The sequence below is a fragment of the Erythrolamprus reginae genome, chromosome 4 (assembly GCF_031021105.1).
Source record: "Erythrolamprus reginae isolate rEryReg1 chromosome 4, rEryReg1.hap1, whole genome shotgun sequence".
NCBI lineage: Eukaryota > Metazoa > Chordata > Lepidosauria > Squamata > Dipsadidae > Erythrolamprus > Erythrolamprus reginae.
In genome coordinates this window covers 48,547,252-48,835,609 of record NC_091953.1, presented here as the reverse complement: position 1 = coordinate 48,835,609, position 288,358 = coordinate 48,547,252, and positions in this window count along the sequence as shown.

Sequence of the window (288,358 nt, the reverse complement as noted above, 5' to 3'; positions counted from 1 at the left end):
AAAAATAAACCAATAAGAACCATTTTTTTCAGTTCATTTATATTTTTCTCATGTTCAGAAATGTTCAATTTAGTATATCAAACCTTTTGGGGGAAAATTCCTTAGGGATTTGTAGCCTTAAAAAATATAAATTGACACGAAATTCAGAAAGGATGGGGGGAGGGGCTTTTTGATCAAAATAAAAATATAAGTCTCAATTTTTCCAGTTCAATTTTCATATCATTATGTTCATAAATGTTCAAACTAGTTTTCCAGTTGAAAAAGTTTTCAAAAAGATTAAATTCAAGTACCTAAAAAAAATATTTTTGGTCCTGTCATATACGAACAGAAACAGATTTGAAGTTATGATTTTTTTTTGCCCAAAAAACAATTAGCCACCACCCCAAAAATATTTTTTGATGACCAGCATTGTTAAATTGAGTAAATGAATGCCTAAGATTTTAAAGAATATTTCGGATTTGGAGCATAAAAAAATAAAAAGTGAAAATGATTGCAAGCAGCCGAGGGGGGGGGGAGGCCTTATTTCTGATGTTAAAAAACCAGTAAGAATCGTTTTTTTCAGTTCCTTTATATTTTTCTTATATTCAGAAATGTTCAAGCTACCAATCCCACACCAACTCCAGTAAAATAGAATGGATTTTGCAAGCAAAACTATCCATAAATTGAAAAAAAATCACAAAAACGGGGGGGGCGGCACATTTATGTGCAAAATAAACCAATAAGGATTAATTTTTTCAGTTCAATTTTCATATCATTGTGTGCAGAAATGTTCAGACTACTTTCCAAGTGAAAAAAGTTTTCAAATTGACCAAACATAAGCACTTCAAATGAAGTGTTTTCGGTCCGGGTCATATGTGACCCGAACATAACATTAGGAACTTTTTTTGCTCAGCAAAAACTAAGCCCCCCACCCCCCCAAAAAAATTCTCATAGAGAGAACCCCTGAAATGATGAAAAGTCATGAAATTTCAAGTTTCAGATATGCAGGGAAAATTTTTTACAGGGACTCAAACTTGGCTTCGGGTCGCATACGACCCGAACAGAACAGCAGGGTTTTAAATGAATATTTTATAAAAAATTATTATGTATACTATGAATGTTCCTTTATAACTTTTGTATATGCTAAACAACATTACAAACCCATCATTAGCATCTATACAGTAATATTAAAATTAACACATGCATTTACTGTTTCAGTTTATAAATTTATATCTTCTTAGCATCACTTGTACAGACTAACTCTTTAACTTTAATCCTTTTCACACTGTTGAATTTTTAGTGCACTAAATTTTCATAAAAGTTTGTTGGCAGCTTTTTTGTAATTTCCTCATTAATGTTCATCATTAAGTATGTCTCCATTCTGGTATTACTATGTTAGCATGTGTTGTGGTTCAGTCTGGGACCCCTCCGGGAATGGCTGACCTTCTGTCGGTTTCCAGCTCAGAGGGAGAGGCTGAGGAACAGGAGGTGCAGACTGACGAGGAAGAGGAATCCCAGGCTGGAGAAGAAGGACAGCCAGAGTCCCACCAGGGGGAGCTCTCCCCAGCAAGCAGCCTGGATTCCTTAGGGGAAAATGCTCAAGACATCATAGATATGCGACAAAGGAGAGCTAATCAGAGACGGACTCAATTGGCTAAGTATTTCCAGCATTAGAGGTCACAGCTGGGTTTGGGTGTGGTGCTCTTGGGAAAGGATAAAAGGCGGACCCACCCTTCCTGGCTTGTGGAGTTTTATCTTGGAGATTCGTGAGACCTGTCTGTGAACTTTGGTGGCTTACAATCCTGGTTTGTGCCTTGGACTATTGAAACCTTGGGGGGGGGTGCCAGCAAGAAGCTTATGGTATTGAATGGACATCAGGACCCTGCTGTAACGTATTATAGCCTGTCTGTTGTGAAGACAGGTTTTCCTTTGTGCTTATTTTTTCCAGCTATAAAATACTTTTGGCTTTTACCAGAGTGTCTGGCTGTTTTTTCAGTTGGTGTTGAGGTCTGGGAAAACCCAGACAGAACAGCATGGATGGAACAGACTGAGATATCAAAATGGAAAGAAGAAATAATTGGAGTAATTCCAAATTGCACTTTCTGAAACACATTGATATTATTTTCATCTAGTAGTCATATATGCATGCATGCATGTATACATGCGTGTGTGTGTTTACATTAGCCAGTCATCCAGGATGTGATAATTTGTGCTTGTGCCTACAGTGTATCTTCTTTTTCTAGCAATCTCAACATTCTTTGAAGTATTACAAAATAGCATTACAATACAGCCTACAGGAAATTCACAGTGATAATACAAACACCTCATATTGTATATATTTTTGAAAAGTATTGCTTAGGGAGAAAATGTTCGTAACATACTGTACTTCAAATTATTTCTATCCTGGTGATCAGAGTTTTTGATTCAGCAAACCTATTCTTTGTTGATTTATTTTTATTATGCCCAGAGAAAACGGGCATGCAAAACAATGAAAATATATTACTTTATTATAGATTCCCATGAAGATGACAATGATTCATTTATAAGATATATATCCCACCTTCCTGCTTACAAGTAGTGCTCAGAGACTGAATGTAATAATTTTAGAACAATATAATTAAAACATAACTGAAAACATAATTTAAATTGCATTAAAATATATCATAAAACATCAATAACAACAAAAGGTTTTGCACCCAACTTCAACAGTCAAACCCCACTATCATATGAAATGCCCACTACATAAAAATGATTTACATGCTGCAAATACAATAATAGCCATCAAAAATGCCCTCATGTTTTTTTAACACGTGTATCTTTCATAGTAATATGCTTTTTAATGGGACTCTTTTAAATAGTAAAGATGTTGTAGGTACTAGCAAGGCCCCTCAGGCGGAGAATGAGGGGTTGTTCAAAGGAGAAGTTGTTGTAAATGAGGTGCATAGTGTCACCAATCCATCAAGTGCAGTTAGTAGAAATAAAAAGAGGACACATTTTCTTGTGGGTGACTCGACTGTTAGAGGTGTTGATTTGGGACTGAGTAAGGATGTGGTGAAGCTGATGAGGTGTCTCCCAGGGGCCACTGCCAGCAGGGACAGGAGGCGGATTACAAACATTGTCAAGGCTGTGAGTAAAGGTAATAATGTTGATGTGGTGGTGCATCTTGGCACAAATGATTTATGCCAGAGAAATGTTAATGTAGTAAAAAGAGATTTTCAATGTCTAAGTGTGGAGCTGGGTAAAATAACGGATTCAGTGACTTTCTCAGAGGTGTTAGCGGTTTGTGGCCAGGAGGATAAAACAACTTGTATCAGAGAGTTTAATGTGTGGTTAAGGCAGTGGTGTAAAGCTGAAGGTTTTGTCTATGTAAGTCATGATGTCAGTAGGTGGTCTAATAGGGAGTTGTTTAAGAGGGATGGTTTGCATCCATCATACAGAGGTACCCAGGTGCTCGGTGAGGAATTCAGAACTTTTTTGGACAGGCATTTAAACTAGGTAAAGGGGACAGAGATGTAAAAGATGTGGATGATTTCTGTCCCCGACCAATGAGGATAAATCAGTTTCTGGAAGCTTATGAAAAGGGAGCTGTAAATAGAATAGATGTAGTTGTTGATGATAAGGGGCAAATTAATAATGAAAATAATGTTCTTCGGGTAATGTGCACGAATGCTCGAAGCTTGAGCAACAATCTCTGTGAGTTAATGGCCATAATATCTAGAGATAATTTGGATCTGGTTGCCATAACTGAGACATGGTTTAAGGATTCTAATGAATGGAAAATATCCATACCAGGATATACACTGTATAGGAAGGATAGAATAGAGAGAAAGGGAGGTGTAGTAGCCATTTATGTTAAAGAAAGTCTAAAAACAACACTAATTCAAAATACGTGTAAAGATCTGGAGACTCTCTGGATTTGCATGCAAAATAAAGACGGTTCTGTCATTAGAATTGGGGTGATCTATAGGCCTCCAGGGCAATCTGAGGAATATGACAACAAGATGGTGGATGAAATTACCCAAATGGCAGTAAAGGGAAATATTGTGGTTATGGGTGATTTCAACATGCCTGATATTGACTGGAATATCCCCAGTGCCCTTACATGCAAAAGTAAGAATATAGTAGAGGCCTTTATAGGAGCAGCTCTGGCACAGTTGGTTAAGACACCAACTAGTGGGGAGAATATTCTAGATTTAGTTTTTACGAATGGGAATTGGGTTTCAGAGGTCAAGGTGGGAGAAAATTTAGGTTGCAGTGACCATCTATGTTTGTGGTTTGATGTAAAAATTGATTGTGAGCAATCCTATACTGCAAACAAAGTATTGGATTTCAGAAAAACAAATTTTAATGCAATGGGGGAATATTTAAATAATGAATTAAAGGGGAGGGATAAAATGCAGGAGCGAACACCCAGTGGACTGTATTAAAAAAGGCCATCTTAAAAGCCACTGGACTTTATGTAAGGTAAATAACTAAAGGTAAAAGGAGGAAGAAACCGCTATGGTTTAGCAATGATGTAAGGGCTATAGTCAATGAAAAAAAGGCTGCCTATAGGAGGTGAAGAGTCTGGAAGTATAGCTGATAGAGAGGTGTATAAAATGAGACAGAAGGAGGCGAAACAGATAATACGTGCTGCTAAAGCCTCAAAAGAGGAAGAAATTGCCAAATCTATAAAGAAGGGGGATAAAACCTTCTTCAGATATATTAGTGATAGGAAGAAGAAAAATTGCAGCATCACGAAGCTTAGTACCGGGAATAATACATGCATTGATGGGAATAAGGAGATCGCTGATCATTTCAATAGCTACTTCTGTTCAGTTTTCTCAAAAGACACCTTACAAAATAATACTATAGAGGGATATAGCATTGCTTCCAGCTGTACGGATTCAGCTCCAGTGATCTTAGAAGCCGATGTCTTAGAAGAACTTGAACGATTAAAGATAAATAAGGCAATGGGTCCAGATGTCATCCACCCCAGAGTTCTTAAAGAACTCAGATCTGTCATTGCTACCCCCCTGACTGATTTGTTTAACCAATCCCTGTTAACAGGAGATGTTCCTGAGGATTGGAGAATGGCCAATGTTTTGCCTATCCACAAGAAGGGCAGTAGAGAAGAAGCTGGTAACTACAGGACAGTTAGCTTGACATCAGTTATAGTTAAAATGATGGAGACTCTACTCAAAAAGAGGATAAATAAGTACCTAAAAAACAATAACTTATTGGACCCAAATCAGCATGGCTTTACTGAAGGAAAATCATGTCAGACTAATCTCATTGATTTCTTTGACTATGTCACAAAGGTGTTGGATCAAGGTGGTGCCATGGATATTGCCTATCTGCACTTCAGCAAAGCCTTTGATACGGTTCCACATAAAGAGCTGATAGATAAATTAGTGAAGATTGGACTTAATCCCTGGATAGTTCAGTGGATTTCAAGCTAGCTGAAGCATAGACATCAGAGAGTTATTGTTAATGGCGAGTATTCTGAGCAGAGACAGGTTACAAGCCGTGTGCCACAAGGTTCTGTTCTGGGTCCTATTCTTTTTAATATGTTTGTGAGTGACATAGAGGAAGGTTTGGTAGGGAAGGTTTGCCTATTTGCCGATGACTCTAAAGTGTGCAATAAGGTTGATATTCCTGGAGGTGTCTGTAATATGGTAAATGATTTAGCTTTACTATATAAATGGTAAAAGCAATGGAAACTGCAGTTTAATGTTTCCAAATGTAAAATAATGCACTTGGGGAAAAGGAATCCTCAATATGAGTATTGCATTGGCAGTTCTGTGTTAGCAAAAACTTCAGAAGAGAAGGATTTAGGGGTAGTGATTTCTAGGTTTCTATGTTTCTATGTTCATTGTACACAAGGATTTTAAAAGGAGCAAACGTGTTAGGTTTCAAAGCTCATTAAATATTTATTTATGTATGTATTTCATTTATATCCAGCCTTTATTTTTTTACAAACAATTCAAAGTGGAGAAGATTATGCCTTTATTGTCCTATTTTACACACAAGAAAAAACCCAGTGAGATGAGTTGGGCTGAGAGAGAGTAACCGGTCCAAAGTCATCCAGATGGTTTTTATGGCTAAGGTGAGATTAGAACCCATGGTATCCTTGTTAAGCCTGATGCCCTTACTACTAGATAAAACTGGCTCTTTTTATTGATTTTCATTTTATTTTTATTGCTCGCACTAGACAATCAATGTGATTACTTCTGGTTCGCTGATGCTTATGAACCCTTTTCAAATGCAGACCTACATAAAGCGCATAGCCTGGATGGGAGTCTCATAGCCTGAATATTTTGCTCATATAAAAAGTTAGCATAATAACAGTGGTAGATTTGGATTTAGTCTTTCCCTGCTTTGTATTTTTATCAGCCATCACAATAAGATTACCAATGAGGCTTGAATTTAGAGGGAGAGGCTGCTGGGGCAGGAATGTACTATCAAAGCTTAGATACAGTGTGAAAGGAGGGACTACTTGGGTGGAATCAGCTGTAGAGGCTGATTGCAGAGGGAGGAGCCATTGATATCAGTGAGATGCTGGGGGCAGGAAAATGAGCCTCAGCATTTGATGTTGGCTGAACTGGAACTCATTGCTGTTTTCCACCCAGTGAGACAAGTCAAAGAGCTGGGAATCCAGTTCAATCTCAATCACTGTGGACATACCTCCTTTCATGCCAAGGGACTGAATTAAAAGAGGGTAAATCAAGGTAATCAGGCTGATATATAGGAAGTCAGATTAAGTTATTATTGCTGAAGGGATGGAGTCTTTCCCATTCTTGGAGGTTAGATCCACCCACTATGGAGAATGACTACTCCCAGCTAAGATCAGACTATATCAGACATCCTTAGTAATAGTAATGCAAGGTCCTTTGAGTTTGAGGCATATAGCCAGAAAAATAGCTTTGCTTCTTTTTGATAATATGAGAATACACACACACACACAAACAGAGGGTATAATACATTCTTGATGTAATCTGGCTAACAACAATGATTCATGATGAGAATTAGTGCAGCATCAGCAAATCATAATTTCAAAGCATTTAGTGTAATATCTTAGTTCAATATGCTTCCCATGAGGAAATAATAGCTATTTGAACATTATTTATAGCATGCTCAATTACAATGAAACTGGGTGGTAAAGAATACAAAAAATAAAAAATAAAGAAGCAAAAGTTTGATAATCAACAGTATCCAAACTCCTGTGATACTGCATGTGCCAAAATTATCACTGTGGTCAAAGATTAATTAAAATAATAAACATTTTAAGTCCTTGCAGATTGCAAGAAATCCCAGGGCAAAACGGACTTTAACTAGCAGATGAGGACTCCCGACACAGATTTCTTTCTATTGAGCACTAATAAATTGCAAGAATGGTGCCATTATATACATACATACATACATACATACATACATACATACATACATACATACAAACATACATACATACACACACACATACATAGAAACATAGAAACATCGAAGACTGACAGCAGAAAAAGACCTCATGGTCCATCTAGTCTGCCCTTATACTATTTCCTGTATTTTATCTTACAATGGATATATGTTTATCCCAGGCATGTTTAAATTCGGTTACTGTGGATTTACCAACCACGTCTGCTGGAAGTTTGTTCCAAGGATCTACTACTCTTTCAGTAAAATAATATTTTCTCATGTTGCCTTTGATCTTTCCCCCAACTAACTTCAGATTGTGTCCCCTTGTTCTTGTGTTCACTTTCCTATTAAAAACACTTCCCTCTTGAACCCTATTTAACCCTTTAACATATTTAAATGTTTCGATCATGTCCCCCCTTTTCCTTCTGTCTTCCAGACTATACAGATTGAGTTCATTAAGTCTTTCCTGATACGTTTTATACTTAAGACCTTCCACCATTCTTGTAGCCAGTCTTTGGACCCGTTCAATTTTGTCAATATCTTTTTGTAGGTGAGGTCTCCAGAACTGAACACAGTATTCCAAATGTGGTCTCACCAGCGCTCTATATAAGGGGATCACAATCTCCCTCTTCCTGCTTGTTATACCTCTAGCTATGCAGCCAAGCATCCTACTTGCCTTTCCTACCGCCCGACCACACTGCTCACCCATTTTGAGACTGTCAGAAATCACTACCCCTAAATCCTTCTCTTCTGAAGTTTTTGCTAACACAGAACTGCCAATGCAATACTCAGATTGAGGATTCCTTTTCCCCAAGTGCATTATTTTACATATTTTACATATATATATATATATATGTGTGTGTGTGTGTGTGTGTGTGTGTGTGTATGTATATGTATGTATGTATGTATGTATGTATGTATGTATGTATGTATGTATATGTGTCGCTAGCTGATGAGGCCAGAACAAGGCCGAAATGGGACCATACTAGTCTCCCTTAATTTTAAAATTCCAGCTAAAAAAAAAATTTGACACACACACACACACACACACACATATATATATATATACACACACACACACACACACATACATGTACATACACACACATATACACATATACATATACATACACATATACATATACATATGCATGTATATGACAAAAGCTGTCAGTTACAAAAATCTAAATACAATTTGATGTGCTATATATAAATCTAAATACAATTTGAAGTAAAAACACCATCTGCGCATGCGCCCTTTTTCCTATGGCCACGCGTAGATGGTGTTCCCCGCCGGGCAGATCAGCTGCTGGGCGGCTTCCCTGGGTCTTCCCCCTCTTGCTGGCGGGAGGGCGAGAAGCCCCCCCCAGCACCCGCTCGCCCGCCGCTCGCCCGCCCTTCGCCCGGCCACCCGCCATTTGCTCGCTGCTCGCCCGGCCACCCGGGTTCGTTTGGCTTCGGGACTCAGTTGGGAAGCGGCACGGGTGTTTTAAAAGGTCTCCGCCGGCATGGGGGGCTTCTTAGCACCCCCCCCAAACCCGGGTTGGGGGTTCGGGGGGTGGTAGGAAGCCCCCCATGCCGGTGGAGACCTTTTAAAACACCCGTGCCGCTTCCCAGCTGAGTCCTCAAGCCAAGCACAGAAGTTAGCCTTGAATCCCTTTGAATCCCGCCGCTTCTGCTGGATACGGGCGATGGGCGGGGCGAGCTGTCACAGCCCCTGGCTTCCGCGCCGCTCGTCCCACCCACCGCCTGTATCCAGCAGAAGCTGCTAGATTCAAAGTGCTGGGGTGGGGGGCTGTCGGGACACCCCCCACCCCAGCACTTTGAATCCCGCCGCTTCTGCTGGATACGGGCGATGGGGGGGCGAGCTACCACAGCCCCTGGCTTCCGCGCCGCTGGTCCCACCCACCGCCCGTATCCAGCAGAAGCTGCTGGATTCAAAGTGCTGGGGTGGGGGGCTGTCGGGACACCCCCCCACCCCAGCACTTTGAATCCCGCCGCTTCTGCTGGATACGGGTGATGGGGGGGGCGAGCTGCCACAGCCCCTGGCTTCCGCACCGCTCGTCCCACCCACCGCCCGTATCCAGCAGAAGCTGCTGGATTCAAAGTGCTGGGGTGGGGGGCTGTCGGGACAAGCCGCGCACAAAGGCCGTGGCGAGGCTGAGCAGGAGGAGAAGCCAACCAGCGAGGCGGTGGGCTGGGAGCTGCAGGCGAAAGGAGCTCGGGCATCGGAGCGCGGCGCCAGGCATTGTTCTCAGGACCCCGCCCGCTCAGCCCCGCGGCGGCCGTTTCCCTCTCCAGGCTGCGGGCGGGGTCCGGAGAACAATGCCCGAGCTCCTTTCGCCTGCGGCTCCCAGCCCACCGCCTGTCTCCTGCTGCCCGGTTTAGCCAGGACACGAGCGGCGAAATGACTTGGAGGAATGTGAAGCTGAAACCGGCCGGTTTCAGCTTCACATTCCTCCAAGTCATTTCGCCGCTCGTGTCCTGGCTAAACCGGGCAGCAGGAGACAGGCTTTGAGTTTTGGCTGCGGGGCGAGGGAGTTAGGAAAGTCCTACTTCTCCCCCCGCAGCCAAAACTTCCTGTACTGTACGTAGTCCGGAGCAGCATTCTCTGTGGCCCAAATCTCTCATTTATATTAACGGAAGACAGCATATCCTTTTGTAGTTTTGAATTTCTATCGTTTCCGCAGCTAGCAATGAACTAACCCAGCAGCCAGGAGTCCGTCCAGATTTAATACTTTAAGCAAAACACAGCTTTCTGGGAAGCAATCCTATCAGAAAGATTGCAATCTGCTTTTTGGGGGGAGGGGGAAAAATGTACCCTCTCCTGGAAGCCGCGCGACTTCCCCAACAAAGGAGAAACTTCTGCAAATTGAGTGCCGCCCGGTGAAGCAGGCTTGGAGCTTTAGCAGCTGGCTGGAGGCCACCCGAGCAGGCTCGCGGGCGCCCAATGGGAAAGTCATGGTTTCACCTCCGAAGCCTTCCTTGCCTTGCCGCTGCTGCACTTCCCCCCTCTCTTTTTACTTCTCGTCTCTCTGCCTCCGTCTGCAGCAGAGGCTACCTTCGCGTGGAAAGCCGGATCAGGAGCAGCGCCCCGCCAATCCCGGTGGAATCGGCCGCAACCTTAAACAAGCTGCCGCCCATCTGGTTTGCGCCCCATGGCCCCTGTTGACTCACAGCCATAGTGTGGCTGCTGCGGGCAAGTGGGGGCCGGGGGATGCAAGCTGGGTGGGATTAGCAGCACGCGGGGCAGAGAGGCTTCAGCCGCTGCACAGAGTGGCTGCCAGGCAGAAGGGGCGAAGGAGCAGGGTGCTCCTCGGCAGCCCGCAGGGGCTGAAGCTGCAGTAGCGGCTATCTTGAGCACAGAGAGCGAATCAGCACAGAGAGGGAATCAGATAGGAAAGTCCTACTTCTCCCCCCGCAGCCAAAACTCAAAGCCTGTCTCCTGCTGCCCGGTTTAGCCAGGACACGAGCGGCGAAGTGACTTGGAGGAATGGGAAGTCCAAACCGGCCGGTTTCAGCTTCACATTCCTCCAAGTCATTTCGCCGCTCGTGTCCTGGCTAAACCGGGCAGCAGGAGACAGGCGGTGGGCTGCGAGCCGCAGGAGAAAGGAGCTCGGGCATTGTTCTCCGGACCCCGCCCGCAGCCTGGAGAGGGAAAGGGCCGCCGCGGGGCTGAGCGGGCGGGGTCTGGAGAACAATGCCTGGCGCTGCGCTCCGATGCCCGAGCTCCTTTCGCCTGCGGCTCCCAGCAGCACTTTGAATCCAGCAGCTTCTGCTGGATACGGGCGGTGGGTGGGACGAGCGGCGCGGAAGCCAGGGGCTGTGGCAGCTCGCCCCCCCATCGCCCGTATCCAGCAGAAGCGGCGGGATTCAAAGGGATTCAAGGCTAACTTCTGCGCTTGGCTTGAGGACTCAGCTCGGAAGCTGCACGGGTGTTTTAAAAGGTCTCCGCCGGCATGGGGGGCTTCCTACCACTCCCCCGAACCCCCAACTCGGGTTTGGGGGGGTGCTAAGAAGCCCCCCATGCCGGCGGAGACCTTTTAAAACACCCGTGCAGCTTCCGAGCTGAGTCCTCAATCTTCGGCTCCTCGCTAGCGCTGCGGATGTAAAAACACCATCTGCACATGCGCAGATGGTGTTTTTACTTCCGCAGCGCTACTTCGCGAAAACCCGCTCGTTGCGGGGGGTCCTGGAACGGAACCCTCGCAACGAGCGGGGGATCACTGTATATATATATAAAGCACATCAAATTGTATTTAGATTTTTGTAACTGACAGCTTTTGTCTTCATGCAGAATGGTTCCATAAAATAGGATTATATCCAAAGACACAGAAAGTACTTGTTCCTTAAGACAAAGCCTGATTTTTTTCCATTCAATAACATTGCGACCAAAATTGACGTTATATGGCAGAGTCTTTGGAGATGTACTAGCTACTTCATCTGGTCTAGTGATATATTTATTTTATGAAAAAATAATCCTTATATGAAAACTTCCTTTTCATTAAAATCATTTAGCATATCTCTTTAAAAGTTGATGAGATTTTCTCCACTAAACAGAGTACAATATTGCAGGTTGTATCACAATTCATAGGAAAACCAATTACAAATTTGTAGGAAAATTTTATTAAGTAAGTTTCATTTTTTCTTTCTTTCTTTCTTTCTTTCTTTCTTTCTTTCCTTCCTTCCTTCCTTTCTTTCTTTCATTTCTTTCTTTCTTTTTCTTTCTTTCTTTCTTCTTATGAATGTCACCTTTGTATTTCTATCAGCAATAAATTAATAGATATATTAATTTAATTTGCATGTCTATGCAATTTTTCTATTAGAAGATATAGTACCTTTACTTGAAATATAACTTGCAATACGAGAGCCTGTGTTCACTATGATTTCCCTTGATTCATATGGGACACAATTCTGTATGCCTCAAATATTGTTAAAGTCATTCTCTAGAACTGCCAAAGTGACTGCATTAAAAGGGGCTCTTGAGAAGTCTGGATTGATATTAGAGGTTTGGATCATTCACTGAATTTCCCAATCTAGTGCTTAATGTTCTGCCTAGATTTTATATTAACCAAAATCAAACAATTATTTAGGTGATTGTTCACAAGTGCACTCATAACATTTCTGCAACACTTATATCTGTACCTTCTGGTAATAGTAAGAAAAGTTTCATGATAGCCAAACATTAGCTTCTAAAGTCTGAGAAAGAAAGTTTAATCACAGACTGCCTTGTGTTCTGATATAAATCTACTCTATAGAATAGATCACCATTGAACTATTGCAGCTTTCAGGAATAATAATGATAATAATCCACCAGAAAAGCAATATCTTAATACATTGCAGAGTGTGTGTTGTTTGAGACAGATTAGACCTATGCCAAAGATTCAACCACACCAGACAGGTTTCATTAGAACCAGACAAAGATAAACATTATGGTGAGACAACATTAATGAAAGCCTATATTGTTAATATCTGCTAATTTATCCCAGCTGTTTTATATGGATGATATAAAGCAGTGTAGAAAAAAACCCTATCTATATTGAAATAATTGCTCAACATTGTGTAAATGGATAGCCAAATTATTGCAATGTAGTTTGGACTGTTTCAGTTAATTGTTTCCTTTTTTAAGTCCCCTGTTTTCCTATGTAAATAATTAATTAGTTTATTATTATTTCTATTTCTCCTTATTGTGTAAGCATTAGCCAAATTTCTTATATATGCTTTCATTGTATCCCAGATTAGAATTGCCCCCACCCTCCTTGCCTTTCGTAAGCTACTTAAAACCCACCTCTCCCGCCAGGCATGGGGGAATTGAGATACTCTTTCCCCCTAGGCCTTTACAATTTTATGCATGGTATGTCTGTATGTATGTTTGGTTTTTATATTAATGGGTTTTTAATCATTTTTAGTATTGGATTATTATTGTATGCTGTCTTATTATTGCTGTTAGCCGCCCCGAGTCTCCGGAGAGGGGCGGCATACAAATCCAATAAACAAACAAACAAACAAATAAATAAATATTTTGAATTGTGGTGTCTTCATTCCAGTTATCTTTCATAAAATAATTAAGTTTTCATAGAAACATAGAAACATAGAAGACTGATGGCAGAAAAAGACCTCATGATCTATCTAGTATGCCCTTATACTATTTTCTGTATTTTATCTTAGGATGGATATATGTTTATCCCAGGCATCTTTAAATTCAGTTACTGTGGATTTACCAACCACATCTGCTGGAAGTTTGTTTCAAGGATCTACTACTTTTTCAGTAAAATAATATTTTCTCATGTTGCTTTTGATCTTTCCCCCAACTAACTTCAGATTTTCTCCTCTATATATTTAATATATTGTTTTTATTTTAATATTATCTGGTTAATATACCACCTGTTATCTCCCTTGCTTGTTCCCTTTATTGTAAATGCTAATGGGCTATAGTCTGCTCCTTTATTGGGTTTTATTTTGATTTCTTTTATATTGTCTAATGCTTTTACGTCTACCCATGCCATACCTTGCCCACAAATTTTGTGGAACTGAAAAGTGTGTATATTATCTCTCCTCTGGATGGTATTTTTAATTGTAATTCATTTATTAAATTGAAGAAGGTAGATGGCAAAGTCCTTCTTTCTTTCTTTTTTATTTATTATTTTATAATCTAATTTTATATCAAAGACAGCATTTAAATCTCCAACTATACACATTTTTTCTTTCCCTAATTTAATTAATTGTTCATGTAAATTTCTATATTTTTTTTTGTTCATTATTTGGGATATATATATTTATAAGATTTTTTTTTATTGGTTTATCTGTATTCCCACTATTAATATCCTTCCTCTCTTGTCCTGGAATATTTGTTGTGGTTGCAACCAATTTCTTATATACATTACAACTCCTCTTTTCTTTGAGTTATTTAAAGATGTGAATAGTTTTCCTAATTTAGTTGTTTCTAACAATTTTATATGATCTTTCTTTATGTGTGTTTCCTGTATGCAAATTATATCTACTTTCCATTGCTGAAGTTTGGTGAATGTTTGTGTCTTTTCAATGGTAAGTTTAGCCCATTGATATTAATTGACAAGACTTTGACGGATTTTCCCATTTTCCTTATTAGGCTACTAGCCCCTTTGCTCTTCCACTTCTAGTTTCAATTTGCATTTCATTTTGTTCTTCTCTTTCTCTTTTTTTCTTCTGAGATCTGTTCTTCTTGACTCTGATTCTAGTTCAACTCTACTTTCGCCTCCTAGTTCCAAGAATTGATTTATAAATTCATCGGCATTCTATAAAGTGTCTATTTTATTTTATTTTTTCCCCTTTACCAAGTCACAAGTAAACCTTCTGGCACCAGCCATCTAAATGGAATATGTCTTCTTAATAGCTTTGCTGTAAAATAGTGAAAGTCCCTCCTTTTCCCCCTAATCCTCCTTGGAATTTGTTTCAATACTATAATTTCTTTTTCTTTATATGTTATTCTTCCTGTCCTTGTAGCTTTATATACTTCATTTCTTGTGGGTTTTCTTGTGAATTTGATGTGTATTTCTCTTGACAGTGAGTGTTTTCTTATATAGTTTGCCGATATTCTATTTGCTTCATCTAAGTTATTCGCTCACTATCCTTTTTCTTTCAATAGTTATTTAGGGTTAAGTGACAAAAATATTTTATTGAGGGAGAAAATAAATTTTTTTTGAAGAGAATATGGTTTTTTCAAGTAGAACTGATTTGGGCCCCAACAGAAGTTTCATATAGCACGAATCCCAGCGACCGATTAGGTCCCACAGAGTTGACCTTCTCTGGGTCCCATCGACCAAACAATGCCAGCTGGCGGGCATTCTCCCCCTTTCTATTATGTTTTCGGCCCTACTGTATGATGGAATAGGTTGAATGTGTGTGATTGTATAGTTAGGGATTTTACTATGTACTAATGTTTTTTAAATTGATTTACCTTTCTACTATTGGATTTGTAATGTATTGCATCACTATTAAGTTGTGAGCCGCCCCGAGTCTTTAGAGAGGGGTGGCATACAAATCTAATAAACTATAACTATAAACTGAATTAACATATTATATGAAGACATTATTTTGTCTGTGAGCAAATTATAGTTAGTTGGGAATCATAGTCTAAAAAAGGCAAAAACCAAACAAACCACATGAGCTGAGAATGGCATGTTAGCTTTCCATGGATACATAAGATAATAGACTATTCTACTTACTTAGATACTGGTATTTACAGTAAATACTAGCCATACATCTGTATTACATTTTAAAACTTATTCATTCTAGTTACAAAAGTACTTAATTTAGGACTCCTATGTTTAATATGTATTCATAATATTAGGCAAAATGCTGAATGATTGTTCTGCAGACTAATTTTGACTTTGAAAAAATAATAATGTTCTGGTAGACATAATTGCTGAATTTAAAAAATATTCTCTCTCTTCTAGGTATCATTTGACTTTAAATGTACAATGTCACTTTACCTTTTCTGAAATCTAAAGATGTAATGATGCAGCATTTTAATCTGTTGCCAATTATTATTTGTTCATAAGCTACCTGAGCATGTGGTAGCTGCAGAAATTAATGGGAATGTCCAACTGTTTTTCATTCCACATAGATTTCAATTTGCTTTCCAACTCAGAATATTCCTGGCCTGAACTGCTAATAAATTGCTTATTAAGGATGTAACATTACACTCTTGCTGCTTCTTGACATTCTATAGGCCTTAGATGCTATCAACCATGACATTTTATTAGAATTTTTACTTTCCATTTTAGGATTGCAGTGTTATACATTCACTGATACCTTTCTAATTGGTCTCAGCTACTTAAATATGATTGGCTTCACATCTCTCCCATCTGCTCTTCTTGTTTGAGTTTCTTCATATTTATTTCTTAACCATTCAATCTTCTAATTTAAATATTTCCTATTTGAAAGTGGCTATTACTAGGTACTATATTCAGTTTCATGGTCCTAATAATTGGTCTAATTATGATTTTTGTTAGCAAGCTTTTATAATCTATTTAGTGTTGCCTATGTGGAAGTTTAATAGTATATGTAGTATTTAAGATGGCTTAAGTTTGAATGAAATCACATCACTGGCTGGAACTATAACCCTGGGTAGAGACTGATAACAACAACCAGATTGCGGTCTTTGCTAATGATGTCAAAAGAGACAGAATATAGGCACCACAAATGTCATTGCTGGTTTCAAAAACAGGAATGGTATTCTGTTTAGAGGAATATAGGCATACTATGGTAAGGTATTCCCCAATAGTATCATCAGAGGCATTGGAAAAGTAAACCTTACAGTATGATTTTAAACATTTTCATAATATTTCTTATATAACAAACCAAAAGTCTATAAACTTGTTTTGTTTGGGGTTCTTCTGTAGTATATTGGTGAACAATCCCATAATCACTATAGTTTTAAATGCTATTGAAGATATTCTGATTCAAATATAGCTAATAGTTTGGCTTCTAATTTACATGACCATGCAATAGCATGTATGCATTTTATAAGCCTAACTGATAATACATAAAAATAGGCTAATAATGAGAGAATTGTCATTCTTTAATTTATGTGCTGCAAGAGTTCATATTAATATGTAAGTGCATATGTATATTCATGTGGTTTTTTTATAATTTGCCTTTTAATTTATGTAAATTGTAGGTGGAGTCTAATAGTCTAATTGTGCTGTTCACTATCTGGAATGATCGTTAAATCAGTAAAAGCCTCTGCTAATTTAAGAGATGGAGAACAGTCTACAATATATGGTTCTACAAATCATTTGTTTCCATGATAATATTATGCATTCATTCTAGGATCTGTTTTGAGGTAACATCATCAGAAGCTATTTCCACTGACAATGCTTGGTAGAAACCAATGCCAGAACAGGTGAATATACTTCAGAAAACTTACCAATGACATATCTTGGTAGACTGATACTCCCTATACCGTCTTAGTCTATGTTTATTCTTACATAACATATTATAGCTGCTATTCAGTAACCATGTACTAATGTTTCAGACATTTAGAGGACTAAATGGAATGGAGTGGCAGATGTGTCACAGATACTGGTAATAAGAATAAAGGATATATTCTCTCTCCTTCCCTCTCTCTCTCTCTTTACATACACACATACACACACATATGTATGTGTGTGTGTGTATCAGTGGTTTCTTCTTGTTTTCATATAGGTGTGCTGTGCACGCATCACAACATTCCATATTTAGTATTTTAGTTCATACTAAAAAATGGTGCTATACATGGAGTGGGAAAGACAGCACTGTGCAAATTGGCAATCGGCAGACTACTATTGGACTACCGGACTGGGACACACCGGTAAAGGATGAGATACTGCGGCCTAGAGGTTAATTCTCTGCCGTACAAGGCAGAGGCTGCAAGATCAAATCCTAGTGAGGGTATGGCTAGTTGATGAAGCTACAACAAGGGCGAAATAGATCTATATTAGTCTTCCTTCATTTTCAAATTGAGAAGAGAGAGAGAGAGAGAGGGAGAGGGAAATTTTGTAATTTAGTTTTGGGTGGGATTGTATTCTCCAATTCTGAAGTGGTTTAAAATATTCCCTTGGGCTAATAGCTTCTATTCATGTTACAGTCTCAGCCAAGAAAGCCTTTTCACAATTTAGTATTATGTGCTAACTGACTTTGTATGTATCTAGAACAGAAGGGCATGTTTATGGTTACTCATTCTTTAACCACTTTCTACTTGGATTTTTGCAATGATTGCATATCTAATTCAAAATTTACAAAGTGAAAGTAATAATTTACATGTAATTTACAAGCAATTGTGCAGAATGCAGCCACACGAGCAATCATGGGCTTGCCCAGACACATACGTATCTCTCCAACACTCCATGGTCTGCACTGGCTACAAACAAACAAATAAGCAAACAAACAAACAAACAAATAAATATAAAATTATTCCAATGTGGGCATCTTATTTTATAAAGTCATTTACTATGAAAACATATTTCTAAGCAATATATCTAATAAAAGATTAAATTGCCTTCTTCAAAAGGAATTACAAATGGGTGTGTGTGTATTCGAGACAAAAAACATGTAATCCTTTCCTGGTACAGAGCTGAAGGGATTGAATACTGTAGCCTAGAGGTTAATTCTCTGCCTTACAAGGCAAAAGTTGCAAGCTCAAGTCCCAGTGAGGGTATGGCTAGCTGATGAGGCCAAAATAAGGCCGAAATGGATCTATCCTAGTCTCCCTTAATTTTCAAATTCAGCAAAAACATGTGACGCCCCCACACACATATATGTGTGTGTAGTTTGATTCTCAATAACAGCATAAACAATGTTATAACAGAGCTGATGTTAGCAAACCAAAACGGCATTCCGAGAAATAAAACAATTCCACGCCTGTGCTTCTCAGTGGGTAGGATTTATTAACAGCCATGTCTGGATTCAAATGGAATCATTCCAACTCTGAGTCCCTTAGATTACAACCGGGTCAAAACCCCATCTCACATCCCCACACCCACAAGTGCAGTCAAGCAGTCATGAGGGCCAATCCTATGCAGGATTCCTGATTCCTTCCTGTGTTTGTTACTATGGCATCTGGAGAAAGGAGTGTGTGGTGGCATATCTCTCTCTCTCTCACTCCCAAGCTGTGTCAGGCCCACCTTGGACTTCACATAATGACTTTGGGACTGATAGCTGATTTATATCTAAATACAGTGATCCCTCGTTTTTCACGGGGGATGTGTTCCAAGACCACCTGTGAAAAACAAATTTCCGCAAAGTAGAGGAAAGATTTTTTTATGTATTTAATGAGTATTTGGACTTTTAAACCCTGTATTGTTAAGATCCCACTGCTGCTGACCGCTGAGAGAGATCAGCTTCTGTCAGCTAGTGTGAGCTGAAGAAGGCCGCTGCTGCAGTTCCCCCCACACACAAACCAATATGCAAATTAGTTCTCTCTTAACATTCCATTCCCTTTGAAGAAACCCATGAAATAGTGAATCCGTGAAAGATGAATCGTGAAGTAGCGAGGGATTACTGTATATATTATAAATATCTATATGACTGAACATGTTATGTTTTAGGAGAAGAAGAGAGGTGAGGCCAGAGCGATTTCTAACAGCTCTTTATTCAATACTGCCTATGAGGCAACTGTGTCCCTGAATGGCACAGTTCCTTTTATAGGGCACCGATCAGCCAAACAACCAATCAGTATTTTCCTGCTCCCACAACTGATAATTAGAAACAATATACAGTATATAACATACTGTAGATGATTACTCATCATAGCTAATTTACCAACAGTTTATATTTTCACCTAAATATGTTTTCCACTGGGAGAAGTTGTTGTCCACTAATTAAGTATATTGATTTTTCAGAGATAAAACAAAATGAAAAGGAGGAGAAAAGAAGGAGCAAATCATTTTTACTGGTAAGAAACAGATTTTTAACTGTTCTGTTATTCTTTGAAGTTGGAGTCATAAATATACCGCCCCATCTTTATTTTAATAAGTAGGAGTACATTCTAGAGCAAATTGCTAACATTGTTTAACTGGGAGTTGGCTTCAGACAGCTTCTCACAGACATTGACATAGCAGTTGCTGACCTTTTTTCCTCCAACTCTATCCTTTTAGAGAAAACACATTTAACAGCTGTGGAAACAAATAGGGCATATTTGGCAAAAGTTGAAGCCAGATGCCAAAGTCTGCATTCTATTTTATTTTTTTCATAGCAGCAGCATCTGGGTCTGTGGCTAACTGTTCAATGTCATCTCAGTTGGCTCTTTGACTATTTCCTTTTCTAGCTGGCAAGAGAGATGAGTTGTTTTGACTCTCATATATTTATCTGTTTATTTTAAATTATATTTCATTATTATAAAACATAGACCAATTTTCTTAATCTGTTCACTTACTAGTCAGCCATCATGCTACAGAGAGGTATATTATTGTTCTCATGAAAACAATATTGTTCTCTTGCAAAATCCAGAAACTATTTACAGTATGTAGAAAATATGTGACAAAAATGATGGTGTCAGATTGCTGAAATTTCAGAGTGACCATTAAAAGGAAATAGCTTTCCCTATTTAAGCAACTAAAAAAAGAAACCATGATATCATTTCAATAGAATTTACTAGCAAAATTTGAAGAAAGGGGTTTAGGCAATTTGTTTACTATAGTATCCTTCAAAGCTACACTTTATGGAGACACACAGGTACTGGACTACTAGGACCAGTAATCTTCAATATATTCATCAATGACATGGACAAAGGGATATATGGGGAACTCATCAAATTTGTAGAGGACACCAAACTGGCAGGAATAGTCCATTCTTCATAAGATAGGCTCAAGATACAGAAGGATATTGACAGATTTGAACATTGTGTGCTATCAAACAAAATTAAATTCAATGGTGAAAAAAGTAATGTTCTACATTTAGGCAAGAAAAACAAAATGCACAGGTACAGTATAGATGGTACCTTGTTCAAGAGTAGTAATTGTGAGAGTGATCTTGGAGTCCTAGTGGACAACCATTTAAATATGAGCCCGCAGTGTGCTACCAAAAAAGCCAACACAGTTCTAGGCTGCATTAACCGAGGGAAAGAATCAAGATCATGTGAAGTGTTAATACCAATATATAATGTCTTGGTAAGGTCATACTTGGAATACAGCATTCAGTTTTGGTCACCATGCTGTAAAAAGGATGTTGAGACTCTATAAAGAGTGCAGAAAAGAGCAACAAAGATGATTAGGGTACTGGAGGCTAAAACATATGAAGGACAATTGCAGGAACTGGGTATATCTAGTTGAATGAAAAGAAGGACTATGGAAGACATGATAGCAGTGTTCCAACATTTCAGGGGTTGCCACAAAGAAGAGGGAGTTAGGTTATTCTCCAAAGCACCTGAAAGTAGGACAAGAAGCAATGGGTGAATACTAATCAAGGAGAGAAGCAGTTTAGAACTAAGGAGAAAATTCCTAACAGAATAATTGGTCAGTGGAATGGTTTGGCTCCAGAAGTTATTAATGCTCCAACACTTAAAGTTTTGAAGAAGAAGAAGAAGAAGAAGAAGAAGAAGAAGAAGAAGAAGAAGAAGAAGAAGAAGATGATAATAATAATAATAATAATAATAATAATAATAATAATAATAATAAATTTGTAGTGCCCTTTTCCCAAAGGCCATAACAACAAGCCATGTACAGTTTATGAGAACAAATAATAACACTTATTAGGTTAAGAAATATCCCCTCCCTCCCCACATCCTGCAATTCCCCATGTCCCATAATTCCCACAATATAGCAAAGGGTTATGCTAAAAAAATTATGTAAGGCATAACATCAGAAGGGCCCTTCACAGAAGGGAAAAGTCTAAATAGGGTTAGCAGAGTCAATACAGGACCTGAAGAGATAGAAATACACAGTTTCACAAGAAGGGAGGGCAGAACAGCTAATGTGATAAGTTCCAGTTGCAGACTTAGTATAAAAATGGAAACACAGAAAATGTCCATGCAAGATGTTGCAAGCCAAATCCTTAGTCTTAAGCCCCTGGGCATTGTTCTTAAAGTTCTTATAATTTTATTATTTGAGTTTGGATTGTCCCAGAGATAGGGGCTCCAATAGTTCCCTCTCTCCATGTGCATAATTACTGTAGAGATGTAAGCCAGCATAGCAGCTGGAGAGACATCGGCAGCTGCGGATCTTAAAAACGTGAAAAAATTGTTCCTTCACATTCCTGCTGAATCTCCTGATTAGGCTCTCTCAGGGGCTTTAATCTTCCCCAATGTTGTTAATCCTAGTGTCAAGGGTTGCCCAGTCACTCGGTCACTGCTTCAAGATCAGATAGTGAAATTTGCTAGCAACCGTAGCAATTGTATTTCTCACATAGTTTTCAGCACCCAGAACCCAATCCTCCAAGCCAATTATCCAAGAAGTTAGATAATCATTTGTCTGAAGATACTGTAGTCTTCTGCCCTAGAAGACCTCCGAGATCCCTTCCAACTCTGTTGTTATTATACTTCCTGCTAATCCAGTGGCATCATCTCCTCTGTGTCAAGTATGCATTCACCTCTATACAGATCAAACTATCTGGAAGGTCACACCAACGAAAAAGGGACATGGATCTAAAACATGGATGGTCACAGAGGTGTAAAACTGGCAGCCTGTGTGCTGGGTTTGTTATGTGCAGGCTATATGTTATCCACTCCACAAAGGGGGGAAAGGTTGTTATATGTCATATGATGGCAATGTGAAGTCACAGGTTTGACAGCCATGGATGGTCCAAGAGCTTCCATTGAACTAATAGTCTTCAACTCTTACACTGCTAGACCATGCCATAATCAATTCTAATGAAACTGAATAATGAACAACATTGGCAAAAGCATATTTCAATGCTCTTATTGTAATGAGGTCATCCTTGGTAATGCTTATCCATGCTCAGTTGAATTGTTTTCCATTAGTGAAACTTTTGTAAAGTAAGTATAATTAAACATAAATCCCTGTTTTAATAATGGAAGAATAAAATAAACACTATTAACAAGAAGAATGACATTAATAATTTTATTTAACATTTGAGGACACCAACACAATAAAATACATCATTACATCGCATTACTTTAACTTTTGGTTTAAACTATTATGACCAGATTTCAACTTTTTTTTCCAGGTTGGCAGAATGGCTACTTCATTTTATTTTCCAGCTTAAAAGGTATGTGTGTGTACACACACACACACACCCCTTGGTATTATTGATATTATTGAATTACTTGAAAATTTAAAGACCTGATAATCCTGGTATCCCCTATGTTTTGTATAGTTTAAAATTAAATTCTGCTCCATGTTAGTGTATGTCCCTGTATCCTGTACTGAGTTTCAGCTGTTCCACCTTACAATAAGAATAATATCAAAATTATTGTGATCCTTAATTTTAGGGTAGATAGGTAATTTCATTGAATTATAACCAATCAAAAGCACAATGCTTATGGACCAGCTATGGACATTTCATCAGTAAAGAGAAAGCAGTGATATGGTGAATATTGCAGCCAATTATTATGATATAAATCCTAGTAATGCTTATGTGTCATTGTATTATTAATATTGCATTATCTGACTTGTAAAGATTAATTCTAAAAAAATAATAATGGGGATCCAGGATTGAAAAGAATAATAATAAAATATAATAAAATAGGAATGATTTCTCCCCATATCAACAGACTGTGGAAGCTTCACACTGGACTTCAAGCATTTTGTAGTGTGTGCCTCTCCATTCTTCCTCCATAATTGGTTTCCAAATGAAATGCAAAAATTTCCACAGTCTACGTTGATTTGGGGAGCCATGTCATCTGCTGGTATTGGTCCACTTTGGTTCATTAAGTCCAGGGTCAATGAAGACATCTGCCAGGAGATTTTGGAACACTTCATTATTCCTTCTGCAACCGAGCTTTATGGAGATGCTGACTTCAATTTTCCATCAGGACTTGGCACATGCCCACACTGCTAAAAGCTCACTGCTTCCAGGCTCCAGCATGTCACATCAACTGTTTCACTGAATTGGCACAGGGTGGAGATGTATAATTGGGTATCATAAGCATACTGCTGATACCTCACCCTGTGCTTCAGATGATCTCACTCAATGGCTTATGTAAATGTTAAATAGTAAGAGGGAGAAGACTAATCCCTGTGGCACCTCACAAAGTAGGGGCCTAGGGATGGACCTCTGCCCTCCCACTAACATTGACTGCAATTGACCAGAGATATAGGAGGAGAACCACCATAATATGATGCCTCCCACTCTCAACACGTCTAGCCATCGCAGAAGGATACCATAATTTATGGTATTGAAGGCCACTAAGAGGTCAAGAAGCACCAGGATAGAGGAATTACCCCTATTCTGGGCCCACCAGAGATCATCTATTAGTATGACCAAAGCTGTTTCTGTGCTGTAACCGACCCTGAAACCAGACTGAAAAGGGTCTAAATAATCAATTTTATCCAAGGCTCACAGGAGCTGGAGCACCACCACTTTCTCAACAACCTTACCCACGAAGGGTAGGTTGGAGACTGGACTAAAGTTCTTCAACTTGGCTGAATCCAGGGAGGGTTTAAGGAGGAGTCTCACAACCACTTCTTTCATCAGATGCAGAAAGGGACCCTCACTCAAGGAAGCATTAATTAGTGCCTGGATCCAGCCACGTGTCACCTCCCTGCTGGACAAAACCAGCCAGGAGGGGCACGGGGCCAGTAAACAAGTAGAGGAACTCATAGATCTTGTCCACTTCATCAGGGGTCACCAGGTCAAACTCATCCCATACAACAAGACTAATACCTGCCCCTGTCACCTCAGTCTGAATTTCCCAATCAGAGTCCAGGTCAGTCAAAATCTGAGTGACTTTGTCCGTGACAAACTGAACAAATTCCTCAGCTCTACCCTGCAATAGCTCTGCTTCTCTCTCCACGTTCAGAAGGGAATGGGTCACCCTAAACAGGATGGCTGGGCGATAATCCGTGAATACAATATAGCAGAAAGATGCGCACATTTTGCCACTTTAGCAACACTAGATAAATCCCAATAAAGGCTCTTACTTGTATTCAGTCTGATTCAGTCAGTGGATTCAGTCCATTGTTGCTCCAAGTGTCTCTTATGGTGTTTCATCTTCCAGAGTTCCTCAGTAAACCAAAGAGCTCTCCGGGATCCACTGCCATGGGGAGGCCGCAAAGCCAAATGTGGTCTAAAGCCCCCGATGTAGCCTTATTCCAGGAAGCCACCAGGAACCCACTTAGATTGTGAACAAGTGAGTCAGGTATTTTGCCAAGCTCCCTCTGAAACCCTTCAGGGTCCATTAGGCACCTGGGGCAGAACCATCTAATAGGCTCTGCCTCCCTGTGGTAGTGGATTGGCCCTTCAAACACCAGCCTCATCAGGAAGTGATCTGCCATGACAAGGATGTGATGTTTATACCCCTTAATAGCCTATCATTACTCCACTGCCCCAAGAAAAACATCAAGTTGAGCATGTTCTCTCCCCATGAGTCGGACCCTGAATTACTTGAGTCAGGTCCATAGTTGCCATGGAAGCCATGAACTCCTGCACTACATAGAGAATTCACTGAGCCATGGCAAATTGAAGTCCCCGAGGACCATAAGCCAGGGGAACTCGATCGCCAGCCCAACTACTGCCTCGAGCAATGAAGGCATGCCCATTGCAACATAGCTGGAAAGCAGGTACATTAACAACACACCCAACTGAACCCCTGAGTCCAATATCAAAAGGAGAGAGTCACACCCAACAATCTCAATGGCAGGATCCTGCAAGGGTTTAGAGTCTTCCAGACAATGAATGCTACTCCTCCACCTGTTCGCTGGTGTCGCAGTTGATGCAAGATGAGAAACCTGTTTGGGCACAACTCTGAGAGAGGAACTCCCCCTCTCATGTCCCAGCCAGGTTTTGATCACACAAGCCAAGTCAGTCCCCTCCTCCAAGAGTAAGGGGCCTTGTTGACAGCTGACCTGGGTTGCAGCAGCCTGACTGAGTAGCAGCAGCCTGAAACCAGGGCCCTGAAATCATCTGACATCAGCTATATGGGAGGAGTCTGAGGGGCTGAAACAGGGAATTGCTTTCAAGCAGCGAGTTGTAGTTACTCAAGAGCAGCTTCCCTTTCGGCTCCCATCATACCAGTCAAGACCATAATACCCAGCTCTCTCCTCCACCCAAGGTACCCCCTGTCTCCACTGGCTTCCCTACTTCTGGGCATCCCTGCCACCCCATTCATACCAGTCCAGGGTTACAGTTGGGGCCCACCTGCTGCCATTAACATACTCAGCAGAAAGACCTTCACCCCTGGGTCTCTAATTCTACCTATCCAAGCACTTTGCCCATTCCTTACTATAGCCACCTACTCCCACACTCCCACCCTCACCTGCCCCCCTCTCCAAATTAAAAAAAAACCCTCCACCACCCCCTCACAATGACAGCAGTGTGCAAAATTGCAATATAATATAAGACGCACCCAAATTTTCGGCCTCTTTTAGGGAGGAAAAAGGTGTGTCCAAAAAATACGGTAACTGCTATCCTCAAGCACAATTTGGCTAACCCTGCTTAACTTTCAAGATTAGTCAAGGTTGTCATGGTACCAACAATTTCTGTGGGACCAAATACAATAAAAATTAATTATGTTATGGGATATAAACTATATGGGCACATCAGTGGTGGTTTGTAAATTATTTTGCTACTGGTTCATACATGTGTGATGCTTCTGCACATGTGCAAGAGCCTCTGTGCATTCATAGAAATATCCTGGGTGGGTGGGCAGAGCCTCCTGCCGCCAGTGCTACTGGTTCTAAGCATCAGTCTGAACCAGGAATAACTCACCTTTGGAGCACATAATGGAAAAAGCAGTAAGGATGTTGCAAAATCAGCAAATAGCTTACATACCTTGGTGATTTTGTTGTTTTTTAAGTCTATGAGAAACTTGTTTATAACTGATTTACAGAGAAGTAGTTTGAACCTGATTACTTTGTGTTTTCATTTTTGTTTTCTATTACATATTTCTTGGGTTTTTTAAAAAAACCTGTAACCAGTCTAGAGTTGTATAAAAGTGAGGAGGGAAGATGTCTAAATCTAGTAAGTAAGTAAGTAAGTAAGTAAGTAAGTAAGTAAGTAAGTAAGTAAGTAAGTAAGTAAGTAAGTAATAAGTAAGTAAACAAACAAACAAACAAACAAACAAACAAATAATTAAAAGATGTGTTTGAGGTTTTAGAACATCAGCAGCAACTTTCTTAGTAAACTACAGGACAAGGTTATTTAACTGTGTATACATTTTTAATGATCTGTTTGATGTTTCATTTTTTGTGAAATTTGGTGCTTTTTCTTGTAATTCTGAGCATCTAATTTTAAGCACAGGGTCAAGCTGATTTGTTTGACGCATGTAAAATCTTTACTACTATTGCAAACACGGCCTCAAATTATTACTTCTTTTCCAATATAGATTACAAAAAAGGAACCATAAATTGGAATTGCAAAAAAGAAATTCAGCACATATATCAAGGAGCAATTTTTCATGTTGAGAATAATAAGTACTCTGAATGGCTTCAGGGCAAATTTTTTGAGGCAAAAGGTATCAATGCCATTTGAGAAACAATTACTTATCATCCTTGGGGAAGTAGGCTACTAAAATGAATATGTCCTGATGGGCCAAGTGACCTTCATGCATTTCCCAAAATATATTTCATGTCCTTATAATTCTGTTGAATATAATTTCAACATTTGGGCATGAGAAATTCTACTGTCCTATTTATTCCTTTAGTATAGTATTCCAGATAATGTAACAATAAGTAATCATACTTGATATGATCAGAATATATAAACCTATTATACAAGGAATATATTATCTTTGCCTCTCTATATCTCAGTAAAAACAAATGTCCATCTGAGTATTGATAAATGCACTTCAAAAGGGTGTAAATTAGGTGACAAAGAGGATATAAATGGTAAATAAGATACTTAAAGATACTGACTCTGTTGTAAAACTTAATTGCTTGAGTTTTACCATAGAATCCAGGAGCTCAAACCTTGCTTTGATTAAAGCTATTCGGTGTCCCAATGTCATACTCATACTTATATATTTTTTCTAGTTGAAAAATCTTTTTTTTTTGAACCAACCATTTTAAGGATTTGATGGAAGCAAAGGCCTTTGTGCAAATTTGTATACTAATAACTGATTGAAGATGACATCATTAATTAGCTTATTTAAAAATTGTATGGTTACCAGCCTTATATCAAACTCTGGGAAGCTACTTGAATTGGTGGTTAATTGACATTAAAGGTATAAGTGAAAATCCAGAGAATGTGTTGTCTTATATAAACTGATTTAGCTACTTGACATGGTGTGACCTGCCAGAATGCTATTCCAAACATTTTTGATAATGTAGATTAAAAGTATCATAGTGACACATTGGTTAGAGTGCAGTACTGCAGGTTACTTCTACTGACTGCTGGCTGCCTGCAATTTAGCAGTTCAAATCTCACCAGATTCAAGGTTGAATCAGCCTTCCATCCTTCTGAGGTATTAAACCACTTAGAGAGGGCTTTAAAACAGTACAAAGTGATATATAAATTTAAGTGCTATTGCTATCTTCCATAAATAGTTGAAAGCCTGATTTGTTTTAGAGTTGTGGTACTTGATGAAGTAGACACCTCTATCAGCTCTAACTGCAGAAGCTTATTTACATCATAGAAAGTGGATGTAGGTTCGTTCAAGTAATGATGACTGTGATAGTCGCTACAGTTTTGTACTTTAGGACATTATAGGTGATACATTATTATTATTATTTTTATTTTTATTTCTTTGCTGCCCTTCTCTGAAGACTCGGGGTGGCATGTCCTGATACATTTAGTATCAGGACAAGTATTTTGTTAGTCCAATTTTCACTGAAACCAACTTCATTTTAGAGCATTACATGGAGTCCCACTTTGCTAACCATATTATGTCTGCATTGTCACTTCTGACCTACATATAATTTCTCATGAAACCAATGAGATTTTATTGATATTACTGTATATATCCATCTGTAAGGACAGTTTAAAACATGGAAAAAGTTGGTTTCCAGAAATTATTCCAGAATAATTTTATTATGAAGTTCTTCCAACCCTTACCCCCCACAAACACACAATAACAAGCAGCTCACAAAACTAAGTGTTTTATTAGTTTTATTTTAATAGTTTTTTTCCAAGCATATAGAAATAATAATCTAATTATGCTGTTACTTTATGTAAATAAGTTTCCAGTTTCTAAACTTTCCTAATATGGAGCATATATAAAAAGCTAAATGACACACTGAATTTCAAAGAAAACAAGAAATAAGTTGTCAAAGAGTTAAGTAAGTTTCAGACTTGTAGAAGTGGAAGGGAACTAGTTTATGAACTATATTGATGGATGAGTTCTCAGCACTAGGGGAAGTACTGTATATACTCGAGTATAAGTCGACCCGATTATAAGCCGAGGTACCCACTTTTGCCAAAAAAACTGGGAAAATTTATTGACTTAAATATAAGCCCTTATTACTTATCACTTATTATACCCAGGGTGGAAAATACAGTGGCTACTGGTAACTTATAAAAATGGAATATTCTTCTATTGTAATTTCTTAAAATTGCTTTTGTAGGAGAATTAAAAAAACATATGAAGAACGGTTGCAGGAACTGGATATATCTAGTTTAATGAAAAAAAGGACCAGGGGAGACATGATAGCATTTTTCCAATATCTCAGGGTTTGCCACAAAGAAGAGAGTCAACCTATTCTCCAAAGCACCTGAGGACATAACAAGAAGCAATGGGTGGAAACTAAACAAGGAGAGAGGCAACTTAGATCTAAGGAGAAAATTCCTGACAGTACAATGAATCTGTGGAACAGCCTGCTACCAGAAGTTGTGAATGCTCCAACTCTGGAAGTTTTTAAGAAGATGTTGGATACCCATTTGTCTGAAGTAGTGTAGGGTTTCCTGCCTAGGCAAGGGGTTGGACGAGAAGACCTCCAAGGTCCCTTCCAACTCTGTTATTATTATTATGTAACGTTTCCTTCCAAAATGTTTTGTATATCTTGTACCTTTCTTCCTCCCCTTCCAAAATTTTTCTTTTTTAAAATTTCAAAAACCTCTTAAAATATCTTTAGGAATGTTATCTTAATCTTAAAACCTGTTATCTTAATCTTCATTACAATATCATTAAAATTTTCTTAATAATTGGGATTTCATATATTCTTTTAAAACAATTGCTTAAATCAAACTTCCATATTATAAATATTCAGATTTTCCATTTAAAACATATTTCATAAGTTAAAATCATTACTATCTCAATAGATCAGTAAATAACAATTGGGGGTTACTCAATCATTAATTGTAAAATCATTCTTCTACATGATATTTATCTTGCATAAGGAGAAACCATACTCTAAAAAAAAAGGTGATGACAATTTCAGTAGTCCCATTTGTGATTATTAGAGCAGAACAAGACCATTGTTATGAAAGGACTTGATGCTTCTGCTCTGCCACATTATCTTTGCTTCCACTCCTCCACCTGCATCTCTGCCCTTTAGGGTGCCCTCCAATCTGATACTTCTGCCAGAAACCCTTGCTGTTCTCAGCTACTACTATTCATAGCAGATTTTTGTTATCCTCTTCCTCCAGGTGCTGGGCAAGTGGATATATACAGTGGAAAATACATAGTGAGTGCAGAGGATGGCAACCAGTGATGGGCTCCTACGGAAACGGTCAGGAATGCAGTTCCGGTAGCAAAATTTTGAGCTCCACCCCAGAGCACCCAATTTGCACTGAAAGATGTTGAAACAAAATGCATAAGCCACGGCCACAGTGTGGTAGTAAAATTTTGGGTAGCCCATCACTGATGGCAACCATCATTTGCCAAAGGAACCCAGTTAGGACCAGCCAAGGAGAAGACAGCAGGACAGCAAAGTATGGGACTCTGCATTCAAGAGTAAAACAGGATAGTTGTCAGCAGCTCCCTGAGCAAAGATGAAGGTTGTGTGGGAAGCACTGTTTGGGATGGAAACAGAATTAGAAGAAATGAAGACTCATACAGTGTGCACTCCGCAGCTTTGGTTACAAGTCTTCCAGAAGCCATTTGATAATATCTGATTTGAACTTTAATGGACCTTTATGAGTCCCTGTTTGGGTACCCATATATGTCATCATCTTCTCTTCTAAACTTCTACCCAGATGTTTAGCATGTTCTAAACTTCCATTAAGGAATCACCTTAATGGCACATTTTGTTCCTGGTTATAAGCATATCTCAAATTTATATGCAGTTTGAACAAAAGAATATCTTTATACATGACCGCCTCACTGAAATTATGCAAATTTCATATTCTGTTCTGAACTTGCCTGTCAAAGTTATAAAAATAACTACAAAGAGGAATGAAAGATACCTTGTTAAAAGAAGTTATTCTTATCTTGTAATAATGTGGCGTGAAGCTGCATTACTATGTATTTCCACATAATCACTATTGTTTGCAATGGAGGTACTATTTCATTACATGAAGTTATTTTGAAATAACATGCTATATGGCACAATGAAAAAAAAGAGAAATATTCATCATTTAGATGCTGAGAACAGTCAGGTTTGGCTCTTATATATCATAATACATATTTTAATGTTCTCTAAATTACTGAATGCATTTTAAAATTTACAAAAGGCCACTTTGATTACTTATATTGACCACCTTACTCTAAGGCTTTTAATATAGAATGCACCATACTGAAAAAAAAAAGTTTCTGTATTATTATTATTTTTAAAAAGGCCAGTGTCTCAATTATGACTACCCTAAAGGGTCAGTGAGTCATTATATTAGTTAGATTATTTAATTAAATTATTAAATTACTTAATTATTAATAATGGAACAAACCACAACACAACCATCAAGCGTGTATGCACGCACACACACACATTCACGCACATGCACACACACACTATTAATTCAGAGACAAACCAACAAAATTGGAAGAAAATTATGTACAATAGAAATGTCAACATCAAAAATAGAATATATTTCCAACTTAAAAGGGCTTCTATTGTTGAAAAAAATGAAGTTACAGCTACATACTGTCAATCCCAACTGGTAAGGAATTGATGTATTATCTACAGAAATATGGCATGCAACAAAAAAAGGATCAATATAGATTCTAACCAAGCTGTGCCACAGACCTGGAAATAATTGGTTGTAACAGATTGCAACAGATTGGAAGAAGACAATTTATATCCCAAAGAAGAAGACTTAACATAGAATGCAAACTATTGTTAATTTCATATACAGTGATACCTCATCTTACGAACCCCTCGTCATACGAACTTTTCGAGATATGAACCCGGGGTTTAAGATTTTTTTGCATCTTCTTCCAAACTATTTTCACCTTATCAACCCGCCTCCAGACTTCTGTTGCCAGCTGAAGCGCCCGTTTTCACACTGGTGGGATTCCCCTGAGGCTTCCCTCCATGGGAAACCCCACCTCCGGATCTTGCGATGCTGCAGGGGAATCCCACCAGTGTGAAAACGGGTGCTTTGGCTGGCAACGGAAATCCGGAGGTGGGGTTTCCCATGGAGGGGAGCCTCAGAGGAATCCCACCAGCGCAAAAACGGGAATTTTGGCTGGCAAAATAGGTGAATTTTGGGCTTGCATGCATTAATCACTTTTCCATTGATTCCTATGGGAAACATTGTTTCATCTTATGAACGTTTCACCTCACGAACCTCATCCTGGAACCAATTAAGTTCGTAAGACAAAGTATCACTTACTAGAAAAATAACATTTAGGACCATTTAGAAATTTATATACAAAGGGAAAATCCAGATGCTCAATCTGGTTTTAGAAAGCTGATGGAACAAGAGATTAATTATTGATTCATGCTAGATAATTGAGAATAGTGAGGAATATGAAAAGTAAGTCAGTATTACTTTATTGATTATAAAAAGGTCTTTGATTGTGTACCTATGCAATATGTTTTAATAAATGGAAATCTCAACACATCTCATTGTCCTCATGCAAAATCTATGTATAACTCAGGACATGACAGTATGGACAGAATATTTCTCTAAATTGATAAAGGTTTAAGATAAGGATATATATACTCTTCAGGGGTGAAATACAGCAGGTTCTGAGAGTTTCTGGAGAACTGGTAGCAGAAATTTTGAGAACTAACAAATACCATCTTTGGCTGGCCCCAGAATGGGGAGGGAATGGAGGTTTTGCAGTATCCTTCCCTTGCAATGCCTAATAAGCCACACCCACCAAACCACACCACACTACATCCACCAAGCCACACCCACAGAACCTGTAGTAAAAATAATTGGATTTCATCACTGATACAGTTTCTGTATTTATTTAGCCTGTATGTATGTCTGTACTATTTAGCCTGTATTACCCACTATTCACAATTTCAACTGAATTTAAGTACCAGATATGTTAAGTACAATAGATTCTGAAAATATTTCCTTCCTAACATGCATTGTACTAAATAGTGGTTTTCAACAACATTCTGTTAGATGATTCCATTATGCGTCATAATATAGTAACAAAAATATTACTTAATTCACTTCTTGCATATAATTTAAGCTAAAAGTAAAATCTGTTCATATTTGTGTGTGCACATATGAAAAGATATTATTATTATTATTATTATTATTATTAGTAGTAGTAGTAGTAGTAGTAGTAGTAGTAGTAATATTTAGTTTAACTTTATACAAAAAGTTAAGAAGGCAATATTTCTTTTACTAAAACTTTCTATATCATGAATTTCATTAAGCCTTTAGTTACACAAGTATGTTTCTGTTATACTTACACATTAATGGTTTATTTTATTATATTAATTAAAAAATTAAGCATTTGCTTAATTAAAATTAAAATTGGTATAACTTGAGTGTGGTATATTTATTGACTTGGACAATATTTTTAATGCTAAATGAAATATTAATCCTAAATTTCCACAGGGTCAATTTATGCCACTAATATAACAATTGCAATTAAATATGCATATGACTTTAATACTATGTTTATATGCCATTCTTTTACTGAAGGGAATATTATTGGGGGACCAACTGCACATGCTTTTAAAAGAATGTGGAGATCAAACATTGTTTCTTGCCCATAGCTCGTTCCTCAAGCTTTGAAACATTTTGTGTTCCAAGATTTTATTGGGTTTTGCAGACTACATTTTTCCTTACTTTTCTCCTGAATGTTGGGATTCTTAATCTGAATTTTATCCCTATTTGAACGTGTGACCCCTGATTTTATTATTTACAGGTGTCTATATTGTGAATCATCTAAGCATCACGGAAATGTGTGGCTTGTAAAACTATGCAGTCATTGAATAAATACTTATTCAATGCTGTCATCCAATAATTTTTATTGAATGACAGCATTAGAATTAGATTAATTGTAACCAAAGATTGCTTCATACAGTTTGAAAATAAGACTAGATTTCTGGAACAAGGGTGATTGAAATCAAAATGCCATGAAAACTGAAGTTGAAATCAACTTAGAGTGGTGGGATTCAATTTTTTTTACTACAAATTCTGCAGGTATGGCATGGTCAGCGTGATGCAGTTTAGTGGGTTTGGCTTGGTGGACATGGCAGGGGAAGGATACTGTAAAATCTCCATTCCCATCCCACTCCAGGAGAAGGTTACTGCAAAATCCCCATTTTCTCTCAATCCGCTGTGACTCAGGAGGCAGAGAATAGATGGGGGCTGGGCCAGTCAGAGGTGGTATTTACCAATTCTCAAAATTAATCAAAATTTCCACTACCGGTTTTCCAGACCTGGTCAGAACCTGCTGAAACCCACCACTGGTATAACTATAATTCTCAATGAACAAATCAATTTAATTTACTTCTTCATAATTATGCAGTATCACATGGCTGAACTCCATGCTCATTGAATTTTAATGATCCATACAAAATTCTCAGATACTGTAAAAAAAGAAAAGTAAAAAAATTGACATAACCATGATTATATTTTTAATGCTAGTTATTTTTTAAAAGAATACTATGTAGCTGTTCAGAAATGTTCCAGAAGCAAAAAATTGACAAATGCAGAAATGTATTACTACTATTATACATTGGAAATAGCGAACAGGATTTAAATGGCAATACATAGTGTAAATCCCCCACTCCCATCCTAGAAGAATGAAATACTTTGAAAAATATTTTAAAAGGCAGAATATTATATGTCCTTAAAGGAAAAATGGAGAAACATGTTCTTAGAGTCTTTCTTAATAGGCCACAGCAGATGCCAGCACTTAAGGAGATAAAGAGCTTGTTGAAAAAGAAAGCCAACTGGCTAGATGGTTCCATTCATAAGCAAAGAAAATACTGCCAGAAGAAGCCCATTCAAGACAGGATATTTCAGAACTCCTTGCAGCGAAGTTTAACAGCTAACAAAAGCGGAATGGTCAGATTACAAAATGCAGCTCCTCATCCAAGATCCAACACAGGATGAAAGACATTAGCCGCAATAGAAATTGCTCAACACCCTTTCAGAACACAAGTCCCTTCATTGTTCAACCACCAGAACAGTTCAAACTTCCATGTCAGAGAAATCTATAAAGATCTGTCCACTTATTCAACCATTTGGTTAGCTGTCCCAGCAGCACAAACCCTGGTGGTTCTCTTCACCAATAAACACAATCTTTCTTTCCAATCAGCCTTTATGTTATTTTCAGCATATTTCTTCAAGCTTGGAACTGAATCAGATGGATTTTTCTTCCAAAAACCTGAAATAAACATATAATCTTAATTACACAACTGATTTAACCAAATTATTATTGATTTATATTTTATAATCATACATATTAATATCTATATATGTATTATTAAAACTTTTGTGTCTATTTTATACTTTGTAAACTTTAATTGTGGGAAATGGTACATTACAGAGAAACAACCTTTGAATCGATATACCTCAGATGGGCTAGTTGAGAGAATGAATTCAATATCTGGGATCCATTATGGGGGAAATTGAAATTTGACAAATTTATGGCCACTTTGGAACCACCATGCTTTCCAATTACACTTCCCAGAAACCCATAGGTTGTGTGGCACAAGGGAAGATGAGAAGGGCACATCCCCATCCACTTCCCTGCTTCCCTTTGGCTGCTGTGTCCAATTGACCAGTGACATAGCATGATAGGCAAGCAGACATTGGCTGCTTTGGAACAATTTGAAATCTATTTATGGTGGTGACTGGTGAGGAAAGGACAAGGGAATGACCCTGGATATCTGCTGGCAAGACTGAGTGGCTGGGGTGGGGGCTTTACCAGTGGTTGGTAAGTGAGCTTTGTTCCTCTCTGGAGGGAGGAAGCCCTTGGGGATATACCAGAACAGGTAGGGGAAATGCAGTTTTCTTTGCAGTCTGTGAATCATTTAGTTCCCCTTCCTTCTACAATAGTAGTAGAAGCAATTGTGTGAGGCAGAGGAAGCAGGGGACCTGGAGAAGAAGGAGGAGCAAAAGGAGGAGGAGGAGTTTTCACTGGGGTTCTTCAAAGCTGGGAGATAAAACACTCCAAGTCTATATTGCATGTTGAAAGATGTATCATGGGCTATCTAGTATAAAAGTAGAGATGAGTATCTGAAAACAATTGTTATATTTTAAGAACAATTTTTGTTTAGAATTAAAACAAGTATTCTATTTATTTTTTATTTATTTTATTTGTAATATTCATATTCATGATATAGTAAAAAAATAAACATTAGGACAGAGGATGGAAGGCACACTGGTACACTTAGGCATGCCTTTTACTGACCTCTTAGGAATCGGGAGAGGTCAACAGTCTAAGGGTAAGGTTTTGGGGGTTAGGTGATGACACAACAGAGTCTGGTAGTGAGTTCCATGCATCAACTACTTGGTTACTAAAGTTGTATTTCCTGCAGTCGAGTTTAGAGTGATTTACATTAAGTTTGTATCTGTTGTTTGCTCATGTGTTGTTGTGGTTGAAGCTGAAGTAGTCATTGACAGGAAAGATGTTGTAGCAGGTGATTTTAATGGGCTATGCTTAGATTGTGTTTAAGGCGACGTAATTCTAAGATTTCTAAACCTAGGATTCTAGTTGCGTAGGGTATTCTGTTGCAAGTGGAGGACTCTTCTGGTAAAGTATCTCTGGACATTTTCTAGAGTGTTTATGTCCAAAATGTGGTGTGGGTTCCAGACCAATGAGCTGTATTCAAGGATTGGTCTGGCAAAGGTTTTGTATGCTCTGGTTAGTAGTGTGAGATTACTGGAGCAGAAGCTACATAGGATTAAGTTAACAACTCTTGAAGCCTTTTTGGTGATGTTGTTGCAGTGGGCTTTGGCACTTAGGTCATTTGATATGAGTATTCCAAGGTCTTTTACAGAGTGAGGGTTGTCTGTAAAGTCTTGTTTATTCAGCTTGTATTTGGTGTTCTGATTCTTTTTGCCAATGTTTATTGGCAAATACGATTCCTGCACAATTGGAATTTGAAGTGGCTTTTTTCCATTAAGTTTCAATGAACTTCAATGAAGTTCAGCTATTTCAAAATCTGTTAGTATTAATTGCTAGTTTATTTTCAAAATCTTGCTCTAAAATGTTAGACATAGTAAAGAGATTTAACCATTTTTTATAAAAAAATAAGAGACATAGAAAGAGAAAAGACTAATTTTTTAAACACTCCTTTCCTCCCATACCTTAAAAAACAAATATTACTATTTAGTATTTCAAGTAGTGTTAATATTCATTGTTAATACTGCTAATAATAATGTAAACATTTATTTGTGATACCTAACAAAATGAATTTATTGACAACTGGCATTTTGGCTGTGTTGCTTTTCAACAGATGTCCTGAGGCATGTGTGAATGAAGAACCTCCCTCTCCAGGTGGCCCAGCACCTGCAGTTTGTGATATTTGGTTGGTTAAAATGCATCCATTTGTTGGCACCAAGTGAAGAGACTGATGTTCCTGTTAATCCCTTTTGCACTGCTTTCTTATCAGCAGCTTATGATCTGGGAGATGATGCATTCTTTTTCATTACAATACAGCAGGCTTCTGATCTCTTTTCTTAGTTGCATTTGATATGAACTCTGCTGCCCGGTGACAGATCGTATGAGGTTTTGCTTGTGTAATGTAAAAAGGTTTATAAACTTCCTTTGCCTTTTAAAATCACACTTTGCCACTTTTCTAAAGCTTGGCATCTCTTAGATCTTTTCCAAGCTGGAACAATATTTCTCAGTGACCATTTCTCCAAGATTTGGTCTAAATTACACCCAGACAATATTTAAAATATTCTGATCAGAGTAAGCAGTGGGGGAGAATCTAATTTTGGAGTCTTTTATTGCACTTCAAAATGTTTGGCTGTATTGTTAGTACTTTAATAATTTAAGGAGAGAAAAGAAGGCTTTTAGTAAATTCTATGTTTTCCAGCCTGGAAAGCTTCTTCAGATACCCTACAAAATATTCGAAGTCAATTACTAAGCTATATAGACCACTGATCTGTCTATGATTAAAGAGACCTTCTTCAAAAAAATTGTATCTCTTTTGTTTCCCCCGTTTAATACCACATTGCTTTGAAATCCTTGTTGCCATCAGTAGATATTCTTGGAAATTCTGATTAAACATATAGAAGAAACTGGGCAGATTTGAATGAGAGCAAAGTGGAGATAACAATAGACACAAATGCACATTCTATTCATAAGTTCATTTTGCTTTCCATTTCTCACTATTTCCCCTAAAGTTCAGAATTACTTGGTCACAACATTGTACCTAGAAAATAGTCAAATTAGGGTAAAGTGAGGATGTGGAAATTTTGTCATTCTCATGCTTCTTCCTGATACTACCTGATGATCCGGCACTGCCTGGATATTTTTTCATCCTAGTCACCCCCATCTACTGATCATGTGTGCATGAACCCCTCTGATGGTCATTGCATCAGATGCGGAATAAGCCCATGGACTCAAGAGCTGGGTAATATGGGTCACTTTATTTACATAATTATCAAGGACCTGCAGAAGCCACTAAACAGGGTGGAATTTCCTCTCAGTAACTTTGCTGGGCAACTAGGGGCATAGTTTCTTGCTGAGCAAGGGGAGGCTATCACTACCCTCATCTGGCTCCCTGTCATTCCCCATGGTGTATGGGAGTGCTCACTCTCCATGTCCCCATCCAGCAACTAACATATGTGAGACCCAAGGGCAACCCCCCTCCATCCCTCAGGCCAGATAGACCCGGAGCTTCTGGCGAGGGGCAGCCCATCACCTTCCAAAAGATACCCAAAAGGAAAACATGTAGTTGCTACTGACTCCCATTTCCGCCCCTTTATGCCACCCCAGTGACCAGAGGGATAATAGCCAATTGAGTTATCATACGTATCTAATCACTGCAATACACCACCTAACCAGTCTCTACCTTACTTTCCAGTGTGGAGTAGGCAAAAAAACAGCCACAACGTAATCGTGTTGAAACTGCAAAAGGTTCCTACTCATACCCATAAGGTGACTAGCAATCACACTGCAAGTGAGGGGAGGACAGGTGGTTGCTTGCCCGGAGTCTGGCAGGGGTGAGAAAGAAGGAGTGGGTGGCATGTCGATCTTTTATACAGGAGCACTGACATACCCCCAGCCTCCTCTGCCTATGTGCTGCAAGCACATAGGCAGATCTCCCTTCCCACCATCCAACTACATCCGCTGGGGCCATGTCTTCTGGCCCAATGCAAATGCCAGCATGACGCATTCAAAATTTTTCAATTTTGAAAAATCCTTTCTTAGTGAGCACCTAGAAACCATGAAGAACATACATGGCAAATTTAAAGTTTGTAGCTTTACTGTTCTGGAGATTAGCCCGTGAGTGGTTTTCGCTTTTATATAGAGAGATATACATCTTTTAGCACAATAGTTTCTATTCTATTCATTATGAAATCCTTGAAATTCTAAGCTTCTTTAGGAATTTCCAATGAAAGCAACTTGTATGCCTGAAAATTGCTGGTTCATTTGATTTATTTTGTATCTAATGAGGACAACAATGAAATGCAACAAGGCCATTAAACTCTTTCTTAATTTTAATTTTTCTGTGATACACACATTGATGGGGAAAAGGTTATTCAAAGTTACAAGATATGAAAAAATGTGAGTGTTAAAAATTCAGTTTATGTTGCAACAAAAACTTTGGAACATTGGAGCCTCTTGTCTAAATATTACACCTTCTAATAAAATATAAATTATTTTTGCAACTAAACTTTTTTTAATTGTAATTTTTTTTGCAAATAGTTGTTTTTATCATGCTGTAGAATGATAACAGGATGTTTTTTCATCTTGTTTCAGTCCATAGGAATAAACATGGAGATATGTGAGTAGAGGCAGAGATACAAATACATACAAAAAATTGTTTTAAATAAATTCAGAATCCAAAGGAAGAGTTACAAAGCTGATGGAGTGAAAATATAAATTTGAAATGAAAGACATATTTATTTATGATTTTTTTTTTATTTTCAGAAGCTAGCTGGAGTTTAGACAATTTTTACAGTGCCAGTCAAAAAAAAAGGGTAAATAAAGCTATAATTGAGAAACTTTAAAAGCAGTAACATCATGTAGCAATTTCCTAAGGTATTCCATGTCAGCCTTCAAGACAGACCAAATCTGGAAACAAATTCAAGAAAGATTCCAGGCATGCTTTTCCGCAGGAAGATAATTATTACAGCAGAAGATATCTCATGCCATGCTCCTGGAAATTCGGCAGAAAATGTATAGGCCTATCATTATATTAATCACAGTTAAAACTAGTGCAATGCATTGTACAAAATATAAAATAATAATATAATTAGAATAACAAATTTAATCAGAAACCATGTAGTTTCTCACGTGATAGTTGTGGTTAAATCTCATTTCCCTCTAAACTTAATTCCACTGATATTTGTGGGTGGCAATTTCATCTAACAAAGGGAAATGCATGTAAAATTATATACTCATAGACATCTTTGTGAACCAAGCACAGAACTCTAATTCATGTGACAGCCAATGTGTGTGACCTGCAGTAAATGAATATCTTTTGAGCAGTTTTCAGAAGACGCATGTTGGGGCCTATAAGAGTTATTACCTGTTTAATGATCATTACAAGAATACTGCAATGAAAATATCTTCCTTCCTTTCACATTTCTAATTACATATACTTTTATTACATTCTATAATAAACTTATATAATGCAGTGCCAATAGTATCTAAATGCTGCCCACATTTGGCAATACCTATCAAGCCCTTACTTTACCTGATAATCTTTTAATTTTCTTTTAATTAGTAAAATAAATTAGTAGATTGGCAGAGGGAGACAAATGCCAATTTAGGTTAATAACAACTCTAAGAATATAATAATACAAAATGGTTAAAGAGTATTATTTTCACTGGAACAGTGCCAGGGAGAGGGATAATGTTGTGAAAGCAACTTCATATTAATTTAATTTTCAATAAATAGAAAGCTTGTGACTGACCATGCCTGTTATGACACCAATTTTGTGAAAGTGTCCATAACAAGTTGTCAAAAGTCCAAATTGTTGTTATTGTTTTCTATTTATATCATGTCCTTTTTCCCATGTGGCACTTAGAAGTGTCTACTGACGTTTAAAAAATGACTGGTTATTTGTTTGCTATAGTTTCTAATATTTCAGAAAGGGACAGAGAAAGAGATGTTCATAATTGACCAAGTCAAAAGCTTTTAGGTCACAAAGAAGAACAGGCTGATTTTCAAGATGCACATGGGGACACCCTTCCCAAAGTTTATTTTGGTCCCAGGAAGCTGCAGGGAGGTATACTAGGACCAAAATGGGCCACAGGGAGTACACACATGCACAGATGGGTGTGGCAAGCAGGGGGCGCACACATGCATGGGAGAGGAGAGGAAGGATCATGCACGCATGCACAGGGGGGGCCTGCATTGCATTATGGTCCTGGCACACATGTCGCATATGTGCACGTGCACTTTCAGCATGCAACAACAAAAAGATTATCCATCAATGTCCTAGGGCAATCCTCTAACTCTTCTGGCATAACAGAAGATATTTTTTTCCTATTTCTTAGCCTTGTGAATATTTCTCTAGCCTAACAATGAAACAGCCCTTCAATAAAAATATATTTAAATTAAAAAATGGCTTTTAAATACCTTTGCATTTTAGTCAGTTTCAGATTGTTCTATCCGTGCTATTTTGCCACTTAAAATCCCATTCTTGCAAATTATCTTCCTAAAATAATTTGAATTCTGAGAAAATTAATGCTTGGCCTGTTACTAAATTAATGCTCACTAGAGAAATTAAACTTGATTTTCCTCTGCTAGTTGTCATTAAATTTTATTTCTTCCTGTGCTTTTACTTATCCCAAGAGAGACTTGATGAAGCAACTCTTCTTAAGAAGTTTTTCAAAATTGATGCTATTGTCACTGATAAATGGGACTTGTGCTAGTGAAAGATTTTTTATTTTTTTATTTTTTTTAATGGAGAAATTTGGATAAATCATCTATTATGTTTCTATGCTTTCAAATTAAATGGGTAATATCAAAGGTTAATTTCTAGAACAGCCCTTCTCATTTAATGTAAATTAAGCAAATAATGTACTTATTGTACCTATCATGAGAAGATATATATGATATTGAATCTGTAGGACCACTATAAACTGTTATCTTTACCTTCCTATAGCTGCTGACTTTAATACATGCTGTAAAATTTGGATATTTGGAAAACAGGAACAAAACAAATTTTAATATAGAAAAAGACAAGTCCATACAAAGAAAAAAACAAAGTCATAAGCATAGGATGGAGGGATCATTTTAGGCAGACTATATGTGAAAGAGTTCAGTGTGTCTTGGTAGATCACAAGATGAACATGCCCCAAGATTAGAATGCACTCATGAAAAAAATGGAAATGCAATCCAAAGTTGCCTCAGCTAAAGTACAGTGTGAAGATCAAGGTAAGTCATAGTTTGTGTCTATTTTATCATTCATACCACACCTAAAATATTTTGTCCCATTCTACATATAATATTACACAAAAGTTACTGTCTAAAGGACAACAGCCAAGATCAATAGTATAGAAAAAATGGTTAGAGGTGCCAAGTTCATTTAGCCTAAAAAAGATAAGACTACAGACAAATAGACCAATTAGAACACACAGAGTTGGCCTCCTCCTCCTCCAGGTCCTGTCAGCTAAGCAATGTAGACTGATGGGACCTTGGGGGAAAGCTTTCTTTGTTGCCACCCTGGCTCTATGGAATCAACTCCCCACCGATGTCTGTACTACTCCCACCCTGCTGGCTTTTCGCAAGGCCATAAAGACATGGCTATGCTGGCAGGCCTGGGGGTCCTAAACTAACAAACAGCTTGACCACTGGTATAATTATGATTGTGGATGAATGGTACGTATGTATGTTGTGGAGTTGTCCTAATATGAGTTTTAGCTAGGGTTTTAGTATTAGATTCTCTTTTTTGATTTCTTTTTATTGTTGTTGTAATTCTATTTTGTAATTTTATATTGCTGTAAGCTGCCCTGGGTCCTTCGGGATTGGGCAGCATAGAAGTCAAACTAACTAACTAACTAACTAACTAACTAACTAACTAACTAACTAACTAACTAACTAACTAACTAACTAACTAACTATTCTCATTTTCTGAATTCCCATTATGTAGAAATGTTCAAAATTGTACTAAAAGACAACACAAGGAAAAATTGACTTACCATATTTTTCAGTGTATAAGACGCACCTTTTTACTTCAAAAAAGTGTTTTAAAAATTGGGAGCATCTTATACATTGAATGCTGAAGAGGGGTGCCTGGCAGTCATTGTCGGGACGCCAGAAGCTTGGCCCCTGGGATGGACAGTGCTGGGCATAGCACCAGCAGCAAAGCGTCCCAGTGGAGGCAGTGCGACGGCAGCAGCAACTGCTGAGGAAGCTCCAGCGGCTTCCCTTTGAGAGCAGCCGCACTGGCAATGTCATGTCCACTCCCCAGGCTCCTGCTCCTACCACCGCTGCTGAATCACGAGGCTGAGGAGGTCGGTGAACAGGTCCTGAAGGGACAGAGCTGTCGTCTGTACTGGCGCTGTTTTTGGGTGGTGGGCTCGGCTCGGCTGATTGGCTGTGGCAGGGGCCGGATTTTGCCTGGGTCCTGATGGCTCTGTCTAAAGCATTGACCCTGATTCTCCCCACCTGTGCACCTTTTAAGCAATTAAGCAGCATCAATCTGCTACTTTCCACCCGCAAACAGAAGCTGTGCTTCCCTCATACTTCCATCTCCAATCCTCCTTCTAGCCATTGACTACAATTCCCAACAGAACCTTAAAGTCAGAAATCGCCAAACCCCTTGTGGTGACATCCATTAATGAAAGAGTCATGGAGAAACAGCAGCTCAATGCATCATGGGAAATGAAATTTGGTATGAGCTCTGGCACTGCAGTGAGGCACGTCCTGATAAAGTTTAAGGACCAATCATGGAGAGAAAGGGATCGTTATACATAAAGAAATCAAGTCAGTAATAAAGTTAAAGCTGGTTGTTGAAAAGTCACATTAAAAGTCGCAACATCTGAGATTCTTTATTTATTTATTTATTTATTTATTTATTAGATTTGTATGCCGCCCCTCTCCGCAGATCTAATCTATATCACATTGCCTTGGACGGGAAATGAACACTCGGACACCAAGCTGGGTAAAATGGGTCACTTTATTAAATATTAACAGAAAGACCTGCAGGGGTCGCTAAATGGGGCGGAGTTTCCTGAACACAACATACTTGGGCAACTCAAATGGGCGTTACTCCATGCCTGGTCAGGGTGAGGCATGCTCCGCCTACTCCCGACCAGTAAGCCACGCCCAGCATGTGGGAGGGCTTGCCTTGCATGACCCGGAACCGGAAATGACGTAGGTGAGCCCCAAGGGCACCCCCTTTTCACCTCTCTGTCCGTGGAGGAAGCATGAGTTGTGCAATGGGGGTGCCAATCATCTTACAAAAGATGCCCAAAGGAGAACACACAGTTGCTACTGATACCCTTTCCGCCCCGTTTCTGCCATATAGTGACCAAGAATATAAACATCAAATTGCTGAATCAGAACCTATTTACATACAGATGCACCCCATAACCACAAATCCTTACCCTCGTCCAGGATGGAGTAGGCGAAAAACAATCCGTAGCAAATGCCCAAAGATTGCAAAAATTCCTACTCGGCCCCTACCAGGCGACCTATAAAAAACATCCTGGATTGAGCGGAGGGTGGGTGGGTGTCCGTTCTGCGGCGAGCTCGGGGGGCAAGAGAAGCCGGGGGGGCAAGCAAACCCTGATAAAGGGCACACGCCCCGCCCCCTCGGCTTTCCCAGAATGCCCGAGCGGCCGCTGATTGCTCTGGGGCGTTCCCGCGCTAACGCGGGGAACGCCCCACAGCTGATGGGGGGAGCCGAGTTGCTTCCCGCCATTGGCAATTTTCGTCCAGGCGTTATTTCGCCTGGCCTCTCATTTGCCTTGGACGGGAAATGAACACTCGGACACCAAGCTGGGTAAAATGGGTCACTTTATTAAATATTAACAGAAAGACCTGCAGGGGTCGCTAAATGGGGCGGAGTTTCCTGAACACAACATACTTGGGCAACTCAAATGGGCGTTACTCCATGCCTGGTCAGGGTGAGGCATGCTCCGCCTACTCCCGACCAGTAAGCCACGCCCAGCATGTGGGAGGGCTCGCCTTGCATGACCCGGAACCGGAAATGACGTAGGTGAGCCCCAAGGGCACCCCCTTTACACCTCTCTGTCCGTGGAGGAAGCATGAGTTGTGCAATGGGGGTGCCAATCATCTTACAAAAGATGCCCAAAGGAGAACACACAGTTGCTACTGATACCCTTTCCGCCCCGTTTCTGCCACAGCAGGGGGTCAGATCTCTATCTTGGCCCCCTGCTCCCCGCCTAAGCCTGCCCCAGCTCACGCAGGCACCACTGCAGGTCTGTGTAAAAATTGCCACTCCTGACATCTTCCTAAATTGACCCAGTGACAGCTAGGGGGGGGTTTAAAAACACATGCCCGTGTGTCTGATCACTTTGCCTCCCCCTGCCATGTTAACCCATAACCTGGTCCCGTCAACAGCTGTTGGTGTGACGGCGACTCCGCATCCCCTCCATGTGGGGGTATCAGAACCATACACCAGAACCACACACCACGGCCGTAGGCCCCGTACGACCGGTGGTTCACCATGACATGACATCACTGTGCCAAGTCCTTCACCGACACCAGGTCGTTGCCACCCGTGTGCAAGACCAACAATCTTTTCCATATGCTCTGCAAGCCCCGGGGGACTGCCACGACTTGACGCCACTGGGCCAAGTCCTTCACCGACACCAGGTCGTTGCCACCCGTGTGCAAGACCAACAATCTGTTCCATATGCTCTGCAAGCCCCGGGGGACTGCCACGACTTGACGCCACTGGGCCAAGTCCTTCACCACCACCAGGTCGTTGCCACCCGTGTGCAACACCAACAATCTGGGTCCGGCCCATCACTGCTCCCGACTTTTCACAACGGAAAAGACCCGTCTCAAACGAAGACCTCCGAGCTCAAGCCTTTCCGCTGAAGCCCCAGCGACTCAGCAACCTCCACATTCCTGAAGATAATGTTGCAGCTCAATGTTCAGCCACCAAGCCACGCTGTGGCTGCCGTTCACTACTGTGGGCAACGGAAGGGCAGCTCCTTCGCACTTTGCACGTAACAAAGTGGAGCAGGGCCAGGACCTAGAGAAACGATAAGGATACAAAGACAGTGTTAGCCACCCGATCCCAAGAGTGCTTGTACTCAGGTGCTCTGAATCTACTTTATGAAAGCCACTGACTTCCATCTGCCACCGGATTCATTACTTTGCTGAGAACTTGTTGAAACCTGCATTCAGTATTGTTGAGGGAATACCACCCGATATCTTGCCGATCCTCCTGTAACGGCCCCTAACTGTTATTTTAAAAGGCACCCTTCCCTGGCTTCATCGCTTTACTTGCACTGAGTCCATCATACCCCGGCATATATCCTTGTTTGATATACCAGGCCAGTGATCAATCCACCATCTGTGTTATTGGTCAGCCACCATGTGTAACCAACGCGGCTGCCGCAGCCGCTATTTAACATCAGTTTGCTGGCCCAGGGAACCTTGCATGATCCACTACTATGCGATCATGACAGCACCTTGCAGACCTACCATGTCCCAAAGGCCATTTTTATGGCTGTTGTGTGAAACAGACTCACCTCGTTGGGTGAGGATCTGGGTCTCATCCAATGCCCGCTGCCCCTGAAACTGGGCAATGTATAGCGGCTTACTAATTTCTCCCCAATCTGAGTCCTTTTCCTTGGACCATCTCTTGATCCTTCCCCCTATCCTCGAATAGTTTGACACCAAGGTCTTTTGTTAGGGGAGCTAAGCCCCACCTGTTGCCCCTACATGATGGCATGTAACCATGTGGTCCAACCTGCACTCCTTTGCTTGAGCGATGGCGCCGTTCACCAATTCTGGGTACCCTGCGCCCCAGCCTATGCCATGTGGCTGCCAACCGCCTGCCCATGCACACATACTCCCTGTTAATGGACTGGGCCTCCTGTTGCTGTCTCACTTCCCTCCACCGATGGGCCAGCTGTACACCATAGTCGCAGACCCATGTTCCTGTATTCCTCTCAGGCAATCATAATACTCTTCTTCCAGCATTAAAATGCCAGGGAGATTAGCCAATATGCTCTGTGGCCCTGCCTGCTCGCCCAGGGAGTAGAATAATTGCAAGAAATTTCTGAAGATAAGCAAAGGCCCACCAATGCTTTCTTTACCGTTAGCGCATGGATTAGCTTTACCAACATGACTTAATCAATATAACCATAATATCAATGGTACCATGCTGACACCACGACTTCAATATTGTTTATGATAATAACATTTTCTAAATTATTATTCACTAAAACAATTAATATAATGCTTAATAACTCATATTAAGCTAAAATCAACTCAAGTGTGAATTTGATTCAGATGACCTTGATGCTTAGCATTCTTGCAAGCCCCCCATTCCAGTAAGTGACTACACCATTTCCTTTGAATAAACTAAAGGGGCTGAGATAACTGACTAATTTATTTATTTGTTTATTCGCTTTTCATGCCGCCCTTCTCCTTAGACTCATGGCGGCTCGCCACATGTCAGCAATAGCACTTTTCAAACAGAGCCAGGCTATTGCCCCCACGATCCGGTTCCTCATCGTCTTACTCCTGAAGGGGATTAACCAGAAATTAGGAGATTTCCAACTTTCGGCATGGTAATGACATGGGGATCTGCAGGTTGTAGTTATGGTATTAATGGTATCTTTCAGTTTTGTTGGTACAGAAAAGGGGCCTGCTACCAACTGCACCCGTACTGTTATAGCCTTCAGTACAATAACTTTACATTTGGCAATGTGGCAAAATTCAGAATAATAGTAGCACCATTCATGGAGACATAATGACTTCCATGCGCAACTGCTCCAGGATCCAGCACATCATGAAAATAATAATAATAATAATAGTAATAGTAATAATAATAATAATAATAATAATAAAATACCCAGGAGCAAGCACATAAAAAACCTTGTTACCAAGTAATTCCTTAGTGCAGTGCATCCCTAGTTAAGTATGGCCATAAAATTAACAAAGATAATTCCTCAGGAAAAAAAAGGGGGGGGGGGCATATTTGACCAGGATTGCCATTAAGCCACTTGAAAGTGAAGAGGAAAACATACCAAAGTAAACCTCCGGCCTGATAACATGTATGTATTCCCAACAAAAGCTTTAATAAGCAAATTTTACTATGTAAGGTGTAGAACATAGCTCACTGTGTTCCACCTGCCATAACAGTTTATATTAACACTGTCAACCCTTATTAAAGCGTGAGAGCAATTATTTATTTATTTGTTTTAAATTGAGGGTAAGGGAGCAGCATGAGGCTATATTTACTTACCACCCAATAACCTCATTGCTATTTTCAATGCGGTAAAGAAACATATGCCAGACCTGTCTGCCAAATAGCTTCTTAGGTCCCCATTCCACCGTGCTTCAAAGAAAGGCCAAGATATATTTTTGCACAGTGCTCTCAGTAGGAGATCCTTACATAGGAAGAAACAAATCCTTTTATATTCAGCAGCGCTGTTCCAAATGGAGTGCAGAGGTATATATTTGATAAAAGTGTAATAAAGATTAACAGTCTCCCAAGTAGCAGAAAGCCTTCGTCATTTGTTGTAGTGTTTCTGCTAAACCCGCTTATGAGCAGAAGCCAAGGTTTTAACTGCAAAGTTGCTGTCAGAAGCCAGCTAAGTCCCCTGAAGCTATGATGAACAAAAGGGGCAAAGGTCTATAGTAAAGCTACCGTCTTTTGATCACTAAAAGCCATTTTTCACTGACAAGGCAGTCTTTCCATAGACCCAGTTGCTCAAAAAAAAAAAAAAAAAAAAAAAAACCCCACCTAACCTGGTTTCATGGCTACTATCTCTGATTGATATTGTCCCTCTTGTGAGAAAAAATAAAAAATGCCATAGGAGGGCACCATTATCCACTGGGTATGAAAGAACTGTTAACAAATGGTAGTGAGACCGGGTTGCTGAAAAGCATTTCCGAATATGAAAGTTTTACTCCCCCTACCATTTCTATGTCCACCACATTATGGCTCAATTATAAATCTTGTTCTAACCAGTGCTCAAAACCTAGTGGCTTGTTTGGCCTAAAGGGGCCTTATTGTCGCTAAAAATTGCCTTAAAGGAATGCTCACAGTGCCCTGTGGAATTGGTGGGGTGCGCAGAGGGGGGGGATTTGCCCCACCACCCCCGCTGTCATGTCACAACCCATGTGTTGTGCCCCCCCAGTAAATTAGTTTAGTTGCAAATTAATTCATTTTAAGCGCACTCAATTCAAATATATTAACTTAATAAATTAAATCATTTTGATAATTCATTAAGCACAATCCATTCCCATATACTGACTTAATAACCTATATATACATATCTATATCTATATCTATATCTATATCTATATCTATATATCTATATATATATATATATATATATATATATATATATATATATATATATTGATCACTTTATGTTCAACTAATTCAAATATAATCATTTCAATAACTTAACTCTTTTTAATTCATTCCACTTAGGATCAATTCAAGTATCCTAGCTTAAATTAAATTAGATCGTTTTGATTCATTCATTTTATGCTCAATCAAAATCTACTGACTTAAATCGATTAAATTTTAATAATTCGATTCAAGCTCAATTTCACTATACAGTACTGACTTAATAAATTAAATTGTTTTTACAAATCAGTTTATGCTAAACCACTTCAAGTATACCAGTTTAAATAAATTAAATCGTCTCATACGTTCAGTTTATGCTCAATCACTCAAGTATACTGACTTAAATAAATTAAGTCATTTGATTCATTCCTTCTATGCTCAATCAATTCAAGTTTACCTGCTTAAATAAATTAAATCGTTTTAATTTGTCAATTTTTTTTTTCCAAGCAATTCAAGTATACTTAACTTTACAAGATTGAAACATTTCAATTCCACCATTTTATGCTCAATCAAATCAAGTAAACCAACTTAAATAAATTAAGGCATTTTAGGATGGATATATGTTTATCCCAGGCATCTTTAAATTCAGTTACTATGGATTTACCAACCATGTCTGCTGGAAGTTTGTTCCAAGCATCTACTATTCTTTCAGTAAAATAATATTTTCTCACATTGCTTCCAATCTTTCCTTCAACCAACCTCAGTTCACTTTCCTATTAAAATGCTTCCCTCCTGAATCTTATTTAAGCCTTGAAAAAGTTACATGTATTAAATGCCTCATGTGCCTTCAGATATGGCTCTGAGTGTCACCTATGGCGCACGTGCCAGTTTCCCCATCATGATAACATTTACCTACTTTAATATATCTGACAACTTATTTACTGAATGTAACCGCTCATTTGCATACTTGGGAAATCATTCTTCTAGGTAAGTTGCAACTTAACATGAGGTGGTAGCTTTGAAAGTTTCCAAAATGCTGCTAATATAATTATAAATTTAACGTCTTACTTCACGGCAGCCTCCCAACGCAGCAGCCCCCCCCCAGCGCCGCCCTGCACGCGGAACACAAACCACGTGGGGGAAGGAGGAAAAAAGGCCTCCCCGTTGCCGCTGCTCGCTCCTCAGCGCTCGCCTTAGTTGCCCGGCACCGAAACGCTCTGGCGCGTTGCCAGCTGGGCCGTCAGAGCCCTTGCTAACCTGCCCGGGCGGACCCACAGTCCCTGAAGCCGCGCTCCCAACAGGCAAGCCGGTAAAAGCCCCTGCGTGCCCCGCCGCTACAAACACAAGGTTGGGGAGGGGGTGCTGGGGCCGTCGGCCCACGCTAGCCATCTGACCACCTCCCCCTTTCCCCAAGTAAGCAAACCGGGCGGGAAAAGGAAGAATCTTCGAAGTTCCTGTAGGCGCCGTCCTGCGCGCTGCCGGCAATGAAGAAGGAGCACTGATCCAACGAAGGAGGCGAGCTCCGTTCTGCGGCGAGCTCGGGGGGCAAGAGAAGCCGGGGGGGCAAGCAAACCCTGATAAAGGGCACACGCCCCGCCCCCTCGGCTTTCCCAGAATGCCCGAGCGGCCGCTGATTGCTCTGGGGCGTTCCCGCGCTAACGCGGGGAACGCCCCACAGCTGATGGGGGGAGCCGAGTTGCTTCCCGCCATTGGCAATTTTCGTCCAGGCGTTATTTCGCCTGGCCTCTCATTTCATGGAATACCACATCCAAATGGATGTCTGTTTATTTTGCATTGTACAACCTTTATTCAGTTACAAGGAATAGGGCAAATAATTTGTACAAACATAATATACATTGTACCGGCAGAGGGGGGGGGATGAAATTCATTATTTGAACATCTTACGCTAAACATTTGTTTTTGTATTGTTTGTTTTATGAAAATGTATATCACCTTTTGTAAAGCACAAGGCATATAAAAGTTAACTTTTATAAGTGCAGGAAGTAAGATATGCGAGCTTCCATTTAGTAATCTAATTCTTCACATTTCAATTTAAAATGCTCATTCTGCACTGTCAGCAAGGCTATATATGATGGGAATTCATGTGTTTGAATCATCCTCTACAGGAAAAATAAAACAATCAAGTATATATATTTTATGACTGTGTTTTACCCATAGAATGATGGGTTTTCTCCCATCAAATCAGGGAATTTATATCTGACATAGTTAGGATGTTTGTTTTGTTTTTTATCTGCAGAGAATTATTATACTACTGTATATGAAACTGTAATATTCAACCAAGTGAATTTCCACTATTTGAACACAAATGTTCAGGAAACTATTATTATGTTTCAACAAATTTTCATGATGTTTATAGCTTTCATTTAGGATAGTTTGTATTTAAAAATAGAAACATAGAAACATAGAAGTCTGACGGCAGAAAAAGACCTCATGGTCCATCTAGTCTGCCCTTATACTATTTTCTGTATTTTATCTTAGGATGGATATGTTTATCCCAGTCATGTTTAAATTCAGTTACTGTGGATTTATCTACCACGTCTGCTGGAAGTTTGTTCCAAGGATCTACTACTCTTTCAGGGAAATAATATTTTCTCATGTTGCCTTTGATCATTCCCCCAACTAACTTCAGATTGTGTCCCCTTGTTCTTGTGTTCACTTTCCTATTAAAAACACTTCCCTCCTGAACCTTATTTAACCCTTTAACATATTTAAATGTTTCGATCATGTCCCCCCTTTTCCTTCTGTCCTCTAGACTATACAGATTGAGTTAATTAAGTCTTTCCTGATACGTTTTATGCTTAAGACCTTCCACCATTCTTGTAGCCCGTCTTTGGACCCGTTCAATTTTGTCAATATCTTTTTGTAGGTGAGGTCTCCGAACTGAACACAGTATTCCAAATGTGGTCTCACCAGCGCTCTATATAAGAGGATCACAATCTCCCTCTTTCTGCTCCTATGTTATATATTTGTAAATAAATCTGTGGTACATATAGTTATCTGTTTTTAAAATGTATAGGAGAAAATCCCACAGCTGATTGGAAGGAAATAAACAGCCAGATCTACTGTTGAACATATCATATTTATAATAACCTTTCCTTCACACATACAAATATGGAACTTTGGCTTAGGAGTGCACGGGTCTTCAAACCTGGCAATATTAAGGCTTGTGGACTTCAATTCCCATATTTGAGCTAGCATGACTGGTGGAGGAATTCTGGGAGCTGAAGTCCACAAGTCTTGAAGCTGTCAAGTTTGAAGTTTGTAAAAAGTGTACATGGTTTTAAAAAGTACACATGGTTTAAAAAAGTATACGTGGTTGTAAAAAGTATTCTGCTACACTGGTATTTTATTAAACAACACAATGCCTGGCCGGTGCTTCACTCCCCGACCCGGATTTGCTGCAGGGCCAGGGAGACATGGCCCTCTGGAGTAGCCGCCATCTTGGGGCCGAGATCTCGTGAGATTTCACGAGATCTCGGCCATTTCCAGAAGCATCGGACATAGCCGATGACGTCGTCGTGGGCGGAGCCTGCCAGCCCTATAAAAAGGGCTGTGCAGGCTTCGGGCCTCCTTTTCGCTCCGACGATGACAGAGCGAACACCCACCCGCCCTCCCTATCTTTCAGTGTGCCACTGTGGGTCGCCCTTAGGGGGCCGAATAGGAATTTTTGGTGGTCTCGGTATTTTCTGCGACCGTTTTTTCGCCTATTCCACACTGCGGTGACGGATATGCGGTTAAGGGGTGCTTCGCCCCCTGTTTAGGCTAATTGGCTTACCTCTGGTCATTTGGGTAGGCAGGTTAGGGGCGGAAAACTGGGTGGTGTTTAGCAACTGCATGTTCTCCGTTGGGCATCTTTGGGGATTATTTACAGGTTCTCTCCAAAGGCTCATGGTGCTAACGGCCTGAGCAATTGGGGGGAACCTGTCTTTGGGTCCTGCCCATTTCTTTCCTCTTGTAGGGGTTAGACGGCGAGACCTCCCACATGCAGGTGCATGGCAGAGATTCAGGTGAGGGCGGGGCCCTTCACCTGGATCAGCATGGAGCTACGCCCATAAATTGCCCCAGAAGTTTTTCTGACGTCATTTTCCGCCTCGGAAGCAATTGTTTGATCCTGCGGGTCCTTGTTAGGGTTATATTTAAATTTATGCTAATTTATTGAATAAATTATGCTAATTTAATTAATAAAAATGACCCATTTTAAATCCAGCTCTTTGTATCCATGTCGTTACTCCGCCTCTGCTGCAATACTACACCATTCGGTTCAGAATACTTTTTTCCTTGTTTTCCTCCAAAATCTAGTTGTGTCTTATATACCGGTGCTTCTTATACATCAAAAATATAGTAAATTGTAAGCCTTATGGTTGGATATCAGAAAGTTTTTCCCAATGGAAAGTTGTTCAACAGTGAAACAGATTACACTGTGGAATAGCAATTTCGTTGTCTTAAATCTGTGACTTGTTTTCAACTAACTTTTTGCCTCTGGATACAAATATAACCACAGTTCTTGTCTATCACGTCAACTTTTTAAGCTATAGGATACCCTCAAAAGTCATACAAAGTAAAAACTTACCAAATATACTGTTTACAAACAATAATTTTATTCATACAAAGGCTATAATAGTTACTGCAAGTTAAATTGTGTTCAGACAAATAGTTGTTTTTTTAATCGAACAGTAGTTATATATATTAAGGTAAAATTTTCACTTATAGCTTTTTCTGGAGTTTTTAATCTGTGGACATTCTCGTTTGATACTCCAACAATAGTCAGCCATCACATGTACATCCCATCTACTTTGATATCATGCCTCCATGATCTTCAAATCTTGGTGGAATTGCTCACCCTGCTCATCACTGAAAGAATCAAGATTTTCCGTGAAGTTACCAAGATGGCTATGTAAAAAATGCAGTTTGATGTTCATGTTGCCTAATTAATTATATTAGGTGTAGACATGATAAAATAAAACTACAGTTTTGAAACCAGCATGCTAATAATTAACTATACAAAAGCTCAAAAATCAAACTCAACAGAAATTGTGTTACAAATTGTTCCCCAGTGTTATCTTTAGAATGTAGAGATTCTATAACAGCAAATCTATGAATTAAGAAAGCATTTGGATTAGATTTCCACAGTCCCATTCAATATTTTCATTGTAGAATTTTATGAAAATTGAGTTCTTTGTGGTAGATGTGTCCCTCAATTTTAATTGATTTTAAGATTTTTAAAAATGAGAAACTGAAGGGAAAACAATAACTAGAATTGATGTTTCATCATTTTACAAATATGCTATTGTATATAATTAATCTGTGGTAGAGAAGGACAATCACTAAGTAATAATTTGCCTTTAAAACCCCACACTAAGATTTCTATTAGTCTATACAGAAGGCTTGAACAATTTTCTTTTAAGTACTTTTCTTTTTCCCCAAATGCAGATTTTAACCACAGCCCAGGGAGAGAATGAATTTTTTATTTCTTTTCTTTTGGTTGAAGCAGAGAATTCCCAAGGCTTAATTTATATGTAATTAGGAGCTTCTGGAAACTTCATATCCTCAAGATTCTTAATCACAGTAGTACAGACTATAGTAGTACAGACTGTAAAAAGAAGTCATATATTTCTTCTTACCTCCATCCATTTGTAAACTGATAACGTGTGTTACAGTTTTATGGAAGCTTCTATGTATTTATTTATTTATGAAATTTAGAAGTTCCATAAGGCTCTGTGTGGTTTAAAAAGTTAAAAGCAATGAAACAATAATAGCATAAAAACACAAAGCTTACATGTTCAAAGAAGAGGACACAATAAAACAAATTCACAATCAAAAAGATTTTTATAGAGATTCAGCACCAACCTTAACCCAAGACTTGAGAAAATAGCTGCATTTCAAAATGTCTGACAAGGATAAAAGTCATACAAATATCAACAGGAATAGAGAACTATCACATTAGAGAACCATCTTTCAGCTGTGGCCGGGGGGGGGGGGGGCGTTTGCCCAGGTTCGCCTGGTGCACCAGTTGCGGCCCTATCTGGACCGGGACTCATTGCTCACAGTCACTCATGCCCTCATCACCTCGAGGTTCGACTACTGTAACACTCTCTACATGGGGCTACCTTTGAAAAGTGTTCAGAAACTTCAGATCGTGCAGAATGCAGCTGCGAGAGCAGTCATGGGCTTACCTAGGTATGCCCATGTTTCGCCATCACTCCGCAGTCTGCACTGGCTGCCGATCAATTTCCGGTCACAATTCAAAGTGTTGGTTATGACCTTTAAAGCCCTTCATGGCATTGGACCAGAATATCTCTGAGACCGCCTCCTGCCGCACGAATCCCAGCGACCGATTAGGTTCCATAGAGTGGGCCTTCTCCGGGTCCCGTCAACTAAACAATGTCGGTTGGCGGGCCCCAGGGGAAGAGCCTTCTCTGTGGCGGCCCCGACTCTCTGGAACCAACTCCCCCCGGAGATTAGAACTGCCCCTACTCTCCCTGCCTTCCGTAAAGTTCTTAAAACCCACCTTTGCCGTCAGGCATGGGGGAACTGAAACATCTCCCCCGAGCATGTACAATTTATGTATGGTATGTTTGTGTGTGTGCTTGTTAGTATATTGGGGTTCTTTTTAAACTTTTTTAAATATTTAAATTTATTTGGATTTGTTACGATTTGTTTATGCCTTGTTGTGAGCCTCCCCGAGTCCGCGGAGAGGGGCGGCATACAAATCTAAATAATTAATAAATAAATAAATAAATAAATAAATAAATAAATAAATAGGATATGGAGGTATTGTTCCATAGGATAGGCACCATGAGAAATGCACATGGCTACCAGTATCACTGTATTCCTTTTGTGTGTTCTCCATGGTGTGTAAGCTTGCTTTCTTGTAATTGCTTCCTTTCCAATCTCTGTCTCTGCAAGGGAAAAAAGAAAAATATGTCCGGCATAGGACAACACATACTGATGATTGAAAATGCTGTGAAAGTTATAAATGTGGATATTGGTCTTTATTACCCCTTTATGAGATTTTTTATCACCATTGTGAGTTTTAATAATCACTGAGTGTTAGGCATGGCTAGCCGAGTGAAGACAAGACCAGGAGTGACGTCAAAGCAGTGTCCCACTATTTGAGGGGCTGTCACAGAGGAGAAGGGGCAACTATTTTCCAAAACAACAGACAAGGAAGAATTGATGGATACTGATCAAGGAGAGATTCAACCTAGAAATAAGGAGAATTTTTTTCTGACAGTGAGAACAATCAACTTAATGGAACAACTTACTTTGAGAAGTTGTGGGTGCTTCATCACTGCAAACTTTAAAGAAGAGGCTGGACAGCCACTTGTCAGAAATGGTATAGGGTCTCCTGTTTGAGCAGGGAGCTGGATTAGAAGACCTACAAGGACCCTTCCAGCTCTGTTATTCTATTATTTTGTTATTGGCTCAATAATCAAGGACAATCTGTACTGACCTTTGGGATCCCTTCATCCTGTACATGTCACCACTCTGGCAGACACTCTTAATATAGAGCAGGCATGGTATGCCATTCTTCAAGGATTCTTGTCTCAAGTTAGTAGTGCTTTACAGGCAATGATTACATTTTGACTTGTCACCTAACTACAGATCAGTGTCCTCAAGTCATCTTAAAATTTTCAACTGTCTTTAATTATATCTTTAATAACCACATTTGTTCCCTTGTCAAATTTCTTTTTTTCATTAGTTGGAAAAACAACATGTTTGATAGTATCTCTTGTCTACTCACTTTTTTAAAAAGAAAAAAAGTAAAACTTTTAGTTCATTTACATCCTGTTGTTGCCACCATGATTTAAATTGTTTCCCCCTGCCTTACTTAACTTCATACTTGCTATTATTTAGTTTTATCTTTTTCTTTCTTTTAATCTTTGGGAGCAGGCTCTCTCCCCCTCCTTTATCCAAGTGTCTGAAGGGCTGGAAAAACTGTTATTATTTAACAGCCAACCGTTGGTAACAGTGCCACCAATAAAATTTATACTTCAACACGTATCAGCTACAGATTTCTAGAATATTACATTACTTAACACAGTGTATCACATTTTAAATAGACATAAAATAGGGTTCATTTTATGAGTCCACTTACACATATAAAATTTGAAAAATGAAATTAACCTTGAGTATAAAATTTGGAAATGGTGCTAAGATATAATGTACAAGAGATGTGGATGCCTTGATGATTCCATATGGCAATTTTAACACATAATAATTAATAGGAAACATTGCATATTTAATTTAATATTGTAATATTAGTTTCAGTATTTTCTGAAACATGTTACTGTGGAACAAAGTTGGGCTTAAGGACATTTGCCTTTTTGCCTTTTTTGTCAATATAGAAATATTTTTCCCTTTTGTTATTACTAGTTAGACGACAAGAACAATTCTAACTGTCCCCTCATCCAAGTACTGCTTAACTTCCAAGACTGCCATGTTCAGATACTTTTTGCTACCTGCTGATGGGGTAATGGAACAAATAGGCAAAGAAAAAGGAATCCCTGTCAATTTTACTCCACTACCTATTGCCAAATATAGGGGATGGTGCTCATTTCTGTTTTGAGGCCATTGAATTAGCACTGACTGTAGACATTTCCATGGTCAGAATTTTGGCCATTGAGCCATTGCACCATCCTTAATGAAGCAACTAGCCAATGTTAATTATAAACATTATGCAATTAAGAAGGAAGAGTTAATTTTCAGGAATTACAGAAAGCAAAAATGTACAGTATATCTTTCATTTATTTCAACTATTTTGAAAATGTATAATTGGTTTAGTGATTTCCCCCCAAGAACTCTATGTAAAAAATAACTCAACTAGCCCATATAAACATAATTCATCAACTAGCCCAGTATTTACTGAAATGACAAAAAAGCTGTATACTGACAAAGAACTAAGGAAGTAACCAGTGCCATTTTTTAAAGTTCTAATCTACTCAAAACCATTCTGTGTCTTGCCTTTGGGAAGCAAATACAAATGCTACTTGGCTAGGGAGTACTTTATAAAAGCACATAAGCTGCATTTAATCATTCTCTGGGTAGGAATAAAACAGCATTTCAAATTTATACCTTGTACTACTTAAAATTTTTCATTAATTTTTACAGCATCCTACTATAAAAAGATCCTTGGACATATTTTTCTTCTCTTTTTTGTTTTATCCATTGTGTATTTAGACTCTTTGTATTCTTCCCAGAGAGTCTTCAAAAATTGTGCTGGGCTATTCTTTTAACTAATGGATCCCTGACATAGCCTGGATCTCATATATTTTATTTTATTGCATTTATTTTGTATATAAGAATTTGCTGGACAAGGACAAATCTGAGAATCTGAATAATCATGTACATATACATTATACACAATAGCCATATATTGCAAAATATATCATTGTCACATTTGTTTAATGACATTTGAGTAAAATGTAGTTATACTGTACATTGTAAATAAAAGACAACCTTTCTAAGGAGTTATATTAGAAAGAACTACTTAATTGAACACAAAGGCAATTATGCTTCAAGTAAACTGCTTGCCTATGCCTCAAGATGACCATTACACATAGGTAAGGAAACTGTTTAAAGAAAAATTGTAAAAGAATCACACTAATTGCTAGCCACTTATGCCATTTAACAAGTCTGTTAGCTATGAACTTGTAAAAATGAATGATAACTCAGAATGGCAATTTGATTCATTCCTTGGGAACAATAATGAAATGATTAGCCACAGCATTTTTCTTTTTATTTAAAAAAAATCAGTTTCAAGTCTATAATCCTGGAATTTTTTGGTCATATTTCATCCAAGTATTTCATAGGTCTGAGCCTATTTAGTGTTTTCAAGATTAAATAAAGCCTTATAGCTGCTGCTGAATTAAATATTAAACAATTTACAATCCACATGAGATCTAATATAATGATGAAAGAAACAAGAAGAGTTCATGGGACCAATGTTCCCTCTAATTTTTTGTCGGTGTGAACGGAAAAGTATAGTGTCTGAGCGGCAAACTTGTACTGGGATTGGGTAGCGGAGGGGACCCAGCAGCTGCGGGCAGCCCCCAGCGCAGCAGCGGAAAAGGAGACGAAGCTTGTGCTTCAGCCACACTGGGGCCGAGTGGGCCGAGACTGGGCCCATCACCCCTGGCTCCAGGGGGCAGCCCCAGCGCGGCAACGGGTGAGGAGGAGGTGAAGCTGGCTGCCTGGGGAAGCAGCACATTTGAAAAATGTGCTCCTTTTCAAATGCACCGCTTTTCAAATGCGCCACCTCCCCCCTTCCATCCCAGCATAGGCTGAACCTCCATTACTCAGGGAAAGGGCAGAAGTGTCTGAACTGGCGGGGGCAAAGTGGAATGGGGAGCGCACAGTTTTTCAAATGAAGAAAAACCTTGTCGCTCCCCGCCCCCAACTCCGATGCCCAGCTCAGCTGGGCAGTCTTGGAAAAGGCTGCGCCGGGGGTATTTTTCTGTGTGCGCCCGTGCAGGCACACACCTTAGAGGGAACATTGTATGGGACAATAGTAAATAGTTTAAATAGGTGGTGAAATATCAATAAGAAATCATGAAAAGTTCACATATTAATGAATTTTGAACTCACGTAAAAATAAGACATTATATAAAAACATAATAAACATTCTGTAAATATGATACTAAGAATGAATAGAGTAGAATATAAATAAATTATACCAATGATCTATGTGAATAAGTCAGGAAGAAGATAGTGGCTTAGAAAGATAAGCCCAGTTAATTAAGGTATGTATTTCTAATTAGTATGTTTAAGTAACATGGCCAACTTCGAATTATGTGAAAATTTAAACTATCTAGTTACTTCTCAACTATGTTCAAGTCAATTTGTCCATGAAATCATCAGGAATTGAGTTTATCTTAGAGCAAGGTTCGACAAACCCAGGCGCCTGGTCGCCAGTGGCGCCTAGAAAATGTTGTCTGGCGCCTAGAAAATATTGCCTGCTGTACTGTATGTCAGCGTTTCCCAACCGGTGTGCCGCCTGGGCAGGGCGCTGCGGTGCCTCTGACCTCTCCGCTCCTGCCCGATGCCGCGGTTTCTGGCGCTCTCCTGCTGGGTCCCAAAGAAGGCAGGCAGGAAGGAGAGCTCCATTCTTCGCGCCTTTTCCCCGCCTTCCTTCTTTGGGGCCCAGCAGGAGAGCGCCAGAAACCGCGGCATCGAGCAGGAACCGGGAGGTCGGAGGCACCGGCACGGCAGCGCCCGCCCAGCTGAAGGTTCCCTGTCGGCACTGGCGGTGGGAGCGGGGGGGGGGGCCGCGGCTGCAGCGGCACAGGCAGTCGCGGGGAGATGGCGGGGGGAGCGGGGGGCGGCTAAAGCGGCCCCGGGCACCGTTCCCTGTACGCTTTTCCAGGGGCGCGCAGGGAGCCGCGGCCACCCGCCCGCCTACCGGATTTCCCTCCGCGCGGCTGGGGAGGTGGATTCGCCGCCCCCGCCAGCCCGATCTCCCTCCAGTGGCTGGTGACGTAGTTCTACCGCCCTCGCCAGCCTGATCTCCCTCCGTGGGGGGGTGGGGGGCGACGAACCGACGACCGGGGGCTGTCCGTCCGTGTTGGGTGGTGCAGGGCAGGCACAGGCAGCCCCAGGGGAGAACAAGGGAGGGAGAGAAAGGAAAGAGAGAGTAAGGGAGGGAGAGAAAATTGAATGAAGGAGGGAGAGAAAGAAAGAGTAAGAAGCAGAAAGGATAGAGAAAAAGGAAGAGAAAGGGAGGGGGAGAAAGGAAAGAGGGAGGAAGGGGGGGAGAGAAAATTGAATGAAGGAGGGAGAGAAAGAAAGAGTAAGAAGTAGAAAGGATAGAGAAAAAGGAAGAGAAAGGGAGGGAGAGAAAGGAAAGAGGGAGGAAGGGGGGGAGAGAAAATTGAATGAAGGAGGGAGAGAAAGAAAGAGTAAGAAGTAGAAAGGATAGAGAAAAAGGAAGAGAAAGGGAGGGAGAGAAAGGAAAGAGAGAGAAAGGGAGAGAAAGGGAGGGAGAGAAAATTGAATGAAGGAGGGAGAGAAAGAAAGAGTAAGAAGTAGAAAGGATAGAGAAAAAGGAAGAGAAAGGGAGGGGGAGAAAGGAAAGAGGGAGGAAGGGGGAGAGAAAGAAGATATGAAGGAGGGAGAAAAAGAAAGAGAGATAGGAAGGAAAGAGGGAGAGAAAGGAATGAGAGAGAAAGGGAGGGAGAGAAAGGGAATGAAAGAGGGAGAAGGGGTGAGAGATAGAAAGGATAGACAGAAAGGGAGAGAAAGGAAAGAGAGAAAGGGAGGGAGAGGAAGGAAAGAGATGAGAGAGGAAGGAGGAGACAGAGGGGGTGAAAGCGATGTCAGGTGGAGACTCGGCAAAAAACCAAGTTTGCTTAAAAAAAATTCTGGCTCCTAAATTTTTTGGCTGGCTCCTAGATTCTGAACAACTTTGTCGACCCCTGTCTTAGAGAAAACTTTATTTGAGTAAACTACTGTACAGAAAGCACAAAAATGCACATTGCAAGTTCCATGGTACATCATGGGTTTTAAAAAAAATAACCAAAATTGTTATTCTGATTTATTAATGAGTATTAATAGTATGGATAACTGAAGTTACTGCATCAGTTTCAGTTACAACCAGCCCAACAGATTTGGAGAAGACAGATTTAATGAAATGGCAAATGCAATATTAACACAAAGAATCAATAGAGTCGTATATTCAGCATGAAGTAATGAAAATACAACAATCATAAAAATACAGTTCAGTAGCTTTTATAACAAAAAAAATTGAGAGAAATTACAAATTATGTGAAAACATGGGATTATGCTTTCAACATCACACATAGAACAGTTGATGGGCATCGTAGCTGCTTTTTATATACAGTGATCCCCCGCTCGTTGCGAGGGTTCCGTTCCAGGACCCCCCGCAACGAGTGGGTTTTCGCGAAGTAGCGCTGCGGAAGTAAAAACACCATCTGCGCATGTGCAGATGGTGTTTTTACTTCCACAGCGCTAGCGAGGAGCCGAAGATTGGGGGCGGCGCGGCTGTTTTAAAACGTCGCCGCCGGCATGGGAAGCCCCCCATGCCGGCGGTGACATTTTAAAACAGCCGCGCCACCCCCAATCTTCGGCTCCTCGCTAGCGGGCAGGCAGGCGGCGGACAAGCCGTTCACTAGCACTCGCTCTCGCCGCTTTCCACCTGAGTGTGTGTGTACGATTATATATATGTTTGCTTTTGTAGATTTTCATGGGTATAGGTATTGTTAAATGTATTATGTGTATGTTTATGTGTATATGTGTATATATGTATATATATATGTAACATATTTTTGCTGATAATGAAAAGGAAGGGAGATTACTATAGATCTATTTTGGACTTATTTGTCTTCATCAGGTAGCCACACCCTTATTGGGATTTGAACCTGGGCTTCTGCCTTGTAGCCTTTAGGCTACAGGCTCATTTCCTATATCAGCTTATACCAGGGAAGTGTTATGTGTGATTTTTTTGTCGAGTCACCCTGATATATGAAGAAACATCACAGCTCCTTTTTATGATTTTATATATATACTAAGTACTATATATATTCATAGAAAGGAGCTGTACACACAGACACAAACTTGTGTGTGTGTGTGTGTGTGAGTGTGAGTGTTTTTGTGTGTGTCACATGTTTTTGCTGAATTTGAAAATTAAGGGAGACTAGATAGATCTATTTCGGCCTTATTTTGGCCTCATCAGCTAACCATACCCTTACTGGGACTTGAACTTGTCACCTTTGCCTTGTAAGGCAGAAAATTAACCTCTAAGCTACAGTATCCAATCCCTTCAGATCTGTACCAAGGAAGGGTTACATGTTTTTTTTTTCTGTATGTGTGTATGTTGAATCACTCTCGTATATTGAAGGAACATCACAGCTCCTTTTTTGCCTCTCGGCCCAACCCAGGGCCATTTCCAAGGCACTTAATATGTGTGTGTGTGTGTATTAACTGCCTTGGAGCTGTGATGTTCCTTCAATATATGATTCGACACACACACACACAAAAAACATGTAACCCTTCCTTGGTACAGATCTGAAGGGATTGGATACTGTAGCCTAGAGGTTAATTCTCTGCCTTACAAGGCAACGGTTGCAAGTTCAAGTCCCAGTGAGAGTATGGCTAGCTGATAAGGCCAAAATAAGGCCGAAATAGATCTATCCTACTCTTCCTTAATTTTCAAATTTAGCAAAAACATGTGACACATCCAGAATATAGTGCATGTAACATGTGTGTGTGTGTGTGTGTATGTATGCATGTATGTATGTATGTAAGTATGTAAGTATGTATATGTATGTATATGATTATATATATATGTAGATTTTCACAGGTATAGGTAGTTTTGGCATATTTGGGTCTTTTCCCATGTAAGGTTGATAGAATCTTGCGATGTTTCAACGAGGTCCCACTCGTCATGTTCAGTCTGGTGCTTTCGGCTTTGTGATTGGATGAGCAAAGCTTTGTTCACCTGAGCACAAAGCTGAAAGCACCAGCCTGAATATGACAAGCGGGATCTCATTGAAACACCAAACACCCTAAATATATACATAAATTCATATATGCATACATACACACACACTTTATTTATTTAGATTTCCATGCTTACAACAGAATAAATACAAATACAAAAACATTTAAGAAAACTAATATTAAAAATCTAAAAAATCTAAAACCCCATTTTTCCTAAAAACACAATCATCCACATTAATCCAACTAGATTTAGCCATTCACAACATTGGCTGGAGTTAGTTCTTAACTCTCTCTCTCACACACATATCCCTTCCAGCAAAGTCCCAGGAGGGTGGGGGTGATATGAATCTTGGGAGAGAGTTAGTTCCAAAGGGCTGGAGCTACCACAGAGAAGGCTCTTTCCCCAGGCCCCAACAGATGAAATTGCCTGGCCAACAGGACCTGGAGAAGGCCAACCCATGTATCTGACCAGTCACTGAGAAACATGAGGGTGAAGACAGTCCCTTAAGTAATCTGGTCCTTATCTATGTACGGCTTTATGGGTCAAAACCAACACTTTGAATTATGTCCGGAGACCAATCAGCAATCAATGCAGCTCGCAGAGTGATATTGAGATGTGGGCAGATCTTGGAAGGCACCAGATAGCTTGCATGGCTGCATTTTGCACTATTTGCAATCTCTGAATCTCTTCAAAGTTAGCCCCTTCAGAAGGCATTTCAGTAGTTGAACCTCAAGGTGATAAGGTCGTGAGTGACTGTCAAAAGTAACTCCCTGTCCAAATAGGGATGCAACTTGTGCACCAAGTCCTCTGGCCTTCTGCCAACATCGACTGCAACCGACCGGAGAGATAGGAGGTAAACCACCATAAAACAGTGCCTTGCACTCCCTACCTTTCCAGCTGGTGCAGAAAGATACCATGGTTGATGGTATCGAAAGCCACTGAGAGGTTAAGAAGCACCAGAATAGAGGAGTGAACTCTATCCCGGGCTTGCAGAGATCATCCATCAGCGCGACCAAAGCCGTTTCAGTGCTGTAGCTGGGCCTGAAACCAATGGCCCAGATATTCGGCTTTATCCAAGGACTGTTGGAGCTGGAGCGACACTACCTTCTCAACAACTTTCCCTCTAAAAGGAAGTTTGGAGACAGACAATAGTTGTTTAGACTAGTTATGTCTAGGGTTGGCTTCTTGAGGAGTGGCCACAGAATTGCCTCTTTGCAGGGAGCCGGAAAGGACAGCTCCCTCAGAAAAGCATTGACAATCACCTGGACCTAGCCCCGTGTCACCTCCCTGCTGACTGAAACCAGCCTGGAGGGACACAAGTCCAATAAACAGGTGGTGGAACACACAGCTCCCATGGCCTTGTCCACTTCATCAGGTGTTACTAGGTCAAACTCTTCCCACGCAAGAGGACTAAGACGAGCCTCTGTCACCTTGACAGCTGAAACTGCAATCCAGTGGGATGTGTGTGTGTGTGTGTCTGTGTGCATGCGTGTATGATCATACATACACACACACATATATATGATCATATTTTCTTCTTATCTTCTTCTAGAAAATAACTTTTAGACAAGTTTTATGACCTTTGTCCTCTCTGCATTCCATATATGCCTGCTTCATTTTTATATTATGAGAGTTCATCCAACCCTCACAGCTGGAACAGTCAAAATTATTTGCATAAGAATGAAGAACTATTGAAATACTTCAAATTATAAATTTGGTGATTTCTCTTGAGTAGAAAAAATATTTACTGTTCATTTAAGCCATTCTGAGTCACCTGATCTGTGAGATGGGCAACAAATAATGTATGTATAAATTATATATATAAATTATAACAATAATATAATCTTGTGAATGAAAACCAACATGTCCTGTGGTATCATTACAATAATATTACTATAATAGTTTAGCAAGCTAATAAATTGTAAAACTGTAATTGTAAAATATATACTGACTAAAGAAAGCTGATATAACTAGTTGGTTTTAACATGCTAGTAGGTTAGTTTTACAGTGCAAAATATATTTTAAACTGAAAAACATTCTGTTTTAAAATTATTAAGTAAGCTATGATGTATAAGGCTATGTTTCAAATATGCAGAATTGAGAAAGAAGAAGTATATTACTGTAAAATAACAATAGAATACAGGCAAGCAAAGAAATTATACATATACCATTAACACCTTTTATAAATTAATTTCTGTGCAGCCCATAGAACTTGAGATGGAAAATACTAGAGGAATATGAAAAAGTCTAATTTGGGTCTCTGCAGGTCATAACAAGTTGAGTCTGGTCTTGTGTAAGATAATGAAGCTTCTGTCTTTGTTTATATGGGCCAATAAACAGTCAGGCATGGTTTGCCTGTGTTAGAAATAATTCAAAGTTGGATATTTATGGAATAGAAATGTGCCAGGGTGTTACTCTTTATATCTATAAATAGTCTGTAGATAGTCACATTTTAATTGCTTTTCTTAAACAGTACCCCTGCCAGTTAAAATAAATTGCATGTTGAATGGCCACTGTTGAGAGATATTAAAGAATATTTATCAGCGTGATTACAGCAGTTGCTTTACAAAAAGCAATGTTGGGATGTTGTGGTCCAGAACTCCATGAAACCAGTGGAGTCTAAGCTCACTGAATGCCAGATAAAAGGACAGGGAAAGGAAAGGCATATTTGTGTTTTATCAACTAAAATAATAATTATATTAATATTACTGAAAAATAAAAATCATATGATGAAACAACTATTTTTAGTAGCCAAACAAGTGTCCCAAAATAATTATGAATTATTCACATTCTTAAGGCTGTGTGCTATGAAAAGGGGAGGTGAAAAAGAGAAATGATTTTCAATGATGGCAAAAGTCAGAATTTATTTAAAATTCAGTAAATAGGCAAAAATTCAGACATGTCTGCATTACACACTACTAGGTTGATAATAAACAGTTTCTCTTCAGAGGATAATCAGAACTGCAGAAAAAAACAATTGCTGCCAACCTGCCTTCCATTGAGGACCTGTATACTGCACGAGTCAAAAAGAGGGCGGGAAAATATTTACTGACCCCTCACATCCTGGACACAAATTGTTTCAACTCCTACCCTCAAAACATCGCTACAGAGCACTGCACAACAAGACAACTAGACACAAGAACAGTTTTTTTCCGAACGCCATCACTCTACTAAACAAATAATTCCCTCAACACTGTCAGACTTTCTACTAAATCTGCACTTGCTGGAGAGACGGAGTAACGACACGGACACAAGAGCTGGATTTAAATTGGGTCATTTTTATTAACATAAAATTTGCATAATTTATTCAAATACTTTGCATAAATTAGCATAATCAACTATGACCCGGAACTGGACCTGCAGGGTCAAACAACTACTTCCGGGGCGGAAATGACGTTGTGCCATCAAAACATTCCTGGGCAACTCATGGGCGTATCTCGATGCAAGTCCAGGTGAGGGCCAGGCCGTCACCTGCGACCCTGCCATGCTGTGCATGAGGGGGGTCCCACCGGCTAACCGGAATCCGGGAATTAAAGGTGCAGGACCCAAAGACAGGTTCCCCCCAGCTGCTCAGGCAGAAACTCCCTCCATGAGCTTGCAGAGAACCTGTCAATCATCCCCAAAGATGCCCAAGGGAGAACGCGCGGTTGCTAAACCACCCCAGTTTTCCGCCCCTAACCTGCCTACCCAAATGACCAAAGGTAAGCCAATTAACCTAATAAAAGCAAGCACCCCCTAACCGCACATCCATCACCCCAGTGTGGAATGGGCGAAAAAACAGTTCTGCTAAGAGGCAGAACTGCAAAAAATTCCCATTCGGCCCCCTAAGGGCGACCCCTAAGCACACTGCGAAATAGTGGAGGGCGGGCGGGTGTCTGCAAGCTAACAGCAATCCGGGCGAAAAGGGAGAGCCCCGGGCCTGCTCGCCCTTATATAGGGCAAGCAGGCCCCGCCCGGACCAATCAGGGCCTGGCCAATCAGGCCCTGATCTCCCGAGCGAAGTCTCGCATCGCGAGACTTCGCCCGGGATCCAAAATGGCGGCCGCCATGAGGGACCGTGTCTCCCGGTCCCTCCAGCAAAGCCTGCCTGCCGGGTAAGTCCGGCGCTGTCCTTCTATTCTACTAGTTTTTCTCATCATTCCTTTCACCCATTTCCTCCCATGTTGACTGTATGACTGTAATTTGTTGCTTATATCTTAAGATTTTTATTAATATTGCTTCTTCATTGCTTATTTGACCCCTATGACAATCATTAAGTGTTGTACCACATGATTCTTGACAAATGTATATTTTATTTTATGAAGGCTGAGAGCATATGCACCAAGACAAATTCCTTGTGTGTCCAATCACACTTGGCCAATAAAAATTCTATTCTTTTTTTTTTTTTTTTTCATTTTTTTTTTTTTGAGAGAAAGAGGCTTTATTCCAGCAGCCGCCCTCGGGGGAGAGAAGGGGGGGCGCCCGGAGCGGGCCACAGCTTCCCCCCCCCCCAGAGCCCCAGGGCTGCATTTAAAATCCTTGGAAAGCAAGTCATTGTATAAATAGCACGTGTGAAGAATAATACAAAAATAAAGCTGGTTGTACATTTAAGGTTTGATTGTGACGGCACCTCTTGCAACACACACACACACACACACACACACACACACACACAGCTTCGCACCGCCTGAAGGCCGAGCGCTACTTGTAGTGATTGCTGTGCAAAATTTCCAGACCTCTTTGGCACTGTGGGCCTGTCGCCGGCCATGTCCACCCCACCTGTAAACGCCGGACGTGGGGGCGAAGGTGGCAGCCGGCAACAAAAGGGGCCCTGGGGCTCCAGCAACTAGAGGACTGAGTGGGGGCTCTCCCACCCAAGGAGCCCTGAGACCTACCAGCCCCCTTTGTGCGCCACCTCCACTTGGGGTCTAAACACTCGTTGCTCCATCATCCCCGGCTGGAAAAATTCTATTCTATTCTATTCTATAAGTAGTTTCACCTATTAATATTTAATTTACTATGCTGCTGTGTTACAGCAATAAATAAGTGATTGCCATTCCATTTTTGAACAGATACAATTAAATAATTAAATAATTATCTAAATATAAGCCTATGTAAAATTACACAAAATTATGCTTTATATTAATAGCAATAATTTAATAATAATTTAATAATAATTTAATACCATTTAATAATAATTTAATACCGTAGTAGCTTTATATACTTGTGAGAAGGAAAAGTAAATTAAAATGATTATGGTGAAAAGATTGTCAGATATTATTTTCTTATTTACTAGGACCTTTAGATGCAACCTGAAATCCATATAACACCTTGTCCATTCTAATTTAATTAAAACTTCAAAAATCTCCTAGATTTCACAGGCTTTGTAGCTTTAAGTTAGTTTGCTTGTTCATACTTTACTTAGTATAAAGAGTAATTATCTGCACTTCTATTTCTAATAGTTTTTTCTCATCATTCGTATCATCCTTTTCCTCCTACTTAGGACTGTATGACTATAACTTGTTGCTTGTATCCTAAGATTTTTATTAATATTGATTGTTTCTTCATTGCTTATTTGACCCCTATGACAATCATTAAGTGTTGTACCACATGATTCTGGACAAATATATATTTTTCTTTCCTGTACACTGAGAGCAAATTCCTTGTGTGTCCAATCACTCTTGGCCAATAAAGAATTCTATTCTATTCTAATTGAGAGTGCTGGAGAACTGACTGTTTGGAGACATTTGGATGGTCCTAATAATGTAGATCTAGGCATTTTTTAAAAATAACCTTAAGTATAAACAGAACATTGTCAGTATCCACTTCTAGGCTATAAACAGGAATTAAAATAAGCATGCAGGTAATAAAAATGGAAGTATTGCTATTATAAGTAAAGTTCCATTATGTAAATGCATGTAACTGTCTCAGTGTATGTCTTCTGCTTAAATGAGAGCATTGAAAATTTTGTTTATTCGTTTTTTTATCATATACTTTAAATGCCTTAGAATTAAATATAATTTTCCCCAAATGTTTGTCTTAAGTGTAAGAAGTTGCTAAATGCATTTTATTAAATATAAAATAAATGTCAGTAATTTAGACAAATAAAGTTTAGAAAGATACATGAATTCCAATAAAGTTATTGTTTTGGAAAATAAATTATCTCTTATTGTTGGTCTACTTGATTTATTTATGTAATGGTAAACCTGTTTGGAAAGTTTACTGTTTGGCTACTCCAGCTCCAATGTCAGGGACAATATCTAGTGGAATGGTTGCTGGATAAAGACTTTGTAAAGATAGATATAGATTAAATATATTTATGTTGGTTTCAATTTAAGAAGTGAGACACATTATTTTTGGGTCATGTCATAGGCCGTGAAAATGGATTATTTTTTGCCCAATGGAGAGTATTAGTGTGTATCATTCGCAGGAATAACAAACTAATTCCACATAATTTCTGTCAATCAACATAATCATTTTTTTTGAAATATGGCTGAGTCTCTTTTCTTTTTTTGACCAACATATCTCCCCAAATTGTGAGCAGAATGTTTATTCAGCAAAATTTCTCTGAAATTGCCTTCAAATCTGTAACAATAAAAATACTGAGCATTCCCATTCAGTTTTATTAGTCTACCAGTCCATACTTCTCTTTCTAAAAACCTTAAACATTTAGTAAGAGTAACTATATACACCCTTTTAACTGCTAGATATTACCAAACTCCTATGTTATCCCATCTTCTTCTTAGATGTCCCAAAAGTACTTTTTCAAGAGGCAATTGGACTTTGCCTTTTTGGCTGAAGAAGCTTCTTGGAAAAGTGAAACATCTTCAAAGAAAAACCAGAAATCAGTTGCTTCTTGAAAAAGCACCTTTGGGGCAATCATGACTTGTATGAAAATTTCCATAGACAGATTTTTTTAAATGCTTACCCTAAAACTAGCCACTTGTGACCCCTCTGTTTTCCTATGAATTCCTTTACTATAATGATAAATTTAATTTTGTTCTTATTAGCAAAACTAGGACAAACTGGTAAAAAGTGAACATTTGCTGTACAGATATGTGATAAACTTGCCAAAAAAAAACCATGGTAATTACAGGGTCATTTCATCCATCCATCCATCCATCCATCCATCCATCCATCCATCCATCCATTATGAATATCCCTCACAATTGCATGTGTATGTGTGTGTTGTGTGTACTGTGTAAATGGTCAAGTAAATGGTTATGTCAACAAATTATCTTAGGAATAATGTGTGGGGAAGAAAAAAATCAACCTCACCCAATTCCTAAGTGGCCAGTAAGGGGCATGCACCAGCGTGCCTACTGTCCTTGTCCAATTGTTCCCTGTTCTCAGTACGCATCTTATGTACTGTATATAAACAATGTTATATCTATGTATATTACAAATATGTACTTGACAAAAATAAATAAATAAATAAATAAAATAAATAAAATAAATTGTTTAAAATGAAAACACAGAAAGAAGGTAGAATGAATAAAAGTATACAATAGAACAAATGAAAAAGGTAATTTAGTAAAATCGTTATCCCTTATAGAAAATACAAGAAGATTTATAAATCAAGCATTAATACTGTGTATTAATACTTGCATACTATAAGTCATACAAACATACACATATATCTACCTCCAGGAAAACAAGCAAGCCCTCAGTTATTTTAAAAGAAGTTTTGATACAATGAAATAATTTTCTTACTTTATATATCTGGCATGAATTGGCTAATTACCAAGTTTTCTTACAGAACTATCCTGCAGTATTTAATTCTAATCACTGAGCCACTGGCAGCCTATTCTTGCTGCTAAATATGTTTCCTATTTGAGGAAACAAATATTATATATGTTTTATTATATTATTATATTATATAGTATTATATTTATATAGTACAGTATATAGATAACTAGTTTCAAGCAATGAAGTGTTAAAGAAATAAAGATATAAGTATGGATCCATAGCCTAGAAACAGTTCTTCTTATATAGTTTTATCTATACAATATAGAATCATAAGTTTTTACTTCTAAATTGTTAAGTCTTAAATAACATATACTGATATTTTCTTATCCTCACAATTATTAGTTCATTCATCTGGTCCCTCATCTGTTTTCCAGATATTATAGCTTCTGCTTTCTATCTTCATTTCTATGTCTTGTCACTATCATTCAAGTCTCGTTCTTGTTTTCTTTCCATCAGACCTTGAATCTATATTTTATTGCCATCCCTTTTCACCATGCATTTCTAAGTTAATTAATTTTTGTTTTCCCCTTGTTGAACAGTTTTTGCATTTCCTAGGCTTTGTTAGCTGAATCTTACATCTTGACATACCATATTTTTATGGTGTTATATAGTTAAAGAAAAATAACAATTTATGCTAATACACAAAAGAAGACAGAACTAAGTACCTGCAATTATAGAGAATGCTGAAAAAAATCTTATTTTCAGAAAACCACTTGTTTCATTATTTGAGAACAAAAGAATTTGGATAAATATAAGTATAGTGGATAATGGAGGGAGGAAGGGATGGAAGGGGAGAGGAAGGGAGGGAGGAAGAAGGAAAGAAGGAAGGAAGCAAATCACGATTACAATTTAGAACATGCCTGTCAAACTGGAAGCCTGTGGGCCAGATACAGCACACATAGGCCGTGCCTACCAGTTCCACAAAGGCAAAAAATGACATGATACATCATCATATGGAAGAGTAAAGAGAAGGCATAAATTGGAGTATCCAATCTGGGGGGGGATATTTGTTTGATATTTCTGGCAACTCTTAATAGACTTTTTTGCTGAACAATATCTGAAAAGATGACAATTTTTGGATTGCACATATATTAAAGTAAGCTTGTAGGAAAAAGAACGTTTTTTTATTTGTAATTTTAAAAGAGAGTGAAAAGTTACTATATCAGTTTATGTTTGCTGTAATGATAATTGGAAGCCACTTACTGTTTACTGCTTACTTTGTTTCATTTTTCATTTTCTTTTCTTTTCCTTACACCTTCTCAACTTTCTTTTACTTTTATTTTTCCTTCCAGTTTAATTTATATTAGTTTATATTATTTACTAAAAAATTCAATAAAATATATTTTTTAATTGTTTTCTTCCTTTCTGTACATTTTCCTCACTTTTTCTTTCTAATTTCACAATACATTATAATTATTCCAAACATGCACAGGTCAGTTGTGTCATTTTATACTTATTTCCTATTGTAAATAAAAAAAGAATCATGCATGTTTAGGTGCATATTCATAACTCTGCTGCCTTTAGGTAAACAAGCTTATACAAAGTTCAGGGGGGAAAAGATGTTTAAAATAAAATTACCCGTATATACTCGAGTATAAGTCGATATTTTCAGCACAAAAATGTGCTGAAAAATCCAGCCTCGACTTATACTAGAGTCACTGACTTTCACTGACCTGAAAATTGTCCCAAAGCTCCACAGTTCCATTGTGAAAGGCAGGGAGGAAAGAAACCTCATGGCTGGCAACACAGTGGTTTTTTTTTCTTTCTGCTCTTGCTACCCCTCAGCTGCCTGATTGGCAGCAGGCTGAACCAATCACAGCTCCTTCTCTACACAGAAAGAAGGCACTGAGAGAGCTATCTGATTGGCAGCAGACTGTACCAATCACAGCTCCTCCTCTACAGGAAGCACTGGGGGAAGGGGCAGGAGGGTTGAAGAGACTTTCAGAATGAAGGAACCATGGCTTTCTCTTCTGATCAAGCCAGCAACAATATTTTACAAGTAAATAAAATGTACAAGTAAAATGTAAGTTACCCATTTAAATTTGATTAACAGGGTAGGTTATTTTGTAAGAAAATGTTGCTTAAAGTGGGGATAACTCTGTGTAATTAAACTTTTTCTTCCAATTATACTTATCCTACCCAAGAGGATTATTAATGCTGACTTGTTTAAAACAATACAAAGGTTAGGATAATATAATAGTATGAATTTTGTCATTAATCATTTGTTCTACATAATTAATATGAATAGATTTACCTTTTTTAAATAGTATGGTTACTCCTTATGCAAGATAAATATCATGTAGAAGAAAGATTTTACAATTAATGATTGAATAACCCCCAATTGTTATTTACTGATCTATTGAGATAGTAATAATGATTTTAACTTATGAAATACGTTTTAAATGGAAAATCTGAATATTTATCATATGGAAGTTTGATTTAAGCAAATGTTTGGAAAGAATATATGAAATCCCAATTATTTAAAAAATTATAATGATATTGTAATTAAGATTAAGATAACAGGTTTTAAGATTAAGATAACATTCTTAAAGATATTTTAAGAGGTTTTTGGAATTTTAAAAAAAGAAAGATTTTAGAAGGGGAGGAAGAAAGATGCAAGAAATAAAAAACATTTTGGAAGGAAAAAAGTTACATAATATAATAATAACAACAGGGTTGGAAGGGACCTTCTAGTCTAACCCCTTGCCTAGGCAGGAAACCCTACACTACTTCAGACAAATGGGTATCCAACATCTTCTTAAAAACTTCCAGTGTTGGAGCATTCACAACTTTTGGTGGCAGGCTGTTCCACAGATTAATTGTTCCAAATGTCAGGAATTTTCTCCTTAGTTCTACGTTGCTTCTCTCCTTGTTTAGTTTCCACCCATTGCTTCTTGTTCTGCCCTCAGGTGCTTTGGAGAATAGGTTGACTCTTTCTTCTTTGTGGCAAACTCTGAGATATTGGAAGAATGCTATCATGTCTCCTGGTCCTTTTTTTTCATTAAACTGGATATACCCAGTTCCTGCATTCGTTCTTCAAATGTTTTTTTTAATTCTACAAAAAAATTTTTAAGAAGCTACAATAGAAGAATATTCCAGTTTTATAAGTTACCAGTAGCCACTGTATTCTCCACCCTGGACTTATATTTGAGTCAATAAGTTTTCCCAGTTTTTCTGGCAAAAGTAGGTGCCTCGGCTTATAATCGGGTCGACTTATACTCAAGTATATACAGTATGTGATTAAAAATAGAAAATATGGCTAAATCTAGCTTTTATCAACACCATTCAATACACTTCTCTCATTCTGAATCATTCTTGTTAAAGTCAGGTTGGTACAGCAATTCATACATAACCTTTGTTTTTAAATGTTTTCATCTGTTTCTTTTTGAAGATCTTTATCTAATGTATAGCTACAACCACAATATTGTTCATATAGAGTATTACACTTCACATTATTATATGAAGTGAATATAATTTATATTTACATGTTTCTTTGTATCACCATAATGTCAAACCACTCAGGTAAGACTAGCTTACAAAGAAATATCTAAGGAAGCTACAAAAATGTGTTTCCATCTCAAATACTTATTATAAAATGTTATTTATAGATGAAGTGTGTAAAGTTCAAAAAAATAATTTTGTTTTGATAATAATTAATGAATGCCAATTGTTTTTCTTTCTCTTTTTAAGAATCTAAGCTTTTAACAAAATACAAAAACAAAATATTACATTTTACTTTCATTATATAATCTATTTGTAATTTCTTCATTGTGGAACAAATTACATACTAAATGAATTATATTTTAGAAATTTCATAGACCAGTCTAGATTATAGATATTGCCTTTCCACATGTATTAAGTTCAATCTGCTTTATCATCAAAACTGACAAGAATATAATTAGATTGCTAAGTGGAAATAATAAACAATTAATACACAGTATTAAAATATATAGAGAAATGCAATGCTATCAGCAAGACATTAACATTTGAATATAAAGATCCTGAATATTAGTTTATAAGCAATTTATAAAAATATATCTAAAGCTAAATTCTATAAAACATAATTTATTGCAATAATGAATTAAAATGATTACTGGTATTTAATTTTAATATCTAATGATCCATTACAAATTGTATGCCTAAAAAATCTTGATAGAAATGAGAATATATATAAATATAATTTATGAACCCAATTTATTTTCTTCAGACACTTGTTATATTAATCAGAAAATGACTGGCTTCTTCCCAAATAATTTACCCTTAAAACAGGAATATCACTGGTTGAAGATAACTATTTCCTTGAGTCCTTTTGGACTCCCAGAGTCCTTTGGGAATGAGTGGCATATAAATGCAATAAATGCAATAAATAAATAAGCACGAAATAGATTTAAACTAAATGTCAACCGCTCCAAACTAGACTGCAAAAAATATGACTTCAGCAATAGTGCCTGGAATGCACTACCTGACTCTGTGGTTTCTACTCCTAACCCCAAAACCTTTAACCTTAGACTAACTACAATTGACCTCTCCCCATTTCTAAGAGTTCTGTAAGGGGCGTGCAAAAGCGCACCATTGTGCCTACCGTCCCTGTCCTACTGTCCTATTGTCTTCTATCATTATTTTTTATCATTACTTGGTGTGACTTAGAAGCAAGTGACTTTTATCATTTATCCTGTGATAAAACTTAAACAAATAAAAGTCTGTCCTGGTTTACTTTCCTTAAGTACAGAGAATGTTGTAGTGCCTAATTTACATCTATACATTATAAAAGGCACATATGATGTAAGATTACGTTTCTGTTTTCCTAACATAAAATCAAGGAACAACAGAAATCAAATCCATTTTGAGGACCTTAAAAGCATAGCAATGGTTTTACAAAATGACATATTAAATTAATATTAGTTAAAACTAATCATATTTAGAAAACTCTTATCTTTTTCCTGTTGTTATTATTAATAAATTATATTTAAAACCAACAATCTATAATCCAAAAAGTACCCAAAATCCTCATATTAAAAGCCTGAAAAGTCATCTTCCCCATAATGCTTATTGCATGCTAATAATGCAGGGTAATAATCTGTCTTGCCATACATCCAATTGAACATGTTCTAAATTATTTCTTGGCATGCTATTTTTTAAAAAAATAATAATTTGCACACAGAATGCCACTTACAAAATGAGGGAAAATTGATTAAACTGATTAAAAATTCTGCTGGTCTCTTGCTTTCCTTTCTAGGCTCTCCTGAAGCAAATACCTTTTTGTTTGTTTAGTTCATTAGTCAAATAATGCAATTCTATAGTAGTATGTCAGTTCCCAAATGTTTCATTGCCTGCTTCTTCATGAAGGTGGCCAAGTTACAATAAAAACAGGAGCCTTATTTTGCAAACTTGAAAAACTTGAAATATCTTATTTTAAAACCTAGATGTAAGAACAACTCTTTTAAATTGTGCGTCAAAATCAAATGCCATTATCAATACTTTAGTTCAAGAACTGATGCAGTATTTCAAAGTATCTGTTCAGTTTATTTGAACTTTTTGTATTATTATTGTATTTTACATTATACATTACAATACATGTAACATTCAATGTGCCACATTCAATTGTTCATAAAATGAAAAAGTGATATATGTAAAGTTACAGATTGCTCATCAAAGTATATCAAAATTTATGAAATGTATTATAAAATTAACTGTTTTATCTAACATAGATAAAACTAAGAAAGGCATCACCGTTCCCTCATTAAGCAATCTTGCTTTCTTTTTGAAAGCTTATAGCGATTAATACATTTGAAATTCACCTTAGAATATTCAGGGCAAAAAAGCTACTGCTATTAGAAGAAAAAAGAAATAGCATTTAAAAGTGTCAAAATTAGGAGAAATGGCACCATTATACCTTCTTAATTGCCTTTCCCAGACCAAGACAAATGCAAGAAATTATTTGTATATGAAACAGTGTACATATTAATTTGTAATTTAGTTAATATGTAACACATCAAAACTGCCCAGATAATCATTTTTTTTCCAACAGGGGGAATTTGACTTGTTCAGATAGGCTGTTTTGTATTTCCTATGATGACATTTACTGAAATGGAAGGAGCTAGTCAGGCAAGTAAGATCAAATTATTTTTGTTTCCTGTATTGTTTCCTTGATTGGGTCTTTTTAACAGCAGGATGCTTTCATTTTCTTCCTGTTTAATTGTTTGTTTGTTTATTGTATTGTTTTGGTATAATTTATTTTGCCCACCTTCTGTTTCTTTCCCTATTCTCTAAACTTCTAGTACTAACACAAATATGTCTCTGAATTGGGACAGTATTCAGCTGTCTTACATTTGGATTGACCTAGCTACTCGTAGACAGCCTCCCTATTTTTTTTTTGTTGCATAGTATCAATTCCCTGATTAATGTTGTTGTTTTTAGAAAGATGGTGGAATAGCTGCCAGGCTTCTCAGAAAATGTACTGGATCCTGATCATAGTATTTTTTAAAAAAAGTGGTAAATGAAATCTACTACACTCTTGATGTGAAAATAAAGGAAGAAGGGTAGAATTACATACCAAAACTATCCACCTGTCCTACATATTTTATTTAGTTTATTTATTTTGTCCAATACACAATAATACACAATGAAGGTTATAGATGATGTACTCGAGTAAAATGTATTAAAGAAAGAAGAGAGGAGAAAATATAGGAATAAAATATATCAATGAGAGAATAGTAGAAAAGATATAGGGATAGAAGAGAAGATATAGGAGATACAGGAGAGACAGGGGACGGAAGGCACTCTAGTGCACTTATTTATGCCCCTTACTCACCTCTTAGGAAACTGGAGGGGTCAACCATGGATAGTCTAAGGGTAAAGTGTTAGGGATTAGGGGATGTTACTACGGAGTCTGGTAATGAGTTCCACGGTTCGACAACTCAATTACTACATATTTTTTACAGTCAAGTTTGGAGCCGTTAATATTAAGCTTGAATCTGTTGTGTGCTCTTGTGTTGTTGTGGTTAAAGCTGAAGTGTCGCAGGCATATTTGCACTCCTTCCTTGCAAATACCCCGGTCGCTAACTAAAAGCGCTCTGTTGGATCAGTCATGTTGAGAAGCTGCTAGCACTTTGCTGATGCAGAAAGCGCCAAAGAAGAGTGTTGTGGCTATGGTATGAAATAAAGCTGCCCCGTAAGCACACCATTGTGCCTACCATTCCTATCCTACTGTCCTATTATCTTTTAAATCATTATTTTCTATGTTATGTTTATATAAACTACTATCCTATACTTGATTGACAAACAAATAAAATGTTCTGAAAGAACATTGCTGGAGTTGGAATTTAAAAAACATTCAAATAAGTGTATTTGACGGTGAATTTAAAAATTTTAACAACTTTTATGACACTGACAAAAACTTTTAAGACCAGGCAAGATACCAAGAATATTGGTATGTTTTAGTGCTGAATATTTTGGGGACCTTGACCAGTCCATTGCAGTGGTTGTGAATTGTGAACTGTGACTTGGATATCTGAGATGGAGGCAGAAGATGGCCGACGGGAGCAGGGTGTGAGGAATTAAATCAGTGCCAAACTGCCTTTGATCCTCACTGCCCATTGCTGCCTGAACTGCCTAATTTGTCAAGCGAGTGAGAGTATCTGGATGTGTCTGTGCGGACTGATATAGGAGCAGGACAAGCAGGATGAGAGCAGAATACACAACGTTAAACCCAGAGAATGGACATACATGCTCACACTCATGAAGGAGCACGGATGGGTGTTAACAATCTCAGACTCAACCCTGGTAAGATGGAATAGCTTGGGTTCTTCCTTCCAAGGACACTTCCATCTGTCCATCCATTACTCTGGGGGGGGGACTTTGACCCCCCACAGAGAAGGTCCACAGCTTGGGTATCCTCCTCAATCCACAGCTGACTTTGGACCATTATTTTTGGCTGTGGCAAAGAGGGCATTTTCCCAGGTTCTCCTGGTGCACCAGTTGTGGCCCTATTTGGACAAGGAGTCTGTACTCACAGTCATTCATGCCCTTATCACCTCGAGATTCAACTACTGCAATGCTCTCTACATGAAGAGTGTTTGGAAACTTCAAATTGTGCAAAATGCAGCTGCACAAGCAGTCATGGGTCTTCCTAAACATGCCCATGTTTCTCCAACACTCCACAGACTGCACTGGTTGCTGATTGGTTTCTGGACACAATTCAAAGTATTGATAATGACCTATAAAGCCCTACATGGCATAAGACCAGATTGCTTGAAAGACCACCTTCTGCCATATGAGTGACAGGTTAGGTCCCACAGAGTTGGTCTTCCCCAGGTCCTGTCAACCAGACAAAGTTGCTTGGCGGGGCCAAGGGCAAGAGCCTCCTCTGTGCGGGGCCAACCCTCTGAAATCAGCTCACTCCAGAGATTCGCATTGCCCCCATCCTCCTCACCATCCGCAAGAGTCTTCAGACTCACTTATGTTGCCAAACCTGGGGCAATTAGATCTTGGCCTCCTGGCCGAAGAAAGTTATGTATGGCTGAGGTCTGAATGTGTATGATTGATTTTTAAAATATTGGGGATTATAGGTTAGTTATTTAATGTAATTAATTGGATTTGCCATTGTATTTTATAATTTTTATTTTACTTTGAAAGTCGCCCCGCGTCTTCGGAGAGGGGCGGCATATGAATCCAAAAATAAATAAATAAATAAATGAGTGAGTGAGTGAGTGAATGAATGATAAATATATAATAATAAATAAATAAATAATCTACACAAAATTGTTCAATTTTATAGAAATTAAGCAGAGAAATTAAGTCTCATCATGATTTCAGAGCATCACACTACTTATCCCATGAGTTTCTAACAATCCTTCTTTTAATGTCAGAACAGGGCTGACGTCAGATTCTCAGTCTCAATAATTTTAGTAACAATTCATAACACACACACATGCATAAATGACAATTTGTTTGACTCTAGAAAGGAATGGGAAGAAAATTCAGTTTACTTACCTGATTGTAAATCAAATTGTATTTTAGGATGGATTGAGGAAGGAAATAAATTCATTGAACCTGTTTTAAAATGGATTGTGGTTACCATTGTAAAGCTGGAAAATCAATAGAATAAATTATAGACTTGGAAAAAACATTTTAATTCTATTAATGTTAAAAGGGTGAGAGAATGGAATGAAGGGTATGGTTCACTTTAATTAACAATAAGATAGGAAATTTATTTTATGGGTGAGATCACCTGTATTATTTAATATAAATATTCTATTAATGCAGAACCATCCTGTCAGTAGGCATTGCTAACTAAATTAGATAGAGAAAGTAAGTAACCCTATAGTTTTTATGATGGAGGGAAAATACACATATTTTTGCTAACAGAAATTCAAGGAAGTAAAATTCTGGGACTATTCAATATACAATACTAGGTTAAGCCAAAATAGAGTTGAGCAGATTGTAGTTTATCAAGTTGGGGAAGTTCAGCCATTATCTCAGCATACTCCATGGAGATGAATAGGTTTATACATGAATATTTTATTAATGTTGACATTATGTTTTCTTTGATCAAAGAAAAAAAGTGTTTTGCTAACACATTTACGTTAAATACGTTACTTAAACCCATGCAATGAAAATTCAACAGTCAAGGAAGTACTGGGAAGGCAATTGATTTATTACTTAATTAAAATCTGTTAACTACAAGAAATTTGTTGTTTGGTCTTTCATTTTTCCTTAGTATACTATCCTACATTTTCACAACCTAATAATTCATCATATTTATATAGTTCAAAAATGACAGAAACGTGACCTAAATAACAAGGACTGAACAAATTTGCTTTTGACCTGCTTCACAAAATGGTCAATACTATAATCTGCTTTGTTTCTTTGTTTAATATATTGTCTAAAAGAAGCCTTTTGTGGCTTAATATGAATTGACCAGAAAAATCAAATAAAAATAACATTAAATAAATATCTGCAAATGGATTTTTTTTATACTAAGCGCATACACTAGATATGAAAGTTAAGTTTTACAGAATGGGTGCTATCAGTGAATTCCCAAAAATGTGTGAGATACATGGTCCTCTTAACTACTTCATTTACAATGTTACAAAGAAAATATTTCACAAATATGTGTGTGTATGAATTAAGTCATAATAATGAGGGAAAATCCTGATTAGTGTATATTATTAAATTAGAATAGAATATGATAACAAAATTGGAAGGGACCTTGGAGGTCTTCTAGTTCAATCTCCTGTTTAATAGGATATATATAAAGGAATTTGTCTTGGAGCATATGCACTCAGTGTAGATAAAATAAAAGATATGTTCCTCAAGAATCATAAGGTGAAATACTTAATGATAGTCTGGGTACAAATAAGCAATCAAATCATATTAGAAACCAGTCCATATAAATTGTAAGGATACAAGCAATAAAGTTACAGTCATACAGTCATTAGGTGGAGGAAATGGGTGATGGAAACGATGAGAAGATTAATAGTAGACTATTAATCTACTTAGTAAATAGTTTGACAGTGTTGAGGGAATTATTTGTTTTCAAAGTGATGCCATTCCTGAAAAAAACTGTTCTTCTGCCTAAGCAGAAAACCCTATAGTATTTCAGATGTCAGGGTTTCAAATAACAGCCCCAACAAAATAAAACTCAGAGGCTTGAGTTTCCTCAAAGTTCCACTTTATTAGAGATACCATATTGGCACAATAGGGAAAATCCGAATCTGAAAGTTTCCAGGTTTTCTCCAACCAAAAGAAAGTTCAAGACTCTGCCCAGTACCACATATCCATCACATGATCCAATCAGGCACCATCCAAAACTGGAGATGCCTCCCAATTACGTCATGGAATCTGTAGTGCAAGATAGCCTTGATTCTTGGTGAAGAATGTTATTTTGACTATATACTTCCACACACCATACAACCCATTCTTCCATTTTCCCACAGCAAAAAATGTGCAGCCCGAAGGCCCAAATGTAAAAGATGTCTTCCAAATCTGACAAATGGTTATCCAAATCTCTTCTTTAAAACTTCCAATGTTGGAGTATTTATAACTTCTAGGGGCAAGTTGTTCAATTGTTCTGTCAGGAAATTTCTCCCTAGTCCTAGGTTGCTTCTCTTTTTGATTAGTTGACAACTATATCTGCATTTAATTCAATTATTTACATATTTTATTTATATATGCATTTAATTCAATTATTTGTATATTTTGTTTAACTTTTATAGTCCAGATAATTTTAAAAATTCACAAAAGACTTGCAGATGAAAATATGTTAGGCAGCCAAATAATTCAAGACATACAAATGCTAAAGAGAGGGTTTAACAGTCTAGCCCATAATGTTTATATCTCTAACCACCATATACTTCAATCATGGCCAGTTATTTTATTTATTTTATTGATTGATTTTGTCCAATACACAATGAGGGTTTTAGTGGGTATACACACAGTAAAATACATGATTAAGGTTATAGAGGATATACTCATAGTAAAATATATCTAAGAAAGAATAGAAGAAGAGATATAGGAATAGAAGAAAGGTATAGGAGATATAGGAGAGCAATAGGATAGGGGACGGAAGGCACTCTAGTGCACTTGTACTTGCTCCTTACTGACCTCTTAGGAATCTGAATAGGTCAACCATGGATAATCCAAGGCTAAAGTGTTAGGGGTTTGGGGATGACACTATGGAGCCTGGTAATGAGTTCCACGCTTCGACAACTCGGTTACTGAAGTCATATTTTTTACAGTCAAGTTTGGAGTGGTTAATATTAAGTTTAAATCTGTTGTGTGCTCTTGTGTTGTTGTGGTTGAAGCTGAAGTAGTTGCCAACAGGCAGGATGTTGCAGCATATGATCTTGTGGGCAATACTTAGATCTTGTTTAAGGCATCTTAGTTCTTGGCTTTCTAGGCCCAGGATGGAAAGTCTAGTCTCGTAGGGTATTCTGTTTTGAGTGGAGGAGTGAAGGGCTCTTCTGGTGAAGTATCTTTGGACATTTTCAAGGGTGTTAATGTCTGAGATGCGATATGGGTTCCAAACGGATGAGCTGTATTCTAGGATGGGTCTGGCGAAAGTTTTGTAAGCTCTGGTAAGTAGTGTGAGTTTGCCAGAGCAGAAGCTATGTAGGATTAGGTTTACAACTCTTGAAGCCTTCTTGGCTATGTTGTTGCAGTGGGCTTTGGCACTTAAATCAGTTGCTATATAGTTACTGATTTCCACAAATTGAAATTGTTCATAGTACTCTAATAATACCAGCAGCATTTTCTAGGCATCAGAAATAGCTTTGAATTTGTCAAAGGGCCAATTAATTGTAATACAGTGATCCCTCGATTATCGCGAGGGTTCCGTTCCAAGACCCCTCGCGATAATCGATATTTCACGATGTAGTGGTGCAGAAGTAAAAACACCATCTGCGCATGCGTTCCTTTTTTCCATGGCCGCGCATGCACAGATGGTGGAGTTTGCGTGGGCGGCGGGGAAGACCCAGGGAAGGTTCCTTCGGCCGCCCAGCAGCTGATCTGCTCCGCAGCACCGCAGCAGCGAGGAGCCGAAGATCAGGGTTTCCCCGCCGCCCACGCAAAGGGGAAACCCCGATTTTCGGCTCCTCGCTGCTGCGGCGCTGCGGAGCAGATCAGCTGCTGGGCGCCGAAGGAACCTTCCCTGGGTCTTCCCCGCCGCCGACGCAAAGGGGAAACCCCAATCTTCGGCTCCTCGCTGCTGCCCACCCGCCGCTCGCCCGCCCGCCTGCCGCCCGCCGCTTGAGAGCAAGAGGGGGAGAGATAGAGAAAGAGAGAGAAGGAAAGAAAGAGATGAGAGAGGGAGGAAGAGAGTGTGAGAGAGGAAGAAGCAAGACAGAGAAAGAGAGAGAGAAAGAAAGATGAGAAAGGAAGAGAGTGACGTCATCGGGTGGGAAAATATTTTTAATTAATATTTTTTGAAAAATCGCGATATAGCGTTTCGCGAAGATCGAGATCGCGAAAATCGAGGGATCACTGTATTATGTTTGAAAATCTATTTCTATATGTTGACATTGATCACATTATAAATAATTTAACTTGCAGGCTATTATTTTTGAGTTCATCATTTTTTAAAATTAAAAACATCTAGTGAAATCTGAGTGCCTAGTCTTTCTTGTATGTACTGTAAATAAGGATCACATGCTTATGAGAGAATCAGTTTGTAACATTGCTTTGTTTACAGAGTTTTGCATTTTATTTTTATTTTTCTACGATGATTGTCAGTCTAGATATGTATCCTGTTTTTGTAGGCAGCTGCTTCATGAATTTCAGAACAGTAAGTGATGTGCAAGGAGATCACATTGTTGTATTAATGGCTATTCATATCATAGCAAATACCTGAGGGGAAATTTTATTACCCAGTTTTCCATTACAGTGTCTGTTTCTTGAGTAGAACAGACTCACCTCTAAAAGAACACATTCATTAATCAAAGAAGAGATTATAGCCACATATTGGAGAAGACCTTGGAGCAATCACATGCTGCCTTCCAGGCTTTGCTAGCAAAAATCTTTCTATGGGCTAATATCCAAGTGAATATATTTTATTTTATTTTTATTTATTTTATTTGTCAAATAAGTATAGTATTATAGTACATATTAACATAACATAACATAAGTAGAACATAGTAATAGAAAAGATAATAAGACAGTAGGACAGGGACATTAGGCACATAAGTGCACTTATGCATGCCCCTTATGCACGCCCCTAGAAAAAGAGAGAGGTCAATTGTAGATAATGTAAGGCTGAAGATTTTGGGGTTGGGTGAAGCAACAACAGAGTCAGGTAATGAGTTCCAGGCGGTGACCACTCTATTGTTGAAATCGTATTTTCTGCAGTCAAGTTTGGAGCGACTTACATTCAATTTGTATCTATTACGTGCTCTTGTATTGTTGTTGTTAAAGGTGAAGTAGTCGCTGAAAGGGAGTACAGTGTTCCCTCGCTTTTCGCGGGGGATGCGTTCCGAGACCGCCCGCGAAAGTCGAATTTCCGCGAAGTAGAGATGCGGAAGTAAATACACTATTTTTGGCTATGGACAGTATCCCAAGCCTTCCCTTAACACTTTAAACCCCTAAATTGCAATTTCCCATTCCCTTAGCAACCATTTAGATTATTATTCACCATGTTTATTTATTAAAGTTTATTTTTAAAAAATGTTTTTTAAAGGCAGACGAAAGTTTGGCAATGACATATGACGTCATCGGGTGGGAAAAACCGCAAAGTATTTTTAATTAATATTTTTGAAAAACCGTGGTATAGACGTTCCGCAAAGTTTGAACCCACGAAAATCGAGGGAACACTGTACATTATGATGTATGATTTTATGAACAACAGTTAAATCAGGTTGGAGACAATGTAGTTGTAAATTTTCTAGATTTAGTATTTGAAGTCTGGAGGAGTAGGCTAATTTGTTACATGAGGAGGAGTGAAGGACTCTTCTTGTGAAGTATTTCTGGACTCCTTCAATTGTCTGCAGAGAGGGGTGGCATACAAATCTAAAAAATAAATGAAATGTATTAATATCTGATATGCAGTGTGGATTCCACACAGGTGAGCTATATTCTAGAATAGGTCTGACGAATGTTTTGTATGCTCTAGTTAATAAATCAGTGTTTCTAAAGAAGCTATGTAAGATTAGGATTACAATTCTTAATGCTTTGTTGGCAATGCTGTTACAGTGGGCTCTAGCACCTAGGTCACTGGAAATGAGTACTCCAAGGTCTTTGACTGAGTGAGGGTCCGCTGTTAGTTCAGTTTTACCAAGTATGTATTTAGTATTTGGATTCTTTTTACCAATGTGTAGGAGGGAGCATTTGTTGGTAGAGATTTGAAGTTGCCAGTTGGTAGACCATTCAGCTACATGGTCAAGGTCCTTTTGAAGGGTAGAAGTATTGTCAGTAGTATTAAATAGTTTAACATCATCATTAAAGAGAACACAATTGCTTGTCATGTTGTCACAGAGATCGTTTATGTAGAGTAAAAAGAGAGTAGGCCCTAAAACACTGCCTTGTGGGACACCACTATTAACTGGAGCAGGATTAGATATGGCATTACCTATTTTGACCACTTGTTGTCTGTTGGACAGGAACGCTGAAATCCAATCATGCAGAGATCCAGAGATGCCGTAGGATTTTAGTTTCATAAGAAGTTTGTCATGAACTACTGAGTCAAAGGCTTTGCAAAAGTCTATATAGATTGCATCTATTGATCTACCCTGATCAAGTTGGGTAGTCCATATGTTTTTACAGTGTAAGAGTTGTAGATTGCAGGATAATTTTTTCCTGAAACCAAATTGTTTGTTGGAAAGTAGGTTACTAGTTTCAAGATGAAGTGTAATGGATTGGTTTATGATGGATTCCATGACTTTGCAAGTGACACAAGTCAGGGAGATTGGTCTGTAGTTTTCAACGTTGCTTGGGTCACCTTTTTTGAAGATAGGGATGACTATGACTAGAGACCAGAGTTTAGGAAGGGAGCTAGTTGTAGAAGATATTTTGAAAATTATGCTTAGGGGTTCAGCCAGGGTTGAGGAGAGCTTTTTTAAGAAGTATGCGCATAGTCCATCTGGTCCGAAAGAAAGGGAAGGTTTTAGGTTGTGTAATGATTTTTTAATATTTTCCTCTGTAAATTCAATTTGTGTTAGATCATTAAAGTTAGTTGAGTTGTGACTAGGAAATACTGGGCATGAGCCATTGCTGTTAACAAAGACAAAGCTGAAGAAGGTGTTAAAGAGGTTGGCTTTAATTGTTTCATTGTTATACTCTTTATCTTTAAGTCCTTTAAGGGGTGGGATGGATCTAGAGTCTTTGAGTTTATTGTTTACAAAGTTATAGAAGGCACAAGTTGATTTTGTACGTAGGAGGTTTTCTTCTTGATTAATGTGATAGTTGATACATTCAGTCTTTATTTGATGACAAAAAATTTTATAGCGGTTTTTAAAGTTTGCAACATGGCCTGTTTTATTTTTACACCAGAGTAATCTTTTTTTGGATTGTAGCTTTCTTATTTTTATGGGTAATTTATTTTCCTTGGTTTTGGTGAATATTAGAGGTACATATAATTTTATGACTCTTTTGATCTCGAGCAAAAATATATTGTAATAGACATCTACAGTGATACAGCCGGAGAATATTATAGTCCAGTCAAGAGATGAGAGGTAAGATTCTATGTTTTCATAGTTGATCTTTTTAAAGTTGAAATTGGTTGTCTTGTTCTTGAGGTTGTTTATTTGAGGAAGTATATTGAGGCAAAAGTCGATTGTGCTGTGGTCGCTGTTGGAAAAAGGTTATCTTACTTTGAGTGTAAACTGTTGCAGAAGATGAGGTCTAGGCAGTTGCTGAGTCTGGTGTTGTCTGTAACTAGTTACACTAGTCCTAGACTAGTGATAGCATTGTAGAGGGTTGGGTAGATGGGTTCAGTTGTGCATTCATTTAGGGACTAGTTAATATGTGGTAGTTTTAAATCGTAAGAAATATAAGAGGATGTTGGTAGGAAGTTGCCCACGATAGTAGTGTGGTTAGCTTGTTCGCATGTGAGATGTCGTAGTCAGGAGCTCTGTAACATAGGAGGAAGCGGAGTGTGGTGACTGAGGTTAGTTCACATATGATAGTTTCTGGAAGGTAAAGATCTTGTTTAACTTGGATTTCCTTTAGGTTGAGTGATTTTTTATAGAAGATTGAAACTCCACCTCTTCAGGTTTTGTGGTCAGATTGGAAAACGTGGTAGTCATTAATTGTAATAATGGAGTTGGGGAGAGATACATTTAACCTTGTTTTACATATAAATACGATGTCGTATTTGGCGGTTTTTAGTAAGGTAAGGAGCTCAGGTATTTTGTAAGCAATGCTTCTTGAGTTTATTAGTTTACATTTAATATTAGAAGTGGTTGATGATGAGGAAGTAAGGGGCTTGCATCCCTAGTCTTGGTTGATTGAGAGTTGGTCTTGGTTGGAGGTGGGTAGGTAGTTAGGATGGATTTGTGAGCTATAGTTGTTTGAGGCTTGAGGTTTATGGTGGATTGTGCTTGGTTGATGGAGATATTGCATGTGTGTCTCTATACATGTGGGCGAATAGAAAAATTGATTGTTTTTAAGCACTGGTACCAATTTCAACCAATTTTGACTCAATTTCCCAATGTTACTTTGTAGGAGCTACAACATTAGGGGGTGGGGGAGAGTAGCTAATTTAAAATAGAAAAGGAGGTACAATAACTAAATCACACTCAACTCAGTAGAATTGACTCCTAAAGCAATTAAGCTTAAATTGTGACATTATAAATTAGAAAATTGGGAAAGGGCATAAGAAGTTACATCTATTTTACTCAGAATAAAATTATCAAATTAATCAATACATACATCACCAAAACTGTAGAATAATATATTTTGAAGTGTATGTTCACAATATGAATTGGCATGAAACTCAATGAAAGTCAAAAACACCAGATGTTGCCACTGGAATTTTGGGAATATAATAAATTGTATTACAATTATCAAGATGATGGTTACGTTACACTGCCACTTTTCTGAGTTAGGGAAAAGGATACATTTATTCAGAATGGCCCTTTTCAATTATATATTGAAAGATGTTTCCATCAAAATGACTGCAATATTTAGATTTTTGCATTAAAATTCAAAGCACTATAATTAATTCAGAAATGTCAAACTCCAAACTCTCTAAACCAGTTGTGATACTTTTATGTAAAAGCTACTCTCCTACAGTAATAATAGAAAATCATAATTTTGTTAAAAGTTCCAGACAGTATAGTTTTTCTCACTCTGCTTTTCGTATATTGATCTGTAGAGCAAGAGTATGGTATGCTTATATACTGAGCAATCAGTTCTGTCAGTCAGAGGTTTCTTGGCTTTGCTATTTGAGATCAAATATGGAACTGTCCACTTTTAGCCATGTTCAAATGGAAATATAATAATCACTCAGACATATGACCTGAACAATAAAGTAAAATTTTAAAAAAAGGAATTTATCTCAGCTGTGATAAAATTCATGCTCTCCAGAGAAAATTTAAATAAATGCATTTACTGATGTTTCCCGTTTATAAATAAAAATAATTGATCATGATTTCTCTTAAAACCCTACTGATCAGATTACCCAAACTGTTGTATGAATTTAATTATCTTTTGACTTTAACCCTTTACCTAGTAAGCTAGACCACTTACAGTAAAAGGGTGGAGCTATATCTGAGCATTTCATAACATTTTCAAACAACAATTATTTAATATTTTATTACAAATCAGATACTAGCATGCCTTTTTAATATTTTGGTTAAACTTATAGTTTTGTTTTGTTTGTTTTACACCTCCCCAGCCAGATGGCAGTCCAATCTCCTCTTTAATATCTATGAATCTGGATGCACTATGTCATGATAAACAATGGATTCTGAACAATTGTCACCAGCTGTACAAATCCATGAATGCAAATTCAGATGATACAAATTCAAATGAAGATCAGTTTAAATTTGCTATTACATTATGGTCATATTAAATATATTTATGTATTACCATTATCTTTCAATCACATATTAAATTAAAAACTTGTACAATCAGGAAAAAAACATGCATAGGAGTTGTATAAGGTATGTGTATTTAAGAGATTTTCTAGCCAATAATGCCATCTTCATCTGCTCATTGAAGACTCAATAACTTTACTTAATTTATTTTGCTTCCATAGTCGATTGAAGAAAGCAACAATGCAGAAAACTACAGACCATTCTAAAGTTCTGCTACAATTTATTACAGGTAGGAAAAAAAAGACTTTTGTTCTATTCTTCCTATGAAATAGCTTTCTTTGAATGGGGGGGCCAGCCAAGTCTCTCACAAACACACTCTTTAAAATTATATATATTCCCCTCTAGTCTCTCCCCAAAAGCAGGCTGCAAGGAAGAGATAGATGTCTTACCAGAACTCTGAAGTGATGATCTCTTGCAGAGCACTTTTGAAATTAGGACAAGGACTGCCTGTGGCCCTAGAGCCATAATTGCTCACCCTACTTTAAGAAGAGTCTCTGATAAAAAAATGCTTTTAGTTTAGGATTATAGATCAGATAGCTATGGGAATTTCTTTTTTCTGTTTTGCCCAAGGTCATGAAAAGCTTTTTCCATGCTTTTTCCATGCTCTAAGTATAGATGCATCTTTGTGTTGTCTTTTTTTAAAAAGGTGTGTGGCAAAGGTAGTTCAGGAAGCCTTGTTGGAAATATGCCATTACAATGATGACAGTAATATCAGAAAAGAAATAACATATATGCTTCAGAGGTGTGTATGTGGAGGGATGTGTGAATGGGTGATGGAATCCAGCATACTGCATACTATGCAAGTTAGTGAAAAAGTTCTTGTATCTTCTTTTTAAGCATTTTTTCCTCTTGACTTATCAATCTTTAGTCATAAAATATAAGCATATAGGCAGAAACCCAAGATTATCAATAACCAAATAGAATACCACCTTTATTACATATAAAAACAAAATTCCATAAAAAGTTCCTATTTTTTGCTTCATTAATTACAGAAGAAAATCCTCTGTTTTCAATTGTACAAAGTCTTTTAAAACCTTTTTTCATCAAAATACATAGGTCATTCCACTATTTGCTAATTTTTGTTTGTTTATTCGTTTGTCCTCCAAAATTGATTACAGTTCCAACAAATATTTGAAATTCCCTAATAGATTTTAACAATTTATCCAGTAGTATATGCATACCAATAATGGCTAGATGCTCTTTCTGATGCCTATGTAGAGTTTGCAGCAGATATTTTTTCTTTGCATTAAAATGATCATTGTATAAGAATTCTTAAGATTGGTTATATTTCAATGTAAATTCCAACCTTTCTTCTGCCTTCTCTCCCATTGGTCCAACTGCATATTATATTCAACCTTATTTGCCCATTGAATCACACAGTCTTTAACTTGTTCACCCTCTGTTTCCATTTTCAATTAAAGCTTATACATCTTAGCAATAATATTATTATCATTTGTACAAAGCTTTGCATAAATTCAGTTTTACCCATTGCATAATAACAATTCTTTTAATCTAATTTAAATCTTTCTGTTAGCTGAGCATAAGGAAACCAATGGCATGTAAAACTTTTCCACTTCAAATTTTTCTCTTTTTTAAAGTTAAATTCTACATGGGAAAAATTCAACAAATAGCATTGTTATTGTTATTGTTGTTGTTGTTGTCATTGTTGTTTTCATTGTCGTTGTTGTTGTTATTTATTAGATTTGAATGCCGCCCCTCTCCGAAGACTCGGAGCGGCTCACAACAACATAACACAGTACAAATCCAATGATTAAAAAACAATTTAAAACCCTTAATATAAAAATAGTTATACATCCCAGACAAACCATACATAAAACGGAAACGGCCCCGGGGGAATCAATTTCCCCATGCCTGACAGCAGAGGTGGGTTTTAAGGAGTTTGCAAAAGGCAAGAATGGTGGGGGCAATCCTAATCTCTGGGGGAAGTTGATACCAGAGGGTTGGGGCTGCTACAGAGAAGGCTCTTCCCCTGGGTTCCACCAGATGACATTGTTTCGTTGACGGGACCCGGAGAAGGCCAACTCTGTGGTGAAACAACTTCCCTTCTTTAAAATAGCTTCTTGGGGTAACAAAGTAGGTTTTTTTAAACAAAAATTATTAGTCTGCACTTGATTAGACTAATTTGGAATAGGTACAAGGCAAAATTGTCTCCTAAAATTCCTTAATGAGACAATTTTGCCTTGTACCTATTCCAAATTAGTCTAATCAAGGGTAGACTAATAATTTTTGTTTTAAAAAAAATCTACTTTCATTTTCACTTTGTCCTACCATAAATAACCATGTGATCCAACTCTTAAATCATTTCATTCAATTCCAATAACTTTCTACTTCTTAAAGTCATGTACTCATTCATACAAACTAAATAGCCAACTCAAAATACAATTTCAAATCTGATATTACTCCCCTCTTTCTTTAGCATCCTGCAGCAGGTTGCATTCAATCTAGGGTTTCTTATCTTTTATAGATATTTTCATAGGTAATTTTTGTCATTGCTTAAATTGTACATTAGTTATCATTATGGATATTATCTAAATAAAAATAGCATTTTAGGTGAAACACTCATTTTAATCGTAGAAGTTCTTCCAAAAAAATCACAATTGCAATTATTCCCATCACAGCTTATATTTTTTAACTTTATTTCATTCTATCAGTTGCTGGAAGAGCTACACCAAAATAGAATATTAATGTATTGATCATAGCTGCACAAGAATAGGCACTAAACACCGGATCCAAAGAAGCAGAGCTGCACCACATTAGGCAAGACCTGAGATGCAAACTATGCAATGAAACCTCTGAGACAATTTAACATATAAGAAGATGTAAAATTCAGGCAGGAACAGCATAGCACAACAAGTGGCTGGTGTTATGTATAGAAATATCTGCAGTGTGTGTATGGACTAAACTGTTCCAAGTCCATATAAAAGGTTAAAAAATAATGAAACTAAGATCTTTTGGAACTCCCAGATCCAGAAAAACAGGCAGGTACTAGACAATCAAACAAATACTTTAATAGTAGACAAGTACCAGAAAACAGCAGTGGTGATATATGTGGTAGTGCTAAATGATAGTACTACCACATATATAGATGGGATAAGGTGCGTGACACTGAGGTCCTCTCTAGAGCAGGCCTGCCATCAATTTCCACCCTGCTGATGAAAGCCCAGATATGCTGGGAAGACCATGTTGTTAGGATGACAGACCATCACATCCCTAAACAGCTCCTCTATGGTGAGCTGTTTAAAGGAAAGCAAATACATGGGGGACACAGGAAGTGATACAAATATACATTGAAAGCCTCCTTCAAATCCCTCAATATCAACTCCACCTCCTGGGAAACCCTGGCACAAGATCGACCAACAGGGCACATGCTGATCCACCAAGGCTGCCAGACATCTGGGGCCAGAAGAACATTCATAGTAGAAGAGAAGCGAGCATTCCACTAAGCCAGAGCTGCAAATGCTGCAACAATGGTGCCCATGCATGCCTGTCCAACATGTGGCAGATCATTTCATGCCCGAATAGGCCTTACCAGCCACCTGCATACACATTGCTATAGCCCATAACCCATTAGATGTCAAGGTCCTCTTCGAACACAATGGACAAACATCATCATCAAATGATAGAAAGATAAAGAAAAAGAGGTAGGAGAAGATGGAGAAGTATCAGCACCAGAAGTGCCCAAAGGAGATCCTAGAGACAATGTGGAAAGTCAAGCCCAAAGTGATCCCATCAGTGGTAGGAATGTTTCAGGTTATGAACCATAAGCTGAGAAAGTGTCAGTTTTTTTAGAACCATCTGTAAAACAATGCTGACATCAAAGAACTGGTTTTGTCGGTGCCAGTCTGTAGCCACCACCCTCTTTGATTTTGCTTCTGCATAAATTTTCTGGGAAGGGATGCACAAAACATGCACTTTCCATCGCAATGCAAACTGGTGAAAAGGTAAATAGAACCCATCCTTGATCAGAAGTATTTGTCCAGAGGAAAGCATTGCTAGGAATAGTTACATTACTGAGTGAGAAGAGATTTTTTTAAAAATATAATCAATACATTTTTGTCAAAATATTAAGATACAAAGGAAGTTCCAAAAAGCAAGATAGCTAAAGAATATTACTTGATAAAATGTCTGTTTCATTTATTAGGTTTACATATTAGCATATTTTCCAGTTTCAGATGCTATCCAGCATCTCTGATCCATTTATAATCACCGTTTTTATATAACAAATGTTAAATAAAGGGAGCGGCTTTATACAATAAAGAAGATTACAAGTTCTTGAAATTACTGAAATCTAGTTAACACATTATCGTCTACCAATGACACTGATAGAATTCTAGAATTCAAAAGCCATAATGGGTTGCTTTATTAGATTAGATTAGATTTATTGGATTTATATGCCGCCCCTCTCCGCAAACTCGGGGCGGCTCACAACAATAATAAAAAACAGCACAGTACATAATATCAAATCCAATGCCCACCAATCTAATTACAATTTAAAACTAGTAATCTCATAAAAACGGTATATATAAAAAACAGGCACACAGTCAATCAATCAACAAAACAACATGGGCAAGGGGGAGGTGTTTTAGTTCCCCCATGCCTGACGGCAGAGGTGGGTCTTAAGGAGTTTACGAAAGGCAGGGAGGGTGGGGGCAATCCTAATCTCAGGGGGGAGCTGGTTCCAGAGGGTCGCCCCCCCCCCCCCCAGAGAAGGCTCTTCCCCTGGGTCCCGCCAGACGACATTCTTCTAATGATTCTTGTTCCAATTGTGAACATCATTTGCACTTCAGCTTCTATTTTTATTTGGTTGTAACATGAAGTTTCTCGGTTAGTTTTTAGTTTCTGACTATTGAGATTCACTGATTTCTATAAATATATTCTTTCATATGGTCTCTAACCCGTCAAATCAATTAAAAAAATTAATTTAATTTCCATTCCTGAAGAAAGAGAAATTTTGAAACTCAGGAGTCAGGCAGGTGAAATAATACTTGGACAGCTCTGGACTGTTTGCAGGGTAAAAAAATAATAATAATGTAGTAAAGTTTCACAGAGAAATTGCATGATTGGTGAGGGGTATTTCTTTAGAAAAATATCAGAGTAGGTCCATTATGAAATGATTGTTAGAATGGGAAGGGCCGTTAAAGAAGAAACATGGAAAATAGAAGGAGTACAGCAATTTTAAAATAAAGATTTCATGTTATTTGCAAAAATGGCAATAATAGTTATCCAGAAAGCCTAAGTGTATGTTTATCACAAGCTAAAGTAGTTTGCTATATTTTTGAAATGTTCTGATCTTTTAAAATTGCAGGACTGGTGCCTGGGTTGCCATAAACAGTTACATGTATACCATATAAAACATAGAGGGACTTGATAAACTCTCCAGTCCCATTCCCTAGAAAAGAGTTCCCTATTTCTCACTTCTTAGTAACAGCAAGATATCTGATAAAATAAATGCAGAACATTGTCCTACTTTGTAGATTTAAATGGCTTGTGCCCTTCCATGCATTTGTATAAAAATTAATGAAAGGAAAAAAGTTTTAAAAATGTAAAAGTGGAAGTGTAGCAGAGAGAAACTGGCCCCCTGCCTCCCCCCGTTTTTTTCTTCTTCACTTCAGCCCTGCCCTTCCCTGCCTGGATGCATTACTCACCAAAGTTTTCCTGTCTCTTCAACTTGTATGGAGAAGAGTCTTTGAGGTCTCTCTTTCTTTGCAGCAGAAACAAAGTGAAAGCTAATCTATATCTCCCTCTCAGTATAAGTAACACAGACTTTCCCTCACTAGCTGGTATCTCTTACAATGGTGCTGGAGAGCAAGGTGCTGCCTTTTATAGAGGCAGGTCAGGTGTCCTTGGGGACCAATGCAAGCCATGCATACTGCTGGCCAGTGAGTGGTCAGCAGGGCACATGGCCAATCCCAGCCTTTCATTTACCTTGATGTCCGGAGACCGCATGGCTTCAGGTAAGAAGAAGGCTGTCCATTGGTCTGCCGCTTTGCTGCTTCACCATGCTGCCCAAACCCGAACCTGAACCTCAGCATGGATTTTCAAAAAAATTCAGGTTTGGGTCCGGGATACCGAACACCGTAAAATTCGGTACGAACCCGAATTGTGCGAGTTCGGTTTGCCCATCACTAATTGTTACTGAAATTTGCACTGAACATTGCAGATCAGACTGGATATACTGTTGTGAGCTGCCCTGAGTCCTTCGGGATTGGGTGGCATAGAAGTCTGAATGAATGAATGAATGAATGAATGAATGAATGAATGAATGAATAAATAGTAACTAACAAAAAATAATGGATTTGTCCAACATTTCTCCCTTTCTCCATTGCAGCAGAGGTTTAAATTAATGCTTTAGAGCAGGGGTCTCCAACCGCCGGTCCGCGGACCGGCACCGGGCCGCTGGGGGTTTTCAGCCGGTCCGCGGCGCCAGGGCCCCCTCGGCCTTTCCGCGCTGCCCACCGCCCGCCCGATTTGCCCCCTCTGCTCCTCTGCCACCTCCTGCCTTTCACCGCAGCTCCTCCCGCACCCGGAACGCACGCCCTGCCCGCCTCACATTTGCCGAGAGGACTTTCGCCCCGGGCTCTCAGCAAGGGGGCTGCATGAGAGGCGGGGCCGGCGGAAGGTGATATTCAATGTCGGGGGCGCACGGGCGGTCTTGCGCGCGCTCCCTATCTCCCTGCTAGCCCACTCGGAATACTGTATTCAAAATAAGAAAAGCCTTCGCCGGCAAAGGCTTTTCTTATTTTGAATACGTATTCCGAGTGGGCTAGCAGGGAGATAGGGAGCGCGCGCAAGACCGCCCGTGCGCCCCCGACATTGAATATCACCTTCCGCCGGCCCCGCCTCTCATGCAAACCCCCTTGCTGAGAGCCCGGGGCGAAAGTCCTCTCGGCAAATGTGAGGCGGGCAGGGCGTGCGCGCGTCACCGCTGAGAAGAACGGAGAGAGAACGAGAGTGAGTGAAAGCAACAGACAGCAAGATAGAGAGAAAGTGAGAAAGAGAGAGTGAGAGAAAGGGGGGGAGAGAAAGAGATAGCAAGAGAGAGAGAACAAGAGAGAGAAAGAGCGTGAGAAACAAAACAAGAGAGAAAGAGAGAGAGAGAGAAAGCAAAAGAGACAGAAAGAAAACAAGAGAGAGAAAGTGAGAAGAAGAGAGAGAAAGAGGGGGAGAGAGAGAGAAAGAGAGAGGGGGGAGAGAGAGAAAGAGAGGGAGAAAGAGAGGGAAAGGGGGGAGAGATAGCAAGAGAGGGAGAGAGAAAGAGAGAGGGAAAGGGGGAGAGAGGGGGGAGAGAAAGGAGATAAAGGAAGAGGAGAGAGAGAAAGGAAGAGAAAGAAAGAAAGAGGGATAGAAAGAGAGAGAGAGTGAGAGATGCTCAGTGAGCCTTTCTTTGAAGTTGCCTTTCTTTCTTTCTTTCTTTCTTTCTTGCTCTTTTTCTTTCTCTCTTTTACCTTTCCTTCCTCTATTTCTTTTCTTTCTCCTTCCTACCTTCTTCCCTCCCTCCCTCCAGTCCTTCCTCTCTTACTCTCCCCTTTCATAAGTTTCCTTGCTTCCTTCCTCTGTTCCTGTCCCTTCCCTCTTTCCTTCTTTCTTCCTTCCTTCCTTCCTTTCCTCCCTTCCTTTCCTCCCTCCATTTCTTGCTTTCCTTTTCCTTCCTCCCTTCTTTCCTCCCTCATTCCCTTCTTTCACTCCTTCCTCTCTTACTCTCCCCTTTCACACCTTTCTTTGCTTCTTTGCACCCTTCTTCTGTTCCTGTACCTTCCCTCTTTCCTTCCTTCCTTCCCACCCTCCGTCCATTCATTCACCCATTCCTCTCTTGATCGCCCCTTTTACGGCGCCGCTGACAGCTAGCTCCCCCCCCCCCCACCGGGCCATGGAAAACTGGTCTAGTTGAAAGCCGGTCCCTGGTGCAAAAAAGGTTGGGGACCTCTGCTTTAGAGGACAGGGTTTGCTTTATTGTTATAGTTTTGACCCTTGTGATGAAGATTCAATTGAGGAATTAATTAATTCAATTATTAACAAACAGTATAGTTAATGCAGGTTCTATTTACCATCACCCCCAGGTTAAACTCATCTGCACATGTGCAGGTATTTTGCTTAAATTTGGCTGGTGGATGCACTTCAACATGGAGGACCAGTACAGGGCCATGTCCAACTGGCCATCACTGCTGGTTCTAAACAGGTCTGAACCAGCAGGAATCCATCAAAAGTCAAAGCTATGCTCAGAAATTATCCTAGTCCTCCAATATAGATTAAACAAACAATCCAATCATTTCAGATTTAAATCTTAGTTGTATAAGGAGATTTCTTGCTGCTCTAAGAAATGAACTAGCTGCATTAAAAAAAATAAACTAAAGCAAGTTACTGGATGATCATGAAATGCTTTGCTGCAGTGCATCATAAATTGTCAATGCACACACACACACACACACACACACACACACACATACCATATTTTTGGGGAGTGTAAGATGCACTGGAGTATAAGTTGCACCTTAGTTTTTTGGGAGGAAAATAGGGAAAAGAATCTGCTTACCAGATATTCATCTGGCTAGCGTCTTTAGTCTGGTCAGTTTCAGCACATTATTTTATCCCCTGGTTAGGGCTTTAAAAAAAACCTTATTTGGAGAGATTAACAATGAAAGAGCTTTCAAGCCAGTACAAGCTGGGAACAGAGTTTGGAAAACATTATTCACAGAGAGTAACAGTGAAAAAGCTTGCAAACGGGTAAGAGGTGGGAACATCATTAGCACCTGGCTAGGGTCGGAAAGAAACATTTGGAGCAAGTTAGAGCAGTGAAAAAACCCTTCAAAGACAGGGCTTAGAAAACATTCTTAGCAGAGAGTAACAATGAGAGCTTGAAAGCGATAAGAGCTGGATACATCGTTAGCACCTGGTTAGATCTGGAAAGAAACTTACTTGGGGCAAGTTAGAGTGATGAAAAAACTCTGCAAAGACTTAGAGCTTGGAAAACATTCTTTACAGACAGTAACAATGAAAGAACCTGTAAGATAAGAGCTGGGAAGATTGTTAGCACCTAGTTAGGGATGAGAAAAAAGCTTTTGAAAAAGCTGCATTCAGAGTATAAGACACACTTGAATTTTCAGCCTACCTACCTACCTACCTACCTATCTATCTCCTAGATCTGAATGAATGAAATATTCTTATTGAATACTTTATTCTGTACAAAGTTGAATGTGCACAACAGCTTGTGAAATTGATTGTCAATCAGTATTGCATCCTAAGTAGACAGTTTGATTTCACAGAAGTTTGATTTACTTGGAGTTATATTGTGTTTTTAAAGTGTTCACTTTATTTTTTTGAACAGTGTATATTCAAACTTTGTAAGCACTCCATTGGGAGTGGGCGTCATGGAAGTCAAACAAACAAACAAATAAATAAATAAATAAATAAACAAACAATAAACAAACAAACAACAAGCTAACTAACTTACAAAAAAACTGATAAAGAATGAAGGAAGCAGTATGCTCCCTCTCATTTTTCTGTATACAAGGTGACGCAACAGAAAAACATATACATACATATCTATACCCAGTGGGCGCAGTGCAAAGGATCTCAGTGGACATTTGAAAAGCATTGGAATTGACAAAATTTCCATCTGTCAATTACAAAAGGCCACTTTACTGGGATCGACACACATAATTCACTACTGCATCACGCAGTTCATGGGTATAGGTATGTAGGTCTTGTGTGTGTGTGTGTGTGTGTGTGTGTGTGTGCTATTGAACCAAGTTTCACCTAGTCTACACCTCTCCATTTGGTTTTTCTTGCATAAATATAAAAACTTAATGTTCTCTACATTGAATTTCATTTTATTAGATAAGGGCCTATGTTCAAGTCTGTCAAGATCCATCTGGATCTTAAACCTATTTTCTGATATGTTGGCTATTACTGCCAGCTTGGTCTTGTCTGAAAATTTGATGAGTTGCCCTTCTATCTCTTCACCTAAATCGTTTATGAAAATATTCATAATTCACATAATTCAATATGACTATGTAATCAAAAAATAGGAATAATACAGATCTGGCAATTCAAACTGAATCAGTCATTCAAATCTGAGCTGATTTAATTTACATACATCTATATACCTTTCAAGATGCACATTCATCTAGAAGTAAAGTCTAGAACAGTGTTTTTCAACCAGTGTGCTGTGGCACACTAGTCTGCCAGGAGTCATGGTCAGGTGTGCCATGGGGAAATTAAACATGGGTCCCCAAACTACGGCCTGCCGCCAGCTGCCTCCATCCGAACATAAACATTCCCCTCACAATCCTTCCAGCTATCAGAGACAGGAAGAGTGGAGGCACAGGGAATGCTCAGTGACCAATCACCTTCTAAGATTCATCCTGCCCACTAGCGATGAACCAATAGCAGGCCGCCTCTTCTCCACACCCAGGAAGGTCCCCACTCGGGCTGCTGCACACTTGTCATTGTGTGGCTGTGGCGAGTAGTTGAAGCTGCTACTCCTCCCCGTTTTCCCGATTTCTAATTGTGGTTTAAAGCTAAAGTTTGCTGATCTTCCTTTGGACAGTTTTTGGTTACAGACTCAAACTCAACCTGGATAAGACGGAGTGGCTGTGGGTTTTGCCTCCCAAGGACAATTCCATCTGTCCTTCCATTACCCTGGGGGGGGAATTATTGACCCCCTTGGAGAGGGTCCGCAACTTGGGCGTCCTCCTCGATCCACAGCTCACATTAAAGAACCATCTTTCAGCTGTGGCGAGGGGGGCGTTTGCCCAGGTTCGCCTGGTGCACCAGTTGCGGCCCTATCTGGATCGGGACTCGCTACTCACAGTCACTCATGCCCTCATCACCTCGAGGTTCGACTACTGTAATGCTCTCTACATGGGGCTACCTTTGAAAAGTGTTCGGAAACTTCAGATCGTGCAGAATGCAGCTGCGAGAGCAGTCATGGGCCTACCTAGGTATGCCCATGTTTTACCAACACTCCGCAGTCTGCATTGGCTGCCGATCAACTTCTGGTCACAATTCAAAGTGTTGGTTATGACCTTTAAAGCCCTTCATGGCACTGGACCAGAATATCTCCGAGACCGCCTGCTGCCGCACGAATCCCAGCGACCAATTAGGTCCCACAGAGTGGGCCTTCTCCAGGTCCCGTCAACTAAACAATGTCGGTTGGCGGGCCCCAGGGGAAGAGCCTTCTCTGTGGCGGCCCCGACCCTCTGGAACCAACTCCCCCCGGAGATTAGAACTGCCCCTACTCTCCTTGCCTTTCGCAAGCTCCTTAAGACCCACCTGTGTCGCCAGGCATGGGGGAACTGAGACATCTCCCCCGGGCATATACAATTTATGAATGGTATGTGTGTATGTATGTGTGTTTAGAAATGGGGGTTTTAAATGTTTTTAGTAGAAATTTAGTATTGTTATAAATTGTCTTTTTGCACTTTGTTGTGAGCCGCCCCGAGTCTGCGGAGAGGGGCGGCATACAAATCTAAATAAACAACAATAAACAATAAACAAACATCTGTCACCAAGGAGTTCCCCATTCTGGCCAACAAAGATTGCTCCCGTTCTCAACCACATATCTATGTGAGCTGAGCTTCTCAAGGTTGACTTCGATAAAAACTAACTGAGAACTTTTGAGGAAGAGCTTTGTGTGTGTCTTTCTACCATTCCTGCCCTTCTGTGTTCATCGAAACAGGCCCAGGTTTAACACTACGTGAGTATAAATATATTTAGGAACTATATTATTAACTATATGTATAATATGTACTGGGTTAGAATGTCATTTTGTGTAATTTTGGTTAGTAGTGTGCCCCAGGATTTTGTAAATGTAAAAAATGTGCCATGGCTCAAAAAAGGTTGAAAATCACTGGTCTAGAAGACTCCATTCCTAAGTAAATATTCACAGGATCTAGTTTTATGTATTTTGCATTGTTAAATACATGATTATAAGATAGTTTGCCATAATATTAATTTTGTCTACCTCCCATTTGATAAAACTCAAACTACTGCCCAATAATCTGAATTATTATTTGTGCTGCATAACCAGCAAATGGTTGTTTTTAGAAACAATTTCAAATGAGTATTCTGACATTCCAAGTTGCTGGGCTAGTGAGACTTACTAAGACTTACCATTTATCACCATGGGGTATCTTTCTCATTATCACTTAAATAACACTTAAGCTTACAAAAGAGGCATTTATATGTTTTTGACATATTCAGCCAACCTTCAAGAAATAATTGTTTTCCCACAGATCTTTTATGGTCCCTACTGTTGCATCATGGAGTGCAAGAGGCTTTTGTGCAGTTAAATGCAAGCTGAATTGCACCTTCAAATTAAAATCTACTGTTACTTATAAGTATAATACATGCCCTGACATTTAGTGTTGTTTCAGGTTTATGTATTCAATACTAATGTTGTTGTGGATTCCCCCCCAGCCCCTCCTTAGACTCTCATACAAAACAAGAAAATAACCTTCCATTGACACAGTACTGGGATGTAATTTACTTCCTTTCAATGTTGGATTAAGACCTCTTATTAACATTTATTTTTGTATTGAATAATGTGTAGATCTGCAGGCAAAGCACTTCAATTCAGAAGGCAGTTACATATGGTACAATGATAGGATTTAAATTCATTCAAACTGAGAGATTATTTTAGTGGAATGAAATGAATATATATAATATGTATAAATATTTCTATTTAATTAATTGGACCCAAAATGTTATGTATTGTTTTTATTACTTGTGAGCCACTTCGAGTCCTCAGAGGCGGCATAGAAGCCCAATTAATAATAAATAAATAAATTATTCTTATTATTATTATTATTATTTCAAGCAATACAGCACAGCAAATGTTAGTTTTCATATTTCATCCCCCGTCGGGCGCTTCCCAAGCATCTAGAACTGTAGTGGCGAATCATGTGTGCCGATCCCAATAAAGTGGCCTTTTGCAATTGACAGATGGAAATTTTGTCAATTCCAATGCTTTTTAAATGTCCGCTGAGATCCTTTGGCACTGCACCCACTGGGACCACTTTCACTGGCTTATGCCAGAGTCATTGCAGCTCGATTTTCAGATCTTCATATTCTGCTAATTTCTCTAGCTACTTCTCCTCAATTTTGCTGTTTCCTGGGATTGAGATGTCGATGATCCATACATTCTTTTTCTCCACAATCATGATGTCTGGTGTATTACGTTTCAAAATCCGGTCAGTCTGAAGTCGGAAGTCCCATAGTAGTTTTGCTTGATAATTTTCGACCACTTTTTCGGGCTTATGATCGCACCAGTTCTTTGCCACTGGTAGATGGTAGTTCTGCCACAAGTTCCAGGGGATCATCTGTGCTGCAGCATTGTGTCTATTTTTGTAGTCAGTCTGTGTGATCTTTTTGCAGCAGCTAAGTATGTGATCGATTGTTTCATCTGTTTCTGAATCTGCACTTTGGATCATCTGTTGATATTGCCAGGGTGGCGCAACAGGTAGAGTGCTATACTGCAGGCCACTGAAGCTGACTGTAGATCTGCAGTCAGCGGTTCAAATCTCATCACTGGCTCAAGGTTGACTCAGTCTTCCATCCTTCTGAGGAGGGTAAAATGAAGACCCGGATTGTGGGGGCAATAGGCTGGCTCCATTAAAAAGTGCTATTGCTAACATGTTGTAAGCCCCCCTCATTTAAGGAGAAGGGTGGCATAAAAATCTAATAAATAAATAAATAAATAAATTTCAATTCTGGCTTTGATAGCATTTGTTCTAATGGCCTGTTCTTGTGCCGCCAGTTTTAGTCCTTCTGTTTCCTTTTTGAGTGTTCCACTTGTAAGCCATGACCAGGTCTTTTCTTTATCCACTTTGTCTTCAATCTTCTCCAAGAAGTGGCTATGCAATGCTTTTTTCCGCCAACTGTCCATACGACATTGAGGTACAGTTTTTCTGTACTGGTCCTTAGTTTGCTTCACCTTGAGAAGCTTCCTATTGTGGATCTCCATCAACACTGACTCTTTGCTCTCCTTCAGCTAATGCATGTTTCTATTATTATTATTATTATTATTATTATTATTATTATTATTATTATTATTATTATTATTCCAACATTTAGCCATTTAGAACATAAATCTATTCTTCAGTATCACTGTCTACAAAGCACACATAGTCAGCTTTCTTTTGTCTAGAAGCTGCACTTTTATGTGTCATTACAGTGATCCCTGAGTTTCGCGATCTCGATGTTTGCGAAACGCTATATCGCAATTTTTTCACCCGATGACGTCACTCCCTTCCTTTCTCATCTTTCTTTCTCTCTCTCTTTCTCTATCTTGCTTCTTCCTCTCTCACACTCTCTTCCTCCCTCTCTCATCTCTTTCTTTTCTTCTCTCTCTTTCTCTATCTCTCCCCCTCTTGCTCTCGAGCGGCGGGTGGCACCCAGGAAAGGTTCCTTCGGCCGCCCACCAGCTGATCTTCTCGGCAGCGCAGTAGCAGCGAGGAGCCGAAGATGGGGTTTCCCCTTTGCGTGGGCAACGGGGAAACCCCATCTTCGGCTCCTCGCTGCTACTGCGCTGCCGAGCAGATCAGCTGCTGGGCGGCCGAAGGAACCTTCCCTGGGTCTTCAACTCCCAGAGCGGCAGACAAGCGGCGGCTGGACAAGAAAAGGGGCGGCCGGACAAGCGGACAAGCGGCGGACAAGCGGCGGCTGGACAAGCAGCGGAAAAGCGGCGGCCGGACAAGCGGACAAGCGGCGGACAAGCGGACAAGCGGCAGGCAAGCGGCGGGCGGAAAAGCGGCGGGCGGACAAGCGGACAAGCGGCGGACAAGCGGACAAGCGGCGGGCAGAAAAGCGGCGAGCGGACAAGCGGCGGACAAGCGGAAAAGCGGCGGAAAAGCGGCGGGCGGACAAGCGGCGGGCGGACAAGCGGCGGACAAGCTGAAAAGCGGCGGACAAGCGGGCAGGCAGGCGGCTCCTCAGCTGCTGGGTCTTCCCAGGTGCGGAAGTAAAAACACCATCTGCACATGCGCGGCCATGGAAAAAGGGGCGCGCATGCGCAGATAGTGTTTTTACTTCCGCACCACTACATCCCGAAAAATCGATTATCGTGAGGGGTCTTGGAACAGAACCCTCGCGATAATCGGGGGATCACTGTATTTCTTTAGGCCAAGCAATGCTTAATGAAGGCACTTACAACTGATCCCCAAAGTTATGGCTTTTGCAGTGTCTTCCACAATTGCATGATTTTATCTGAGTGATTGCCAACCTGCTCACACTTATTATCAATTGTCCTTTGCAATCTTTTTTACTGGCTTCCCCAGAAAGTAGCAAGTAAGGTCATAAGTATTTCCTCCCATCTTTGGGGCGCTGTTTGAAATGCTCTGTTGTGAAATATTTCTTACTTATAAAGCCAGCTCTCAGAGACCACGGGCCAAAATCCAGTTCCGTGCCAAAATCCAAGCAAGATTTTCAGCCACAAAGGATTTCCAGTCCCAGAGTGGAGAAGCTGAAAATCCAAGTGATTCTGAAGTTCTTTCAACCTCTTTCCAATTTTCCCATGAACCCTATGAATCCCCTTACTACCTCTTCCTATCTGGCAACACCTGTGCCTTGCAATGTCCTGTTAGATTCTCCATGGGCCCATTGACCAGATTGTGGGAAGGTGACAGGAAGTTGTCTTGCCTAATGATTTACTTAATGATGGCAACCAGGATTATTTCTCCCAGCTTTTCTAGAGAGGACACAGAAACTGAACTCAGTAAAATGTGACTTATTTGCTACAACTTTCTGAATTTCTTATAACGTATCTGTTTCTCAGTCTATTTGTTGGTATGTATTTTTACCAAGTTTTACTATCCAAAATAAAAAAAGCTTGGCAGAATAAGATACAGGAAAGACAAGCATAGGGCATTCAAAATATTCACCAACCTATCCTTAGTTCAGTTTCAAGCTCCCAAATGTTTTAAATTGAGGACTAAAATTTCCATATTGAAAACAAAGTTTTTAATTTATTTAAAAAAAAATTAATCCGATTTCTATGCCACCCAATCCTGAAGGATTTAGAGTGGCTTACAACAATAAACTACAAAGACAATAAAAAGAAGTCAAATGTACAATCTAAAGGGATAAAACCCCTAATTAAAACCTACAATTAAACTATCTAGTCAGCATGCATACATACCATTCTTACAATTTGGCCATGATAGTTGTTAATTCATGGCCCCCAGGCATGCCAGCAAAGTTCTGGGGATCAAAGGTCAAATGACATTATCTTCCTTTCCTTTCAATAAGTTTTTATAAATATCTCACTAACTGTGGAATGACAAATTATAGCACACATAACTGTTTCTTTTCAGTCTAGATTACAGGTTATGTTTCCAGCACAAAAAGTAAAGTTTTTTATGAGAGATACTGAGGGAGATATATTAATTTAACTCTTATTTCAAAATAAAATGGCTATTCAGGATTTTTTTAAAAATAAAAGAGGTAGAAATTGTGAATTGCCAAATTACAATCCCTCCACTCTGAATTCTTGACTGGCTCAAAATATTTTGCATAGCTTTTTCTTGTATATTATGGACTTCAGTGTACAGTTTGATGTCAAAGTTTAATTATATAAAATAGTTAAAATATTGAGTAAAAGGATTTTTTTCTTTGAAAAGCAACAGAAAGTCAAGATTTTTATACTGCACAGGCTTAAAAGCATGAAATGAAATATATTTGCTAGATTCCTCAAGTCTACTATCTACAGGAACAATTTTTTAAAAAGAAAAAATAATGCATTGAACAATTTAATTGTGTAGAATTTCCCCCCACATTGTTTAACATTTATAGGATTGTTGTTTATTTTATTTGTAGCTCAAAGTCTCCCAGAGGGTGAATAACTACACTAAGAGGATGAAGCTTTTAAATATACTTACCAGAATCTCTAAGGATATATTTAATTCTGGCCACAAAGAATAGCCAACATTAACAGACTGCGAATGAAGCCTACATCAATATTCAATGGGAAAAGAATCTCATAAAATGAGACTTGACAAGGCACAGAAAAGGTAGCTGGTATGAAGATAACTTCATTTATATATGCTTATATATATATATAAGAGCTGAAGGGATTGGATACTGTAGCCTAGAGGATAATTCTCTACCTTACAAGGCAAAGGTTGCAGGTTCAAGTCCCAGTGGGTATGGCTAGCTGATGAGGCCAAAATAAGGCCGAAATAGATCTATCCTAGTCTCCCTTAATTTTCAAATTCAGCTAAAAAACAAAACAAAACATGTCACACACACACACACACACACACACATATATATATATATAAATTTTAATTTAATTTTTAATTTCATTTCATTTTAAAAATTCAGCAAAAACATGTGATACATACAGAATATAGTTTGTTGGCTATGAATAAATTAACTGCCTTAAAATGGCCTTTTTTGCCTCTAGGCCCAACCCAACCCAACCCATATATATGTGTGTGTGTGTGTGTGTGTGTGTGTGTGTTATATATACATAACATATGCTTCATGCTTAAGAGTATCAGAAAATATTAGAAGGTGAAGGACAGTATTTCCTGTCCTCCAGTATATAGTATTTTGGGAAATTACCTATGTTAGGATCAGTACAGTGCTTTAATAGGCTCTAAGAATAGGTTAATGAGATTTATTGGAGGAAATTTAAATTGTTCTGGAAAAACTCAAGTTCTTTAATGTTCTGAGAACTCCTCCTTTTATTGGAAAGAACTCTGTTATACAATATGCAAAAATGGTCTGGTGCATAACTTTAAAAAAATCTAAGTAGGTAAACCATCCATTTAAGCTAAAAAACTTATAGGGGTGCCTTTAGTCATGTAGTAAAGAATTCCTGATGACTAAAAAGGAAGACTATAACTCTAAACAAAATCACAATGACAACAAAGCAGGGGTGAAATGCTACCAGTTCAGACAAGTTTATGAGAACTGTTAGCAGACATGTGGCATGGTTCACCAAAACACTAGCAACGACTGGCTGGCCATGCGCCAGAACTAGTCCCCCAGTTGCTGCTTGGTCACCCTGCCCTACCCAGTCTCTGCTCTGCAGCTTGCCTTCCTGAAACACAGAGAAAGAGAAAGAAAGAAGAAGGGAGAGATAGAGTGAAAGAGACAAGAAATAATGAAAAAGGGAGGGAGGCAGACAGAGACAAGAAAAAAGAAAGAAAAAGAAAGAGAGAGACAAAAAGAAAGAAGGAAAGAAAGAAGAAAGAAAGAAAAAGAAAAGAAGAAGGCAGAGATAGTCTTTGACTTATGGCCAAAATTGAGCCCAAAATTTTGGTTGCTAAGCAAGAGCATTGTTAAGTAAGTTTCACCACATTTCACAAGTTGGCCATACTCATCCGATCAGATGACCACCAAACCATGCCCAACAAGTCACGCCCACAGAACCAATTAAGAAAATTTTTAGATTTCACCACTGCAACTATGTTGTGTGTTGTCAGAATGATACTTATTTTTCCTAGCTATAATATATAGCTAAGAACATTGAAAGACTAAATGAAGAAAACCTGATGATTTTTAACTGTAGTTCTGGAAAAAGAAAGGTTGAGAATGCAAGGAATGCGTAAAGAACAAATCACTCAATACTAGATAAATTAAAAGCAAGTATACTTAAGTATAGTTCTTTTGAGACATTATGTGAATATAAAAATCATTTTAAAAAACTCTGATGCTTGGGGGGGAAAAACTAAAGACAATTGAAAAGGAGATCAGCAGAAAGCACATAACACAAGCATATGCTAATAACACAGTAAAAGCAATTACTGATTCACCGTCTTGGAAAAATTATGTCCATAGGTCAAAAAAAGTTGAAAGTGTTTGAGTAACTGAACAAATACACCAGCATTTCAGTAATTGACCAGTATTAAATATAAGAACTCATAACCATTCTGGGAATAAGAATGTAAGGAAAAGAATAATACAACAGTAACCAAGGAATTGCTAACAGAAAATAATTAAAATTCATACTAATAATTTTGGAAGGTGACATATGTAAATGGAGAAAGAAAAGACACATCTGTGCTCAATGAAAGATCATAAAAATAGAAGAACCTTGAGGACCAATTTTAGTAAGATTTCTGATTGCTCAACAATGAAGATCTATACTAAGTTTATTTTGTTTATCAATATTCCATAAATACAGTGGTACTTCTACTTAAGAACTTAATTTGTTCCGTGTCCAGGTTCTTAAGTAGAAACGTTTCTAAGTAGAAGAAATTTTTCCCATAGGAATCAATGTAAAAGCAAATAATGCATGCAAACCCATTAGGAAAGAACTAAAAGCTCGGAATTTGGGTGGGAGGAGGAAGAGGAAGAAGAGGAGGAGGACAATTGCTGCCCAGAGTGAAGGGAGTGTTTCTTTTCTATGGGCACTCCCTCTCCAAGGGCCCAGAGAAAAGAAAATGCTTCGTTCGCTCAGGACTGGAGCCTCCTTAAGTGCCACCGAAAGGCTCCTCTGGCAGCTCAGAAAAGCCCGAGATGGTCAGGACTAAAGGGGGAATGACAGGAAACTGGCCAGGCCTTTGTGCCACTCTCAAATTTCATGGGAAATTTTTCTGGGCTTGGGTTCTTAAGTAGAAAATGGTTCTTAAGAAGAGGTAAAAAAATCTTGAACACCCAGTTCTTATCTAGAAAAGTTCTTAAGTAAAGGCGTTCTTAAGTAGAGAATTTATCATTTTATCTGTATCATTTGATCATTTCTTTGGCTTTGCATATCCAATGCATGCCACAAAAGAGAAAGTACCCCATTAATGATTCCAGTAAAAAGCTGAATATTCAAGGTTACATGGTCTAAGCCTTTTGGACAATATATCAGTTGTACCCAATCTGCGTTACTAGAATAAAATCTCTAAACAAGAAAGCCAGCTTTGATTTATTTATTGTTTGGTATAGCATTTACAACACAACTAGGAATATAAAAACATCACCCTACGGCATTTTGATTGCACTTTTTGAAAGTGTTCAAGATCTCTGCATTTATATGTTTTTGTCTGTGTCCTGTAAATAAACTGAACAATTGTTTCACCTGAATATATCAGATGGTAAGATTATAATTTGATATCCTTTTCATTGGAAAATGTTAAAATGGAAAATGTTGACCCCTGCCAATGTTTTGTAATTAAAAACTTTGTGTATTCCAATTCCACAAACTAAAACCTAAAATATTATGCTCTAATATGTATATTATGTATATGCATGTATCTCTCTAAACAAGAAGAGAAGCAATCTGGAATTAAGAAGAGACAGTAATTAACAATTAACTAGTGGAATTTGCCTTCAGAAGTTTTTTTCTCAAGATTTCAAAAACAGCCTCTCCCCCCCCCCATAGCTAAGAGAGATTTTGTAATTTGTGCCTATTGTTGGATCTTTATTCACCTCTTTCAGATTCTAGTCCAATGCCTTAACCACCACACTAAACTTTCTACATCAGAGAATAAAGTCTCATATAATTTCTACTTGTCAAGCAGAATAGAATTGAAAGATTTAAGATCAATTGAAGTAGTCTATAGAGTCATAGTAGACTTGGGACTATATTATTCAGCCATATGTTGAAATAGCAATCAGTTATCATTTTAGACCTGTCTATTCACTTATAAGGATTTCTTTTCAGACTCCAATCAATTGCAAATTTTTAAACAGAGAAATTTCAAATACTGTAGTTTGGGATTTATACTCCACAGACTAATGGGACAATAATTGGCAAAAGCTTTATTTATTGATTGGATAATAATTGAGAAGGGGCTTTGGGGATCATCTGGGAGGACCTACTGAACCACAATAACAACTTTCTAGTCTGCAACATATTATGAGCTTAAATTAAATACTTACAGATCAACTTCTGTTTTTAAAATATATAGTTTTTAATATTAGCATATTTGGAGTTAAGTAAACAACATTCAACAACTCTTGCTATTAAAGACCTTTCCTATTCACATTGTTTCTAAAGTTCTTCCTTGAAAATAAAAATATAAATTAAGAAATACATGGTATATATTAAAACCCAGGTAATTTCTTTCAATTTTTTACAACTGCATTTTTCAAATGTGAACAGGTACACATCATCAAAACCAATTTGCCCATGGTTTATTTCTTGCATAACTGTCACAGCAATTTATGTTATAGCTCCTTGAGCTTTGCCTGGGGCACAGCATTTCCAAGGTGTTTCTGCAGAGAGCTGGGTGGAATTCAAAGTAGAAAAGTTAGATTCAATGCAGGAAAGCAACTGAAGACTTTATAAGCCATGATGTTCTGAAGATATCTGTAAACTTAGATGATTAATTTATTGTCCATTGTAGCTATGGATTAAATACTAAATTGAAACAAATGTTTCATTGAAACCTTGTAAATACTATTATATCATCAATGCCTTGAAAGGGAAGACCTGTCAAAACTGGCAAATTTGAACTAGTATTGGAGATTCTTCAAAGTTGGCCTTCTTACAATATATTACAATGGTATTTACCAGGTATTATTAAGGTATATGTCTGTGTGTGCTTGCAGGTGTGTGTGTACACAGAAATAAAATACTGTAACTTATATGCACAAGATTAGGGTCATTTATCATTTATGACAAAGAAATGAGTTGCTGAATTTTTCTTCTGTTTTCAAGAAAAATAGAGAATATGCATGACATTTTAAAATGTTCCTTCAGCAGAAGATCAATATGAACATGTTTATTTGAACTTGCTCTAAGATAATATTATGGCTCATGTGGCAGTGGGAGGAATCTAAACTTTCTACAGGTCTATAACAGAACTTATAATGATCAGAACTTCTTTTTTGAATTCTTTAAAATTCCTTATTAGTATACCCAAGACGAGGCACTTATACCTTGGCTTGGCTTCATTTTTAAGAGACTAATAGCAACACCTTCAAATATGCTGGAGATATGATGGACAACTTTGCTTGGTGCCAGAAGATGTGAAAATCTCAACTGGGGAAAATAAACTTAAAATGAATCCTAGTACAACAAAGTTACTCCTTACTGAGGAATTGTCTAGCCTTTGGGCAGTTATTGCATATGATATGGATAGAGTTGCATCTACCCAAAAGAGTAGATTAATAACTGGTGTCTTCTGCATGTGACATCTTACACAATACACAATAACCTTTAAAATACTAATAATCAACGTAAAGAAACAATATTCATATAATCTTAGTCTTTAATACAACAACCTATTGACTCTAAAAGAATCATAAACTTATATTTAATTAACCCATCATATTTTAAATCAAATCTAAAATCTAATTCTACCAAGCTCCATTTTTTTTCTTTTCCCTGTAGGAAATCTAACAATGATCTCCAAGCAACAAGAAATTTCAAAAAATTGTTTTGTCTAATCAAATTCACATTTCAGAAAGCACCTTTCTTTCCCCTTTTCCTATTTTTTTCTTTTTCAATGTAATAACTTTTTGTTTTCTTTATGTTTACATTTCATTTTCTAAAATTTATGTTTTTATCTAGTTAAAAATTGTAAATATGTATGCATATAATACATGTGTTTAACATTAATAATAAAATCTATTTTTAATATGGTAGTGCCTTGCTGTGGGATATACTTCCAGCCTTTCTCATTAGCATTAGGTTTAATACATTTTTAAAAATTCATTACAATACAGTCCAATTCCAATACAACATATTTCAGGTTCCTAAATATATTCTGAATGACTTTACCTAAATCCATTTAAATGGTGTGTGACAAGATCGTGAGAGGATAAGATATCAATGGAACTAAAATAATTCTGGTACTGTTACACTGTAAGCTCTCCTGCAGATATATACATAATAGAAATCCATCCTGAGGAGGAAATATATGACCTTAAAATGCTGGTAATGGCATATATTTGTTTACAACAGGGGTATCAAATTGGCAGCCCTTGCAGGCTGGATGCATCAGGCACAAGCCATGCCTACCCCAGCCCCATGAAAGGAAAACACATTGTAAATTTAATGTGACTGCAACATGATGTTGCAAATTTAACACCCTTGGTCTACAAGAATTATATCTACATATGGAAGCTTCCTTCTTAACATTGTCCTATTCTGTAAAGGGCTAAATGCTGACTTTGTCGTTAGAATTTTGATTAAGATATTGTTGTTGTTATTGTTGTTGTTGTTGTTGTTGCTCAACTTACTTAATTTCATATTACTTTGATAAAAGGATTCATTGGTCTTATCTTTTCTAACTTTCCATAAATTCTATTGAAATCACAGTTTGTATAAAACCAAAAGAAGAGATATTTTCTTTTTGTATTAGAAACATTTGTATATCTTTGATATTGTCTCCCCTGGAAATATTATCAGAGAAACAAAATGTAATTCATCCTTGCTATCATAGAGAGCAGCAGGAAGCAGCAGTTTAGTTAAAAGTGATGCATCTTTGGAGTAAGGTGGTTACAATGACAAATGTTGATTTATTTATGTGAAGAACATTCAAGCCAATTGATCAAAAAGTTTGTTTTATTTTAAAAGAGAGAAGTAATAAAAGCAAAATTAAAAACATTTATAAGCATTACATTTAAATAAAAGGTTTTTAGAAATTGGTATGGTTCTGCATATTAAAATATATTAATTTAAAACTCCATATCACTACTAAAATAATGATAGCAATAACTAATTATAAAACTACTATAATGGAAATTATAAATAAAGATGAAATATCACTATATAATAATTTCTGTTTAGTCTGAAAGAAAATATTCTTATTTAGCTACTTATGGATAAAAATTAAATGTTAAGACTCTGTGAAACCTAAATTTTGTACAAGTTCATATGTAAAATTATCCAATTATTATACCATTCTTTTATAGAAGGGATTATACATAATTTCCACTGTGAAACAGTTTTAGCAACTGTAACTCATTATGTATGAGTCTTGAGTACCACTTGTTGGGGGTCAAGGGAAAGGGAAGGTCTTGCTTTCTCTTTCTGCTCAAGATCGCCATGGACAATTGGTGGGTCACTGTGTGACACAGAATGCTGGACTTGATGGGCTTTGGCCTGATTTAGCATGGCTCTTCTTATATTCTTATGTATGTGTTTCTGTATATGTATCTGTGTCTATGTGTATTCCTTTGGAGAAGTCTCTAAGGTTGGGAAATATGAAATGAAAGAAAGAAGATAATAAAGAGGGAAAACCAACAGCAAGATGGATAGATTTAATCATAATGGCCATGTTTCATCACCATGGAAAAGCTCTATGTAGGTCAGCAAAAACTTGATGGGATATAACATGTGGGTGTGTTACAGTAGGATACTCTGAATTATTGCATTATACTGGATATATGTTCTGTATGATATTGCTATCTTATTACAATAAACCAATAAAACAGTAAAACAAAACAATAACAACAATAAAAATAATAATAAAGTTGGAAGGGACCTTGGAGGTCTTCTAGTCTAACCCCCTGTTTAGGCAGGAAACCCTACACTAGTTCAGACAAATGGTTGTCCAACATCTTAAAAACTTGCAGTGTTGGAACATTCACAACTTCTAGAGGCAAGCTGTTCCACTGATTAATTGTTCTAATTGTCAGGAAATTTCTCCTTAGTTCTAAGTTGCTTCTCTCCTTGTTTAGTTTCATAATATTTAAAAGAAAAATATCAGCTTCAAAAATAATTGAGCCCTAAGTATGTTTCATTGTATTATAAATCATTTTACAGAATTATTGAACTACACAGAAAACACCAATTGAAAAAATGCTGACTAGATTTTTATATTTCCAATTGTTCAGTATACCATCTTACAATTTTTAAAAAACTTCTATTGTTTATTTGGAAATGTTGAAATAAGTGATATTATTCTGGCTGTTCTGTAAAAAGAATCTCAAAAGGTTTCCCTTTATTAATCATTAGAACTTTTAGTCTGTAAGAGTTATTATCTCTCCACCAAATTTATTTGTATATTCACCTTAACGAAAGAAGATTAATATCTACATAAAAATGTCTAATTCTTTTTTGTATATCCCAATTTTTTAAATATGATGCTAAATATGGATAGTCTGTAATAATCTACATTTTCTATTTCTATAGAAACAAAAGTTGTTATGTAAACCTTGGAAGTCCTAGTTTCTTGATGTAACCAACAAAGAAAATCTGATAGAAACTTACAATAACTGTAATCCAAAGTAAACAATGAACTTGTTGGAAATATAATTTGAAATTTGGTACTTCCAATCTAATTCAGTCTTTTATGTTTTCTAAAATCTTACTTATGGATTTTTGATAATCCATAAATGGTTTAGTTGCATGAAGGAAGGACTTGACAATGTTGAATTATATTCGGTATTTAGGTTGATGGTTAGTCATTATTTTCTGAAATATTTAAGATTTACCTGGAATTTATTAAATTTTAATTTCTGTATCACTTTTTTCATGATTGAGAACTTTATTTTTTTGACCTATACATTTTGCAATCAGTATTATATATAATGCTCAATCTATTTAATATTCTGCTTACTGAATCATATGGAAAATTTAACAAATTGCTTTTTCGTGTCTATTGTTTATTGATTTTATTTCTACCCCAACTAATGATTCTATTGCAGTTGATAACCCAACAATTTGTGTAGTTTGTTTCCTTTTTTTAAAAAAAAATTGTTAGCCAAGTTCATCTTCCTCTATGTTCCATCTGTTTATCTTACGTCCAGCTAATTGGGATCACGTTAATCTTTTACTCTGAATCCTGCTTATTCTTCATTCTATGTGTTTGAATTCATTCATCAATATGTCATTTAATTTTGTATGACTATCCATTTTATGGCAGAACAATGAGCCATTCTCTAATATATGGAAAGAATCATGCATTGTAGACAAAGGAACATCAGGAATTAAATAGGATTGGAAGAAGGTCTTTAGTTCATGTTAGCACTTCAGTTTAATATTTCTTTCTGATAATAAAGTATTAAGCTTCCATCCTTTTGGACTAGCAGTTCCTCTGTGTAATTTTACAATTATTGGATTACAATCTGTATAAGTAAAAGCTGTGAACTTCACATCTACATATTTAGTTAACAATGAGTGAGACATTAGGCATACTTGTTCTTAAGTAATTGCTTTGGTTTTATGAAGACAATAATAAATATATTCTTTCTCGAGAGAATAGAATTTCCAGAATTTCTTTTAAGATCCAGGTTTGGAAATTAAAAAACCCCATTCTTATAGAAACCTGTGTTTGTCGGACTGTCTTTATGATCGAGCCTAAATTAAAGCAATTAAGTGGCTGGGCAGAATTTGCATGGCATTTTATAGACTCCTTGGTTTTCTATCTGGATCTTGTCTTTAGGGTTTCATAAGATGCTTGCTATGTTTTGGTGCCGAAGGCTGTCTTGATATTATATTTGTGAAGAATTTTGCTGATTTTATCTGTGATCCCTTTGATGTAAGAGAGGGCAATGCCTTTTTCCTGTTCTATGCCTCGATTCTTGGATGCCTCATCTGTCTGTCTGTCTGTCTGTCTATCTATATATATGTCTGTCTGTCTGTCTATCTATTTATATCAATCTGTGGTTCATAGCAATCATTCTAATCAGTCCTTTTCTCTTGTGAAATCCAGTTGTTTAATCAGCAGCTTAATAAGGAAATGAGATGACCACAGGTTTAAAAAAAAACCTGGTTTTAATATCCTTGTGTGTGTGTGTCTGTGTATGTGTTTGTGTATATGTGTTCAAAAAGAAAAAGAAAAACCCAACCAACAAATTACAACACTGGTTATACATATGTAGGTTACTTGATGTATAAAATATATATTCTGGATCAGATGCTCTTTCGACAGAACCTTTTAGTATGGGTGAGATGGCATTCATGTAGGATTATTTTATGCTAATGGAGTACTAAGAAATTGATAGAATTATTGAAGCACTTTGAATTCTGCTTAATCCATGCAGTTAGAATCCTGATGGTTTGATCCATGAATATTCTAGCTTCATGGTATGATCAAATGTAGTATGAATTATTGGATCCAAGAGGTTCTTAATTCTCTGTAAGAAGAGTGGAAATTGAAAGAAATAGCATGCCAGTCTGAAAGAAACTGTATATAAATATGGCCCAGGTGTATTTAGTAATAGTTACTACATCTCCAAATTTCCCTTTATAAGAAATATCTAGAAAAAATGATTTTTCAATCCTTTCCAATCATTGAGATAGAAGGCCGGTCATTATACAGAAATATCTTTAGGAGCTGAGAGTTAAAGACCTGTAATATAAAGCATGGGTAACCTTGAGAAAAGGAGAGAAATAAGTTGCTTAGGAAACCATCAGACAAAAAGGGCAGAAGTCCAAAATACTTTAACATTTAGATGTGTTAATCTTTTTTCATTAAAGATAAAGACTTTACCTTGCAACATTCAAATCTTTGAGAAGTCTAATGTGGCTTCCCATAGGACATGGTGTTTTCTCCATTTTGTTTAACTTCTATGCACAGAAGAAAATAGTATACAGCAGTAATTAGAAAATTGTTTCACCTTATCTTGTCTTATTTAATAAGAATATTATATAACAGTGATGGGGGACCTTTTTTGGTTAACATGCCAAAGGGGGGGGGGAGTGTAGAGGAGTCATATGTGTGGATTCCCATGTAGGGACCCCTGTAGGGACCCCTGCACATGTATTTGTGACCCCCACCCTTCTCCCATGTTTTGGCACACATGTTTTTCACTCTCACTAGGATCTAGATACTTTCTAGGAGACTAGAGAAGGTGAAAGAAGTACACACACACACACACACACACACAAAGGCCCTCAACAGGCAGAAAATAGCCCATTTCCAACTTGAAATGAGTCATTTTTGTTCCCTGGAGAATCTCTGGAGGAGATGGGGAAGTCATTTTTGCCCTTCCAAGGCTCTTAGAAAGGCTCTGAAGCCTGGAGAGAGCAAAAAAAATAAAAATAATCTCCAGGACTTCTGATTCAACTGGAAATTGGCAAATGGGCCATTTCCATCCTCCAAAGGATCTCCAAGGATGTGGAGAAGGCCATTTACACCCTTCCCAGGCTCATAGAAAGGCTCTGAAGCTTAGGAAGAGCAAAAAAATAGGACTCTCCCACCCCCTCTGAAGAGTAGAATCAGCCTGTTTCTTGACTCCCAGTGGGCCCAAAAGGCCCGAAAATCAGCTGAGCTCTCATTCCTGTTGATATGGCTCTGTGTGCCATTTGTGTCTAGGTTCGCCATCATGTTATATAATCTTATTTTTACAAAACTTTCAACCAAACTATGAAGATTACAATACAAAAATATGTTGAACTTTAAAGCTGCTTATTATATCCCCAGCTGCTAGAGAACCTGTTCTATGAATCCAGGAAAGAGCAGCCTGCTTACTATTTATATAAGTGATCTTGCACCTATTAATGCTGACCTTTTTCAATGTCTTCCTTCAGCAATCATGTATGGCAGTTGTAACAGAATCCATGTAGCACTTAGGCAATGACTTTGTGCTCTGATGAATTTGAAACTGTAGAACATGTTTTTTTTTCTAAAGTATACACTCTGTGCAGAACTGCCTGTGTCAGCCAGAATGCTGACAGGACAACACCATCTATGTAGAATGATAATGTATTAATATAATTATATTGGCTACCAGTATATTTCAGACCCAAATCAAAGTTCCTGCAATTTAACTCCCTAAAATGCAATAATACTGCAATATATCAGAAAATACCTTAAGAAATAGGATAATTCACCTCTACACCTGAATGTATTATAAACTTTTACCTTTGTTATGTGATTTATAGATATTTTATATTCAGCCCAAGACAATTCTGCTTCACTCAATGCATCCCAAAAGCCAAAGGACACCCACGGTATAGATAATTCACTGTACCCATTGTTCATTATACTGTGCAGGTATATATCTATACCAGTCATTATTGTGTTTTTGTGTCTATGTGAGGGACGGAGGGGAGAGAGAGAGAGGGAGGGAGGGAGGGAGAAAGAGAACATTGCAGGAAAATTCATCATTTTGTCATGTAAACAGGACTTCTGACCACAAATACAAAACCAAAAGCCATGCAATTGCATTAAATAAAACCGCATTTAAAACGTTTTTCTACAATACATATAATACATATAAGTGATTGTCTACAGAACAATACAAAATGTGCAGATGGTAATAAAACAAAACAATTAAAAAATCCTGTCAATTGGAACAGATTTCAGTAGGGACTCCTTCTATGGCATTTTAACAATTATTCTATTCATCCCGTAAATTAAAATATGTTTTTTCAGAACTAATTCTAAAGGAAGTTATTAATGAACAAGTCCAACTGGAGACATAATAAAATATTGAATACAGTGACAAAAATTAAAGGTATATTCTCTTTTAAAAGGTTTGATACTGTTTTGCTGGGCTTTGGGCTATTCAAGTGACCTTACCTGCATGTATTTGTTTAAGATACTCATAATTTAGGTACATTACCTGCATGTATTTGTTTAAGATACTCATAATTTAGAAATGTGTCTTTGATCCTACTCTACAGTTCTGACATCCTTTTTATTAGTGGTTGTCCTATGAACAATGGAAATGTGATTCATTGAACTGTTAAAATCTAGATATTAACCATTATATGTGTTTTGTTGTTTCAAAATCATTTTCCTTGACAAGTCTTTAAGTAATTAACTTTGAGAAGTGTATTTGGTTAGGCAAAATGAAAATATATTTCTACAGAAGACTTTCAAAATCAAAATATTTCAAAATACATGGCCAGGTAAGATTACAAAATGCATAAACCATATATCATTCAGATTCACATGAATAAGCAAAAGGACATAAAGATTCATGTGAATAAGCAAAAGGACATAAGGACTGTTGTGATTAGCTCTGGCCCAGCTCCTGCCACAAGGAATGTGGAGGTGGATGTGGGGGAGACACCCACATGCCGCAGGCCTGTTTTGCTCCCAGTAGAATCTGCCGATGAAGTCTCCTCTGACCAAGGAAGCGTGAGTGACAGGGAAGAGGGGAGTTTGGCAGATAGCCCAGGAGGAGATCAGTCATCTGTATCATCCCTGGATTCTGAACAAGAATTAATGACACATCCATGCATGTGTAAAGTGATGCATAGGAGCCAACAACTGAAGGATTATTACAAGAGAAAATGAAGCCACTTGTGGTTGGGTGGGGCTGCTGTAATTAGTGCTACAGATAAAAGTGCAGCCTGGTGTTTTAGCCTCATGGCAGTTTATCTGATTCATTGTTTTATCAAGATCGTGGTTTGTGCTGTTCAGGATTGTGTGTGTGTACTTTCTGGACTTTAGAATTGTATTCAATTTCCCAGTTATAGGGTGAGCAATTGGACTGCATTTAACCTGTGCCTTGTGTTGTACCAGAAAATCCCTTTGATATTTAAAAAGGGAGCTGTTTCTGTTTTTATGTTTATAAAAACTTTTGGGTTTTCCTTTTATCATGTGGTGTGTGTCTTCCTGGACTAATTACCCTGTATTTACGGGCGGTTGATACACGCCGGCAGAACAAAGGACTTTTAGGGATCCTTAAATATATCTTCTTCAGTCCTTCAGATCTTCCGGTGACACAAGTTTTCCTCCTTGCTCTGGTCATCATCTTGTGTGCTGATTTCCTATCAATCACTGATATGCCACATTTATTTATTTATAGAACTATGGCTACTCATGCCTACAATGTTTCTAGGTGGCACACAAAAACCTAATAAAAACAACTCCTCCCCTCCATTGTACTCTAATTTCTGTTTTTCAAAGAACTATTTATAAGAAAGCTTAGACAATTCTTGAGGGTGAACTACGTGAACAAGACTTCGTTTGTCAGGAAATGTTCATTCAAAATGCCTTCAAATTGGCAACTAAGCCTTCATTTTAAACTATTAATATACAGTATTACCATATTACAGAGGTGATATTCAGCCAATTTGGACTGGTTCGAATGAATTGGTAGCAGTGACCTGCTGGTGGTCCCACCCCTGCCATCCTATTTAGCCATTTTTTTCAAGCCATGTGGGTGGCTGAACACATCCGTGGAAGGGGTGTGTGCGAGCGATGCAAGCACACAGACACATGGACTCACATTTTCGGTGCTGGGTGAACTGGTAGGAAAATTATATGAATCTTACCTCTGCCATATTACCACTGTAAAGAGTACAATATTTTATGCCACATTGAAATTTTTTTGAAATTTTTAACAATAATGGAACAAAAAGAACTATATGTATTCTTTCATTTTAGTTTATTAGATATAACTGCCAAAAGAAGCAACAAAGAAGCTTTCTTGATACAACCAGCATCATAACAAGTAGTTTCAATAAGCCATTATGGAGGCATAAAGGTCTTCAACATTTGAAGTCAAAATATAAATATTGATTATGTTTATTGATAGATTGTTTTGCCTGCAGTCCAGTGAGTGTTCTAGAAATAGACAGACTTTCTCCTCCAATGTAGTTCATCAAGTTTTCTAAGGGTGCACCCACCTCTGCTGTATTTTTATGCATCCATCCTCTTGCTGTACATGTTCCTTTTCTTTCTGTCTACTTTTCTCAAAATTATAGATTTTTCAAATCAATACATCTCACTGATTATTATTTCTTTGGAAGTCTGTATTCTCTGAATTCTAGTGTTTCCATTAATTCCAATAGAAAGGTGATATAAGGGAACTATTCCTGTATGGTGTTTTTATCTCAAGAAATTATAACACACAAAGAAGGTTATAGTGATGACTACCATGTTTCCCCAAAATAAGACATGTCCTGATAATAGGCATGATGGGGCTTTTCAGGACATGCGTTGAAATAAGTCCTGCTTCAAAAATATTCTCCCTCCCCCCCAAAAATACTTCCCATAGACAATGTTCCCTCTAATTTTTTTTTGGTGTGGGCAGAAAAGTATAGTGTCTGAGCGGCAGTCCCTTTGGGACTGGACGACATAGAAGTATAAACAAACAAACAAACAAACAAATAAATAAATAAGAAAAAAAATTCCTTCTTTTTTATTAAAAGAAATTAATAATAAAACAAAACCAAAATCTATTACTATTATTACTATCTTCCCTTTTTCCAGCCCTATCTCCTCCCCCCTTGTGTGTGTGTGTGTGTGTATGTGTGTGTGTGTGAACTCTTAAACCATTTCCAATAACAGGTGAGCTTCAATAGTTCAAGAGTTCACACACACACACACACACAAACTGCTGGGGTTTTTTTTCTCTGTTATTATTTGGGTGATTTTTACCATATGCTTTAAATCAAGAGTCATTTCTCTCTCTTTCTCTCCCCCTCTTTCTCTCTCTCTCTCTTGCTTTCTTTCTCTCTCACTCTTTCTTTCTATCTCTCTTTCTTTCTTTCTCTTCTCTCTCTTGCCATCTCTCTCTCCACTCCTTTCGCTCTCTCTTTCTTTCTCACTAACTTTCTCTCTCCCTCTCTCTCTGTTAGTGAGGGGGCTGCAAGGGCGCTTTCTCCGAGCGCTTCGGGAACGCCTGCCCTGCCTCTACTGCAGCCCCCTTGCTGAAAGGTCCGGGATGAAAGCGCTCCCAGCGAAGGGGCTGCAAGAGGGGCGGGGCGGGCATTTCTGAAGCCCGTGGAGAAAACCCTCTCTTGCAGCCCCCTGGCTGGGAGCGCGGATGAAGAGAAGAAGCCGCAGAGTCGCACCCCAAGGCAGGAGGTGGCAGAGGAAGAGAGGGGGTGGATCGGGCGGGCGGGGGCAGGGCCGAGAGGCTAGGGGCGCGAGGGGGCCGGAGGCACCATGGGGAGGCAGGGGTGGCCGCAGCTCCCTTTCTTTCTACTGCCGGCACCTCCCCGCCCCCCCCACGGGCTGGCAGGGGGATGGGGAGCGCGCACCCATGGAAAAGGGTGCGCGGAGGGGTATTTTGGGGCACATGCAGCTTACGGGAAACGCTGCCCATAGAAAGAGGGGGACATGCCGGAAGCTAGCTACTCTTTCTCAGGAGGCACTCTTTTGGCCAGTAGAGCGAGAGCAAGCCAGAGACAGGTGCATACACACACCATGGGACTAATTCGGCTCATCTGGGCTCTGTCTACATCAGTTTGAAACATACTCCTGCCTGCAAAGAACAGGAGGTGTGCATTGATCCCTTCACTACAGGCAGGAGCATGTTTCAAAATGTTCCCAAAGGCAGCCCACAGCAGTTGAATCAGTCCAGCAAGTGAGGGATGTGGCAGCAGGAGGTGGAGTGGAAGGGGCAGTGACAGGGACATCTGCTTCTCAACCCCTATGCATGTGGGCTTGCAAACAGGAGCACATTTCAAAATGACATAGGCAGAGCTCAGATGAGCACAGGTCTTGAGAAGCAGACATCCTTGTTGGGTGACTGTTCCTGCAAGGCATTTGCACACACTGCCTTCACCTGAATCCCCAGTCTGAAGGTGAGGGAGGTGGAAGGTGACAGGCCTGAGCTGGTGAGCAAGTGAGGGAGGCAGCAGGGAGAGGCAGAGCTAAAGAGGCAGTGCCAGGGACATGTGCTTCTCAAGCTCTGAACTTATCTGGGCTCTGCCTACATCAGTTTGAAGCGCATTCCTATATGCAAATCACAGGGCTTGAGAATCAGGTGTCCCTGTAACCACCTCTTCCACTCTGCCTCCCATCATCGCTTCCCTCCCTCCCTCACTCGCCAGCTCGGTCTCTTCATCCTCCACCTCCCTCCTCATGACCTTAAGATGGGGGATGCGGGTGAGAGCTGTGCATTTGAATGCCCTGCAGGAAAAACCACCCATTCTGTGGTGCAATGTACACTAATCCTCTTCCACCTCCAGCTCTGGAGCTAAGCAGGAGGGAGAAGACACTCTTGCAGACTGTGTGAGAAAGCTGAGTTGACAGCCAAATTTCTAGCCAGGCTGTGCTTCCTTGTACTTTCCAAACATGCTGAATGCAAGAAATCTTTCTCTCTTCAAAATTCCCCCAGAAATAAGTGTTTGTGAGATTCTTGGAGCAAAGAGGAAAGATTTCTTGCATTCAGCCAAAATATTTCTTCCGGTGCTTTGTCTTACATGAACTGTTCCTCCCTTTTCACTGCTGAGAGAGTGGGACATGAGAAAGAGGACAAGGAAGTGTGTGCTTGGCTGTTTCTGTCCAGGAACTTGGCTAGAAGTTTGGCTTTCTCAAGCAACCTTCCATAGTTTCTTCCCCTAACCACTTCAATTGAGATCAGTGGACACAACCCCAGAAACGTGATGGAGTTACAAATCCCATGTAGGATGAACATCTTATGGAACCACCCTGCCACCTTCCTGTTCCATTCTGCCCTGCCCAACCTGCAATCCCCAAACTGATCCCACTATGAGACATGTGTCTTACTGGAGTTTGACAGCTCTGTGTGTCTCTTGGCTGGTCTCCTTAGGGAAAAAAGCTTTCAAAATACAAAAACTCTTCACACAAGAGCAAGCAATTAACAGCTTCTTGCAGCGAGGATAATTTCTGTAACATGCAAGGTTTTTTTCCATAAAGGGACCAGCTGAGAGACACACAGAGCTGCCAACTTTAGTAAGATTTTATTTATTTATTTTATTTATTTGTCAGGATTTCTATGCCGCCCTTCTCCATAGTCTCAGGGCGTCTTATAAAAATAGGAATAAAGTACAAAATACAACAAGAGAAAGCCAAATATAAAACTAGTGCTAAAACTCCAAAGTTATTTAAAACCAGACATTCACATTCATTCAATCACAATTCTATATTCATATCATCACCCGGAGGAAGATGTTAGTGATCAACGGCCCCAGGACCTTGCAAAAGACCAGGAGGGTGGGGGCAGTGCGAATCTCTGGAGGGAGTTGATTCCAGAGGGACAGCGCTCCCATAGAGAAGGATCTTCCCCTAGGTCCTGCAAGTCAGCATTGCTTAGCCGACAGGAGCTGACCTGGAAATAGAAAAAAAATTAAGAGAAACCATTTTCTCTCCATGCAATAGTTTCTCCTGATGGCAGGGAGAGAAATTGGACTTTAAGCTATCAGGAAAAGACCTTCTGTTGGACTTAGAAAAGAAAAAGGTAGAAAAATTGCTAGCAAGCAAAAATAGAATTAGGCAGATGCAGCATGCTGAAAATATGAGTGTTCCTGATTGATTCAGCAGCAACAGATATAAGTCAGTATAGAGACCATTATGTAGAAAGAAAAATAATATGCTATGTCATTAGTCTACCTTGCACAGATGTCCAGAGGAGGAAAAATGGGGGTGGAGAGGAGAAACTCAACACAATATGTTCTGCCAGCAATAGGAGTGTGCTAGCTAAGTTTTAATTAAAGCCCTTGATTAACTCCTTGGGGAATATAGTAACAACTACACAGTTAACAATAACTTAACGAAGGTATACTACCATAGTAGAAGAAGTATTATTATTAAAGCCAGGGAATAGGTAATCACCAAAGGGAGAATTAGGCCATAAATCAATTTGCTACATTCCACAGTCTTCTGAAATCAGATGTGGGAGTGATTAGGTAGCCATTTCTATGCTTTAGCTGAATGCCACTTGCATATTCTTATGTGAATGAAATGATATTTTCTATTTGTGAAATGTCATAGATGAAGAAAATAATTAAAATTGTTCCCCAAAACATTTTGCATATTGCAACTTGTCTCTCATTCCACAAAAAGAAAACTAAATAAAAATATAACATAAAGGAAGAATAAATATAGTGTTTAATACTTAAATATACTTAACAATATTTTGATAAGTAAAATATCACTTTTGTCACTTAAAAAGTGAGAAATAAATAGGTATATAAAATATTCTACAAATGTGGAAGTTTCTGAAATAAGTACCAGCACTGTTTAACAATTTACACAATATAAGAAAATATTAGATTCTATGGAAAAGATAATTTATGAATAGATAAAAAGTAGCAAAAAATTATATCTTAAAAATTTGCTTTATATCTAAAAATATATAAAAGCCATAAAATAGTAACAACATATAATTACTATTCAGTCCCAGTTACCCTAATTGTCATGATTTATTTCAATTTTCTTATAAAACAACTCAAAGGTTTAAAGTAAAATTAAATATAAGATAGATGGATAGAAATCCTTTATGAGTTCCATAGCCATATCTACTAAACTTAACTAATGGACTCAAATACCACATTTTATCAGTAAAGTGGGGGGGGGGATTGCAAATAAAAAAGAGAGAACTGCAGATGATTACATTGAGGTGGGATTAGGAAAATAATTAGAACATTGATTTTGAAAAGTTAAAAAAGGACTAATGGTCCAGAGGGATATGAAATAAGATATGAAATTAAGTAGAGGAATCATTTCTATAGACAAATGCTTAAAATTGTAAAAATTTAAAAGATAGATTAGCAGGCAATAAATTTTTGAAGGTTGGACACTACAAGGAACTAAAGATTACAATTAAAGGAGAAAAATATTTAAATTTGACTTATTAATGCAGAATGGACCAAAATACATTAATATTGGATGATTTGAGAGATATTTGTGAACAATGAAGCAGGAAGTTAATTTTAAGAATATTTGCTGTTATGGTAAGATTTCATATAAATAAATGATATAAAAAAGGAACAACTTGTACCAGACAAAACTGGAATTGATCTGACAGTGAATTTAAAAATGACAGATTTCAAAATTGATACAGAAAAAGTTGCTATATTGGACACAGAAATGAAACTTCTCTTAGTAATTAATAGGGATATAAAAGTAATAAATCAGAAGAGTGATTTGGATAATTTTCCTATATTGAATTTATAAAAACTACACTAAAATATTGAAGAATTTTGTGAGATAGGTCAAAGAAAACTGAAAAGAAAGTTTCAGAACATTATTTGAATAAATTAAAGATTAAATCTATTAAAACTAAAGAATTTAAAGATGGTTTATTTGATCAAGGTTAAAATAGATCTGTTATTCCTTCTGGTAACACTTAACTGTTTTGCTGATTAGGCCTGAAGGACAAGATTTAAGGATTTGTTTATAGGTAAGAGATGATACATGTACTGTATATGGTAAAAATATATTTTCCAATACCTTAAGAGAAAGTGAAATATTCATCAGAATATTAAAATTATTCGGATGAAAGGGAAGTTCTTTCTTTATATATTTCCTTTTCTTTACTATATTATTTTTTATTTCTTTTCTATTTTTTTATTTCTATTTTTAATTTATACACTTTCTACCTTTTCTCTTTTTTCTATTCTCTTATACTTTTTCTCATTTTATATTCTTTTTTTCCTAATTGTAATGTTTAATTCAATCACTATAAAATAAAATTGACAAAACACATTTAGAAAACAATATATCAAAATTATTATCCATATTCAGAAATTATATTTTCAAGATTATCTGACTGGACCCCTTGATGCTGAAAATAGCACAACAAAGGAAGAAGAAAAGTATATGGAAAATATGATTGTGTAGCTTCATCGCCTTCTATTAGTAAAGAAATTAGTGTGTGGGGGGGGAGGGTATTCTTGGCATATGGGAATAACTTGTGAATTATTTTTATTCAAACACCTGGTTCCCATTCCATGTAGATTCCTATAAACCTCTTTTCAATAATAGTGTTATTCATATCCATTGACAGTAACAATAATAATCCTGCATAATAGGATCAATGCAAGAGCCAGTGTCTTTCTTTTCCAGCTTAGATTTGATATTGTGCAATACAAGAATAATTCAGTTGTAGCTTGTTTGAACAGCTCTAAGATAAGCGAGCACAAGTGGTATGCATCACCTGCTACAAGTTCCTCTATTCATTTTTGCTGCTCCCTAGTGGCCTGCTACTTTTTCTTGGCAGAGAAATATTAGCTGAAAAGAAAGAGGTAGCGTATAAATGAAAGATGAGTTTACAAGGCTTTTGATTGAATCTGGCAACCAACCATAGCTCACAAAAGTTACTGTAGCAAGTATGAATGCTGTCCAAGTTCAAATATGTTAGAATGACTTATTTGTGGATTAATCCTTTGTAAACACTAAAATGCTCACTTTTATTCTTATTATTTCAAATTTTGTCTTCATGTGAAAACATTCACTTAGTGTATGTTATATATGGATGAAATACCTTTTGTTTTAATGAATAAATGTTATGAAGGAGGAGGAGAGGGAGTTCCAAATCTCAACCAACAAATGCTCTGTCCTGCACAATGGCAAAAAGAATCAGAACACCAAATGCAAACCGAATAAACCACCCCAAACTTGACTGTAGAAAGTACGACTTTAGCAACAGAATGCTAAAGAGTGTTAATGCCTGGAACTCACAAGCTGACTTTGTGGTTTCATCATCAAACCCCCAAAACTTTACCCTTAGGCTGTTCACTGTTGACCTCATCCCATTCCCAGTAAGTGCATAAGTGCACCAGCGTACCTACCATCCCTGTCCAATTGTTCCCTCTTATCAGAAGCCATCTTATGTATATAAAAATGTTATATCTATGTACTGTATATTACAAATACATAAATAAACAAACAAACAAATAAATAAATAAATAAATAAGGCGTTTTCTATTCTTGTATCATTTCTAGGCAAAGAAGTAAGAACAATGGATCCCTTACAAACTGTCTGAAGTTTTGGGGAGTGGAAATCATGATGGTTTAGAAATGGTCTGTAAGAATTTAACAATGTTTTATTTCAGAGGTGGAATGAGATAAAACGTATCAATCTGTGAAGCGATTTTTTTCTAAAGTTTGATTTCACAGGACATTTTGTGCTCTTTGTTTTTTTTGTCAAAGATTAAAAGCCAAGGTAAAAATTGCTATAAGTTATACACTCCAGGTTTAATAGCTTGATGAACCTATCATAGAATTTTGTTCTTGCAAAGAAGCTCCATTGTAGCTGCCATATAATGTTAGGATAGGATTTGATATCTGGACTTCTGACATAAATGCCTCATACACTCCGACTTCATTAGCCAGAATAGGACTGAACGTAACAACCATATAAAATAAGTCTGCATTTCTGGTGAACTCTACTTGAGGAAGTGACTGGCCATAAAGCGGTTCATGGCAGCTCCCCTTGAATAACAAGAATGTGTCAGCAGGATGAGAACTGTGTGATAAGAGGGTGCATATTTACATTTCCTGGGATAAACAGGATGAAGGCAGCAATAAAAGACCTTGCTTTGAGGTAAACAGGAGATAGCCATTCTAACAACAAAGGTCCCAGGAAATTGGCCATGAGAAACATTTGTTCAGTAGAAACTAATTACGTGCCATATGTAGATAGGAAGGACTCGGAAGCTGTGTCATATTTTAGAGTTATGTTATTGGATGTTTGTATACCACTTGACATATACGTATAACCTTACCCAATTTGCATATTCCCCCCAATAAAAGGAAGTGCACGGCCCAAAAATGTGTCATTTCACCCAGAGAGAAATGTGTCCAAGTTTTCTTTCTAGGATTCGCGTTCGTGAGTGACCCCACGCGTCTGGGTCGCCCTGAGTTCCTCTGAAGATCTCGATCCCCTCAGGGACTTTGCAGCATCGCACTCCATCACTTTTTTAAGTTCTTCCAAGAATGGCCACATGACAGATGACACTTCAGAGACCTGAAAAAGTTGCTACAGTAACTCCTTTTTTCAGATTAATAAACAATTAAGAGCATTAAACACTGGAATACTCCATGTTCTTGTAGAAAGTAATCTTCTTTTTTATTATCTTCATGTTTGCTGGTACAAATTTTATAACATTTATGTTATATTTCCACACATGCATTCCCACATCATTGTCTTTGACCGTGAAACAAAAGGGCAGTGTGGTAAGCCCAAAAATATATAAAATGACTAGAAATAAAATTAATTGTCAAGTCATGGATTCTTTCTGGGAATTGTAAAATATTCCTACAATTGGAGAAATCAAATAACTGAATGTAGTGGGGTATGGGGGGAAAAGTGGGTTAATTAATAATTTGTAGACAATATAAAACAATCAGTTACTCCAGATTTTGAATTTGCAATGCATAATGCTGCATACCTACTTTACAGTGTTGGGTTGCCACCGGTTCACCCCAGTTTGGGTGAAACGGTAGTGGCAGAGGTGGAAGGCTCTGCCCACCTGGCCAGATATCATCACAGGTAATCTGGTCATGCACAGAAGCACCACATGCAAGCAAAGTGAGCATGAGCACATGCATACATGTTCACAGTTCCGAACTGGTGGCGAAGGTAAGTGAAACCCACTACTTCTATCATGGTAACATATATTTAGGCTTCATATCACTAAATTTATTACTAGATAATGCTATGGATTATTAGCATTTATAATGTTAATGTTTTCAAGATGCTTTGTGATTTTAGTGCTTTTTGTTTCATTCTGATTGGTATCTTTGTGATAGGAATATTTTTTATACTGAATTGCAATGTTGTATGGAGGCTTGTTATCATTAAATATTTAGATTTAATTGCATAAGGAAATAAAACAGACAAATAATTAAAAGGTTTTTTTAATTCATTTGCAATTGTTTCTAAACTAAATTCTTTTTAACTTTGGAAGAACATGTACTTTTGTATTGACAAAGTGTATTTTTAGTATGCAGTCTCCACAAATTATTTAATTTGTTTCTTTTTAAATATTATTTTGCCATGTCATTAGGCTAGGTTGAAAATGCAAAAGTATGCATGGAAGCAAGCAATCCTAGCAGTGCTGATATTACATTGACATCTTGATTTTATTATAATTATTTTTGTTTAATTTCTGCATATATTGAAATACTGCTTTTCCTGGCATTTATAAACATGATATCACCAAAATCAATAATTTGCAAACATCTTTAGAGAATTATTGATGCCCTGGGAACTAATCAACTGGACATGTATTTGCTTTTTAATTAGCAGAATCTATAACTCATAGCATCACTTTTCCTTCTTTTTCTTCTTTTATTTGAAACTGACAAGACAAAGAGTTTCAAACCAGAGAAACTATAGGAGTGAGCAGATTTTTAATTAATCTATTCCCATTTTTATTTAAGAACCACTATCTTCCCTTTTTATTTCACATAAATACTAGCTATTAGTTTTAAATATAATATTTAAAAATATTTAACTTTGAAATTATTATGAAATCAGATTCACGGGTTATGTTTCTTGCCCATATTGCTGCATCATTAGGTATTTATTTTATACTCAATTTTCACTCACGAGCCTAATATAGTAGTATTTTTTTTTATCCTATCAGCAGGTGGCTGGAGATGAGTTAAAATGTTTGGCCCAAAGACATCCAATGGTATTCCAGGGCAAACAACACAGTAGTACTATTTCTAACTCAATTTAACTGGAGTGCCTTCTTTCATACATTCTTTGAAATTTACTTTGAGAGGAGTAATAGGGATAATCATTGCTCTTCACTCAAATAAGGATTATATTGCTCCTAACTATCTTAATTAAAAATAGAGAGTGATATTCTTGAATATAGCCTGAGTCTATCTAACATAAAGGATAGGAAGGACAAATTTGAAATTACACCTAGATTAAATGAAAGTGCAGACAATCATTAAAAACATGCAGATATGGATTTAGAAGCAAACTGTTTTGGAAAGGATTGAGCTTCACAAAAGAGCACATGTGCTTTGATTTTCAGATATCTGTAGTCTTTCAATTAGCAGTAGTGAAGTAACTAATCCGTTTCGGTCTTAGCTAGAGTTCTATAAAATAGTACTCTTGAGCAGCATATATTAGCTTCAGTTGTTCATGCAGCATCTAGGCTATTATTTATTTATTTATTTATTTATTTATTATTTGGATTTGTATGCCGCCCCTTTCCGAAGACTCGGGGCGGCTCACAACAAGTGAAAAAACAATCCAATACATACCGGTAATCCAATTAATTAAAATATTAAAAAGTTTAAAACCCCTATACTAACATACACACACACAAGCATACCATGTATAAATTCGGCGGGCCCAGGGGGAGATGTTTAGTTTCCCCATGCCTGACGGCAGAGGTGGGTTTTGAGAAGTTTACGGAAGGCAGGAAGAGTAGGGGCAGTTCTGATCTCCGGGGGGAGTTGGTTCCAGAGAGTCGGTGCCACCACAGAGAAGGCTCTCCCCCTGGGGCCCACCAACCGACATTGTTTAGTTGACGGGACCCGGAGGAGGCCCACTCTGTGGGACCTAATCGGTCGCTGGGATTCGTGCGGCAGAATCATAGAAAGACATCAAAATATATGTGTTTAAAATTAGCATTTATTACTCAGTTGGTTTATATGAACATTGGTAATCTGTTGATTTTGGAGTCATCTACTAGTTCTGTAAGACCAAGGTTTGCTGTTGTTGCTGCTGCTGCTCATATAATCCTGCATATTGGAAAAAGCCTTATTTTGTGTAGAGCTAATCTACCAGCGTACAAAATTGCACACAATCACTAAATGACAACAAAGAATCAGAATTTGCTTTGCTTTACTGCAAATTTGCTTTGCTTTACTGCAAATTTGCTTTGCTTTACTGGACCTTTGATATTAAACAGCACAGATGTTGTAGTCAAGCTAGAGCACTGCAATTGTCGGGACTCAAGAGTTAGATTATTAACAGGGTGTTTAAAACTATTTATGGGGGTCTTGTGAGAGGTTTGGAAAGATTTGAGGAGAATTTGGGTCCTTCAACAGACAATGGGCACAGCAGTATTGGATTAGACAAGAGGATTAAGGGATGAAAGCAAGTGAGAGTCTACTCCTAGGATAAGAGCCTGAGTGGCTAGTTTGTGTGGATAGTTATTTGTAGCCTCCCACGCCTGAGTGAGACGGGGGGGGGGGCTCTGAAGGAGTGATTGTCTCATTGACTGGCCAGTGAAAAGGAACTGCTATGATGAAGAACAATGAGCTCATTATGGGAGGATTGGCAGAAGTTCCTAGGAGTGAGAGTTCTTGCTTTAGTGCTGTGAGCTATTCCTCCCTCAGTGACACCCCCACACACACACCAAATGTCCAGAAGTATGAATGAGAGTGACTGTATAAGGAGCTCTAGGATCTTTGATAAAGTGGGTTTGGGGAAAGAGGAAATGATCACCTTGGGGGATATTGGGCAGGACAATTTTACATTGATGACAAGCATGGGATTCTACGGGAGGAAGAGGGCAGACTGCAGAGGTGGGTTTCAGCTGACTCTGACCAGTTCTTAGAGAACTGGTAGCAGACATTTTGAGTAATTAAGAGAACTGGTAAATATCACCTCTGACTGCCCCTGCCCCCATCTTCCCCAGGAGTCGAGAGGGACTGGAAATTTTGCAATATCTTTCTCTTGGATTTGGTTGGCAATGGAGATTTTAAAGTATCCTTCCCCTGCCATGCCTACCAAGCCACACCACACCCACCAAACCAGCCCACAGGACCAGTAGTAAAAAATTGAATTCCACCACTGGCAGACTGTTAGAGGAAAAGATGTCCTGATACATAACAATGGTGTTGTGTCCCAGCCCCCCAGTTCCTGAACAGCAAATTCTGGGAAATTCTGATGTTTCACTGCTGCTGCTGAATGCAGTTAATAAGACTCTCCTCCTCTTATTCAAGATCTAGTAGAGAAGGATTGAGGCAAACTGGCATGTATCACCAGGACCTAGCTGATTCCATAAGAAAGGTTCTCCTCATACCTATGTGTTTAGTATCAAACAAGACCTCAGGGAAAGTGAGGTGGCAGTAATGATCACAAAATGTCTTTTGGCTTACAGGGACCTTGCTCCACAAGATTTTGATTATGATACCTTGTTTCTAAAAACTGGTTTTGTGGGATTATCATCAGGTGAGATCACCTTTGCTGGCAGGCCTGGAGCCATTGAGCTTCAACACTCTGCTCTGACTGCTAGCATGAATGTGATATGAATGTGTATGGTTGAATGGTTTTTTATGATATGGGTTTTAAATATAGGTTTTACAATATGGGTTTAAATTAATTTTTATAATTGGGATTTAGTACTATTTTTTAATTGCTCTTTTTATATGTTGTAAGCTACCCTTAGCCTTCAGAAAAGGGTGGCATATAAGTCAAATAAATGAATGGATGGATGGATACTAGTATACTAGCTTCCTTGCTAGGTAGCAATTTCCTTGTGGAGCTGCTGGAGACCATCTTCAATCTGCTATCACTGGGTGAGGCATCAGAAAAAGCCCAGAAATTCATGACCCCATTCCAGATTATTACAGTTCTAATTTTAAAATTAATCCTTGTCATGGTCAGATCATGGCCTGATGTCCTTGAGATTTAATATCCAGCCCCACTCTGCAGTGAGGCCACACCCATTTGGTTAGTTCATCCCACTGATTGATAGACCATGAATGGTTCCAGAAGATTTTACTACATGCTCCTGCTGAAGCTTTGGTGTTGCTTAGAATATAGAGGTGGTCACAGTCCTGAACAAGATCTACCTGTGCAGCTTTCTTTTTATCTATCATTCCCAACCATTCCCATGGTTCATGATGGGATTATGAGTTTTAAAAAAGCTCAAGGCATGCCTAAAGCACTGCTGTAAAAAGACAAAGAATATCTACAGATATTATGTATAACTGCTATTAAAGCCTACCTTATGGCAGTAAGAGTGATAAAACAGCATTATTTCTACACTCTTATTGCATTCTCAGAATGCTTGGTAGCCCAGTCTTGGGTTATCTGATCCCTTCTGGATTACCGGGGCTCAGATGACCACTTGCAAGGTCTCACAACAGAGTTTGTTCATCACTTAATGGACTAAGTTGCTTGGGTTCATTCCTAGTTGGAGTCCATGCATAATGGCCATTATAATATCGTCCTTTTGTTTTGTTTTCTGTAACCTGAACATATTATGTTTATTTCATTGTTCCTTATAGTACTTGGTTTCAATTACCTTATTATCTTTATCAATCCCTCTGTACTTGCTAAAGTTTCTTCATGACTGAACACAATATTTATTTGTTTTATAGACTGCATACTACCCAATTCACCAATATCTAACAGGCTGAACAAAGGTCATTGTAAACAATCAAGTTGACAAGTTGACACAACAGAATAATTTGCTGAATTGATAATTAAAAATATACACTGCTCCAAAAAATAAAAGGAACACTTAAGCAACACAATATAACTCCAAGTAAATTAAACTTCTCTCTTCTGCCATAGCTGAACCACTAAGCATAATTTTTGAAAAATCCTTCAGAACCAGCACACTATGGTCGAAAGCAATGGTCATCTCCATCTTCAAAAAAGGAGACCCCCTCTCTTGTCGAGAAATACAGACCAATTTTACTATGCTGCGTCCCATGCAAAGTCATGGAATCAATTATAAATAAATCAATTACTCTCCATCTAGAAACTAATAATTTGCTCTCTAACAAACAATTTGGTTTCAGAAAAAAACTATCCTGCAACCTGCAGCTCCTCCACTGCAAAAATATATGGACAACTCATCTAGATCAAGGGAAATCTATAGATGCAATTTATATTGACTTCTGCAAAGCCTTTATTTCAGTGGTCCACGACAAACTACTCCTAAAACCCAAATCCTATGGCATCTCAGGGTTCCTCCATAGCTGGATTACAGCATTCCTGTCAAACAGACAACAAGTGGTCAAATTAGGAAGCAGCATATCCACCCCCATCCCAGTTAAAAGCGGTGTTCCCCAAGGTAGTGTACTGGGATCAATGCTCTTCATTCTCTACATCAGCGTTTCCCAACCGGTGTGCCGCGGCACACTGGTGTGCCGCGAGACACCGTCAGCTGTGCCGCGGTGAGAGGCGGCGGAGGAGAGTGGGCGGATCGGGCGAGCAATGGGGCAGGGCGGAGAAGCCAGGGGCGCGTTTGGCCGGAGGCACCGTGCGGAGGCAGGGGCAGCCGCGGCTCCCTTTACTCCTACTGCCGCACCACCCTGCCCCTGCTCCCCACGGTGCCTCCGGCCAAACGCGCCCCTGGCTTCTCCGTCCTGCCCCATTGCCCACCCGATCCGCCCACTCTTCTCCGCCACTGCCTCCTGCCTTGGGGCGAGGAATCCGGGAGTCCGGGACTGTGTGGCTTTGCGCCATGAAGAGAAAACGGCCGACTTTTCCCTGCTGCCGTTTTCTCTTCATGGCGCAAAGCCACACAGTCCCGGACTCCCGGATTCCTCGCCCCAAGGCAGGAGGCGGTGGCGGAGAAGAGTGGGCGGATCGGGCGGGCAATGGGGCAGGACGGAGAAGTCAGGGGCGCGTTTGGCCGGAGGCACCGTGGGGAGGCAGGGGCAGCTGCGGCTCCCTTTACTCCTACTGCCGCACCTCCCTGCCCCTGCCTCCCCACGGTGCCTCCGGCCAAACGCGCCCCTGGCTTCTCCGTCCTGCCCCATTGCCCGCCCGATCCGCCCACTCTTCTCCGCCACCGCCTCCTGCCTTGGGGCGAGGAATCCGGGAGTCCAGGACTGTGTGGCTTTGCGCCATGAAGAGAAAACGGCAGCAGGGAAAAGTCGGCCGTTTTCTCTTCATGGCGCAAAGCCACACAGTCCCGGACTCCCGGATCGCTCGTTTCTCCGGTCAGCAAAGCCATCTGCCCAGGAAAGCGCCGCGCTGGCCGGAGAAGCGAGCAATCCGGGAGTCCGGGACTGTGTGGCTTTCGGCCGGGCTAACGGGAGGCGGCGCAAGGCCGGGCGCTGGGGACGTCTGGGAGGGTGAGGAGGCTGATGGCTGCTGCGCACTCCACTCTCTCTCCGGCTCTCTCTCGCTCTTTCTTTTTCTCTCTGTTGCTGGCGTGGTGAACGAGAGAGAAAGAGAGAGAGAGAAAAAGGAGGGGAGAGAGAATGAGAGAAAGAAAGCAAGAGAGAGAGGGAAAGAAAGCAAGAGAGAGAGAGAAAGAAAGGGGGGAAGGAGGGAGAGGGAAAGACATAGAGGGAGGGAAGGAGGGAGAGAGAAAGAGAGCAAAAAAGAGAGGAAGAAAGAAAGAGGAATGGAGAGAAAGAAGGGAAGGAAGGAAGAGAGAGAAAGAGGGAGGGAGAAATAGAGTGAAATGGAGGAAGAGATATTTTTTTTGTCCAAACTTTTCTTTAGTCCCCCCGCCCCCCCTTCTGTGTTCCCCAGAATTTTGAAAACATGAATAATGTGCCGCGGCTCAAAAAAGGTTGGGAAACACTGCTCTACATCAATGACCTTTGCGATTACATCACAAGCAACTGTATCCTCTTCGCCGATGATGTAAAACTCTTCAACACCACTGATAACACAACTACTCTCCAAAAAGACCTGAACTCTTTTTTTGAGTGGTCTAACACATGGCAACTCCAAATCTCAACTAGCAAATGCTCTGTCCTGCACATTGGGAAGAAGAATCTGAACTCCAAATACGAACTGAATAATCAAATTATCACAGATAATCCCCACTTGGTTAAAGACCTCGGTATACTAATAACAAAAGATTTAAGTGCCAAAGCCCACTGCAACACCATAGCCAAGGAGGCTTCAAGAGTTGTAAACCTAATCCTATGTAGCTTCTGCTCTGGCAATCTCACACTGCTTACCAGAGCTTACAAAACTTTTGCCAGACCCATCCTCGAGTACAGCTCATTTGATTGGAACACATATCGCATCTCAGACATTAACACCCTTGAAAATGTCCAAAGATACTTCACCAGAAGGGCCCTTCATTCCTCCACTCAAAATAGAATACCCTACAAGACTAGACTTTCAATCCTGGGCCTAGAAAGCCTAGAACTAAGACACCTTAAACAAGATCTAAGTATTGCCCACAAGATCATATGCTGCAACGTCCTGCCTGTCGGCGACTACGTCAGCTTCAACCACAACAACACAAGAGCACACCACAGATTTAAACTTAATATTAACCGCTTGACTGTAAAAAATATGACTTCAGTAACCGAGTTGTCGAAGCATGGAACTCATTACTGGACTCCATAGTGTCATCCCCAAACCCCCAACACTTTTCCTTTAGATTATCTACGGTTGACTTATCCAGATTCCTAAGAACTCATGATCTCTGTCTCCAAGGATATTCTGTGCTAAGTTTCTGTGTTGGCAAAGGTATGTGGTGAGCTACTTCCTATGTTTTGATTAATGAGATGGGGGTTATCTGAAGAATGTGATAACAATTGAGTTTTGGCACGCTTCCCAGACCGAGAGTTGAAGCTGGTTTTGATGAGATAGAATTCTACTTCTATATTACTTTTAAAACTATGCATTGCATTCATGTATCCTGCTTGAATGAAAACAAGAGTGAGTTTTATTACTAAGAAGTGATTTTCCAGGAAATGAAATTTATCGGAAGCCCATGAACAGAACAGAACATATGGGATTGGAAGATTTTGTTCCAAGAAGCAGATAGGATTCAAATCATAAAATTTCAAAACCAGAAGTTTGAATTTTTCTTAAAGACATATTGATATCCAATGTAATGTCACACAAATGTAACATAGCTGAAGCTATTCTCATCCACTAGCAAATTCGTTCTACACAAATTGTTTCTCTCTACTGTTCCAAAGCAACGACTGTCTCAAAATCTCCATATTCTAAAAAAGATGGAAAACTAACACAAGCTAGTTTACAGACACTGAAATTCACTATTTGAACTGCCCCTTTGGATGAGTGTGACCGTATCTAGAGTCAATTAGATTCTGGCACTGATGTAAGTTCCTATTTTTGCTGATATCTGGTGATTATATGTGAATATATGTGAATTCCAGGCCTTCTTTTGGGGAGTGTAACCCCTTCTAGGGCCAACAGACATAAAAATAATAAAACATCATTTTTAACAAGAAGTAACATTATGTTGCTGAGATAAAGTTTCAGCTTCATTGTTAGAGCCTCCAAGTACTGAGAATAGCTCCCTCCTTTCTTGTCTAACCCAAAATGTGGATGTATAACTTGTTGTCATCTACATACCATACTGACAACGTTTCACTGTAAATCTTTTGATTTTGATGGCTAGACTTTCATCTAGGTTTATTGCGCTACTGCTAGCTTTAGAATGGATTAGGGATGTCCAAACTGACTGGTAATACAGTGATCCCTCGAGTTTCGCGAGGGTTCCGTTCCAAGACCCCTCGCGAAACTCGATTTTTCGCGATATAGCGGTGCGGAAGTAAAAACACCATCTGCGCATGTGCGGCCATTTTTTCATGGCCGCACATGCGCAGATGGTGAAGTTTGCGTGTGGGCGGTGGGGAAGACCAAGGGAAGGTTCCTTCAGCCGCCCAACAGCTGATCTGCTCGGTAGCGCGGCAGCAGCGAGGAGCCGAAGATGGGGTTTCCCCTTTGCCTGGGCAACGGGGAAACCTCATCTTCGGCTCCTCGCTGCTGCCGCGCTACCGAGCAGATCAGCTGTTGGGCGGCTGAAGGAACGTTCCCTGGGTCTTCCCCGCCGCCTCGGATCCTCGCTGATGCCCGCCCGCCGTTTGCCGCTCGTCCCGTTCGCCCACCGCTCGCCCCGTTCGCCCGCCGCTATCGAACTTGCTATCGAGCCTGCTAATGAAATCCAACCCGCAGCGGCCCTTTCCCTCTCCAGGCTGCGGGAGGGGTCCGGAGAACAATGCCTGGCGCCGCGCTCCCGGCTGGGCTTTTTTCCCCCATTTCCCCTCGGGTGGAATTTCAGACCCTCCGCCGGTTGGATTTCATTAGCAGGCTCGATAGCAAGTTCTTCCTCCCTTTAGAAAGCCCCGCAGCCTCCTCCGCCCGGCGAGGCCGCCAGCGAGGACCCGCAAAGCCGCCGCCGCCGCAGCGAGGCCAAGCCGCCCGCTCCCACGGCACGGGCTCCCAACACAGCGCCGCACAGCCCGCCCTCGGCGATGCCTCCGCGGATCTGCAAGCCCAGCCGAGCGACGCCTCTGGTCTGGGCGAAGGCAGTGGGCAGGCCCCGCCGCAGCAGTCCCCGCAGGCACCGCGCGCCAAGGGCCGGCCAGGCCGCCGGCCAACAAAGGGGCTCCCTCGCCTCCCTCGGGCAGGTTTACAAAGGCAGCGCGGCAACTTGGAGCCCAGCACGCCCCGCAGCCCTCGCCTCGCCCGCCCCCGCCTGGCCGGCGCTCCGGCTACCCCCGGCTGAGGAAGAACCGAGTAGCCCCCCGCCCTCCCCCGCCCGGCTCCCTTCAGCCCCCCGGGGCCAAGCGGGCGGGGGGCGGGCGGGACTTCGCCTGTCTCCGCCGCCCGCATCGCCCCTCCGGCGGGCCGGCCTCCCCCGCCCGCCTCTGCTGCAGCCGCCGCCGCCTCCCCGACTGGCACAAAAGGGCCCCGCCCGCCCCGCCCCGAAGCTTACCTTGCGAGTTTTTGGCTGCGGGGGGAGAAGTAGGACTTTCCTAACTCCCTCCCCCCGGTCGCCGTTTGCTGCTCGCCCGTTCACCTGCCCGCCATCAGGACCGCCGCGCACTAACTTGATGACGGCCAAGCCGTCCCAGATCGTGGGGAGGGGAGCTCTTCTCCAGCCAGGGGACGGCGAGGCCCTCCCAATGCCCCGCGCTTGGAGCCGGAGTGAGGCCACTTCCGCCTCCGGATGAAGGAATCTCCTCAAACTCAAAGCCTGTATCCTGCCGCCCGGTTTACCCAGGACACGAGCGGCGAAGTGACTTGGAGGAATGGAAAGTCCAAACCGCCCGGTTTCAGTGGGGTTTCCCCGTTGCCCAGGGATTCCTGAACCCACCACAGCCACCTCCGTTCGGGCGAAGGAATCCCTGGGCAACGGGGAAACCGGGCGGCAGGATACAGGCTTTGAGTTTGAGGAGATTCCTTCATCCGGAGGCGGAAGTGGCTGCCCACTGCCTTCGCCCAGACCAGAGGCGTCGCTCGGCTGGGCTTGCAGATCCGCGGAGGCATCGCCGAGGGCGGGCTGAGCGGCGCTGTGTTGGGAGCCCGTGCCGTGGGAGCGGGCGGCTTGGCCTCGCTGCGGCGGCGGCGGCTTTGCGGGTCCTCGCTGGCGGCCTCGCCGGTCGGAGGAGGCTGCGGGGCTTTCTAAAGGGAGGAAGAACTTGCTATCGAGCCTGCTAATGAAATCCAACCGGCGGAGGGTCTGAAATTCCACCCGAGGGGAAATGGGGGAAAAAAGCCCAGCCGGGAGTGCGGCGCCAGGCATTGTTCTCCGGACCCCTCCCGCAGCCTGGAGAGGGAAAGGGCTGCTGCGGGTTGGATTTCATTAGCAGGCTCGATAGCAAGTTCGATAGCGGCGGGCGAATGAGGCGAGCGGCGGGCGAACGAGGGGAGTGGGGGGCGAACGAGGGGAGCAGCGGGCGAACGAGGGGAGCGGCGGGCGAATGAGGCGAGCGGCGGGCGAACGGGACGTGCGGCCGCCGAACGGGGCGAGCGGCAAACGGCGGGCGGGCATCAGCGAGGATCCGAGGCGGCGGGGAAGACCCAGGGAACGTTCCTTCGGCCGCCTAGCAGCTGATCTGCTCGGCAGCGCAGCACCAGCGAGGAGCCGAAGATCTTCGGCTCCTCGCTGCTGCTGCGCTGCCGAGCAGATCAGCTGCTAGGCGGCCGCTCGAGAGCAAGAGGGGGAGAGAAAGAGAGAGAAGGAAAGAAAGAGATGAGAGAGGGAGGAAGAGAGTGTGAGATAGGAAGAAGCAACATAGAGAAAGAGAAAGAAAGATGAGAAAGGAAGGAAGAGAGTGACCTGATCGGGTGGGGAAAATCGCGATATAGTGTTAGCGAAGATCGAGATGGTAACAATTGCTGAAAAATCGCAATATAGCGTTTTCGCGAAGATCGAGATCGCGAAACTCGAGGGATCACTGTACTATTTTATTTCTTGTTCTTAGGAAGAATAGATACCGAAGCTGAAGCTCAAAGATCTTTGTCATAATTGGTTTAATGGATATGTAAGAATAATATGGTCAATGAAATTTAGATTCTGAACACAGAATTATGTTTTTTCATTATGTACTTGTTTTGAATTCAATATGGGCATTTTGCAATGAATGTTTGTATCATGCTGATGTGAATATTCTTTTGCTTTTATCTCCTTTGTAGATCAAATTAAGGATTAAATGGAAGATGAAACCAGACATAATGGGAGTTGGAACATTTTGAGAGAAGTGTATATTCTTTCTGCATTGATTTATATAATTTCCAAGCTTTGACTGTCAGAGCAAAATGAAACAGGTTATTCTTTTATGAGTTGTGCTAGGTCATTTGTGTATTAATAAGAAATATTCAGCTATTGTCCAAGAAGCACTTCACCAAGTAGTTTAGGATAAAGTCATGTGATATTTATGTATTTATTTATTTATTTATTTATTTATTTATTTATTTATTTATTTATTTATTTATTGGCTGGCTGGCTGGCTGGCTGGCTGGCTGGCTGGCTGGCTGGCTGGCTGGCTGGCTGGCTGGCTCGCTCGCTCACTCACTCACTCACTCACTCACTCACTCACTTAGAAACATAGAAACATAGAAGTCTGACAGCAGAAAAAGACCTCATGGTCCATCTAATCTGCCCTTATACTATTTTCTGTATTTTATCTTAGGATAGATATATGTTTATCCCAGGCATGTTTAAATTCAGTTACTGTGGATTTATCTACCACATCTGCTGGTAGTTTGTTCCAAGGATCTACTACCCTTTCAGTAAAATAATATTTTCTCATGTTGCTTTTGATCTTTCCCACAACTAACTTCAGATTGTGTCCCCTTGTTCTTGTGTTCACTTTCCTATTAAAAACACTTCCCTCCTGGACCTTATTTAGCCCTTTAACATATTTAAATGTTTCGATCATGTCCCCCCTTTTCCTTCTGTCCTCCAGACTATACAGATTGAGTTCATTAAGTCTTTCCTGATACGTTTTATGCTTAAGACCTTCCACCATTCTTGTAGCCCGTCTTTGGACCCGTTAAATTTTGTCAATATCTTTTTGTAGGTGAGGTCTCCAGAACTGAACACAGTATTCCAAATGTGGTCTCACCAGCACTCGATATAGCGGGATCATAATCTCCCTCTTCCTACTTGTTATACCTCTAGCTATGCTTTACCTACAGCCTGACTGCACTGTTCACCCATTTTGAGACTGTCAGAAATCACTACCCCTAAATCCTTTTCTTCTGAAGTTTTTGCTAACACAGAACTGCCAATACAATACTCAGATTGAGGATTCCTTTTCCTCAAGTGCATTATTTTACATTTGTAAACATTAAACTGCAGTTTCCATTGCTTTGACCATTTATATAGTAAAGCTAAACTACTTACTTACTTACTTATTTGACTTCTATGTTGCCCAATCCCGAAGGTCTCTAAAACCCTAATTAAGACTCATAATAAAATAACTCAACAACATGCATACACGCTATTCATACACATTCATTGATATTGATAAAAATCTGCTGTTGCAAGGACTCTCTGATTTTGTTGTTCAAATTCCTTCTTCCTACATAATGACAGAGCAATTTGGAAGACTCCTTTACATCTTTTAATATTTTTGAAGGACTGAATGATTTATTGCGTAACTGAATTTACAAGTTCTTTCAGTAGGAACTGATAACAGAGCCTATATTGTCCTTGTTTCACTATTATCTCTAAGAGGAAAGAGAAGATCATGATATGATTAACTCATAGGCAAGCAACCTAGTAAAACAAATCCATTCATCCAGAAAAACATCTTCAACAATCCACCAAGCAATCTCATAAAAGCTCAGCATAGCAGCCTCACAACTAATCAAATCACTTTCAGAAGAGCTTTCCCTATTCCTTCACTGTGGTTACTGGTCGCCTGTCCTGTTTCTAAATAATTCTGGTTGAATTTAAGTGAAAACACAGTTCTGAAAATAAACAAATAAGCAAATGCTTGAATGTTGATTTTATCTGTTTTAATTTTGTTTTTAATTCGTTAGTGCTTTTAGTTAATATTAATAATATTAATATTAATATTAATTTATTAATATCAATAAATGTAATATTAATTAATTAATTACCTTAACAAAATTAATTTAATTAATATTGTTTGCTGTAGATAATTAAGATATCTTTGCAATTATGACAGTTGTAGTTTTTATTAGTTGTTTTTCCCATTTGACATCGAGCTGGGAGAATTTGCTAAGATAATTTATTTATTAGATTTGTATGCCGCCCCTTTCCGTGGACTCGGGGCGGCTCACAACACAATAAAACAATTCATAACAAATCTAATAATATACAATTTAAAATTTAAAATTTAAAATAGTTAAAAAACTATTCAAGATTCAGAGGGATTTTGACAGACTAGATCATTGGGCCCTAACCAGAAGATAGAGTTCATTGCTGAAAGTAAGGTCCTGCACATAGACAGTAAAAACTAAACACATAGCTATAGAATAAGTGATACTTGGATCAACTTGTTGAATAGTCAGGAGAAAGTCCGATCAGATTATTAATATGGAAAACTAAGCAGTAAAGAAAAGTTATAAACTGCTTACCAAATGGAATTCAGAATGGCAACATGCTGGAACTGGTAGCCAGCTCAAAGACTAGAATTAAAAGTAAACTATCACACAAGCTGAAGGAATTATACTACTGTTTATCAAAGCAAGATAACTGTGCTGAATCCAACTGAGAAAAGCTTACTGAACCAGAAAAGAAATCTGTCACAAATTCCTGATAGCTGTCTTTTATGCTGATAAATTCTTTTCTTCTATCTTTAGCAACTGATGTAGTTGTATTATTAAAGTGACATGCTGGTGCTGTTAAACCTAGAGTGAGTGTAAGATTTGATTCAGACACTAAAAATAATTTTAAAGAATTAGTTTCATCTGGCTTACACCGTCTGAACAACTTTTCTTCCATTTGTTCTGGTTTAATTCAAGTGATTTATTAGTAAGTTTATGGATACTTAAAAACACATATATATATGTTTTTAAAAGATCAGCGTTTTAAAATACCTTCAAAATGAGATGTTTATTTTGATGTGTTGGGATTCTTAATTACATTCGGAGAGGGGTGGCATACAAATCGAAATATAATAATAATAATAATAATAATAATAATAATAATAGTTGTTGTTGTTGTTATTATTATTATTATTATTACTACTACTACTACTACTACTACTACTACTACTACTACTACTACTAAATAAATGATCTGATTAGGTCATCGCTCATAGAAATCTCTGGCAAGGTAAACCAGCTTAATAGTTAAAATTGCATATCATTTCACTATATCAAGACTAGAATTCGTATGTCAATTGAAACTTATTTATATTATTGTGTCACTGCAAAATTTAAATGAGGTGATTTACAAAGAATACATTATATAAATACTAATAAGGGTATCTATCTAGTTGAATCTAAATTATAAATTAATACTTTTTATTATCAGTAGCAATATAGTTTGCAGACCATGCTTTGAGAAGTAGAGATTACAGCTACCTTTTGTTATTGACATAAAGGTCTGGCAGCTATTGTTATGCGATGTTTGAATTTGCATTGGTTTCATGCAATCATTTTATCAGTTATTGCTTGCTTCTGAAGTAATCTTTCTTCCTCTTGCCCTATGTACCTCATTATTTTCACTGGAGTTTTATTTTATTACTTTTAAGGTGATGCTAAAATGTTGGAACATCCTAAAATGATGTAATTTCAGCAATATTGCAAAACCTGTTTTAGCTACAAATATTAGCTTTTCAAATAACAGAATAAGAAACTTATAGTGATCTAGCTATAACACTTTACTTGATAACATTGATCTGTCTCTAAAGAAACATAGCTCACATTTCATTTATTAATTAAACAAAATATGTAGCTGTCCATTGCTACAAATGTGTGGGGATTTTTTGTCTTGCTAATAGACATACACACTCCATTCTTAAGGGATATGAGTAACAAATAGTCTGTTTCATTTCTATTCTAAGGATCATCAGCCTTTTTTTAGGGACACTAAAAGAGTTTCTTTATTAAATCAGAACAAATGTATGCTTAAACACATATCAGACTTATGTGATATTCCCTATAATGATCGTTGTCTAGGAAGTTGGAAGACGTCATATCTGAATCTTGAAGCTTCTCAGTTCTTTCGTAGTCCTGTCTTTTTTTATATATAAGTAACCCTGCAGGCCATGCTCTGGAATTGAAGGCATTTTATTTTTTATGGACATATTTTGCACCTTATTAGACTCATGTTCTTATGTTCTTTAACCCATATGTGTACAATTTATCAGTGGTTTTTCATTCCATCATCTTTATTATTTTGTCTTTTTTTAATTCCAGAAGTATTTCCTTTCTTCAGTTGTTTTTTCTCCTTTTATAGGATTAGTTCTGACAATATCTAGCAGTGTTGTCACCATCATATAAGAGCCAGAATGCTGTCCCAACAATTCACATAAAACTGTTTATAACAGATTTTATACATGACTAGATACCAGGTGTATGAACATTCTCTGGATTGGTTGGTTGCATTTTTTAAAAATGTGTTTATTGATATAAGCATCTTCAAAATGGTCTTTCTTCATGAGATAACTGAGGAGTGTATGAGCAGTTGTACAATATAATTCTACTTCTGAAGATAATTGATATTAGAAGAATTGAAAGTAGACTCGTTTCCTATGTAGTTAGATAGTAGATACTGAACATTTTAGAAATGTTTTAAAAGTCAATGAATAAAGGTGATACTGAGTTTAACAGAGCACAATAATTTTGATACTAAGATTGATACTTTGAAAGTTTTTGAACGGATATATTGCTGTTATTTTCTCTCTACTGCAAACATCCACCCAGAGGTCTACCAGGAGAACATGAAGGAGATTTCTAAACAAATTGGGATGTTGAAAAGGTTGTTTGGGACAGGAGCAGTACTGGGCTGCCCCCAGTATGCCTGGGATTGCTGATCCGGTAGCGGAAACAGTGATACATGTGCATATGTGTGCCCTTGACGTGCCCCCGCATGCTCCCTTGCACCCTGCACAAGAATTTGCTTCTGCACATGTGTGAAAGCAAAGAAATCTCCAAAAATCTCTGAAATTTCATACTGTGGGAATTGGGAGGGATGGTTACATGAAGGGGAAGATGGTAACCACAACAAATTCCTTTCTTGAAGATCCAAGGTCATCCTTTGTTCATCACCAGCAGAAGTACAAAGGAGGTCCATGGGTGTGCAGTCAACTGGACTGTACATTTGATGAACCTATGGGTGTGGTGATGATGGATGAACCTTAACCTGGGTGCGGAACTGTAGGAAAAGTTTAGTACTGGTATGCCTATAGTTCGTAACCAACATGATTCTAATAATAAATTAGGACTTGGAAGAAAGCCTAAACTCTGATTTATTTCTCGGATGTTATTTAGAACATTGACATATTCATATTTACAAATATTAACCAAAAATTGGCATATTTCTCAAAGATATTTTAAATATTTGTTTGTTTGTTTGTTTGTTTGTTTATTATTAATTATTGGGAACCTACTAGGAACTCTAGCCAGCATTTGTCAGATAAGCTAAGACTAAAACTCTTCAAGGTGAGAGCATCCAGATAGCATGAGCAAAAAATTCAGAGTGCAAGTACTATGAAAGAGAAGAGACATTTCTGGGTTCAATAGATTGCATTATAGATGGAGCCAGCCATACAGACACCTCAAGACATATTGTAGTTGGTCCTACAAGTAGCCAGTCTTCACTGTCAGCCCCATGTAGAGTGCATTTCAAGACTTGAGATATGTAGGACATCAGTGTTTGTCTGGATGTCTCATGATCAAAGGAAGGACATCACTTGAAACTGCACAAAAACCTTCCTGTCGTAGATGCCACCTGCACATTGACAGGTTATAAGTCCAGGAAAGTTCCAAATTATACACCATTCTTGAATAGGGAAATGTATCCCCAATCAAAGTCATAGTTGGATTCTCACCAGAGCTAAGGATTAGGTCAGGTAAAGTTCTTGTTTCCCAGAGGCGCACAGCCTCTATCCACTGGGGCATGATTTCAGTAGCCTGATTTGTCTTAAGTCAAAATATACAACTGGTTACCAGCTGAGATGCCTATCCCAATATCATCAAGTTATCTGACTGAATAGATTCATGTAGATATTGAATAGGAAGGGAGACAACGTTGTAGCCTATGGTACTCTACTGTATAAATAAGAAGCACAGGAGCAAACTCTGCTTCCAACTAACTTCATTTGAAACCTTTTCTAGGGGAAGGAAGAGAACTATTGTAAAACGGTTCCCCTTTTTGAGATGCCAGGGACAGTTTACTTTGTTATGTTTGCTATCCATAATGTTTAGAAATCTTTTCCCCAGCTGAACCATTTTAATAGTGTTTCTGCCTCAGCTTACATGCTTTTAAAAGTTAATTGAACTGAGATTGAAGAGATCTGGAATCTACAACTCCTGTACCACAGCTCATACTTTTTATTGTTTCAATATGTCCATCATATAACTTTGCATATAGCACTACCCACATGGACATAGGCACACACACAGAGAGAAAGATGCAAGCACATTTTGCAGACATTTCTTAATTCTATGCATTTTGTTGTCTCATTTTATCAAATACGCCACACATTTCTTAAATTCAAATTATAATTAAAATATTCTTTATAAATTATAAAGTAAATTATAGGAAAATCTTCAGGGAATCACAAAAAAGATGTATTAGTGGGCTTAGCTTTACATATAAAGCAAGCATTACATATTATTTTCTCATCACTCATTTTAAGTTAATTGAAGATTTTAATGTATAGTCTTCTGAGGCCTTTGAGTTAGGCAATGGTTATTTCTTGAAGCAGAAAGAGGTAGCAGAAACCAGCACATGAAAGACCATAGAGAAAAACAGTTCAAGACAGGTTAGGTTTTAAGAGACCAAGTGTTTTTTTTAAAAAAAATGCAGGCAGTGTGCCTGATTTCATGAAGGCAGATGCTTTGCTCCAATAACTTGAACTCTTATAGAGATTATAATAAAATTTAGATTTTATTTTAAGTTTTAATTTATATGTCTCTTTCCCAAAAGTAATTGTGCTGAAATTGCTTCACAGTACATACAAATACACAGTTCATTCAAATGTAAATTATAAGATTTACATTCTAATCAATGTTAGGAAATAACAAAAGTGTTGCTTTATAATATTATAACAAAATCAATATGTATGTGAATAATAACTTCAGCAATGTACATACTGGTTCTCCTTCAATTTGTTTTTTCTTCCATAATTCTATAAGGGAGGTTAGTTTGATAATCATCTACTCAAAATCTCCTAGTAAGTTTCCACGCCTATGGCTTAAGGCCTGGAAACACTTTCTCCACTTTCTCCAGATGCTATTGGCATGATGTCTGGCAATTGAGAATTCTAATCTAATTTCTTAATTAGTTATAAGATATGACAGGCTTATCAAATCTACATTTTCAAGTAACTCATAAAATGAAATTCCGTGCTAAATCCATATTTAGGAGACTCTGTCCTTTCACTTAAATAAGTACTTCCCATTCTTGTTTCTCTAGCCATGTAATGGCATGAGGGAAAGACTTTGGGAGACTGGGAAAAGAGATATTGCCAAGGAGATGATCAGATAAGAGACAGTGTAGCCTGCATATAAATAATAGGTGGGACAAGAGTGTCACGCTGAGTATTGCCAGCCACAGAGACATTCAGTAATTAGAGAGTTAACATGTGTGCCTTGTCATTAATCACTCCCATATTCCATGTCATATCCTCCTATATCACTTCCGTCCTCCTCCTGTTGTAGTTCTGCCTTAATACTTCTTCTCCAGACGCCATTATGTGAGCTGTTTATATTCTTTTGTCTCTCATGACATTGTTTGTTTTCTACTTTTATAAATAAAGAAATGCTTGTTTTGATTAACACTGCTTGGATCTCTTAAATCCATCACCTCCGCGGGAGTAGAAGTTCAAACGGACTTTTACTATCCGTGGCACATGGTAGCAGAGGATGGTTTTTGTTTAATTCTGTAGACCCATCGTGTGCCAATAATCTTCTTGTTCATTGGAGGTTCAACGTGTTTGAACACCTTAAATTTCTTTAAACTGTCTAGTTCAGCTTGCATTGCATCATACCATTTTGGGAGACTGGGAAAAGAGATATTGCCAAGGAGATGATCAGATAAGAGACAGTGTAGCCCACATATAAATAAAAGGTAGGACAAGAGGGTCAGAAGAGACCCTCCCTTGTTTGTCAGGGAAAGGAGACAGAAACTATATTGTATTTTCAAATGTTTAGGATTAATTTTGGCCTGACAGGATATATCAGGTAAGAATTACAACCCGATGAGCCAATTCTACTTTAGTATGAAGCTACATTGACAGAGTCTTGCAAGTCTGGCAGTACAATCTTCTTTTGAGTTCTGTATTTTATCTCTGCTAGGAATGAAAGGGTAATAAGAAAGTGGTTTCACACCTTGCACACCAGTCATTGATTTGGCACTAGAATGGTCAGACTTAATTGAAATATTAGTAAAATAAGATGTAATCCAAATTGAAGAGTTTTTCTCTAGATAATGGTTTCTGTGACTTCTGGCAGCGCTCATCTAATTGAAACTAGAAGACATACAGAGACTGATAATTTATATACATACATATATATACAAATAATATACTATCGTAATAAATTCCACATGAAAGCCTGAAACCAGATTCTACATCTTCCTAGTTGAAGAATGATTTGTTGCACATCAATGTCTTGATGTGACCATTCATTGAAATATTAATAGAATTTTATATCTGCTGTTCTATCCATGTTGTAAATGTGTAGATTCAGCGGTGGGTTGCTCCTGGTTTGGTGAACCAATAGCAGCAGCACAAGGAGGCTCCACCCACCCACTCAGGACACTTCTCTGCATCATAGAAGCATGGTGAGCGCACATACAAATCGGTAGCTATGGGATTTAGAACCCACTACAGTGTAGGCTCTATCATCATTAATTTTCAAATCTAACTCAGTATATAGATCTGTACGAAGAAAGTAGGCAGGTCTCTATTCTATCCTATAAGTGGAATTCAGGCTCAAAACAACATGTGCACACTTTGACCCCAATAAACCTAAGACAGAAGCTTCTACATCCCAAGGATAAAACACCCAGGAACAAACTGAGCAATGTTGTATATGCAGTGCAATGAAATGAGGCATGTGTAGATCTGTACATTGGGGAAACAAAACAACCACTTCATAATCACAGGGCACATAGAAGAACAAATACATCTGGACTAGACTCTGCAGTCCATTTACATTTAAAAAACAAAGGCAACTCTTTTGAAGGCAAAAATGTCCACATTTTGAACAAAGCGGACTACTGGTTGAAAGAGGGATCAAAGAGGCCTTCAAGAGTATGTCAAAATTGAACAGCCTTTTCTCAACAGAGAGGGGGGAAATACAACATCATCTATCTTCATCTACAACACTGTTTTTTCAACAGTTCCAAGAAGACTTCACACTAATTTGCACTACTCAGGTGATCCTGATGACACAGATCAATCTCCAAATGGGCTCAACAGCTCTCTAAAAGAATGCAAATGACCAGTTGTCTTGCAAGGGGTATAAATCCTTCCATTCCCTACCATCCAGTCAGAGCTGAAGAACCTTCTTGGATAACAAGCGAAACATCTTCAAAGAATAAAAAGAAAGTTGCCTCTTGATAAAGCATTTATGGGAGTTTATATAATATTGAAAAATAAATGTGATTCACTTTGTATAAGTAAAAGAGGATTGTTAATTTTTGAATTATGTTGAGAATACATTATTGTAGAATAACAGTAACTAAGGAGCTATGTTCAAGTATTCTTAGCATGTGACCTTTTCATATCATATTCCAGCATTTCACAGATTATAATTCTTGTCATGTTAGTGGCTAGCAGGGTGACAATTTCAACAACAGTTTTGGCTGGCCATATCTCAGCATCTACTTTAAAACTCATAACTGGACATAAAGTTGACAGGTACTTATACTCATTAGCCTTCATGTTATATTTCAACATCTGGGATGCTTTAAATATAACAATGGAACATCTGTATCAGATTACGTGTATGAAAGGTCTATAAATTGTTAAGTTGGCTAACTTAGTATATCAGCATTTAAATTGGCTTCTCAACAATGATTTATGAACCTTGGGGACTACTTAAAAATCTGCTCTCCTGGGATTTTTGGACTAAAGAATTTAGTAGGCTCATCAATTTATCTACTATATTGTTCCATTTTGGATTGGAAAATTGGATCTGTTGCAGTTTTTCAATTATACATTTAACAAATAAAAATAATTTAAAAATACACAAATAAGATTTGGAATAATTAACTAATATATTTGGAAAGAAAGAAAGAAATCTTCAGTTTTACTTCAGTTTTTTAAATTACTGTTCAATATTTATTATCAAAGCATAATAATAAACTAAAGTGTTTCTACAGTATTGCTGGATTTTATCCATAACACTTTTAATTGCTAATCATACAGTATCTAAGGGATCACATTCTCCTATATCCATTTCCCTGTTTGTTAAAAGTGTGGTAATCCATACTTATTCCGTTCCCTTTTAGTTTTAATTGATTGATTTATTGATTGTAATTTTAGTAGTGTAGACCATGTATAATTGACAGACTGGATTTTATCATATATTTTATGTTATTTATTATTTTATTTTATAACTTTTAATTATATGTTTACTGAGTGTTTTTATTCACTCTAATCTCTGGTCTTTGGCCATAATAAACTGAACTGAAATTGTGTCTCTAAAACCATTGACAGGACACCTACTTCTTGGAACTTCAAATAACTTCTGTAATAACATGAATTATCTTTTTATTTCCTGTCTTTGCTTACCATGTTGAAACAATCCCCTTTATCAAAATATTTGAAATTCAAATTAATATGGACATTTAATTTATCCCCTCAAAAGTGTCTTTATTTTTATGATTAATTTAATATAATTAAGTACAAATTTCTAAGATTTTTTGAAAACCATTTTGATATGAGCCGGGGTGGCGCAGCAGGTGGAGTGCTGTACTGCAGGCCACTGAAGATGACTGTAGATCTGTATGTCAGTGGTTCAAATCTTATCACCAGCTCAAGGTTGACTCAGTATTCCATCCTTCTCAGGTGGGTAAAATGAGGAGCCAGATAGTGGGGGCAATATGTTGGCTCTGTTAAAAAGTGCTATTGCTAACATGTTGTAAGCTTCCTGAGTCTAAGGAAAAGGGCAGCATAAAAAATAGATAGATAGATAGATAGATAGATAGATAGATAGATAGATAGATAGATAGATAGATAGATAGATAGATATAAAGAATGTTAAAATGTACACCACAATCTATATCGGGGTGTCACACTCAATTTCATTGAGAGCTACATCAGGGTTTACTTGACCTTGGGATGGTAGGGGGGCATGGCCGGAGCGGCATGGCCAGCTTGTCATCACTCATGTTGGAGGCATATGTGGTGGCCATGTGCTAACGCAGAACTTCCCCCAGACCTCTCTCCCTCTCATTATAATTTCCTTCCTTCCTTCCTTCCTTTTCTTCCCATTCCTTCCCTTTTCATTTTCCTTCCTTCTTCCTTCCCATCTTCCCTTCTTTTTCTTCGTCTTTTCTTTTTCCCTTTCCTGCTCCTTCTTAGAGGCTCAAATGCAAAAGGGGAAACATTTATTCTTTGCTTTTAGTTTGTTTTATTAGCCCTCTGTCAGCAAAAATGGAGTTTGGAAGGCATATGTGACCCTTCTGGGCCCTGGTTTTTGCTGTGATGGCCTTCTGCATAGGGAATTTTCGGTTTTAGTTACTTCACTTAATTCAATCAAAAATATGAAACTACATCTCTTTTACAATTCAGTTATATACTTGAACATATGCTTCAATCAGCACCTTATTTTAGAATTACTATCAAGTGTGCTATGTTTCAAGCCAGGCCAATTTCTGCCAAATTCTACCAGATGGAAATGTAGACAAAGTGGCAACCAGAAAATCTTAGCATATAAGCTTCTTGAAATGAAGTATTGATGGAATTTAGTTTACTTCCATCAGTACTTAATTTCAAGAAGAAAGGGATAACACACAGTTCTTGCCTGCTGTCTACCCTCATAATTCAATCATTATGTGAATAGGATATACAGAAAGTAAAATAGGAGTTTAATTAGCATTGCTAATCTGAGGGAAAGACCCATTAGTGTGTAGCACTGTATAAATAGAGGCAACTACAGAACTTCTTTTATATCAAGTTCACATTTCTAAACCTATAGATCTCAGCCAATGATTATGACTCCGATTCCTAATGTAAATAATTTACATGTAAATGGACAGAAAATTAAAAAAGAAGCTTAAATAAAATATTTTTAATACTTGGTATTATACTGCAGCTGCATAAATAAATAAATGGATATATTTGGGCTAAGGGGCTGCAAAGAAGCATTTTATGAGTGCCCATCCCTTTGTGCCCTGAAAGAGCTTTTAGCTTTCCAAACATAAAGCACTGAACAGCACCATTACATGTATTAGCAGTTTGCAGAATAGTGGTATATATGTACATTGTATGTACATACCATACAAAACCAATCCTATTCATACTGATGCTGTGCTTTAATGACATTGATATTAACATTTTTAAAAGAGAGGAAAAAAGGCATAAAATGGCAACAGTTTGCATGTCCTAAATATTTTTGATAAATATTTTACCAAAATAAAATATGGCAGAGGAATATTGCAATTCAATTTATAAACAGAATACACACCTGTAAATATGTTCTGATTAAAGCAATTTTATAATGAACTGAGAACATAACTCTTTCTTTCTGCTATGCCTTAATTTTGCCTTTAGTACTGTATTTTTTGGAGTAAAAGACACACTTTGCCCCCTCAAAAGAGGGTGGAAATGTTGGTGCATCTTATACATGGAGTACAGCCATTTTTCGCTCCAAAAACCCCGCTCTGTGCATTCCATTTTTTTAAATGGTCTATTTTTCATGAAAAAGGGATTCACAGAGAGTTGAGGAGGTATGCAAAGTGTTTGTCAGTGTTCCAACTATCAGCTAAGTTTAAATCAGAGTCCATGGCAAATACTTCCTCAAAGTTCCAATTTATTCTTAGAGCCATCATGGCATGTGTCTGGAGAAACCAGGATCTGATTTCCCCAAGATTTCTACTTCCGGGTTACAGTTCATTCTCCTGACCCATACTGACAGGTTTGTCACATGGAACACTAATCTTCTGCTACCAGGTCCATATGCACCCATCTACTTCCGGCCCAGTGTTGACAAAAGATGACCTTGAAACTTGAAAAGGAATTTATTTTGTCTACCTCTAACTCTTCATGCAGCCACCCCTTTCCTCTTCCCACATGCCCTCATCACCTCGAGGTTCGACTACTGTAATGCTCTCTACATGGGGCTACCTTTGAAAAGTGTTCGGAAACTTCAGATCGTGCAGAATGCAGCTGCGAGAGCAGTCATGGGCTTACCTAGGTATGCCCATGTTTCACAATCACTCCGCAGTCTGCATTGGCTGCCGATCAGTTTCCGGTCACAATTCAAAGTGTTGGTTATGACCTTTAAAGCCCTTCATGGCATTGGACCAGAATATCTCTGAGACCGCCTCCTGTCGCACGAATCCCGGCGACAGATTAGGTCCCACAGAGTGGGCCTTCTCCGGGTCTCGTCAACTAAACAATGTCAGTTGGCGGGCCCCAGGGGAAGAGCCTTCTCTGTGGCGGCACCGGCCCTCTGGAACCAACTCCCCCTGGAGATTAGAACTGCCCCTACTCTTCCTGCCTTCCGTAAACTCCTTAAAACCCACCTTTGCCGTCAGGCATGGGGGAACTGAAACATCTTCCCCTGGGCATGTTTAATTTATATATGGTATGCTTGTGTCTATGTCAGTTTGTATATGGGGTCTTTTTAAATCTTTAAAATGTAAAATTTAGATTATTTATGATTTGTTTCCACGTGTTGTGAGCTGCCCCGAGTCTTCGGAGAGGGGCGGCATACAAATCTAAGTAATAAATAAATAAATAAATAAATAAAATAAATAAGAAACATTCCAAAAGAACATAGCATAATGTGGCAGGCCAAAACCTCAAAGCATTCTGGCTTCGGACGGGCAGGTGGCCTCCCCTCAAGAAAAAAGTATGTCCTGCAAAAAGAAGGGAAATACCTAGTAGGAGATTAGTTTTTTGTATTATCAACCACCCCTACCCCCCAGGGGGACCCTTTGGCTTGTCTGAGCATTTATCATGGAATTGCTTAATCAATCTGTCAGCTTGAATTTTCCAACTCTTCACCCAGGTGGATTCTGCCAAAGAGTAACCCTTCCAATGGATTAGATACTACAACCGACCCCTAAAGATTCTGGAGTCTAATTTTTTTTCACTTTATAGTGCATCTCTCCTTGTATGACCACATGGGGAGACAGTGGCTGAATTTAAGGTCTCAATTTAGATCTGCTCACTGTCTTTAGTATGCTGCAATGGAATACTGGGTGGATCCTAGAATATTGATTCTGCTGTAGGTAGTTCTAGCATGGGAACAAACTCTTGACTGCTCGTGATTTAAAAGGGGGAGAACCCAATGCTGCTATGGATGGCATTGTTATATGCTACTTCTGCAAATGACAGCAACTCTGACCAATTGTCCTGCTGATAGTCTATATAACAAAGGAAATATTATTCTACCATCATGTTGGCATGTTCTGCAGCCCCATTGATGTTGAGATGAAATGCTGAGCTAAATCCCTCTGTGGATCCAGTGAAACGTAGGAATTCCCTTCAGAATTTAGCAGTGTATTGCATCTCCCGATCAGAGATTATCCTCTTTGGGATTCAATTTAAGTGGTAAATATGTTTGAGGAACAATTTCACCAGGTGTATAGCTGATTGTAATCTGGAACAGGCAACAAAATGAGTTTGCTTGGAGAACAAATCAGTGACAGTCCAGAGCACAATATTCCTCTTTGCTGTCTGGGAGTTCAACTATGAAGTCGATAGCTATTTCTTCCCAGGATTTGCTGAGATTGGCTACTTGCTGTAACATCCATATAAGCTTTCTGGCCTGTGCTTTCTGGCAGTGCAGGTAGTTCTTTACATAGTCCTCCACTTTGGCATTCATCTTTTGCCACCAAAATTACCTTCATGTTAGGTGAAGAGTTTTTAGGAACCCAAAGTGTCCTCCCAGTTTGGAGTCGTGACTTCACTAGAGCACCTCTAATCTGAGGCGGAAAGGCATGACAATTTGGACCTCTTCCAAGCCAAGTCTTCCATCATGGTCAGGATTTTCTTGTTCTTGTTAATCCAGGGGTCACTAGGAAGGCTGCCTTCAGTTTTTTGGTCCACTCCCTATGACTTTGTGTGCCTGGCCTCTGGACTTGGCCTCTCATGAGGGCAGGGATTGCCAGTTCACTTTCTGAAGGGGGAGCTTCCACTGCTTCTTTCAGTGAGGAAGGGATGATGGAGTGGAACTCCTCTTCTCTTTGGCCATCATGCATCAGGTTAGCACATCATCCAGTAGGTTTTTCCCCGCTGGAATATGCTTTGGTTCAAATATGAATTGTCTAAAATATTATGCCCATTGCACCTGTTTGGATGAACGTTTTCTAGAAATCTTCAGGGCCTTGAGGTTCTTATGATCTGCCCATACTTTGAAAGGTACCTTGCTCCCTTCTAGGAATTATCTCCAAGTGTGCCCAATGAACAGTATAAGACTCTTTCTTCCAAATGGCCCATCTCCTCATGGTGGGGGTAAATCTCTTTGAAATATAAGTACATGGCAGGAGTTGGCCTTTCTCATCCTCCTGCAACACCACCATTGCCACAGCCACATCGCTAGCATCCAACTGAATGATAAATTGTTGCTCTGGGTTGGAATGGTGTAAAATTGGCTACTGGGCGAATAGTCATCTCAGTCTCTTGAAAGCTTTCTGGCAGCCCATCATCCATCCAATGGGCTGGTTTAGCTTTGGTTTGGTGGGCATTGGGCCTATTTTTAGCAGTTCTGTCAGTGGCAGGGCTACTTCCACAAATGCTGGGATGAACTGTCTGTACAAGTTTTGCAAAACCCAGGAAGCTTTGCAGTTGCTTCTATGTGTGTGGGGGGGGGGGGCGCCAATCGAGGACTACTTTTACTTTCCCTGGATCTATCTCCATCCTATCACTGGAGATATGGTATCCTAAGTAGTTTAGTGAAGACTTGTGGAATTCAGATTTGGAAAGCTTTGCATATAGTTTGGCAGCTAAAAGGTTGTTTTTTTTCAATACACTCTTCCAGGTCTCACTAAACATGAGAATGTCATCTAAATAAATGAACATCCCCTTGTACAGGTGGGAGTGGAACACATGTAAATACTTTCTCAAAGTTCCAATTTATTCTTAGAACCATCTTGGCATGTCTTTGGAGAAACCTTGATCTGATTTTCCCAAGATTTCTACTTCCAGCTTACAATTCATTCTCCTTCTCACAGCCACAAGTTTGTCACATGGACCACCAATCTTCTGCCACCAGGTAGGTACACTCCCATCTTCTTCTGGCCCTATGTTGACAAAAGATGAATTTGAAACTTTAAAAGCAATTTATTCTGTTTATCTATAACTCTTCATCCAACCGACCCTCCTTTCTTCCCACAGCAAGAAACATTCCAAAAGAACATAGCATAATGTGGCAGGCCAAAACCTCCAAGCATTCTGGCTTCAGCCTGACAGTGCTCCTGGGACTTGGGGATGGCAAAAATGTGACATGTGGTGTGTGTGTGTGTGTATGTCTTAGTAGGTGAAAAATGGGTCTGTTTTTCACAAAAAAGGGGGGCATGCAGAGGGTTTGAGAGGTCTGTAAAGGGCTCCTGAGCCTGGGAGTGCAAAAATGAGTGAAAAATTGGCCTTTTTTTAAGCAAAAAAAAAATGTGATGCATAGAGGATTTGAGAGACCTACAGAGTGCTCCAGGGGGCTGGGGAAGGCCTCTTCAAAATCTAGGTGAGTCTTATATTCTGATGCATCTTATAATGCAAAAATATAGTAATGTATTGTATTGTATTGTTAATCTAGTCCTTCTGTCTCTTGTCTATGATGTTGTAGCATAAAATAGAAATATATTCTATGCATTTCTTCATATACTTTTAAAAACATCAACTAACATACAAATGAAGTGGAAACCCTGAAAAATTTATCCATCATCATTACAGTATAATTGTTGGCCAAATTTCTACTGACATATCAACAGTTAAATCAATATCTGTTATATCAATAATAATTATTATCAACAAACACTGCATGCATCTGGAGTTTTCCAAACCATATAAACATATATCAAAGTGAGAGATCAACATTTGTGAGATAAAGCAAGGCAAGAATTCCATTCCATTAGAACAGAGATTGGCCCTTGAAATCACAAACACATTACAATTTTTGAAGCTGCGTTGAAATTGCATTCACATAAAACTGGCAGAAGGATAAGGCTTAAAATCCCTCATTATGATATTATGCAATCATTAGTGAGTTGTTATCTAAGTGTTGGGACTACATTGTTGCCTGAAAATACTCCTTTGATTATAATCCTTACCAATAATTGAGTTGATGTGATTATTTTAGTCTTATCTTTGAATCTAACATTTCCTGAGATTTTTGCAGAATTCCTGCTCCCATAAAAAAAAAATAACTTCATAGCAAATCAATTTCATAATATATATTTTTGAAAACATTGGTTGGGAAGATCTCTATTTTTCTTTTTTTCAATAACACTCCATATACAGTTAGGAGTGATACGTAACTATAACAGAAGTATGTGCATTATACACTCAAATACACTCTCTTATAAAACAGATTTATCAAGTTAAAAATTTAACTAACATTTAAATAAATTTATCCTCCATTCCTTTCAGTTCTAGCTACCGAAGAGGAAGTATTCTTTGGTGGATGTTATCTAAAGCATATTTTTGGGTTACTTAAATCAGCTTTTTTCCATTTTTATTATATCTATTTCTACTGAACCCTTCCTTGTCTTAGGTTTCTTTATTTTCTAGCCTTTCGATTGTTAGATGAGGATGCACCTGCTTTTATGTGAAGAAAGGACAGAATTAGTAATGGACACAAGATAGTGCATAAAATGGATCAGCCAGTCCTTTTCACGTCCAACCATTGTGGCAGAAGTGTCTCTGCCTCAAACAGTATATGCATTGAGAGACATGGGAATTATGCTCCACTGTTCTAACATGAGTTTTTTTTTTTAAAAAAAATAATAATTTAAAGGACATATAGTCCTTTGATTTTATTTAAAACCTCTTTATTATACACTAAAAAAAAATTCAAGATTTAAACAGCTATAGAAGAAGGAAGAATAAATCCAAGAAATCAAAGGACCTTGGCTCTAATCAAAGATAAAGATGGAGATGGAGATGACAGAGATAGAGATGATAGGGATGGAGATGATTGAGCTGGAACTAGAAAGAAACAAAGACAGCGGTAGAGACAGACAGAGACAGAGGTAGACAGAGACAGACAGAGACAGACAGAGACAGAAATAGAGCTAGAAAGATATTGCTTAAAATCTATTTTCAGAAAGTTGAAGAGAAATACATTACTCTGAAAAATATATTTTATTTTCATACATTCCTTTTCTGGAGCACAGCATTATCTTATAATTTACACTAACAGCAAATCAGTCAATTCTTTTCTTGCTTACCAATGCAAATTTTAAACATGACCTTGGCATGCCTGCACTAAATTAACAGTAGGGAAATGATGCAAAGGAGAGAGGTTTATACTGTGAAAATATAATATAAACCTGATAGGGAAAATAATCCTATTACTGGACTCTGCATATCCTGTTTGAATAAAACTGTCTGAAATAAATATATGGTTGAAAATAAAGCTGTAAACAAGTATTGTGAAATATTTCCCATAGTAAGTGTAATAAAATTAAAACTGCTAGCATGCATTTGTATCCATCTGTAAGTGAGAATGCTCCTCTTTGGATAATAAATATCTGATTAATTAAGCAAACCTACAGAATTAATTCATTGGAATCACTTGGAATTGAATAGATAGGATTAAAATTGCACCACAAAGAGCTAGTTTAGTACTATGAGGATGATAGCAGCTACCTAGGTTCCACAGAATGGATGTGTCTCATACTGGAGGTAAAGAGATTATTTTACATATGCATAGAGAGAGTTACAAGGAGCCATAATGATATACAGTGATCCCTCGAGTATCGCGAGGGTTACGTTCCAAGACCCCTCACGATACTCGATTTTTCGCAATATAGTGGTGCGGAAGTAAAAACACCATCTGCGCATGCACGCCCTTTTTCCATGGCCGCGCATGCGCAGATGGTGTTTTTACTTCCGCACCTGGGAAGACCCAGGGAAGGTTCCTTCCGCCGCCGAGCAGCTGATCTGCTCGGCAGCGCCACAGCAGCGAGGAGCCGAAGATCGGGGTTTCCCCGCTGCCCACGCAAAGGGGAAACCCCGATCTTCGGCTCCTCGCTGCTGCCACGCCCGCCGCTTGTCCGCCTGCCGCTTGTCCGCCCGCCGCTTGTCTGCCGCTTGTACACCGCCTGCCTGCCTGCCGCTTGTCCGCCTGCCGCTTGTCTGCCGCTTGTCCGCCCGCCGCTTGTCTGCCGCTTGTCCGCCCGCCGCTTGTCCGCCGCCTGCCTGCCCGCCTGCCCGCCGCTTGTCCGCCCGCTTGTCCGCTGCCTGCCTGCCCGCCCGCCCACCGCTTGTCCGCCCGCCACTTGTCCGCCGCTTGTCTGCCCGCCGCTTGTCTGCCGCGTGCCTGCCCGCCTGCCCACCGCTCGGTGCATGAGAGAGGGAAAGTGAGAAAAAGAGGGAGAGCAAGAGGGGGAGAGATAGAGAAAGAGAGAGAAGGAAAGAAAGAAAGAGATGAGAAAGGAAGGAAGAGAGTGAGAGAGAGGAAGAGAGAGAGAGAAGAGTGGAGTATTTTTTAATTAATATTTTCTGAAAAATCGCGATATAGCGTTTCGAGAAGATCGAGATCGCGAAAATCGAGGGATCACTGTAGTGGCTAAGACACCTGGTTAAAAATCAGAGGACTGACTTCTAGTACAACTTGCAACATAAAATGACCTTGGATCATTTTTGAATCTTACTAAGAAAACTGCAGTGACTTTTCCAGGCAATTGCCAAGAGTCAACACTTACTGGGAAGGAAGGAAGGAAGGAAGGAAGGAAGGAAGGAAGGAAGGAAGGAAAAACTTAGCTAATTGATGTTTACAATATGTGATTTTTGTCCTTTTCTTTCTTTGTCCAGTTAAGCAAAAAGAATCAGAATTTGTCCAAAAATTTTGGACTGGTATTTTGAAGAAAATTTAAAAAAAGTTTGCCTCTATACAAAAAAATATGCCTAATGTAAATTGAACTTTTTGAAATAAAACATGGAACAGATTCTTTTCTGCTCCTTTTATTTCGAAAAGCAAGTATATTTCCCAACCACTATATTTATTTTTTTTAAAAATTAAATTTATGTTTGTCAAATACGTGTTTGATAATATACCTAAGTATAACATTATTTGAATACATAAGATAGGTGCTGACATATTAAGAAAGGGGTGAAATCAAGAGTAGACAGTTTAAGGGTAAATGTTTGGGAATGAAACCACAGAGCCAGCTAGTGAGTTAAGGCATTAACCACTCTGTTGCTAAAGTCAGATTTTCTGCAATAGAGTTTGGAGTGGTTCATTTTGAGTTTGTATCTGTTGTGTGCTCATGCATTGTTGTGGTTGAAACTGAAGTAGATTTTGACAGATAGGATGTTGTGGCAGATAATAATAATAATAATTATTATTATTAATTAATAATAATAATAATAATAATAATTATTATTATTATTATTATTATTTATTAGATTTGTATGCCGCCCCTCTCCGTAGACTCGGGGTGGCTCACAACAATAATAAAAACAATGTCCGGCGTAGCAAATCTAATAATTAAAAGAAAACATCTAAAAACCCATCATTTAAAAAACCATACAACACAAGCATACCATACATAAAACTCTGCAAGCCTAGGGGAGGTATCTCAATTCCCCCACGCCTGGCGATATAGGTGGGTCAGATAATTTTATGAACTACGCTTAGGTAGCTACCATCCAACAATGGATTACAATAGATACTTAATTTATTGTAAAAAAATATGTAGGAAATTTTAATAGATTAGGGATATATGCCAATTGTGAACCGATAAACAAAATAAAATTATTCTCATGATAAAAACTTGTAAATTTTGATATTATAAAAGGAAATAAAACCGACCCTTTTCCAGTAATAATTTAATGCCCCAAGCATAATGTGGTTCTTTCATTTCTATAGGTTTCTAGGAGGAATCTGAATGGAAAGTCAGTTTTTTTTATAAAGCCAGTACACACACACACACACACACACACACACACACACACTAGGAATTTGTATTAAAATAGGCTCTATGCCATAAATTGACTTGATTCATTAATGTGTAGGTTTTTAAATGAAATTTATTAAATATGTTACAGATACATAAAGTGAAGGTAACCCTAATCCTAACCTCTACTGAAAGTCAATCCCAATTGGTTGTTTTATGGATACTTACATTTATACTATGGTTTTTTTTAACTGAAAAAGGAACTATAACTAGTAACATGGGATTAACTCTACATAGACAGGCAATCTATAAACAATATAATTTATCAGATGTCTTATCATCAAGAATCTACTTTTTAGTTTGTTTGCTCTTGAACAAATGTCCTTCTAATTTTCTTTGTGGCTTTTCTTGCTTGATATGTATACCCAAGGGTGGGCTACTGCCCGTACGGTGGCGGGGGGAATGCAGTAGGGTAGCAAAAATGGAGCTCTACCCAAAGCACCCAATTTGCAATGAAAGATGTTGAAAGAAAATCCATAAGCCACGCCCACAGTGTGGTAGTAAAATTTTTAGTAGCCCTTCACTATTTATATCATTCAGTGGATGATCACAAGGACACAAAACATGATGCCACAATCATAAGCCACAGACAAAAGAAGCCAAGTATACTTATATAATTGTAAAAAAAAAAAAGTCAGGATTATTAATAAAAAAATACCTAGGAAAGCAGTTATCAGACTTTTCTGATTTCCACCACCACCAGCATAAACAAATATGACTCACTTAGACTTATATATGACTCCATAGTGCTTTATAGCATTCTCTAAGCAGTTTACAGAGTCAGCGTATTGCCCCCAACAATCTGGGGCCTCATTTTACCAACCTTGGAAGGATGAAAGGCTTAGTCAACCTTGTTCCAGTAAGAATCAAGCTGCTGGCAGTTGGCAGAGTTAGAATACAATCCTTGGGATAGAGTGTAAAATCACAATTCTATACATTTCTATACAGTTTTATAGAATCACACAGAAAAGCACACTGACGGATGTACACTGCAGGGAAAAATGGTTTAAACAGAAAGCGGCTTGCATGAATTTTTTTTAAAGGAAAATATAAATTAGACGTGTTATAGAAAATTGATGATGAATTTGCAGACAATTGTGTTATACTAGAAACAAACAGGCATTTTCTTTAATTTTAAAAATTGTATTAAATTTGGCATAGGTTAGTAGAAGAATAAGACAATTCAGCGAGAAGTCTACCATATTACTGTGTCTCCTCCATAGCATAGCTGAAATAAACAACAGAAGGTTTATTATCACAGCACACTTACTCCTACAGAATATAAATGTAATCAACACCTGTAAATGCAAGCAGGCTGGATTCTCACCTTACCTTTCTGAAGTAACATTGACATCCGTTTTTTAAAATAAAAGGGCTTCATAATTAAATATTTTGTGGTTTATTAAAAAGTATACGCTATTCACCTTTCAGTTACAGAAAATAAAATATAAACTGAATTTAAGATATTTGAGAAATTCAGTATATATGCCAACATAAATATTTATCAGATACTGGCAATTTAGGCATCAATCAGATTTTGCAGTTTTACAATTAAAGCTACGCTATATTTTAAGCAAGCATTGTGCCAAGTTTTTTGTTCAGCTCTTTGTTCATTCTCATTCAATTTTAGATTCCTCCCCCCCCCATCTTTTATTTAGAGAACTGGTCTTCATTGGTGGGTGGCATTCTTATATTTACTTACGAGATATGTAGGATGGGTGGCAGATTGCTTAATATTCAACTGCTTTTCCAGTCATTTTGTATATTCCATACAAAGTGTTTTTTTTGTATTTTTACAAAATCTTTTTTTTAAAAAAAAAAATGGAAGGCAACTTTCAAAATAGCATTACTTTAATAATTCTACTTTAAAAATAATTGTGGGATGGAGGAATATATTGAAACAAATATTTTAAGAGATAGTCTATTTAAATGGCACCAGAAAAAATATTTCTCCAAATATTTCTTAAAATATACATTGAAATGGTTTGTAATATTTCTGAAGAAATGCTTGAAATACACACACACACACACACACACACACACACACACACACACACACACTGAGAAAGAGAGCACATTGGAATTATGGATAAGATGAAAAAATGGAATAGATGGAAAAAATTTAAATATTTGTTGTCCCTACCGGTATTTGTCCCCTTCCAATATTATCTCCTATGAATTGGATTTACATTTTCTAACAAGTTCTGACATTCTGGCCCAAGGACAGTACTTTGAAGAATTTTAAGAGTTTGTGCAAATCTGTTCAATAAATTACTTTAAAAAAATAATTGCACTACTTTTGGAACACACCCTGTGGTTACCTCTATGTTGCATTTCTCTATTCTTATATAGCTCTCTATAAGAGGCTGCCCATTCAGAACCATAGTTGGTGCAGAATGGTAGGATTTCAGTCAGAGTTGTTTGCAATGGAGAGGTCACTCCAGAGTTTAGTTCTCTTTCCCCTTTTACTCAATATCTGCATTAATGATGTACAAGTTGAGGATATTCCTGGGATGATACTTTGCTTGATGAGCAGATAGCAGTTATGTTGAGGAAAGCAAACTATTTCATGTGATGCACCTCTTGTGACTGTTCCTAATTCAGGATGTTCTTCAAACAATCATTCCAAAGGAGATGGGGCATAGCCAATGCCAATGTCACAGCACTACGAAGTTCCCCACACTTGGCTGGTGAACTCTGATATCTGCGCTGCCAGAAGACACGGATTAGTCAGAACCAGGTCAGAACCATCCTGTAGGGGTGGGAGGAAAGAGAGAGGTCTGCTGGTTAGCTCGTGGTCAGGGTGGGTGCAAACCCTTCAGGGAGCTGTCTTTGTCCTCTCGGCCTGCAGCAAATGGATTAGTTAAGGATTGTGGATTGGGGTGATATCCAACTACTCAGGATATCACCCCAATCCACAATCATTAACTAATCAGCATATCTCAGTTACATCAATGACCCCACTTACTCACCAGGAAGTTTCTACACAGCAGGCAATTGCTGAGCCATCAAACCACACCCAGCCACCAGTATTTATACAGGGAAGACAGCTCAGGTCTCGCTGTGTTCGCCCTAGAACAAGGATAGAAGCACCAGCCTGAAGGTGACGAGTGGGACCTCGCTGAAACGTCATCAGAAATTTCTGAATCCTACACGGGAAGAAACCCGAAAATGCCAAGACTGTCATACCTGTACTCATGAAAATCTATGAAAACACACACACACACACACACATATATATATATGTGTGTGTGTGTGTGTGTGTTTTCGTAGATTTTCACGGGTACAGGTATGACGGTCTTGGTATATTCAGGTTTCTTCACATGTAGGATTTAGAAATTTCTGGCGACATTTCGACGAGGTCCCACTCGTCATCTTCAGGCTGGTGTTTCTGTCCTTGTTCTAGGGCGAACACAGCAAGACCTGAGCTGCCTTCCTTCAGTTGGAAGTAAAATAGCAATGTAACCATGGTGACATAATATAACAGTAATGATACATGGAGATACCATAAAATGCCCATTACTATTCACATTGCTGCATTTGGTATCAGCTATAGCTTTTCTAGATGATCTTCAAGGGCAGCCCCATGTACAGTGCATTTCAATAATTCAGTTGATATATTACTACCATATAAACCATGTGACATGAATAGGTATGCCAGGTATACTCTTTCCATTCATATATCTGCTGACATCCTCATCACATTCTAAGGTTAGAGAGGCAATCTGTTATAAAGATTTATGACACATCTAGAAGCCAGAATACTTGTAGTTTTAGTCTCTTATATGCAAAACCAACCATTCACTAATCACTCTCTCAAAGTCACAGAATAAAAACAATGGCAAAACTTCCCAAAATATTGCCAAGAAAAATAGATCCTACTGAAGTGAGAATTGTCCTTCCTGCCCTCCATGAATTTGGAGAGGCAGAAAATCTCCATGACGGTAAGAATAAGGTTACAAAGGTTCAGTTTTATTCTCCTCATATAATTTTAGTGGTGATGGGTTTTAAAATTCCAAAATACATTTCTCAGATTCCACAGACAGAACTTTTAAGCAATTGATATATCTGTCACACATGATATTTTCTTTCATTAGTCCATCAATCCTCACAGCAAAAGCGGAAGAGATGCTTATTTTTGAGATTGAAGTTTCTTCTAGAGTATTTTCAGTTTGTGGAACTTCTTGAGGGAAATTAGACATAGAAAACCTAAACTTCTCTAAATAAGTGCAATTTACCCTTGTATCTGATTTCTAAAGGATTAATTACTAAAGGTTTCAGAACTGCTCTTTATATTGACGATTTCAAATAATCTCAAAGTTCCAGAAAGAAATTCTGGTATTATGTTTTAATTTTTTTGTCTTAAGTGTTAGAATTTGAAGTGTTTTCATTGGAAATAATTTAATTCACAACTGAGTTTCTATGATTACAATGTTGACTTGTAATTCTTACGGACTGAAATATTCTTCTTGTCCTCAACCCAAGTAATGACCCGTGGTCGTTGTTTTTCAAGATATGTTTTGAAAAAGACATAACATTGTTATAGAGACAAAATAATTTACGTGGCCACAGTTATATATTTGAGAAGTGCATAAGAGAGAGGGTAAAAGGAATACAGTAATTGTGAGTAGACAAAAGCTTCTTCTGAAATTTAATTACAATTCTGCTCAATACATTAGCAGAAAATTAGGCAGTTCACACATATGCACACACTAATACCAATTCCATTATAATCTATTATTGAGGAATAGGAAATAAGATATTTATGAACATCACTGTAGCCCACCATTTGTCCTTCCTGGCACATATATTTCCATAGCACATGTGATGACTTTCCTGGATGTTTCCCCAGACACCTCTCCAGATGCCAGATCAGGGATGATGAACCAGTTCCAGGTTGGCTTGGAAGGATTTGGTTAATGGCTCTAAATAGTCTTCTGAGAGAGATTTGGCTGAAGGACAACTGCAGCAAGAGAACCTGGAGGCTTCAGGTGGGGAAAGCAGACAGGTATAGCTGGTCAGTGATGAGGAAGAGGAACTGCCTTTTCCATCTGATCCAAGAACATGTAGGGCACAGAAAAGGCAAGAAAAGGTCATACAGATTATTTAGAAGTAGAAAGCCTTGTTCTTATTGATGGGCTGCACCAGAAGCTGGCTATATAGCACAGCAAACATATGGGAGTGATGCTGGGAATAATATATTCATTTTCTAACTGTGCGTTTTCTGGTCATTGTGATTCTTACTTTGCTTTGGATTGACGTTGCCTTGACTTGGATTGTGCCATACGAACTCTGCACTGTTCTTGCCTCATGAACTGTCTTGTATTGTGGATTTAATTTTATCTGAGTTTATGTCTATTGGGAAACTTTCAAGTGCCTTGTGGACTCACTGCCCATTGCTCTGTGGACTAGAATTGGTCTGCTTGTGGCTGGAGCTAATTGGGACAAATCTGGGTTTTTGGTGAAGGGAGTTCTGTGGGAATATTAATAAACTCACTAAACCACAGTCGCATCTCTGTGTGTCTGAGAGGGATAGTCCAGCATGATCCATTTATACATCTGAAGATGCACAGGACAACAGCTAGCCCATGAGTATAATTTGATTGACAATGTTATCAAAAATACTAGCAACTTTATCCGGCAGACAGCTGAGATGGAAAAAACGTAACCCATCAGATATATATGAATTATAACTATAATTTCTGAAAGAGATTAAAATCTTTAAATATTTGGTGAGCCATCTAGCACCCATCCTGCTCTACAAAAACTTTTTAGAATGGGGAAAAAAACAAAGATTCTGTCAAGTAAGTTCATCTTTTTGTTCTTTTGGAAAATAGCCAGGGCTAAAATGCTCCCAGTTCACTCATGCCTATCAGTTGTCAGAGAGCCAGTGTGAGGCTCCACCCACCTGCCCAGATGCGCCATTTTGGTTCTTTTACCTTCTGTGCATACATAGAAGGTAAAAGAACCCAAATGGCGGCATCTGGGCAGGTAGGTGGAGCCTCACATTTCTTTTGTGACTGGCTCACCAACAACTGACAGGCACGAGCGAACTCGGAACATTTCACCCCTGCAAATAGCTAACAAACATGGCTGTAGTTACTGTACTTCCGCAAGAAAAGATACTGTGGTTGCTATTTGTCACATCCATGAAAATCAATGAATTTAGTTTATTAAATTATTCATATTTAAATGTACAGTATATATTGCTGTTAATTTCAGTCTCTAAATGAAAATGAAATCAATACCTAACTTGATTCTTTTCTAGAATTATCTAATTTAATATTTAAGTCAGTATAACTGTAATAATATAACTGTATAACTGTAAGTCAAGCTTCTATTTCTCATAGCTTTTAGATATGTAACTTTCAAGTTACTAATAATTTACAGTAAAGATTTTCAAAGATGATCCTGCAACTTTGCTTTTAGATGCAAATGTAAAATAAAGTTGTTGTCACTTTCTCTTGAGGGTAAGGCATACTTTTTTTACAGTTTATCTTGAGAGTATAACAGCTGGTGTTTAGGTCATTCATTTCTCTCAAAGGCTATGATTTATTCACTGTTCTGTTACATAGCATTTGGTAACATCACAAAGAATGAAAATTTGAGATCCTCAGGAGCCAGACCAAATTCTATGCTACAAGAATTTTTAAGAGTTAACCCTCCAGGAAAGAAGATTTTGTTATGTGCAACTTTGCATTCAGTATTATCCTAAGCTTGCTTAGTTAGTTAGTTAGTTAGTTAGTTAGTTAGTTAGTTAGTCAGTCAGTCAGTCAGTCAGTCAAGCATGTATTAGTAGAAATAACTGTTTATATACATGATGTTGGTACTAATAAGAGAGAAACCTAAGGACAGGGACGGTTGGCACGTTGGTGCACTTATGCACACCCCTTAAGCTGCTCTCCTTCTAACGTTCAGCCATAAAATATCATTTAATCTCCACCTTTACCAGCAATTTGCAAGCAAATTTACCACCTTGGTCTGTATCGTTATTCTTATTCATTAAGACCTCAAATCCTCTTATTAGTATGCAAGGTTATGTTAGGCTAACCTTCAGAGTTCACAGTCTAAAAGGTTTAAGTACCCATATGAGCTCTCTTCAAATGCAAAGCACCTGATTGCTGAAATAACTGACTTTTAGTCATGCATATACAATCCTAGTCCTCCCATTGCACTTCAAAAACCAAGATTAAATTATATTCTGAAAATGAAGGAAGGCACAACTTTCCTGACTGCTGAATTGAAGTCTGCCTTTGAATCGCCACAAAACGTTATCAGCATACCATTTGCTGCCTCTGTGTCAACCCCAATTCTATATGCATACCTAGTAATTGCTATTGGACAGCTTTATAAAAGGTGAAAATATTAAATATTTCTACAAATAAGGAACTATTTATTTGTCTCACTTTGAAGTGCAGGATAAGATGGAGGCAATTTCATGTTCCCATGAGAACAACACAACAATAACAAAAGTTGCTAAGACATATCTATACCAAAATAAGATGTAGTTGTGCAATGGCCACAGCACTTTCCATTTTCAGCAGAGTATATTTGAGGTGTCTAAAGCACTTATAGAGAGAGAAAGAATAGGATACTTTCTTTTGATCTTTCTCAAAATGACTACATATACAACAATTTTCTTTTTGGCCCATAAATATTAGAGAAAATTTGTTTTCCCATCTTTTAGGGGAAAACTCCCACTCTTTTAGTACAACTGTTCTTATAACCAGTATTTATGGATCAAGATAGGAACATAAGAATCAAATATATCATATAGAGACCAGAGCGTGGAGCTGATTTTCCCAGTATATCATGGTATTTTCCCAGTATATCATGGTATTTTCCCAGTATATCATGAATAATCATGGTCTCAATTTTGATCCTTTTTGAATTTGTTGCATAATTTGTCTAGGTTTAAAATAATTTTGCTCAAACTGAAACTCTTGATTTATGTTAGATGTGAAATGTGTTTAGATTTGGAAGATATAAGCTATGTTCACATCTTATCACACATCTTTAAAAAATGTGTTCTGTGTCAGAATGCACATCTCATTCTTGAGAATATCAATCGCAAAACGCTGCCGCCTGGGAGGAGAGTGGGGAATCCCATCGTGGGATTTCCCACCTCCTTTTGCTTGCGGCGCTGCAAGCAAAAGGAGGTGGGAAATCCCACGAAGGGATTCCGGGGACGGGGCTTTGACGTCAGGGAGACTACATCCTGGCCGGCCAAAATGGGTAGGAAGGAGTCTCCATGACATCAAAACCCCGCCCCTGGAATCCCTTCGTGGGATTTTCCACTTCCTTTTGCTTGCAGCACCGCTGTGACAACCCTTTCTGTAAAAATAAAAGGAAGCAAAAGGAGGTGGGGAATTCCCCACCTCCTTGTTTATTTTTACAGAAAGGACGCCGCAGCAGCTTGCTGCAAGCAAAGTGTTAGATATTTGCCTGAAATAGGAGAACTGTCATTGTATACAGCTCTCAATACTCCATTGCTTCTTGACTGAATTGACTTCCTTGTCCTGTTAGAGAAATAATCCTTGCTTGATTCAAACTTGCTTTGAGAGTTATTATACAAAGGTTCATCTTTGGGTTCAACGAACTCACCCGAACTTCACCGCAAAGTTCAGGTGAGTTTGCTGAACCCGAACTTTGTTGGGTTCGCCCAACGCTAATTGTGACACATAAAAAAAGAAGAATATGAAATGTCTGTCAAAAGTTCTTCTCTGCCCAATTTTAAACAAACAATATCAAGACAGGATTATTTTGAATTTATATTGTATGCTTTCCTTTTTCTTGGGACTGACTAATCTTTCAAAGTCCATTCTTTCACTCATTCCTTTCCCATTTCCAGTTATGGAGAAATTGTCATATTTTGCACTGAACAGGAAATTATAATTTCTGATAATATGAAATTATCCATAGAAATGACCCTAAGTACAGTGTACTGTGCAATGTTACCTCTAATTTATTTTTTCACTGTGGGTGGAAAAAATATAGTGTCTGAGCAGCACATTAAGTGAGTCCTTCGGGATTGGAGGGCAGAGAAGTAAAAACAAACAAACAAACAAACAAACAAACAAACAAATAAATAAATAAATAAATTTTCAGGCCTGAGCAGCTGGTTTTTTTCCACGGATGTCACCCAAGACAACTTGTTGCGTAATTATTTGGGTCTCGGTGCTGGGGCAGAATAAGGTCCCTTCCTACTATGTTATTCTGTTATTCTGGTTGCCTAATTATTGACATCACTAGGATACAAAGATTTCAACTGAAATTAGCAGGATCAATAATTTAAAGAACAGAAGACTACAGATAGGCAAACTTAGATCAGCCGCTGTGCAAGGGAATAAACCATGTTAATCCTGTTTATATCTTATTTGTTAATTTATGAGTGGAATAATAGGTTTAAAAGATATATTTTCTCCCAAATAGTATATTATGTTCACAAAAGGCTTCATTTTAACAGAAGGCTACAATTGTTTGCATGTTTCTTTGGGTATAAATGCCAACTAGCAGTAGAATATACTAAATATCTTTCTATATATTTTGTTGTATCTTCAAGTTGTTCTTGGGGATTAGAGTCATGATATTGGAGAGAATGGTCTATCTTTATGTATATCTCCAAATATGCCACACCCATTTTTTTCACCCCGCAAAAATGATGGCTACTTTATTTATGGTATCCTTACTTGCTGCATGATTGAGTTGATTAAGGATTGAGAACAATGATTGAATCTTCATGTGCAAAGTATTTTGCCTCATCTGCCAGCTCAATGGAAAATTAAATTTAGAACATGAACAATGGATTTGAAAGCTAAAATTCTTGTACAGAATTAGTCATTAGGTTCTAAACTTTATGTATTCCAAGCAGAGATATTTGCAGAGAAAGAAAAGTTACTGTCATAAAGATTTTGTTCCTTTAGCAAATTAATCTGCATAACAACTAGCCTATTCAAATGGAATAAAAAGCCCTCACTCACTTTCCAGGGGAGTTATCTATACCCCATCTGGCAGGCAGCTCTGGGCTGGGATCAGGTGACCGGCAGGGTGCCTGCCTTCCTCTCTGCCTTCCTCCTGCTTTCCTCCTATGGCTGTCTGTTTACCTCTTTCTTTCTCAGCTTCTTCCCAGCCAGGAGACCACGGGGATGGTGGGTGGGGCTCCCTGAGCCTCTTCCTTCCTGGGCCAGGTGGGAGCTGCAGCTCCAGAAGGCATGCTGCCTCAACTTCTTCTTGGACTCTGATAGACTGTCCTCCCCACCAGCCAAAAAAAAAGCTAGCAGGAGGAGCTTCACTTTGCAGCCATTTGACCAGCCCATGCACGCGCAGAAAAAAAAAGCTTTCACTCCAGACTGTTTAGCTCTGCTCCTTTTTTTCAGGTATTTTATATGCTGAGAGGATTGGCGAATTTCTCCCTCTTAGGAAGCCCATCTCAGCCAATCAGGGCAGTTTGTGGCAGGCCAGAATCCCCCCTTCCTATTGTGTCTCCTCCTCAACTTCTGCTTTTTGCTAAGAAGCTGCCGTTGGTGCTGAGGCAGCTGCCGTTTGGCACCAAAGTCCACTTGGCTACTTTTGCTAGGAGAGCAGCTGTTGGGCAGTGAGAAGTGGCAACTGGCTCCTGCACAGCATTGGAAAACCCTGCACAGCAGGTTAGGTTAGGTTAGGTTTATTGGATTTATATGCCGCCCCTCTCCGCACCTACGCACATTAGAGGGAACAGTGATACTGTGTATCCTCATGTTTCTACTAGCTATTTTTCTGTATGTATGGCACCCAACACAAATCTCAAAATGAGATGTATCCTTTATTGTAAACAGTTTGTCTGTATCGTACATAGACTTCAGGGCTCTTATCAATAAACAGTGAAACATTGCATTCTAGCGCTTTGTTTACCTTTGAAAGCCTCAGTACTCTTGCTACTTGCCTTCTAGACTTAGAATATGGTGACATATCCTGAAGGCATTCACTATCTACAGGGCAAATTGCCAAGGCATTATTGGAGCATTGGCAGCAAGTGGATACAGAAATAACAAATCTGCACAACGCCATTATATAATTAGTATCACAATTTAGATAAGCTGCAAGTATTTTCATTGGTAGCTGCATTGCTCTGCTTTCCTGTAAGTCTGTCAGAGAAATCTAAAGGGGTATTTTCCAACTCTGTTCATTTCTTATCTGCCAGACTTGTCTATTGACTTTGGCAATCTGTCAGCTTAATCTGCTAGGGAATGATTTGGATGAGAAGGATGATATAAAGGAATGTAGGCCTGGTATTGGGAATAGGGAAGGAATGAGCAAATCCATTAAGAAGACACTTTTAGAAAATATGACTCAGTCCTGAGAAAGAAGAATTCATGAAATAAATTGAAAATAATCCTACTCTGATTTTGTTTGGTGTAAAATGGGGCAAAGAAGAACTCTGGCAAGTTTTCAACATCTGTTATTCTGCCCAATAACGATAAAGAACATTAATCAGAGCTCCTGTACCACCTCTTTCTTGACCTTGCATACTTTGAAAAGCTGCCATCCCCTTAGGGTTATGTTATAACCAACTGGAGAAAATAAGAGATGAGACCTCAGCAGTGTGACCAATAAAATTCTCCTTTAAAGAAAAAGAAACAGATCATTAAAAAATAGCTGTAGTTCTTAAGAGTATACATCTCATACATTGAAAATATGTATATCCCAACATGGGAATGATCCTGTAGTTGGAAATTCAATTATTACAGAAATAAGCAGACTGTGATGGACACATTAACTAGATGGTAACTTGTTTGCATGGTACAAAGATCAAAGATATTGAGCATTTTCCAGAAAGTCTGATTTAATGACTTTGGTGCACTTTAGCACTAACGGTATAAAAACTGCAGCTGGAGGATATGGAAGCTAAATTCAGATTGTTCTATAGAATATTGAAATTTAGGACTGCCAAATAGTTTTCTCAGGAATACTAGCTATTCCACATTCAGGGCCAATATGCAAAAGAGTTATGTAGCTTTAATTCATGGCTGAAGTTGTGATATCAGTAGAAGTAATAGTGGGTTCCTACTAATGTGTCTAATTTTTTGCAGCTCCGTGACTCTGGCACAGGAGCAAAAAAACCTTGTTGAAACTCTCACACACATATGTCCCCATGCCAAATTTTGTTACTTGCACAGGCGCAGGAAGCAAGTAACATCTTCAGTGGAATTTAGGAGATGTCAGTATCAGTGTTCTTGTGTTTATATTTCATGTAGTTTGTAGGTCTTGTGATGGTGAAATCATGTCTGATGAGGGTCCCCTCAGGTTGGGGTCTGAGGGTTCCTTAAGGTCAGAAGAATACCAACATGGAAATCTCCTAAACTCAGCTGAAGAAGTTATCTAGCCTGATAATGAAATGTTCAGAAACCAGCCCACAAACTTGGAGAATGAACTTTCCCATTCATTGTACACCCAAGCTACAGATATTTGTCACTAATGCATGAAAAGGAAAGTCGTATTTGAACCATGAGGCAACAGACAACTGCCATGTCCAGTCAAAAACTGAGAGAACAGTGATTTTGGAAATCAACAAACGATAGGGTAATTGGTCAATGAGAAGTCACCCTAGGGCTAGGGTTGGCAAACCACGGCTCACCTGCTACCTTTCTGTCTCTCGTCATATACCCATGGAGGTATCATTCCTGAACAGCTGCACTGAACCCAGGTTTTAAGTCTGCCATTTTTCTTCCAATCTTAGTTAACATTCCCTCCACTGCTTGCAATGCCCACAGGAGCAAAAAGGGCAGGCGTGCCACTTTGCATGCTGGGAAATGTAGACCCAACTTAGTTCGGGACTGGGAGGCTTGATCCATGCTCAGTGTTCACTCTGCTTGGTGACAAAGGCACTACTCGGAAGGAAAAGATGAAATAAAGCAAGGGACTGCGGCATGGGGAGCATGCATGAAGTTTGTATCAAAGTTATTCCCATTTCCTGAGTCCAAACCTGCAGCTGCATTGCATTGAAGAGAAAATCTCTAATGTCTATGGAAATTTTCAGTCATCCAGGTTATGCTTGTCCAAAAGTGCTTTTCCAAAAGACAACAGGATTTCTTGGATTTTTCTTTGGAAACGTTTCACTTTCATCCAAGAAGCTTCTTTAGTTGAAAAGAGGAGGAATGGAGGGGAGGGGAGGAAAGAAGGAAGGAAGGAAGGAGGGAGGGAGGGAGGGAAGGAAGGAAGGAAGGAAGGAAGGAAGGAAGGAAGGAAGGAAGGAAGGAAGGAAGGAACTTTGGGAATTGCTGGTGGCTTTGATCCTTTGGATCTGTTTGCAGCCCAATATCTTCCAATTCATTTGGAAGATTTTCTGCTTGTTCAAAAGTGGATAGACCTTGCTAGCTTGCAAGAGTTGCTAGAGCTCAGTAGATCTTCTGCCAGGAAACAGTGGAGTATTTTGCTTCATTTTGATGTTTCTCTGATTAGCTCTTGCCCTGATAGCTTTATGCTACATCTGAGCCCAATCCCCCAACGTTTCTCAGAAACAAGGCAAGGCTTGATTTTAAATCTATACTGGGAGGGGCTCAAAGAGTGAAGGCCACCTGTCTAGAATTGGTCTACTAAGGAACATGGGTGTTTCATAACAATGAGGAGCATAATTAAATGCCCACAATTTGGCTTGCAGATTGAATTTTACAGAGACACCTCTGCTGATAGTCCAGTGACAGAGATCAAATAGCTTGCAAGGCCAAATCACAGCTGTCCTGATTAAAATGAGATCACACTGATGCTGTTACCTAGTTGGATAATTAAACGTCTACAAGAAAACAAACTTCAGAAAGCACCAAGGAGAAGAGAGAAAGATGCATCTTAATCACTGTATTTATTTTAAACACCATTTAAAACAATGGTTTAAAACTTATTTTTTGGATATTTGTTTCATTAACTGCAGTGGACTTTCCAAATTGAAACATCAGTTTCAATATATTACAGTATTACTGAATAAGCAAAACACATATCAAAACTGCTTTGTGATGCATTTCCTATATGAACTGCATGCCCGACAAAGACCAATATTTGTAATGTTATCTGTCAAAGGGGGAGAGAGAGACAGAGATACAGAAAGAGAGGGAGAAAGATAAATATAGAGAGGGGAAGAGAGAGAGGGGAAGAGCTATATAGAGATACAGACAGAGAAGGGGAGAGAGAGACATAGATACAGAGAGAGTGGAAGAGAGACATAGAAACACAGAGATACAAAGAGGGGGAAAGGGGGAGAAAGATACAGAGAGAGGAGGGAGGGGTGAGAGATACAGAGACAGAGGGGAAGAGAGAGTGACATAGATAGAAGGGGGAGAAAGAGAGAAAGAAAAGGGTTTGTGGTTCCCAGTTCTCTGTCCTAATGACTGGCTGGGTAGGCACGGCTAGGGGGGGTCATGTGACTTGATGTTGAGTTAGCCATTCCCGCCCAGGTTTTGTGACTCCCAGTTTGTTTGTTTTTTCCTGTGGGAAACAGGTCCAGATGGCTCTTTGAATGCTTAAGTTTGCTGACCCCTACCCTAGGACATATATCTATGAAAAAAATACAGTTAATCAACAAAATTGCAAGGACAAAGGTTAAAGACACATATCAAAGCTATATTTTGTGATACTAACTTGTTCATGATGGTAAGTCCAAAAAAAGGCAGCAAAAATAACTCCAAAAAGCCATATATAAATTAGATGAATATCTTCAATGGGAAATGTAATACCATTAAAATAAAATATTCCAAATGTAACCTATGCATTTAAGGGTTCTGACTGATAATGACTAGAAACAAAGTGAAGGTGGTGACACATGCTTGAAATCACTAAAATGGAATTAAAAATAAAACTGCTATATAATAATTTACCATAATTTTGTTATTAAAAAAATATGGTGAAAATACAGCTGGAATTCTATGTGGCATTCTGTACTTCAATAACAATACAGAACTAGAAAAGGTGCAAAATTAGGACAAGCAAAATATTACTGTTTAAATATCTCTGAGGTAACAAAACAAAATTTAGGAGTCTTTAGCTAAAAAAATCAAGTTGGGGATGACATAATAAAATGATATACTTGTATTATATCCCCTGTACATCCTTCTTAAGTATCCCAATGGACCAATGTAATGAGTAGCTGAAGATTGGAGACAGCCTGGATATAAGCTATAAACTAAATGTTCCTTATAATTATTTGTTGCCAATTGAATTAGAATTTGAACAAGTTAAAGAAACAATTATAAAGTAGATGACGAATATAGACTATACAATAGATATTGATAGGTGGCAGCAATTATGGGAGAGAAATTATAAAATAATGATGTCAACATTTAAAGAAAATGTGGTATAAGATGTTTTTATAGATGGCATTTGTCACCAGAGAAATTAGCATGTTTGTTTTATCTTAAGGTGGAGAAAAAAGCCTAAATGTTCCAATATGGATAATTATAGCACTGCAAAACTGCAATCTTTTCCCTGCCCTTATTTGTTTGGAACCTAAAGTCTCATTGTATTGAAAAATCTTGAAAACTTCAACTCAATTCTATCATAGCAGTCGTGTTTATTCTTTCCAGTTAATAGGAAATGAGCTATGATTCTGAATTAATTAAAATAGAAAATGCCCTCTGGTCTATATGAATGATATCTCGCTAGAGGGAAGGGAAAGGGGGAGCCCACTTCTTGGTCTAGTTTCTTTCTCTCTGTGTGTCTATCCTTTTCTCTGTCTGTCAGTCTCTTTGCTATGATGAAATACAGGACAAGTTAAACATTATGAAGCTTTCTACTTTTATAATACCTCGTGTTATTTTGCAATAATTTCTTCAATGTCAATATCAGTAATTGATACAAGCTTAGTCCATTATGTCATTCTACATGAAACTTATAGTACATTATTTTTTAAAAAATAATCCCATAAATTAAACATGGCAGCAGCTACAGTTTATAATAAATAAACAATAATTTTATTCATCTTGAATTTCTCTGTGCACTTGGAAGCTGAATGTTTTGTGTAATAAATGAAATAAAATTTGTGCTCCAAGTACTTCATACAATATAAGAAAAGGCAATTATAAAATATCTAATTAGAAGATTTTTTTTAAAAAAAATACAGAACCAAAATTATTACGGCAATATGCTTGTATTCCTGCTATACTCCCACTCTTTATAAAAGTTATATTTTCACTTAAAATAATACAGTTCAGTTTACAGTTTACAGTTTTCAGATCCTGAACATTTATCCTTCCACGATGTTTTTAGATACTTAAAACTCACCTCCATAGATAAAACTGTATGCCCATTTCAGAGCTGTATGTCTACTGTCTACTGTTACTGGCCTAAATAAAAGGCAAACTTTAGCCTTATTATTCCTTTTATGCTACGTTTTCAGGAGTTCCATATTCATTAAGATGGCTTAGTGAATAAGAATTTAGGAAGATATGGGATTTATTCAGGAAAAAAGACACAGTGAGGTCATGAGGGACCATCTCTTTTCTTATAAGTTTTGTATAAATCTTCTCATGTGGATTTGTGAGACATTTTATTTGCATAAACAGCTGTCTTCTTACCTCATTTTGTCAAAACAAATAGCACCATCTAAGGAAACTGCCATAATAGATCCTCTTCTTATTCTTCAAAATACTCCCCTGTCTTGTCCTGCAACTGATTTCTTCAACTCATGGGGAACAGTAGGAGCAAAGCAAAGATTAGATTATTTACTGAAACCATCACGACTCTAGCAATGATGAGAACAACACTGGTGTTTGGTAATCTAAAAATTGAGGCACATAAAAAAAAATGGAAAATCTATATTTTGCTATGTTGTATTTATTTCAATAAAGTTCACCTTGATTTGTCAGGCACTGCTTTTTCACCTAGTCATCAAATAGATTGTTAAGGGGAAGATGACTGAAAAACAGCCATCCAATTAAATTACAAAATTCTGAAAAGGTCAAAATAGTACATGCTACTAGTGTGGTTCATAGAACAAATGAAGTATTTAAATGCCAATATTTCATCCTGCTTAAAAATAATGCCAGACAATGAAGCTTAAGAAATTTCATACTACTGAAAGAGCAATGGCAATTAAGATCTAGCTTAAATCTTGTTCTTTTCATTTTGTTCATAAACACAATGTTATGTAGGTCATTTCTGATAGAAAACCTTTGAAAAATAAAGAATCCCACAATATGCCATATGAAATATAATTCAAACTGCTAATCAGTTCCTTTTTGTGACAAAGTACAGTTGAAATCCTTCACTTGAAAATCATTTTGTTTTTCATTAAAGCAGTAGAAGAGAATATTTTGAAGGCAGTTTAGACTTCCAAAAGCAACTCAATATATAATAATAATAATAATAATAATAATAATAATAATAATAATAATAATATTTATTAGATTTGTATGCCGCTCCTCTCCAAAGACTCGAGCAACTTTGATTTATAACTGTTTGCTTAAAAACGGTTCAAAGTTATGATATTTTCAAAATAAATGATTAGATCCTTATATTTACAACCATTGTACAACCCCCATGGTCAGTGGTAGGTGGTAAAATATTTTGTCACTGGTTTGTGTGCACACTTGCATACAAGTGCAATGTTTTTGCGCATGTGCAGAAACATCCCAGCAGGTGGAAAAATCCTACCACCACCGGCGCTACCGGTTCTAAGAACCAGTTTGAACAGTGAGCAATCCATCACTACCCCATGGTCATGTTACTGCTAGGATTTGGCTCACATTTAAAACTACTGTAGTTGTACCATTCTTCATTCACCTGATCATTATTTGAACTCTACCAAGACAGTTTCAAACAAAAATATCATTTGGGGAAGCTATATTTGAATCTTGTGATTTGTTTAAAAATCATGTTACTCATATAACAAATACAGTAAAAAAAAGTATTATAAAATCAGGTCCAGTCATATGATGATTAACTGTATGATCATCCTGAAAGTACAATAGCAATTATGGTCATAAATCAAGACTACTTATAATGTCATGAGAAAGAAAAGATCTGAATTTAATTTTTCCATTTATTTGCTTATTGGAAATTTAGATAAAAAAGTAACTCCTAGCATAATTAAAAATATAAAAATATAACTGTAATACTTAATTGCTATTGATGTGCAAAATATGATAATTTAACCACAATAATTACTAGTTTATATATGTGTGTGTGTGTGTGTGTGTGTTTATGTCGGATCACCCTGGTATATTGAAGGAACGTCACAGCTCCTTTTTGCCTCTAGGCCCAGCCCAGGACCATTTCAAGGCAGTTAATTTATTCATAGCCGACAACTATATTCTGTATGTATCAAATGTTTTTAGCTGAAATTTTAAAATTAAGGGAGACTAGGATGGTACTATTTCGGCCTTGTTCTGGCCTCATCAGCTAGCCACACCCTTCCTTACTGGGATTCGATCTGGCAGCTTCTGCCCTGTAAGGCAGAGAATTAACAGTTGAGCCACCAGACCTGATCCCTCCAGCTATATGTTTTTTTATGTCGGATCACCCTGGTATATTTTGCCTAGAGGCAAAAAGGAGCTGTGACGTTCCTTCAATATACCAGGGTGATCCAACATAAAAAAAACATATAGCCCCTCCCTGGTACAGAGCTGGAGGGATCAGGTCTTACCTTACAAGGCAAAGGTTGCAGGTTCAAGTCCCAGTGGGTATGGCTAGCTGATGAGGCCAAAATAAGACCGAAATAGATCTATCCTAGTCTCCCTTAATTTTCAAATTCAGCAAAAAAACATGATTGATATATATATATATATATATATATATATATATATATATATATGCCACCACCATATATATATATATATATGATGGTCTTAGTATATTCGGGGTTTTTCCCGTGTAGGATTTGGAAATTTCTGGCGACGTTTCGACAAGGTCCCACTCGTAATCTTCAGGCTGGTGTTTCTGTCCTTGTTCTAGGACAGAAACACCAGCCTGAAAATGACGAGTGGGACCTCGTCAAAACGTCGCCAGAAATTTCCAAATCCTACACGGGAAGAAACCCGAATATACCAAGACCATTATACCTGTACCCGTGAAAATCTACGAATACACACACACACACACACACACACATATATATATATATTATTTACGTATAAGTATATTGAATACAATGTAGCCATGTAACTACTACTTTGAGGACCAATCTATTGGTTGTTGGTTCTAATACAGTAGTCCCTCGCTATACCGCGCTTCACCTACTGCGGCTTCACTTCATTGCGGGTTTTCAAGAAATATTAATGAGAAAAATCATTCGCGGATCTTCGTTGGTTCGCGGGTTTCTGAGGAAGTCGATCGGCAGATTTAAACAGCCCGCCAAACTTGATCGGGAGGTTTTTCAAAAAAAATAAATCTAAAATTGTAAATACTGTATTTAAATACTGTACCTAAAATAAATACTGTGTGGGAAGGGTTTATAAACACTTAAAACAATGAATACTTACCAAACTATTACAATATAAATACTTAAATAAGTACTATCAGTCGATAAATTCCCCATCGCGGATTTCACCTATCGCGGCCGGGTCTGGAACGTAACACCAGCGATAGGTGAGGGACTACTGTACTTTACTTCTTTTCTCTTTCCCTTATATTTTAATATGTGTGGGTGCAGATAGATAGATATGAGAAAGAAACAGAAACAGAAATGATAGAGATAAAGATATATTTTAATTTTTACCTTAATAAGTGTCTAATTTACATATTGTGGTATAAAAACTTAAATGTTGCCTATAGTTCACTATTTTTACAATGTCAATGATATCAAAGAAGGTAAAGGATAATCAGACTTCCAAGATTTTATTTCTAATATTCATCTCAATCAAAGTAGTTGTAGATTTCCATGGAATTTCTTTCATGGTTAGATCAACATTGTTGGTTGACATAAAGGTTGCATTTCTGCATATGTATATGAGAATATATAATAAATTAATAAGAATGAAAGATGAACAAGCATGATTTCCTAGTTCCAAATTTTCTAATCTTGTAAAAATCCCTTAAAAATATTTTATCTTGACATTCAACAGGCTGGTTTCAGGCCTGGCTACAGCACTGACACTGCTTTGCTCACGCTGATAGATGATCTCTGCTGGGCCCAGGATAGGGATCATTCCTCTGTCCTAGTGCTTCTTGACCTCGCAGCAGCCTTTGATACCATTGACCATGGTATCCTTCTGCACTAACTGGAGCGATTGGGAGTGAGAGGCACTATCTTATGATGGTTCTCCTCCTACCTCTCTTTGGTCAGTCACAGTCAATGTTGGTGGTGGTCAGAGGTCAACTCCTATGCCCCTCCTTTGTGGGTCAGTTCTCTCCCTCCTGCTGTTTAACATCCACATGAAAGCACTGGGCGAGATCATCTGATGAGACTGGTTGGGTTACCAACAGTACGCTGATGACACTCAGCTGAATATTTCCACCCCTTGTCAATTCAGGGAAGCAGTGGAGGTGAGGTGCCAGTGCATGGAAGATGTTAGGGTCTGGATGGGTGTCAACAGGTTCAAGCTTAACACGACAAGATGAAGTGGCTATGGGTTTTGCCTCCCAGGTACAATTCCATCTGTCCTTCCATTTCCTGGAGGGGGACTTTTGTCCCCCTCAGAGAGGGTCCACAACTTGAAAATCCTCCTTGACTTATAACTAAGGCTAGAACAACATTTTATTTATTTATTTATTTTTATTTTATTTATTCATTTGTCCAATACACAAATACATAGGAAGAAAAATAGACATGTGATAATATAAATGAGGGTGAGAGTAGACTTAGAGGAGAGTATATATGAAAGGAAGAGAATATATAAGATAGGAGGAAGAAAAAAAGACAATTGGATAGGGGACGAAAGGCACATCAGTGCACTTATGTACGCCCCTTACTGGCCTCTTAGGAAGCTGGAGAGGTCAATCGTGGAGAGTCTAAGGGAGAAGTGTTGGGGGTTGGGGTTGACACAATTGAGTCCAGTAATGAGTTCCACGCTTCAATAACTCGATCGTTGAAATTGTATTTTTTACAGTCAAGTTTGGAGCGGTTCGTATTAAGTTTGAATCTGTTGCGTGCTCTTGTGTTATTGCGGTTGAAGCTGAAGTAATCATTTACCGGTAGGACGTTGCAGCATATGATCTTGTGGGCAATACTCAAATCGTGTTTTAGGCGCCGTAGTTCTAGGCTTTCTCTTAGTTGTGGCAAAGGGGGCTTTTGCACAGGCCTGTCTGGTGTCTCAGTTGCGACCCTATCTGGACAGGGAGTCTCTTCTCACAGTCACTCATGCCCTCATCACCTCACAGCTCAATTACTGCAATGCTCTTTACATAGGGCTACCTTTAAAGAACGTTTGGAGACCACAGCTAATCTAAAATGAGGCTGTGCAAGCAGTTATGGGCCTATTGAGGTATAGCAATGTATCACCATTACTCCATGAGTTGCATTGTCTACCAATTGGTCTCCAAATGCAATTTAAAGTGATGATTATTACCTATAAAGCCCTACATGGCTTAGGACCAGATTACTTATGGGACCATCTCCTGCCTCATGTATCCCAGCAGCCAGTCAGATCTCACAGAGTCGGCCTTCTCCAGATCCTGTCAGCCAAGCAATGTTGCCAAATCTAGATAGATGATAGATAGATAGATAGATAGATAGATAGATAGATAGATAGATAGATAGATAGATAGATATTGTATTTATTTATTGAAACATTTTTGATTATGAAATTGTTGTGGCTTCTCATCCTGAAACATCTATACTGGAAATGAAGTGGTGACAATTTAAGTCTTTTAGATTATTCCTATATATATTTATTGAGAAGGAAATTCCAGTGAGTCTGAAGTCATATACTTTCAGGTGCATATGCACTGAACTGCATCCTTCATCTTTCTTTAATGCATTTTTAAAGAATTATTAACTTTCCTATCATTCTAAATTATGTCAGTAAAATAACCTTAGGACATTTTCACAAATGACAGCAGGAACAATTTTTGGTTTCTGAAGAATAATTTTTGAATGCTTTAATAAGCTACAGAAAAAGAATTACAGACATATCAAAAGAGCAATTGTTCTTGAAACTATTCAAAGTTTTTCTTTGGTAAAAGTTTAATACTAATGCCTGAAAATTAATATCATTCTCAAGCAGTGACCCCTGCTCTCCCAGCAAATGATACCCAAGTCTCATTTTTCTCTCTCTCAAATTATTCAGGTTCTCTGATTTGTTATTGTTCTGATAGTTGAAATTGTTATATTATAGCAATATGTTATTTGGCTATTACATATTTGATTATTTCTCTTATTGATTTTATACGATTTATAGTATTAGCTGTTCTATATTTTTCTTTGAATTACAAAAAAGAATTTTGAAGTAAGCCAAATTTAATTATGATCAAGAGTACATGTGTTTCCCTGGACATAATGTGACTGAGAACTTTCACACGATACAGTAGAAACTACTTGAAGCAACCTTTTGATCTTATTCAAAAAGCTATTTGGTTGTTCTCCTGTTACACACAAATATATTAAAAATGGCTCTCATAGATTAACTATACAATATGTATAACATGTCATACTGTGTTGATAGTTTCTATATCTGATATCCTAATAGAATATAGAAATGACCTCATAACATGACTGATTTTTTTCCTGCATATTTTCAAGAAGATGCTTAGAACTAGGATTCCATAAGTCCACCTTATTTGGACTTGGAAATGCTGATCAAATCATAGCATACCAGAATTTATAAAACATAAGATATTAAACATCTCTAGCTAGTGAATATTTGAAGTAATAGGAAAGGGAAGGGAGAAGGGGGAATGGGGAAGGAAAGGGAAGGGAAGGAAAGAGATATCACATTACTATACATATTAATACAGGAAATACTATTAAACAAAATCCGACTTAATAAAGAAATAAAAGGAATCAAGATAAAAGATGAAGAGTACAAATTACAGGCATACGCTGATGATATTGTATTTTTTTTAGAAGACCCTATAAGATCTGGCCCAGAATTAATTAAAGAAATAGAAATATGTGGGGAACTCTCAGGACTAAAAATTAATAAGCAAAAAACGATGCTTATGACAAAAAATATGACTATAAAACAAACCAAGAAATTGGAAGAGACCACAAACTTACAAACGACAATTTTTTTTAAATATTTGGGACTAATACTATCAAATAAAATTATATCTCTTAAAAAGGACAATTCTGATAAACTTTTACAAGAAACTAACAAAAACCTAGAAAAATGGAAGGACCTGCAACTATCCACGTTAGGCAGAATTGCCGTAATAAAAATGGACATCTTGCCTAAATTTCTCTACCTGTTCCAAGTTGCCCCCATTAATATTGAACAAAATTTTTTCAAGGAGATTAATAAAATCTTCTCAAAATTCATTTGGCAAAATAAGAAACCTAGAATCCGACTTAGATACCTTCAAGATACCAAAAGCAGAGGAGGACTAGGACTCCCTGATTTAAAACAATATTACAACGCAGCGTGTCTAACATGGATAAAAGAGTGGATCAATCTCACAAATAAAAGAACACTGGTACTTGAAGGTCACGATTTACAGATGGGATGGCACGCCTACTTATGGAGAGACGAAAAACAAAAACAAACTACCTTCAACAAACACATGATAAGAAAATCTCTCATTAAAGCCTGGTATGATATTAAAAAGAAATTTTACAATAAAATTCCTAGATGGCTATCTACTATGGAAGCCATAGTATACCCGAATCTGATAGACCCAACCAAGACTATTAAATATAAAGATATCCTACACCCAAATGGGGAACTAAAAACCAAACAAGAATTGGAATTACAAAATTACAGGATTGATGAGTGGACATACATGCAAATAAAATCCAGATTTAATAAGGATAAGCAAACACCAGGTATAGCAAATTCCACCCAAACTCTGGACAAGATCTTAACAGGATGTGAGGGAAAACAGATAACTAAATTATATCAGATTTTACTAGAGCAGGAGAACAAAAAAGAGATGATTAAAAATCCAATGGTAGCCTGGGAGAAAAACATACAAAGAGAAATTCATATAGCAGAATGGGAAAAAACATGGAATGCAATAACTAAAATCACTTTATCATCAGCTTATAAAGAAAACTATTACAAATTGTTTTACAGGTGGTATCTACCACCGGCGAGATTAGCCAAAATTTACCCAGCACTACAAAACAAATGCTGGAAATGTAATAAAGAAAAAGGTACTTTCTTCCATATGTGGTGGTCCTGCCCTAAAATTCAAAAAACCTGGGAAACAATTCACAAATGGTTAAAGGAAATTACAAAGGAGGAAATAGAATACCCTCCCGAGGGCATGCTTCTCGGAATTTGGAAAAGATCATACTCTAAACAAACTCTGTTCTTATTGACTCACATAAACACAGCGGCAAGAATCGCCATAGCGCAAACATGGAGGAATGATCAGACTCCCAATGTAAATTTAATAATAGACAAGATATATACATGTGCAGAAATGGACGAGATGACAAACCTACTTAAGGGAAACAGAATTAACGAATCCAAACATATGTGGAGCAATTGGCACGAATGGATTCAAAAGAAAATATTTATATAACTTTTTACAAAATAGCAGTACAAACCCCAAATAATTAAAAATACCATCTGAATGTTCTTATCTTGTTTGATATTGCATAGTATTAAGACAATATTATTTATATAACAACTGTAACAGGTTAAAAAAAAGAAGAAGCTGGATAAGATCTGTAAATTGAATAAACAACTTGTGATATATGTATCTATAAAACAATAAAAAGATTTGAAAAAAAAGAGATATCACTCTAGTGAACGTGCAAAAATGCTAAATAATATTTGACTGAAACACATTTATTAATTCATGTATAATTTTTATTTAATTTAATGTACACTTTTATTTTTATTTCATTTCGTTTTTAAATTTCTCAACAGCCCATCTATTTCAAAGAGGGAGAGTTAATGGACAAAAATCACATGGTACATTATTTTTATACACAACAGCAACAAACATCCTTTGCTCAATGTTAGAAAGATTCTATGATAGCCATAATGAAAAACTGGTTAGTAAAGACAATAAAATAGTAGGAATTATGAAATTAGAGAAAAGAGATGGCAAAATTTAATATTAATTGGAAATCTTTTGGACTTTTTGTAAGGAACAGGAAAAAAAAGTCAAATTATGACATATGATTCAATGGCTAATTTTTTTCTTGATTGTCTGAAAAAATGGAAGCTAAAGTTAAATAATGAGCTGAATTTAAATTTTAACTATACCTTCTGTAAAATAAGTCAGAAGTTACTTTTTTTCTTTTTACCTTTTTATTTCTTGATATATTTTTACCTTTTTGCACTTTTTGTTCCTTATTATCTTTCTCTAACTTTCCTTTTTATTTATATTTCTCCTTGACCATTTGTTTTTGGAAGTTTTTAATCTTTGAATTTTATAAAAACATTAAAGTTATATAAAAAAGATTTTTCAAATAATGAATTCTCAGAAATCATGTTGACACTTCTTGTACATACTCTTGATCAGTTGGAGGATGATGAAGATATTGAGGTCTCAGATTCAGCTAGTGTTTATGAAGTAGTGGGGGGCCTGGGGTTACAGGTAGTAGAACAGGTGGGAGGCCAGCCACAGGATGGGGCTATGAGTTCAGGATCTAGTGAGGGAGAATTAGAGGCATGCTGGGTTAATCCTAAATTCAGAAGAATTCAGAAATGTAGAGAGCAAAGGTCTGGAAGAAGATATTAAGGAGATGAATGGGTTAAATAATTGAGTGAGGTAATTGGTACATCATGGGACTAGTAAAGAAGAAGGGTGGAGTTTCAACATTGCTGAACAAAAAGATGTTGATTTTTTATGCCGCTCTCCAAGTAAGCCAAGTATTCTGTGTGATTAACTGTCTGTCTGCTGTTTTTTCGTGAGCATGCTTTTACGAAATAAATCTTGTCTAGCAGAGGAATGTAGGGAATGCAATTAAGAGAGATAACAGAGCCAGGAGAGATATGCCAGTATGAAATGTGTGTATAACTGGAAGAGAATAAAATGGAGTTGCTTTGTTTATGAAATAATGTGTTTGATAAAAGTTATTTGCACTTGCTGAATTTCTACCAGAAACCAGAACAACACTGATATAACTGATTCAGAAACACAACAAAACAGCCAATTTACAATAAAATTAAAGATATATAATTAATAAATATATCAATCAATAAATATGCAGATCATGTTCATGTTTCATTAATCTTTCAGAAGGAACTGGGTACTTTTTATTGTTTCTGAAAGACCGGTTTTACTGCCAACAGCTTCGGACAGTGAAACTTCTGTGTCAAGGACAGGTTCTGGGAGTGAAGCAGGTTCGGATGATGAGGTAATTACAGGCAGCCCATTAGCTAATTACCCCATTAGGGAGTCATCATCATCATCGCCATGCGACTCGGAAGAAGAGGGATTCATAGATGCTTGCAGGTGAAGGTTTATGACAAGGAGAGAACAACTGTGCAAGTATTATAGAAAATAAGGGAGAACACCTGTGGCTGGGACAATTAGGCTAATGAGGCTGCTGATAAATTGCCAGCGTGGTTGAGAGCATGCATGGGAAATTATCTGTTTGGTGAGGGAGAAATGCTGTTTGCTTTTGAACTGCTTCTGGATTTACAAGGACAGTTTTGAATAATTCACAGTTAAGTACAGCGTGAGGACTCTTGAAGGGGGGTGGCTGTGATGTCTTCACAGCTACTTTTTATCTGCTTTGCTTTTGTTTTTGCTTTTCACAGCCTTCCAGGCTTATGGTCTGCGGGAGAGCACTTTGGCTGACTTAAAGTGCGTATGTACAATATTTTTCTGTTGATAAATCAAATCTTTGTTTACTTTACCACAGTGTGTGTTTGAATTTAAACTTTGGACTGAATTGGGGCTCGTACGTGAAGCCCGGCATAACAAAGTAACACTGCAAAGTCTTCTCCAATCTTACACCCACATTGAAATACAACTGATATCATTCTGCATGTTAGCCTGCTCTTAATATCTTCAATGAAATGCTGCCACCATCCACTTTATATCTAAAGCTTCATATAGTTAATGGGAAAGTCTGAAGGGATTTTTCTGAAAAAAATTCATGTGTCGTCTTGTCTTAATTCAAAATACTAACAGAAATTTAAATAGATTCTAAACTTATGTAAAATGGTATTCATGTATGAATTTGTTGATATTAGAGGTATGGGGATATACAGATTTCTACTACTTTTGTCAAAACATTATGTTGTAAGCTCTACCACTTTTGGAGATGTGTGTTATATCGTAATGTACACCTATGGGGTTTCTATCCTATAGTTAGATGTTGAAACACTGCTTAAATTAGACTGGACCTATTTGATCCACTCCTCTCTACCCTACCCATCCCCACTCCTCCCAGACCCTGATGATTAGGAACAATATTATTTCATGAAGCTGAAAAATGTGCTGTTGCAAGCAAAATAATCATCACTGAAATTTATAACATGAAATGGCAGAGGTATGCATATTTAGGAATCTATGTTGACTCCTTTACTTTGTATGTATCCTTTAGTCACAATCCTATACTATAAATCATACTACTTCTTCTCTTGGATTACTTTTGAAAATTTAACTTAGTTTGTTTCAGTCAGTACAGCCTTCTCAAAGAGCAAAAGTGTTATTTTAAAATACCATACTGTGAAATAACTGAACAAAGAATATAACTGGCTTTAGCAAGCTAATCATATATCTAAACTATCCTGGTCAGAACCATAATCTTGTACTGTTGTTTTGACAATAAGAATTTCATCTGTCAGAGAGAAACCATTTGTAAGCTGAGACTGATAGGCAGAAAAGGCAGAAAAATAAGATCTGTAAGAGAATCAATAAAAGGATGTTCATAGAATACCAGGTAGATTAGTTTTACAAACGTGGTAAGAATTTTTTTGTAGTGTAAAAAAGAAAGGAGGAAAAAAAATATTTGTAATTGCACGAGAAAAATACTCATTAAAAACTTAATAAGAATGAAAATTTCAAGGGTTAAAACAAAATTATTAATACCCTACAATATACCCACAGACATATAAGACCTAAAAATTCATCATTGCTGCCTAGATTTAGAAGCATAAAGTTTGTTAATGCTTTTTACAGGAAATAGGATTGCCATGGCGATGTATGTTTATACATTTTTCTACCTATGAGACCAACTAACCACAGTAGAGCTAGGGAAAAAAGTACACTTAAATCTGTAGCCTGGATGAGAGGAAAAACTGAAAAGGCCAAGATATATGTGCACTGGAATGGAGAAACTCATGCTGAATGTTGATCCAAGAGGGGAAAACTGTCTTCAAAAGGCTTTCACTCAGAAAAATAATCAGCAATGAATGTTGGATTCATTGGGGATCAAAAGTAATCAGCAATGAATGTTGGTATGGCTCCATGTATTGTCTTCCAGAAATCATAGGAAATGCTGAAGTGCCAAAAAAAATTAGATAAAGGGAAGTGTTGTTATTATCTTCAACCTGGGGGTGGTGAGTGGGGAAAAACTGTTCTTATTTCATTGAATATTGTAGGCAAAAGATCACAAGCTACCACTCTGTAAGCATCTTGAAATTAAGGCTGTGATTAGAAGTCAGTATGGATTTATCAAGAAAAATACTTGTCAAATGAATTGTTAGAATCTGCAAAGTGAATGAAATATTTCTTGATGTCACAAAAATATTTGATGAAGTATCTCATTACACTCTAATGACCAAGATAGTTAAGTGAGGTCTTTATGGCCTGACAGTTAGGTGAATACCAAAAAATGTTCATCATCTGGAATAATAGAGCCAGAAGTATTCCACAAGATTCAGTCTGGAGCCTGGTATTATTCAACATTTTTTAATTCGCGTGGATAAAGAAACAGATACAGATGATACACAGTTGGTTAATGGAGTTGATCCTCTAGAGAATAGAAAGAAAATCATTTTGAAAGGTTTCATTTTTAAAACAATTGGATTACAAAATAATAAAAATCAACTCTAATGCAAAGTTTTGATTCAGGAAACAAATCAAATCACAGATATGTAGCATAAAGTGTTTGTTTTAATGCTAGTACTTTTGAAAGTATTGCTCACAATGGTTCTGAGTTATTTTACCCTGGTTTATATTATATTCTTTAAGACTTAGACAACGTGGAATAGGCTTTTAAGAGAGTGACAAGACAAATCAAGAGACAAGAAAACTATGAAGATAAATCAAATAATCCAGAAATGTTTAGTATTTGGAAATATAGGTTGACATAGGCTATAGTGACATGCCAAAAATATTTTTAAAAATACAGAAGCAACTAAGTAATACAGAAGTAACAAAGTTGTTTTGTCTATCATTCCAGAGTGCAGGTTATTGTCTATCATTCCAGAGTACAGTTTAACAAATAATGTATATTAACTGGGGGGGGGGGGGACCATGATTGGATGTTAAGAAAACTTCCTAACAGCAAGTTAACATTCAACCAGTCACTCAGAAATAGGGTAAACTATCTTCTTTGGGTTGATCAAAATAGGGGCTGGGACAACCATTTATTACAGATGTCTGCTTAGAAGAGCATTGTAATCATTCTAAATGGCCCTTACAACTCTATAATTTTATGAGCATAATGCATTGGTTCTCCATTATGAGGACAAAGAAGATACACTTTCAGGTAGTTTGAAAAGAATCTAAACAATTAAATATAGGTGAATTAAGTAAAATGAAAAATACGATTCATTTAAACTATAAAGACATACAAAACTGTTTTTTACAACTATGTAACAAAATATTTCAGTAAAGCTATGTAGGTCTTGATCTTGATAGTATTAGTTTAACTTTAAGAATATGAACATTCAAATTAAAAGCGGAAATGAGAAATGGACTACAAAGGTTGTAACTGCTTTCTACTGTGCAAAAATAAGTTATTCATTTAGAATTAAAAAAATTATGTGAACTTCCGAATCAACAGGCATATTTGAGTGTGCTCCATACATATTTTTACTATGAGAGCAAATGGCTGTAATATTTTTTTTTTTACAAATGGCAATTGATTAATTAGGGATTATAAGAAAGAAGGGTACCACTTCTGTGAAACTTAAAACAAAATGTTCTTCAAGGTCAACAAGGGTGTTTCTGTGCACCACAGCAGACTGATTCTATCATTTCACATCAACCAACCAACAAGACTGCTCTACATGTGCTCTTTAAGGAATATCATTTCCACTTGGATGTTTCATATGATAGTCTGTGCTGCTTCTGAGGTGTATAGAAAAGAGTCAAGCCATGGTATACCACCTCTAATGTACAAAGAACTGAGACAGACCACTCCCATTCTGCCTGCCCACAATAAACACACACACACACACACATTCAGATACATATGTATAAATGCATGCTTTATAGTTTAGTTTATAGTTTATTAGATTTGTATGCCGCCCCTCTCCAAAGATGCTTTACTTTTTTCATTGTTGAATTTAGTGATTTCTTTCTTATTAGAACGCTCTAGTTGTTTTTAGTTTATTTGTCCATCATGATATTTCTTATCTTACATAACCAGCTGCTTCAGCTACTGTATATTCTGCATAATGAAAAAAAAGAAGTACCATGAAAATACTAAAAAAGAGTATAAGATGCATCCCCCCCGCCGCAAAAGAGGCTGAATATTTGGGTGCATCTTATACTCCAAATGCAGATTTTACTGAGCTTTTTTCCAGCCCTAATGGGGTGCTAACAAATGAAGTGATCTTTCATGCTTTGCTAGCTAAGTCATCCTCAGTGGCACAGTGGTTAGTGTGCAGTACTGCAACCTACTTCTATTGATCACTGGCTGCCAGCAATTGGGCAGATCAAATCTCAATAGGCTCAAGGTTGACTCAGGCTTCCATTCTTCCAAGGTTGGTAAAATAAGGACCCTGATTGTTGGGGGCAATATACTTACTCTCTCTAACTCACTTAGAGAGGGCCACAAAGCACTGTGAATTGGTATATAAATATAAATCCTATAAATGCTATTGCTATCCTCTTTTGCCTGCTTATTTCACTGCTGCTCCCTCTAAAAATCAACTGGGTTTCTGTGCTTTTTTCAGGCCTAACGAAGCAAAATTATCTTTCCTTTGCCTGCTTTTCTCATTGTTTCTTTCTCTGAGGAGAGAGAGAGAACTGAAGTGTTTTAAAAACTATTTTTTATCCCCAACCAAGGGATAAAAAGCAAGCGCGTGTGCTCAAAACCAGTAAAGTATCTCTGAGACCGCCTTCTGCCGCACGAATCCCAGTGACCGATTAGGTCCCACAGAGTGGGCCTTCTCCGGGTCCCGTCAACTAAACAATGTCAGTTGGCGGGCCCCAGGGGAAGAGCCTTCTCTGTGGCGGCCCCGACCCTCTGGAACCAACTCCCCCCAGAGATTAGAACTGCCTCTACTCTCCCTGCCTTCCGTAAACTCCTTAAAACCCACCTTTGCCGTCAGGCATGGGGGAACTGAAACACCTCCCGCGGGCATGTACAATTTATGCATGGTATGTTTGTGTGTGTGCTTGTTAGTAAATGGGGTTCTTTTTTAAAAAACTTTTAAAAATATTTTAAATTTATTTGGATTTGTTACGATTGTTATATTTTGCTGTGAGCCGCCCCGAGTCCGCGGAGAGGGGCAGCATACAAGTCTGAATAATAAATAAATAAATAAATAAATAAATAAATAAATAAATAAATAAATAAATAAATAAATAAATAATAAAGTAATGTGCTAAAGCTGGCCAGATGAATACCTGATAGGTAGATTATTTTTCCGTATTTTCCTCCCCAAAAACTAAGGTGCGTTTTATATTCCCAAAACTGTGATAACCTGTTAGTTTTGTTTTGTACTTTTTTACAATGTAATATTTCATTAATGTCAAAGCAGTCTCTCTCTCTCTCTCTCTCTCTCTCTCTCTCTCTCTCTCTCTCTCTCTCTCTCTCTCTCTGTGTGTGTGTGTGTGTCTGTATACTTTTTCACTTTTCCTTCATGTGTTGGTGCATTAGTACCATGCACAAAAACATAACACAACTCATGTCTGATGAGATTAAATTGAGTGACTGAAGAACTTGACAACATTTCTTTAGTCACAGTCAAAAGGATAATAAAGGAAAGAATATAAACCTTTTCACTTTTCTCTATGTCTAATCAGAATATCCGAATACACATTAAATTGAGTGACTTAGTCGTAGTTAAGAGTCTACTTATACACCAAATACATTTATGATGAATATATAAAATAAATAGGCACTGATCACTAATAAAAAGAAGCATAATTCCTTAAATGAAATCTATCCATTCATAGTCCCTCTTTTTCCATGCACAACAATCTGGATCCCATGTGTATTCCCTTCCTGCCCCTTTCAGTCTTAATTATAATTATAAGAGGAAGAAATCTGTTATGTCACCTACTAAAAGTGCAATTACTCCCATAGTGCAATGGCTCCATTGTGACATATGTCCAGCAAGAAGAAAAATAGTGCAGGAAAGTCCTGGTAGTGTGATGGAACAAGTCCTAAAACACTTAATAACTGATTCATATAAGCTGCAATGAACTTCCCATGCTTATGTTTAGCCACCAACCTATATATTTTCTATTTCAGCCAAACAGACTGAATATAGATGACTTTATGGATTCTCCATCACAGTATAACAATTATTCTGAATCTCCCGTTTTCTTTTGTGGTTAAAAAAAAATAGTACCTTTCCAGCCACTAAATGCAATCAAACAACAATGAAAGCCAGGCTGAAGCAGGCTGGGAAAATGTGTCAAGTGTAGGGTATCTTTTTCCTTTGACAAGATGTATTTATTGTTGCAAAATAGACAGAAATTGTAAAGATGTATGTGCAAAATGGGAAGAGCTTAGTAATTGTAACTTGTCACAAATTACATCTGTGTGAATTTGGAAGAGCTAACATGACAGCAAAGCAAAGAGTAGGCTAGCCCTTTTTCTGTCTTTCCCTTGATACTAAAGGTATAAAATTCAATAGATTTAGGATCTATTTGCATCCTGAAATAAATTTATTTACCACTTTTATAAGGATACTTTCATTTATCATGACTTCATTAAATTAAACCTTGCCATAATTCCATCTTTAAAAAATGATATACTGTAACATTAAAATATAATACCATTTCATGAGGGCAACAATACAATGCAGGAATACAATTTTGTATTACAACATGAAACTCTGCTTTAAATATATATATATACAACCATTACCTTTAAAATATAACTATAATCTATGATTTATTCTATCACTTGTCATTTTTAGCACACTATAAGTTTATAATTATTTATTGTTTTAATTTATATATTTACTTAATTTCATTCCTAGGTCTACTTGAAAATGTGGCCTATGGAAACAAATCAACTTTCTCTTTGAAATTTGATCACAGAATAAGGGGGTTAGATTAGATGACCTCCAAGGTCCCTTCCAACTCTGTTAATCAGAGTTGTGCTGCTGCTGCGAGGCAAGTGTTGGGACGTAGATGGCATGGCTGCAGGGGGCCTAAGATAAGCTGGTACGGGGTGTATGGGGCAGCTCCACCACCAACAAACCTCATTTTGTAATTGTAGCACTATAAGCAACCAGGTGGAATTGGTAGTGGCTGTCTGGCTTCTCTTAAGTAGGGATTATTTTGAGGGCTAGAGCTTATATTAGGTGCATACATAAAAACGTGATTCGGATTATTTCTGTATAGGTATTATTTTTGGGGAAATAGTTTGTGTGTGCGTGTGTGAGTGTGTGCGTGTGTGTGTGTGAAATATCTTGTATCTATAACTGAGTTAGTTTTAATTCAGTTCTTTATATTCATTTTATATTCTTGCTTTCTGCATTCATTAGAAAATCATTTATTGTTAACTTTTTATTAATCAGTGCAATAAATCAAAACTAACAATTTATTTCTGAGTTGTTTTCATGTATGATTAACATAAGACTTTATGATCTCATCATCATTGAAAAGAATGGGGAAAAATGCTAATTTCACTTTGTAGAATAATTGCTCCATTAAAAGGCATATAAATAATCCACTGATGTTCAGATTGTCAGAACAGAACAGGCAATATAGAAAAAAAATACTCAGAGCGAATCAAGTGCAAAATCTGCAATTATAGCTGTTATATAAGCATTCTATGCCCAAAGGATTGCATAAAATCTATGCAAGTCTGTACCTGGAATACAACTTAATGAGTATTGGTTTCTAACAACAAGCAGCTGATTGGAATATGGAACAAATATAGCTCCATGATTTCATTTTGAAAAAGGGGGAAAAATAACTGATTTGATTTGATTACATTTATATGCTGCCCATCTCCTCGCAGACTTAGGACAGGAAACAACAATAAAATGTGATACAAAAGTTAAAACCCCATAACAAAAAACATTTATCTCACAATCATATCATAGTCCAACAGGAGCAAGATGTCAATGGTCTTCCCAGGCCTGCTGGCAAAGCCACATTTTTAGGACTTTTTGGAATGCCAGGAGATTGGGGGTGATATGAATCTTCAGGGAAAGCTGGTTCTAGAGTGCCAGAGCCACCACAGAGAAGGTCCTCCCCTGTGGTCCCATCAGCCGATGTCGTTTGGCCGAGGGGACCCAGAGGAGGCAAACTCTATGGGCTCTGATTGGTCACTGGGATGTGAGGCAGCAGACGGTCCCTTAAGTCAGTGTTTCCCAACCTTGGCAACTTGAAGATATTTGGACTTCAACTCCCAGAATTCCCCAGCCAGCATTCGCTGGCTGGGGAATTCTGGGAGTTGAAGTCCAAATATCTTGAAGTTGCCAAGGTTGGGAAACACTGCCTTAAGTAATAATGACCATTGTGACATCTAGTGTGACCTCCTTATTACTGAAAAAAAAAATGCCTTTAGTCTAAGTTGATAATATTCTGAAAGCTGTTTCCATTCACATGGATTGCCCTGTATTGATGTATCATTTAAACACTGAAATAAATATAAAGGAATTATTGTGATGTTAGTAACTAAGCAACATTACGTTGACATGTTTTTGCAAAGGGGTAAAGTATTGGTTGACAGTAATATTTGATTGCTTATTTATTTATTGTTAACAGACTAGAACTACAACTACTACCATTTAGATATTTGCAGTAATTTCAATGAGCAAATTCTGACTTGAGTGAAAAATACCTGTCTGAAGATTAGCTATGTTTCATTATAAGCTTTCCATGTGTCTCAGTAAAATCCTGTTCACTTAACTATTCACAACAACTATTTTGTTGTCACCTTGTGTACTTAACCCCAGTATTTGCCTTCTGTATCATCTTTTACAAACCACATCCTGAATATCTATAATTATGTCAGACACATATAGTTGCAGCATGCTTAATGAAGAAAATGCCATTGAAGCAGTTGGTAATTGATATGAGATTGCTCAATATGAGATTCTCTCTCTCTCTGTCTCTCTCTCTCTCTCTCTCTGTGGTTGTGTGTGTGTATGCTTTTGTAAGTGGTATTCATACTGTAATCAATAGGTGAAGCAGCCCAGGCTAAAAATTATAACAGTGCATGTTATGTCCGGGAGTACCAACGACAGGAGATGCCTAGAAAGGCTCCATACAGGAAGTGTTATGAGAACAGGAAAGGGCACCGGGAGAGGGGCGGTAACCTAGCGACCGGGGAAAATAAGGGACAATCATTGGTTTGTTCCTCAGCCAGCTGGTAGTTAAATAGGGAAACCCCGAGGAGGTTTGACAGTTGAATACTGACTGTTATATTAACGTTATGTTTATGTTGGAATAAAGCAGTTCAAGCAAAGCCGCAATTACGTGTCCGAATCTGTACAAAGCCACTTCATTGGCGACGAGGATTTCCATGCAAGTACACAATATAAGAAATTAAGTTAAATAAAAGGAATGATGAATACACAACTTAATTTTCCGCCTTTCAACCCTAAGAGTGAAACATGGGATTCATACGTGGCCAGATTTGACTGTTTCCTTATTGCTAATGGGTTCACAGAAATCTCAGACGACAGGAAACGTGCATATTTTCTAGGGTTCTGTGGAGCCGAAATGTTCGAAACAGCAAGAGCCCTATTTGGCCCCACCCCAATACATGACATTCCATGGCAGCAGTTCTTAAATACCCTCCAGGAACATTATGCCCCAGCACCTTCCCGTTGTGCAAGGAGATATAAATTCTACCATCGTAATCAAATAGAAGGAGAATCAATAAATGATTTTGTAGCGGCTCTCCGATGCGCAGCATTATACTGCAAGTTTGACAACCTAGAAGATTATTTACTAGACCGACTTGTTTTTGGTGTAAGAGACGGCCGTTTAAAACGCCGTTTATTGTCAATCAGAGACTTAACGTTCAAGACAGCTTTAGCCGAGGCTAGGGCTTTCGAGCTCTCAATGCAGTCATTAGCAGAGATGGAAAGCACTGTAAATGCCACCACATTACTTCCTGATGTTAATGCAAAACAAATTCCACAAGACTTTGAAAGATTTTTGGGGTTAGAAGAAGAAGAGGTCTGCAAATTAGCTGTTGCAAGAAACAAAGTCCAGCCAGTTGAGTGAGCTAGACGACCACCATCTCCATGCAGAGGGTGCGGAGGAGATCACTTTAGATCAAATTGCCCCTTTAAAGATTTTATTTGTCGGAGATGCGGAGGACGGGGCCACATAGCCAGAGCCTGTCAATTCCGCCGACAGCAACCTTCAACAGCCTCAAGCCAGAAGCACAATAGCTTTAGCGGAGGATGAGGGAACTACAAGGACTCGAATTACCGACGTCAAGATTGCAACGTAATATACACGCGTCCATCGCAGAGGTCTACGGTTGTCAGTGAAACTTCCTCATCGTCCAAAAAGATTACAGTTGTTGTTCGCCTGGGCCACATGCCGTGCAACATGCAGGTTGACACGGGTTTGGCTTGCTCACTGGTGTCGTGGTCTACAGCTAAGCAGTGTTTTCCGAAATTGTCAAAAAACGGGTTGTTACCATGCCGATTGAATCTGCGAGATTATCAAGGCCGCGCTATTCCAGTTATAGGAGAAGGACGCTTTGCCGTTCAGTTCAAAAAATTTAAGGGACAATTACCATTAATAGTGGTGGATGGGCCTTTTTCCAATCTATTGGGGTTGGATTGGTTCCAAGCATTGGGCCTAGAAGTAACGGGAATAAATATGGTAAGGGGGGCTTCGTCATTCATGACCTTGGCCCAAGAATTTCCAGATGTGTTTGATGGGAAACTAGGCTGTTATAACGGTTCACCTATTTCTTTCAGCTTGGATCCGAAAGTGCCTGCACTACGCTTAAAGCCCCACCGAGTACCTTTGGCACTCAGATCAAAGGTAGATGAGGAATTAGATAAGTTAATAGCCCAGGGAGTCTTAGAGCCAACAGATCAAGCTGCATGGGAAACCCCTGTCGTAACTGTAGTAAAGGCGGATGGAGGAATTCGTATATGTGGGGATTATAAATGTACCATAAACAAGGCATTAGCCCACCATTCTTACCCCCTTCCAGTAGTACAGCATCTTCTGCACTCACTGGGGAAGGGTAGTTTGTATGCGAAGTTAGACCTATCACAGGCCTACCAACAGCTTACAGTGGACCGTGAAACTGCAGAAGCACAAGCTATAGTCACACATAGAGGGGTGTTTCGTTGCCAAAGGTTACAGTTTAGGGTTTCAATAGCCCCGGGAATTTTCCAGGGATTCATGGAGAGGCTTCTTTATGGATTGGAAGGGGTCGTGCCATACTTCGACGATGTCCTAGTATCCGCCTGCTCGGAGATGGAATTATTAGCAAGTGTTAAATCGGTCTTAACAAAATTTCAAGAGAAGGGTTTGAAGTTAAAATTGAGTAAGTGCGTGTTGGGAGTTACTAAAGTAGAATTCTTAGGGTTTATAGTGGATGGACAAGGTATCCATCCTATCCCTGAGAAAACCAGAGCCATCAGGGAAGCCCCTACTCCTCAGTCTAAAGTGGAATTACAAGCTTTTTTAGGATTGCTAAATTTCTACGCTGTGTTCATTCCACACAAAGCATCAATAGCGGAACCGTTACATCAGTTATTAGATAGTAAGACACATTGGCACTGGGGACCCAGAGAAGAGAGCGGCTTTTGCGGCCGTAAAAGATGTTGTGACTTCCAATACCATATTGTTTCAATATTCCCCAACATTACTATTGGTTTTTACTTGTGAAGCCTCCCAGTTTGGAGTAGGAGCTGTGTTAAGTCATAGACTTCCTAATGGGTTGGAGGCCCCATTAGCATATTTTTCTAGAACTCTTGCTAAGGCTGAGCGAAACTTTGGGCAAATAGACAAAGAAGCATTGGCCTTAGTGGCAGGGGTGCGAAGATTTCACAATTATTTGTACGGAAGAAAATTTGAACTTGTAACTGATCATCAACCCCTACTAGGAATTTTAGCAGGAAATCGCCAAAGTCCTGTAGTTCTGTCACCCCGCATGGCGAGATGGATTATATTCTTAGCAAACTATACTTACCGGTTGGTGTACCAGCCGGGAAAGCACATTGCCCATGCCAATGCGCTAAGTAGATGTCCGCTTCCAGATATCTTGGATGACCCGGCGCCAGTGTCCTCTGTGTTAGCCATTGAGGAGAGTCCATTAGTTTTAGTCGCATCGGAGGTAGCAAAACAGACAAGCCGTGACCCAACGTTGGCTATAGTAAGACAGTGGGTGCTCCGTGGGTGGCCTAAAAAGGAGCAAGCACCTGAATATTCCTGTTATGGGAGGTGCCGTTTGGAATTATCAGTGGAAAAGGGCTCTTTATTAAGGGGGGTCCAGAGTAATTATTCCACCCTCTCTTAGGTGCCAAGTTCTAAGTCTTCTCCACAAGGGGCACCCCGGAATTGTAAGGATGAAAGGCCTAGCCCGAGACTACGTGTGGTGGCCGGGAATAGATCACGAGATAGAAGAGTGTGTAGAGGCATGTCTAAGGTGTCAAGAAAACAGGCCCTCACCTCCTAGAGCACCACCACTAGTATGGGAACCCCCTGCAGGCCCATGGGCTCACCTCCATATTGATCTAGCTGGGCCTTTCCTGGGTCAAAATTTTTTAATAGTTGTGGACGCCCATTCAAAATGGTTGGAAGTGGTGCATTTACATTCTACCCAATCATTTGCAGTTATCAATGTGTTGAATGCATTATTTGCAACCCACGGGTACCCAGATATTGTGGTGTCGGATAACGGACCACAGTTTACATCGGTCCTATTTGAAAATTACTTAGCAGCTGCGGGAATCCGTCATGCCCTTATGTCACCATGGCACCCGGCTAGTAATGGACAGGCGGAGCGAATGGTATGGTCAGCGAAAGATTCACTTAAGAAACTCCCACAAGGGTCTTGGTCAAAGAAATTATCAGAGATGTTATTGGCCCAGCATTCCACTCCATGTGTGGCCACTCAAAAAACCCCAGCAGAGCTGCTTATGGGTCGAAAATTAAGAATAATTTTGGACAGGTTACACCCATGGTATGAAAACAATTCTCCGTGGCCGGAGGCTCCTCCTAGAAACTTGGAAGTAGGATCTCAGGTTTTTGCCCGAGCTTATGGGAAAGGTCCAACCTGGGTTCCGGCCACCGTAGTGAAAATGTCGGGTCCTCGTTCTTATGAAGTCGAATTAGAGGATGGCAGGGTATGGCGTAGACATTTAGATCAGGTCCGTCTCCGCAAAGCAGAGAAACTCATGGAAGATAATAGTTCCATTCTGTGAGAGGATAATGAAGTACGTTTGGAAATGGCAGATCCAGGGGTCTTGGACAGTAACATAGATACTTACCTTCCGTCCCAAGTTACCGTTCCTTTAAGTGCAGAACCAGAAATCCACGAACCTCCGCGAGGTCAGGTAGCAGGGGAAGACGGACTACGTCATTCGAGTAGAATAGTTCGGAAGCCAACCTACTTAAAGGATTATGTATGTTCCAGAGTAAGGGGGGAGGAGTGTTATGTCCGGGAGTACCAACGACAGGAGATGCCTAGAAAGGCTCCATACAGGAAGTGTTATGAGAACAGGAAAGGGCACCGGGAGAGGGGCGGTAACCTAGCGACCGGGGAAAATAAGGGACAATCATTGGTTCGTTCCTCAGCCAGCTGGTAGTTAAATAGGGAAACCCCTAGGAGGTTTGACAGTTGAATACTGACTGTTATATTAATGTTATGTTTATGTTGGAATAAAGCAGTTCAAGCAAAGCCGCAATTACGTGTCCGAATCTGTATAAAGCCACTTCAGTGCATATCCCAATCAATATCATCCTTTTCATTCGAAATAGAAAATGGTGACTATTGAATAACGTATCTCATATCTCTGTCTGTGAATTACCACAATAAAGCTTTGATTTTGTTTAATTTAATTTTATAGCTTTGTTCATATTGCTATTATTTGACAACCAGTTTACTTAATACTTTGCCCCCATAAACAGTTTACTAAGGACCAAGCTGGCATAGAACTCACTGTGGACCAATCGTGATTAAAGTAATCTTTAGAGTACAAATATTCTACACCCCGTGCTTCTCATCTTTTTATGAATTTGTCTGCAGTACTCTTGAATCAGAGTTCAAGTGTGTTATGTCAAAATATTTGTGCTTAGAATAGTTTAAACCAAGAAGAAGCAAATCTGTCCTTTATTTAAATATATTTTACAAACATAAAAATAAATATGCTTGTTTACTCACATGCATTTAATGCACTTACCTCTCCCCAAAATAATGAAAAAAATGTTGAAAAAAGTGATTAAAAAGATTGTTCTTATCCTCCACTGGGGGTTGAGCTTTTCTGGAAATTTTCAATATTTCAATGCCACAATTTACTTTTTTATATTACACACAGATAATGCTGTCTGTGCTGATTCTCACAAGTGCTAGGTTTCACAACTTGTTCAGCAATTACCTTTTTTTTTTTTTGATATGTCAGTTATTTTCTCAAGAACAAAACGTCTGTTTTGACCTGGCCTTGTCTTCTATTCAGTTTTTCATTACCACTTTCAAAAGGTGTAAAATGTTGGTTGCATTCTGCATGTCACTGCTCTTTTAAAGTATTATTTTAATCTTCTAGGAGTACTTAGAATAGAAGAAGGCAGTGGAATAAAAGAACTGCAATGTTATTTTACATCATGACCAAAATAGGTCCTTGGAACTGCATGCAGATCTTGGGCAAATTTCAAATTCTGCATGCAAGAGAGCTATTAGGATTGATGGCAATTCCTGTAGCCTGTATGAGAGAAGAAGAGTGACAAAGAAGGAAGATAGTCCTTACCCACTTTTTTCTCTTTATCCAATCTTTGCTTCAACTACAAAATATTACTCTGAAGTAATATAACTATTACGTTCCAAAATACAGTGCATATTCAAGGTTTCATTAATAAATTTTAATGTAAAAAAATCGGGAAAATAAGCTTATAGTATCTTGGAAAGATTTCACTGAGTAATAGGAAGATTATAGTGGGGTTTCTATAGAAACATAGAAACATAGAAGACTGATGTCAGAAAAAGACCTCATGATCCATCTAGTCTGCCCTTATACTATTTCCTATATTTTATCTTAGGATGGATATATGTTTATCCCAGGCATGTTTAAATTCAGTTACTGTGGATTTATCTACCACGTCTGCTGGAAGTTTGTTCCAAGGATTTACTACTCTTTCAGTAAAATAATATTTTCTCATGTTGCTTTTGATCTTTCCCCCAACTAACTTCAGATTGTGTCCCCTTGTTCTTGTGTTCATTTTCCTATTAAAAACACTTCCCTCCTGGACCTTATTTAACCCTTTAACATATTTAAATGTCTCGATCATGTCCCCCCTTTTCCTTCTTTCCTCCAGACTATACAGATTGAGTTCATTAAGTCTTTCCTGATACGTTTTATGCTTAAGACCTTCCACCATTCTGTGTACCATCCCTGTCCTACTGTCCTATTATTCATATTTTTCTATACCTACTTTGCATTTGTTTATGCTTATACCATACTTATTACCCTGTAAAAGTTTTGATAAATAAAATCGTTTGAACTATGTTCCCACTGTTTTCCTAATGAATGTATTGACAACTCACTTATGAGAGATAATACAATGTTAACTTGTTCTTCATATATTATACCTTATTTATTTATTTATTTATTCATTCATTCATTCATTCATTTATTTATTTATTTATTTATTAGATTTGTATGCCGCCCCTTTCCGTAGACTCGGGGCGGCTCACAACATAATAAAACAATTCATAACAAATCTAATAATTTACAATTTAAAATTTAAAGTAGTTAAGAAAACCCAATTTTTAAGCAGACATACCTACAAACATACCATACATAAATTATATAGGCCCAGGGGAGATATCTCAATTCCCCCACACCTGATGACAAAGGTGGGTTTTGAGGAGTTTACAAAAGGCAAGGAGGGTAGGGGCAGTTCTAATCTCTGAGGGGAGCTGGTTCCAGAGAGTCGGGGCCGTCACAGAGAAGGCTCTTCCCTTGGGGCCCGCCAACCGACATTGTTTAGTTGATGGGACCCGGAGAAGGCCGACTCTGTGGGACCTAATCGGTCGCTGGGATTCGTGCAGCAGAAGGCGGTCTCGGAGATATTCTGGTCCGATGCCATGAAGGGCTTTATAGGTCATAACCAACACTTTGCATTGTGACCGGAAATTGATCGGCAACCAATGCAGACTGCGGAGTGTTGGTGTAACATGGGCATTTTTGGGAAAGCCCATGACTGCTCTCGCCACTGCATTCTGCACGATCTGAAGTTTCCGAACACTTTTCAAAGGTAGCCCCATGTAGAGAGCGTTACAGTAGTCGAGCCTCGAGGTGATGAGGGCATGAGTGACTGTGAGCAATGAGTCCTGGTCCAAATAGGGCTGCAACTGGTGCACCAGGGGAACCTGGGCAAACGCCCCCCTCGCCACAGCTGAAAGATGGTTCTCTAATGTGAGCTGTGGACCTTGAAGCAATCTTATAGCAATCCTGATCAGTACAACGATTGCCCAACTGACACTGAATGAAAAGGAGAGAGAATGAACAAACAAATGAACAAACGGATGAATAAACCAATGAATGAAATGAATAAACAAATCCTTGAAACAAGAGTACAGTAGGACAGACAAAAACAAGAACACATTTCTTATTTTCTACTTGCTAATGCATTCACTGCAGATAGTTCATTTATTATCAAAAGTTACAATGATAATCTCATTCCCCTAAGGTTAAATTGTGAAATTAGACTTCCAGTTGGCCGTTTGGGGTGCACCAGCTGTAAAGAGGGTTGTCTCCCTCTTGAGGCTGCTTTTTCCTTTAATTTCAGAGACCTTTCAGGGAGCAGTTTGTCTGAAGGAGATGAGGGGCATTCCAGGTTTCGGTTTGTTGGAGGTGTCCACTTGCTGAAACAAAGGAGTCTCTCATTATGCAAGATTAAAGGCGCTCATTGTGCCTTGCATGGCGGGCCTGAAGCTCTAACGACAACATAAGGGGAAGATATCTTCATCAATTTTTATACTTTGGAAAATCCACTGCTGATTGCTTCCTTGCCTGTCTCAGGAAGATAAGTGACTTAGGTGACTTAAGCAGGGGCTGCAGTGGCTCACGTAGTAAGATGTTGGGTTTGCATGAGGCTAAGGTCAACAGCTTGATTTTCATGAGTAAATAAACCACAGAGGGACAGGAAAGGAGACTCCCCTGATTGCCTATCAGGATCCAGGCATTGTTCATTGCCCAGTCAACCAGATGTTTAGATTAAATTTAGCATTTTGACCTACCAATATTTGAAATAGACAGGTGTTGTTTGGTCATGATGTAATGTTGTTCCAAGATACTCCAAGTAAAGCCACCCTTTTGCAATTGATTGATGGTGAATTTGTCGGTTCCAAAGGCATTCCAGCTTTTTAGGAATAACATCCAGGAACCTATTAATAATGGTACTATCCTTGTTTTGTTTTGCCATTGTTGTTCTACTTCTATTTGAAGGACTTTGATTTTGTAATTTTCTCCATTTTTTTCATCTTCTACTCTGCTTTTCTAGGAATTGCCACATCCATTCATAGTCAAACATTTTTGTTTTTCTTATCAATAATTGATAAATATGTTATAGATCAGTGATGGCGAACCTATGGCATGGGTCCCACAGGTGGCATGCAGAGCTATATCTCCTGGCACGTGAGCCATTGCCCTAACTTAACTCCAATGTGCATGTGTGTGCCGGCCAGCTGATTTTTGGCTTGCACCAGATGCTGGGAGGGTGCATTTGGCTTCCAGAGAGCTTCCGAGGGGGATGGGGGAGGGCATTTTTACCCTCCCCCAGCTCCAGCGAAGCCTTTGGAGCCTGGGAAGGGCGAAACATGAGCATATTGAGCCCACCAAAAGTTGGGAAACAGGCCATTTCCAGTCTCCAGAGGGCCTCTACAGGATGGGGGAAACTGTTTTCGCCTTCCCCAGGCATTGAACTAAGGATGTGAGCACCTCTCATGTGCAATAGCATATGTGCACATTCTTTCGGCACCCAAGGAAAAAAAGGTTCACCATCACTATTATAGGTTCTGTCTGTCATAATTCTAAAGTCCTGGATCACTTAACTTCTTAATTTTATATTAATCATTATTCTATTCTATTCACTTTTTTTGCAGATAAATGGCATTTCTTTTTTTCTTTTTTGAATAGAATAGAATAGAATTTATTTAGCCAAGTGTGATTGTCTTGGTGCACATGCTTTCAGTGTACATAAAATAAAAGTTGCATTCATCAAGAATCATAAAGTACAACACTTAATGATAGTCCTGTCACAAATAAGCAATCAAATCATATTAGGAACCAGTCAATATAAATTGTAAGGATACAAGCAACAGTTACAGTCATACAGTCATTTGTGAGAGGAGATGGATGATGGGAACGATGAGATGATTAATAGTAGTGCAGACTTAGAAATAGTTTGACAGTGTTGAGGGAATTATTTCTTTAGCAGTGATAGAATTCAGGAAAAAACTGTTATTGTGTCTAGTTGTTCTGATATATAGTGCTATGTAGTCATTTTAAAGGTAGGAACTAAAGCAGTTTGTATCCAGGATATGAGGTATCTGTAAAATTTCATCTCCCCCCCCTTGCATTCATTCAAGAAAGTCAGTCAAGATTGAAAAAGTCAAACTCTTGGCAGTGAGCACAGTTAGCATGCAATGTTATATTCAAACCACTGTGCCACTACTGTTCTTATTTTTGACCAGGTATTCTACTTCAGATGGTGTTTTTTCATATAGTTCAAATTGCCCATGCAAATGAAGTTTGAAAGCATAGCAAATGTTTTTGATGTTTCATAGCCATTGTCTAACTTGTTAAATGCTATTTCTGATTCAGTGCAATGACAAACAGTAGTGGTGATAGTGGAGTCTCCTTGAAAGATTCCTCTTTTGATATTAAATGATCCTTGATTATCACCATTGACCAGCAATTGTATTTCCCCATTTGCTTAAAAAATGAATAATAAATAAACAATCTAACATTTTTTCTAGTCACTTGGAACAGAAAGGATATCAGCTTTCAAGTTTTTTCACGGGTAAGCTACATTTTCTCCTGGTCTTTCCAAGGCTTTCTCTGGAATCTTACGCTTGTTTATAGTTGTCTATAAAACCTCAGTAATATGCATTTGCTTCCTAGTTTTTAGTGTCATAATTCTATTTAAAACCTATATTTTCATTGACTCAATCTACTTTATTGCAGATATTTTTTCATCAAGGTTTATTCTAATGGAACGTAAAAGCAACTACAGTAACTTTATCAGCTTTCTACTGCATAAGTTACACAGTCTGAAATAGAAAAAGGACATGAAAGAAATGAAATATGAATGGGGGCTATATAAACAGCTGCAGTTACTAAAGTTGTTTCTTGTAGTTGTGAAATGATCCTTTTCATTCTAGGGGGGGAAATAATAATAACCATTTCATATGAAACAGATAGAACAGACATCCTAATATCCCATCATTATGCAATCCAGAATAATTTTTGGTGATTAAATTTGAAGTGCTGCATAGCTACAGTATTTATATTTAATTGCAAAACCTATTTTAATCAGATGGCTATTTTGCCTTTTGAGTTATTTTCTGTGGCATCATCCTCTCTCTGTAGCATGAGGAAAATAAAACCTTAATTGGCTTAATCCAGTGAGAACTGGAATGGCTCATCCAACATTGGTGAACAGTAAGAGATATCCTTAGAAGATAAGTTGTTAATACAAAGTAAAGGATTAGAATTTGGTAGATAAACATTTATGTTGCAGTTTAATCCTTTGTTTTTAATGGTAGAAAACCTTAATATTAACTGGATATGTAACATAGTAAATGACTTTCTATCATGAACTAATTGAATTTATAACAGGTGGGAAATACTTATTGGTTAAAAAAAAGGGGGGAAATTGACACTTTATTTGAGTTAATCAAAAACCCACTATAGGTAGTTGTTTAATGACTACTATTAGGTCTGGTAACTCAGTTGCTAAGCAGGAGGTGGCTAATTGAAACCACAACTGTGTTTATAATCCTACTTCTTTTAAAACATTTTTTCTTTGCTTTTTCAACCTGCAAAGACCATAAATACAAAGATTGGTTATAAAATTATTTTTCATCACAGTTATAACTACGACAAGTTGCTAAACAATGACAACCTTTAATAGAACTGTCATTATTTATCTATCTATCTATCTATCTATCTATCTATCTATCTATCTATCTATCTATCTATCTATCTATCTATTTATTGGATTTGTATGCCGCTCTTCTCTGTAGACTCGGGGCACCTAACAACAATTATAAAAACAGCATGTAACAATCCAATCCTATACTAAAATAACTAAAAAGACCCTTATTATAAAAACCAAACATACATACAGACATACCATGCGTAAATTGCAAAGGCCTAGGGGCAAAGAATATCTCAGTTCCCCCATGCCTGACGGCAGAGGTGGGTTTTAAGAAGTTTAAGGCGAGGAGGGTGGGGGCAATTCTAATCTCGGGGGGGAGTTGGTTCCAAAGGGCCGGGGCTGCCACAGAGAAGGCTCTTCCCCTGGGTCCCACCAAACGACATTGATTAGTTGACGGGACCCAGAGAAGGCCAACTCTGTGAGACCTAACTGGTCGCTGGGATTCGTGCAGCAGAAGGCGGTCCCTGAGATAATCTGGTCCGGTGCCATGAAGGGCTTTATAGGTCATAACCAACACTTTGAATTGTGACCGGAAACAGATCGGCAACCAATGCAGACTGCGGAGTGTTGGTGTAACATGGGCATATTTGGGGAAGCCCATGACTGCTCTCGCAGCTGCATTCTGCACGATCGGAAGTTTCCGAACACTTTTCAAAGATGGTAGAGAACATTGCAGTAATCAAGCCTCAAGGTAATGAGGGCATGAGTTACTGTGAGCAGTGACTCCCGGTCCAAATAGGGCCGCAACATTTTTCCTAGAACTTTTTATTGCTTACAAAATTACAAGTTTCCTTCAACTATTTCTAATAATTCAAAGGTCCACCATATTACTTTATCTTTGAAATTCTTCATGTCTTCTGCTCTAACATCAAGAATAATGCATATGCATCTAGATGGCAAGAGAGGATTTTCCCCCCCAAAGTGTGCATTTAGATACTATTAGATACTATAATGATACAAGATACTGACGAATAATTCAAAAGCAAAGTAGACATTTTGTTCTGAATATATTCAACAGTGATGTGTAATACACTAATTTCATTGATTGTCAAGCATTGTTGTTTTGTTCTAAATAAGTGTAACTAAATTACTTTTGAAAAGTAAATGTATCTGTACCCTTAAAAACAGCAGCGTTGAACACACGACCCCAACCCATGTGTTGGTGAAGTACTGGCCCCTGCTGCCCTGGGCCTGGCCAAGATCACCAAGCCAGCTGTGACAACGAGCCATGCTCCCCCCTACCTCCCGCCAGGGCAAACAAAATCCCATCATAGCCCATGATGGGATTGAGCTTTACAGGCCTGCTTAAAAACATAGTCCTAAAATGTATGAAGCAAGTAAAGCAGGTTCCTCAGAAATGTTATCTATCAACCCAAATTATATTTTATTTGCTGTGAATAAGAAAAAAAAATGTTCCAGTAGAAATTCTGTTCAATTGTACTGCTATTTTTCTACTGTTAGGATTATCACTCTACAATGAAGAATGTTTTTCAAGATAATAACAGTGTCAATGTCTCTACCCAAATTCAACTTTTTCATACAAGTTAAGCAATAACAATAAGAGGTGAAAATTTGGCATCAACAATTAATTGATAAGAAATGTACAATCCTTCCATTTCTAAATTTCAACTTTTTAAAAGACAGAACAGGTGGAGAGTCTGGTGTGTGTGTGTGTGTTTATCTGTGCACAAATACAGAAATGTATCACACGGTGCAAAATTAATCAAATTAAGATCACATATGGTACACTTGGAATCATTTTGATGTATATATGGATGATGGATGATCTTGGCGGGCCTGGGACAGGGGTTTATCCTATGTCCTGACCTCTCAGCAGCTTTCAATACAAACGATCATGGTATCCTTCTGCACCGATAGGAGGGTTTGGGAGTGGGAGGCACCATTTTACGGTGGTTCTCCTCCTATCTCTCTGGTCCATCGCAGTCGGTGTTAGTGGGGGGGGGGCAGAGGTAGTCTCCTAGGTCCCTATCTTGTGGGGTTCCTCAGGGGTCAATTCTCTCCCCTCTGCTGTTTAATATCTACATGAAACCACTGGGTGAGATCATCCAGGGGCATGGGGTGAGTTACCATCAGTACGCTGATGACACCCAGCTGTATATCTCCACCCCATGTCCACTCAGCGAAGCAGTGGAAATGATGTGCCGGTGTCTGGAGCTGTCAGGATCTGGATGGGTGCCAACAGGCTCAGATTCAATCCAGACAAGACGGAGTGGCTGTGAGTACTGCCTCCCAAGGACACGTCCATCTGTCCGTCCATCACCCTGGGGGGGAAATTATTGACTCCCTCAGAGAGGGTTCACAACTTGGGCATCCTCCTTGATCTACAGGTAACTTTAGAACACCATATTTCAGCTGTGGCAAGGGGGGCGTTTGCCTGGGTTCGCCTGGTGCACCAGTTGCGGCCCTATTTGGACAGGGAGTCTTTTCTCACAGTCACTCATGCCCTTATCACCTCGAGGTTTGAGTACTGCAATGCTCTCTACATGGGGCTACCTTTGAAGAGTGTTCGGAAACTTCAACTTGTCCAAAATGCAGCCGCACGAGCAGTCATGGGCCTTCCAAGAAATGCCCACATCTCACCATCATAGTTCCCTCTAAGCTGAGCAGTGAGCAATCGCTCACTTAAAAATCATCATCAACTCAGAGTTTTCCAAACCTGCCCAGAAACCGAGAGAGAAAGAGTGAGAGGGAAGGAGGAAGAGAGGAAGAGAGAGAAACAGATAGAAAAAAGAGAGGAAGGAAAAGAAAAAGAAAAGGAATGGGAGTGAGGAAGAGAGAAAGAAAATCAAAATCTAGTTTGAAACTAGCTCAACTATTTAAGTGGCATTTTGATATTGATAGAGTTGCCCTATTATGAGCTCACTGTTATAGACACACAGTACAGTATTTTATTTTGAAATTCTCTGAGGCAAAACAGGGTGGGTTTTTTGTTTGTTTGTTTGTTTGTTTGTTTGTTTGTTTATTTATTTATTTATTATTTCTGTGCCGCCCAGTCCCGCTATGGTTTAGCAATGATGTAAGGGCTATAGTCAATGAAAAAAAGGCTGCCTATAGGAGGTATAAAGAGTCTGGAAGTATAGCTGATAGAGAGGTGTATAAAATGAGACAGAAGGAGGCGAAACAGATAATATATGCTGTTAAAGCCTCAAAAGAGGAAGAAATTGCAAAATCTGTAAAACCTTATTCAGATATATTAGTGATAGGAAGAAGAAAAACTGCAGCATCACAAAGCTTAGTACCGGGAATAATACATGCATTGATGGGAATAAGGTGATCGCTGACCATTTCAATAGCTACTTCTGTTCAGTTTTCTCAAAAGACACATTACAAAATAATACTATAGAGGGATATAGCATTGCTTCCAGCTGTACGGATTCAGCTCCAGTGATCTTAGAAGCCGATGTCTTAGAAGAACTTGAACGATTAAAGATAAATAAGGCAATGGGTCCAGATGGCATCCACCCCAGAGTTCTTAAAGAACTCAGATCTGTCATTGCTACCCCCCTGACTGATTTGTTTAACCAATCCCTGTTAACAGGAGATGTTCCTGAGGATTGGAGAATGGCCAGTGTTGTGCCTATCCACAAGAAGGGCAGTAGAAAAGAAGCTGGAAACTACAGGCCAGTTAGCTTGACATCAGTTGTAGTTAAAATGATGGAGACTCTACTCAAAAAGAGGATAAATCAGCACCTAAAAAACAATAACTTATTGGACCCAAATCAGCATGGCTTTACTGAAGGCAAATCATGTCAGACTAATTTCATTGATTTCTTTGACTATGTCACAAAGGTGTTGGATCAAGGTGGTGCCGTGGATATTGCCTATCTGGACTTCAGCAAAGCCTTTGATACGGTTCCACATAAAGAGCTGATAGATAAATTAGTGAAGATTGGACTTAATCCCTGGATAGTTCAGTGGATTTCAAGCTGGCTGAAGCATAGACATCAGAGAGTTATTGTTAATGGCGAGTATTCTGAGCAGAGACAGGTTACAAGCGGTGTGCCACAAGGGTCTGTTCTGGGTCCTATTCTTTTTAATATGTTTGTGAGTGACATAGGGGAAGGTCTGGTAGGGAAGGTTTGCCTATTTGCCGATGACTCTAAAGTGTGCAATAGGGTTGATATTCCTGGAGGGGTCTGTAATATGGTAAATGATTTAGCTTTACTAGATAAATGGTCAAAGCAATGGAAACTGCAGTTTAATGTTTCCAAATGTAAAATAATGCACTTGGGGAAAAGGAATCCTCAATCTGAGTATTGCATTGGCAGTTCTGTGTTAGCAAAAACTTCAGAAGAGAAGGATTTAGGGGTAGTGATTTCTGACAGTCTCAAAATGGGTGAGCAGTGTGGTCGGGCGGTAGGAAAGGCAAGTAGGATGCTTGGCTGCATAGCTAGAGGTATAACAAGCAGGAAGAGGGAGATTATGATCCCCTTATATAGAGCACTGGTGAGACCACATTTGGAGTACTGTGTTCAGTTCTGGAGACCTCACCTACAAAAACATATTGACAAAATTGAACGGGTCCAAAGACGGGAATGGTGGAAGGTCTTAAGTATAAAACGTATCAGGAAAGACTTAATGAACTCAATCTGTATAGTCTGGAAGACAGAAGGAAAAGGGGGACATGATCGAAACATTTAAATATGTTAAAGGGTTAAATAGGGTTCAGGAGGGAAGTGTTTTTAATAGGAAAGTGAATACAAGAACAAGGGGACACAATCTGAAGTTAGTTGGGGGAAAGATCAAAGGCAACATAAGAAAATATTATTTTACTGAAAGAGTAGTAGATCCTTGGAACAAACTTCCAGTAGACGTGGTTGGTAAATCCACAGTAACCGAATTTAAACATGCCTGGGATAAACATATATCCATTGTAAGATAAAATACAGGAAATAGTATAAGGGCAGACTAGATGGACCATGAGGTCTTTTGCTGCCGTCAGTCTTCTATGTTTCTATGTTTCTACGAATGTGCTGTTTTGTTTTTTTAAAATAATGATAGGGTTTTATATGTTTTTTAATATTAGATTTGTTCCACTTCTATATTGTTTTTATTACTGTTGTGAGCCACCCCGAGTCTTCGGAGAGGGGCGGCATACAAATCTAATAAATAACAATAAAAATAATAATAATAAGTAAAAACAGCTTAGTAAAAATAGAACAAGGTCATCTCCCTTGTTTTTATTTTTATGCGTTTATATGTTCTTGATTGTAATACATATTTGTAAATAAAACTCTTTTTAATAATAAAAAGAAACAAAGGATTATATGTCATGGGGGTGAGGCCTCAGGATTTTAGAGATGCTTAGATGGGGCATTGCCAGAAAAAGTTGGGAACCACTGCATTAGTGTCTAAAAATATTTTATCCTAGCTTTTTATATATGAACAATGTAACTCAAGCAGCAAGATGATTATTCTTTTTCCCCAATCATTCAATTTTAGAGAGAATCATTATGTCTTCAATTCCCCAAGTGAAGTGGAGATTCTATACTCAAAATAAACCTCTTCCTTGGCAACAACTATTAAAACTAAATTGAAATCTTTTCTTTCTTCTTCATCGTGACAATTTTTTTTTCAAAACTATCTTACAGCCATCAAGTTTACATAATGCTTTCACTTCAAACGCGAGTAATTATGTTAAATGATTGTGTGTGTGTGTGAATTCTTTAATGGAAGGCTTGATGGAAAACTGAAAACTTGTATCGGTCTTTTATTTCCCTGGTTACTCTCTTTGCTCTGAGACCCCACCTCTGCAATGCTTCACTAATGTCCCTTGCAACTGGCTTCATTTTCTTGCTCCTCTTCACAGGAGAGAGAGGGGGGAGGAGGAGGGAGGGGGAGAAGACCAATTCCTTGTCCTGTGAAGGTTGATTATAATGAGAAAACAATTTTAGCATAAGAATTATGAATTATGAAGTGCAGCTGCTACAAAGAATATAGAGAAATAGAAGATACATTTCCATGGAAGAAATGTTCAACTTCCATCTTTTTGGAAGCACAAAATGATTGTGGTTCCAAAATCAAGACTGCTGGCTGCTGTGCTATGCTGAGACTTCAATTGGTAGTAAGGTCTAATTACCTCAATCAAAGGTCTAACATGCATGATTTGAATACAGTAGTACCTCTAGATAGGAGCTGCTCCACATGTGAGTATTTCAAGTTATGAGCTGAGACGTGAGCAAAATTTCTGTTCGATACCCGAGCTCAAATTCAGGATACGAGCCGAGCATCCACTAGGTGGCACAAGAATTCCATGTTTCCAGTTATCTCGGCGCAAAAAGCAAAATCTAAATGCATTCGTTCGAGATGCGAATTAATCGACATACGAGCTCAACTCTGGCACGAATTAAACTTGTATGTCGAGGTACCACTGTATTTCCAAATTGTAGTGTACAAATCACGAATATTATATGGATATATGGATAATTGAATATATGTGTGTTTGTTGGACTGCAAATAATATTCTCATGCTGAGTTCTTTGAACATTAGATAAAATTTTTAGTAGATCTTTAAAAATAATATTTGAGGAAAATATAGAATTAGAAAGATTACAATTCATATACACACACACACAATTGTGATGGATGCCAGAATAAACACATGGACCACAGAGCTGGGATTTATGGGACACTTTATTAATTTAAATATGGACCTGTAGAGGTGAATCAAATGTGGCAGAACTCACGTTCAAACATTCTTGGGCAACTATGGGCAAAGCTCCCTGCTGAGCAAAGAAATGATGTCTTTGACCTTGGCCTTGACCTTCCTTGCTCTTAGCCACACCAAAGGTATGTGGGAAGGCTCTGCCTGGCTTGTCGCCTGTAGGCTTGTGGAAGGTGAGTCCCAAGGGCACCCGCTCCCCAATCACCTGGGCCCGTGTAGGCCTTGGGCTCCTGGTGAGGGGAAACCCATCACCTTCCAAAAGGTGCCCTAAAGGAGATCACACAGTTGCTGTTAGCCTCTTTTTTCCTACCCATACCACCTAATCCAATTGACCTAATCCTAGCGACATGACCCTACTAAGCACCTCCTAACCATTCCCTTCCCCATCCATCCCCAGTGTGGAGTAGTTGAAAAAACAGCTGAAAACTAAATGCGTTGTGGCCGCAAAGATTCCTACTTAGTCCCCGTAGGTGACCACTAGTCACACTGAGATAAGGGGAGGGTGGGTGGGTGCCTGCCATTGTGCCGACGAGCCAAATGTAAAGAGAGTGGGGAGCGACAAACCTGCCTTTTATATTGTGGCTCTCCACCCTGCCCTCATGCTCCATCAAGCCCTGTGCTAAGCACTGGGCATGCCAGGTGATCACGCCTGCTGGTGCAATCACCATCCCCCCTGGATACTTGCCAGCGGTGGCCATGTTATCTGGCCCCGCCGCAACTGCCGGCCAGCCTCAAGCAGTCAGCCTTTTATATATAAAGTGATACCATGTAGAATAATACTATCTGAAAAGTATTAAATAATGAAGCATTATAAAAAATATTTGCAGTGGACACAAGACACACTGCTTTAAATACACAATATTTACTGGGTCAGACAGCTTTATTTATCTTGTGCAATTAGTGCTTTTAGATTTTATGTTGTAACATTATGTAAAGTTTTATATCAAAAAGAATATGATTCCATTCAAAAGACCATATGCTGGTGAGGGAAAATGCTGTCAATGTGGTCAGATATTTGTCATCCATGTCATTTAATTTTAATCCTATTTATTCTACATACAGTACAATAAACATGTGCTATATTTCCATGACCTATTTTATATCTGTTTTATCTGCTCAATGCTAAATGCTATGCCTATAATTTGTAGGTGCTTCTGACATAAATAAATAAAGATTCAAAAGAAGAATAAACAGAACAAGCTGAGTTTCTCACTATGATATGAGAGATTCCTTTGGATCTATTTCCAAAGAAGGCCTTTGATACGTTTGTCTGATTTGTCATAAATCCAGAACATTTTTCAATAGTGTCATTCATTTTGAGTTCTATTTTCTTTCAAGCCCTTTGAGTCAGCAGTATCCACGATAAGTTGCTTTAGATTCAAGGTCTTAATCATACTAAATCAGATCCCTTTTACCTGCTTCCTCACTCTTGGGGTTCTGAGTTTTCTAAATTCCCGTATCCAAGTTTCATTCTGATGCTTAATTTCTCATCAAAAGAATTAGCAATTAACAGATTTCAGACTATAATTTGCTCTGTATCATCCTAATTCTAAAAATATATATACTGGTAATCTATTAAGATAAATAATGGGAATAATTTAAAAATAGAAAGACTTGAGTCAGAATATTGAATGAGGCAACCAATTATAATATTTTGATTACAATTTTATTCAATATGTTCTCAATGGATTAATTCGATGTATAGAGAACCTTGAAGAAGGAACAGTTAAAGTGAAATAAAAGACACTTCATTTCTGGGAAAGGGAAAGTGCGAAAAATAAATTCAAAACTAAGAAAAGGAAATTCTGGCCACTTTCAAAGATTCTGAATGAATATTTATAACAGTAAACTAACATTTCTGTAATCTTTATTATCATTACCTGTAATCTTTGAATGACTTTGTATTTAGAAATAAGGGAATGACACCCTTGATTCCCTAAGTGGTAAAAGAGGAGGAGGAGGAGAAGAGGAGGAGGAGGAGCCAGTAAGGTGAGGCGAGATGAGGTGAATAACTGGGAGCCAGTTTTGTCTAGTGATTAAGGCACCAATCTGGAAGACATGAGATTATGAGTTCATTGAACGGCTGGCCAAAAATTGCACTGGAGCTGCTAGAACACAACTCCCGGTGCTTACTGGCATGGGAAGAGATTGTACAAGATAACGCGCAATCTCCCCCATTGCCTTAGCAACCTGCTGAGGTTTCTGCTGATGCGGGCATGGCCATGTGGCCTGTATCTAGGGCAATACGAATCTCTGGGGGGAGCTGATTCCAGAGGGCCAGGGGCCATACGGAATAACAATAACAATAATAATAAAATACCTGGTCTTGGCTTAAATGTGGAACACTCAAAAAAGAGACAGAAGGATTAATAAATGCTGTCAAAGCCAGAATTGAAAAATCAACAGATGATCCAAAGTGCAGACTCTGTAAAGAAACAGATGAAACAATCGATCACATACTCAGCTGCTGCAAAAAGATTGCACAGACTGACTACAAGCATAGACACAATGCTGTGGCACAGATGATCCACTGGAACTTGTGCCGGAACTACCATTTACCAGCGGCAAAGAACTGGTGGGATCATAAGCTAAAAAAAATGGTCGAAAATGAGTAAGCAAAACTACTGTGGGACTTCTGACTTCCAACTGACCGAATTCTGAAGAATAACACACCAGACATTCTGATTGTGGAGAAAAATAAAGTATGGATCATCGACATCGCAATCCCGGGGGACAGCAGAATTGAGGAGAAGCAGCTAGAGAAATTAGTGAAATACGAAGATCTAAAAATCGAGCTGCAACGACTCTGGCATAAGCCAGTGAAAGAGGTCCCAGTGGTACTTGGCATGCTGGGCACAGTGCCAAAGGATCTCAGCGGACATTTGAAAACCATTGGAATTGACAAAATCTCCATCTGTCAATTGAAAAAGGCCGCTTTATTGGGATCAGCAAACATAATTTGCCACTACATCACGCAGTCCTAGGTGCTTGGGAAGTGCACGACTGGTGATGAAATACGAAATCCAGCATAGTGATCTCGTTTGCTATGTTGTATTGACATAATAATAATAATAATAACAACAACAACAATAATAATAATAATAATAATAATAATAATAATTATTATAGTAATAATAATGATGATGATGATGAGTGTGACCGCCATTTCTTATAATAACTTTTTAAAGTTATTATAAGTTTTAAAGAGGTTTTAGTTTGTTAACGTTTTAGCCTTGGATAATGTTTGACTTCTTTTACTGTTTTGTATCTATTTATTGTATTCATACTGTTGTTGTAAGTCTTTTGGGATTGGGCAGCATAGAAGTCAAATAAATAAATAAATAAATAAATAAAGAAATAAATAAATAAATAAATAGTTTCAATCTGATTACAATTGGTTTCTCCCTTGGTCACTGGGGTTTGGCAGGTAAGGGACGCATTCTCCTTTAGGGCATCTTTTGGAAGGTGATGGGCAGCCCCTCACCAGGAACTCCAGGCGGGAACCCATCTTAGCAAATGGAGAGGGGATGCCCTTGGGACTTACCTAACCCTATTCTCGGATGGGGATTGGATGGTGAGCCCCTCCTACATGCTTTGTGGGCGTGGCCTAGAACATGGTGATGGGTTTGACACCTCACCTTGATTGGCAAGGAGCTGTGCCCATAGTTGCCCAGGAAGGTTTACTATCAGGAATTTCCACCCCATTATTATGATTGGCCTCTACAGATCCTGATTATTCATTAATAATTAGTTAATTTAATATGTTTCATTATAATACTGTCTTCAGAGAGGGGCGGCATACAAATCTAAATAATAATAATAATAATAATAATAATAATAATAATAATAATAATAATAATAATGTTAATTAATAAAGTGGCCCATTACTTCCATATCTCTGTGCCCGCATTCTCTGTGATTACATTTCAATAATATGTTTTTGATGATGAGTTGGCTATTGCATGTGTCCCTCTTTGAGTCTGTTTATTGCTTGAGGTAGCTGTATTGAAAATGTAGCATTTTCAAAAGGTTTTGTTTTCTATGTATAAAAAGTTTCTAATTATTCTTGTATTATGGTAATAATAATTACAATAATCTATTGTAGCAATAGAATTTGGCATCTGAAGGATAAATGTACTGTGCTTAAACCAAAAGTATGGGAAATGCAGACTATAACTGCTGCTGTTAAAAAGTACAGCTGAAGGAATACTTTTTGAAGTGTATTTTTACAATATTGTGATTGATAGTTTCATCTAATTGTCAGATTCATTAGGATACTACTAACAGGTGTCTTACTGTGATGCCAATTGATATTGTAGTACACTTACTAAAGAGCTTACTTTTTGATTTTCTCATTGTTTAATTGTAGTTTACATAGACAATGAATTCTTTTCTAACTATTTAAGAAGTGTCTCAAAGAATTCAATCCCATTGCTTCTGATTAGCTCTGCCTAGTATTGTAAGCAGCAACTTAGGGAAAAAAGGAAACGTCGACAGTTTCAAAGATAAAGAATTGCAAAGCATCAAGAGACTGATCCTTTCAGAGAAAAGTATTTTGCTTCAGATTAATCAGAATAAATATTTTGGTTTATCGTTAGGACACACACTTTCTCTTTCTCTTTTTCTTACACATAAACAAATATCATAAACAAGATGTTAACAGATTCTTTATTCTTCCATGGACACAGATGCAAGGGTCAAGATTGTAACAAAAATAAATCCTGGCCTATTATGGATTCTGCAAGTTCTTTCAGTTCTCTTCTGCAACAGAAGTGATCTACCTTCAATCCTGTAATGGAAGAATTAGAACTTGAAAAATATATGTAAGTTAAACTCAGTTTGGTAGCTATGGATGGGTGTCAACAAGCTCAAACTCAATCAAGACAAGACAGAGTGGCTGTGGGTTTTGCCTCCCAAGGACAATTCCATCTGTCCGTCCATTACCCTGGGGGGGGGGGGGAATTATTGACCCCCTCAGAGAGGGTTCGCAACTTGGGCGTCCTCCTCGATCCACAGCTAACATTGGAACACCATCTTTCGGCTGTGGTGAGGAGGGCATTTGCCCAGGTTCGCCTGGTGCACCAGTTGCGGCCCTGTTTGGACAGGGAGTTATTGCTCAAAGTCGCTCATGTCCTTATCACCTTGAGGTTCGACTACTGCAACGCTCTCTACATGGGGCTACCTTTGAAAACTGTTCGGAAACTTCAGATCATGCAGAATGCGGAGGCGAGAGCTATTGTGGGGCTTCCTAGATTCGCCCACATTTCTACAACACTCCGTGGCCTGCACTGGCTGCCGATCGGTTTCCGGTCACAATTCAAAGTGTTGGTAATGACCTTTAAAGCCCTTCATGGCATTGGACCAGAATACCTCCAGAACCGCCTTCTACCGCACGAATCCCAGTGGCTGATAAGGTCCCACAGAGTTGGCCTTATCGGGGTCCCGTCGACCAAACAATGTCATTTGGTGGGCCCCAGGGGAAGAGCCTTCTCTGTGGCAGCCCCAGCCCTCTGGAATCAACTCCCCCCGGAGATTAGAATGGCCCCCACCCTCCTTGTCTTTCACAAGTTACTCAAGACCCACCTATATCGCCAGGCATGGGGGAATTAAGACATCTCCCCCAGGCTTTCTTATATTTTATGTTTGGTATGTAGGTGTTGTATGGTTTTTAAATTGTTGGATTTTTTTAATGTAATTTTATTTTTAGATTTGTTCCATTGTTATACTTTTTTATTGTTGTTGTGAGCCACCCCGAGTCTTCGGAGAGGGGCAGCATACAAATCTAATAAATTGAATTGAAATTGAATTGAATCTTATTTAATGATATGTTGCAACTTGCATACTTACATCTACTGTAAACTTACATCTACTGCATTTTTCAGGGTTGTTCTGGATTGTAAGACATACCTTTTTGGGGGAGGAAAACAAGAAAAAAATCTGCCTTTGCCTCCCAGCATATATCCAGTATTCATCTGGCCACAGTACATTTGCCAATGCCATGGCCCATTTGCCATGGCTCATTTGCTGCTGCTATCCATTCACTGCTGCCCATTTGCCACCACTGTCCATTTGCCCACCACCCTTTGCCATACTTCATTCACCACTGCTGATTCCTGCTGCCTGGAACCAGCCAAAAATGAGATTGCGCAGAGATAAAAAAAGCTGAAGGGTGGAGGCCAGAGAGTGGGCAGGGTTTCGGCAACACTCAGTGTGTACAACACACCACAAATTTTACCCCTTTTGTTTTGAGAGGGGAGTGTGTGTTATACCCCAAAAAGTGTGGTAATTCCAACGCCCATAGAATTCAAATAATATTTAAAGCACATCCAAATATTTAGTTTTGAAATGAAGCTTTCCATGGACAATATGATTAAAGATAGCTGCTTCAGAGGAGAAAAGTAATTGTGTTATTCTTTTTATAAAGAATAATTGGTAAAGAAAATTCACATTTGAGTCTGTTTGAACCCCTGTGACTGCTTGGATAAGTCCCTATAATTTTTTGGCAATATTTAAAAAGTGGTTTGTCATGGCAATGCCACAAAGCTATAAAACTCATACTTAAGGAAGAAGTAGAATGGAAAAGTAGTTTTTATATTTTGTCTAAAAAATGAAGTGTTAATTTAAGAATTAATAGCTATCAATCCCATAGAAGTGATGCTTTTCTTAAAAAGCCTGCCACATCCATTCAGGGACAAATTAAATATTCGAGCTTATAAATTGATCATTTCAACAATAGAACTTGAAATGAATTACATACTATTTAAATATGGTAAATATATTAAATGTATTAAAATATTTAAAAGTATTATAAATAAAAATGGATACAAACTAAAAAATTAAGAACAAAATAAAAATAGTGCAAAAATAAAAAAATGAAATAGAATAGAAATCAAATAAAAATATATACCCAACAAGACTGATACAGCCCAACAAGACTGACACAGACTTCAGAGGATAATCAGAACTGCAGAAAAAAAAAGAAATTGCTGTCAACCTGCCTTCCATTGAGGACCAAAATACTGCACAAGTCAAAAAGAGGGCTGTGAAAATATTTACTGATCCCTCACATATTGGATATAAACTGTTTCAACTCCTGCCCTCAAAATGTCACTACAGAGCACTGCACACCAAGACAATTAGACACAAGAACAGTTTTTCCCAAACGCCATCACTCTGCTAAACAAATAAATCCCTCAACACTGTCAAACTATTTACTAAGTCTGCACTACTTTTACTATGAATGGACATATGTGAATGCTAATAGACTTTTTTGGTTTTTTAAATGTAATTCTTAATTTTAATTTTAATTAATCATATTTAATTAATTATATCTCAATGTATGTATATATGTTATAAGGCACCCTGAGTCCATGTAAATAATAATAATAATAATAATAATAATAATAATAATAATAATAATAATAATAATAATAATAATTCTATATCTATTGGCAATAGAAATTGGGTCGCCTATGGGGGCTGAATAGGATTTCTTTGCGGTCTCAGGACTTTAGCGGCAACCAGTTTTTCGCCTATTCCACACTGGGGAGTGAGGATGGACTGGTTAGGAGTTGTAGTACATTTAGTTGCAATTTGATAATTGGATTCCCTTTGGTCACTGGGGTTGGCAGGTTAGGGGTGGAAATGGGCAGTGGTAGCAACTGCATGTTCTCTTTTAGGGCATCTTTTGAAAGATGATGGGCAGCCTCTCATCAGGAGCTCAGGGTACCATGCGACCGGGGCAATTGGAGAGGGAGTGCCCTTGGGACTTACCTATCCCAATAACCAGAAGGGGATGGGACGGTGAGCCCTGCCACACACCAAGGCTTGGCCAGGAACCAGGTGAAGGCATGGTACCTTCACCTTGTTCAGCAAAACCTATGCCCATAGTTGCCCAGGAAGGTTATTTGTGAATTATTTCCACCCCAAATTTTTTAGTGGCCTCTGCAGGTCCTGGTTTATTTAACTGTAATAAAGTGACCCATTTAAACCCAGCTCTTGGTGTCTGTGTTCTTATTCCGCCTCTGGCGCAAATAGTCTAAATGTGAATGTAAGAAGTTAATTTTCAGTGACATGTTTGCACCTAGTGCTTTATAGGATCTAAGCAAGTTTTCCATGTATTTTCCATAGTTATCTGCTTTCCTGTTCTTAAAGTGAAAATAAATTTATACACTTCCTTGTGGTATCATTTGCATTGTTTTACCATAATTTGTTGAAAGGTTTCAAGTTGCATCATGAACATTAGATATCTCCCTCCCTTGTAGGCAAATATACAGTGGTACCTCAAGATACGAACCCCTCGTCTTAGGAACAACTCGTGATACGAACCCGGGGTTCAGAAAAATTTTGCCTTTTCTTACGAACTTTTTTCGAGTTACGAACCGGCGTTCGGAGACTGCTGGGAAGCCGCGCAGCTGTTTTAAAAGGTGACAGCCGGGCGGCGGGGCTTCCCAGAAGCCTCCCGAACGCCGGTTCGTAACTCGAAAAAAGTTCGTAAGAAGAGGCAACATTTTTCTGAACCCCGGGTTCAGTTTGGGAGGTTGCTGGGAAGCCCCCAAGCCTGGCTGTCACCTTTTAAAACAGCCGTGCGGCTTCCCAGCTGTCTCCGAACGCCGAACGCGGAAGTTCGGGTTTGGCGTTCGGCTTCAGGAGACAGCTGGGAAGCCGCGCGGCTGTTTTAAAAGGTGACAGCCAGCCTGGGGGGCTTCCAAGCACCCCCCCGAACCCCGAACTTTTGCCGAACTTCCAGGTTTGGGGTTCGGGGGGGTGCTGGGAAGCCCCCCAGCCCGGCTGTGACCTTTTAAAACAGCCGTGCGGCTTCCCAGCTGTCTCCGAACACCGAACGCGGAAGTTCGGGTTTGGCGTTCGGCTTCGGGAGACAGCTGGGAAGCCGCGCGGCTGTTTTAAAAGGTCACAGCCGGGCTGGGGGGCTTCCCAGCACCCCCCCGAACCCCGAACTTTTGCCGAACCTCCAGGTTCGGGGTTCGGGAGGTTGCTGGGAAGCCCCCCCAGGCTGACTGTCACCTTTTAAAACAGCCATGCAGCTTCCCAGCAGTCGCCGAACGCCATTTTTTTGCGGGGATTTTTTTTGGTTGCACATATTAATTGACTTTACATTGTTTCCTATGGGAAACAATGTTTCGTCTTATGAACCTTTCGTCTTACGAACCTCCCCTGGAACCAATTAGGTTCGTAAGACGAGGTATGACTGTACTTGCCTGTGTATAAATCTTTATTGAAATATCTTGAAAACTATAGCCAACCAGCACCTTTATTAATTGTTTTCTAATTCATCTAGTCAAAATATGTAAAAATTAACTCATATTATCTCAGAGATCAATAACTTCCCAAAATTTATAGATCAGTGTTTTTGAAATCACTAGATCATTTCTAGAGTAAATTAGCCTAGGAAAGCCAAAGAAGAATCCTTAGGTTTTTAATCGACATTAATTTTAATCAGCATTTGTTTGATAAAATCAAAAGAACAAACATTAATGAAAAGCTACTCATTTTAAATTCTGCTGTATCATATTCCATTCCAGAATCTTTCTCAACTTTTTTATTATGGGTCACATTCTTGAACTTTTGAAGGAATTCCCTCTGTGTTTCTGAGAGAAGTCATTTCATGTACTCACTCAACTTCTGCCACCTGAGCAGGGTTGAAACACTGAGGATTTCATGTTTCGTCTTCTGAAAAATTGTGAGCCTGAACTAGTTCAATAATAGCTGGTGTACTGAAAGCTATCAGGGGAGTCTATTTAGTGCTAGCAAAGCAGAGCAGAACACAGCAGTTACATTTGTATGCAAAATTCAGTGCAAACTCTGCAAAATGTATACTGTTAAGTAGGAAAATGCTTGTTCTGAGATAGCCAGTTATTCTATTACAAGGTCATTCTTCTTCATACTGTAAAACATTTTTTTTAAATGAGTGATTAATTTTTCATAACTCATATTACTCAAGGAGTATGCATTAAACCTTTACCAGTTTTGTGTTGTCATGTTATGGGCAATATGAAGGCAATATGCATTCCTATCAAACAGGCAACAACTGGTTAAAATTAGAAACACTATACCAAACCCTGAACCAGTTAACAGTGGCGTTTCCTAAGGCAGCGTTCAAGGACCAACATTCTTTCTGCTTTACACAAACAACCTTATAAGCAGCTGTGTCCTCTTTGCTGATGATGTAAAACTATTTAACACCACAGACAATTCTACTACCTTACAAATCAACCTAGATTATGTATCTGAATGGCCAAACAATTGGCAACTCCAAATATCTGCTAACAAATGCTCATTCCTACAGACTGACAATAAAAATCAGAACATCAAATGCAAGCTGGGCAGAAATGATCTAAAAGATGACCTACACTCTGTCAAGGGCCTGTCAGGAATTAAAAATTCCTAGGTAATATCATAATGCAGAAAGTAGGCCTCATTTAAGATCATTGAGTCATTCTGAGGCAGTTGAGTGTGCAGAAACCTAGAAATTATGTGAAAAGTATTTAACTAGGCAAGAGCTCTTTGCTCTTTCTCGCTGTCTGTTCGCTGTTAGCTGTGTGCTGTTGCTGTTCGTGAGAAGTGTGCTCTGAAGAAGCTGTATTGCTGTATAAGTTGGTTCCTGTGAGGTATTGAACTAAGATAGTTGTAGCAAGGTACTAGTAAGATACTAGTTTATTGTATGTTTAGTATAGACAGTTATAGTAGTAGTAATAGTAGTAGTAGTAGTAGTAGTAGTAATAGTAGTATAAGGAAGTAAATATATTTTTCCACAACTTCCTACTGCTTCTGTGTTTCATTGAAGACTTCAACTCCATTTCTACTGGTCTGTGGCTGGCTGGTTGATTTGGAGGGCTGGCTTGACTGGTTTGCTGCTTGGGCACAAACTGGCTAATGCAGCTCTGATAGGGCTAGGAGTACTCATTTCAAAAGATCTAAGCCTCAGAGCTCATGGTAACAAATTGGCAAAAAGACAATAAGAGTTGTAAACCTTATTTTACAAAGTTTTCTCTCTGTTAATGCTATACTGCGAACTAGGGCATACAAAATCTTTGCCAGACCTATCCTTGAATACTGCTCACCTCCCTGGAATCCACACTGTATTTTGGACATTAATACATTAGAGTGGGAGAAAAGGTATTTTACAAGAAGGGTACTCACCTCCCCTGCTAGCAATAAAATTTCTTATACACCAGGCTTCAAATTTTAGGTCTGGATAACCTTGAACTATGCCATCTATGTTCTGACCTAAGCTTAGTACACAATATTATCTATCATAATGTCCTACCCATTGACAATTACTTTAACTTCAACCACAATAACTCAAGGGCTATCAATAGATACAAACTAAATGTAATCTGCTCTAATATTGATTGCAGAAAATGTGACCAGCAACAGAGCAGTACATTCTGGACCACTCTACCTGATCCTGTTAGTTTCTGTAACCCACATACATTTTACCTTAAATAGTCAACTGCGGACCTTACATGGAGAACCCTAAGGGATATGCATACGCGCATCAGTGTGCCTACTATACTTGTCCTACTGTTTCCATTTAAATGTTCTCATTTTATATGTTTATGGCTATATTTTTTTTATTTATATTCATTTATTTGTGCCATTTTTTCATGCATTCATGTCTATACTGATAGTTTCCTTGTACTTATTGACAAATGATTTCCTTGTACTTATTGACCAAATAATTAAATGAATAAATAAAATAAATAAATGAAGGCATAAGTAAAAAGCTACATTTCTCTTGATAACAAACTATTATGAAATCTCTGCAATCCAAGATCAGTATAGAATTTAGCCATCAGAAGTTTCTGCTTTCTTCCACAATATCAATGAAAATGAAATGTCAAAGTGATTTACAGTATCCCAATAAATCACTATAAATATAATGGAAAACACCGTTGTGTATTCATTGTGTATGATCCTTGAGTCCACCATAGATTATCCCAGCAATTCCATACAGTACAAAATCAGTGCATGAACTTATAGCAATGAGATTTATCCCAGTATATGAGAGTTTGTATAGCACAAACATCTGGTATTGACAGTCCTTCAGAGAATGTCTCTGTGTAGATCCAACACCTATTTTGGGATAGTCATCCAAGAGTTTTAAGGAGAGTAGTGGCTAAATTCATAAATGATTTATAGCAGATTCTATAACTCCCCCAAATGTAAATTGGGGCACTTATTTTGTTGTACCTGTTGTAAATGGAATGTTAGTGGGGTTTTGTATTTTTCCTTCAAGTCCTTTGAAGTTGTCCATTTCTATTTCTGCCTACATATTCTCTTGCTGTTAAAGAGGTTATCCATTTTTCATTCTTTTTTTGTTGTCTCCTCTATCCCAGGGTAGCCTAGGCCATCCAAGCTTAACTTTTCATAAGACTTGTGCTTATGAAGTTTATTTTTTTCTATTTCCAGCCCACAAGCTTTTAATAACAACATCATTTTCATAGGTAGAATTAAAGAAAAAATATTATGTTTCTTATCAATGTAACACAATAAAAGAGAAATTACATTTGTTCAATTAAAAAACTGAGATTGGGGAATATATTAATTTCATGGAAATCATTTAACCCTCTTCAACTTGCGTACTGATGTTTGTTTGTTTGTTTGTTTGTTTGTTTGACATCTATGCTGCCCAATCCCAATTGGACTCAGGGAGGCTTACAACTTAATATCATTGAACATAAAAAATTTAAAAATATATTTTACTAATTCAATGTACTAAGTGTATGGAAATGATTTTTTTCTATAGAGAGAAAAATCATTGAATTTTTGATGAAAGATAAAGAAGGAAACTCCAAATAATGTCCAATTCATTGAATTTTACCTGCATGGGCATGTAAATAATGGGAGTAAGGGAGGTAGTGCTTTATTAAATATAATGATATATTAGGTAATATAAAAGTGATAAGGCATGCTGAGTCTCAATGCAAAAAGATGTAAAGTCATGAAAACAGCAGAATGTAATATAGTGAACCCATGAGGAATATTACAGTTATAGCAAAGCAATACTTGAAAGAAGAATGCAGCAAAAATAAAATGTAAGAAGTATTTGACAGGATGTTTTTCTTAGTTTAAAGGATATCTTTGGAGTAATATAATCCCATTCCATCCTGTAGCATGTACAAGATACCACGTCTACAGCTACCAATCTAGAAAGAATGCAGAGAAGAGCAACTAAGATGATTAGGGGACTGGAGGCTAAAACACATAAAGAACAGTTGCTAGAACTGGGTATGACTAGTTTGATGAAAAAAAGGACTAGGGGAGACATGATAGCAGTGTTCCAATACCTCAGGGGATGACACAAGGAAGAGGGAATCAGGCTATTCTCCAAAACATGACAAGAAGTAATAGGTAGAAACTTATCAAGGAGAAAGGCAATTTAGAACTAAGGAGAAATTTTCTGACAGTTAGAATAATTAATTAGTGGATCAACTTGCCTCCAGAAGTTGTAAATTCTCCAACACTGGAAATTTTAAAGGAAAGATTGGATAACTATGTGTCTGAAATAGTATAGGCCATGGTTTCCTGTCTAAGCATGGTGTTGGACTAGAAGATATCCAAGTCCCTTCCAACTCTGTTATTCTATTCAGTCCTGGATTCTAACTACATAGATGTCCACCAAAGAACAGCAAAATGTGAATGTTATATATATCTTTGCTGCTTCCTGATGATAATTCAAATATTTGCAGACTAGATCTAGTATCCTTATAAATATACTGCTCAAAAAAAAATAAAGGGCACACTTAAAACTCCAAGTAAATCAAACTTCTGTGAAATCAAATTGTCCACTTAGGAAGTAACACATTGACAATCAATTTCATTTTGTTATCAGCACATTCAACTTTGTACATTAAAATCAAAGTATTTAATGAGAATATTTCATTAATTCAGATCTAGGATGTGTTATTTGAGTGTTCCCTTTATTTTTTTGAGCAGTGTCTTGCTTACCAAAAGAAATTCTCGTATCAGTTGAAGCCAGACTCATAAGTCAAGGACTATATGTATCATGTTCCTATTCTATAAAATAAAAGTTTGTGTCTAATGTCTTCATTTTAACAAAAACCTATAAATTGCTGATGATGAACTTGTGAAATTTTTTCATTGCATTGTACAACTGAAAGCATTAAAAAAAAACCTTATTATTTAGCCATAGTGAAACTTGAAATATACAGAGGAAATCCATTCTCACTTTACTGAGCTATGAAATACTGCAGAGAAGCTACAGACTAGCTGTATTTCTTTTCTTTCCCTCTTTTTATTTCTGGGGTAACAAGTAATTTTCTTCATTAAGCTGACAGACGTTGAACACAATGGAAGGTCACCTCAAGAATATCGCTAAATTTCATAATTCTTCAAAATCTATATTCTGTTCCTTTCTTTCTGAAATATCCAAATGGTCTACATATGCTTCCTTTGAGCAGATGCATTGGCGTAATGGGGCGGGGGAGCAGGGAGGAATAGATAGCAAAGAAAGAGTTTAAAAATGTACTCTGCTCATTTGATTATAATTAGCTGTGTATATGTAGCAACGAAGCACAATACTTATAGCTCTGCATCTCTACTCCCACATGCATGCCCATGATAGTAGTCAACCTTCACAGAATATTCATGTGATCAAGCAGAACAGCTGTCAGATGCTCCATAATTTAGTTAACTGCCGCATCATAAGAACAAGGCTATGAAGATAGGAAATCTGCATCATCTTCTAATATTGTCTGATTATTCTACTTGAATTATGACATGCTAATTCTTTAATTCTTGCCTTTTTTTTTACTCAACACAAACCTAAACTTTAAAGAGGGCTAGAATGAAAAATGACTGTTTTTTTTTAATGCACATGTTGGCATTAAGATAATGTGAGACAATAGAAAGACAATTTTCAAGATTCCATTATCTTCACTATCCATTGTGTTATGATGTATTCATCTTCCTTCATGCATAAAGATTTACATGGTTTAAGTGAAGCCATATTGTCCAAAGTGGGAAGAATTATAACTACAATGTGCTTGTAGGATATCTATGCCTAAACCAGAAATTAATTATATTTTTAATTATAAATTAATTATAAATTATCATCTTTAATCACTTTTGAACAGATACACTTCTGTGGGCATGGCTTATACAGGACGTCCTGCATTTTCTTTCAACATCTTTCAGTGCAAATTGGGTGCTCTGGGGTGGAACTCCATTTTTGTAACCCAATGCGTTTGCTCCCCATGCAGCAGTCCACCCATGGTTCTCTCTCTCTCTCTCACACACACACACACATACAAACCTTTTCTGAAAGCAACAGTTTTGTCAAAATCTTATTTATTTAGTCTCTTTAATTCTGTTTCTGTGGATAATAGATTGCAGAAAATAGTATAATCTACATTTGAAGCAATCTAATAGAACTGCTCACTCTTCCTTTTTTAAGCTCATTTTTTACAATTCATTTCTGTCAAGTGAAAGGGGGAAGAGGAATATTCAGGGAACTGTTACAGACAGGTTTATTGTAGATTGATATTTGATTATTGTTAGCCATTAAGGCATGTGATTATACCTACAAACAATTTCTGATCAAATAGAACCTTCGTGAGCCTAATAAATACTCCTACTCTACAAATCATTGTCAACCATTTTAAAAAAATATATATAAAAAGAGTTAAAAGAAATCTAGAAAAAATTAAACAGAAGGAATAGACAAAACTTCTTTTCAACAAATGTGATGGTGTTTTACAGGTTCACTTTTTCTTGCTGAAGGACAATTAACATATGGCTGACCTTGACAGTTTCAAAAAGTGTAGAAAAATGTGCAGAATCCTTGCCTGAGTCAGAAACAATTGAATCAGTTGAAGAAGTTAAGCCTTCTAAGCCTTATACTTTTACAATATAAGTTTTTGTTTTGCTTTGTTTTTTAAACTTCCATTTACTCATAGAATAGGATTTCAGCAGCATGAGAATAACATATATAGATACAGCATCATAACACAAGGCTATCCCTTTTTTATATGGGTTACATATACCCCAGAAGGGTGGAGCTCACACTATATCATTCTGTTGAAAGCTGCTAAAGCCTGTGGATGCTATTAGAGTGTTGTAAATCAGACACTGGAAATTGTGTTTCATTAGCATTGACCCAATAATGTTAAATTCATATTTATAAAAGCTGTATATTATATAAATCTGTAAATTTTAATATTGATGAAAGAGAAAATATTTTTTCTGTGCTGCTTAATTATCTTTACAAATGTCTTGTAGGCAAGCTTCCAATCACCTGATTGTCTTAATTTTCTTTAGCTGTTAATAAATGCTATAATGATCAATTATTCCACTCCATAATTTTGCAAAGGAAGCTGCATTGCAAAGTTATATAATTTTGCAAAGGAAACTGCATTGCAAAGTTATATGCAAATGTTATATATATATAACATTTAACCAAAGTTTTTAAAATTCTTTTCTTAATCAACTGAATGTAGATTTTGCTTTTTCATCATCTCTGTGCAATTGGTTGATATTTGTGTAGAATCATGACATTCAGATCTGATTTCTGGTTAGTTTAGCCCTTTACCAATATAATACAGTATGATCCCTTATTGCTGATAAGGGATGAATTCTAAATTACATATACATATGCCTGTTTTATTATATTATTTTGTTTTCATTAAACCTTTATTGTTCAAAGATATTGCATATCTGTCAGATTTTAACAATAGTATAAATAATTATTATATAAGAAATTCAAAATAAATTCAGCAAATCACATGCAGTGTTTAGTATTTTGAACCCATAACTTCTTGGCTATGTCAGAACAGTTATCTAACATAAGGTCTTGGGAAAAAGTGTTTGAATTTGTCATTGAATCTTCAGCACAGAATCAACTTACAAAAAGAGTCTTCCAAAATAAATTGACTAAATATCATTTCCAAGAACATCTCATTGTCTTATAAAACCATAACACAGACAAAACATTGTGAAACAAACTGGCTTCAGGTTAGCAAAGGAATGCCACAAGGTTTTGTTAATTATTCAACTGATCATATGTATATAATATAATGTATATACCTGTACAATGAATGCATATTAAGTGAAGTTAGATTGGAAAAAGATGAGCATGATTTTAAAATTGGAGTGAAGAAACCCTAATAACCTGTACTAGGCTGATGGTATTATCTTGATAGCCAAAAATGCAAAAGAACTGCAAATTCTAGTAATTAAAGAACCCAGTGAAAAATGGGAATAGAATTGAATATATATAAAATCAAACTAGTGTTAACAGATTGAACAAGTAGCCTTAAAATTAGTAATGAAACATTGACGTGGTGGATACCTTCTGCTTTATAGAAGCCACTATCAACACTAAATTAAGATATCACAAATAACCACATGGTAGAGCAGCCATAAAAGGCATGGAAAAATACTAAAACACTGTGATTTCTCTATGCTTACAAAGATCAGAATCATATTTTAAGCAATTATTTTCATTATAACATTTTATGGCAGCCTACATTTGACTTTGTAGAAGCAGGATAAGAAGAGTATTGGCACTTTTGTACTTTGATTTGGAGAAGATACCTGATACCATGGACAGCAAGTATAATTAATATAAGCAAATGAATAATTAAACAAATCAAGTCCAAATTCTCATCTGAGGCACAAATCACTAGGCTCAAATTATTCTGCTTAGGGCACACTATGTAAAGAACTAACTCTCTGGAAGAGGGTTTATGGCTGGGACAAGGGAAAGGAAGAAGAGAAAGAAAAACCAACTTCAAGATGGATAGATTCAGTTACAGTGGTGATAAGTGCATTATAAAGAACAAGTTAGGAAGAAAAGCTATCTGTGTTTCTAGCAGTTAAAAATGATTCAACATCATATAATCAAAGGATTATTGTTTTTAAGGAAACAAATTACCTGGTGATAAATTGCTGAGTACTACTTCTTTAAATTGGAGGAATACTAGGGAAATTATATAAGTCAGATCTGAAAAAGAACCCTTTATTACCAAATTAATACTTTTCAATTTCCTTGCCCTAAGTAATAACGTGACTCTAAATCATACCATGATTACTTTGTATAAATTATTTATACTATAAATTATTTACTGAAATTGTTAATAGAGTTTTCAAATTAAATCTTTTAAATTAGCATTTTTATAGAAGGTACAAATTTTAGCTCAAAATATAAGATTTATGTTCAACTTAAAATAAAGTATTTACCAAGGAACAGAAATTATTATAATCTCACAAATGGATAAATATATAAATATGTCTTTTGCCTTATAGTTTAAAACATTAGCTGAGTTGTTTTAACAAAAGAATGAAAATACCATATAAAGATTATTTGGAATTTCCATGGTGATAATATCTTAGTGATATGTTTACGTACCAAATATATACATTACTATAATAAATTTAAATACATTATCTAATGCTCTGCGAAATATAAAACTATACTGTTATGCTAATAATCATGCTATTTATAGAGAAGAACTATTGGATCATTTGTTGTATAAAGGGGAAAAAGGGCAGCGCCGGACTTACCCGGCAGGCAGGCTTTGCTGGAGGGACCGGGAGACACGGTCCCTCATGGCGGCCGCCATCTTGGATCCCGGGCGAAGTCTCGCGATGCGAGACTTCGCTCGGGAGAGCAGGGCCTGATTGGCTGAGGCCCTGATTGGTCCGGGCGGGGCCTGCTTGCCCTATATAAGGGCGAGCAGGCCCGAGGCTCTTCCTTTTCGCCCGGACCGATCTACCGAGCAGACATTCGATCGGTCTGCTCCGTCGGCCATTTTGTTTGGCGACCTCGTGCGAGGCGCCATTTTGAGGCCTGTGGTCGGGTGGAAAGCCTTTTCTGCATTAGCGGAGCCAGCATCGGCTGGGCTCCGCTCCGGTTTGGAGCCTCATTGTCCTTTGTAGTAGGGAGGGGGGTGCTCCCTTCTGGTGGCCTCGCGGGCCCGCGGGGGTCGCTGGGGGGGTTGTAGGCCTGGGATAAAGGCCTGGTTTTGGGCCTTGTCGCCCATTGGAAAGGGGGGATTGGCTTCCTGGGTGGGTTTGCACTACTGAGGCCTGCTGTTAGGGCAGGCCTTGTTCAAGAGGTGCAGGGCCCGTTGGGGAGGGCTTGGTCCCGCCCTATTCCTTTTTCTGTAAAAAATAGATTTCAGTGGTATGGCCCCTAAAAAGCGGCCAGCTAAGGCCCTCCCGGCCCAACCTGTGGTGCGGCCTAGGAGGGCTGCCAGGCCGTCTGCCCGGGCTCGGGCGGCGGCAGAGGGGCCCCCAGGGGGGATCCCGGTGGGGGGGGTGGTGGGGTTTATGCCCACAGTCCCTCAACCCGAGGTGTCCCCTTCTCTCTCCTGGGCCAGGGTCCTGGAGCGGCTCGACGAGTTGGAGAGGTGGCGGTCGGGGGCAGGCCCGGAGGGGCTTTCCTCGGCTGCCACCGCAGCTTGGGGTGCAGACCCCGAAGAGGAGTCGGCCCCAGCTGGGCAAGTGGCCCACGAAGTACAGATGGCGGGAACCGGACAGGCTGGCAGCACCGGGCAGACGGGCCATGCTGGACAGATGGCCCAGCCTGGGCAATGGTCATCTTTCCAGGGCCCAACCAGGATGGGCCCACCATGGATGGCTTCTACCCCTTACGGGGCAGGTGAGGTTGCACCACATGCAGGCACATCTCCGCTACTGCCCATCCAGGGTCCCGGGTTCATCCCGCCAGCTATGGGGGGTGGCAACAGTTTCACGGGGGCTGCTGCAGGCACCTGTGGTCAGGTTTGGTCCCCGCCAGCTCCGCCAGTGGGGGCGCTGGGGGTGCCTGTCCCACCTGGGGCGGGGGTGGGGGGTTGGATTCCTCCTCCACCGGCCATTATGCCACCGGTCCCATTCATGTATCCACCGGGGCTTGGGGTGCTGGGCTCGGGGGCCACCACGGTGTGGGACCCGTTCGCCAGCATCAAGCCTGGGGCCATCCCTTGTGGGTTGCCCGCCACACCTTTAGGGTACCATCTGCACCCGTCAGTTAAGGAGGCAATCTGGCGGGGGGAGTACGTTGATTTGTTCTCCATCTTGAACAGGGAGGTCCCTAAACAAGATAAGGAGGTTGTCCCTGGGGAGAAAGTGAAAAAGACAAAGGTCACGAAATGCTTCAGCTCGTGGCTGTATGCATTTCTGACCTTTGCGTCGGTGGTCATTCAGAGGCAGCCGGGGAGGGCCGCTGCCTTGCTGAAGTACATCGACCTGATAGCGAGGGCCCATTTTGAGTATGGGGGGACCATATGGAGGCACTACGACAAGGGCTTCCGTATGCGTATTGCCCATGACCCCTACTTGCCTTGGGATATGGTGGTTCCGGACCTGTGGTTCCAGGCCACTCATATGTCAGGGAAGGAGGGCTGTGATAGGACCGATAGCGGTCACTTTATGGAGGAGGAGCCTGCGACGCCCGCGCCGGCCAAGTCCGTGGCGGGTGCCGTTAGTAAGGGTGCCTCTTTAATATGTCACGAGTTCGCTGCAAAGGGGGCGTGTTTTCACCCCATTTGCAGGTTTCGTCACGCCTGCGGAAGTTGTGGGGGAAACCATTCCGCAGCCGTGTGCCCCCGCCCCAAGAAGGGGATTGAAAAGAAAGGCTCGGGTCCCCCAAAGCCTCCCCCACCTGCTGGGGGAAAAGGGGCCCAGCCCAATTAATTTAGGGGTGCTCGAGGGTTGGTTGGGCGACTACCACCCTCGCTCGAGAGCGGCCGCTCTCTTGCTAGGTTTCGCAGAGGGATTTAGGATCCCTTATCAGGGTGTTAGGAAGGCCTTCATGTCTGACAACCTTAGGTCGGTTGTCGGTCATGAAGACATTGTTAGGGAGAAGATTGGGAAGGAGGTTGCCGAAGGCAGGGTCCTGGGGCCCTTCTCGGAGCCGCCCTTCCCGAATCTTCGTGTGTCTCCCTTAGGTGTGGTCCCCAAAAAGGCGAGTGGTGAATTTAGGTTGATTCACCATTTGTCTTTTCCAAAAGGGGAGTCAGTGAATGATTTCATTCCTGACGAGTTGTGTTCAGTCCGGTATGCATCCTTTGATGCAGCCGTGACTATGGTTAGGAAGTGTGGGGTGGGAGCCCTTATGGGTAAATGCGACATTAAGTCGGCATTCCGGCTCCTCCCCATACACCCAGGCGACTTTGAGCTGTTGGGCTTCCATTTCGAGGGGGGCTATTACGTGGACAGAGCTTTGCCCATGGGGTGCTCTGTCTCGTGCTCTCTTTTCGAGAGTTTTAGCACCTTCTTGGAGTGGGCGCTCAGGAGGCAAAGTGGCCTGGGTACGGTCGTTCACTACCTTGACGATTTCCTTTTGGCGGGGCCTGCGCATTCGGAGCAATGTTTTGCTTTGATGCGGGACTTCGAAGCCCTTTGTGCTCAATTAGGGGTGCCTTTAGCCTCTGAGAAGACCGAAGGCCCCGCCACCAGGATTACCTTTCTGGGTATTGAATTGGACTCAGAGGAGCAATCTTCCAGATTGCCCCTAGAGAAGTTGGTAAAGATTAAGCGGAAGCTCGATGAGGTCCTGGGCTGCCGGAAGGTGACCCTACGGCAGCTTCAGGAACTGGCAGGCATTCTTAATTTTGCCTGTCGGGTAGTTGTTCCTGGAAGGGCTTTTTCCAGGAGGTTGTATGATGCGATGAAGGGGCTCCGTTTGCCCCATCATCGTACCCGCCTTTGCGCCGGGGTCAGGGCTGACCTCGGCGTGTGGCGGGATTTTTTGGATAGATTTAACGGGTTGTCTTTCTGGAGGCACGAGCTTCTGTTGGAAGCTGAGTTGCAGCTCTGCTCTGACGCCGCGGGGACTTGTGGTTTCGGGGTAGTGTTAGGTGACCAGTGGTGCTGGTCGGCATGGCCTCCGGAATGGAGTGCCTCTTCGTTGGTCAAGGACCTTACGTTCCTGGAGCTCTTCCCCTTAGTAGTGGCCTTAGAGCTTTGGGGGGAGCAGTTTAGGGACAAGACTGTGCACTTTTGGTGTGACAACCTAGCGGTTGTCCATGTGGTGAATGCCCTGTCCTCAAAGAGCGACAGGGTCATGCGGCTTGTCCGCCATTTTGTGCACAGGTCCTTGTCTCTAAACGCATTGTTTTTGGCTAAGCATGTCCCCGGGTTAGATAACGGGGTTGCTGATGCCTTGTCCCGTGGTCAGTTGTCCAGGTTTCGGACCCTGGCCCCGTGGGCCCGAGAACTGCCAGAAGCGTTCCCCAGCCACCTCTGGAGTCTGGGAGGGATTCAGAGTGGTGGAGAGGCGAGGCATCCCGGGCAATCTCCTTGTCTGTAGCGCCCGGCACCCTCAGGGCATACCAGCGTGCAGGTAAGGAGTTTGGGGAGTTCAGGCAGGGCAGGGGTTACCAGCTTAGTTGGCCTGTCCCTGTAGAGCATTTGGCCGAGTTTTGCGTCCAACTTAGGCAGCGTGGCCTGTCAGTTAGGACGATCCGGTCCCGGTTAGCCGGCCTCGCCTTTCTGTCCAAGGCGGGGGGGTTTGCAGATCTTTCGGGTGACTTTCGCATCCGGAAGATGCTGGAGGGCTGGCTTAGGGAGCAAGCGGGGGCCCCAGGTGACACTCGTCAGCCCCTGACGGTGGAGCAGCTGTCATCAATCAACGTGGTTTTTGGCAGTCTGTGTTCCTCATTGTACGAGGCCTGTCTTTTCAGGGCAGCGGCTTGTGTCATGTTCTTTGGGGCCCTTCGGGTCAGCGAGGCCATGGCTTCGTCTCAGGCTGACACTTCGCTCCGGGCCTTCCAGTTCGCTGATCTGACCTTTAGACAAGGGGGGGTGTCCTTTGTAGTGAGAAGGTCTAAAACGGATCAGCTACGCAGAGGGGTTACCTTACAACTTACTGCGGCCACCGACCAGTCGGTGTGTCCAGTGGCCGCCCTACAGCTTTATTGTGGTATGAGGGGGTCAGGTCAGGGGTACCTGTTTAGGCATTGTGACGGTACCCCTCTGACCCGTTTCCAATTCTGGGCTTTAGTATCTAGGGCGATGGCCCAGGTGGGCATGGATCCCGCCGGTTATGGAACGCATTCGTTCCGTATCGGCGCCGCCACTAGCGCGGCACTTTCTGGTTTCCCGGCCCATCGGATTCGGGAGATCGGCCGCTGGCGGTCAGCGGCATATTTGGGTTATGTTAGGCCCGCTGAGGATCCCAGGCAGGGCTTAGGCTAGGTAACCTCTCTGTGTCTGTGTCCTCTTGCAGGTCCCCAGGCTAACACGAAACCGACGGCGCTGCTGTGTGGCCACAGCATGATTTGCTGGGCCGGCCGCGCGGCAGCCAGGAGCGCCATCGGGACCCACCTGTCCCTGGGGCGGTGGGTCAACGTTGCCTGGATGGGCCGGAGAGGTATGCGGTGGGAGGGTCTCCTACCGGCGTTGCTGGGCGGTCAGCATTCTGTGGCTGCGCCCGGCAATATGGGGGGCGGCTCCTGGAGTCGCGCCCAAAAGGGTCTGGGTGGGCAGCGTCCTGTGGCCGCACCCAGGTGGCTGGTATTGCACTTAGGTGGCAATGACCTGTGCATGCTGGGAGGCCTGGCGCTGCTCATCCAGGCACGCGAAGACCTGCGAAGGCTTCGTGAGGTCTGGCCCACCACGCAAGTGGTGTGGTCAGACATATTACCTACGATTGTGTGGAGGGATGCCTCTTCCCTTAGGGCCATTCACCGGGCTAGGAGACGGGTGAATAGGGCTATGGGTAAAACGGTTAGAGAATTGGGTGGAGTGGTAATACCTCATCCCCTTATATCAATAGATAAGCCATGGCTCTACCGTAATGATGGCGTTCACCTGTCTGACCAGGGGAACGCCATCTTCTTACAGGACCTGCAGCGGTCTCTGCGTGAGCTGGCGCAGCTAGAGGGGGGAGTCGGGGGGCCAAGATAGAGATCTGACCCCCGCTCCTGTGGCAGGTTAGGGGCGGAAAATTGGGTGGTTTAGCAACCGCGCGTTCTCCCTTGGGCATCTTTGGGGATGATTGACAGGTTCTCCGCAAGCTCATGGAGGGAGTTTCTGCCTGAGCAGCTGGGGGGAACCTGTCTTTGGGTCCTACACCTTTAATTCCCCGATTCGGGTTAGCCGGTGGGACCCCCCTCATGCACAGCATGGCAGAAAAGGTCACAGGTGACGGCCTGGCCCTCACCTGGACCTTGCATCGAGATACGCCCATGAGTTGCCCAGGAATGTTTGCTGGCATACGTCATTTCCGCCCCGGAAGTATTTGTTTGACCCTGCAGGTCCAGTTCCGGGTCATAGTTGTTTATGCTAATTTATGCAAAAAATATTTGAATAAATTATGCAAATTTATGTTAATAAAAATGACCCAATTTAAATCCAGCTCTGGTGTCCGTGTCGTTACTCCGTCTCTCCAGCAAGGGCAGCGCCGGACTTACCCGGCAGGCAGGCTTTGCTGGAGGGACCGGGAGACACGGTCCCTCATGGCGGCCGCCATCTTGGATCCCGGGCGAAGTCTCGCGATGCGAGACTTCGCTCGGGAGAGCAGGGCCTGATTGGCTGAGGCCCTGATTGGTCCGGGCGGGGCCTGCTTGCCCTATATAAGGGCGAGCAGGCCCGAGGCTCTTCCTTTTCGCCCGGACCGATCTACCGAGCAGACACCCGCCCGCCCTCCACTATTTTGCAGTGTGCTTCGGGGTCGCCCTTAGGGGGCCGAATGGGAATTTTTTGCAGTTCTGCCTCTTAGCTGGGCTGTTTTTTCGCCCATTCCACACTGGGGTGATGGCTGTGCGGTTAGGGGGTGCTTGCATTAATTAGGTTAATTGGCTTACCTTTGGTCATTTGGGTAGGCAGGTTAGGGGCGGAAAATTGGGTGGTTTAGCAACCGCGCGTTCTCCCTTGGGCATCTTTGGGGATGATTGACAGGTTCTCCGCAAGCTCATGGAGGGAGTTTCTGCCTGAGCAGCTGGGGGGAACCTGTCTTTGGGTCCTACACCTTTAATTCCCCGATTCGGGTTAGCCGGTGGGACCCCCCTCATGCACAGCATGGCAGAAAAGGTCACAGGTGACGGCCTGGCCCTCACCTGGACCTTGCATCGAGATACGCCCATGAGTTGCCCAGGAATGTTTGCTGGCATACGTCATTTCCGCCCCGGAAGTATTTGTTTGACCCTGCAGGTCCAGTTCCGGGTCATAGTTGTTTATGCTAATTTATGCAAAAAATATTTGAATAAATTATGCAAATTTATGTTAATAAAAATGACCCAATTTAAATCCAGCTCTGGTGTCCGTGTCGTTACTCCGTCTCTCCAGCAAAGTCTCATTATTCCCCACCACCATCACAAACAAAACTTTAAGCCTAAAATTGTCAGAATGCCTACCCACTGCAATGTAATCTGATCTGGTTTATGATTATACAATAGATTCAGTTAAGTCTCTATTCACAAGTTTATGTTATGATTTTTTGTGTTTCACTTTTTGTGCTACAATTTAATATCATTCAGCATATTCATATACAAAATATAAGGCAAATCTAAATTACCAATTGTTCAGGTTGTAGTGCAAGAACAGTACTTTGATCTTGCAAGATTACTTGGAAAACAAATAACTGCTCAGGTATAAAAACGATGATGAAGTGCCCCTTAAGGTATGGTGCATTATTTACTGGTAGCTTGACTAGCTGCAGTGAGGAGACACTATAAGGTAAGTGTTGTTTCTTTCTTCCCTTAGGTAAGTTTTTAACAGGTTCCTCCTAATGGTTTTTGATTCATATGTTCTTGTAAATATTTCATTCGAATATAGTGCATTAAAACCATTTCTGCCATCTGCTTTAAAATATCATAATGACAAATGCACTATCCAGGAAGAAGGAAGTTTCCAAACACTTCCTCTGCTATCCATAATACATTGTATATTTATCATCATTGTACATTTAGCCTCATTGCATAGTATTACAATAAATTCTAAAGTTCTATGTTAAACTCCCCACATATTTGTGGGGATCTTGTGCTTTCATAAATTTCAAATACGTTCTGTGTCTAAGTATTTTCTTTTACTTACAGGTTTGGTCATTAGTCTTTAAAAATGGCCAAAGTGCTCTGTGTTTGATACTAAATAATAATGAAACACAAATTATCAAAAGGATTACCTTTATTTCTAAAGAAATAAAAAAAATCTTCTTAAACAGAGTAATATCAATATGTGTAAGTAGCAATATCAATAGCACTTAGACTTATATACTGCTTCATCATGCTTTTACAGTCCTCTCTAAGAGGTTTGCAGTCAGAATATGTAGATCCCAACAATCTGGGTCCTAATTTTACCCCTCTCCGAAGGATGGAAGGCTGAGTCACCAGTGAGACTTCAACTGTTGAACTGCAGCTAGCAGTCAGCTAAAGTAGCCTGTAGTATTCAAATCAGCAATTCATTTTCAGGTAAAAATTATCCTGCAATCTACAACTACTACACTGCAAAAACATATGGACCTCAAAAATTGACCAGGGCAAAACAATAGATGCAATTTACATAGACTTCTGTAAAGCCTTCAACTCAGTGGTTCACAATAAACTACTTCTAACTGAAATCCTGTGGCATCTGTGACCACTACATGACTGGATAGCTCCAGGGGTAGGCAAAGATGACATGTGAATTCCAACTCCCAGAATTCCTGAGCTGATTGTCTCAGGAATTCTGGGTATTGAAGTCCACAAGTCATAGAAGAGCCAACTTTGCCTACCCCTGAACTAGGCAATCTGTGGCCTATAGGGTCATCATTTCAGAGAGTATTTTTTTATCTAAATAAAAGAAATAGAATGATCATTGGTAGATAAAAAGTAAATGAATATATTGTATTTTTTGCAACTTTGAAGTCAATAAAGTGAACTTACTTGCTTTATCACTTGTTTTTCTGATTTTTAAAAACTGGGGTGTTTCTGGTTCTGCTGAAATTTATTGTATTTTCTTCAAATCAATAAGTCTCTAAAAATATTGTAGGCTTTCTACGTTTAGTGGAACTTTTGCTTCTTCCTTATCTTTATAACTTTAACAATTTTTTAAATAATTATATGTTATTCTATTAGATCTTGAGAATAACTTACTGTTAATTTGTATCCTATTTTAGTGTAATTGATCTTTATACTGTTTTTTAATTGAATTTACTGTATATGGAATTTTTAATAATTAATATTTTAGCTAATTTATTAGAAGGGTTTTTTAAAACTAATGAATTATTGGGGTGGGTATGATGATATGTATGAAATGAATGACTGTTATGGGTGGGCTGGGTGGGACTTTGGTATGGATGAAATAAATGGAAATGGTATGAATGATTTGATTAGCCTACCTGACACTGGAGAGGCAGGAGGGGAGGGGGCACAGATATCTGGGGTGGTAGAGGGTCGGAATATTCCGGTCCTGCTGGGGAGAGGCAGATATGGCAGGGGCCGCAGAGCTAGCCATTCCAGTGGAATGAGAGATCGTTGCTTAATAACAATCCCTTGTTCCGGCTCTGTGAACCCAATCATGGGTGCTGGTGATGAGTGTAATTCTGGCCCTGGGCTCAAGCTGCTGCTACTCAATGCCAGGTCGGTGGTAAATAAAGCTCTCCTCATCCGGGATCTGATCCTGGGTGAGGAGGCCGACCTGGCATGTGTTACTGAAACCTGGCTGGGCCCAGAGGGAGGAGTCCCTCTCTCTGAAATTTGCCCAGCCGGGTTTCAGATATGGCATCAGCCTCGACCCCAGAAAAAGGGGGGGAGGAGTGGCTATTATAGCCAGGGAGAGCCTTGGCTTGCGTAGACTCGTTGCTCCAGAGATTGCGGGTTGCGAGTAGTACAGGGTCTCACTCACGAGGGGGGGCATGCACCCGACATGGTATTCCTCTCTGAGCAACTGAGTAATGGTCTGAGACTAAGGGGCTTAGAAGTGTTGCCTTTGTCATGGTCGGACCATTTTCTACTGCGGCTTGACTTCCTGGCTCCAATCCTTCCCCGCAGGGAGGCGGAACCGATTAAGCTGTTCCGCCCCAGACGCCTGATGGACCCAAAGGGCTTTCAGAAGGCGCTTGGGGTTATTCCAGATACACTCGTACACAGTTCGGCAGAGTCTCTGGCTGAGGCCTGGAACAAGGCTGCAGCGGAGACTCTTGACCGAATTGCGCCGTTGCGACCTCTCCGCGGCACTAGACCCCGTAGAGCTCCATGGTTCAACGAGGAGCTCCGGGAGTTGAAATGCCAGAAGAGACATCTAGAGAAGCGATGGAGGAAGAGTAAGTCCGAATCCGATCAAACACTTGTAAGAGCACATATTAAGACTTACAAAGTGGCGCTCAAGGCGGCAAGATGCACGTATCATTCCGCCTTGATTGCATCAGCGGAATCCCGCCCGGCCGCTCTGTTTAGGGTGACCCGCTCCCTTCTTAATCAGGGGGGAGTTGGGGAGCCCTTGCAGAGTAGTGCCGAGGATTTTAACACATTTTTCGCTGATAAAATCGCTCGGATCCGAGCGCACCCCGACTCCAATTGGAATACAGAGTCGACTGACAATGAGTCAGTTGAGGTGACTGGGGCACGTACTTGTCCACCTGTCTGGGAAGAGTTTGATCTGGTGACACCTGATGAAGTGGACAAGGCCATTGGAGCTGTGAGTTCCGCCACCTGTTTACTGGATCCGTGTCCCTCCTGGCTGGTTTCGGCCAGCAGGGAGGTGACACGGAGCTGGGTCCAGGAGATTGTCAACGCTTCTTTGGGGAGGGGGTCCTTTCCGGATCCCTACAAGGAGGCACTTGTGCGCCCCCTCCTCAAGAAGCCTTCCCTGGACCCAGCCATTCTCAATAACTATCGACCAGTCTCCAACCTTCCCTTTATGGGGAAGGTTGTTGAGAAGGTGGTGGCACTCCAGCTCCAGCGGTCCTTGGAAGAAGCCAATTATCTAGGTCCTCAGCAGTCAGGATTCAGGCCCGGCTACAGCATGGAAACTGCTTTGGTTGCGCTGATGGATGATCTCTGGCGGGCCCAGGACAGGGGTTTATCCTCTGTCCTGGTGCTTCTTGACCTCTCAGCGGCTTTCGATACCATCAACCATGGTATCCTTCTGCGCCGGCTGGAGGGGTTGGGAGTGGGAGGCACTCCTCCTACCTCTCTGGTCGGTCGCAGTCGGTGTTAGTGGGGGGTCAGAGGTCGACCTCTAGGTTACTCCCTTGTGGGGTGCCTCAGGGATCGGTCCTCTCCCCCCTACTATTTAATATCTACATGAAACCGCTGGGTGAGATCATCCAAGGGCATGGGGTGAGGTATCATCAGTATGCAGATGATACCCAGCTTTACATCTCCACCCCTTGTCCAGTCAGTGAAGCAGTGGAAGTGATGTGCCGGTGCCTGGAGGCTGTTGGGGTCTGGATGGGTGTCAACAGACTCAAGCTCAACCCGGATAAGACGGAGTGGCTGTGGGTTTTGCCTCCCAAAGACAATTCCATCTGTCCGTCCATCACCCTGGGGGGGGGGAGTCACTAACCTCCTCAGAGAGGGTTCGCAACTTGGGCGTCCTCCTCAATCCACAGCTCACATTAGAGAAACATCTTTCAGCTGTGGCGAGGGGGGCTTTTGCCCAGGTTCTCCTGGTGCACCGGTTGCGACCCTATTTGGACCGGGAGTCACTGCTCACAGTCACTCATGCCCTCATCACCTCGAGGCTAGACTACTGTAATGCTCTCTACATGGGGCTACCTTTGAAAAGTGTTCGGAAACTTCAGATCGTGCAGAATGCAGCTGCGAGAGCTATCATGGGCTCTCCTAAATATGCCCATGTCACACCAACACTCCGCAGTCTGCATTGGTTGCCGATCAGTTTCCGGTCACAATTCAAAGTATTGGTTATGACCTATAAAGCCCTTCATGGCACCGGACCAGAATATCTCCGGGACCGCCTTCTGCCGCACGAATCCCAGCGACCAGTTAGGTCCCACAGAGTTGGCCTTCTCCGGGTCCCGTCAACTAAACAATGTCGTTTGGCGGGACCCAGGGGAAGAGCCTTCTCTGTGGTGGCCCCAACCCTTTGGAACCAACTCCCCCCAGATATCAGAGTTGCCCCCATCCTCCTAGCCTTTTGTAAGCTCCTTAAAACCCACCTCTGTCGTCAGGCATGGGGGAATTGACATGTTCCCTCCTCCTAGGCTTATAAAATTTATGCATGGTACGCTAGTGTGTATGATTGGTTTTAATTTGTGGTGTTTTTTAAATTAACTTAAATATTAGATTTGTTTTACATTGTATTGTTATTGCTGTGAGCCTCCCCGAGTCTGCGGAGAGGGGCGGCATATAAATCTGATTAAACTTAAACTTAAACTTTCATATTCTATGCTCAAACCAATTCTAGTTTTCCTGGTCTACCAAAATTCAATTTCTTCCTGAAATTTGTCTCTTCCTGCAAAGATAGTTTCTATGATATCAGTACAGCCGCTATAGCAATACATAACCAGGATCATAACTTTGGGAGAAAGCAGTGTATGGCAGAAATATGCGAGAAAAGCAGTGTATGGCAGAAATATGCGAGAAAAGTAGACGAGCTGCTACACTTTTCCACTTTTTTTTATATTTAACAGATTAACAGAGTTAGAATGGACCTTGGAAGTCATCTAGTCCAACCTCCCCCCCCCCCCGTCCAAACAGGAAAACCTACATCTGCTTCTACCTAGGGTTGAACTCACAACCTCCTAATTGTGAGGCAAGAGCTCCACCTCTAGGCGGCGGCAACCAGATATTGCGGAGAAAGGAAATTTTTATTATACCAGGACTGATGATGTCTCCTTAAAATGGACACAATTGAATTACATTCTCTATACTGTTCTATAAAGTTCCTGAAATTCAAGACAATGTGAAGGGACTTTCTGGGTTTATAGTATTTGAGAGTCAAAGGCATCAAAATGCTCTGAATTGTATTGAGGCATGAATTTAGCCAAATGTCTTAAGCCAAATGTCTGGGATAATACAAAAGCTTTGTCATGAAAACAGTGACTGGTTTAAGAAGTTTCAGATAGTTATTACTTTGATATTCTGCCATGCAAACTATTTTCTTTGTATTGACTATGACTGCTAACTATGATTGCCTCTATATTTCAGAACTGTTAAAAGTAAAGACAGTTACAGTTCCATTTTGGTCTGCTTTGCATTAGAACTCCAAACACTGGCTATAGGAGAATAACTAAATTGATCATATTGAAACTTACATGACTAATTATCTACAGTAGTCCCTCGCTATATCGCGCTTCACCCACCACGGCTTCACTTCATCACGGGTTTTGAAGTCAGCGTTGGCACAGATACGGCGCTTAGAAGTTTGGAAGGGCAGGACAAGCCAACCAGCCCGCGGCTGGGCGAATGATGAGCGGGGCGGGGACTGAGCTCCGTCGGAGGCCCGTCCCCTCGTTCAACCCGCCTCGCCAGTGCCGAGAAGGCAGTCTTTGGAGGCGCGGTTAGTGATTGGCGGCGGTGTCCTTGGGGTTGTAGAAAGAGCTGGAAAGGAGGAGAAATTCCCCATCACGGATTTCACCTATCGCAGCCGGGTCTGGAACGTAACACCAGCGATAGGTGAGGGACTACTGTAATTGATTTTAGTATGCTCCTTTTAACTGTGAATAAAACACATTATAAACAATCATTTTAAAACACAGCATCTGAACTAATCAGCAAATATCAATAATTATATAATCAGAAACAATTTAAAGATATTGTATGCCCAAGATAAATATGTTTATTGTACAAATACCATACTACTTTTCCATAAGTATTTCTGGAAAGTCATTGCAACATGTCATGATTATTGTGTGGAAATTAGTAAAAACTAAATAAAATAATTTTACTTATTCTGCATTTAGGAAATATTTTCCCATTATTTTTACATTTTGTACTTTTTTTCCAAGTGCAGTGTGGAAAGAAATGACAGAAGAAAAGTATAGTGAAAAATTATTCTCAATGATATCGTAGCCTATTTTAGCATACTTTTTTTCGTCTATAGTTACAAATTTTGTGCAGTCAAGGATTTGCACTGTATATGTTAAGTTTTGGGATTATGGCCAATAATGAAAATGCAGTGGTCCACAATTTATAAGTCATGTATAACAGTTTCATCAAGTTAATATTACCCTTCTAGGAATAAATTGCACTGTTATTCTAATTTATTGTGAAGTAGCATCTTTGACATCTTAATTATATATGCTATAATGTTAATCAGCAGCTGATATCAAAACCTTTGTCCCCTTAATTTCCATATAATGTATGGCTTTCAGAAGAAGAAGTCTAGTTTTGTTCTATGGACTTGATTTAATCATACCTGTGTGCATTTTAAAGACCAGTTATTAATGGTGTACTGTACTTTAGAACAAAGTTGTACTTTTGAAAGCAGAACAAAGAGAAAGCAAGACACAAAATCTCATATTTTTTTTAAAAAAATACTGTATATGTGACACTGAATTTGAAAACCATTGGAAGCAATTAATGTAGCTATGCTCCTTGTATCTTTTCTCTCCTGTCTCTCTTTTTAAAACAAAAAAATGCTAAATTTCAATGTCATGAAATCTGCAGTGCTAAACCAATGGAACCATGAACTATAATTAGGGATGAAATCCAGCAAATTCTGACAGGTTCTGGAGAACCTGTAGTGGAAATTTTGAGTAGTTTGGAGAACTGGCTAATACAATCTCTGGCTGGTTCCAGAGTGGGGTGGGAATGGAGATTATGCAGTATTCTTCCTCTGCCATGCATACCAAGCGACACCATGCCCACCAAGTCATGCCCATAGAACTGGGCTTTCACCCAGTTAATGGCTTTCACCATTAACTACAATCATGTGCAAATTTCACATTCATAAACATATTTCAATGTTTTCCTTTTAAGACATGCCTAGTGACATTTGTATGTACAGAAGAGTCAAGATGGCTATCCGCGGCAGCTTAATTAATTGAAGCCTCCTTTGCATGTGCATGTGCATTGACCATGCACACAGGTGGAAAGTAGTGTGACTGCCATATTGATTTATTTTTTATTTGTCCCTGAAGATATTGCTGGTTTTGTTTATCTTCATTCTTCAATAAGAAATCAGAAAAATCTCTGCTTAATCGTACCACAACCCATCTTATACTACTTCCTATATTGTATGTTCATCATAGTGCATTAGTGACACTTAGAAGCCTAGACCAAACAGCAATATCGCATTCGCTGCCATTTTTAAGCAATCACAACTTAATAGATGCTACCTCAAGTAAAAGGAGGGTTAAACATCATTGATAGACTGATACTCCATAAATTACTCTTTCCTCCTTTTAAATCCATCATTTTTTTTGCTTTTCTTTGAAATGGAGGAAAAGAATAAGGGTGTCCTTGAATATTGAGACAAGAATGTAGTGACAGGGAGGAAGAGACAAATACACACTTTGAAAAAGTTTCAAACATATGTACTGTTTTATGTGTATAAATTGCATAAAAGTATATTTAGGTGTCTTTAACATCTTTAGGTTTGCCAATCCCAAATCTGTTTATATTTAACTTCAGCAGATGACAATTTTGTTATATTCAAGAGATGAAAACAAAATGAATATTTCTCTACATGATCATATTTTGCATAATTTGATATATCAAGACAATGTATGGCACTCCTTTGTCAAAAATAAAAGTTTTGCAATTGTGGTAATCTTCCTTATAGAATAGAATAAAATAGAATATAATTTTTATTGGCCATGTGTGATTGGACACACAAGGAATTTGTCTTGGTGCATATGCTCTCAGTGTACATAAAAGAAATAGGAGAGTTGATCTAACTCTAATCATTTAAATTCTTTTTTCTGTAACTTTTCTAGCTTAATAATATATTATTTAACATGCAGTCACTAGAATGATATGCAAACGTTTATATACAGTAGTGTTGTATACAATAAGTACATAGTTCTATTTTCAGTTCCCTTCCTAATTTTTCTAATGGAAATGCCCTCCTCCTCCTCCTCCTCCTCCTCCTCCTCTTCCTCTCTACTATTATTCCAAGATCCATTTTGTTATTAATTGTTGACAGTTCAGATCCCATTACAGGATGAGTGATTTTGTTATTCTGCTGTTCCTTCCTTATGACAGACACTTTATTCTTATTCACATCAAGCTATATTTGTCATCTAAAACTCATTTCTCAATCTAGAGAAATCCTTTAATAGTTCCTCACATACTTTTGAACAGTATGGTATCAACACATAATTATCAACAAACATGGCAAATTCACTGCTCGGTTCTAATTTCAATTAATGTACATAAACTTCAATTAATGCAATTAATGCATGCAAATGTAAAAACAATGTTATGAAGCCAAACACAGAATATTCCTTTGCAGAAGAGACGGAGTAACGACACGGACACCAGAGCTGGATTTAAACTTGGGTCATTTTTATTAAAATAAATTTGCATAATTTATTAATTAAATTAGCATTAATTAGCATAAATTTGCATAAATCAATATATTCAACTATGACCCGGAAACAGTGGACCTGCAGGGTCAAACAAACACTTCCGGGGCGGAAATGACGTAAAAGGTCAACATTCCTGGGCAACTAAGGGCGTAGCTCGATGCTGGTCCAGGTGAGGGACCTCTCCCTCACCTGAGACCCTGCCATGCACTCGCATGAGGGGGGTCCCGCCGGCTCACCCCTACCCTGGGACTTCAATAGCGGGACCCAAAGACAGGTTCCCCCCAAGTGCGCAGGTAGCACCCACCATGAGCTTGGAGAGAACCTGTCAATCATCCCCAAAGATGCCCAAGGGAGAACGCGCAGTTGCTGAACCACCACCCAGATTTCCGCCCCTAACCTGCCTACCCAAATGACCAAAGGTAAGCCAATTAACCTATTGAATGCAAGCACCCCCTAACCGCACATCCATCTCCCCAGTGTGGAATGGGCGAAAAAACAGCCATGCGAAATGGGCAAGGCTGCAAAAAATTCCCATTCGGCCCCCGCGGGCGACCCACCAATAGCACACTGCAAATTAGGGAAGGGCGGGTGGGTGTCTGCTCCTATGACTGGGTCCGGGCGAACAGGCTTGGCCCAGGGCCTGCAGCCCTTAAATAGGGCCAGCAAGCCCCGCCCGGTCCCCACGTCATTCCAGGCCACGTGGGCCTGGCTTTCCCGGCCGAAATCTCGTCTCGCGAGATTTCGGCCGAAAACAAAGATGGCGGCCGCCATGGAAGAGTCCGGTGTCTGCCCGGCCCTTCCGCAAAAGCGCCGTGGCCGGTAAGTCGAGCCGGCGATATTGCAGAAGAGACGGAGTAACGACACGGACACCAGAGCTGGATTTAAACTTGGGTCATTTTTATTAAAATAAATTTGCATAATTTATTAATTAAATTAGCATTAATTAGCATAAATTTGCATAAATCAATATATTCAACTATGACCCGGAAACAGTGGACCTGCAGGGTCAAACAAACACTTCCGGGGCGGAAATGACGTAAAAGGTCAACATTCCTGGGCAACTAAGGGCGTAGCTCGATGCTGGTCCAGGTGAGGGACCTCTCCCTCACCTGAGACCCTGCCATGCACTCGCATGAGGGGGGTCCCGCCGGCTCACCCCTACCCTGGGACTTCAATAGCGGGACCCAAAGACAGGTTCCCCCCAAGTGCGCAGGTAGCACCCACCATGAGCTTGGAGAGAACCTGTCAATCATCCCCAAAGATGCCCAAGGGAGAACGCGCAGTTGCTGAACCACCACCCAGATTTCCGCCCCTAACCTGCCACGGAGCGGGGGTCAGATCTCTATCTTGGCCCCCCGACTCCCCCCTCTAACTGCGCCAGCTCACGCAGAGACACTGCAGGTCCTGTAAGAAAGTGGTGTTCCTCAGTTCTGACAGAGGAAGACCAGCAGCCAGGTAAAGCCACAGCTGATCTATGGTGATGCGGGGATGGGCCACAACCACCCCGCCTAACTTTCTGACTACCGTCCCCCAGGCCTTAACTCCCCTTCTAACCCGGTGAAGGGCCCTAAGGGAAATGGCGTCCCACCAAGCGATCCCCAAGAGGATCTCGACCACACCACTTGCGCGGAGGGCCGCACAGTGCGAAGCCACCGCAGGCTTCGCGAACCTGGCAGATCGAAACGACCCCCAGGCCCACACAGGTCCTTGCCACCACAGTGCAAGACCCATCACCTGGGCGCCGCAAAGGGATGCAGCCCTCCCAGTACCATCTGGGCGCAGCAATGGGATGCCGCCCTCCCAGCACCAACTGGGCGCAGCAATGGGATGCCGCCCTCCCAGCACACATCCAGGCGCAGCAATGGGATGCCGCCCCCGGCACTAACTGGGCGCAGCACTGGGATGCCGCCCTCCCAGCACCAACTGGGCGCAGCAATGGAATGCCGCCCTCCCAGCACACATCCAGGCGCAGCAACGGGATGCCGACCCCCGGCACCGACTGGGCGCAGCAATGGGATGCCGCCCTCCCAGTCCCAGCTGGGCGCAGCAATGGGATGCCGCCCTCCCAGCACCAACTGGGCGCAGCAATGGGATGCCGCCCTCCCAGCACACTCTGAGCGCAACGATGGGATGCCGCCCCTGGCCACCGACTGGGCGCAGCAATGGGATGCCGCCCTCCCAGCCCCACTGGGCGCAGCAATGGAATGCCGCCCCCCGACACAACCTGGGCGCAGCAATGGGATGCCGCCCTCCCAGGACCAACTGGGCGCAGCAACGTGATGTCACCCTCCCAGCACCTCCTGGGCGCAGCAATGGGATGCCGCCCTCCCAGGACCAACTGGGCGCAGCAACGTGATGTCACCCTCCCAGCACCTCCTGGGCGCAGCAATGGGATGCCGCCCTCCCAGGACCACCTGGGCGCAGCAATGGAATGCTGCCCTCCCAGCAATAGCGGTAGAAACGCCATTCCCACCGCACACCCCGTCTCCCCAGCCAGACAGCCAGGACCCAGCCGCCACGACGGCAGGGTCCCCTCCCCCGATGGTAACTTGTTGCTGAGTGGTCTCGGAGCGCTCTGACCCCAAGCAACACCGTCGGTCGCGTCCTGGCGGGGTTGAATAGAAGGGGACCAAAGGAGGAACCTGGCCTAAGATCTTACCCGGACCCTCAACAGGCCGTTCGTACCCTAAAACAGGCCGTTGACCGCCGGCGAGCGACTTCCCGAATCCTCCGTATCGAGAGGCCGTTACCGCACTATGGCAGCGCCTCTCGAGAACGAGCGTTCCCGAATGGCGGGATCCATACTTGGCCTGGCCAAACCCTACATACTAGCACCCACCTTACTGAAGTAATGATGGAAGGCACCAGCTTGACCCGGCGGCCCGCAATGCGGCCCCGGCCCAACTTTCCCGCACTGTCACACTGCGGAAGATGCCATAAAACCAATAACCCCGCCCCCGCCTTAAACAAGGCGAAGCCGGCCAACCTGGACCTAACAGTCCTAACTGAAAGGCCATGCTGCCTAAGCTGGACACAAATATGGCCAGGTACACAACTGGGGCAGGCCAGCTAGGGCTAACCCGTATACTGCCTGCAAAGCCCAAACTCTTCCCTGCCTGCTGCTAAGCCCCCCAGAGTGCCAGACACTCCCGAGAGTGCCGTAGCCAGCAAGCCTCTACTCTCCACTGCCCAGGAGCCCACCTAGGCTCCGAAAGTGGGCCGGAAAAACCTCTGGCGACACACGTGCCCACGGGGCCATGGTCCGAAACGGGACAACTGACCACGGGACAAGGCTTCAGCAACCCCGTTATCTAACCCGGGGACATGCCTAGACAAAAACAATGTGCTCAGGGACAAGGACCTGTGCACCAAATGGCGGAAAAGCCTCATGACCCTGTCACTCCTAGAGGACAGGGCGTGCACCACGTGGACAACCACTAAGCTGTCACACCAAAATGCACAGTCTTGCCCTAAACTGCTCCCCCCAAAGCCCAAGGGCCACTATCAAGGGGGAGAGCTCCCAAAAAGGTCAAATCCTCAACCAATGAAGAGGCCCTCCATGCTGGGGGCCACGCAGACCAGCCCCCACTGGTCACCTAACACACCCTGCACCTAACACAGGTCCCTGCAGCATCAGAACACACTGCAATTCAGCTTCAAAAGAAGCTCTTGCCTCCAAAACAACAACCCCGGAAAACTTTCTAAGAACTCCCGCTACACGCAGAGGTCAGCCTTGACCCTTGCACCTAAGCGGGTACGATGATGGGGCAACGGAGCCCCGTCATCGCAGCATATAACCTCCTAGCAAAAACCCTGCCCGGCACCACGACCCGGCGGGCAAAATCAAGTATCCCAACCAGTTCCTGGAGCTGCCAAAGGTTGACCTTCCGGCAGCCCAGAACCGTACCAAGGGTATCCCCAATTTTAGCCAACTTGTCTAGGGGCAATCTAGAAGATTGCACCTTTGAGTCCAATTCAATACCGAGGAAGGTAATCCCGGTGGCGGGGCCCTCGGTCCCCGCAGGGGCTAAAGGCACCCCCAACAGGGCCAAAGGGCTTCAAAGACCCGCAGCAGAGCGAAGCAGTGCTCTGCCCGCGCCGTCCCCGCCACCAAGAAACCCTCGAGGTAGTGAACGCCGAGCCCAGACCGCTGCGCCTCCCGAGCGCCCACTCCAATAAGGTGCTTGAGCTCGCCCAAAAGAGAGCAAGAGACGGAGCCACCCGTGGGTAACCCCGCCGCATAAAAACACCCATGAAATGGAAGCCCAAAAAGCCAAAGCCGTCCGGGTGCATGGGGAAGAGCCGGGATGCTGACCTAATGTCGCATTTATCCATAAGGGCTCCAGCCCCACACTGCCTTACCATGGCCACGACCGCATCGAAGGATGCGAGCCGGACTAAATAAAGTTCGTCAGGAAGGAAATCCCTCACTGACCCCCTTTTAAGAAAAGACAAGTGGTGAATCAACCTAAATTCATCACCCACCTTTCAGGGGACCCCCCAAATGGGGAGACCCCAAGATTTGGGAAGGGCGGCTCCGGGAAGGGCCCCAAGGCCCCTCCCCATGGCCACCACTTATGCTATTCCGGACCGAACAATGCCGCCCAGGCTTGCTCGAACCCATGTAAGGGATCCGGAATCCCTTGGAGAAACCTAGCAAGAGAGCGGCCGCTCTCGCGCGAGGGTGGTCGTCCCTCAACCAACCCCAGTGTTGTTGTTGTTGTTGTTTTGTAAATAATTGGGCAGGGCCCAGCTTTCCCCCCAGTAGGTGGGGTTTGCACCCTGGACCCCCCCCCCCCACTCCCAACCGTCCCCTTTCAGGGGCAGGGGCAACCTGTAAGCGTCATGGGAGCCCCGCTACCCAGACGCATGGCCGCACATACAAAAGGAGAGAAACAAGCCCCTCTGCAGCAAACCCCTGACATGCAGGGAACGGGTCCCACCGTGGTGGCCCCCATGTCCAAGCTCCCTGGCACCCCGACGGGTAAACCGTCAAAAGGGGGAAGGCCATACGGCCTGGGTTGGCGGGGTCAAACCCCACCGCCCCCGACACACCAGGCCCTGGCAAAAGCAGCCCCAGGGGCCTGTGGTCCCGCACTAGGAGCCAGGAGGGGGGGCCAAACCTGGGTATAGGTGTCCCCCCCCCCGAAACAAAAAACCCCAAAAACTGGGGCCGAGAGGCCACAATACTTAAATACTAACTTAGACTATAACTGTACCGAAGTTTGACCATGGCTTCACTGAAATAGCGAAGGCTTGGAACAAACTTCCAGCAGGCCCGGAAGATGAATCCACAGTAACAGAATTCAAAAATGCCTGGGATAAACATATATCCATCCCAAGATAAAATACAGAGCAGAACAAGGGCAGACCAGAGGGGCCAATGGGTCTACCCTTGCCGTCATATGTTCATGGTGCCATATAAAATATATAATTGTAACCATCATCAGTCCCATTATTATTATTATAATCTATGTGTACCCGTGGTTCTTATTTTACACAGAGGGAAACGGGGCCGCCCGGGCCCCCAAGAGGGCAGCGAAAGGCCTCTGCCCAAACAGGCAGCGCAGCAGCGGGAAGCTGCCGCCACGGGCCCCACTGTCCTCCCTTTTTAGGCATTTTATGTTTATTGATTTTATTGTTTCATGGGGGGGGGCACGCAACGGGAGGGGCCGCCCACGCGAGCCCTCCGCCCGAGCCCCCCACGTCCCCAGGGGGCTACCATAACGATCCCCCCCCAGAAATAGGGGGGGGGCAACAGCCAAATGGCGCCAGGCCTGGCCTTCCCGCCAAAACCGAAGCCCCCCAAACCATTCCCCCGAGCCTCCGATGAGGCTCTCAAAATGGCGACCGCAACACGCGGCCGCCTTACAGCGGGGTGGGGGTGGGAGGCCTCACGCGCCGAAAGCTCGATGCTGCCCCGGAGCTCCTCTGGAAGATGGGCAGACCGCCAGCCCCGGATGGGCCGAAGCCTGCTGACCCGACGAGCAGGCCACCTCCCGCCTCCAACGAGGCCTCAAAAGCGACGGCCGCCTCCACGCGGCCGCCGAAAAGCTCCAGGAGCAGACAGCCAAGTGTCTGCTCCTTAGACTGGGCCACGAGGCCCCCAAGGCGACGGCCGCCTCCACGCGGCCGCCGCGAGGCTCCAGGAGCAGACAGCCAAGTGCCTGCTCCTTAGACTGGGTCCGCCCGAGGCCTCCAAGGCGACGGCCGCCTCCACGCGGCCGCCGCAAAGCTCCAGGAGCAGACAGCCAAGTGTCTGCTCCTATGACTGGGTCCGGGCGAACAGGCTTGGCCCAGGGCCTGCAGCCCTTAAATAGGGCCAGCAAGCCCCGCCCGGTCCCCACGTCATTCCAGGCCACGTGGGCCTGGCTTTCCCGGCCGAAATCTCGTCTCGCGAGATTTCGGCCGAAAACAAAGATGGCGGCCGCCATGGAAGAGTCCGGTGTCTGCCCGGCCCTTCCGCAAAAGCGCCGTGGCCGGTAAGTCGAGCCGGCGATATTATGTTCATTTTTATTCAATTGTTGTTTTTGGTGTTTTTATTCAATTACCAATATACGAGTGCTCCTATCTTTGTGACCCAGAGTTTGCCCAGAGGTTCTTCTGATGAAGACTTTAGTGAAGAATCTTGAAAGTCTAGAATAGAATATCTATTGATAATATAAAATTATGCTTGTTTACTATGCTGACAGCCTCAAAAATATGAAAGATTTATGAAAAAAACCCTAAGTGTTGTGAAAGCAATGTGGCTTAATTTTCAGCAAGATCATTCTTTGCTTGTGTTGATTTTTGTTTAATAATACTTTTAACCATTTAGATCAGTGCTTCCCAACCTTTTCTTGGCCATGCCCCATCCAAGCATCTCTAAAATCCTGATGCCCCCCCCATGACACATAATTCTTACTATTCAAAGGTGAACTCTACAATGAAGAGCAATGTTCCCTCTAAATGTTTTTCGGTGTGGGCAGAAAAGTATAGTGTCTAAGCGGCAGTCCCTTTGGGACTGGGCAGCATAGAAGTCAAAATAGATAGATAGATAGATAGATAGATAGATAGATAGATAGATAGATAGATAGATAGATAGATAGATAGACAGACAGACAGACAGACAGACAGATAAATTTTTGTGCCTGAGCACCTGATTTTTTTTCACAGATGTCACCCAAGACAACTTATTGCATAATTATTTGGGGCTTGGTGCTGGGGCAGAATAAGGTCCCTTTCCACTATGTTATTCTGTTAGGTCCCACAGAGTGGGTCTTCTCCAGGTCCCGTCGACCAGACAATGTTGTCTGGCAGGATCTAGGGGAAGAGCCTTCTCTGTGGCAGCCCCGGCCCTCTGGAATCAACTCCCTCTGGAGATTCGAACGGCCCCCAACCTCCTCACCTTCCACAAGAGCCTTAAGACCTATCTATGTTGCCAGGAATGGGATAACTAGTGTATCCCCCAGCTGACCATTGAAATTTATGTGTGACTATGATTGTGTAATATCGATTGTTTTTAAGTTAATGGGTTTTAGTTACAGTTTTTAATTGTTAGATTTGTATCTGTACTAATCTATTGTCGTTGTGAGCTGCCCCAAATCTTCGGAGAGAGGCAGCATACAAGTCTAATAAATCATTATCATTATCATTATCATTATCATTATCATTATCATTATCATTATCATTATCATTATCATTATCATTATCATTATCATTATCATTATCATTATCATTATCATTATCATTATCATTATCATTATCATTATCATTATCATTATCATTATCATTGTCATTGTTTAAACAATGCTCCAATTGCCCCCACTAAAAATCAAATTGTGTGGGCCCCACATTGGGAACCAGGGATTTAGATGTTAAACTAACTGCATATATATATTCCTTTTTCAACCTTCAAACACATTCATAAGAATTTGAGATCAGAATAGGCCTTTTAAAATATTTATGTATTTATTTATATATTTTAATGTATATATTAATATAATATAATTATCAATATAATATTAATATTTTCATATTTACATTTTTTAAAATTCCTGCACTGATACCAGTTGGAGCTGGGGATATATTTATATTAAGCTAACTAATTTAGTTTATTAATAATATCTTGTTTCCTCTATCTCTATTAATTAATTCAATCATTTCCCCCATCACTACCACCAAAAATAATCAGCCTGGATAGAGACATTTATCTTATATCTTCAGCAGTGAGGATAGACATAAATAATTTATTCAATTTCCCATTGTTTCTTACCTTCCTTTATCAAATTTTTAAACGCTGTTTCATTCAATAACTCAAAACCCTCTCTGGTTAGTTTTTTTATTCTATAAATATCTGTAATTTTTTATGTTGTTTATTTTAATGCATTATGCACTTTGACTTCATAATGTTTTACATCATTAATTTTCAGCTTGCAATTATTGGATGAATTATTCTTCAATGTTTAAATCACCTTTGCCTTCTTCATTTTTTGAAATGTTCCACATTTTGAAAAAAAACACCTTTGTTGTCTTTTATGTTATTACTTACCTTATTTGTTAACAAGTATTCATCTTTTTAATATGAAGTATTCTAGTAATTATTATTTTTTGGTTTTGAATAATTATCAAGGATTGTATATAGAATTGGTCTGTTTATTTTACCCATGTTTCATCAATGTGCTCTTTATTGTAAAAAAAGGAGTTTTCTTCTAATATCAGAGAATACAACATTTTCATCCTACCTCATACACTCCTGGTAGAGTACCTAAAATCGTATCTTCGGACATTTTGTAATATATACCTTGATATTTAATAGCAAAAACATTTTGTTGACTTTTATCCCCAAAACTACATCCTGATTCAACTAAACCATAATTTTTGGTGCGTGTGTAGAGTTTGTTTATTTCAGAAAGTATCCCAACGTTTTATAGATCTAAGATCTTCATCTTAATACCGTTGTTTTATTCATTTTAAAATCTTATTTGTCTTGCCTATGGATCAAGTAGTATTCCTAAGAAAGTTACCTTGACCATCTTCTATTTCAGCATTATGTCGGACAATCTTAATTTGACTTTTAATTGCTGAACTACTTTTTTATGTCACTAGTGCCAATATCCACCATGGTCTTTTCTTCTTCTTCCCAGCATCACCATCCATGTAGTACACTGTCTTTGTCACTTTCCAAGCAAATTCATGTCTACTTCCTGCAATTTATAAAAGTAACAAATTGTACTATGAATTTCAGTCATGGCTCATTCATGTCCAGTGAGCTGGAATCCTTTACAAGAACCACCCTTTTCATACCTCTGATTGTCTTTGCATTTTTTACTGAAGCCAATGAGATTGGGAAAGATAAATTTAAAAAGTAAAGTTATACACAGAATTTTGGGTATTCTTTTTGGATATGGAGATTTTATTTCTAAGTGATAAATAAGGAGAAATGAGTAGGTAAGGTCAGAAAGCTATGGATTTGCTACGTTAAGTCCTTCTAGAATACTTCTCTAAAAGACTGCATTATTTCCCCCCTCAAATTTGCCTTCTAGTTTCCACCTGTTCAATCTGTTCATTGCCAAACCAAAGGTAAAGGCTGGATTTTGCACTTTGAAATTGAAAGATATACCTAGAGTTGGGTTGTACTGTAAACTTAATGAGCTTGTTTTATAAGCAGACTTTTGAAGTAGACATGTTACCGCTTTGTGGCTTTTATTAAAATACTTGGTTTAAATCTATTCTCCAATTTTAAGTTTAGAGCTTAACTTCCAGTCCAATTAAAGCAAAGCAGCAAGAGCTGTAAGTTCTTTCATGGTTCCCTCTCCTGGGAGCAATTTCCTGGGTGATAGGTTTTCTAAGAATTACACTCCTGGGATTCAGTTAATATTTGTTTAATAAGTGAGCAAATGCCACTTACTAGGACTCTGCAGTACTTTGATCTACTCTTCAGAAAATGCTTGGGAACATGAACATAACACCTGTCTTCAACACTTTAAATCAGATGTTCCCAATAAAGTTTGTGCAATCTCAGGAAAAGCAAAAATGTTTTAAGATGTTGCAAAAAAAGGAAATGCTTACATTCCTAAAAGGGTCTAGGGCAGGTTCTAGAAACAAGATCTAAATGTTCTATGTACATGGTACTTATGTATTATTTGGATTATTTATTCACTGAGCCATTTCAATATAATTTATGAATAAGTATCAACAGGTACACCATTCCTATTAAGTTCTCACTTGATTTGATATCTCCTGTGTTCCAGGAGATATCCCATTTATTTCTAAATATTCTAGAACTTACAGACCCACAACATTCTAATATTACACACAATTTTTCCTCTATCACATAAAATTAAAATTATTTGTAGTGATAAATACAAATGGTAGCTTGTAATCATAGAGAGTAGAGATTGGTCACTAGTGAATAGATAATGCCACCCTTAATCCAGTATGAGATTACAACAATACATTTGATTGTCTCAAAATACTGTATTGGTACATTATAATATATCACTGTACTGTGATTTCATTGCATACTGAAATATATGCTCATTTGCTACCACTTCATATTTAGAGCTAATTTAATGCATAAAAAGGATCAAGATCTGTATTTGGGTGAATAGTTTATTGATGATTTAGAATTGGGGACTTTTCTAGACTATACAAATATAATTAATTATTGTTGGCTGTTGATGCAACTTTTCAACCTCCTGAATATGTCAATATATTCTGGTGGCTCTTAGTCCATTTCAGCTCTGTCAGTTCCACATATTGCCTTTTTAATGTGAATTATTATTTCGGGATAATGGCAGTTTTGTGTTTGCCTTTGTGGTGAAGGCACAAGCTTGAAACCAGGAGACGATGCATTCCAGTCCCACCTTGGACACAAAGAAGCTGTATAATCTTGGGCCATTTACTTTCTACCAACCCTAGAGAGAGGGCAATGGCAAACCACTTCTGAAAAGCTATTAAAAATATTGCAGAGGAAAAAAACAACAGCTACTTGAGTTTTGTAAGTGCAGATAATGCAGACATGCTCCATTCTTGAACAGTGACACTGTTTATCAAGCAAGAAGCAGCACTTTATGAGCATTGCAGTATTGCCACACTTGTAAATATCCCTACAGATTGTCAGTTAGAGCTACAGAATGCCACTTCTGTTACTTTCTGGCAACTGTGATGCCATATATGGCTTTAGAAAAATATAAAATATACTCTGAATAACCTTGAGAGATATCATAAGTAGTTAAAAATGAAAGCAGTGATTTAAGCTTTGGAAGAAAATTGAAATAGAAGGAATTTTAACTGAATGGGATCTGAAGTATTGAGGGCTTAAAATCTAACAATTCAGGTTTAGTGGTTTAGGGGACTTAGCAGTCTGTGCCAAGTACAAATTCATGATTTTCAAGAACAAGCAAAGAAGGGAAATAGCAATACAACCCATAAGGAGCTTGACAAATACAGTTTCTGATACCTTCTTATTTATAGTACTATTAAATACACTTTTTGAACTAAAATAGAATAGCACAGAGGGATTATAGTAACAGTTTCTTAATGGCAAATACAGCTATCCTTCCAAGTTTAGTTTAGAATAAAAAAAGCCAATGAACAACAACTGATTACTTGTAGTAACTGCAGTCTCATATATTTTTTCAAGATATTTCATTATGGAAACAGATGAAAAATTATGGTCTTCAGTATCAGTGTAACTCTAAAGCCACGAATAACCTTTATCTTTTGTTAACTATATGTTTAGAAAGAGCATTACTTTGAAATATAAATATAATTCTTCTCTCTCTCTCTCTCTCTCTCTCTCTCTCTCTCTCTCTCTCTCTCTCATGTATCAATTTACAAAATGCAAAGTGAGTGAACCAAAGAAAAATCTAAATCAAAGCAATGTTTGGTGTAACTAAAATTTGGCTTCAAATCAACATCAAGTACAACACCTATGAATTAAAATCAGTTGTATGATTAACTAAGTATACCAAGAGGGACTAATGATTATCTTTTCATATATAGGTTGAAATACAGTTATTAGCTGATAAACAGATGTGTAGGAAGTTTGAAACTGGGTGAGGAACATTCAAACTCTACTACTAAGATGAGATTGTAGCTTAATGTCACAAGTCATAAACTATGGCAAAACCTAGCACAGAAACAAGACAAAAAATGGCTATACATCATAAGAAAGGTTTCTCCCAGGCAAAGATTTCAAAGCAGACTGGGGTTTCAATATATGCTGTTCAATCTCTTTTGAAGAAGTATAAGGAAACTTAATGCAGTAGATAAAAGGCATATAATTCTTTCTTCCATTTGATATCAGAAGATGTCCAGTAATGCCATCAACACAGAACAGTTGGAAACAGTAAAGGACTAACAAAATTTTTACTACCACACTGTAGGTGTGGCTTATGCAGGAAACCAGTGGGACCTGGATATACTCATCTACTGTCTGGAAAAGTCTGGCCATAGAAGAACTGTGGCCAAAAAGCCAAATTTCCAATGTGGCAACAAGGTTAAGCAACTCAACTAATCAATATCTCAAGGGCTGCCACAAAGAAGAGGGAGTGAAGCTATTCTCTAAAGCACCTGAAGGTAGGACAAGAAGCAATGGGTAGAAACTAATCAAAGAAAGAACCAATTTAGAATGAATGATAAATTTCCTGAAAGTTGGAACAATTAATAAGTGGAAAAACTTGGTTCCAGAAGTTGTGAATGCTCCAACACTGGAGGTTGTTTGTTTGTTTGTTTGTTTGTTTGTTTGTTTGTTTGTTTGTTTGCTTGCTTGCTTGCTTGTTTGCTTGCTTGCTTTTTAATTGATTCATTGATTGATTTGATTGATTGGTTGGTTTTTTTTAATGCCGCCCTTCTTCTTAGACTGAGGGCAGCTTACAACATGTTAGCAATAGCACTTTTTAACAGAGCCAGCATTTGCCCAGTCCTCATTTTACCCACCTCGGAAAGATGGATGGCTCAGTCAACCTTCAGATGATGATGAGATTTGAACTGTTGACCTGCAGATATAGCAGTAAGCTTTAGTGGCCTGCAATACTGCACTCTACCACTGCGCCACCTTGGCTAAATAAGATGTTGGATAACCATTTGTCTGAAGGTGTATAGGGTTTCCTGCCTAAGCAGGGGTTTGGACTAGAAGACTACCAAGGTTCCTTCCAACTTAGTTGTTCTGTTCTGTTTAGGTCATAAAAATATAAGAACTGGGGTGCAGAAAAATGACAGCAGATGCTCTGGGACAATGACTCAAATGTGAGAAATTTGGTGATAGTTGGAAGCAGTTGGTTTACTGAAGGGTTGGAGAAAGGTATAATAAATGTCTTCAGGCAACAGTGAATCATGGTGGAGGTTCCTTACAAATAGAGTTGTAATAGAGTTGGAGATTTGATAGGATCAATGATGTCCTTGATGCTGAGAAAAGCAGGCAGTTACTTATCCATGATGCCATACTATCAGAGAGATATATGTTCGGCCCCAAATCTGTTCTGCACCAGGACAGCAAACATACAGAAAATGTCATTAAGAACTATCTTCAGTATAAAGAGTCACCCCAAGTACACGGAGAGGGGTGACATACAAATCCAACAATCGAACGAACGAACGAACGAATAAATAAATAAATAAATAAACAAATAAACAAATAAATAAATAAATAAATAAATATAAGCAAGAAATCGTGTAAGTGATGGTTTGGCTCCTCAGATGATCTCAACATTCTCTGTGGTGGCCCTGTCTTTGGAATCAACTACCCCCTGAGGTCCATACCACCCCCACCCTACTGGCTTTGTGAAAGGTCTTGAAAATGTAGCTCTGCCGGCAGGCCTGGGGGCCATAAGAACTGACATCTTTCCTTGTTGTGTTTTTCTTGCCTTGAACTTTGGATCATGTCTCTTCAGCTATTGTCTTTGCCTTTTGCTTTGTCTTTGCTTTTTGCTTTGCCTTTTGCTTTGCCTTTGTCTTGGAACTTTCCTTTGCCTTGGAAACTTGTTTTTGCTGAGTGGACTGGATTTGCCTTTCCCTTGAGGACTAGCGTTGGTTTCATTTAAATAGCCTGTTGAACTCATTTGGGTTGAACTGGTGCCAGCACAGAGAATTACTGGGGCATGCCAATTCTGGCTCAGAAGCCTTAATGAAAACTCTTTGCATCCATGGTGAGTCTCAGGAAAAGGGCAGTCTAGAAATCAAATGAATGAATGAATGAATGAATGAATGAGAGTGAGAATGAGTGAGTATCGGAATGTTGGAATGCCAGCTTTCCAATTAACATCAGAGTCTGAGGAAAATGATTTAATGCAGTTTACATCTACAGAAAATCTGTGGTTAATTCTCCAATATGTCTGAAGCAACCATGAAGGAAGCTTGCTGAGTTCCTTCAAAAACTGTGTGCATTTGTACCCAGAAGAATTGATGCTCTTCTGAAGGCAAAGAGTGGTCACATTAATTTCATTTGGATTTCTCTTTTCATTTACTTTCCATTTGGTTAATTGATACAAATAACTATTAACACTTTTATTTCTGAAAACATTTCTCCATTTGAATCACACACATTGCACAAGGCCACTTTGGAATTGAGAAGCCACTCCTATGACAAAAGGTTACTTAGAAATTAAGGATTCTTGATTAGCACATGCAGAATTGTAAATCATTGTTATAGCTACTCTATTTTTATCTAAATCTTTTTTAAAATCTAAGTTTCCACACCTCTTTAAAAGATTTTAAGTGAGTCAGTTATAGCGCCGATTATTTTTATCAGTACCCCTTCATCCATTTCTTCTTTATTCTTTTCCAGTTAGCTTCTAATAAGGAGCATTATTTCCTTTTCCCACATAGCCATCTATGAAGAAGACTTCAGAGTTGTGGCTTGATATCTAAAGCTACATTGACAACATGTCTTCTGTCCCTTGGATACTCTGCCTGCCCACACACACACAAAGTAGTACAAAGGTATCCAGGCCTTTGCAAAGTTCTTGCTGTTTTTTTCTGATCCTACCTTCATACTTCTGTTCTCCTTTTCATCCTTTTCTTTGCATTTCAGTTCATTGTCATCTTTTCTTTGGATTCTTCCTAATGACATACTACTCTCCATCAGCTCCTACATTCCCTCTGGTACTTTGTTTGTTTCTAAAAATGTCCCAGAAAGTTTTAGAAATCTCCTTTTGGTTCTTGTTTTCTCCCATTTGGCCTCTAGCTATTTTTTATAAGGAGCAGCTGCTGCAGCATAGTGAAGAACAAACAACAGTAGAAGCTGAATAGGAAGGCAACCACCTTGAAATGAGTTGTAGCCTGCCTTATGATATTAACAGAGTTAGAAGGGAATCTGCAGGTCATCTAGTCCAACCCCCTGCCCAAGCAGAAGACCCAACCTCCGCCTCTACCTAGGATTGAACTCACAACCTCCTGATTGCTCCACCTCTAAGGCACAGCAGCTGGGTTACACTAAAAAGGTAATTAGCTCCTGCTTGTATTTTTATGACAATAAAGTATTTGTGCAGGATGAAACATATATCTAGATAAGATGAAATGTATGTTCTCCATTATTTGGAAAAGACAATTGTGTGAGGGATTTTTAATTTTTTTTAATTGCCTGGTTAGAGCCGGGGTGGCGCAGCAGGTAGAGTGCTGTACTGCAGGCCACTGAAGCTGACTGTAGATCTGAAGGTTAGTGTTCTGTCTGGGTTCCCCCAGACCTCAACACCAACTGGAAAAAACAGCCAGACACTCTGGTAAAAGCCAAAAGTATTTTATAACTGGAAAAAATAAGCACAGAGGAAAACCTGTTCTTCCCAACAGACAGGATATAATACGGTACAGCAGGGTCCTGATGTCCAGACAATACAGCAAGCTTCTTGCTGACACACACCCCCAAGGTTTCAATAGTCAAAGGCACAAACCAGGATTCCAAGACGCCAAAGTTCACAGTCAGGTCCCACGACTCTCAAAGATAAAACTCCACAAGCCAGGAAGGGTGGGTCTGCCTTTTAGCCTTTCCCAAGAGCACCACACCCAAACCCAGCTGTTGCCACTTTAATGCTGAAAGTATTTAGCCAATTGATTCCATCTCTGAGTAGCTCTTCGTTGTCGCAGATCAATTATGGCTTGTGCACTTTCCTCTAAGGAATCCAGGCTGCTTGCTGGGGAGAGCTCCCCCTGGTGGGACTCTGGCTGTCCTCCCTCTTCTTCAGCCTGGGATTCCTCCTCCTCGTCTGTCTGCACCTCCTGTTCCTCAGCCTCTCCCTCTGAGCTGGAAACCGACAGAAGGTCAGCCGTTCCCGGAGGGGCCTCAGACGGAACCACAACAGTTAGCGGTTCAAATCTCATCACGGGCTCAAGGTTGACTCAGCCTTCCATCCTTCCTAGGTGGGTAAAATGAGGACCCGGATTGTGGGGGCAATAGCCTGGCTCTGTTAAGAAGTGCTATTGCTAACATGTTGTAGGCCGCCCTGAGTCTAAGGAGAATGGCGGCATAAAAATTGAATAAATAAATAAATAAATCAGATAAATTTTAGTCTACATTTTTTTAAAAATTCAGCAACCTAATTCAGACAGTGAATTTGAATAGGAATGAAATAATACAGAAATGTGTTTTTATATGTTTTTATATATTTTTTTAAAAAAACAATTTCTGCTCCATTAAAATGAGTTAAGGTTTTTTTTCCATTATTTTTGTAAGTGAAAAATTCTGAAACTCAGTCTTCCTTAAACTACATACCATTTGCATGCTGCTACTCTCTGAAAATAGATCTCACTAATTTAAAATAAAAGGAAAAGTTATTTTTTAGCTTCTATTAGAATTCATTCTTTATGAGCCCCAGTTATCTATTTCCATTAGATTTTGATTTGGCTTGTACAACAGTTTCAACAGGGGAATACACACACACACACACACACACACACACACACACACACAAATATCCAATCCATTCAGTTTTACATGTGTTGGGAAAACTATTCCAATAATTCTCAATTTTAAAAATCTGCAGTCAACTAATTTGGGAAAGTTTTCATACCAATAATTGTCAGAAATCTTTTTTTTCTTTTAAAGGAAAAGCCTGTTATATTGAATATGAATCCATGTAGATAATATGGAGGATCGTGAATTTGTTACATTTTAAAAAAACTTGACCACTTCATACTTCCTCCTCCTAAAGATGGTTTGTTTTATTGTTGTATTCTCATTGCAGCCACAAAATGCTGATATTTTCTCTGCATAATAGTGCAAGTGACACTTTAAAATCCTCGATTACCAATTCTGATTATTTGTGCTATCCAGAACAAACATTAGCCTTCTGGTTAAAATGGAGACTCAAGTACTTTTTCTTAAATGGGACATATGCAGAGAAGTCTTGCCCTGCAATTGGGTAAAAATGTTTATCGTCTTCATTCTGCACGAATGCTTCTTGCTTGAGAAAGAGAACAACCAGCATGGTAAACAATAGTAGAGTGGCTCATTAGTACTTTATGCAGCTCTATTTGGCTCAATTCCAACAGGAACATTTGTTCCTTTAGTTGCTGGTAGCACTCTAAACACCAAGCTTAGTTGAGATCCAAAACTGAATGGGAGGGACATGATTAGAGACCAGCTGCAATTTCTTTTCTTTTACTCTGTGAATCACTGAACAAGCTGCAACAGCCACTTCTCTATTGGTCCCATTTGGGTATATTTATTCCTCTTTCCCTAATGAAGGGTAACTGCTGGAAAGAGAGCTTGATGGGGGAATTCCCCCTTGCTGTAAAATGTATTTGGTTTCAATTCCAACTATAAGAATCACTTTGATTAACAATTAATGTAACAAGTGGTGAAAGCACTTCAGATAGATGACATTCTGCAGTTAGGAGAAAAACTGATGGGTCAGAAAAATGTGCCAGTATATTTGATGTAGGATTAAAATTCTAGATAATTGAGGCTGGGACAATTTTAACCATTTTCTTATTTCTTAGATAGGCAATTGCTACATGCTTAAGATGTAAAGCACTTTAAATTCAAATGCTCAATATCTAACAGCAGTTCTCAAAAAGATGAGAATTTATCTAGATACTTAAGAATACAAAGTCTTAAGAAAGATGAGTGGGAAGCAGCTACAGTATATCTACTAAGATTCATTTGTAGACTTCCCAAAGGTGTGTGAATAGTCACTGAATTAAATAGAGTTTGGATCTGATCAACTGAACTAAAGACTGGTTTCAGATTTTTCATTAGGTGAGGTCCTGCATCCAATAAGAAATATTACAAATATAATAAATTTCCCAAGTTTCTTGAGACAACTGTTTTGCAAGCCATAATAAAGTACAATAAGGTTTACCGGTAGTTTGCTTCTGAATGATAGGGGGGGAAAGACCATCTGGAATGCTCTTATTGTATTACTGTAAGATTTAGGGAATCACAATTTCAATAAATATAAAAATATAAAACTTTTTTTTAATGTTATATATTTTCTAAACAGCATTATTTTGGATAGGTTTCATCCAGTTTCTAATCTTTCCTTTTGGAGGGCAGTTGGTTGAGAAAATGGTTTCAGCCAGAATTCAGATCTGGTTGTCAAGTGTTGGGGAAATCAGGAGATTCAAACAATTCAAATGAGTATAAAGATTTATTACAAGCTTAATTAAGCTCTTTACAAAAATCTGACTTACTAATAATCAAGAGAAATGAACCGGGTTTGAATTAGAATTTATTTATTTATTTATTTTTTTGGCCAAGTGTGATTAGACACACAAGGAATTTGTCTCTGGTGCATAAGCTCTCAGTGTGCAAAAACAATAGGGTGGTGAAAGATTATCATCATAATCACTGTAAAATACATTCATCATAAAATATTATATACAATACACAGTCATTGATACTAAATAAGCAATCAACATCAATCATACTAGGATGCTAAGTAAAGAATATAAATTGTAAAATACAAAACTAAAGTCATAAGAAGATAAAAAGATAGGTAATAGGGATGATGATGATGATGATAATGATAATAATAATAATAATAATAATAATAATAATAATAATAATTTATTAGATTTGTATGCCACTCCTCTCTAAAGAATAATGATGGTAACACTGTTTTTCTACATAGTTTGATAGTGTTGTGGTAATAGTAATAACATAAAGGAAAAACTATCCTTGCATCTAGTTGTTCTAGTTGATGTTCTCTCCTCTACTCCTCTACTTCTTAATATCTACATGAGGCTACTTAGCATTCTGATAAAATCTAGCAGGTTTCTATGTCCTTAAGTTAACAATGGAGTGAACATCTAACTCCAGTGGTTAGAGGCTGTGAGGATCAAGAAGGGGAACAACAGCTTGGCAATACTGAGTGGTTCTGGCTCTTGATTATAGATGGGGGTTGGACTGTCCCAGACAAACTCGGTGACCATCCAGGGGTCCTCCTAGACATGCTCGAGGAACATGTGGCACATATATTTAAGAGCTCCCTGTTTTGAAACCAGGAAGTTTCAACACAGCTTGTAACAGCTGAGCCAGCACTCCACATCCACCCACCAGTATTTATAGAGGGACAGCAGCTCAGATCACACTTTGTTTGCCTGAGCACAAAACTGAAAGCGCCAGCCTGAAGGTGATGAGTGGGACCTCATTAAAACATCATCAGGAATCTCTGAAACTTACATGGGAAGAAACCTGAATATTCCAAGACCTACATACCTGTACCTGTGAAAATCTACAAAAACATACATGCATACACACACACACACACACTTACATTTTTGTTTTAGAAAAGTAGACATTTATGATATGCCTAAGATAAAACCCATTTTAAAAACTGTGCTGACATTTGACTTCCAGACCTTTGGATGTTTTCCTTTTCCTCTGTGAAAGAGGGGGAGATTTTTCTAACTCACTTTCTTCGTGCTTTTGTGTTCGTTTTATGTTTTTCTTGCTAGCATGTTTGAATTTTTTTTAATAATTTCAAGGCAATAGAATATAATAGTGTGTGCATGTGTGAGTGTGTTTTAAGGTGAATGTATTTGGGTGGAGAGACATTATTATACAACAAAGTATTCAATGAGAATATTTCATTCATTCAGATCTAGGATGTGTTATTTGAGTGTTATTTTTTTTGTACAGTATATTTTCTTAGATCTGTGAAAAAGAAAACTAAGAAATTGCATTCCATGGAAGATATGACCATGTAGTAAAAACAGGATCTTACTAAGTTTTTGTAACTACAGTGTTCCCTCGATTTTCGTGGGGGATGCGTTCCGAGACCGCCCACGAAAGTCGAATTTCCATAAAGTAGAGATGCAGAAGTAAATACACTATTTTTGGCTATGAACAGTATCCCAAGCCTTCCCTCAACACTTTAAACCCCTAAATTACAATTTCCCATTCCCTTAGCAACCATTTAGATTATTACTCACCATGTTTATTTATTAAAGTTTATTAAAAAAAAATGTTTTTTAAAGGCAGACGAAAATTTGGCAATGACATATGACATCATTGGACAGGAAAAACTGGTATAGGGGGGGGGGGACCGCGAAGTATTTTTTAATTAATATTTTTGAAAAACCGTGGTATAGACGTTTCGTGAAGTTCGAACACGCAAAAATTGAGGGAACACTGTATATACATACATACTTTGTGTACACCCACATATAGAGACAGAGGCAGACACACATAGAGAATTAGTTTCCTTATATTGAAGTAAAATAGTACAAAAATGCAGATGTAGTTTTTAGTACAGCCCTGTAATCTCCAATGAAAGGATAAGGTTCTATTTTTACTTTAAAGTAATTGATTATCCATATTCTCCTAATATCCTTAACTAGAAATCAAAATGGGGGGACATGATCGAAACATTTAAATATGTTAAAGGGTTAAATAAGGTTCAGGAGGGAAGTGTTTTTAATAGGAAAGTGAACACAAGAACAAGGGGACACAATCTGAAGTTAGTTGGGGGAAAGATCAAAAGCAACATGAGAAAATATTATTTTACTGAAAGAGTAGTAGATCTTTGGAGCAAACTTCCAGCAGACGTGGTTGGTAAATCCACAGTAACTGAATTTAAACATGCCTGGGATAAACATAGATCCATTGTAAGATAAAATACAGGAAATAGTATAAGGGCAGACTAGATGGACCATGAGGTCTTTTTCTGCCGTCAGTCTTCTATGTTTCTATGTTTCTATGTTTCTAAAATAATAAATAAATAAACTATATGTATTTGTATGCATTAATGGCCGATTCACAGATCTAAGATTAACAAGGAAGTTGTAAATGATGCAAAACAATTTTTTAAAGGAGATGATAGGATAAGGAAGAAAAGGGAAGGGATGTCCTGTCCTAACAAATCTAATAATTTCTATGTGATATCTCTGTCATTTATCTTTTTTGGTATATTAATATGTTGATCAAAATTTTCCATATATTGGAGAAATACTACTCATAACTCTGTGGGATAATAAAGTTAATGAAAGTGGGACCATTCAGACTGAAAACTGAATAGATAACAGGCTTTTAACTTAATGATGGGATTAGAAGTGACTTTTATTTAGGGATCAAGTTTGATTATAGTTTCATGAACTGACTGATCAATATTTCTTACATGGAAAAGGTCATAATTATTAATGTTTTTTGTTTTTCATTATTATTCTCTGACAAAGATATAGTTGATATCTTTGCTTTTTACAATTGAAATTGTAGCTTTATTTTTTTTCTTTCTTTAAAGTCTGAATAAAAATTGTGAATACTAATATAAAAATATATTTTAGACTACAATATTTAATATAGATAATTTCCCCAGCACTCAAACAGGTTAGAAAGAAACTTTTATTTTCTTAAGTAAATAAAATCCATACTACAATGGCCAAAGTAAAGAGATAAAATCATATTTTTTACTTAAAGTGCTTAGAGTTTTAAAAAAATCTTAAAGGTACCAAGTCCTGCTGCTAATTAACCATCTGTGGAAGTATTTATAAAGATGCTCCGCCGGTAAAATATATGGAAACTAATTTAAAGCATGTTAAAAGTATGTAATTCTGTTTTGAAAGCTTATATTAAGATAAAGTATTTATGATTAGGATATTTAGGGATCTCCTGGACCTTTCATGAAGTTTTCAAAAACAAATTTGAAATGGGTTTTACTATGTGAGAAAATGTATTGTGTTAATTTAAAATAGTTATTTTTATAAAGAGAATGGAATATTTGTATTTTAATTTGAAGTATAGAGTTCTTGGTAGTCTCTGATTTTGGTTGCTGTTGTTGCCTCTCCTCCTCCTTCTCTTCTCTCTCTCTCTCTCCTCTCTTTCTCTCTCTCTCTCTTCTAAGACATTTCATTACCAATCTAGGTAACGTCAATAGTGCTAGAAAGGATTTGAGGTTTGTTCTCTGTTTACATACAAGTGTCTTTTCCTGTCAGTGTTGGTGGGAGTTCATGCTGGTTCCTTGATAAGGCTGTTGTTTACTGTAAGAATGTTTAAGTAGATAATCCTTGATTAGTGTATTGTTTACTGTTTCATTGTTGATCTAGCTTTCTTAGGAAATATGCACATAGGCTGTCAGGCCCAATTAATAGAGAAGGTTAGGGATGATCCGTTGCTATTTACAAAGGCTGAGCCAAAGAATGTGTTGAAGAGGTTAGCTTTGGTTGATTCATCATAGCAATCTTTGTTGTTGGTTGTCTGATGTTATCTCCATAATATTTTAAAAATTGCTAATATTACTAGCAACTCTATGTGAGTCTATAATTGAATCCAGAATCGGCACATATGTCCTCGCATTCACATAAAATCTAGGGAAAGTGAAAGACTCATCTCCCTTCTATCTGCAGAACAACCTGATCATATTCCTTGTTCCTTACGAAGACTACTAAAAAGTTAAACTATTGAAAGACTGTCACAATTTCTCCATAAAAAAAAAACAAATAGGAAAAAATTAAATATGTCAGCTGACAGGCAAAGTAATATGTGTAATTAATTTTTTTTAGAGAAAAAAGAAAGGTGAGGATATTTAGACATAAATATTACATAAGTGGTATCGGTTGATTACATAGCTAGCCCTAAACTTTTCCTACATAGTCCAAAGCGGGCAATAGCATGTAGCTTCACCTACTCATTTGTAATATAACCATAACATTTAAATTGAAGACCAGCTATGAATGTTACAATAGGGATATTATAATTCATCCTTGTAATGTATAAATTAAATCTCACTTGTCAAAGAGGCTCCTAATATTCTTTTTGCTGGATAATATAATTTTTTTCATTTTAATTCATGCTCTTATTCACTGTATATATCCAAATGAGGATTTCCAATTTAAATGCAATGAAGACTGAAGTAGACATCTTACACAATTGTGATATAAGATATTAGTTACAATGTGTATATTATTTTACAGTCATTTGGAAATATGATGGCTCTATTTGATAGAATAGATGAGGATGAAGAGAATTATTTATGCAACCTCAGAACTGCTGCTTAATTGATATTCCTGTTTGTTTGTTGATAGTATCCAGGAGCATGCATAATAGATGCATCTTTCATTACTGGCTATAAGAAATATGTTGGCTGGAAAACTGTGTGTTAGCTACACCTAAGGGTACCACTTTTACGTTTTTCCTACTTTTTTCTAGAAGAAAAAAGAAGAATATTAATTAAGAGACTGCTGATGTTACATGCATTTGAATAATATTTATTATCTGAATATATTCGAATTAGACCTTCAAGCAAGATAACATTATGAACGTCATTATCAGGTAAGACATACCAGTCTATGTTTCTGGGATAGGGTATCTGTTGATGACGTTGTATGCATGTCTCATGTGATGCTATTGACCATCTAGTAGGATTCCTTCCTTCCTTCCTTCCTTCCTTCCTCCCTCCCTCCCTCCCTCCCTCCCTCCCCCTTCCTTCCCTCCCTCCCTCTTTCCTTCCTTCCCTCCCATTTTTTTCTGTCTATAAGGTAATCAAAAGCAGCTTGATTATTTAAGATATTACTGGAATCCCAGAGAGTTCCATTTACTCCCCTACATTGTTTGACATTGTTGTAAATTAAGTAAGTTTTTTCAACTTATTTTCAATTGGACTGCTGTCAATATTCTTATAACACCCAACTGTATTGGTCTTATTTATGTCCAACAAATGTTTCTGAAGTTTGGTTATCAACTATTTGAAAAACAAAACATTATGAAAATAAATGTCAACTAAATATGGAAATATGGAGAAAAGGTCTTGCAGTGATATTCAAGTTGTTTGAAACTTGAAGGTTCATTTACATTCTGAGAGTCCTTATTTATTTTTTAGATACATCCTGCCTTTCTTCCATGATTTCCATTCCTTCCATTTTTTTTCTCCATAAAAGATTTATGAACTAGATTGATCATTTAAAAAAGTAGTGGGTCCAAAGTATTCTAGTATGGGTAGATTGGAATTTAATTTACCCAGCCCTAGATAATACTGTAACTGTTCTGACTATCTTGTTGAATTTCAACTGTCACTAAATTCACAGGTGGAACAATGGAGACAATGTTTTTACACAATTAAGACTTGTGATAGGTACATGTTGATATGCAGAAATGACCTTTCTTGAACAAGAAATTGATGACAGTCATCACTGTTGTAAATCTTGCAATATTTCATAAGGCTCCTTTGAAACTTCTACAGAGCTTATTGTTGATGTACAATGTGGACTGCCTACAAGTGCTTACTAAATAGAACCTAGAACAGAATGTCATGTTTTCCCCAGAATAAGACCCCGTCTTATTCTTTGTCACCAAAAAAGGCACCAGGTCTTATTTTGGGGGTGGGAGATATCATCCACTGACTCACTCACTTTCGTGCATCACCCCTCTCTTTTTCACTATCAAAGGTCTTCAGAAACTTCTTCATCTGGCAAGGCTGCAAGGCTTTCCTGAAGACCTCTGTAGGACTCAGAGACAGTGGAGACGTGGTACAGGCATTCTGTGTTCCTGACACTTGAGGCTGACAGCAAAGAGGATGCATTGTCAGAGGCTGAAGAACAACCAGGGCCTTCTGCATCTCCTGAGATAAGTGACTCAGGAGAAAAAGAGGAGCCTCTTCTTGATGCTAGGATTTGCAGGGTCTCTAGGAGGAATGAGCAGTAACTGAGAAAGAGGCTTACATGTGAGTAGAACTGATGGCTATTGGGCCATGCCCTCAGGCTATTTAAGTAGGAGTCACACTTTGCTTCTGTGCAGAGAACAGCGCAGTTCATGTCAGATAATCTTGTTGCAGCTTGTATCTTCAGCTTGTGTTTAAAAGAACTACATTCTTGGCTGCAATAATTAATTCCAGGCTTCCAGCCAACCTCTGTAAGTTTACGCTGCTGAACCTTGCTTCAATCACTGTCATGTTTATCTATTCCTGGGACTCTGGCCAGCACATAAGACTTTATAATCAGTGCGGTGGAGCCTTTGCTAGCATTTATCTTCTTTTTGAAAAGACTCAAACTCTGTTTTGTAGACTTTTGTAAATAGTAACATGAGTAGTTAATCTGCTGGTGTGCATCTTATTTTGGGGGCTTCACCCTGAGACATAACATATTGCTTGCTTAACATGAGTGAAACATATTTTAAAGTATGTTTTCCTTCGAACTTGCTGATATTTTGCAAATATAACTGGGTTGAAGAAATTGACAACTTGACTGCAATTACAAGTCCTGATGTGGTAAATGGTTGCAATTCATACATTGTGATTACTTCACAATGGTGATATGGCATTATTTTCTCACATGCAGAACTACAGGTAAAAAGCAATTTATTTTGAAAACTCAGTTGGTTCCACAATGTAGAGTTGCAGCAAAGGCAATCATTTTACAACACTATTGAGAATATGTCTCCTCTCCAACTCACATTATTCAAAACCATATAGATGTAGTTGCAGGAATTTCATCAACTCCTGTTGGATCTTAGCAACAGCAGTAGTTATTCTTTCTATCAATAATAAACACTATTTTCTTCATTGAAATGCTTCCTGCTCTCAGTTTTACATTTTCATACAACTGATATAGTTTTACTTCAAGGAGATCACCATCCATAAAAACACTAATAAAAAGAGTGTGGTTCTGATGCAGCTGTTCCAACACTAAAACACACCTGTTTCAAATAAATATTCATCTGAAAATTAATGGAAAATGATGTATATATTACAAAAAACAAATAGCCTGGCCCATAATTTTGTATCAAAGTGGGCTGCTAATGCAAAGAGAAATATTATAAGTGAGTGCTTCCTTTCTTTCTTTTATGGGGGTAAGCAAAAGTAGAAACAAAAGTTCTATAAACTTGAGAAAAGAATTTCCATGAAAAGCTTATTTAATATTTTAACTATCTACATAATCAAAGGATAACACTCAAACTATTCTTACATTAGGCAATATCAACACCCATATTTTTTCTATACGGGGGTTGATATTTTTTCTGTATCAGGGCACACTTTGATCCTAGACCTCACTCCTGTCAATCTTTTGCTACTTCAGAGTTACCATACATTTTAAGGGGGGGGGGGGTAGATAGACTGTTTGCAGACAATGATCTTTCCTATGGGAACCACGGTCATCTCAACAGGTGGCAGGTGAAGGAGGGGAGAAGTGATTGAGGAACCCACTGATTGTTTAAATTGAGCAATGAGACTTGAGACAATTGGGAAGGGAAACAGCTATTTTTTAATTATGCTATTAGGACAGGAAACTTCAAACTTAGTTTTCACTAATTGTGCTGATATAATGTATCCAATAAACATCTTCTTTGAAGGACCTGCTTGCCTCAGAGTTCTGATTTCTTTGTATGCATTACTCAGAATACTGACAACTCCTTTTAAAACAAAAATGCGAATGTGTCTGCTTTTTTTCCTTGTAATTCCTTTGTAAATGGAAGCAATTAATTTACTGGTAATCAAATACATTATGCATTATTTAGTTAGTCTTAGTCTTAATTATCTACATTTTACTAATATTATGGGAAATTTATTATTATTATTATCAGTGAAGTTATCTCACAAAAAAATTCCAGATGCTTGAAGTAGTCATTTTCTTCTTTTTTTCTTATCATGTGCAGTTACAATATCATACAATAGGGCATTATTAATAACTGTATAAATATATTCATCAAACCAATATTAAAACACAATCATAAAAGTGAAAAACCTCTATAAAACCTTATAAGGAAAAGAGACCCGTGAAGTAGTTTCAGTAAAACTAATAATAAGCATTATGTATGAATAGGAGTGACAGAATTTAAGGGTAGATCAAAAAAGATCAAAAAAGTGATCAGCCTAGAATCACTGTGCACTCACAAACAGACAAAGGCTAATGCCTTTTAAATTCCATTGCATTCAGAAAATACAGAATAGAATTATCATATCTGGGATGCAAAAAACCCAATAAAAACTACTGTAGATAACAATGGTAAGTCCAAGATTTACAGAAGTATGTCTTGATTTCTAGAACCTGGATGTGTAGATTTTGCATCCCATATATGGTAATCTAATACAGTACCCTATTTACAAAATATCCTTCAGTCTGTTCTCTCCTAAAAAAAAAATGTCTTCCATGTTTAAAGCATGTTTGATTGAATATATGGCAAACTGTCCAACCAGAGATTTATATTGGGAGGGATTGCTTTAACAGTTTAACATCTCTAAGGAAACTATATTCAGCCATATCTGTTGACTGTCCATGTTTAAAAAATGGACTTTGAGATTCCATTTAAGTCTGTGGAAGAAGTTGTTATTGATATGGAGTATGATTTTATTTCAGAAATGATACAATCATTTGCGGTATTGGAGACTAAAATGCATTAAGTCTTGGACAATTACAACTCTTCTTGCATGTTGGAAGCATCCTGTCATCAAAGAAAATAATAAAAAATGTCTTCAAACAAGAGTTTGTTTGCCTTTTCATATGGCTGGATTAGTCTTTCATGGCAAGTAAGGATATGTTCCCCATCTAGGGCAATAAGCCGTCATATTTGACAGTTGTTCTATATGACAGTTAGTCTCCAATCAATTATCTCATGAAATTTGTAAGAGTTTCAAACATTTCTTTTTGATATGCATCTACTATAGCTGAACTTTGCCAAGTCCTTGCTTCTCACCATTGCCAGCTACAAACACTGGTTTATCAAAATTCAACAATAGCTATAAAGACAGCAGAAGCTGAACTTGAGAGTTTGAATTACTGCTGTTAAAAAGAAAGAGAAAGAGTTTCAACTTCCAAATATCAATCTAGCTCTAGGATATGATTGGAATGTATGTTTATACTTATGCAAATATGAACTATTTCTACTTTTGCAGAAAATGCTTAGAAGTTCCATTAACTTCAGTGAGTTTTATTCAGATATATAAACAAATGTTTCAAGTTTTCTTCAGTATATATTTACTGGACAAGCAGAAAAGATTAAGCTCTTAATCTCATTAATCTTAATGAGTCTACGGAGAGGGACGGCATACAAATCTAATAAATAAATAATAAATAAATGCTGAGAGTCTGGTTTATAAATGTTGTGTACTTAGATATCATTTTCACTGTGAAGGACGAAGAAAAAAAGATGCAATCTAGAAAATATTAATTGTAAACTAAATTATTCTATACACGCCATACAAGAAACCTACATTTTAGTCATATTCTTGATTCATATTTGGAAGATGAAACACTTTCTCTTTCTTTTTAATGGCAGTAATCCAAATTCTCAGGTTCAGCTTCTAACTTTTTTTTATGATTAAACCAAGATGACATTTTGTATATGAAATAATTAAAAAGGTAATCCTGTGCAAGTTAATACAATAAAATAGAATTGTAATGCTAATTATTAATGTCAATAAAGATTGCTGACTCTTTAACAGACTATAAAGTATTCTAAATTCAAAGGTTTGCTACTTTCCCATGACTCAGAAAACAACTTGTGAATAAGCGAGTATATTCAGACAACAATAAATTTGAACCCTACCAGTAGGAAAGGTATTGATGTGGAATTGGAATAGGAAAATTTAGGAATAAAAATAATAAACTTTTTTTAACTTTTATTGAAAGTGGTTTCTTCTGTTATAAATACATGTTTATATGAAAAATATGGCTTGTTTCTTTTCTGGACCTACTTTCAATGTGTCAAATTGTCAAGGTTCCAGGTAGCATCCAAACTAAATCAGAGTCCATGTCAAAATTCCTCAATTTATTTCTCAAAATTCCAATTTACTTCTGGGTCATCCTGGCACCTACACTGGGAAACCTGAATCTGAGTTTCCCACCCAGTTGAAAGTTCACATCCCTTGTTCCCCACCCACAAACTTGTCACATTGCCACTTAGATTGTACCAGCCTGGCAATGTGCTTCTGCTTCCACCCAGGTAGTGGGCACAGGATGACCTTGAACCACTCTAAAGAATGTTTTGTGGCTGTATCTGCTCTCTCATGAAAATCCCTCCTCCCAAGTTCCCATAAACATCAGGCCTTCTGTAGATAGTGTGGCAAGCCATTAATTTATCACAAACTTCTGCACAGACTTGATAGAAATGCTGTTTCATGATGATAGTTTTTATTATTATTATTATTATTATTATTATTATTATTATTATTATTATTATAGTTTGTCTCATAGTAAGCCAGATATTTGATATTTTTATTCCCGCATTGAGTCTTTTCATGACATAGATAGATGCTATTTGATTGCGGCGCAGGCGGAGTAACAGTCGGACACAAAGGTGTGGGTATAAATAGGATCACTTTTATTAAACCAAACTCAAATTAACTATTTAACCAATTAAACCACGTGACCTGCAGGGGTGCATAAATCAAATGGGGGCGGAGTTAACTTTCCAACAAACTCAACTGAGCAACTCTAGGGCGAAAGCTCCTTGCCTGGGTGCAGGGTCATGGTAAAATTACACCTGCCCCCTGCCCAATGCCACGCCCCCATGGCGTGTGGGATGGCTCGCCACTGGTCTCTGATAAGCCCCAGGCAGCGAGCCACAGGAGCGACCCCCTCCCGGAACCCAAGCCGGTCGAGCCCTGTAATCCGAGAAGGAGATCGCCCCTCACCTCAGTAGAGGTGCCCCTAAAGGAGATCACACAGTTGCTGCTTACGCCCATTTCCGCCCCCTATCAGCCGTCCCCCCCCAGTGACCTTGAGGGGGGGCACTAGTTGGTGAGACCACCCCCTAACCACACTCCCACGCACAGAGTGGAGTAGGCGAAAAAAAAACAGCCACAGTTTGGCCAATTCACTGTGACTGCAAAAAATTCCTACTCGGCCCCCATAAGGGCGACCCATCATATGCACCCTGTAACAGAGGGAGGGCGGGCAGGTGTCCCACGATGCCGGGCAAGAGGAACTGCGCCACGAGGCAGCCCCTTTTATAGGGCTGCCTCCCTCCTGCCCGGTCCAATGGATGCCCAGCGCACCCAAACGCCTTCACTGCGGCCCCCGGGGATGATGTGGGGGCCACAGGCTCCGCCCCAACATGGCGGCCTCCTTCCCCGGCCACGCCGCAACCCTCGCCGGCTGGTAAGTCGCCAGCGGCATTGTGTTAAAGGTATTGTCACAGAATGTACATTGTTCCAATTAAAGGTGCTTTTTGCAATTGACTGGTGTGATTTTGTCAAAATGGTATTCAGATCTCTAGATGTTTTGGGATTGCACTATTAGACAGTGCCTATTCCTATTGATACTATCTTTGCTTTCTATTGCCACAATCATTCTATTTCTGTTTATAGGTCTTTTTATTTTGTGATGTTCTCAAGTTCTTTCTCTTGTAATCTTCTGGATCTAGATACTACTATAGCCATTATCCAGAACATTTTTTTGTCTTTCTTATTTACAACTGTTAAGTCTGGGATGTTATAAGGTAAGTGCTTTATCTTCTTGAATTCTAAATTTCCAGAGCTCTTTAGCGTTTTTATTTTATTATTATGATTCATCGCACCAAATGTTCAAGGTAGATTTGGCATTTTTGTCCACTTATCAAGTTCTTCCCATGTACCTGAGATAGGCAGATGTTGGTGTTTGATGGTATTAAAGCAGGGATGTCACACTCACAGCTCATGGGCCAGATGCATTACATGGTGCCAGTGGCCACACCAATCATGGTTCAGTGAAGGGGGGGGATTTTGATATGTCATGTGATGACAACATGATGTCATGAGTTGACACCCATGCATCAAAGATATGTACATTACAAAAATACTGGCTGCTTTAAACTGTTTTATGACCAGTCTTTGCAAAAATTGATTACTTCTTAGATTTTATTCAGAATGATATTGGATTTATTTGGAATCTATTCAAATCTGTATACAGACAATGAGGACAAAATACAGACAATATTGCACATGAACTGTTCAACAATTCTATTGCACATGAACCATACAACAATGCTCTAGGCCAATGATGATGAACCTTTTCTTCCTTGGGTGCTGAAAGAGCGTGGGCGTGTGCTATTGTGGATGTGTATGTGCCCACAACCATAATTCAATACTTAGAGAGGGTAAAAAAAAGCTTCCCATGGCCCCCACAGGACCTCTGGAGGCCGGAAATGGCCTGCTTCCCAACTTCTGGTGGGGCCAATAGACTCATGTTTCGCCGTCCCCAGTTTCCAAAGGCTTTCCTGGAGATGCAGGAGGAAAAAATGCCCTCCCCATTTGCCCGGAAGCTCTCTGAAAGTAAAAGAAACACTCTCCCAGAACCTCTGTGTGAGATGAAAATCAGATGGCCAGCACACACATGCATGTTGGAGATGAGCTAGGGCAACAGCTCAAGTGCCAGCAGATATTGCTCTGCATGCCACATGTGGCACCTGTGCCATAGGTTTGCCATCACTGCTCTAGGCAATGCCCTACAATTTTTTCTAATAAAGGTATGCTCGCTGACAAAATTTCTCTGCAAAAAAAATTACCTGTCAAGATTTTTAAAAACCCATTAGTAATCACTGTCCTGAAGAACTGTGGAAATCAATTGGTTTTTGATAATCTAGAAGACATCTTGCTATTATCAGGTAAGGGAATTCAAATAACTGAATATTATTTCAGAGCAGTTCCTTTCTTAGTTAGAGTAAATAATTTGAAATGATAACATACCATATAGAATTCTACTGACATTTTCTTCTGCATTTTTAACCACTTACACTCAATTTAGGATAAAAACACAAGCTGAGTTCAAAACCTTTTTCTCCCTGTGAATTTCTCATGTGTTGAATGCTTCAACAGTGTCTTATATAGTCCTTTTCATATGTACAATAATTGTTGCACCAAATAATGGTGGCTATGTGAGTGCTATGATTTCACTTATTTTCCAAGGAAAACATAATTATTCTGGGATATTTCCAAATCACAGATACTGTATGTATAAATGTCAATGTATTTTGGTGGTTAAGATGCTGTGATGCTATGTGAGAAAAGAGAGGCCCAAATTCTCGGGGTATAATTTTTTTAATTGCTTTTTCCTTCATACACTTTAATACAATGCCAAATATCTTCTAATTCCGGTACAATAAAATGCAGTATTTTGTTAGTAACTCTTGTATAATCCCAGAAAAAAAATCATAATACAAAATTATTAATTTCTCTATAAATCCTTTGCAAAAAAATAATAATCTAATCTTGTCCTCCAGCAATCACAATCGTCTCTCTTCATTAATGTTCCCTCAAATATATACTGACAAATAAATAATATTTATAACATTCTAATTATTTGGTAGGCTGTAGTGCCTCTTATTTCTCTTTATACATTTTACTTAAATCTAGAACCCTCTATATAGTCTATCGAATCACAAACATTGAAAATACTAAAAAAGGAAAAAAGAAGAAAAAGAAAAGAAAAAAATACAACCAATTTCATTCATTTTTTTCAGTGCACCATAAATCACCTATTATTTACTAATTCCATTTTTATAAATCTTTCAAAACCATCTCTGTTCTGGAGACCCAAATTCTTATCCTTTCTTAGCGCATGCAAGTTTAATGGATGATTTGGGGCCAGTTACTGTTTATCAATACGGGCTGAAAAAGTTGAAAAACATCCTGCAATATACAGCATAGTAAATTGTGTCCTATTGCCTTCTTCAATAGGCATTTATCCTTTATTTTATTATCTAACACAACAGTAGCAATAATAAAAACAACTCAATAAGTAGATAAAATGTCAAATATCTGACTGACTGTGATAAGAACCATAATAATTCGCACACACACAAACTCTACACTCAGAGTAGTACTCCATGCATGATGTTTTTCTGTTTGGGGGGGGGGGGGTTGGCTTTATTGGTAATTTTCTGTATAAATGCCATAACTTATCACAAGAAGACTTAATTTTTTTAAAAAAAAAAAATCATGGTTATATTTATTCAGATGCCCCTTAGGCTCAGTCAAAGCAATTTATTAAACCACCACATGAGCAAAGCTACTGTCATTAATACAATGGTATCTTTGTTCAATTAATTTTTCCTCTGGGCAAAGCAATGCATGAATTACAAAAACACTGTATTCTCAAAAATTATGAAAGAAGCTAAGACACTAAGCCAATTCTAAACAGTTTTATAAACTTTTTCCTACAGCTTTTCCCTTTGACAAACATCAAAAAGTACGGTCATGAGAGAAGATTATTAGAAGAATAACAGACATATTCAGTAGTTGGTCTGTTTTTGACATTTATCTGGCTTTCCATTCCAAACAGCTCCGAGTTGCATGCAGCAAAAATAAGGATTAAAAATAACAAGAAACAGAAAACTTAGCCAACAGTAATGGCACATCTAACAAGGAAACATTCCCAACTTAATATCTCCCAAATGCATCCTCCCAAGCTACCGTATATACTCGAGCATAAGCCGACCCGAGTATAAGCCGAGGCACCAGTTTTTGCCACAAAAACTGGGAAAACTTATTGACCCGAGTATAAGCCGAGGTTAGAAAATGCAGTGGCTACTGGTAACTTATAAAAATGGAAACCAATAAAATTACATTAATTGAGACATCAGTAGATTAAATGTTTTAGAATATTTATTTTAAAGAAGACCAGTAAACTAGCTCTGTAAATTTAAAAGAGGGTAAACAAAAGCAATCTGGTAATAACAATAAATTAAAAAGTAAAAAAAGTAGCTCAATCAGCAACCAAGCTAAAACCTATTTCTAAACCTAACCCAGGGCTCTTTAAACTTGACAGTTTTAAGACTAGTGGACTTCAACTCCTAGAATTCCTGCACCAGCCATGCTACTTCAGGAGTAGGAGTTGAAGTCCACAAGCCTTAATCTTTCCAGGTTTGAAGACTCTTGCATTTCTAACCCTAACCCAGGGCTCTTTAAACTTGACAGTTTTAAGACTAGTGGACTTCAACTCCCAGAATTCCTGCACCAGCCATGCTACTTCAGGAGTAGGAGTTGAAGTCCACAAGCCTTAATCTTTCCAGGTTTGAAGACTCTTGCATTTCTAACCCTAACCCAGGGCTCTTTAAAATTGAGTTTTTAGAAGCCTGGAGAGAGCTCATGCTGTTCCCCTCCCCCCCCTTTAGCTTGCTGGCTGGCTCGTTGGCTGGATCTTCCACCCCTGATCCTCCCTCCTCCTCGTCTCCCTTTACTGCTCCATGTGTTGTGCAGGGAAGCAGATTTGCTAAAGAGATCCACTTGGGACGACAGCAGGGGGAGGAGGAGGAAAGGAACGAGCTGTTCTCCTCCTCCTTCCCCAGCTGCCGTACCAAGTGGATCCCTTTAACAAATCTGCTTCTCTCTCCGGTTGGGGGCTTCTAAAGCCTGGAGAGAGTTCATGCCGTTTCCCCCACCCCCACTTTAGCTTGCTGGCTCTCTCCTCCCCCATTTCCCTTTATTGCCCCATGTGTTGTTCCGGGAAGAAGATTTGCTAAGGGAGGGCAGCAGGGAATGATGGAGGAGGAGGAGGAGGAGATCCAAAGTAGCCTGCAGCCGCAGAGGAAAAGGAGGAAGAGGAAAGAAAGAAGAACCCTCGCCGACAGCATAATTATTTATTTAAGTACCGGTATTTTTAAAATAAATTTAAACTCCTTGTAGCGGCAGGAGAGCGAGAGAGAGAGAAACGAGCCTTTTCCTCGGAGGAGCAGTTGGCTGGCGTCTTTGCTTGAGCCGGGGAGAGGAGGCAACGGCCCCACCCTCCCCACAGCTGCTTCTCTAGGAGAGCGGCTGTGGGGAGGGTGGGGCCGTTGCCTCCTCTCCCCGGCTCAAGCAAAGACGCCAGCCAACTGCTCCTCCTCCTCCGAGGAAAAGGCTTGTTTCTCTCTCTCTCGCTCTCCTGCCGCTACAAGGAGTTTAAATTTATTTTTTTAAAATACCGGTACTTAAATAAATAATTATGCTGTCGGCGAGGGTTCTTCTTTCTTTCCTCTTCCTCCTTTTCCTCTGCGGCTGCAGGCTACTCTGGATCTCCTCCTCCTCCATTCCCTGCTGCCCTCCCAAGTGGATCTCCTTAGCAAATCTGGAGCTTCTGTCTTCTCGCAAGTGCCTCCTCTCCCCGGCTCAAGCAAAGGCGCCAGCCAATCACTCGAACGGCGCGCAAGAGGGGGAAAATGGGAAGCCGGTGAGGTGGGGGAGGGGTGAGAAGACAGAAGCACGAATCCACCCCCCCTCACTGGCTTCCCATTGCGTTTTTTCCCTTCTTGCCTGCCGTCGGAGCTGTGGGAGGGGTGGGGCAGGTGCCTCCTCTTCCCGGCTCAAGTAAAGGCACCAGCCAACCATAGCCCCAAGAGCTCCGGCATCGTTGGAGCTGCGGAGGATGTAAAAGTGTGACCTCCACAGCCCAGTCCCTGCGTCTAGCCTTCCCAAAGGCACCCCCGAAGCTGCCTCAGCAAGCACCTGCAATAGCTCCCTCCCCCGCCCAAGCCAGAAATGTCTGCCGGGCTCCCGCGGGGCGCCCTCTTGTGGTGATTCGGCGCCCTCTTGTGGTGACCCGAGTATAAGCCGAGGTCAGGTTTTTCAGCCCATTTTTGGGGCTGAAAAACTCGGCTTATACTCGAGTATATACGGTAAGTTTTCACTTCTTCACAGAGACTTATCAGATGGGGATTGATCTGCAAATAAAGAGATAGTCTACAGGAAAAGTACTGTTAGGGCTATGGTGGCACTGTAAGTAGAATGCAATACTACTTCAACTGATCACTGGCTGCCAGCAGCTCACGGTTGACTCAGCATTCCATCCTTCCAAAGTCAGTAAAATGAGGACTCAGATTATTGGGGGCAATAACGCTCTCTACATGGGGCTACCTTTGAAAACTGTTCGGAAACTTCAGATCGTGCAGAATGCAGCTGCAAGAGCAATCATGGGCTTTCCCAAATATGCCCATGTTACACCAACAGTCCGCAGTCTGCATTGGTTGCCAATCAGTTTCCGGTCACAATGCAAAGTGTTGGTTATGACCTATAAAGCCCTTCATGGCACCGGACCAGATTATCTCAGGGACCGCCTTCTGCTGCACGAATCCCAGCGACCAGTTAGGTCCCACAGAGTAGATCTTCTCCGGGTCCCGTCAACTAAACAATGTTGCTTGGCGGGACCCAGGGGAAGAGCCTTCTCTGTGGCGGCACCGGCCCTCTGGGACCAACTCCCCCCAGAAATTAGAATTGCCCCCATCCTCCTTGCCTTTTGTAAGCTACTTAAAACCCACCTCTGCCGTCAGGCATGGGGGAATTGAGATCCTCTTTCCCCCTAGGCCTTTACAATTCTATGCATGGTATGTATGTATGTATGTTTGGTTTTTATATTAATGGGTTTTTAATCGTTTTTAGTATTAGATTACTATTGTTACTATTTATTGTTGCTGTTAGCTCCCCTGAGTCTCTGGAGAGGGGCGGCATACAAATCCAATAAATAAATAAATAAAATATGTTCATTCTGTAAACTGCTTAAAGAGAGCTGTATAGCACTATGAAGTGCTATATAAGTGTTATTG